This window comes from Oncorhynchus mykiss, chromosome 30 (genome assembly GCF_013265735.2).
Source record: "Oncorhynchus mykiss isolate Arlee chromosome 30, USDA_OmykA_1.1, whole genome shotgun sequence".
In the NCBI taxonomy this organism is placed as follows: domain Eukaryota; kingdom Metazoa; phylum Chordata; class Actinopteri; order Salmoniformes; family Salmonidae; genus Oncorhynchus; species Oncorhynchus mykiss.
Window position 1 is genome coordinate 21562483 of NC_050570.1, and position 288358 is coordinate 21850840.

The window sequence follows — 288358 nt, forward strand, 5'->3', positions numbered from 1 at the left end:
AACAATGAGTTGACACATCTTTAGATCCGTTGGTCAAAGTTGCTGTGATACAAACGTCGTTACAGATATCTTATATAACTTGTCTGAGTTTTGAAAAGAACTTAGATGTAAGTAAGTGTTCAACTATGTAATAACAGGATGTTATATAATTACACTAAGAATTTCTACAAAAAGTTCAACAGGAAAATCCTTCATCCATAGAACTTTAGTGACAGTGATTCTACCCTGTCTAAATGGTGTTCTGGGGTGATATCTACATCCATCTATTTCAACTACATTAAAAACATGTTTTTTAACGAACAAGCTTTACCAGCTCTTTGAGTGATATCAAGAAACGAAAACAGTAAAGTATGTATGATAACCTGATATTTCTATAAGGTTTCTAATAGCATAACATCTCCATACGCCCTACTTAGGGTAATAAGAGAGGATGCCCCTCTTTGTTCATAATTCTACAAATGAAATACCCATAAGAGCCTCAGAGATCAATTACCGAGTTGCACTACTTCCATGTTAAAGAGGGTATGCAGTGGCACTGCCCCCTAGTGGATCACTGGAAGACACCTCACACTCAGACTACTATTAGCATAAAGCATGGTATCCTTGGGATGTCCATACTCTAAACCCTAACCTAACCTAATCCTAACCCTTAACCATTTTACCTTTCTACTTCAATGGGGTAGGGATGGTCCCAAGGATCCCGAATAGCACGGACCCATAAAGCACAGCACTGGGGTGATTGGAAATTTAGCTGACAGCAAGTTTATTTTTGGCTGATGCAACTAGAAGCTCTTTTTACTATTTTGAAACGAAATTGGGAGAAAAAAAACAGGAACATATGCTATGTCATCAAGATAAACAAACATATAACTGTTTGTTTTATCAATTCTATCAATTCTAAATTATCTGCTGTCACATGACACAAGTCCCTGCTGTTGACTACGGTGAATGCTGCTTTGTTCGCCAAGGCTCATACATTTTAATTCATCCAAAATAGCGTTTAACATTTAAACTGGGCCCTTTTATTCAGGTTTCACTGCACTGTAAGGAATACAGTGGGAGTAATGAAGCAGAGCCTAGAGATAAGCACTTATATTATAGGTAATCACAACCCAGAGCAGCAACCTTAACACATAAAAAAAACTCTGGGATTATCACCAAGTACTGTATTCGTTCAGTTCGTTCAGTATGATTGAAAATCTGTGGTGTGTCACCCAGTATATTATCCATCCTAATGGAGAAGACGGTATTACTTCAAATTGATGTTGACTTCCATTGACATTCATTGAGCCGGTCCTCTTCAATGTGAGCCTCTAAGTAAGTTTTGCCTTTAGAGAAACTGTAGCTCACTTTCTTTTCACATACACAAGTGCATCAACACGCGCACGCACGCACACACACCACACAGAGAGCATGGGGTGACATTTCCAACTGTCCAGTGATCTGTTTGTTGTGTTTGTGTTCCTGTGCTGCTGACCTTGCCCCTCGCACATATCTCTATGTTTTATTGTTGCCTGCCTGCCTGCCTGCCTGCCTGCCTGCCTGCCTGCCTGCCTGCCTGCCTGCCTGCCTGCCTGCCTGCCTGCCTGCCTGCCTGCCTGCCTGCCTGCCTGCCTGCCAGCCAGCCAGCCAGCCAGCCAGCCAGCCAGCCAGCCAGCCAACCAACCAGAAGTAAACTTAACTTGTGATCCTTTTGCTCCCTGACATCACTGTACTGTGCTGGGCTGGAGACTAGAGGCTGGAGGCTGGATAGAGCAGCCGGGCCTGGCCGGTATCTGGTGATCGCCCATTGCCCCCCTGTGAGACAAACCCAACTCCCAGAAGAAAATTAGCGCATTTAGCTGTCAGCACCAGGCTCGCTTTTCAATCCAGACCAGCATTCACAGAGACCCGCTTTTTCCCCTCCCTCCTTTCTTTGGCTGGAAATGCGATCTCTATATAGCTCAAAGATCAAGAAAAAAGGTGTAAACTTCACATAAATGTGATCAAGTGTCTCTCTATCAGATTCCTTAGATCTCCCCACCACAATACCCATGCACCCACCCGGATTAACTCACTCCTCTTTGTGCCTCCCTCGCTCGCCCTCAAAAGAGAAGCAGACACAAGTGCAACACACGGTTTTACTACTATTCACAGTGGAACTTCTCAACACTGGAATGGAAAACAATTATAATGGCAATGTTTATTGTTATTGTAAACATTTATAGAAACCAAGCCCTGTTGAACATTTTACAACAAAATAGCAAACTTCCCCCAAAACCGTTTTAACATAGTAGACTTTGAACTACTTCTCCCTTCCTTTAAAGGGATCCACTCTGACTGACTGGCTCTACCCTACTTTACACAGTTTTCTCCATGACGGCCTATACTATAATAGGATTCGCCCATCCTCCCACCTTGGTGACAGTCCCTCTGCCGGGGGCTGGGGAAGGGGACAGGGGGCATGGGGGCCGGAGGGTATGAATGAGGGGCTGTGAAAGCGGGTGTGGCACGGGTCCTGGCTGTGCCTCTGTGTGTGTATGACTGTGACTGTGACTGAGTGACCCCCCCGGCCCTGCTCTGCTCGGCCTGCCAGAGGCATGACCCCCATCACACTGGAGTCCCAGTGCACCCTGAGCACTTCTCGTCTATCCGTCGCCAAGGAGGCAGACGGGAACGCAGGAACAACAAGTCATTTGTACCTGTAGAGGAGGACACTCCTGGGAAACAAACAGATGAGCCTCTCCCCCTGAATACAAGCCTTTCTCTCAGGGTAAACAGAACTGCATGAGAAACATACAAACTATCGGGAGGATCGCACTTAACTCTTTCAGCGCCTGCCGGAGGGCCTGGAGGGGGCAGAGGCAGAGAGAGGCAGAGGAGCGATTAGGCCACACCTGCTGGGAACTGGGAAGGGAGAGAAACTGGCCAGAAGGAGGACAACATCCTGAAGTAGCAAGGGAGTGTTCTACCAATGGCATGACATCAGAAGGTCACAATGATTACTTTCCTTGTGTTAGGGATGCACACAATCACAGCACCAGATCAGGTGTTGCAAATGTGTGCTTATACAGCTTCAGGAGAAATGCTGGGAAAGATGCTTTCTTGTATACTGGAGCCTCGGAGTGGAATTAGTTGTATCTGCCTATAAAAACAACGTCCTCTCTGGACAACTTTTAAAATAAAGTAAAAAACAGTTTGATGTCCTCTGTGCCCATATGAATAACCCCTATGATGTCACTGCAATGATGAGATAGATGTTCTTCTTCTTTGTTTGTACGTTTTATTATCTCATTGCCATACTGTGTTCAGCCGTGTTGGATCTTGCCTAGCCATATTGTTTCAAGAGGACCACAAAGGAAATAAGTCCCAGACTTTATTGTGTGTTATCCTCCCTGGAAATTGTGTGTTATCCTCCATGATTTGACAATGGAAATAAGTCCCAGACGTTATTGTGTGTTATCCTCCATGATTTAACAATGGAAATAAGTCCCAGACGTTATTGTGTGTTATCCTCCATGATTTAACAATGGAAATAAGTCCCAGACGTTATTGTGTGGTATCCGCCATGATTTAACTCATGTGCATGTATGGCTTTTTCATGTTTTATGTGTGCTTGTTTTTTTTAATGGTCGAATGAATGAACTAAACTAAACCAAACATACCGTATACAGGTCCACAGCGTTGCACTTCATGCAACTTCCACTTCATCCTAAAAAACATATGTCAACGTGTGCAGAAGTATATGAACCTGCCATAAGAAGCTCTGCTTTTGTCACTGTATTCTCTATCAATCCAAATGATTGAATCACTTAATCAATTCAAACAAAAACTTTAATAATTGAATACTTTAATTGACAAACGCTGCATGTTTAATTCGATTGCGAAAGCATAAAAAGGGTTTTATTTTGATTGCAATCTGTACCTTGAGCAACTTGTGAAAAGCCTTCTATTGAACATATAACTCTTGCCAGTTCACATGGCTGTGCAGAAGACAACCCATTGTACACCCAAGGACATTTCAGTCTCTCCATCCAGAGAATTTACACTCCAGCACATAATAAGAGTCCTCATATCGACTCGCTACAGAAACACCATGCATCTGCTCCCAAATACTCCAGACAATAAACAACTCAGAAGAGCTGTTCAAATCTAATTCGCAGACAAAGTCTGACAAAAATAAATTACGTACCGCTTTTGGACAAAACTTTCCCAGAGTTTCCTTCAGATCCCCCATTATCTGGCAGAAAGTTAATTAAAGTGGCAAAGTTTAAATCAATGGGATTTTTTTTCCTTGGTCCCGGACCGACAAACTGGTTGGTCAGAAATGAGTGATGGGCATGACAGGACTTCAGAAGATTACTCAGGGAGACAAAACTCCCTAATGACCACCAAATGCTTTTTCCTGGATTACACTGGGAATCCTGGACTCCCTCTTTCTCTCCCCAAAACAGTCTAGTCTAAAGCCCCCATTTGCCTCATAATGTGACCACATCGTGTAATTCCACAGATCATTACCAACTTTCCAAAACTTAATTTTGCAATTACACACGCAATTAATTAATAAATGTGCTAAATTAACTGTGGGGGCTAAGAGAGAGAGAGAGAGAGAGAGAGGGAGGGGGAGAGAGAGAGAGAGAGGGAGGGGGAGGGAGAGAGAGAGAGAGAGAGAGAGAGAGAGAGAGAGAGAGAGAGAGAGAGAGAGAGAGAGAGAGAGGGAGGGGGAGGGAGAGAGAGAGAGAGAGAGAGAGAGAGAGGAGAGAGAGAGAGAGATTGTTAGTAAGGGATTGTGAAGTTAATCTGGTAAGCAGCTGGGGGGATATGGGGATAGTTCTTCAAGGCAGCCCTCTCGCCCTCTATCAGTGTGGGCGTCTAGAGGGATCCAGGGCGGTTAGTTATTGAGTACGATGGATGGATGGCAGAGCTCCCGTCCCGGAGGACGGATTAATGAGATCTATGAGCTCAGAGAACGACACCACCACGCTAACAGCACCAACGCTAACCACGCCAGGTCTGAGGAGCAGCGGAGACGATTGGTAGTGTACCTCTCCACTTAATGCACGTCAACCAAACCTCTGTACTACCAGTCTGTCTGACTACTCCACTGACTGCCCACACTGTACCAGGACACTTACTGTATCAAAGGAGAGCACATCAAGTAATTTCAGCCAATTTAATAATGTCGGTCATTTACATGACCAAAGATAGATTCAATCTCTCCAGCATTGGATATTCTTCTCCATTTGCTTTTCTGATTTTTCAGCCCCAAAATCTACAGATCAGCGCATGATGCTGCACATCTTGGAAAGAGATTTATTCCCAGAAATGTTGGATCGGGCATTGCTTTGGGATTCACCTGAGGACCAGAGGTGTTTTTCTTTAATCCTCATATGAAACTTTTGTCCACAACCTGAAACTATCTAGCAAAGAAACTGTTGACACTGTATACAGCTTCAGAGGTATTTGATAACCATTGACACAGTGCACTGGGTTTGTGTGTGTCGCTGACATTAAGTATAGAGAGGAAAGGAAAAACATCATGCTTTGTTTCCAACAGGTTCATGGACCGTTAAAACCACTTTTGACAACAAACCTGAGCCCGTCCTCTATTAGTCCCCTCTTCAGTCATTAGATGATGTGTATGAGGTGAATTCATTAATAATAAGGGTTAAGCACATCACGTTCCATTTTAAAGCCTTTAAAGCCAAAAAAATGAGGGGTTCAACAAGGGTTCTTCTAAGATCCTCAAAGTCCTTTGAAGAATCTTAGAGTTCTTGGCACTGAAAATTGACCCCAAAACGTTATTCCAAGAACCCCATAGGGGGTGGGGTTCATCGAGGAACATCCTTAGTTGGTGGGGGTTCTTGCAGGAATCTAACTTCCCAACTAACATTTTTGGATTTTAATTTGAAAGGACAGCAGGTGCAGGCACCTAGATGAAAAATGTAAAAATCTCCTCAATTTAAGGTAAGGTTTGTCCCTTGTATGATCTGACGTTATGTTGTTTTATGATGATACCATCTATCTTTTCATATTTGTGCAAATCTTTCTAAAACAGAAAATGGACCCAGTTCAATGGATATCAGTCAATAAAAAGTTAAGAATATGTATGCTATAAGAATATGTTTTGGGTGCAGATGACTGAACTGCTCACTTTTGTGTCTGTGTCTGCAGGTATACAGACGAGAAGGCATGCACATCACATGTACCATCTTCCTCCCTTACCTCTTCAATGAATATCCCATAGGCCTCTACATTATTGACAAGGTATGTGTATGAAAACCATTATCAAACCAGCTTTTTTCCATTCACAAAAACCAAAGTATGAGTACTGTTGTGTGCATGTTTTGTTAAACATCTGTATAATTAAACATGTTTGGATTCACAGACTTCACCCTCACTACACATCTGATGAATATAACAGGAAACCTGTTTGATCACGGTGCACTGCAAAATAATTCTGTCTATGGATACGGAGGACATCAACACATTAACATCAACACACCAGATGATATACCCACTGGACTTGGGGCTCTGCTGGGAGTTTACCTAATATTTAGATTTTTTTTTAATTGTGCATTGCCACTAAAATCATAACTAACACTGACAACTAAAATATGGTGTTATTGTTGTTATTGTTATGTGTAATATTAAGAATAATAATAGAGGGGGGGGGGGGGGGGGTAGTTCAAAAATGTACCCCAAAATGTTTTTCAAAAGGTTCTTCGAGGATCCATTAAACGGGGTTCCTCCAGGAACCTTTTTAGAGTGTAGTGGTAGAAATGGAGCCTGGATCAACTAGCGTAACCAGCCTGGATCAACTAGAGTAACCAGCCTGGATCAACTAGAGTAACCAGACTGGATCAACTAGAGTAATGCTAGAATCCTTAGTTGCTACATCAATTTTGTGATGTATAAATTGATGATATATACCTATTGATTCTTGAAGAATATAAATTATAAATCCCTCATGAGTTAAGTTCAACTGTAGTACCCGACCAGTGGGGAACACTACAAAGCAGGATCAATTAGACAACTCATTTGTCTAAATATTCTGAAATCACTTTGTATTTTTAAGAGAGAGAAGCTTGAAATGAGGATGGTCTAACTGACTCAATAACCAAAAACATATCTAAGTTTAGCTTTATTAATGAATCTGAAAATCTAACGCATTGATCCTGTTTTGTAGTACACCCCTGTGAACCCAACATATACGCTTGTTATACTCCAATGTTTGTAAACAAAGTACATGCAAAAAACCCACTGTATAGCTTCAAAACATGGTTCAAACTATAACTTTGATATCATGGATGGTCAGTCCTTGCATGCATAGTAGGTTGATACATTACTATGTAAGTCCCATTATACCTAGCATAATTACTGAACTTTAGACATACGAGTTACCATACTGAGTTAGGTATATCAGCTTTTGGTTTTCTTGGACCTTATTTGTGCTACAATCTTCAAAATGTTCTTACATTTGATGTTCTGGTGCCTCTAGGGTCATTTAGAAAGCTGATTGAGGAACTTATTACTGATGAATATGTTTGTTTTTATGACCGTGTTTTTCCTTCAACTTGCATTTTGTATTTATATTTTGATGTGTGTATTTTCTGCAATTTAGGGCTCATCTGCAAAATAGACATTGGTCTCAGTACGACTCCCTGATAAAATGAAGGTTCAAAAATGTATATAAACTATAGCCATCACTTTTTGAGAATGGTTACATTTCTCCAGACCCATCGCTCAGCTTTTTATCAAGACACAGGTGGGATGAGCACTTTGTTATTGATTACATTAAGGATTCCTGCAGTCAATGACCAAAAGTGCCCTATTTGACCTCAGGGGTGGAATGTTATTCAGATTTTTCATCATGAATAAAGGTTACTTTTAAAAAACGGACGGAAAGCCAGCGTTTCTATGTCAAACAGTTTGGTTATATTTCAGTCTTCTGTTATGTATTTCAAGTGTAATATTGGGATGTAAACTCAAAATGGAATACATTTCAACTCTATATCTGACATGGTACCTGTCTTCTTTTTTTAAAGCCCATAACCATGTGTGTGAGGTGTACATTTTGGTTTCAAAGTAGATGTGTTTAAGACTACCAAGAATCACTCTGCGTAATCCTGATTTAGCCCACTGCAGTAAAAGGTTGTGAGGTGAGTCATGCCCTAAACGCACTCCACAGCAGTTGGGAGCAACAAGAGGATTGTTCCATGACAAGTGATGGGGTACCATCTGCTGAAGACTGTAGCTCTCATTCCATTAGCAGATAGCAATGACACTAGCTACATGTGCTATAAGAACAACACTGTGACCGACAAGCATACAAGGATGTGGAAGGAACATTTTGCCAAACAATACAAGCTCTTAAATAGCAAATCCTTTTTACACCAAGTATAAAATATCGTACTTTGCGGATTTGACCTTTGACCATGACGATTAGGTCATCTTCTATTGAATAGTGCCTTTTAACAACTGTCCATGCACTTCTGATGGACTAAAATGCCACTTTCGCAAATTATATCATCATACAGTACATTCTTCTGTCAAAACAAAACAAAATCTGTCAAGAAAAAAATTCTGTGAATTAGAATGCTTCAATGACAGTCAATCATCCTTGTAATAAGCGGTGCAGGTAATTAGTGACTGGGAAAACTAATTACTCTGCTATAACCAGAGTTTTCTTCCTCCAGTTTCCCCTCGACATGGTTCATCAGATCGATCAAATGACAGCTATCAAACTCGTTAGGCTGTTCACTCACAATGCAAGGCCTCTAGAAGATGTTAAATGCGTCTGGGAATTCGGAAGAAAAAAACGTGGTAATCAACTCTCAGTGGGGTAACAACAGGTATTTTGTAATCAACCTCAACAAGTTTTATGTACGAGAGTTTCTTTTAGCATGATTATGAGGGCTTCATTACAGGAATAAGAGCAAGCATCTCAGTCTGGCACATTAAGAGAGACGGAGAGAGAAAGATAACCTGCACAATACTTGAACGGCTTCAGTTGCACTCTCCTTGATTATGCCTCCTCTCCATGGAAACCCAATTTGTGATTCTAAAATACAGATAGTTGATCATCAGATCAATCTGGCCTATGATTAGTTGACCAGGGCTTTTGTTAGTAACACTTCTAGAGACATGTGAAGGGACGAGAGGAGGGAGAGAGGAGTAGAAGGGAGGGAGAGATGAGAGAACAGATGGAGGTTGGAAGAAAGGAGGGGAGGGAGGGAGAAAGGGAGAGTTGGGCTGGCTGGGAGGGCTAAAGTGGGTCAGTGACTGAAGCCGTCTGGAATGTGATGTGGCGGTAGGTGCAGCTGCTTGTTAATTTCACTGAGTGCCACCCTGCCTGTGGGGCGATGCCACTGCTGTCGCCAGCCTCTCCAGTCTCTCTGGCTCCATGGTTCTGTACGCTTCGCTCTCCTTGACTGCTCTGGTTTGGCGTTGCCCGCGCGTTTGCGGCTCCTTAAGTTTGCCATGTGCTGTGACCCGCTCCCGACCTCCTGCCATGATACAAACTACCGGATTGTTAGTAATCCCTAATTACCCAGAATACCCCTCTTCACTCAGTTCACCGCTTCTGATGTCCGCCTAATCAATTTGGACATCACCAAGATATTCCCTGGGATACGCAGGGTACAGCAAATTAGGAAGCAGGGCTGGTGCCCCATTTAAAACTCCAAGGGGAGGAGTGGAGGGAAATACTGTTGCATGGTGATGCCACTGGAGAAGTCCCCACCCACCCCCCAAAAGGTAACTAAAATAACACTAGTTGAACAATTCACGAACTTCTGAGAAATCATGAACAGAGGGACACAAAAACTACATGACCAAAAGAATGTGGACACATACTCGTCAAACTTCTCATTCAAAGTTGGTCCTCCCTTTACTGCTATAACAGCCTCCACTCTTATGGGAAGGCTTTCCACTAGATTGTGGAACATTGCTGCAGGGACTTGCTTCCATTCAGCCACAAGATCATTAGTGAGGTCGGGCACTGATGTTGGGCAATTAGGCCTAGCTCGCAAATTCATCCCAAAGGTGTTCAATGGGGCTGAGTTCAGGGCTCTTTGCAGGGCAGTTCTTCCACACCGATCTCAACAAACCATTTCTATGGACCTCGCTTTGTGCACGGAGGCATTATCATGTTGAAACTGTTGCCACAAAGTTAGAAGTTCAGATGTGCCTAGAATGTCATTGAATGCCGACCCTTGGTATTGCGCATGGTGATCTTCATGCTCGGCCATTGAAACCCATTTCATGGAGCTCCCTACGAACAGTTCTTGTGCTGAAGTTACGAGACAGTCTGGAAATCGGTAGTGAGTGTTGTAACCGAGGACAGACTATTTTTACGCGCTATGCTTTCAGCACTTGGCGGTCCTGTGAGCTTGCGTGGCCTACCACTTTGTGTCTGAGTCGTTGTTGTTCCTAGACTTTTCCACTTCACATTAACAGCACTTATAGTTGATCGGGGCAGCTCTAGCTGGGCAGAAACTTTACAAACTGACTTGTTGGATAGGGGGCATCCTATGACATTGCCATGTTGAAAGTCACTGAGCTCTTCAGTAAGGCCATTATATTGCCAATGTTTGTCCATGGAGATAACATGGCTGTGTGCTTGATTTTATACACCTGTCAGCAACAGGTGTGGCTGAAATAGCTGAATCCACTAATTTGAAGGGGTGTCCACATACTTTTGTATATATAGTCTATGTTCTAAATTAATTAACGTCATAAGGTTCCAACTGTCACAGTAACAGGTGTGAAGGTGAGGTAGAGGATTATTTGATGGCGGCATCCTCTTCCTGGGAAATACACAGCTATTTTCTTATAGAACTCATATACTTGTAAGGGGTGCGTAACTGGTGGCAGGGGAGTCAAACACAGGAGAGCAGGACTTGGTGAATAGCCGGAGCAGTTTGATATATAAAACTAACAGCATGCAAAACAATAAACACATGGGTGCAAAACTCGTAGCGCACCAGTAACACATAGCACCAGTACTTACAAAATAAACAATTCCCGACAAGGACATGGGGGGAAACAGAGGGAAAATATACAACATGTAATTAGGGAATTGAAACCAGTTGTGTGTGAAAACAAGACAAAACAAATGGAACATGAAAAATGGAAGATCGAAGATGGCTAAAAGACCGGGAACACCGCCCGAACAAGTAGAGGAACAGACTTCGTTAGAAGTCGTGACAATACTACGTATCTGACCTGGTCAAAGACCACTGGGTTACTAACACATGCCGTGTCATTATCTAGGATTTCAGAAAGAAACTACTGACATGAAAAAGGAAGGTGTGGAGAAGAAGACATGACAACGAACAAACACGGTGAGGAGTTAGCTAAAGCCAAATAGATCTGGACCACTAGGCCAGTAATATTGGTATCTACCTTGTCAATATTAATAGTAGCTATGGAACAGGGATTCTTATGTCAAAGTTCCACAGTGAGTGTCACTGTATTCCCTTTCAAAATATCAGCTCAAATGTTTTTCAAACATCTTATTAGTGTTACTCATTTGCCCAACAAGATATTAAATATATATTTTGAAATACATCAATGATAGTGTCACATCTGCTCCTGCCATGCCCTCTAGTGCTCATCCTGTGTCTCCTTGACCTGCCGCCACTCCCCCAATGCTCTCTCCCTCTCCCTGTGTGTGTGTATGTGTTTGTGTGTGTATGTTGTGTGGGCGGAGACAGGTGTGCTGTAGTCAGAGCAGATCCCCACCAGCAACCTGTTCCATAATCAAGACCTCTATAAATACTCATTCCTGCCACTTCCACTCTGCCAGATGGTAATCTCTGCTCAGTCAGTCCATGTTTCTAGCCGTTTGTTCCTGTTTTCTTGTTGGGCCTGTTATCCCTTCCCTGACGCTGTTTTCCTCTCCGCTACAGTTCTGCCTGCTCTGACTCTGGTCCCTGTCTCCAGTCCGACCTCTCATCAGTCCTGCTACTCTGCCCTGGATTCCCCACTCTACCCTCCCTTGGATTCCCCTCCGGACCTGCTTACCCTGTCCCACCACCTCCCTCAGCCTCCGCACCTGGTTTCCGGCAACCTGACCTGCACCCAATCTTCCCCCCGTGTTTCAATAAATACCTTGGTTACCTCATCCCAGTCTCCTCGTCTGAGTCTGCTCTTGGGTTGAAGAGCAGACTCCGCGTGACAGTTAGACATGTTTTGATGTTACATAAAGCTATATGGTTGTGTAGCATCAACAACAGGTTTGGCTCTAGCCAACCAGTAACATGGTTACAGGAGTTGAATCTGGCCTGTATAACATAGTTGACAGTTGATCATATTTCACTTTTTCATGTGTCACCTTTCATCAGGGGCACACCATTGTTCTGAAGAAAACACAAAACACAGCTTAGATTTTGCATGGTTAGGGGCAACAGCAAGAAATGTGGCAAAATTGAATCCACCAGAGGATATAGGGCCTTAAGGCACATAATTCAAGAAACAGAAAATGATCTCCAACTATGTCTTGAAATATGAATCAATTTAAAGTTTATTGAGCGCATACTGTAGGTATCAGACTCCATGTTTATCAGAAATGTTGAAATATTACAATCTGTTACTTATACAATATACTACCTACAGCAATTTGCTTAGGTAGGAAACTCCAACAAATGTCTTGTTAAAGCGCTCTATGAGAATTGTATTGTTTCATTTGAAGGAATAAACGATATCTTCAAACCAAGTCCGCCTATTAAATGATGCATGTTATGCTCTTTGAATAATGGCTCTTTTAAAACTATTAGGTCAATAGCTTCACAAATGTCATTAAAATACCAATGTGGTGTTTATCTTTGGTTCCAGTTGTGTTCCTGTTTGTTTACTGTAAGCCACTGGAAAGGAGTGGCTGCATGGATACTGTGCTGAGAATTGTGACTTCCCTATAGCAAAATGTCACCTTATGCTACATGCTTGATTCAAAAATAAGAGGTGGGTAGTTGTTACCAGGACAACAGAGTCTCATTTTACCCCACAGTTACCAAATTACTAAGTACAGCTTCAAAGAACGGACACTAATGCTACTAATACAATTAAACTATACACTCTATTTAAAACGTAGTGTGTCAGCTTGGAAGTAAGACATTTTGGCAAAATATCAACTTCTTGGAGTTTCATGTGCCCCTGGCAAAATTCCATTAATAAAGGCATTTAAAGTTTAAAGTAAATGCAATAATGTCAGGCTTTGCTTTAATTTACAGAAGGTATATTTTTAAATGATTTACAAGATGTGCTGGTTGGAGACTTTTGGAGAAATGTTTAGTCATTTTATCCAAGTGTTCAAGCATAGCTATTGACCCAGCTATGCTGTATTAGTGGTAGCAGAAGTAGCACAGTTCCAGACAAGCTATTGTTATGCTTAAGAATGCCTCTGGAAAGCCTGTCAATTGCATGCCATGCAAGTCATTGACAGTTCCTCAAAAAAGATTACGTTAATTTCCAAGAACCTCCTCTATCTTGTATGGCATCATGACAATAAAAAAAGTTGACTATAGCACAGCTTGGGACCAGGCTAGCACAAGACTGCTTCAACACAGACATTACTGTATTGTCACATAAAACAATTGGATTATGACAGACTAACTACACTACCATCCACAGATTAGGATGGTTGTTTGGGTGGTCAACCGCTCCATGTATTTTAACTACTTATCAAACACTTGACTACTTGAATCAGGTGAGCTAGTTCAGGCCTACAATAAAACTGTGAAACGTCCGGGGCTCAACTAGGAGAGGTTTGAGAACCACCGTCACGGACAATGAGATACCAACACAATAAAAGCCATATAAAAAAACATGGCATTATTACAACAGTCACAGAGGGAGCTGTCATGGGAAGAGTGCAAATAATAATTGTATTTACTGTAGGTTCAGGGAATTTGGACCAGAGTTTCTCAACTGGTTTTGCATCGGGACCCAACTTGAAATTGGTTCGTTAAGGTTGTCCAGTTGTACGGATGATTCTACAGGATTTCTTTTAGGTTGCAAAAAAAAATTGTTATGCTTAAGAATGCCTCTGGAAAGCCTGTCAATTGCATGCCATGCAAGTCATTGACAGTTCCTCAAAAAAGATTACGTTAATTTCCAAGAACCTCCTCTATCTTGTATGGCATCATGACAATAAAAAAAGTTGACTATAGCACAGCTTGGGACCAGGCTAGCACAAGACTGCTTCAACACAGACATTACTGTATTGTCACATAAAACAATTGGATTATGACAGACTAACTACACTACCATCCACAGATTAGGATGGTTGTTTGGGTGGTCAACCGCTCCATGTATTTTAACTACTTATCAAACACTTGACTACTTGAATCAGGTGAGCTAGTTCAGGCATACAATAAAACTGTGAAACGTCCGGGGCTCAACTAGGAGAGGTTTGAGAACCACCGTCACGGACAATGAGATACCAACACAATAAAAGCCATATAAAAAAACATGGCATTATTACAACAGTCACAGAGGGAGCTGTCATGGGAAGAGTGCAAATAATAATTGTATTTACTGTAGGTTCAGGGAATTTGGACCAGAGTTTCTCAACTGGTTTTGCATCGGGACCCAACTTGAAATTGGTTCGTTAAGGTTGTCCAGTTGTGCGGATGATTCTACAGGATTTCTTTTAGGTTGCAAAAAAAAAAAGTTTTGCAAGAACGTTCCTAGAACACATTTAATTGGTTCTTTAAAAGGTTCCCAGAATGTTTCATTAGGTTGTGGGAACAGACTGGTGAGAACACTGTGGGGACATCACAAAATATATGTTCCCGAAACACAATAACTGTCCAGTTGTGCGGCTCAAAGGAGGCTGCTGAGGGGAAGACAGCTCACAATAATGGCCAGAACGGAGCGAATGTATTTGATACCATTCCACAAAGTCCACTCCAGACATTACCACTAGCCCGTCCTCCCCAATTAAGGTGTGCAGATAGTTTTGCAATGTTTATTTTAGTGTGCAAATAAACATTCGCCTGATGGTACAAATTACATTTTAATTGTCACATGCTTCGCAAACAACCGGTGTAGACTAACAGTGAAATGGGCCCTTCCCAACAATGCAGAATACAATCAAATATAAAATAATAATAACGTTTCGTCTGTGTTCTGGGAATGATAAGAGATAGGTTCTCAAAACACAAAATATGCTCAGTGATGACATTCATACAGTGTTCAAATTAGGTTACGCATGACATCCCTAAAATGTTGTAAGAATGTTGACAGAACACCTGGTCTAAGTTGTTTAAAGGTTCCCAGAACATTTCATTAAGTCATGGGAGTTGTTTGGGATGTTGCATGAAAATGTTTGTAATATTCACATAGGTTGAGCAGAACATTCCCACAATGTTGCACATTTACCTTGTCTTGGACGTCCTCAGAACCTTTCAAGAACATTTAGAATTTGTTATTTTAGTTTTACCTAATATTACCACAGCATTCTCAACATGCAAATTTGTAGCTCCATAAAGCATAAGAAAGCAGATTGTAATACATCCCCATTATGTTTCTCTCCAGATTGAATGGCAAGTCACATTTGAAGGTGATTTCGAGACACATGGCATTTTAATTTAGTTCATAGGACATTTGAACAGCATTTAAAGATGCACTATGCCAAAATTGCTCAGCCATTTCCTGGTTGCTAAAGTTCTAATAGTTAGCCTAATTTCAGTTTATGTGATAAAACAAGAATGTATTCATACCCCTTGACTTATTCATTCCCCTTGACTCATTATTCTGTTGTGTTACCACCTGAATTCAAAATAGATTAAATAAATGTATTTATTTCACCCATTTACACACAATACCTCAAAATGATGAAGTGAAAACAAGTTTTTAGAAATGTTAGCTTAATTGTTGAACATAAGATGTCCTTTAGTTGTCACTACAACTTGATTGGAGTCCACCTGTGGCCAATTCAAATGTTTGGACATGATTCAGAAAGAAACACACCTGTCTATATAAGGTCCCACAGTTGACAGTGCATGTCAAAGCAGAAACTACACCAAGGAACTGTCAGTCGATCTCTGAGATAGAATTGTGATGAGGCATATCTGGGGAAGGGTAGAAAACCATTTATTGAGCGTGGATATTTTCCAAGAGCAGTGGTCTCCATCATTGGGATATTGCAAAAAATATAGAACTACCCAGACTCTGCCTAGAATTGGTTTCCCCAGCAAACTGTGCAACAGGGCAAGTAGGACCTTGGTCAGGGAGGTGACCAAGAACCCAATGTATTGCTCGATGTCTGAGCATGTCCCTGAACACCTCGCTGGAACAGTGATGGAAAATTGGCTAAGCCAAAGGGCATAACCAGGTACTTGTAGTGACCAGACATCGTGCTGAATGCCGTCTTCCACGCATCCCCCTTCCGGATGTGAATGACATTGTCTGCACTCCGCAGGTCCTGTTTGGTGAAGAACCGGGCCCCGCGGAGCTGCTCGATGGCTGACGGAAGCAGCTGGAGAGGGTACCGATATTTCGTGGACATGTCATTGAGTCCACGGTAATCGATACAAGGGCGTAATCCTCCCTCCTTGGCTACTAAGAAGAAACCAGCCGACGCAGGGGACGTGGACCTGCAGATGAAACCCTGTTGGAGCTCCTATTGAATGTAGTCCTCCATGGCCTGGGTCTCAGCCACTGACAGAGGGTAGATGCGTCTGCGCAGAGGTGTAGCACCGGGAAAACAGGTCAATGGCACAGTCCCAGGAGTGATGAGGAGGTAGACAGGTAGTGTGGGTCTCGGAGAATTCCAAGATATTCATCCTAGATGTTGGGCTGGAGGGCAACCACAGGACTCTCAACCGACGTGGAAAAACAGAGGACAGGAAAGCAGGTCTTCCGGCATTCAGGTGACCAGTCGGTGATTCTCATCCTCGACCATGAGATGGTAGGGTTGTGGCGCTGAAGCCAAGGTAGGCCGACGATGATCTTGTGAACTGGTGAACTGGTGATGAAGAAGAGGATGTCTTCCCCGGTGATTGGGCTCCACGGTGAGGGTGAGTAGTTGGGTGATGTATGTGATGGTTCCGGATCCTAGAGGCCAACAGTAGAGACCTTAAACCGGAAAAGGAGAGGAGAGCGGGTAGGTAGTAATATTGAGAGAGGAAGCAATGGTCTGATCCATAAAGTTCCCCGCGGCGCCAGAATCCACTAAAGCTGTAGACACAGAACATGAGGGACAGTCAGACAGAGTGATGGGTACTAAAAAGAGTCTGGAAGAGCAGTAGATGGAATACTCACTCCTGGTCCGGGGGATGTAACATCACATGACCACCTCTCTGCTCTAGTGGATCCCAGATTCTGAAATAATGGACACTGCTGGCGCTTGTGACCTCCCTGGCCACAATACAGACAGAACCCCAGCTGTATCCATGTAGTTCCTTCCGCCGCAGGAAGATGTGTGACCGCTACCTCCATGGGTTCAGAAACTGATCCCAAACATTTGCTGAAGGAGGGAGAGAAGCGATGGAGATGCCGAGACTTCCGGAGGAGGTTATCCAGAAGGATGGCCATCGCAATGAGTGCGTCCAGGGAGGTTGTCATCTCGGCAGGCCAGTTCCATCTGGACCTCCTCGAGCAGACTTCTTCTACATAATGTGCTGAGCGCCAGCTCATTCCATCCACTGGAAGCTGCTAGTGTCCAGAAGGTAAGTGCATACCCAGCAGCCGTCTGATTCCCCTGCTGGAGCAGACACTCATCTCCCTATCTGCCCTCCGCGGGATGATTGAAAATACAGTGCCTTGCGAAACTATTCGGCCCCCTTGAACTTTGCGACCTTTTGCCACATTTCAGGTTTCAAACATAAAGATATAAAACTGTATTTTTTTGTGAAGAATCAACAACAAGTGGGACACAATCATGAAGTGGAACGACATTTATTGGATATTTCAAACTTTTTTAACAAATCAAAAACTGAAAAATTGGGCGTGCAAAATTATTCAGCCCCTTTACTTTCAGTGCAGCAAACTCTCTCCAGAAGTTCAGTGAGGATCTCTGAATGATCCAATGTTGACCTAAATGACTAATGATGATAAATGCAATCCATCTGTGTGTAGTCAAGTCTCCGTATAAATGCACCTGTACTGTGATAGTCTCAGAGGTCCGACAAAAGCGCAGAGAGCATCATGAAGAACAAGGAACACACCAGGCAGGTCCGAGATACTGTTGTGAAGAAGTTTAAAGCCGGATTTGGATACAAAAAGATTTCCCAAGCTTTAAACATCCCAAGGAGCACTGTGCAAGCGATAATATTGAAATGGAAGGAGTATCAGACCACTGCAAATCTACCAAGACCTGGCCGTCCCTCTAAAATTTCAGCTCATACAAGGAGAAGACTGATCAGAGATGCAGCCAAGAGGCCCATGATCACTCTGGATGAACTGCAGAGATCTACAGCTGAGGTGGGAGACTCTGTCCATAGGACAACAATCAGTCGTATATTGCACAAATCTGGCCTTTATGGAAGAGTGGCAAGAAGAAAGCCATTTCTTAAAGATATCCATAAAAAGTGTCGTTTAAAGTTTGCCACAAGCCACCTGGGAGACACACCAAACATGTGGAAGAAGGTGCTCTGGTCAGATGAAACCAAAATTGAACTTTTTGGCAACAATGCTAAACGTTATGTTTGGCGTAAAAGCAACACAGCTGAACACACCATCCCCACTGTCAAACATGGTGGTGGCAGCATCATGGTTTGGGCCTGCTTTTCTTCAGCAGGTACAGGGAAGATGGTTAAAATTGATGGGAAGATGGATGGAGCCAAATACAGGACCATTCTGGAAGAAAACCTGATGGAGTCTGCAAAAGACCTGAGACTGGGACAGAGATTTGTCTTCCAACAAGACAATGATCCAAAACATAAAGCAAAATCTACAATGGAATGGTTCAAAAATAAACATATCCAGGTGTTAGAATGGCCAAGTCAAAGTCCAGACCTGAATCCAATCGAGAATCTGTGGAAAGAACTGAAAACTGCTGTTCACAAATGCTCTCCATCCAACCTCACTGAGCTCAAGCTGTTTTGCAAGGAGGAATGGGAAAACATTTCAGTCTCTCGATGTGCAAAACTGATAGAGACATACCCCAAGCGACTTACAGCTGTGATCGCAGCAAAAGGAGGCGCTACAAAGTATTAACTTAAGGGGGCTGAATAATTTTGCACGCCCAATTTTTCAGTTTTTGATTTGTTAAAAAAGTTTGAAATATCCAATAAATGTCGTTCCACTTCATGATTGTGTCCCACTTGTTGTTGATTCTTCACAAAAAAATACAGTTTTATATCTTTATGTTTGAAGCCTGAAATGTGGCAAAAGGTCGCAAAGTTCAAGGGGGCCGAATACTTTCGCAAGGCACTGTACATTAAAACAGAGCCATGAACCCCTCATAAGACTCGAGCTCCTCCTCTCTTCTCTCCCAGACGGCCGTAGCCCATTCCAATGCCTGCCCAGTCAGCAGAGAAATAACCGTGGCAACCTTAGACCTCTCGGTGGTGGGAGCTCCCATCTGATGTGCAAAATAGAGGGAGCACTGAAGGAGGAAGCCACGGCATTTGGATGGTGTCCCATCATATTTCTCTGGTAGGGATAGACGGGCATCGCTGACCTAAGCGGGTTGCTAAATGGGCTCGTGTGCTGACTCTTTGGGTAGACTGGCTTTAGAATATCCTCCGCTGTTGAGGCGTTGTAGACTGCGGAGAACATCTTCCATGGCCGTCCCCAGTCTAACCAGCTGATCATGGAGTTGACAAAGAAGGTCACCTTGTTCATTGATCATCTGGGAGATGTCCGGTTGTCCTGCTGGTTCCATATTTTGAGATGGTATTCTATAATGATGGGGCAGTGAGTCAAAAGCAGGTGAAACATTTTAATAAAACAACAAAACGACACTAACATAAGGCAGTACGCCGATACACAAGAACAATACCAACTGGTGAATGAACATGGGAGAGTGACATATAAATGGGAGGAAATGATGATGGTAATGGAGTCCAGGTGTGAATCATAATTAATCATAATGATTCACAGGTGTGCATAATGATGAGTGCCAGGTGTGCGTAATGATGAATCCTAGGACCATTAGTTAGTACTCTGGCGATGTTGTACGCTGGAGGGGAGGAGCAGGAGCCTACGTGACACAATGACCACTCTGACAGAACCACAGAGTTCATTGGCTGAGATTGGGAGAACCTGCCAGAAGGACAACAGTCTCTACAGCACTTCACCAATGTGGGATTTATGGGAAAGTGGCCAGATGGAAGCCACTCCTGAGAAAAAGTCTCATGACAGCACACCTGGAGTTTTCAAATAGGCATGTGAAAGACTCTGAGATCATAAGGAAAAGGATTCTGTGGTCTGATGAGACAAAAAATGTACTCTTTGGCCTGAATACAAAGCGCTATGTCTGGAGAAAACTAGTCACAGCTCATCACCCGTCTAACAAAATCAAATAAAATGTTATTTGTCACATGCTTCATAAACAACAGGTGTAGCCTAAATGTGAGCGTCGCTGCATGGCTATTTTCAGGTCTCTCCGGAGATGTTCGATCAGGTTCACCTCTAGGCTCTGGCTAGGCCACTCGAGCACATTCAGAGAATTGTCCCAAAGCCACTCCTGCTTTTTCATCAAGGATCTCTCTGTGCTTTGCTCCATTCATCTTTCCCTCTATACTGACTAGTCTCCCAGTCCCTGCCACTGAAAAACATCCTCACAGCATGCTGCTGCCACCACCATGCTTCAACGTAGATAGTGCCAGGTTTCCTCCGGACTTGATTCTTGGCAATCAGGCCAAAGAGTTCAATCTTGGTTTCATCAGACCAGAGAATCTTGATTCTCATGGTCTGAGAGTCTTTAGGTGCCTTTTGACAAACTCCAAGCGGACTGTCATGTGCCTTTTACTAAGGTGTGGCTTCCGTCTGGCCACTCTACCATAAAGGCCTGATTGGTGGAGTGCTGCAGAGATGGTTGTCCTTCTGGAAGGTTCTCCCATCTCCACAGAGGAACTCTGGAGCTCTGTCAGAGTGACCATCGGGTTCTTGGTCACCTCCCTGACCAATGCCCTTATCCCCCCATTGCTCAGTTTGGCCAGGTGGCCAGCTCGAGGAAGAGTCTTGGTGGATCCAAACTTTTTCTAATTAAGAATGATGGAGGCCACTGTGTTGGGGATCTTCTGCAATGCTGCAGAAATGTTTTGGTACCCTTCCCCAGATCTGTGCCTCAACACAATCCTGTCTCGGATCTCTACAGACAATTCCTTTGACCTCATGGCTTGGTTTTTGCTCTGGCATGCACTGTCAACTGTGGGACCTTATATAGACAGGCGTGTGCATTTCCAAATCCTGTCCAATTAATTAAATTCACCATAGGTGGACTCCAATCAAGTTGTAGAAACATCTCAAGGATGATCAATGGAAACAGGATGCACCTGAGCTCAATTTCAAGTCTCATCGCAAAGGGTCTGAATGCTTATGTAAATAAGGTATTTCTATTTTTTTATTTGTAATGAATGTGTAAAAATGTCTACAAATAATTGTTATCTTTGTCACTGTGGGGTATTGTGTGTAGATTGACGATTTTGTTTAATTTAATACATGTTTTAATAAGGCTGTAATGTAACAAAATGTGGTACAAAGGAAGTGGTCAGAATACTTCCAGAATACACTGTTCCTTTTGTCCAGGTGGGAAAGGGCAGTGTGATTCGCCCTGCGGCCTTGTGAATGTTAAAATGTTTCAAGGTCTTAATCACATCAGCTACGGAGAGTGTGATCACACAACCGTCGGGAACAGATGGTGCTCTCATGCATAGTTCAGTTTTGCTATCCTCTAAGCCAGCATATAATGAATTTAGCTCATCTGGTAGGCTTGCGTCACTGGGCAGGTTGCGGCTGGTTTTCTGTTTGTTTGCAAACCCTTGCCACATCCGACGAGCATCAGAGCCGTTGTAGTAGGATTCAATCTTAGTCCTGTATTGACAATTGTTTGATGGATCGTAGAAGGGCATACCAGGAGTTCTTATAAGCGTCCGGATTAGTGTCCCACTCCTTGAAAGCAGAAGCTCTAGCCTTTAGCTCAGTAATCCATGGCTTCTGATTGGGATATGAACGTAGGTCAATGTGGGGATAACATTGTTGCTGCTGGGCTCTTGTTAATGAAGTTGGTGACTGATTTGGTAAACTCCTTAATGCCATCGGATTAACCCAGGGAAAATATTCCAGTCTGTGCTAGCGAAGCAAGTCTATGCTCTGGCTGTATCCACTTTACCGGACCACTTCTGTATTGAGCGCGTCACTGGTACTTTCCATTTGACCTTTTGCTTGTAGGCTCGAATCAGGAAGATGGAGTTATGATGAGATTTGCCAAATAGAGAGCGAGAGAGCTTTGTATCGGTCTCTGTGTGTAGAGTAAAGGTGATCTACAGTTTCTTTGCCTCTAGTTGCACAGGTAAAATGCTGGTAGAAATGAGGTAAAACTGATTTCAGTTTTTATGCATTAAAGTCACTAGCCACGCAAGCGCCACCTCTGGGTGGTTGCTTATGACCCTATACAGCTCGTTGAGTGCGGTCTTAGTGCCAGCATTGTTTTGAGGTGGTAAACACCACCCCTACTGTGAAATGTGGTGGTGGTAGCAATAATGCTATGGTGAAGCTTTTCAGTCGCAGGCACTGGGAAACTGGTAAGGATAGAGGGAACAATCAATAGAGCCAAATACAGGCAATTCCTTGATGAGAACCTGCTTCAGAGTGCAAACAACCTTAGACTGGGAGACGAAGATTTACATTCCAACAGGACAATGACCCCAAGCATACAGCCAAAGCAACGCTGGAATGACTTCAGAACAAGAAAGTGAAAGACCTTGAGTGGCCCAGCCAAATACCAGACTTGAATCCCATTGATAATCTGTGGAAAGACTTGAAGATTGCTGTTTGGCTCTGCTCCCCATCTAACTTAACAGAGCTTGATAAAATCTGCAAGGAAGAATGGGAGAAAATAGGTTGAGTGATCAAGTTTGTCTTGAGTAGACAAGTCAGTGTATTGTGGGTCAGTGATACAGCTGTTGAGGCACATGACCAAAGACACAGTGGTTTTCAGGTGGATGTGTGGGTGTGATCCATCTCTCCATCTCCCATATGGGGTGAGAAGGGGAGGGGAAAGGAAAGCTGCCCTGCCTTGTGGTTATAGAGAAACCACACAAACACATAGCTAACCTCCCGGGGAGTATCCTGGTGGCCAAGGAACAGCTGGCCAGCAGGGGATGAAGCTGGGAGAGGTCTGGCTGCAGGGCATAGGCAGTGCCTGGCACCACTTTGTCTGTCTGCCAGTTTGTCGTCCCCCCCCCATCTCTGGTTGCATCACTCTCTTTCTCGTCTCCCCTGACTCTTTCCACACCTCTCTCTCCAGTGTCCCTGTAGCTTAGACCAGGTTTTGGTTCTCACAACTTTGAAGGGCGGGCCGATCTCCACCCAGTAATGCAACCTTTGGTTTGAGCCTTGTCACTCTGTATTGTTTGGTCAATCCCCCAGGTAACTGACACACTTTCCAGGCAGCACTGGGATGCTCCTCCTGCACACTTTACCATCTCATATCTGTTAGAAAACTAATAATACTTCCCAGAAATGGATACAACTTTTCCTGCCAGTCCAGTCAGCGGCTCTGAGTCAGATTTCAGGTTATTAAATTAGTAACCAGCGCTCTACGGCAGGGTTTCCCTTACTTGGTCCTGGGGTCCTGGGGCACTACACCGATTATTAAAATAACCAACTCATCATCAAGCTTTGATTATTTCAATCAACTGTATAAAGACTGGGCAAAAGATAAAACTTGCACCTGGGGGCCAGAAGATAGAATGGCGTGGTGGTAAGATACTGTATCCACCAAGTGAGCGAAGGGGTTATAAGATGCTGCACATCCTCTGGGTAGGTGGATATGGGCATTTCCATGTAAAAAGCCCCATGAAATCCAATGTGTGGCTCAGAGGAGCACATCAAATTTGGTGTCAAATGAAAGCTAAGGGTCTATATTTGTTTTTAATTGAGGCATACATACATTTTTCAACCATTTTCCATCCCAAAGATGTGGAAAAAGCAAAGGCTTTGAATTATGGTCAAACAGATGGAAAAGGGGTCTTAGACAACACATAGCAGAAAAAGTCTTAAAGGGTATTAGAAATACATGTCTGCTTCCAACTCACACTCTCAAACACATAGATCCCCTGAACGCAGCTCACTTTCCAGCCCACTTTCCAGCTCACACTCTCAAACACATAGATCCCCTGAACGCAGCTCACTTTCCAGCCCACTTTCCAGCTCACACTCTCAAACACATAGATCCCCTGAACGCAGCTCACTTTCCAGCCCACTTTCCAGCTCACACTCTCAAACACATAGATCCCCTGAACGCAGCTCACTTTCCAGCCCACTTTCCAGCTCACACTCTCAAACACATAGATCCCCCGAACGCAGCTCACTCTCCAGATCCCAATCAACTGAATTCTGATCACCTGTTTGTTATTTAAACACACTATTAAGTTAATTTCTTTGCACAACATCATTGTGAGGTATTGTTTGTTTTTGATACACATTCTATTCTGAGCTCTGTTTATTTCTGTTTATTTCTCAGGAGGCTGAAGAAATTTGGCTTGTCACCAAAGGCACTCACAAACTTTTACAGATGCACAATCGAGAGCATCCTGTCGGGCTGTATCACCGCCTGGTACGGCAACTGCTCCGCCCACAACCGTAAGGCTCTCCAGAGGGTAGTGAGGTCTGCACAACGCATCACCGGGGGCAAAATACTTGCCCTCCAGGACACCTACACCACCCAATGTCACAGGAAGGCCATAAAGATCATCGAGGACAACAACCACCCGAGGAACTGCCTGTTCACCCCGCTATCATCCAGAAGGCGAGGTCAGTACAGGTGCATCAAAGCAGGGAGCGAGAGACTGAAAAACAGCTTCTATCTCAAGGCCATCCGACTGTTAAACAGCCATCACTAACATTGAGTGGCTGCTGCCAACATACTGACTCAACTCCAGCCACTTTAATAATGTAAAAATTGATGTAAAAATGTATCACTAGCCACTTTAAACAATGCCACTTAATATAATGTTTACATACCCTACATTACTCATCTCATCTCATATGTATATACTGTACTCTATACCATCTACTGCAGCTTGCCTATGCAGTTCTGTACCATCACTCATTCATATATTTTTGTGTACATATTCTTCATCCCTTTACACTTGTGTGTATAAGGTAGTTGTTGTGGAATTGTTAGGTTCGATTACTCGTTGGTTATTACTGCATTGTCGGAACTAGAAGCACAAGAATTTCGCTACACTCGCATTAACATCTGCTAACCATGTGTATGTGACAAATACAATTGTATTTTATTTTATTAGTACTCCCGTGTATCGTAGTTTTTGGCCATCCTCACTAACAACACTTTTTTCCTATTCCCTGCCTATACTTTTGCCTTTCAGATGTCCTGTCATCAACCTCTTGCCTGATCTCCCGGACGACGTTACTAGCCTTTTCCCTGCCTGTACTGTTACCTTTTTGGAGTCCCTGTGTATGACCTTCTGCCTGTCCCTGGACCCAGCTTCCTGCCTCCTCCTGTAGTCCTTTACTAATAGACACTCGCTGCGCCCTGCGCTTGAAACCAGCACTCTGTCTCCCATCGTACTCATTACAACGTTGAAGACCCCTGCGAACTAATATCAACATTTATATTTAGTTTTGGCAGAAATGATTTGCTTTCTGTAAATGTAAGAAATATTGTCTAGTGTCTTGTCATTCTGTCACCAAAATAAAAACATTATCTTTAGGACATTTTTGTATTTCTTTACCTCACGAGGGAGAATTATGAAAGTTCACAGAAGTAACAAGTAAAGGTACACCTACCAATTAGTTACAGTGTTTATACTGAAAAATATGATTTATGTAATTAAAATGCATCATTCTGTTTCCAAATCAGTAACAGAATGACCAGAAAATCAGTACGCAATATGACTGCAACTGAATTGGCTACAATGGGTATTCATAGTAGTCCCAAACCACAGTTGGGTCACTTGCTACTGTCCTCCCGTCCACACACATACTGTTACGTTCAACTCATAACTGTTGTCTTTCTCTTTCTGTCATGTTGTGGTCTAAACAAGAGTGTGAACAGTCCAGTAGCAATGCGTGGGTAAAATCACTGAGGAAGCCAAGCCAAGCCTGTAAAAAAGCCATATTACAACCTATGTTGTGATAATTGCGTTGTTTGCTCTATAACCTATTTGTTCATACGCCAGCGTGATATACAATGAGGCCGTGACAACAAAAGGACAACAGTCACACAGTGGCCGAATAAATTCAACTACACATAGGTTTGTTTCATCACAAAACCGAAGAGCAACATCTGTCTGGTGAAGTCCACAAAGCAACTATCGCATATATCGCATACACACAGTTATCATTGCAGTATGGTCAAGCAAGTGAATGTTTTCAACAGTTTACTAAACAACTAGTGATTTACAACCAAATAAAATAAAATAAAATATTTGTCACATACACATGGTTAGCAGGTGTTAATGCAAGTGTAGCGAAATTCTTGAGCTTCTAGTTCCGACCATGCAGTAATATATCCTAACAATTTCACAACTACCTTATACACACAAGTGTAAATGAATGAATATGAATATGTGCATAAAAGATAGATGAGTGATGGCCAAACGGCATAGGCAAGATGCAGTAGATGGTATAGAGTACAGTATATACATATGAGATGAGTAATGTAGGGTATGAAAACATATAAAGCGGCATTGTGATAACCACAGAGTTAGCACAAATCAGCACAAAGACAACAGGAGCACCACTGTTCCAGCACCATTTAAATTTAAACATTTAAACATCCTCAAATTATCATTTTATTTTTTTATTGTTTAAAAATTTGGAGCTACCTGGCTTCCCTTGGCACCCATGAATACACACCACTGAAACAGTCGTGAGTACCCATCCCGTGTACGAGCGTTGGGCAGGTAACAAGGTAAAAATATGTCGTTCTGCCCCCGAGCAAGGAAGTTAACGTACTGTTCCCCGGGCACCGATGTTGTGGATGTCAATTAAGGCAGCCCCCTGCACCTCTCTGATTCAGAGGTTGGGTTAAATGCGGAAGACACATTTCAGTTGAAAGCATTCAGAGGTTGGGTTAAATGCGGAAGACACATTTCAGTTGAAAGCATTCAGAGGTTGGGTTAAATGCGGAAGACACATTTCAGTTGAAAGCATTAAATTGTACAACTGACTAGGTATCACCCTTTCCCCTCTCTCTCCCTGTCTTTCTTCTCTCTCTCTCCAGTTAATGTCACCTCTCCCAGCTTTTACTGACACCTACCCATGAGCCCCCTCTCTTTCCGTTTACTGTAACCAGCCCTCTCACCCACTGAGCACCTACCACACCTGACGTTCATGGACGTTGAAAAGTAGTTGAAATTTGTTCACTCCAAATCTGAACCAATCATAGATGTCTGTTTCACAAGTTTGGAGAGCATGGTACAGCACTATACAGTAGAGTTTAGTACAGTACAATAGAGCACACTAGAGTACAGTATTTACTGTACTGTACTGTACTACTATGTACTGTAATGTACTGAGCTATACTCTACTGTGCTGTGCTATGCTGTACTGTGATGTCCAAACTTGTGAAACATATACTATGATTGGTACAAATTTGGTCCGGTCTGGAACAACCAAATTTGGTCTTGATTTGGGGCAGAGCTTTTTAGAATAATGGCCACTGTGTAGAATAATACCCAAACAAAACATTGGGTTACAAAACCAACAACAATCAAGCACCTAAAAAATGGGCAGACGACTACGATGCCATATGTACTGAAACAATATATTAACTAAATGGTTCCTATACCAGTCTGTTGCTAAGGGTTACCAGAACAATTGCTTTTAATCCTCCTTAAATCCAGACTGTAGTTTCTCCATATTTGGATTAGCTTTTTAGCTAAATTAGAAGTAGCTTTTAATATGCCCCAGTATAACAACTAAAGTTCTTCCCTGAGTTTAATCAGTTGACCCAAAATGTTATACACACTAAATATAATTTCTATTTTTTTGTCATATTCCATTTTGATGAGAGGAGGAAAAATATTTGGTCAATGTAATCCTACATGTCAAATTACAGAGATCAAAGCTTTGGCAAGCAGAAAAGACATTAACGACACAAACATTTGCTGTCTGTGATGGTTCATCTTTACCAAGGCCTACTCGAGGCCCAATTTCTCATTTCCATGAATTGCACTCTGTCTGTGTAAATCCTAATAACCCTTTTTAAGGCGTTTACTTGGGATCTGAGGTATTAGACATTGGACCAAGCTGGTCTCAATTGCATACTGGGAACAAACTGGAGCACAATGGCATAAGTGTCATCAAAGCATTATGATTTAAATTTCTGTAATTATTCACAACGTGAAAACATAATTGTACTCATCCCAACCATGCTGTTCTTTACAACACCATAAAGGAAAATTGGGCCTGAGGATCAGTCTTTGTGCACCTGCATTTTCCAGCCCTCTGCTCAAATCAGCAAAGATCATTATTTCCATTAGAAATGGTCATTATAAAATTATTTTCATAATGCCTTCATTTCGATCCTGTGAATCAACACAGAGGATTACTTTCATTTGAGCAGAATGAAATTAACAGTCACCACAATGCCCATGCTAAATATAAGCAGTGTAAATATTCCCACCTCTTTGAATGGCCACGAAGGCATTGAATAGAGCCAACAGACAGAAAACAGAATATAGAGGTCCTAGAAGACTCAATCCCTCACATATCTGTCTGTGTTCCTTGCCTAGTAGACCAAATAAGAGTAGTGATGCTGTACTTATGTGAACAAAGCTCACACAATCCAGAGCTGCACCCACCTTGTTTAGCCTTCAGTTGTAGTGGACCACCAAATCCACAGTAAACAAAAGCGATGGGGACTGTCATTGTCACCCAACACCTAGGTTTACCTCAACTGTATTCACATCCCACCATACCATTGTCTGTACAAAATGCACTGAATCTAATTCTACCACGCCCAGAAATTTGCTCCTTTTATTCTCTGTACCCAACGCACTAGACGACCAGATCTTATAGCATTTATCCGTACCCTTATCCTACTCTTCCTCTATTCCTCTGGTGATGTAGAAGTTAACCCAGGCCCTGTAGCCCCCAGTTCCTCTCCTTTTCTCCTGGCACTATGATTTGTTGACTTCTGTAACTGTAAAAGCCTTAGTTTCATGCATGTTAACACCAGAAGCCTACTCCCTACATTTGTTTAATTCACTGCTTTAGCATACTCCGCCAACCCTGATGTCCTAGCCATGTCTGAATCCTGGCTTAGGAAGGCTTTGGGAAGGGTATCCTGGAAGGATATTGACCTCATTCCGTCAGTTGAGGTAATTCTTTAAAAGTGCTTTTCCTCACCATCTTCAATAAGCATGCCCCATTCAAAAAATGTTGAACTAAGAACAGATATAGCCCTTGGTTCACTCCAGACATAACTGCCATTGACCAGCACAAAAACATCCTGTGGCGTACTGCATTAGCATCGAATAGCCCCCGCGAAGTTAGCAACCAATATACACAGGCAGTTAGGAAAGCAAAGGCTAGCATTTTCAAACAGAAATTTGTTTCCTGTAGCACAAACTCCAAAAAGGTCTGGGGCACTGTAGTCCATGGAGAATAAGAGCACGTCCTCCCAGCTGCCCACTGCACTGAGGCTAGGAAACACCGTCACCACCGATAAATCTATGATAATCGAGAATTTCAGTAAGCATTTTTCTACGGCTGGCCATGCTTTCCACCTGGCTACCCCTTCCCCCTTCAACAGCTCTGCACCCCCCACAGCAACTTTCCCAAGCCTCCCCATTCTCCTTCACCCAAGTCCAGATAACTGATGTTCTGAAAGAGCTGCAAAATCTGAACCCCTATAAATCAGCTGGGCTAGACAATCTGGACCCTCTCTTTCTAAAATGATCCGCCGCAATTGTTCAACCTCTCTTCCATATCATCTGAGATCCATGAAGATTGGAAAGCTGTCGGGGTCATCCCCCTTTCCTAAGGGGGAGACACTCTAGACCCAAACTGTTACAGATCTATATCTGTCCTACCATGCCTTTCTAAAAAGTATTTGAAAGCCAAGTTAACAAACAGATCACCGAACATTTCGAATCCCACCGTACCTTTTCCGCTATGCGAGCTGGTCATCGGTGCACTTCAGCCACTCTCAAGGTCCTAAGCGATATCATAACCACCATAGACCTGGCCAAGGCCTTCGACTCTGTCAATCACCCCATTCTTATCAGCAGACTCAACAGCCTTGGTTTCTCAAATGACTGCCTTGCCTGGTTCACCAACTACTTCTCAGATAGAGTTCAGTGTGTCAAATTGGAGGGCCTGTTGTCCGGACCTCTGGTAGTCTCTATGGTGGTACCACAGGGTTCAATTCTCAAGCCGACTCTTTTCTCTGTATACATCAATGATGTCGCTCTTGCTGCTGGTGATTCTCTGATCCACCACTACACAGACGACACCATTATGTATACTTCTGGCTCTTCCTTGGACACTGTGTTAAAGCTTCTTAAGACTAGTGGGCAGTATCCTGAATTTCCGGATGACTGAGGAGTTGGCTTTGGTATAATTGGATAGTTGGTATAATTGGATATAAAACACTCTGACGTTTTTAAAACTGTTAGAATAATGTCTGTGAGTATAACAGCACTGATATGGCAGGCAAAAACCAGAGGATTTTTTTTATTTTTGAGGTCATAGGCCTTTTCAATGCTAACCTATGGGATATACAAAAAAACAGGCCCCAGATTGCAGTTCCTATGGCTTCCACTAGATGTCAACAGTCTTTAGAAAGGGTTTCAGCCTTGTTTCTTGAAAATCGAACAAGTAGTTGCAGTTTATCCAAGGTGTTCTCATCAGGAAAGGTAGACTTTTGGCACGAATGAACGAGGGAGCGCTCTTCTTTATTTTCCTTTTCTATAGAACACCATTCTTTCCGTCTGAAATTGTATCATTTATTTACATATTGGGATACCTGAGGATTGATTAGAAACATTGTTTGACTTGTTTGGGCGAAGTTTACCGGTAGCTTTTTGAAATCCTTTGTATGCATGTTGAAGGAGTGGATTACTGAAATCAATGGCACCAACTAAACAGACTTTTTGTATATAAAGATGGACTTTATCAAACAAAACAAGCATTCATTGTGTAGCTGGGACCATTGGGATTGCAAACAGAGGAAGATCTTCAAAGGTAAGTTAGGTATTTTATCGCTATTTGTGATTTTTGTGAAGTCGGTGCTGGTTGAAAAAGTATTTTGATGTGGGGTGCTGTCATCAGATAATCGCATGGTATGCTTTCGCCGTAAAGCCTTTTAAAAATCTGATGAGGGGGTTGGATTAACAAGAAGTTAAGCTTTTAAATTATGTTATACACTTGTATGTTCATGAATGTTTAATGTTACAATTTTGCCTCGTAAAACTGACCATCCTACTGATCCTTGACTTCGGCGATGTCATTTACAACATAGCCTCCAACACTCTACTCAGCAAATTGGATGTAGTCTATCACAGTGCCATCCATTTTGTGACCAAAGCCCCATATACTTCCCACCACTGCGACCTGTATGTTCTCGTTAGCTGGCCCTCGCTTCATATTCGATGCCAAACCCACTGGCTCCAGGTCATCTTTAAGTCTTTGGTAGGTAAAGCCCCGCCTTATCTCAGCTCACTGGTCACCATAGCAGCACCCACCTTTAGCACGCGCTCCAGAAGGTATATTTCACTGGTCATCCCCAAAGCCAACTCCTCATTTGGCCGCCTTTCCTTCCAGTTCTCTGCTGTCAATGACTGGAACGAATTGCAAAAATCACTGAATCTGGAGTCTTATATCTCCCTGTAAGCATTGGCTGTCAGAGCAGCTTACCAATCATTGCACCTGTACACAGCCCATCTGTAAATAGCCCACCCGACTACCTCATCCCCATATTGTTATATATGTTTTGCTCTTTTCTCATTCATCTTCTGCACATCTTTTACTCCAGTGTTTAACTGCGAAATTGTAATTATTTAGCCACTATGGCCTATTTATTGCCTTACCTCCCAAATCTTACTACATTTGCACACACTGTAAATCATTTTTTTATATTGTGTTATTGACTGTACGTTTGTTTATCCCATGTGTAACTCTGTGTTGTTTGTGTCGCACTGCTTTGCTTTATCTTTGCCAGGTTGCAGTTGTAAATGAGAACTTGTTCTCAACTGGCCTACCTGGTTAAGTAAAGGTGAAATAAAAAATAATTTAAAAAAATCCTTTGGACAGTTACACAAACAACGATATAACGACAACCAAAAAATTTGATCAACATTGAAAAGGAAACAGTGCAATGCTCACTCAGCATTAAAAACTCATTGTTTTATTTAAGCAAAGTTAAAAGCTTGACGTATCGGTTCTGATGAAGGCCATTGATGGCTGGAACGTCAAACTTTCAATAAAATAATGAGTTTTTAATGGTGAGTAAGCGGTGGGCCTTTTCCTTTTCAATACCCTGTACATTTTGACAGGTATGTTTTTCTGTAAGATGGTCACCTCCCTTACATACAGGGGATTCGCTACAGAGAGTTGATCCTTGCTAAGGGCACCAAGTCCAACAAGATCTACAGCACCTTTACTTGAAGTGAGACTGTGTGTGTGTGTGTGTGTGTGTGTGTGTGTGTGTGTGTGTGTGTGTGTGTGTGTGTGTGTGTGTGTGTGTGTGTGTGTGTGTGTGTGTTGTCCCCCAGCCAGCAACAAGCAGAAGCAGCTTTGATCCTGGCTCAGGTAGCTGTATCCGCTCCGCCAGCGAGCTAGAGGTAGCCCTCAGCCCAGGAGGGTCCCAGGGGAGGTGTCTGGTTGACCAGAAAGCTCAACTTTAGGCATCCGATAGCTAAAGGATGGTCTTTCAAGGGGGGTGCAGAATTGGCTTTATATTCCATCATTCTGTCAGTCCCCCACCCCACCGCTCCTTTTGAGGGGCCCAGAGACACACATCACAATGTTACACCAAGGAACTTCTACATAGACTTCAGCAGACACAATAATGATCAGTAACAATTCTAGTTCTATATCAGTCTGATAAAATCACAACATCCAGTAATAGTAACTCCATTAACTTCAAGCTAAAGCACCTGCCTTTTCCTTTTTACATCCACACTGTTTATATTAGCCATCTCTTAGGCACAGAGGTAGGGTGTCAACCTGAGGGGTATACTACAAAGCAGGTTAACTGAGTTAGCTGTCAAAAATGAGTTAACTTTCATAAACAAGCAGAAATACATAAGTATTGATTTTGTGGTTCATTCATCCATGACTGCGTGGCCACGCATGCCTCCAACTCAATCATCAAGTTTGCAGATGACACAACAGTAGTAGGCTTGATTACCAACAATGACGAGACAGCCTACTGGGAGGAGGTAAGGGCTCTGGGAGTGTGGTGCCAGGAAAATAACATCTCACTCAACGTCAACTAAACAAAGGACCTGATGGTGGACTTCAGGAAACAGCAGAGGGAGCACCACCCTATCCACATCGACAGGACCACAGTGGAGAAGGTGGAAAGCTTCAAGTTCCTCGGTGTACACATCACTGACAAACTGAAATGGTCCACCCACGCCTCTTCAATCTCAGGAGGCTGAAGAAATTTGGCTTGGCACCTAAAACCCTCACAAACTTTTACAGATGCAAAATTGAGAGCATCCTGTAGGGCTGTATCACCACCTGGTATGGCAGCTGCATCGCCCACAAACGTAGGGTGGTGCAGTCTGTCCAACACATCACCGGGGGCAAACTACCTGCCCCCCAGGACACCTACATCACCCAATGTCACAGGAAGGCCAAAAAGATCACCAAGGACAATAACCACCTGAGCCACTGCCTGTTCACCCCACTATCATCCAGAAGGCGAGGTCAGTGCAGGTGCATCAAAGCTGGGACCGAGAGACTGAAAAACAGCTTCTATCTCAAAGCCAACAGACTGTTAAATAGCCATCACTAGCACATTAGAGGCAGCTGCCTATATACCTGTATATCGACTTGAAATCACTGTCCACTTTAATAATGGCACACTAGTCACTTTAATAATGTTTACATATTTTGCATTACTCTTATGTATATACTGTATCTTAGTCTATGCCGCTCTGACATTGCTCGTCCATATATTTATATATTCTTAACTCCATTCCTTTACTTAGATTTGTGTGTACTGAAGTTGTTAGATATTACTTGTTAGATAATACTGCACTTGTAACGATGTACGCTGAGAGTCGGAAAGCTAGTTCAGGGAGTGAATACATTTCATTAATAAATGAACATAACAAGAAACACGAACAGCACACGGACATAGCACAGATACAGGAACTGGGGAAGAAACCAAATGGAGTGACATATCATAGAGCAGGTAATCAAGGAGGTGATTGAGTCCAGGTGAGTGCCATTATCCGCAGACGCGCACCATAACGAGCAGCCTGGTGACCTAGAGGCCGGAGAGAGAGCATACGTGACAGTACCCCTTCCCGGCGCGACCTGCTCCAGCCGCAGGATGCCAACCAGAAGGACGATCCCGGGGATCCGGAGCGAGCAGGTCACCGCAGCTGAGGCGCAGACACCTGATAAACTGTAGTGAGAGCCGGATGAGCACGGGATCCTGTTCACCCAGCTGAGGCATGGGAGCCTATCGAACCCGCTGTGGTAGGGGAACCCTTCGAACCCGCCAAACCGGCTGAGGCCTCCCAGGTAGCTCCGATTCTGACACCTGGACCCGACATCACCTCCATTTTTTTTTTTTATTCCCTAATGCTTCCCTTTAGTTCATTTTGTAAAGATGTACGCTGAGAATCGGGAAGCAAGTTCAGGGAGTGAATACATTTCATTAATAAATTAACAAAACAAGAAACACGAACAGCGCACTGACAGAACAGGAACAGATACAGCAACAATGACGGCTGGGGAAGAAACCAAAGGGAGTGACATATTTATAGGGCAGGTAATCAAGGAGGGGATTGAGTCCTGGTGAGTGTCATTATGCGCAGATGCGCACCATAACGAGCAGCCTGGTAACCTAGAGACCGAAGAGGGAGCACACGTGACAGCACTGGTGGAGCTAGAAGCATTTTGCTACACCCGCAATAACACCTGCTAAACAGGTGTATGTGACCAATACAATTTGTTTTGATTTAGTAGTAGTGGCAGTTGTGTGTATGTTTTGAGCTAAGGACCCCATCATCTCCTGCTTCCAGACATTTCACCACCTAGATTATAAGGGTTGGATTTGCACTAAAAATGTAATGTCAGCACAATGGCATTGGTGTTGCATGCCATTATCAGATGCAAAGTGCGATCACATGGCTAAAATCTTGAACAATAAGTGACTGTCTAAAAAATATAATTGGAGAGCTTACAACTGAACAAAATTGTAGGTAATGTTCATTTAAAAATACAACACAGACAAATGAATGACAGATTCCCTTATCCTCTTTATTGCAGGACTGTGAGGTACAGCTGTATGATTAATCAACATTGACACTAGTTCATCTTGAAGAATAGTTTTAAGTTAACAAATTAAACCATTTTAAACACTTCACTTCACAGAATCAACAGTATTTCATATAATTTAAATGTGTACAAGTAAGCTAACTCGTATTTAAAGGTTAGATGTAGTAACATGTGGACTGTTATTAACAAAGCATAATTTCAGGTGAAAAGAAAGTAAATACCAGGTAGCCAACCTCGCTCCACTGATCCCTGATCTATTAGGTGAGCAGATTTATGTTCCAGCCCAGCATTATACTGTGTGTTACTTTTAAACTGTTTTTAAGTTCACAAAATTTGCTAACATACTGTAGGTACACAAATAATCCATTGTATACAAGGATTTACCCTTGTTCTCTTGGGACATTCGTTGCGATCTCTTCATCTGCAGACAGGTCTTCGGGGCTCTCTGTATCTGAGGACAGAAAACATCACAAAGAAACAGGCTGCATTGTACTCAAATTAGACAGCACTGAATATTATATCGCTCTATCTCTGTGTCCTCCGTTTTTCTTGCTAGGGACTGGAACTGGAGAATATTTTCATAATGCCCTCCCAAAAAGGAGCCTGCCCTATCCAGAGTAGCCTACTCTCTCTTCTCTGACAGCTGGAACTGCTAGCTAATCCTTTAACCCTCTTCCATGGCTGTTAGCTAAGTACCTGGCTACAAATGCATTTTGAGTTACAATAATAAATATGTCAAGATGGGTAGCTAACTATCTAATATGAAGTTAGCTAGCTGGTGATATTTAATTTAATTGGCTAGCTATGTGGTATGTAAAGTAGCTACTAGGGAACATTACGTTAGCAGCACATGTAACTGTAGGTCCTTTTCAAAATATATTTACTTACTTGAATAGGTTCTCCCACTGTCTCGATTTTCTGGGCCTTAGAAAACGAAATAATGGTAAATATTCCCGAAGTTTCCAGTGACAGCAAAACGCAGTCAGCCATGTGGATGATAGGACTTCCACCAGACTGAATGGCCTTCCAACATGGCGCCTGGTACAGTTGCTAGGTGATTTGTGATGCAACTGTAAGCCCTCTATACAATGCTTGTGTCACGCCCTGGTCTTAGTATTTTGTGTTTTCTTTATTATTTTGGTCAGGCCAGGGTGTGACATGGGTTAATTATGTGGTGTGTTTTGTCTTGTTTTTTTTGTAGGTATTGGGATTGTGGTATAGTGGGGTTATCTAGAAAAGTCTATGGTTGCCTGAAGTGGTTCTCAATCAGAGGCAGGTGTTTATCGTTGTCTCTGATTGGGAACCATATTTAAGCATATTCTTTGAGTGTTTCGTGGGTGATTGTTCCTGTCTCTGTGTTTGTTTGCACCAGATAGGCTGTTTAGGTTTTCACGTTACGGTTGTTGTTTTGTATTGTTCGTGTTTTCATCTTTATTAAAGATATATACAAATAACCACGCTGCATTTTGGTCCTCCTCTCCTTCGACGGAAGAAAACCATAACAGCTTGAGTTGTCACTTAAACTATTAGAATTTTAGCAACCAGGAAATGGCAGAACAATTTCTGCATATTGCAACTTTATCTTTCTAAAATATAAAGTTATATCAGAATATTTAGGCAAGTTAGCTGGCTAAGTCATTGATCCTTCTTTGTGGTATACCCCTAAAGCCCATAGAAAAGCAGTGAGTTGGAGGAGTTGCTTTTTCTCTCTCCCTCTACCACTCCCTCTTTCTGTCACCATATCGGGTTTTGTGATCAGGTAGATGAGACAGGTAGCAAGTCATCATCCACCAAGCCCTGAGGAGACAGTCTGGGCAGGGGAGGAAAGGGAACAGGGGGGCGGAGGCCCTGTCTTCAGGCCTGCCATATGCCTGTATGAACATTAAGGTCAGAATTAAGAACATTTACATAATCCCACCCCTCCTCTGAGGTTGTTTTATGTGTTTACCAAACTGTAACCCATCATAGATTCATTCCAGTTCATGTCACTGTAGACTATGGGCCTGTCTCCTGACTTGCTGTGTGTGGCTGTGTTTGTTTTGAGGAATGGGATTTAGTGTCACACTAAGCACTTTGGGTTACTAATGCTTGTTTGTACATTCCCCGTTCCCACCCCCAAACTGCTTCCTTCTTTTGCCTTGGCAGGTACAGTAATTCCAATTTGCGGTAGCCTGTCAACTGAGTCTTTTCTCAATTTGACAGAATTCAAAATGTCTTGATGATGTCAGCTTCTTCAAGGTTCTTGTCAAAAAGCAGGGCTTATTACGTTGAGGGATTAATGCACTGCACATACAAGTCATGACAACATCAGGCAACTTTGTTTCAGTACATGCTGATGAACCTACAGACTGTAGGTTATTACCTCTCTAATAACCCAAATCAGATAAGTCATAAAACACATCTTCTGTACTATTCAACACCAAATTATCAACTAGAGCAATGAGGTGTATTTGAAGAGAACATTTTGATTGACAGCACTGTATAGACACAATAATGTTATACTGTCCAGACTACCTTCTTCACTTAAATATTTGACTTGATAATAACCGCTTAGGAGAATTTGAGTTAAATGTTCAAGTTAGCTTATCACAGAGTATGTACAATCAAGTACAATTGCATTATCTACAAACAATTTATTAATGGACTATCAACCTCAACAAAAGAAGGAGAAAAAGCTAATAGAGGCACGTTTATCTTTAAGGTCAAATATGCAATTAACCTCTCTGTTGAACACTAAGATCCAATGTCTGACACAAAAATACTGTGGTGACTTTTGTACTCATAATTAAAAAAAAAAACTTAAGCATGTTATCTTTTGAAAGAAAAAGGAAGTCACAAAGAAAATACGTAAGTTGTCAGTGCCTCCTTGTCTCCCCTTCCCCACCCACAAGTAAACGCAGGGTGCAGGGTGTGAAGTATTCATGCACTCTTTCTAGCTGGCGGTGAGTTAACACAGCACTTATTATTGTCCGTTTTTTATGTTCCATATTGGTTACAGGGGAACAATTGAAATATAAAAAACGGAAGCCGGGTACATTGATATCAAGTTAGTCTTCTGTCAGGTCGGGGTCAATGGGACAGGAAGGGCTCCTGGTCTTTTTGGGAGCCCTCGGGGGAAGGGGATGAGACAACTAGCACCAGTTCACTGGGCGCCAGAGAGAGAATGGAGAGGGATCCTCCGCCCATTCCCAGGAGACTGAAATGGGAACAGGGCAGAGACTGTTGCAGGCAGCGGGGATGAAAAGCCACAGCCAGACGTCCTCCTCCTGATGTGGGTTAACAAAGGTTCAAAATCACTGGCAGGACAGCCAAGGCCCTGCTTACCCCACAGACAAAAGGGACCCACCCAACCCAGTGATGTATTTGTATTCATTAAGGATCCCCATAAGCTACTCTTCCTGGGGTCCAGCAACATTAAGACAGTTAAATACAATTAAAAATGTTACATTACATTATGTTTCATAACTCTTTTCACAACACATTAAGTGTGTGCCCTCAGGTCAGTACTCTACTACCACATGTCACACAATACAAAATCCATGTGTACGTGTGTGTAGAGTGAGCGTTAGTATGTTTATGTGTATGCGTGTATCTGTGCCTGTGTTTGTCTCTCTTCATAGCCCCCGCTGTGCACAAGGTATATTTTTTATGCGTTTTTAAAATCAGATTCTACTGCTTGCATCAGTTACCTGATGTGGAATAGAGTTCCACTTAGCCATGGCTCTATGTAGTACTGTGTGCCTCCCATAGTCTGTTCAGGACTTAGAGGTTGTGAAGAGACCTCTTGTGGGGTATGCATGGGTATACACATCAAGTACGGGCTCCTAACCAATTGTGCTATTTTGTGTGGTTTTTTACATTGTTTTGTAACTCATTTTGTACATAATGTTGATGCTATCGTCTCTTATGACCGAAAAGAGTTTCTGGATTTCAGAACAGCGATTACTCACATCGAACTGGACGAAGAATATTTTCTTCAATGAGACTGACGCGAAGGAAATAATGTTGCTCCTGGACAAGGCCCAAATCCCCGTCATTCACATGCAGAAAAGAAGGAAATACATGGGCCGCAGATCAGGGTGCCTTGAGAGAATTTGTTGGCGAGTGGGTAACCCGCCTCTACCATCCGTTCTATTGGCAAATGTGCAATCACTGGAGAATAAACTGGATGAGCTCTGTTTCGAGACTATCCTACCAACGGGACATTAAAAACTGTAATATCTTGTGTTTCACCGAGCCATGGCTGAACGACAACACAATATACAGTTGGCTGTGTTTTCCGTGCATCGGCAGGACAGAACAGCTATGTCCGGTAAGATGAGGGGTGTGTGTCTATTTGTCAATAACAGCTGGTGCACAATGTCTAATATTAAGGTCGTCTCAAGGTATTGCTCGCCTAAGGTAACCTCATGATAAGCTGTAGACCACACTATCTACCAAGAGCGTTTTCATCTATATTTTTGTAGCTGTCTATTTACCTCCACAAACCGACTCTGGCACTAAGACAGCACTCAACGAGCTGTATAAGACCATAAGCTCCATTGCCCTCCATTTGGCAAATCTGACCATAATTATATCCTCCTGATCCCTGCTTACGAGCAAAAACTAAAGCAGGAAGTACCAGTGACTCGCTCAATTTGGAAGTAGTCAGATGACGAGATTGCTAAACTACAGGATTATTTTGCTAGCACAGACTGGAATATGTTCTGGAATTCATCCAATGGCATTGAGGAGTATACCACCTCAGTCACCAGCTTCATCAATAAGTGCATCGACGACATTGTTCTCACAGAGACCGTACGTATATATCCTGTTATGGTGCGTGAATGAGGACCCAAAAGCGAATTAACAAACAGAGTACTTTAATGACGAACATACGTGGGCTCAGATGGACAGGTAGATTCCGACAGGACAGGACAAGGTTGCAGCACACACGATGATAGTCTGGTTCAGGCATGAGACACACAAACAAACAAACAAGAATCCGACAAGGACAGGAGCAGAAACAGAGAGAGATATAGGGACCTAATCAGAGGGAAAAAGGGAACAGGTGGGGAACGGGGTGAATGGGTAATTAGGAGGAGACAAGGCACAGCTGGGGAAAAGAGGGGGAGAAAAGGTAACATAACAATGACCAGCAGAGGGAGACAGGGTGAAGGGAAAGGACAGAGACAAGACAACATGACAGTACCCCCCCACTCACCGAGCGCCTCCTGGCGCACTCGAGGAGGAAGCCTGGCGGCACCGGAGGAAATCATCGATCAGCGCACGGTCCAGCACGTCCCGAGAGGGAACCCAACTCCTCTCCTCAGGACCGTACCCCTCCCAATCTACTAGGTACTGATGACCACGGCCCCGAGGACGCATGTCCAAAATCCTACGGACCCTGTAGATGGGTGCGCCCTCGACAAGGATGGGGGGGGGGGGGGGGGAAGACGAGCGGGGGCGCGAAGAACGGGCTTGACACAGGAGACATGGAAGACCGGGTGGACGCGACGAAGATATCGCGGCAGAAGAAGTCGCACTGCGACAGGGTTAATGATTTGAGAAATACGGAACGGACCAATGAACCGCGGGGTCAACTTGCGAGAAGCGGTCTTAAGGGGAAGGTTCTGAGTGGAGAGCCAAACTCTCTGACCGCGACAATATCTAGGACTCTTAGTTCTACGCTTATTAGCCGCTCTCACAGTCTGCGCCCTATAACGGCAAAGTGCAGACCTGACCCTCTTCCAGGTGCGCTCGCAACGTTGGACAAAAGCCTGAGCGGAGGGGACGCTGGACTCGGCGAACTGAGATGAGAACAGCGGAGGCTGGTACCCGAGGCTACTCTGAAAAGGAGATAGCCCTGTCGCAGACGAAGGAAGCGAGTTGTGGGCGTATTCTGCCCAGGGGAGCTGTTCTGACCAAGACGCAGGGTTGCGAAAAGAAAGACTGCGTAAGATGCGACCAATAGTCTGATTGGCCCGTTCTGCTTGACCGTTAGACTGGGGGTGAAAGCCGGAAGAGAGACTGACGGAAGCCCCAATCAAACGGCAAAACTCCCTCCAAAATTGAGACGTGAATTGCGGACCTCTGTCCGAAACGACGTCTGACGGAAGGCCATGAATTCTGAAAACATTCTCGATGATGATTTGTGCCGTCTCTTTAGCAGAAGGAAGCTTAGCAAGGGGAATGAAATGAGCCGCCTTAGAGAACCTATCGACAACCGTAAGAATAACAGTCTTCCCCGCTGACGAAGGCAGTCCGGTGACAAAATCTAAGGCGATGTGAGACCACGGTCGAGAGGGAATAGGAAGCGGCCTGAGACGGCCGGCAGGAGGAGAGTTACCGGACTTAGTCTGCGCGCAGACCGAACAAGCAGCCACGAAACGACGCGTGTCATGCTCCCTGGTGGGCCACCAGAAACGCTGGCGAATGGAAGCAAGCGTACCCCGAACGCCAGGGTGGCCGGCTAACTTGGCAGAGTGAGCCCACTGAAGAACGGCCAGACGAGTAGGAACGGGAACGAAAAGAAGGTTCCTAGGACAAGCGCGCGGCGACGGAGTTTGAGTGAGTGCTTGCTTTACCTGCCTCTCAATTCCCCAGACAGTCAACCCGACAACACGCCCCTCAGGGAGAATCCCCTCGGGGTCAGTGGAGGCTACTGAAGAACTGAAGAGACGAGACAAAGCATCAGGCTTGGTGTTCTTAGAGCCCGGACGATAAGAAATCACGAACTCGAAACGAGCGAAAAACAGCGCCCAACGCGCCTGACGCGCATTAAGTCGTTTGGCAGAACGGATGTACTCAAGGTTCCTATGGTCAGTCCAAACGACAAAAGGAACGGTCGCCCCCTCCAACCACTGTCGCCATTCGCCTAGGGCTAACCGGATGGCGAGCAGTTCGCGGTTACCCACATCATAGTTACGTTCCGACGGCGACAGGCGATGAGAAAAATACGCGCATGGGTGGACCTTGTCGTCAGAGAGGGAGCGCTGAGAAAGGATGGCTCCCACTCCCACCTCTGACGCGTCAACCTCGACAACGAACTGTCTAGAGACGTCAGGTGTAACAAGGATAGGAGCGGATGTAAAACGATTCTTGAGGAGATCAAAAGCTCCCTGGGCGGAAACGGACCACTTAAAGCACGTCTTGACAGAAGTAAGGGCTGTGAGAGGAGCTGCCACCTGACCGAAATTACGGATGAAACGACGATAGAAGTTCGCGAAGCCGAGAAAGCGCTGCAGCTCGACGCGTGACTTAGGGACGGGCCAATCAATGACAGCTTGGACCTTAGCGGGATCCATCTTAATGCCTTCAGCGGAAATAACAGAACCGAGAAATGTGACGGAGGAGGCATGAAAAGTGCACTTCTCAGCCTTCACGAAAAGACAATTCTCTAAAAGGCGCTGGAGGACACGTCGAACGTGCTGAACATGAATCTGGAGTGACGGTGAAAAAATCAGGATATCGTCAAGGTAAACGAAAACAAAGATGTTCAGCATGTCTCTCAGGACATCATTGACTAATGCCTGAAAGACAGCTGGAGCGTTAGCGAGGCCGAAAGGAAGAACCCGGTATTCAAAGTGCCCTAACGGAGTGTTAAACGCCGTCTTCCACTCGTCCCCCTCCCTGATGCGCACGAGATGGTAAGCGTTACGAAGGTCCAACTTAGTGAAAAACCTGGCTCCCTGCAGGATCTCGAAGGCTGAAGACATAAGAGGAAGCGGATAACGATTCTTCACTGTTATGTCATTCAGCCCTCGATAATCTATGCAGGGGCGCAGAGACCCGTCCTTCTTCTTGACAAAAAAAAAACCCCGCTCCGGCGGGAGAGGAGGAGGGGACTATGGTACCGGCGTCAAGAGCTACAGACAAATAATCTTCGAGAGCCTTACGTTCGGGAGCCGACAGAGAGTATAGTCTACCCCGGGGGGGGGTGGTTCCCGGAAGGAGATCAATACTACAATCATACGACCGGTGTGGAGGAAGAGAGGTGGCCCTGGACCGACTGAACACCGTGCGCAGATCGTGATATTCCTCCGGCACCCCTGTCAAATCACCAGGCTCCTCCTGTGAAGAAGAGACAGAGGAAACAGGAGGGATAGCAGACATTAAACATTTCACATGACAAGAGACGTTCCAGGAGAGGATAGAATTACTAGACCAATTAATGGAAGGATTATGACAAACTAGCCAGGGATGGCCCAAAACAACAGGTGTAAAAGGTGAACGAAAAATTAAAAAAGAAATGGTTTCACTATGATTACCAGAAACAGTGAGGGTTAAAGGTAGCGTCTCACGCTGAATCCTGGGGAGAGGACTACCATCCAGGGCGAACAAGGCCGTGGGCTCCTTTAACTGTCTGAGAGGAATGTCATGTTCCCGAGCCCAGGTCTCGTCCATAAAACAGCCCTCCGCCCCAGAGTCTATTAAGGCACTGCAGGAAGCTGACGAACCGGTCCAGCGTAGATGGACCGACAAGGTAGTGCAGGATCTTGAAGGAGAGACAGGAGTAGTAGCGCTCACCAGTAGCCCTCCGCTTACTGACGAGCTCTGGCCTTTTACTGGACATGAAGTGGCAAAATGACCAGCGGAACCGCAATAGAGACAGAGGCGGTTGGTGATTCTCCGTTCCCTCTCCTTAGTCGAGATGCGGATACCTCCCAGCTGCATGGGCTCAGCACCCGAGCCGGCAGAGGAAGATGGTAGTGATGCGGAGAGGGAGGCGACGGAGAGCGCGAGCTCCTTTCCACGAGCTCGGTGACGAAGATCAACCCGTCGCTCAATGCGAATAGCGAGTTCAATCAAGGAATCCACGCTGGAAGGAACCTCCCGGGAGAGAATCTCATCCTTTACCTCTGCGCGGAAACCCTCCAGAAGACGAGCGAGCAAGGCCGGCTCGTTCCAGCCACTGGAGACAGCAAGAGTGCGAAACTCAATAGAGTAGTCTGTTATGGATCGATTGCCTTGACATAGGGAAGACAGGGCCCTGGAAGCCTCCTCCCCAAAAACAGATCGATCAAAAACCCGTATCATCTCCTCCTTAAAGTCTTGATACTGGTTAATACACTCAGCCCTTGCCTCCCAGATTGCCGTGCCCCACTCACGAGCCCGTCCAATAAGGAGAGATATGACGTAGGCGACACGAGCAGTGCTCCTGGAGTAAGTGTTGGGCTGGAGAGAAAACACAATATCACACTGGGTGAGGAACGAGCGGCATTCAGTGGGCTCCCCAGAGTAACACGGCGGGTTATTGATTCTGGGCTCCGGAGATTCGAAAGCCCTGGAAGTGGCCGGTGGATCGAGGCGGAGATGGTGAACCTGTTCTGTGAGGTTGGAGACTTGGGTGGCCAGGGTCTCAACGGCATGTCGAGCAGCAGACAATTCCTGCTTGTGTCTGCCTAGCATCGCTCCCTGGATCTCGACGGCTGAGTGGAGAGGATCCGAAGTCGCTGGGTCCATTCTTGGTCGGATTCTTCTGTTATGGTGCGTGAATGAGGACCCAAAAGCGAATTAACAAACAGAGTACTTTAATGACGAACATACGTGGGCTCAGATGGACAGGTAGATTCCGACAGGACAGGACAAGGTTGCAGCACACACGATGATAGTCTGGTTCAGGCATGAGACACACAAACAAACAAACAAGAATCCGACAAGGACAGGAGCAGAAACAGAGAGAGATATAGGGACCTAATCAGAGGGAAAAAGGGAACAGGTGGGGAACGGGGTGAATGGGTAATTAGGAGGAGACAAGGCACAGCTGGGGAAAAGAGGGGGAGAAAAGGTAACATAACAATGACCAGCAGAGGGAGACAGGGTGAAGGGAAAGGACAGAGACAAGACAACATGACATATCCCAACCAGAAGCTATAGATTACAGGCAACATCCGCACCAAGCTAAAGGCTAGAGCTTCTGCTTTCAAGGAGCGTGACACTAATCTGGACGATTATAAGAAATCCTGCTATGACCACAGCCGAACAATCTAGCAGACAAAGCATCAATGGAGGACTAAGATTGAATCTTACTACAGTCGTCGGATGTGGCAGTGCTTGCAAACTATTACGGACTACAAAGGGAAATGCACCCTGGACCTGCCCAGTGATGCGAGCCTACCAGACGGGCTAAATGCTTTTATGCTCGTTTCGAGGCAAGCAACACTGAAGCATGCATGAGAGCACCAGCTGTTCCATTCACAAGGCCACGGGGCCAGATGGATTACCAGGACATGTTCTCAGAGCATGTGCGGACCAACTGGCAAGTGTCTTCACTGATATTTTCAACCTCACCCTGAAAGAGTCTGTAATACCTACATGTTTCAAGCAGACCCCCATAGTCCATGTGCCCAAGGAAGCGAAGGTAACCTGCCTAAATGACTACCTCCCCGTATCACTCATGTTGGTAGCCATGAAGTGCTTTGAAAGTCTGGTCATGGCTCACATCAACATCATCATCCCGGAAACACTAGACCCACATCAATTTGCATACTGCCCCAACAGATCCACAGAAGATGCAATAACAATGCACTCCACACTATCATTTCCCACCTGGACAAAAGGAACATCTATTTGAGAATGCTGTTCATTGACTCCAGCTCAGCATTCAACACCCTGGTGTCCACAAAGCTCATCACTAAGCTAAGGACTCTAGGACTAACACCTCCAACTGCAACTGGTTTCTGGACTTCCTGATGGGCCACTCCCAGGTGGTAAGCGTAGGCAACAACACATTTGCCACAATGATCCTCAACACAGGGTCCCCACAGGGGTGCATGGTTAGTCCCCTCCTGTACTCCCTGTACACCCACGACTGCGTGGCCAAGCACGACTCCAACATCATCGTTACGTTTGCTGATGACTCAATGGTGGTAGGCCTGATCACCGACAACGATGAGACAGCCTATAGGGAGGAGGTCAGAGATCTGGCAGTGTGGTGCCAGAACAACAGACTCTCCCTCAACGTGAGCAAGACAAAGGAGATGATTGTGGACTGCAGGAAAAGGATCGCCAAACATGCCCCCATTCACATCGACGGGCTGTAGTGGAGCGGGTCGAGAGTGTCAAGTTCCTTGGTGTGCACATCACTAACAAACTATCATGGTCCAAACACACCAAGAAAGTTGTGAAGAGACCACGACAACACCTTTTCCCCCTCAGGAGATTGAAAAGATTTAGCATAGGTCCCCAGATCCTCAAAAAGTTATACAGCTGCACCAGCTGCACCATGCTACCGCAATTCAAGCGGTACCGTGCAAAGATCTAGGTGCAAAAGGCCCCTTAACAGCTTCTACCCCCAAGCCATAAGACTGCTGAACAATTAATTAAATGGCCACCCGGATTATTTTTCATTGACCCCCCCCCCCCCCCCCCCCCCGTTAGTTTTTACACTGCTGCTACTGCTGTTTATTATCTATGCATAGTCACTTTACCCCTACCTACATGTACAAATTATCTCAACTAACCTGTACCCCTGCACATTGACTCGGCACCGGTACCCCCTGCATATAGCTTCATTATTGATATTTTATTGTATTACTATTTTTTACTTTAGTTTATTTAGTAAATATTTTCTAAACTCTATTTTCTTAAATTTGCATTGTTGATTAAGGGCTTGTAAGTAACCATTTCAGGTCGACACCTCTTGTATTCGGTGCATGTGACAAATAAAATTAGATAAATTAAGTCAATCTCTCCTCTACTTTTAGCCATGAGAGATTGACATGCATATTATTAATGTTAGCTCTCTGTGTACATTTTAGGGCCAGCCGTGCTGTGCTGTTCTGAGCCAATTGTAAGTCCCTCTTTGTGGCATCTGTCAATAGTGTTATTAATTAAAGCAGAGCACTTTATTATGGACTGACTTCTCCCCATCTTAGCTAATGTTGCATCAGCATGTTTTGACCATTATAGTTTACAATCCAGGGTTACGCCAAGCAGTCAACTTGCTCAATTTCCACATTATTCATTACAATATTTAGATTAGGTTTATGGTTTAGTGAATGATTTGGCCCAAATACAGACTAACTTATTTCTTGCCACCCATTCTGAACCCGACTGCAGCTCTTCGTTAAGTGTTGAAGTGATTTCACTCGCTTTAGTAGCTAACGTGTATAGTGTTGAGTCATCCGCATACATAGACACTCTGTTTTAACTTAAATCCAGTGGCATGTCATTAGTAAATATTGAAAAAAGTAAGGGGCCTAGACAGCTGCCCTGGGGAATGCCTGGTTCTAACTGGATTATGTTGGAAAGGCTTTCATTAAAGAACACCCGGTTCTGTTAGACAGGTAACTATTTATAGACTATATACCAGGCGGTGTAAAGCCATAACACATACGTTTTTACAGCAGCAGACTATGATTGATAATGTCAAAAGTCGCACTGAAGTCTAACAAAACAGCTCCCATAATCTTATTATCATATTTTTTTTTCAGCCAATCATCAGTCATTTGTGTAATGTTGTGCATGTTGAATGCCTTTCCTTATAAGCATGCTGAATGTCTGTTGTCAATTTGTTTACTGTAAAATAGCATTGTATGTGGTCAAACACACATTTTTCCAAAAGTTTACAAAGGGTTGGTAACAGGTTTGGGTGTGCAAGTTCACATTTCAAACTGGTAATTTTCAAGCGATACCAGTACCTGTTACTTTATTGGTATATTGCGAATGTTCAACTTGTGGATGTCTCTGAAAACAACAGCACAGATAACTATAGAATGAAGTTAGATCTAAACGTGCAAGGATTGGTTTCTGAGTTCTAAAATCTCTACATTTAATTAACAAATCATAGTTAATAACTCCAACTCAATTCTGCTCTATTGAAACCCAGGCAGAGTGGTTAGTTATTGTGTAATTTCTACAATAACAATGACATTTCAAAAGAAGGAAGATAAAACCAATTAATAATATGAGTAATTGAAAAGGTTGTCATTGAAAATCTCATTGAACACTAAAAAGCATATTTTTATTTTTAAAGGTTCCACAATAATAACAGAGGGGCCTTGATCAAAAACAAAAAACGAAGGACCAACAAACGATAAACCTTGGAAAACTCATTGCCATTACAGGCTGATTTCACATCATTAATAGCATCAGGAAAATAGAGCGTTCAGAAATGGCTCCCCTTAAAAGAAGGAAAGCTTTTGGCCTTAATTGACAAGTTATGTTTTTCTCAGATTGTCTGATAAAGGGTTACACACAATTGAGAGGTAACATGGCAAGGGAGAGAAACTGTAACGCTGCGAGCCAGCCTACAACGCTGTGTGCTGCCTGCCTGGCACAGAGAAAGCATGTTTAAGTCTGGGTGGACTTAGAGCAGTTCAGATTACCCCAGTTGCTGTAATAGTCACACATTAGCAATTACAGTTGTGATTTCTTGCACGGGGCCCTTTTTGTCATGCTTGCTTGGTTTCAATTTGGTGCTTTCAGTATGTATTCTAGAGACATTCCAAAGTTCAGCCAGTGGGTCTAGTAAATACTGTGCTGTTTGGTTTGTGTGGGACAGATAAAATAAGTGAAGTGGAGAGAATCATGTTATTAAGGATGAGATGTAGGCCTGTGTGTGGTTCATGCTGGTCTCAACAAAAGCATGCAACATGTAGCCTAAATGTGATATCAATTGTGGATATAAGGGTGACAAATGTGTTTTTAATGTGATCAAAGTAGAACGGCATGCTTTTTTACTTACTTCAATAAAGATAAGGAAATGGACGTGAACTGCAATTCTAATCATGTGGCATGAAGAGGCTTGCCGCTTGTGTGCTACAAACGTCTCCAGTTTCACTATGGGTCAAAGTGACCAGAGAATTAACAATCAAGTTCAGGTGAATTTACCACCTAGGGGTTAGGGTACAGATCTACGATCAAGTTTCACTTCCAATGACTAGGAGGCTTGTCACTCACTTCGTATCACTGCACTGACCAGACAGAGGATCACTACTCTTATCCCTGACAGTTTTCACAACAAACCGGAAAAAATCTCCATCCATATAATTATTTGTCTATTAAATAAGTTGACCTGTGCATGCCCATATAGAACAGCTCATTCCGCAGCGGTTTCCCATGACTGACTAGCTGGATTGTATGCTTGAGGAGATAGATTTGGGGGGAGGGTCTTTTGTAGTCTGGGGCTCTAATAATACTCCAACCGGTGGACCTTTGTCTAATATCTTCTGCAGAAACATGCTGTGTAATCCTTGGCTACCCTTTGATAAATGCTGTTTCGTTTATGCCACGTGTCAAGTCCCTGAAGAACTGAATTATTAGCCTAGAAGATTAGAGCCAGCAAATATTCTACTGGCATTGTCTTAAAGGACTGTTTGAGTTTATGATACAAATAAGACGAGGCTAACACACCTCATAGTTTGCTTTTCATTAACCCTAAGAAGCTACCTAGAGCCTTTGGGCATTGGTCACAAATGTATCACACAACTCCTCTGAACCTGGGAGACCTGTGTAGACCATTTACAATGCTTCCTCCAACACCAGCAGTGAGTCAATGGGCACTATCACTGTCTTTATAGGGGTTACACTGACGTATTATGAATTAGAGTTAATATGACAGGCCAATGTTGTGTCTCATCTGGCTGGGGTTGTAGAGATTTCTTCATCTTGAAAGCACTAAGTAACACTTATGGCCATCTGAGTTCAAATACGTCAGAAGATGGAACTTTGCCACACCTCATTTGTAGAAAACAGACGGATTCAATCAAATGTATAAATTGCTAAATTATCCAAGATACAGTATGACAGAATATTTTGCTCGAATCATTCTGTGTCTCCCTCTAGTGTTCAGAAGCCTAGCAGGTTAAACCCAGCATGTTCAATTGTGAGTGTGTGTGTGTGTGTGTGTGTGTGTGTGTGTGTGTGTGTGTGTGTGTGTGTGTGTGTGTGTGTGTGTGTGTGTGTGTGTGTGTGTGTGTGTGCACAAGCAGGAGTTATACATTTAAAAGGAAGATTCTCTGAAGAGGGATTGTTGTATGTGGAGCTTCACCATGGCACCTGCAAAACAAAGCCCGGTCCAGCCTGCTCGCTCTCTCTAACACACACATACACAAACACACACACTCGTCAACCTTTGGGATCTGACAGCTAAGCATGAAAGCAAAGGCGAAACTGAAGCTGAAAATTGCAGTGCGGCGAGAGAGAGGAGGTAGCTATCAGTGGGCTTCGGCTGAAACCTCATCGCTGGGATAGGGTTTCCACCGTGTTTTCATGCCCAGGTCAGCTGACCGTGGCCCCAGGGCTCTATTGGACGCCCTGCTCACAACCCCCGTAATGATGTAACCAGAGTGTGTGGGAACCAGAGTTCCGTGGCACACTGTGTGATAAATGCTACTTTCCCACTCCTGTGCCCGAGAATGGACGCAAATTAATCTGACCGTCTTAGTCCTGCCACTGGTTATCACGAAATCCAACCTGTGAGTGTGTGTGTGGTGTGTGTATATGACTGAGTGAATGAGTGAATGAGAGAGAGAAAGAGTGGGAAAATAGTAAGGGTGAAGAGAGGAAGAGAACTAGAAAGAGTGGGTGAGTGGTAGAGGCGAGACTTGTGCTCCCCTTTTTCACAGTCTCTCACTCAAACAACCCAATCAAGAGACTAGATACTACATCTTCAGGTTAGTGATTCACTTCAATTCCACAGCCACGGCCTTGTTCATATCTGGCCACAAAACATGAGCAGCATGTCCTCAGTGTCAGCACTCCCACAGCACAGTATTCCCTGCTATCTTCCCTTCGCTGCTTCAGAGACGCACTACAAAGGTATGTGGACACATGCTTGTCGAACATTTCATTCCAAAATCATGGGCATTAATATGGAGTTTGCTGCTATAACAGCCTGCACTCTTCTGGGAAGGCTTTCCACTAGATGTTGGAACATTGCTGCGGGGACTTGCTTGCATTCAGTCACAAGAGCATTAGCATTAGTCGGGCACTGATGTTGGGGCGATTAGGTCTTGCAGTCAGCGTTCCAATTTCATCCCACAGGCATTTGATGGGGTTGAGGTCAGCGCTCTATACAGGCCAGTCAAGTTCTTCACCACTGATCTCCACAAACCATTTCTGTATGGACCTCGCTTTGTGTACGGGGGCATTGTAATGCGAAACAGGAAAGAGCCTTCCCCAAACTGTTGCCACAAAGTTGGAAGCACAGAATCGTCTAGAATGTCATTGTATGCTATAGCGTTAAGATTTTCCTTCACTGTAACTAAGGGACCTAGCCCAAACCAGGAAAAACAGACCCAGGCCATTATTTATCCTCCACCAAACTTTACACTTGGCACCATGCATTCCGGAAAGTATCGTTCTCCTGGCATCCGCCAAACCCAGATTTGTCCGTCGGCCTGCCAGATGGTGAAGCGTGATTCATCACTCCAGAAAGCATGTTTCCACTGCTACAGAGTCCAATGGTGGCGAGATATGCACCACTTCAGCCAACGCTTGGTATTGCTCATCGTGATCTTAGGCTTGTGTCCGGCTGCTCGGCCATGGAAAACAATTTCATGAAGCTCCCGACGGACAGGTCTTGTGCTGATGTTGCTTCCAGAGGCAGTTTTTAACTCGGTAGTGAGTGTTGCAACCAAGGACAGACAATTTTTACATGCTATGGACTTCAGCACTCTGTGGTCTCACTCTATGAGCTTGTGTGGCCTACCACTTCGTGGCTGAGCTGTTGTTGCTCCTAGTCATTTCCATTTCACAACAGCACTTAGCGTTTTCCATGTGTAACTCTGTGTTGTTGTCTGTGTCACACTGCTTTACTTTATCTTGGCCAGGTCGCAATTGCAAATGAGAACTTGTTCTCAACTAGCCTACCTGGTTAAATAAAGGTGAAATAAAAAATAAATAAAAAATTACAGAGGCAGCTCCAATAGGGCAAAAATGTTATGCTCTGACTTGTTGCCACGTTGAAAGGCCATTCTACTGCCAATCTCTGTCTAAGGAGATGGCATGACTCTGTGCTCGATTTTATACACCTTTTCATTATTTTAATATCACCTTTATTTAACCAGGTAGGCTTGTTGAGAACAAGTTCTCATTTGCAATTGCGACCTGGCCAAGATAAAGCAAAGCAGTGTGACACAGACAACAACACAGTTACACATGGAGGAAACAATAAACAAGCCAATAACACAATAAACAAATCAATGACACAGTAGAGAAAATAAAGTCTATATACAGTGTGTGGAAAAGGCATGAGGAGGTAGGCAATAAATAGGCCATAGGAGCAAATAGTTACAATTTAGCAGATTAACACTGGAGTGATAAATGAGCAGATGATGATGTGCAAGGAGAGATACTGGTGTGCAAAAGAGCAGAAAAGTAAATAAAATAAAAACAGTATGGGGATGAGGTAGGTAGATTGGGTGGGCTATTTACAGATGGACTATGTACAGCTGCAGCGATCGGTTAGCTGCTCAAATAGTTGATGTTTAAAGTTGGTGAGGGAAATAAAAGTCTCCAACTTCAGCTATTTTTTTGTTCGTTTTTTTTGCTGACACCTGTCAGCAGTGGGTGTGCCTGAAATGTACTTTTGTATATATAGTGTATCCCATGGCTAATTGCAAAACGATTTCCTGCCTCTCATGAATCCAGCTTTTAGTATAAAGGGAAATTAAGTAGAACATAACCAGGATTCTCAAGCTTAATGAGAAAATGCCTCGTTAATTACTTGGTAGCCGTGAGTGCTGATGCTCTCCTAGACCTCAATGCATGCTATTACAGCAGGCAGATTAACAGAGGCTGTGGGTAGAGTACAGCAGGACCATGGAGCCCTTCTCTCTGTGTAAGTCTGTTTGCATCCAGATGTCCTGTTCAATCAGCTTCTTCTTCGTTTCCCCCAACATCAGACACTTGTAATTGCTTAAAGCTCACTTCACACAGGTAAATACATGACGCAAGGAACTATGGAGAACAGAGAAGCCAACTCCTGATAGATAAGTGCACTACAGTTCACCGGTCCCAAATCATAAACAGTACCCTGGAACAAGATATCTAGTACAAGGAACACACTCACAACAGTCCCAAACGAATCGTGTAGGAGTTGACTGTAACACCTTCTGTATATTTATGTTACCGGAAGGACATACATACTCGCAGATGGAGGTGAGTTGATATTACAGTATAGCCACCAGTTTTACTTGGCATTGTCAGTTTTAAAACTCGTAATTGCATATCATGCAGTTAGAGCGCAATAACAGGCTTTAGAAAAAATAAGCATGGGAGGTGTTGTATTTGTGTTGTTTGCTTACAGTAGAGTGGTGCAGGTAATAATATCAGAAATTTCACATGAACAACCCTTAATGAGCAGAGCTGTTTACACCACAGGCCGGGTGGACTGTTAACATGTTTTGAGCCTACAAAACAGCCCAAAATATGAGCTGAAGTAGGCTCAGTTAGATACTGATGTCAGGATTTGTAACTTTACTTGTGTCCTCGCAGCAAGAGTAGTCTACTTGTCAAATATAACAGGGTTCATAACGAGCAGCCCCGTAGGCCAGATTTGGCCCATAGGTGATTTTCTTTGGCTTCCAAAGTTTTCTGATCAAAACATTTACATTGTTATGGGGGAGGAGGGGGACATAAAAGACTGTAAAAACACCAGCAAATCAGCTCTAAGTGATTTTCATTGAGGAAATCTGTTCCAAAGTATTCCTATGCATAATAGAGAGATAAATAAGATCAAATGCAAATGTGAGCAAGGTTTGAAATGGTTTAGTCAGATATTATATTGCAGTACATTTTCAGTATGGAATATTTGTAATTATCTTCCAGCCTCCTTACATAAAATCAGCCTGTGGCTGAATCTAGTTGATGATTTCTGAAATGTAGGCTAGTGGCCAATCCTCAAAGAAATACACAATGCGTTCAGAAAGTACTCATACCCCTTGACATATTCCACATTTTGTTGTGTTTCCGCCTGAATTTAAAATGTTTGCACATTTATTGAAAATAAAATACAGAAATAATACATTTACATAGGTACTCACACCTCTGAGTCAATATTCAAACATGTTTTAATCAACATTGTCAGCGATTACAGCTGTGAGTCTTTCTGGGTCTAAGTCTCTAAATCTTCAAGCTCTGTCAAGCTGGTTGTTGGTCATTGCTAGACAGCCATTTCAGCCATTTCAAGTATTTCCATACATTTTCAAGGTGATTTAAGTCATATTTTAAATAGGCCACTCAGGAACATTCAATGTCATCCTGGTAAGTAACTCCAGTGTATATTTGGCTTTGTCTTTTAGGTTATTGTCCTGCGAAAGGTGAATTTGTCTCCCAGTGTCTGTTGGAAGCAGCCTTTATCGAATTTTGCCTGTGCTTAGATCTATTCCATTTCTTTGTGTCCTGAAAAACTCCCTAGTCCTTGCCAATGACAAGTATACCCATAACATGATGCAGGCAGCACCATGCTTGAAAATATGAAGAGTGTTATTCAGTCATGTCTTGCGTTGGATTTGCACCAAATATAATGCTTAATATTCAGGGAATAAAGTTATTATCTTTGCCATATTTTTTACAGTTTTACTTTAGTGCCTTATTGCAAACAGGATGCATGTTTTTTCCTTCTTTTCACCCTGGCTTCCTTCTTTTCACCCTGTCATTTAGGTTAGTATTGTGCACTCTTAGAAAAAAGGCTTCCGAAAGGGTTCTGCGGCTGTCCCCATAGGAGAAGCATTTTTTTATGGAAAGGATTATACATGGAACAAAAAAAAAGATTTTACCTGGAACCAAAAGGGATTCTTCAAAGGTTTCTCCTATGAGGATAGCCGAACAACCCTTTTTGGTTCTAGATAGATTAATAACTTCACAATGCTCAGAGGAATATTCAATGTTTGCTTTTATTACCCATTTACCCATAGGTACCCTTCTTTGTGGGGTATTGGAAAACCTCCCTGGTCTTTGTTGTTGAATCTGTGTTTGAAATTCACTGATCGACTGAGGGATCTTACATATAATTGTATGTGTGGGCAAAGAGACGTCATGTCAAACATGATGCAACTTATTATGTGACTTGTGAAATTTTTACTCCTGAAGTTATTTAGGCTTGCCATAACAAAAGGGTTGAATAATTGAACTCAAGACATTTCAGCTTTTCATTTTTTATTAATTTGTAAACATTTTTTATTTTTTACATTTAGTTGATTGTCATACTTGAGTAAAAGTGAAGATACAGTACCTTAATAGAAAATGACTCAAGTAAAAGTGATATACTACGGGTAGCTTTGTTATACCTCGGTAGCCAGAGATTTGTTTGGGGGGCCCCTACCTCGCGGTAAAACATTTTAGTGGCCCCCCTCTTAGATATTGTGACACACCCCCTTAACTCAAACAGTGCAAAATCATTCCTGGCTGGAATGCAATATTGCTCTGAATTAGCAAAAATGTGGAACACACGTAGACAATTGTCTATCCTACATACACAAACAGCATTAGGATATCGTAAATGATTTTGTAAATATAGACCTGTAAACACACAGATACAAAAAGTGGGAAATATCAACTGTTAATATTTATGATGAATGTAAACCTACTTTTTGGTAGCTGTTCAATATACAACTTTCTAAGTAAAATTTGCTCTCATTCACTAGTTCATGGTCCTGTCTGACCAAAATGGATACAGTTACAGATTTTTGATGTTGTGGCTTTTGTAACCAGCTCTAAGGCAAGTGGGGTCAGACACTGAGAACTGTCATTGTTATCTGTACTTTACTTTTCTATTTCTATTTTTAAAACCTGTACTTTTACTCCACTATATTCCTAAAGAAAATATATACTTTTTACTCCCATACATTTTCCTTGACACTCTAAAGTACTCATTACATTTCGAATGATCAGGCAGAACAGCAAAATGGCCAAATTCACACACCTATCAATGTAACGCGTTGTTATTCCTACTGCCTCTGATCTGGCAGACAAAAATAAATGAATACTGCTTCTGTAAATCATGTCTGAGTGTTGGAGTGTGCCCCTGTCTGTCCGTAAAATAAAAAAACAAGAACATGTTGTCGTCTGGTTTACCCAATAAGGAATTTGATGTATAGCACTTACTTGAACTTTTACTCAGATAAAACCAGATACCTTTACTCAAGTAGTATTTTACTAAGTGACTTTTACTTGAGTCATTTTCTATTAAGGTACTGTATCTTCACTTTTACTCAAGTGTGACAATTTAGTAGTTTTTCCACCACTGGCCCACTCCCCCACCAGTCCTCTCCTCAGACAGGTACTAGAGACAGAGACACCATGGAACTGGACTGCCACATGTCAGAAGGTCATTCAAGAGCAAAAATGCTGTCTGGAAATTGCTGGCCTAAAACTGTGCTATGTCCCTCACAACCAACCCTTCTTGATCATAGTCTATGACCTAACTACACTTGAACTAACCTGAGGTCACCCTTACAGGTTTTGTCACTGTCCACATCTCCTGCTGGGCATGCCACAGTCCGTAATCAATACCAACCACCCACAGTTAATATCGGCCACATTTTCATCCTATATGACTTCCAAAGGAATGTAAAGAAACATGTAGGACGTGACTTGCAGAACATTTGACCAACGTTCAACATGAAAAAAAAACATTGGCCAATAAGACGTTGTTTGTGACAGCCATTCACAGACTTTCTTTCACAACCAGACAACCAACCATTCCATTACTGGAGAATCCCCAGCATCGTTTCGGTTGGGATACCATTCCAGCTAGTCAATGTCTCTTTGGTATGCAAGCAGCATCCGGTGACTGTCTATAGTGACCTGTAGAAATGGAAACTGATCACGCCACAGCCACAATACCCCACCAGTCATACAAGAAGGATACTACCCTTGTCGCTGCAACTTGCCCAGAATGATTAGTATGAGCTGGTCAGGCTCCGGAAATACAACTCCACTGGCTACTTTTTATGGTTACTTTCCTGTAACTTGGTTACGCTAATGTGTGCTTGTGTCGTGAAAGGCTTGTTATTATAATTTGTGGAATTGTCCGTTGTTGATATGCTGTACTGTAAGTGTGTGAATGAGTTCAAAACATGAACAAATGTTGAAAAACTTGTTGGCTTTGGCTATTCAAACACAACAGAGGCATGGCAGTGCCACTCATAGTCCTAGATAAGATCTACCAAGAGCCGTATAAAACCATTTTAAAGACGGAATGACAACAATACAAAATGTTAGCCATATTGGATTCAGAATATAATTGATTCGCACCAATAGGCATGAGTGTTGTACACAACTCTGAAAATAATGTCTCTTATTTACAAAATTCTTATTTAAAGGTGATTTAACCTCCATAAAATGTTAATATGTCAGCCATATTAGATTTTGGACACCATATTCGATTTGAGGCAAGAAAATATGTGATTGGGCCTTTGACTTAATTGCAAGATAAAGGGCTAAAGATACAAAAGCCTTTAAGGAGCGTTGGACCCCTTAAGGAACTTTGGACATTTCAATGACTGAGACCAATTGTTTTCCTTAGAGCCAAAGATAATGGCCACAACATCAGGAAAATGTCAGGCAATGTTTACAGGTCTCCAGTACCTTTAGAAAGTATTCACATCCCTTGACTTTTTCCACATTTTGTTGCGTTAGAGCCTGAATTTAAAATTAGATGTTGTGTCACTGGCCTACACACAATACCCCATAATGTCAAAGTGGAATTATGTTTGTAGACATTTTTTCAAATTATTTTAAAATGAAAAGCTGAAATGTCTTGAGTTCAATAAGTATTCAACCTCTACTTATGGTAAGCCTAAATAAGTTCAGGAGTAAATTTGTTTAACAAGTCACATAATAAGTTGCATGGACTCACTCTGTGTGCAATAATAATGTTTGACATCATTTCTGAATGACTACCTCATCTCTGAACCCCACACATATAATTATCTGTAAGGTCCCTAGGTTGAGCAGTGAATTTCAAACACAGATTCAACAACAAAGACCAGGGAAGTTTTCCAATGCCTCATAAAGAAGTGTACTATTGGTAGATGGGTAAAAAAAAAAAAAGCAGACATTGAATACTCATTTTTTATTTTATTTTATTTAACCTTTATTGTGAAGTTATTGTGAAGTTATTAGTTACACTTGGGATGGTATATTACTACAAACATACAGATGTCCTTCCTAACTCAGCTGTGATAGGAGAAAACTGAGGATGAATTAATAACCAAAAAAGGTTATTCGGCTGTCCCAATAGGATAACCCTTTGACGAATCCCTTTTGGTTCCAGATAGAACTCTTTTGTTTCCAAGTAGAACCCTTTTGGGTTCCATGTGTAACCCTTTCCACAGAGGGTTCTACATGGAATCAAAAGAGTTCTACCTGGAACCAAAAAAGGTTATCCTATGGGGACAGCCACAGAACCGTTTTGGAATCCTTTTTTCAAACAGTGCACAATACTAACCTAAATGACAGAATGAAAAAAAGTAAGCCTGTACAGAATCAAAATATTACAAAACATGCATCCTGTTTGCAATGTGGCACTAAGGTAAAGCTGAAAAAATATGGCAAAGAAAATAACTTTATGTCCTGAATACAAAGCGCTTTGTTTGGGGCAAATCCAACACAAGACATCACTGAGTACCACTCTTCAGATTTTCAAGCATGGTGTTCGCTGCATCTTGTTATGGCTAAGCTTGTCATCTGCAAGGACTGGGGAGTTTTTTTTAAGGATAAAAAGAAACAAATAGAGCTAAGCACCTACAAAACCTAGTGTTCAGTCTGCTTTCCAACAGACACTGGGAAACAATTTCACATTTAAACAGGACAGTAACCTAAAAGCTACGCAAAATATACACTGGAGTTGCTTACCAAGACAACACAGAATGTTCCTAGTTACAGTTAAGAATATTGTGCAAATATTGTAAAATGCAGGTGTGTAAAGCTCTTAGAAACAGAAAGCTCTTAACCAGAAAGACTCACAGCTGTATTTTTTTTTTAAATGTAACCTTTATTTAACTAGGAAAGTCAGTTAAGTTATCCCCAAAGCCAACTCCTCCTTTGGCCGGCTTTCCTTTCAGATCTCTTCTGCCAATGACTGGAATGAATTGTAAAAATCACTGAAGCCGGAGTCTTATATCTCCCTCACTAACTTTAAGCATCAGCTGTCAGAGCAGCTTACCAATCACTGCACCTGTACACAGCCCATCTGTAAATAGCCCACCCAACTACCTCATCCCCATATTGTTATTTATTTTTGTTCCTTTGCACCCCAGTTATCTCTACTTGCACATTCATCTTCTGCACATCTATCACTCCAGTGTTTAATTGCTAAATTGTAATTATTTCGCCACTATGGCCTATTTATGGCCTTACCTCCCTAATCTTACTACATTTGCACACACTGTATATAGACGTTTCTATTGTGTTATTGACTGTGTGTTTGTTTATCCCATGTGTAACTCTGTGTTGTTTGTGTCGCTCTGCTTTGCTTTATCTTGGCCAGGTCACAGTTGTAAATGAGAACTTGTTCTCAACTGGCCTGCCTGGTTAAATAAAGGTGAAATAAATACAAAAAAGAACAAATTCTTATTTACAATGAAGGCCTACCAGGGAACAGTGTGTTAACTGCCTTGTTCAGGGGGCGAATGACAGATTTTTACCTTGTCAACTCAGGGATTCAATCCAGCAACCTTTTGGTTACTGGCCCAACGCTCTAACCACTACGCTACCTGCTACCAAAGGTGAGTCCAGCATGTATTGACTCAGGGGTGTTATTTGTTAAGTAAATTAGATATTTCTGTATTTAATTTAAAATAAATTAGCAAAAATGTCTATAAACATGTTTTCACTTTCTTATTTGGGGGTTTTGTGTGTAGATGGGTGAGAGAAAATATATATATTTAATCCATTTTGAATTCAGGCTGTAACACAACAAAATGTGGAATAAGTCAAGGGGTATGAATATTCTCTGAAGGCACTGTATATTTCCAAGATGCATGAAGATATCCTTATATTGTATGTGTATGTAGGGCAAACAGCTGACTACTTGTATTTTAAATTCGAACAATATCAGAGCTTGCAATATTGGGTAAATGAGCTTATGTGGAATTATTCTGCACTGATTGAGGTAAACGGGTGTGTCACAATGTCTATGAACGTAACCATTTTTGCAGTAAAATATTTTTACACAACCATTAATTTTATATATGGGAGACCTTAGAAATATGGAAAAAGATGGTTGTGTTTTGTTATACCTCAGGTAGGAGTATCTCAACATTTAGGGGACCTTGCCACTAGCCTAATAGTGGACCAGATCAGATTTACTCATGGAAATCGAATCAAATCAATTAACTTAGTCATATAATGGAAAATATTACATTTGAGAAGGCGTCAGCCCAAATGGATAAAAGGAGTTCCTGTGCCCTCCAGTCATTCCCTGTGGCAGCCCTCACAGCCAAATTATATAAGGGTATTCCAATATTGAGGAGACTCATTTCTTTCACTGCACTTGTTGACTGGGTCATGTTACGGGTATACGACATATCTGAGCCACCCTACAGAAAGGGTTAATACTCATCTGCCTCCTCCTCCTACTGATTCTGCTGAACCTCCTCCACCCCTCCTCCATCCTCTACCCCATCATTCCCTCAGTTCCGAGAGTGCACCTCCACAGTCTTGGCCAATCCTGACCTTAATTAATACAAGCCTGGGTGGAAATGGGAACGAGGCTGGCTCTCAGGCCCTGGCCTCCCTCTGAGCCGCTCTCTGGGGTAATGAGAGAGCATCGGGGGCTGCCAGCTGAGGGGAAGGGGTCACTGGGAATGGATTTGCAGGCCTTCAATGAGAAGCCACTCCATGCTGAGAGAAGATGGTCTGCTTTCGGACACCTGGTCATTAACATTGCTAATTAGTGGCCATTAATCAGCCCTGTGTGTGAGAGCGTGCGTGTGTGTGTGTGTGTGTGTGTGTGTGTCACAAGCTCAGTGTGGAGATTCCTGTTAAGACAAAGATGACTCAATACCAAAAAATATCTGGATGTGGTGTTGGGATAGACGACAGTTCCCCATCTGCACCACAGGTAAGCAGAAAATAGAGTGAGACACAACAGCCCCCCTCCAAGGCTAAATCAATTAACTATTATTAATGAAATGGCACTCTGATCAGCACTAACCTACATGAGAGGCTGGGAAGACAGTCTATTATTTTGAGGGATCAGCCAACCATGGTCTGTTTTGATATACTTTAAATTATCTACGGAGTATTTTCAGTTGGTGACCTTGATCAGAAATAATAATGGCCTTATAACAATAAATAAAATGTCAAATTAGACAAAAATAACATTACAAACAGTTGTACTTAGCTCATGAGGCATGTACAAGTTATATTCTTCAAGAATCATGAATTTATAAATCCAGAAATGGTTGTAGCAACTGTGGAGTTCCACTTTAATCCAAACATATGACCTTTATTTTCACTTTGGTATAATCTGGAACATGTGGTTATTGATCAGCAGAGCAGTTTCAAAGGATCATCTTTTAGTGATGCAATCTTGTTAACCAACATGCATCTCTTCAAATGGACATTTGACCTGGTGATGTGGTGAGGCACCAAGATTCACAAAAGGCAAAAAGAAAAACAATTATTGTAGCATATTGCTAATAAGGCATAATTGTACCATGTCAACTGCATTATTGATATAATTTATGTAATTGTGATACAGTGCAAATTAATGTAAACTTTTTAAAACAGTATCACTGTCTATTCAAAACCAATCAAGAATGCAAAAAGTGTCGTAGCCCATGCAAAAGTGTCGTAGCCCATGCAAAAGTGTCGTAGCCCATGCAAAAAGTGTCGTAGCCCATGCAAAAGTGTCGTAGCCCATGCAAAAGTGTCGTAGCCCATGCAAAAGTGTCGTAGCCCATGCAAAAGTGTCGTAGCCCATGCAAAAGTGTCGTAGCCCATGCAAAAGTGTCATAGCCCATGCAAAAGTGTCGTAGCCCATGCAAAAAGTGTCGTAGCCCATACAAAAAATATTGTAGCCCATGCAAAAGTGTCGTTGCCCATGCAAAAAGTGTCGTTGCCCATGCAAAAATATTGTAGCCCATGCAAAAGTGTCGTTGCCCATGCAGAAAGTATCGTAGCCCATGCAAAAAGTATCATAGCCCATGCAAAAAGTATCGTAGCCCATGCAAAAAGTATCATAGCCCATGCAAAAAGTATCGTAGCCCATGCAAAAAGTATCATAGCCCATGCAAAAAGTATCATAGCCCATGCAAAAAGTATCGTAGCCCATGCAAAAAGTATCATAGCCCATGCAAAAAGTATCGTAGCCCATGCAAAAAGTATCTTAGCCCATGCAAAAAGTATCGTAGCCCATGCAAAAAGTATCATAGCCCATGCAGAAAGTATCGTAGCCCATGCAAAAAGTATCGTAGCCCATGCAAAAAGTATCGTAGCCCATGCAAAAAGTGTCATAGCCCATGCAAAAAGTATCGTAGCCCATGCAGAAAGTATCGTAGCCCATGCAAAAAGTATCGTAGCCCATGCAAAAAGTATCGTAGCCCATGCAAAAAGTGTCATAGCCCATGCAAAAAGTATCGTAGCCCATGCAAAAAGTGTCGTAGCCCATGCAAAAAGTATCATAGCCCATGCAAAAAGTGTCATAGCCCATGCAAAAAGTATCATAGCCCATGCAAAAAGTGTCGTAGCCCATGCAAAAAGTATCATAGCCCATGCAAAAAGTATCGTAGCCCATGCAAAAAGTATCACAGCCCATGCAAAAAGTATCATAGCCCATGCAAAAAGTATCGTAGCCCATGCAAAAAGTATCATAGCCCATGCAAAAAGTATCGTAGCCCATGCAAAAAGTATCGTAGCCCATGCAAAAAGTATCGTAGCCCATGCAAAAAGTATCATAGCCCATGCAGAAAGTATCGTAGCCCATGCAAAAAGTATCGTAGCCCATGCAAAAAGTATCGTAGCCCATGCAAAAAGTGTCATAGCCCATGCAAAAAGTATCATAGCCCATGCAGAAAGTATCGTAGCCCATGCAAAAAGTATCGTAGCCCATGCAAAAAGTATCGTAGCCCATGCAAAAAGTGTCATAGCCCATGCAAAAAGTATCGTAGCCCATGCAAAAAGTGTCGTAGCCCATGCAAAAAGTATCATAGCCCATGCAAAAAGTGTCATAGCCCATGCAAAAAGTGTCATAGCCCATGCAAAAAGTATCGTAGCCCATGCAAAAAGTGTCGTAGCCCATGCAAAAAGTATCATAGCCCATGCAAAAAGTGTCATAGCCCATGCAAAAAGTGTCATAGCCCATGCAAAAGGTGTCGTAGCCCATGCAAAAAGTGTCGTAGCCCATGCAAAAAGTATCGTAGCCCATACAAAAAGTGTCATAGCCCATGCAAAAGGTGTCGTAGCCCATGCAAAAAGTGTCGTAGCCCATGCAAAAAGTGTCGTAGCCCATGCAAAAAGTATCATAGCCCATGCAAAAAGTGTCATAGCCCATGCAAAAGGTGTCGTAGCCCATGCAAAAAGTGGCACCATAGCGCTGTGTCTTATCTTACTCTCCCACTTTTTATTTTTTCCGCCTCTCGCTTGCTTTTTATCCATCCCTTTTTCCTTTACATCCTCAAAATTGGGTTTTACTTGCTTTGATGTGATTTATGTGATTTCCCTGTTGAATAGGCTGAGGCAGATTACAATGACCAAATTATAAAAAAATTGCATTCTGGTACAGAGTCATACAGATGGAGTACATTCTTCCGTTTTTCTCATGACAGATTGCTTGTGAAATTAGTGAGGCGAGCTGGTAAAATGCTAATGAGAGAGATGCATCAATGAGCTGTGTCATCCCTGGGGTGGGGGGGGGTTGGGGGCTCACAAGGGGCACAAGAATTTGCTTTAGCGCTGGGGACAGCAGCTTAAATCCATCGCAGCCCCCTTAGCGAGCAAGCGCATTCCTTCAGTTTCAGGGGGGAGCTAAATCCCCCGAAAGTATTCACAGCACTGGAAAACAACTTAACCCACGCCACACGACACACAGAGGGTTCTTTTGATTGGTCCATTCAGCTTCTGGGATAAATAAACTGAAATGGTTGCAGACAACTCAGAGAGAAGCATGCAATCCATCGCACAACACAGCTGTTCCCTGGAAGTCTTACTGCAGAAGCATTAATTATTAGGAAATGCCACAACAGGTCAACTTTCCTCAAAGAAAAAAAGTGCTGAATCCAAAAACATGTTCTACCTCTATTTACACATGTACACGAATAGAATTTCCTTAAGCACATATTATATACTGTAAACAGTAAAAAAAATTATGAAACATCGAGACAATTTAAAATAGACTACAACTACAAACTTACAGAACACATTTTTTTTTTAAAGGAAATGCTTAGTTTATCGACAGAATAAAACTGTATTTTCCCTGCATAGCTGTATATATAAAAAACTCTGTTTGGCTGATGAAACGATGAGATAGAGGCGAGAGGCGGATGCAGCTCAACCCCCTCATTTAATCATCAGGCGAGGCCTTGAAGGGAAGAGCTCCATGGTAGACAAAAACCCTCACTACCGGTAGCCTATTCGTCAGACTTCAGCTCAAGTTGATGACCAAGCCACTTCCGCAAGAAAGGAACTCATAGAATAGTGCAAGATTCAAATTGAACCAACAAATGTCCTTGGACAAGAAAAATACACACACACACCATCTCTCTCTACCCCCACTCTCTCTCTCTTTTTTCCCCCTCTCTCTCTTTCTCGCACACACACAATCACACGAAGGATGGAACAATAGCCTTGCTGATGCAGTCCTGTCTGGCTTCATGCAACTAATTAATGCAGAGGTCCGTGTTTGCTGAGGACACTGCCATTGGAGGGGGAGAAATTAGGCCCTGGCAGCTTGTATCTCAGCAATTACAGTGTGAATTGCATGAGAGGATTACATGGAGTGCTTGAGGGAGCCAGGCTGCCTCATCTTGAGTACCAAAAACAGCTGCTTAGGGCCCATGCACCTGCTTGTTAACAGACCATTTTCACCTTCACTGCCATCTGAAACAAGAACATTCTCTTTTTTTATGCACATAGTCCTCCTCAATAGTCTTCCAGCAGGAGGAAAGAAAGAGGTCTGAGAAATAAGGCCTGAATGAGGCTGGCAGTGTAAGTGGTTGGAGGTAAGGGGGGTTGGAGTGGAGGCTCCATAAGAAAGTGCTCTGGTTATAGTGGGCATTTTGGTAGCGAAACTGTGGTAAAACTGTCTTCAAAATGTTTGTTTTTCCATGATTATTTTCAATAGACATTAGTTTAAAGAGCAAATGAACCAAAACAACAAATTCTCCTCTTGAAAATGGCCTATGTGGCATCAATATGAGTCAGAAACATTTATTCTAGTGTCAAAATTGACTATGACGTGTAAATAGGATCATTTTGACCATAAAGTCAGTCCAAAACTGAGATTTGCGAGATTTAAGGAATCTAGTATATAACAGCTCATTCCCACAGCTGGAAGCACGACCCGGTCGTAATGCCCACTAAACACATGTGGGCAGAACACACACAGACTGTGGTAAATTTGGTTTCACTTTGGATATCCCTATTGTTCTAGTGAAGGACCATCAATAAATTACACAAAGTACTGTACATGGAACAATATTTACAACTGTCAATAGCTCTAAAGACCAACCAACCTCAAACCAACCTCAAACCACTATAACTTGTAGAAATTCATATACAAAGCCTTTAAATTATGCAACTTGAAAATAATGTCCCATTTATATTGTGTAATTTATTGACAAATAGCCTATCTATGTGGGGCTATCCAACGTCAAACTCAGTTTGCACACACGGCCTGCTGAAGCTAATTGGTAAAAGAAGTTAGCTATCTTGCCAGCTAGCCTATACTACTTCCAGATACCAGACCTGGTTAGACCGTTTCAAGTTATTAGAAGGGTGAGTAACTGTAACTGTGTACTGTTTTGGCAGTGTGAATGCACAAATGCTTCCCAAATGTGAATACACACAAGAGATACCCACATCTACTGTAAGCACGCCTCCATGACCCACATCTCATTCTCAGTCGCATTTCCTAATAAAGAGTATTAAAAATTGGGCTAAATCAGTCAGTTCAGGCCCCCTTTAAGTCTGTAAAGTGTCTCTCAACCTAATATGGTGGACCCCCCTGCCCCCTGGGACTGTGCCCCCCTCAATGACACCACTGGAAGCAGGACTATGGTCCATATCTAGAGTGACCAGATTTAGCGACAAACATACAGTAGCCAGGCTTTCCTTTGACAGTTACAATGTAAATGAGAAGCTGGAATGAATGGTAAAGTCCCACCTACTCCCCCTGCTTTCTGTCTCCCAAGTCCTGTGGATCAACATACGCTTGGCTGTGCGTGCAGTGCATAGCAATGAGGCAGTGGCTACAGTAAAATAAGAAAAGATAAAGAGACAGCCAGAGTCTGGCCAATTCATAACCAACAAGGTAAAATACAATAGCTGTACAATTGAATTGTCATTGTCAACAATTTAAAACAGATTTTTTTTTTTAAAGGACAAGTTCACTTATTTGTTTTATCAAATCTGTATTTTAGATTTAAATGGCATGTTATAGAAGTGTCAAAACACTTTTTTTGCGATTTCACTTGGTTTTGTGAAACTTAGACTTCAGCATGCTTGTTCTGCAGTTGCAGGGGCACAGATAAAACATGAACAGAGTTTCCAAAAACACCCAAACATGTCATTTTAGAAACAGCAATGCTCTCAGTATAGTAATGGAGCTCTTTAGATGTTGAAAACTTGAAATTGTGTCTTTCCGAACTTTATCCACCTCATATATTCCATTTTGTTAGACTTTAGCGATACTTCTCTGTGTAGCCCACGCATGTGAACATGGGAAAGTATGGCTCGAGTCCAACAAATTAGAATAGAATTTTGCGTATTAAGTTCGTAATTAGGGATGTGACAAACGGATAGTTATATTTTTTCATTTAACAGTTTTCCGATAAAACTCTAATAAAAATCTATAAAATTCCACATTAATTCATAATGCAGCTGCCACAACGGTTTGTGTCTCATGGTGCGTTCCTTTCAGATGGTAAAGCATTATACCTGTACTACCATTACTGTACCTCAATTCCACCTCGCAAAGTTTGCATTTCCTTCTCATTTTACTTCTCAAAGTATTGCCATAAAGAACTTTGCTACTTTCGCTTGTCTTTCTCTGCAATTTTTCCTACTGTTAACAAAGATGACGTAGAGGTGAAGAACTCCAAAATAATTGAGTCCTTGACTCCTTGCACGTCAACTCACATTTGTTTGTATTTTATTTTATTTATTTCACCTTTATTTAACCAGGTATTCTAGTTGAGAACAAGTTCTCATTTGCAACTACGACCTGGCCAAGATAAAGCGTAGCAATTCGACACTTACAACAACACAGAGTTACACATGGAATAAACAAAACATACAGTCAATAATACAGTAGAACAAAAGAAAACAAAAGTGCAAATGAGGTAAGTTAAGGAAATAAATACAGTGCCTTGCGAAAGTATTCGGCCCCCTTGAACTTTGCGACCTTTTGCCACATTTCAGACTTCAAACATAAAGATATAAAAATGTATTTTTTTGTGAAGAAACAACAACAAGTGGGACACAATCATGAAGTGGAACGACATTTATTGGATATTTCAAACTTTTTTAACAAATCAAAAACTGAAAAATTTAGAATCATTTGAGAAACCAAGACTGTCGAGTCTGCCAATAAGAATGTTGTGATTGACAGAGTCGAAAGCCTTGGCCACGTCGATGAATACGGCTGCACAGTAATGTCTCTTATCGATGACTGTTATGATGTCGTTTAGAACCTTGAGCGTGGCTGAGGTGCACCCATGACCAGCTCTGAAACCAGATTACATAGCGGAAAAGGTATGGTGGGATTCGAAATGGTCAGTAATCTGTTTGTTAACTTGGCTTTCTAAGACCTTAGAAAGACAGAGTAAGATAGATATAGGTCTGTAGCCGTTTTGGTCCAGAGTGTCACTCCCTTTGAAGAGGGGGATGACCGCGGCAGCTTTCCAATTTTTGGGAATCTCAGATGATACGAAAGAGAGGTTGAACAGGCTAGTAATAGGGGTTGCAACAATTTTGGCTGATCATTTTAGAAAAAGAGGGTCCAGATTGTCTAGCCCGGCTGATTTGTAGGGGTCCAGATTTTGCAGCTCTTTCAGAACATCAGCTATCTGGATTTGGGTAAAGGAGAAATGGTGGGGGCTTTGGCAGGTTGCTGTGGAGGGTGCCGGGCAGTTGACCGGGGTAGGGGTAGCCAAGTGGAAAGCATGGCCAGCCATAGAGATGCTTATTGAAATTCTCAATTATGAGTGTCAAGATTCGATTCCTCAAGGAGGAGTAGACTTCACTGTAAAATGCTTACTTTGAAGCCCTTTCTCAACAATGCAGAGTTAAAAAGTACTTTCATTTTTTGTGTGCTAAATGTATAAAAAATAAAATAGTAACACAATAAAATAACAATAAATTAGGCTATTCATAGGTTTCACCTCCAACACTCGATCGCGTCATGCCATTGTTATGAACGTTCTCAAGCCGCCCTTTATCGGTGACGCCATAGTTGTGCCTCAAAGTGGTGATAAGCCTAGTCATTCTGGACGGAGGCTAACTACTGTTTTATCTAAATTACACGATAGTGCCTGGAAATACGATGACATAGCTAAAGTAGTCAAATATTTAGTATGAAACAACTTTTCCAGCAATATCATGTTGTCAAATTTACTCTAGACATGGCAATGTTGTCATTAGCTAGCAAAGTTTGTCAAAAATAGCTAGCAATGCCAAAGTTACCCAGCTAAAATCTGGTGGCCTCACTTCAATCTTAGCTAGCTAGCTAACTTTATACTGCATCTAAAGTCAATGTGGTGATATCAAAATGATGGTTTTCCTGCTAATTATTTGCCTCCTTTTGAATGTCATTGTATTTACAAGCCACTGTAATGAAGATTAAATCTTCATCAGTGCTCATTGACAATGCATTGAGTAGAATGCTCAGTTGGGCATCAGTTCATGAAACATGCAATCCATGAATATACAATGAGTACCGGTACTGAGTCAATGTGCAGGGGTATGAGGTAATTGAGGTAATATGTACAGTTGAAGTCGGACCTTTACATACACTTAGGTTGGAGTCATTAAAACTTGTTTTTCAACCACTCCACAAATTTCTTGTTAACAAACTATAGTTTTGGCAAGTCGATTAGGACATCTACTTTGTGCATGACACAAGTCATTTTTCCAACAATTTTTTACAGACAGATTATTTCACTTATCACAATTCCAGTGTGTCAGAAGTTGACATACACTAAGTTGACTGTGCCTTTAAACAGCTTGAAAATTATGTCATGCCTTTAGAAGCTTCTGATAGACCAATTGACATAATTTGAGTCAATTGGAGGTGTACCTGTGGATGTATTTCAAGGTCTACCTTCAAATTCAGTGCCTCTTTGATGACATCATGGGAAAATCCACCTCTTTTTTTAGACAAGTCTAGTTCATCCTTGGGAGCAATTTCCAAATGTCTGAAGGTACCATGGTCATCTGTACAAACCAAACAATAGTACGCAAGTATAAACACCATGGGACCACGCTGCCGTCATACTGCTCAGGAAGGATACGCGTTCTGTCTCCTAGAGATGAACGTACTTTGATGCGAAAAGTGCAAATCAATCTCAGAACAACAGCAAAGGACCTTGTGAAGATGCTGGAGGAAACAGGTACAAAAGTATCTATTTCCACAGTAAAACAAGTCCTATATCAACATAAACTGAAAGGCCACTCAGCAAGTAAGAAGCCACTGCTCCAAAACCGCCATTAAAAAAAACTGACTACGGTTTGCAACTACACATGGGGACAAAGATGGTACTTTTTTGAGAAATGTCCTCTGGTCTGATGAAACAAAAATATAACTTTTTGGCCATAATGAGCATCGTAATGTTTGGGGGAAAAAGGGGAGGTCTTGCAAGCCGAAGAACACCATCCCAACCATGAAGCACGGGTGTGGCAGCATCATGTTGTGGGGGTGCTTTGCTGCAGGAAGGACTGGAGCACTTCACAAAATGGATGATATCATGAGGCAGGAAAATGATGTGGATATATTGAAGCAAACATCAGTTAAGTTAAAGCTTGGTCGCAAATGGGTCTTCCAAATGGACATTGACATCAAGCATTCTTCCAAAGTTGTGGCAAAATGGCTTAAGGACAACAAAGTCAAGGTATTGGAGTGGCCATCACAAAGCCCTGACCTCAATCCTATAGAACATTTATGGGCAGAAATAAAAAAGCTTGTGCGAGCAAGGAGGCCTACAAACCTGACTCAGTTACACCAGCTCTGTCAGGAGGAATGGGCCAAAATTCACCCAACTTATTGTGGGAAGCTTGTGGAAGGCTTCCTGAAGTATTTAACCCAAGTTAAACAATTTAAAGGCAATGCTACCAAATATTAATTGAGTGTATGTAAACTTCTGACCCACTGGGAATGTGAAATAAATCATTCTCTCTACTATTATTCTGACATTTCACATTCTTAAAATAAATTGGTGATCCTAACTGACCTAAGACAGGGAATTGTGAAAAACTGAGTTTAATGTATTTGGTGTATGTAGACTTCCGACTTCAACTGTATATATAGGTAGGGGGGAAAGTGACTTGGCAATCAGGATAGATAATAAACAGGGGTGAATGTAAATAGTCTGGGTAGCCGTTTGATTAACATTTTAATGGCTTGGGGGTAGAAGCTGTTCAGGAGCCTTTGGGTCAAAGACCTGTCACTGCGGTACCACTTGTCGTGAGGTAGCAGAGAGAACAGTCTATGACTTGGGCGGCTGGAGTCTTTGAACATTTTTATGGCCTTCCTCTGACACCACCTGGTATTGGTTCTGGCTGGCAAGGAGCTCGGCCCAAGTGATGTACTGGGCTGTACGCACTACCGTCAGAAGCACCTTACCAAGCAGTGATGCAGCCAATCAAGATGCTCTCAATGGTGGAGATGTATAACTTTTTGAAGATCTGAGGGCTCATACCAAATATTTTTAGCCTCCCAAGGTGGAAGAGGTGTTGTCTTGCCCTCTTCATGACTGTATGTCCTTAGTGATGTGGACACTGAGCCCTGTTGAGACCTGTTGATGTGAATGGGGGTGTGCTCAGCCTTCTGTTTCCTGTAGTCCATGATCAACTCCTTTTTCTTGCTCACGTTGAGGGAGCGAAGAGCAAGCACATGCGAACCAGCTGCTTGGGAAAGAGAGGAGGGGGCAAGCAGAAAAAAGGTCTTGGTAATCTGTATCTCAAAATATCTTGTCTTGCGTGCCTCGCAAATTCACCAAAGTAGCCTAAAGTTCACCTCTTCCTCTCTGGATTTATTTAAATTACACAACTTTCCCCAGACTTTTATAGTCTACCATCTAGTTAGGCTATAACTTGGAAAATAATATGCTTTGTGATATCTGCACTGTGATTCAACATTTTGTGTGGGGTAAAAAAAAAAAAAAAAAACATTGTTTTTCGGTTTGGGAGTTTCTTAACTTCAAGGATTCGAACTTCATACACCTATTCGGAATGACATAGTTTCATGTGTACAAAAGTAAAGACCTGCGTCACTATACGGAGAGCGTTGCTGTTTCTAAAACAATGTACTTGGGTATTTTGGGGGCCTTTGTTCATGTCTTATATGTGCCTCTTTAACTGCAGAACGATCATGAGGAAATCTAATTGTTAGTGGGGTAAGTTTCATAAAACCAAATTAAATCGCCCCCAAAAAGTGCCTGGACATGTCTATAACATGCCATTTATATCCAAAATACAGATTTGGTAAAAATAAAAGTGAACTTGTCCTTTAAAGCTCATCTGTGATGTAACTGCACATTGCTTCTCTTTACTATATGCGTGGCATTGAAAACAAGGCCCAGTCTAGCCCAACCAACCCCTCCTGCCATTCCAATCAGGGATTAAAGGTTCAAAATGAGAGGGAGGGAGGGGAAGAGTATTAGACACACACACCATTCACATGATGTCACCAATATCAAACCAGCTACTAATACGCTTACTCACTGATCTGTGCCAATTCATTAAAAAGTTTGGCGACAAATTATTGCGCTTAGTAAAGGTGTCTATTGGAGGTGGGAACGGATAGGGAGTAAGGGGGAGGTAACGAAGGAGTGGGGGTGGCACAGGTGTTTAGATCAGCTTAAAAATAATAAACCCCCTCCCCACTGGGTGTTCCCCTTTCACAAGTCCCCTGCTTTTCTTCCCAGCTGTTAAGAGCTACCTTGAACTACTAATTCCTCACGTGATTGGCCTTTACGAGTGGTGCTGAGTCTTAACCCGGGCCTTGGAGGGGTGATTTGTGGATGACCATGTGAATAACCTTGTTAGGGCCCATATTTCACTTCACACCCAATTAAGAGACGCAGTTACTACTTCACACTTCTCCCAGGAGCATGCTTTATTGACCAGCATTAAAAACGTAACCAAGGGAGCCTAAAGGCAATCACAGATCCCTATAAAGCCCGTTGGGTGTGTGGAGTCTCTGCTTTCTTCAGGCCATTAGCACACACTATTCATATAAGCACACAGCACAGTCAACTGGGAGGTACTGTAGGCAAAGGCTGATGTGTAATATGCAAATGATTTATTACGCAACAATATAAATTACAACATTGTTACAGTTTGATGAATACAACATTTCCATATTTCAATGCAACGTGAATCATATTGACAATACAATCACAATAATATATATATAGATGTTACTTGATCCAATGTTACAGGAAATTGGATCAAGGAAAAGCTTGAAAGATGTTACTTAATGTTGTAGATGTTTAATGCTGTCTTCATATTTTATATATATATATTGGTCTTAAACATCTACAACATTAAGTAACATCTTTCAAGCTTTTCCTTGATCCAATTTCCTGGCTGGTTTAATTATTCCATTAGGGTGGTTAAACTGCCATTAAGACCCTTTAGTCACTAATGGTTCATCACTCAACCAATTACAATCTTTGGCAAGTGCTATTATTTCAGTTAGCTGACACGTCTATGAGCGATATCGCTGTTAATCTCAAAAACATGAAGACAGCATTAAGACAATGGTGCTGTTGCTGATCATACTCCAAATAAATGACTTTATTCACAAGGTTGTTTTTCCCCATTCCCTGTATGAGGAGACTAAGGAAAGGAAGCTACTCTCTCTGACCTCTACAAGCTCCACTCTAGCCTTCATAGCTAGGTTTATTGCTATTTGTGTGTACTATACACTCATCCCTTTTAGCAATTCATAGTAAAAAGGAAGCTCTATTTTGCATCTCATTTGGGGCAGGCACAATTACAGTATAATCCTGTAATCAATGATTATGGATGAAAACCGTCATGAAATTCAAATAACCATCTTAACTGTTTCCAAACTATATATTTGTATGTTGTGGAACAAACAGCAAACAGACTGAAGACTAGACGGCTGGCCATTCATGCTGTTGAGTCAGTTTCCGCAGTAACAAAGTGATGAAAGTTGGTTGCTCCTTGCTGAAACAAACAAGGTGTTGTAGCAAACAAGTCTTTGGTTGCCTAGGCAACGCCCCCCTCCTGCAGCAGAAGCACATGAAGTCAGAAGCGTCTTTAAAAATATTTTTTAACGATTATAACGGTGAACAGCACTGCAGACAACAGTGAGGCAGGCAGGAGTCTCTCTCTGGACCGGAACAGGGATGCAGGGAAAGGGTTTCTCAGCACTGCCTGCGATGGACAGCTGTTACGCATGTCTGCTCTGCTCGCAGAGTCCCGCTTTGTTTGCTAATGCCTGGGAACCCACTGTATGTCCAGGTGAGCAAACGCTGACTATTCCATGTTTCCGAACAAGCGGAGGGCGAGGCAGCTCAATCCCTCCTCTTTCATCTCTCAATACAAGCAGTCATCCAGGCGGCATTTCAAAAACTTAACACAGACAATAGACGCTGCTGCATGAGCAGGGAGGGGGTTAAGGATTCTAGAAATCAACATGGGAAATGGAGAAATCTGGGACAGCCTGTCAACTTGTCAACATGATTAACACTAATAATGGCACAACTCTGTGTATATGTTGACAACTTGTTCAAAGCTGTGCTGTTTGGACGTCTTCATGAGTGACAAGTGGCAGAGACTCTAAAGATGGCATAAACTGTCTTGTGGTGACTGACTGACTCAGCTGAGAGTATTGCTTTAGTGATTGCTGTGTGTGTGTGTGTGTGGGGGGGGGGGGGGGGGTCACTCCCCTGGCCTCCAGCTTCTGTTCAAACAGTGTTCTCTCTTTACGAGTTGGGGAGTACAGCATCCTCCCCCAAACAGGCATCGAAAAGAATGACCTAAGTCTGACCTTTATTGACACAAACTTCAAAACACAGGCCTTTACTCGGCTCCTCATTGTGCAAATGAAGGTTATTACGTCAACTGATCAGCAAACTATAGGAAACTGTTGTTGTATCCCCAACAATAGCAAATTAGGTAGTAAATGTGACCAAGCGTAAGCATTAATTGGTTTAGAAACTTGATACAAGTACAGCAATGAATAAGTAGATAAGGTCCAAAAGCAACCAAATATCTATGAATGGAAAAATGTGAAGAACAGAATGCTATTCATGCTTGATTCTGAAGATGAGTATGATTTTGTATTTTGACAAACACTACACACAACAATTATTCTAATTTTGTCACATCAAATCACCTAGTATAACTACATAAAAATGTATTACAATTACATCTTTGAGAAACTAGTAATCTGTGGGAAATGAGGGGAGTTCTAATCTGCTCCATGGCATATTGCTCCCATATTCCATCACATCATTACATTAACATACTGCTTTTAGTAATTCAAGTAAAGGCTACTTTGAACTAGCATAATGATTATGATGATCATCATCTCAATATTTTATACCATATTATTGTGTGAGCAATTTAAACATATGAGTGCTTCTATTTCAAAGTAGTCAGAAATGAATAAAGCAATTTATCCATATTAATTTCAGAGTTTTAACCATGTAAAATGTTCTAATCAAGCAGGGGGATTGTTTGACAGGCTGCTATGTCAACTTGCATTTAGAATAGGTTATATTACAGTTCAGTGAACTAAGAGTAGAGTAACGAAAGTCTTTTCATGTGTAGGGATATGTAGTCCAATCATGTCCAATCATCAGGCCTCAGTTGTTTAGTTAAAATATTGGACAATGTTTCAAATCTCTACACAATACAAAAATTCAGAGACAGAATGAAAATCAAAAATCAATGTTTATTGATTTAGCTGGCTGTGGATTTCACCAAAGCTTTTGTTCGTTCCAACAGTTGCATAGTTGAAACAGTGCCGTTGGCTCGGATGACGTTATCATTGTCACACATATCTATTAGGCAGGTTAGCTAAGAATTCAAGTTACACACATTACATTGAAAAGTGTGCTGTCTTTTAGGACTGCAATCTTAAACAGTTTACTTGGCTAATGCTTTTCATGGCAGCAGCAATCCAAGACTTGTGTAAGAGCTCAAGAGAGGTCCATCTTGAACAATAATGTCACCAGACAGTTGGTAAGGGAAAATAGGTGATTTAACATTGAGCATGTTTATTTGTAATTTCTACCGTGACTTACTAAGACAGAAAGCTCAAAATAACCTAGGCACAATGTTTTGAAGTACTGGTTGCCATCAAACATGGCAGCCATCCAAAAGGTCATGTAGGTCAGCCCAGAGTTCTGGAATAGGTGTCCACAAAATTGAGTGTCTGCTTCACTTAGACTGTCTGTCGCCTGTAATTGCAACTGTCATCATCAATTAAGAAGGAATGCAGCACAACACAAGTTAAGGCCATTGCTTTACGCTGCATCCATCCAACCACAGGTCAACTACAACCAACACTCGCTCCTCTTCAGTGAACTGTATAAATCGACAACATACAGATGTAGCATCTTAGTTTGACCTACTGTATACTGTCACAGCAAAAAAATCCCGCAGCAACAGGATTTGAATATTTAGTCCATAACGTTGCTTGATTGGTGGTTAAGCTAATAGCTGGCCCACTGTAGGCTACATGAATAGTGCAGTACTTTTAATATAACAGTGTGTTAAAAAAATACAAATAAATAATTAAATACAAAAGTAAACAAAAACACTTTTGCTTTACATGACCTTTTTTTTGCTGCAGTTTTATAGCAAATTTCCTGAAATTCTACTCATTTTGCAGTGAGGTGGGGAGAAATGTTGACAGTTTTAAAAGCTAATTTCCTGCAAATCTATACATTTTGCCATGGGGGGAGACACATTTACAGTTTTAAAAGCACATTTCCTGCAATTCTACACATTTTTCCATATTAATATGATATCTTAGTGAGAGTCAATAACAAAATCAATGGGGGCTCCCTGGAGGTCCAGGCCCTGTGTGACCGACCGGTCAGTAAATCAGCCTTGATTACTACACGTTTAGATGGCTGGAAAGACTAACTAGACTCATTTACCACTCTAAAATGTTTTAACTGACATGGGCTTATTGAGTGACTGTCAGTGACTGACAAACAACAAGAGAACAACTACTGTTGCATAACCAAGTTTTGAAATTGCACCTTATGTTTTCCACTATTCTAACCCTAAACAGTCAGTTGAGACCCAGATTGAATTCGTAAGTTACTATTCTTTTTTTATATATATTTTTTTTTTTAAATGACAGAGGTCTAGACCTGTGTCCTCATACAGTATGTAGCTACAGCCCTTGTTGGCAACAATATTATGACTGTTGTGTACACAACAAGACCTGATCATAGTTAATTAAACATTTTTGTAAATCAAAACACATAAACTATTTGAAAAGCAACAAAATATCTCATCCAAAAGTACAAAACCATTAAAACTTTGCTGTTAATAATGCTCCAATAAGAATACATATCCAGTCAGGTTAGAATATCAATTCAGTCTGCAAACCTGACAGACAGTTAAACAGCCAGCTGACAAAATACACTAAGAAGAAGCACAACAAAGATCCATATGTCATTGGTTTGTGTGCCAGCACACCACTTGGTCTCTAAGAGGTCTAAGAAATCCTGTTGCTAGGTTTTACATGTTGGAAACCATCCAAGAGCTCATGGAGGAGTGTACTGTTGGTCTGTGAATTTATCCACATAGACATCAACACCGTCATATTTACAATGTAAACTGGGACTGAGACTGAATGCATCACTACGGCTGGGCAACTTCAGAGGAGCTAGCCTAAACACACGTTGAGAGGACAATTCCTTTGACACCATTAATCTTTAATTATAATATCTAATTACTCAACCTATTTACTTGTCAGGAGTTCAGTTGGTAAACTCACAGTGGGGAACAGCCCCTTAGCAACCCTTCCTGGCCCCTACTTTGCCCTCCCAGCAGTGTCGGCGTGGCTGGTTGCTTCACCTGCCCAGCAGCAAGCTGTCCCAGGAATGTCCCAGGCTTGTCTGGGGCCCTCCCTCCACGTCATGATTAATGCACAGGCCTCTGCAGGGTCACACTCCATGGGCACAGCCTGAAACAGAAAGAGACCAACCTTGGGTGATGTCCAGGAGCATCCGCTGCAGACGCAGATATTTGGGCAAACAATTTAGTGGCCCATGAGGACGGCTCACAGCTGGTTGAAAAAGATGAATACTACAGATAACTGCCAAAAAATATTCATAATTAGGACCAGACTTAGAGAACGCCTCAGTAAGGTAAAAAAAAAAAGATATCAGTGATACAAATGTGCACATGGCTATTTATTTTGTATTGTTGTTTTGATGATTACTATGTATATTAGTATTATTTTACTAATAGACATTGACACACTTTTCTAGTATTGACACTTTTTTTTTCAAGCAATATTCTAATCTTGAATTTCCTATTCTTTTGTTTTATATACCTGTATATACTTCCATGGTTGGTTTCATTGACACCCCGCTTGTACAAACCCATATTTACAACTTCTGATGATCATTGATTGACTTGGAGAGGACTAGCTTGAGCAAAGTGAGGTGTAGAATCTCTGATCTATAATAATATTCTTGGCCAAATAATAGGCGTTGTGCAATCAAGATTCAGAGAGCTACGCCTCTCCTTGACTCAAGTGATCCCTTTGACAAAACATGTGCGCTCAACCAGACATTGATTGATTGATTGATTGGAGACACCTTGTGTCAAATATAGAACATTTCCTAGGATTTTCTACCTGCAGCGACACTAGTCGGATCATTCTGGAAATCACAGTAAAAGCACAGTGCTATAATGCAAAACACAAGGCCCTAGCCATGGCTAAAGCTTTTTGAAATATTTTATGATTAACAACATGTAAATGACTCAGGAAAATGTATACTTTGTTTATAGTGAACTTCTAACCACATCACAACAGGCTGTGATGGGCCAAATGACACAACACTATTGTTATCATCATCAGACAACGATGATTTATCAATCTTGTTTGACAAAAAGTGTATCTTTCCTGACATTTCAGATTTCTCACGTGTGCGCAGGCTTTTGTTTCAGAGCCTCGCTGTTGTTGCAGCTCACTCTCCTCCAGAGTTGAGAGCTCATACATTTTTTTACACCCTGTATGTGTAGAGGCCTTCCATCTACTAAACAACACAACAGCCACACACTAACACTGGGGAGGCCGGATAAACTAAGCTAAGCTAAGAGGAAGCCCTACACAGCCGCTAAAAAAATGTCTGTGAACATCACTGTATTGATGAACTGTTAAACCCTAAAGATGACAAGCTCAAACCAAATTATTTTTTTTCCAAAAGAGAGCCAAGGCAAACTTAGAGGTTTTTGTGCCAGTTGTTGACACAATGGATGAAACAGGAGAAAGCTTTTGAGCACCCATAAACCAATATTTACCTGAGCTGAGGGTAACAAGTTCAAGATTTATTTTGATATCAGGTGTCCTTCCTTCAGTGCTAAGCTGACTGAAAACAACATGCATTCTATCATCCCTGAAATGAATTGAGTTTTAGCAGGGGACTTTGTTGAAGGTTCTGTTGAACCCATCAGAATTTCCGCTTGCACTCCAGAGGGATTAGGGTCCGTAAGAGCATGGTAGTTCTCTAGCAGCCAAAAAGCAAACAAACAAGAAAATAATTTCCATACACACAGCTGCCATAGTCAAGCCTTTCCTGGGCTTGCTGCCGTAGTCACGCAGGTCCCTAACCACAAGCCATCTGTTGCCAACATCAATCCACACGGCCAATTGTTACTGTACACCTGTATGAAACTTGTGATCTTCTACCCACCTCCGACAGCACTTACAAACCAGAGCACGGTGGAAAATGATGTCACTTGTAGCCATGTGTATGTGTTTGTGTGTGTGTGAGTGTGGGAATAAATTAAAATGTTTCTCTACAATCAAGTACGCACACACACATGCATGGACACACACACACACACACGGACACACAGATACAGTGTCAGGGATTTTCAAAACAGCGGGCACAAAATGTGCAGAAGAGCACTGGAGCTCGACACACCACACAAGAGGAGCCGAAAAAATCAATTTAGCTAAGCAAACAATCTCTCATGTAATGATGCCTAGTTATCCATTTATGTCATATCAGTCTAGCTGAGCCGGGAGAGTGAGCTGCTATGTGTGACATTCGACCATTGATTTGCACCACTGCTATTATTTTCCCCTCGACAACCCTCTGAAGTATATTTAGCCGCAAATAAGGGCTCCCCTGAGAGCATTGATGCTTTTGAGTCATTTTTACTGTTTTGCGTGGACATATAAGACAGAGTACGGCTTTAGATATCGTTAACTTACACCATATTTATTGTTATGAGCAAATAATGCTTCTACGGACAAGGAGTATGTTGTTCTGATTTACCCTCTCTGGATTCTGAGAAGATTGGAATTTCAAAATAAGAACTACAACAACTTGCCTTTATTTCACCTGAAATACAATGGCATTTATAAAATACTGCACAATTATATTTGTCTTAAACCCTTTCCAAATATTTATTTTCAAGTGTTTTTATTTATAATTTCTTAACCAAAAGAAGCTGGGCAATGCAATAGACTGAACGTACCATGCAGCTACCATAATCCTACAATCAAGTTGCATAAGTTATTCTTGATGTCCTTAATATCTGCAATGTTGAGTATAGAACATAATACATTATCGAAAATGATCATATTCGGTGGTTTCAACAGATCTGACATACGGCGTATAACAGTGTAAAACTGAGGTTGGTGGAAGACTGATCCTGTCAAGGCCTGTCCATTATGTAGGCTACCGTGAGTCACACAAGTTTGCTTGATTTGTCTGCAGAACAATTGTAAATTAAATGTAATTACAAATCAGAATTCCCAACCGATCTGAAAGTAAGAAGGGTCAAGAGATTGTCAACTATCTCTGTGTTGGTATTTGGAAAAACCATGACCCTAAAACCACTAGATTAGATAATAGATAGATATAATAGTTTGATTATAAATACACTGCCAGACTGATTTCATGTTAAAGTAGTGACATAAAATAATAATGTGACAAGTGAATGCCACATTCTGTAGTGCAGTAACATGCTACATGTTTTATATTGCTGCCTTTATCTGTTCATTGGTGAGTATATAGTGCCATCTGCTGGTTTAGGAGAGATGGGACTGTGGAGATTATTCATTGTTAAGGATTGTTAGGGATGGATTGAAATTTACAGTGTGGGTACCTTGAGGAAAATGGGGGAGGGTCATGCTTCTTCAATTTCAGTGAAGGGGAGGGTTAAGTATTGTTTAAATCTAGTCCAGGGGAGGGTCATGTCATTTGTAATTGATGAAATGTCTATATTTCTCAGTGTTTTAGAATTAGATGCTTATTAGGCTATATATCGATGTGTGCCCGATGCCGCCCCTCATCTCTGATTCCCTGCTGGGCGCACAATATCAAGTGCACCAATAGGCTATTTAGTGTGGTCTCAATCAAATTATCAATAGCCTATAGGCTACGAAGTGCATGCTCGGAAAAGCACAGAGCGAAGTTATATTTCTAAGATAGCTGCTGGGATAGGGTAAATTATATATATATTTTTAATTACCCTTATTGTAGCAGGTAAGTTGACTGAGAACACATTCCCATTTACAGCAACGACCTGGGGAATAGTTACAGGGGAGAGGAGGGGGGATGAATTAACCAATTGGAAGCTGGGGATGATTAGGTGGCCTTGACGGTATGAGGACCAGATTGTAATTTCTGTCATTTGTGTGGTATTTTAAAAGCTTCTGTTAGTATGTAAAATGACATAGAATTGCAGGATTTTTAAAATAAAAGGCAATATTTTCTCTGACCTGCAAATACGATGATAGACTCATGCAATGCTTTTACTATAAAGGAGATCTTTCCACCCCTACCCTTGTCCACAGTGGTCTGCGAAGCCACAATCTTCTTGCCCACAGCCCTGTACACCATCAAAATTCCTGTGCTGCCATGCAATAATTGCAGAACGAAGAACAGTTTCTTAAACTGCATATCTAAGCCAACCGATCACGGCCGGTTGTGATACAGCCTGGATTCAAACCAGGGTGTCTGTAGTGACGCCTCTAGCACTGAGATGCAGTGTCTTAGACCGCTGCGCCATTCGGGAGCGAGGGTCACTTGTTTCAAGCGTTCAGGGAGGGTTTAGGTAATATATATTTTGCTGAAGGGAGGGCCATCCATTTTCATTTCAGAGAGGTCCGATTTTCTCCATGTAACCCTTATTATAAATAACGTTCACTCCCTTACCCATATACTATTTTTTTGCCCAGAGTTAACTAGTAGCTAATATTTTGGATTATTGTTAAGATTTATGTGCAAGTGTTTATTCAGAATGTAAAGATGAGCATTAATTAAATTCATAACAAGGCATGCAAGATTATAAACAGAAATAAAGTAAAAACAACAAATGTGCTCTGAAAGAGTCAGGCCTATCTCACCTCTAACAAATAGAAACTGAAGAGGATTAAAACTACTTGTGAAAATGAAAAAATATATACATATATATATTTTTTAATACTAGAAAGAAATGGATGGCTTGCTTCCTGCAGCCACTACATATGACATAATTATTTGTTTTTTTTTACCTATTTACCTGATGTATTCTACTTTTGGGGGACTGGCACAGACATGTGTTGTGTTCAAAGCCTGCTTCCCAACCTGCTTGCCTTTGATTCCAGTGTTTAGTAGAGAGGGTAGTCTCCTCTGGGAAAAAAAAGAGAAGGGAGCTGAACTATGAGTGAAGAGTGTGATTAGATCTATGTGATATTAGACTCGCACCACAGCTTGGTTGGCTGTCTCTACGTTTGATATAGGTTGATCTCAGAATGAAAGAATAAAAAATACAAACAAAATACACAACAATATCCCAGCTAGCACATTTGGTTCCTTGGAAATTGTGGGAACATACGTTTTTGGTTTTCCATTGGTTCTGGGAACGAAGCCGTAAGTTTCCTGACCGATAAAATGCTCTGAAAACGGAAGTGAACATTTCCCTTGTTCTGGGAACGTGCATTAGGTTGCAGGAAGGCTATGCTAACTTTTTACTATGGTTCTGAGAACGGAAATTCGAGATTATTCGTAGGTTTTTGAATAACTTAAAACTTTCACTGAATATTTCAATAAGACTTTCAATAACACTGCTTGCTTAGTTGTTTTAGGCCCCTATAAAATCCATAACATGTTTCCCTGATTCCATTTTCTCCAATTTGTTTTCCCAGTTTTACATTTTTTGAAGAAGAAAATGGAGGGGGGGGGGGGGGGGGGGGGGTTCTCTCAATCTCTCAATATCACACTTTTTAATGGAAAAGTCCACAATAATGCTTAAACCACATCAGCGGACCACTTTTGGCATCTGGGAAATTTAGAATTTTGGGTGTAGTTACCCTTTCATGCATGTGCTCACCAGCCAGGGGGGGTTTCCGTAGCGCTTAGTGTCCGTAGTGTCATTTCAGAGTTTGCAAAACAAATGGCAACTAGATTTATACAAATAATCATGGTATTATTCTGCCAGGTAGGCATAGGCTACTTTGTAGTTAACATTTCATTGAGAAGGTTTTTGGGAAAGCCTTTCCTTCTACCAGCAGACCATTATCGTTAGCATTATCGCTAATGGTTACACAAAGTGTAGACTAGACATACGCGTGCACCAGACACAACACACACAGATGGGGGCATTCCTGTGCCGTTTCAGAAGAATACAAATCACTGATGCATTTTGTTCATGTCTTATGATTAACTTGGGCAAATTAACACATTTAGTTGATTTCCTAACAAATTCAATACATTTTTGAATAGTATTCCCTGACAAAGGCCATGCAGCCAAAACATGTCAGGGTTTTAAACTTTGTTTCCATTGAACATGCCATACAAATAAAGGCATTTTAATTAATTACATGAAGAGTGCCTTGGTCCTCCTTTCTTTTTGATTACCAATTTACCCCTTTTCGCAAAGAGCACATTCGGTCTACCAAAACCTACTATTGTGTACCTTAGCAGCGCTTCCCTTCCTCCTTTTTTTCTACATTTTCTAATATTGTTGAATTTCGTTTTAATGTCTAGATTCCGTGATTCCATCCACAATGCGGATTTTATAGGGCCCTACTTTTTTGAACTCCAAGCACTAATAGCACACATGGAAATGAATTTGCTTAGCCATTAATCATGCAAACAAACACATTTTTTAAATGTTTTATTGTGGCACGGCATCAGTGAGATTCAAACCTATGATGTTCTGTTCTCTATCCATGGAATTAGTCCACTGCACCACCAGGATGGACCTAGCATGCTATGTTAGTGGACAAGGCCAACACACATGAACACACTTAACAAGATAGAGGAGTGAGAGTTTTGCTGACGGTGAGAACAGAATGTATGAATGAATGTGTTTTCAATAACATTCTTAGAACGTTCTCAGAACATTAAGAAAACTTTCCAGAAAAACCACAAGAAAACATAAATAACTTTCAAAGAACATTACTTTAATTAGAACCATGAGGAAACCTGCAGAAAAAGTTACGCTGAAGAACTGAAATTCCCACAAAAGAATGTTTTTTTTTTTAACGTTATCTGAACTATTTGAGAACATTCCCATGTCAAACCAGTTGGAGAACATTCCTAGAATATTACCAAACATGTAATTAAATGCAACCATGTTTGGACCTATAAGATACGTTCTGTTAAAGTAATGAAATACCAAGAAAATAATGTTATTTTGTCATGTTCCTTAAAATGTGGTGAGAATGTCCAAAGAACATTATGGAAAGGTTGTATGCAAAATAACCATAGGACAACCATGCTCTCACCAAGCGTTAAGAAACATATGGTACTCAGAACATTATGTGCTACCTGGGATGGCATGACTGAATATTGTGTAGATAAGATAAAGCCAAATGTTTTCATCTTTCCCATCAAAATCTGAGTAGAAAGCAAGGGGAGAAATAATAATGATTAGAGCAAATAAAAAATGATTTGTCACAAACCGCTGGTGCTCTCCATCTCTCTCCACGGTCATGGTAATGCTTTAGGAAATTATTAATTCCTCTTGGGAGACAGGCAGCATTTGATTAGTTAACGATTGACAGGTATACAGCTCTTCGCTTCCAGCAGTTTACATGCAAACACTCCCGACTCTAGACTACAGGTGCAGTAAACCTAATCCCAAAATCTGGAGTCAGAGCTAGCTTTAAACTACAGTCAGGGGCAATTACTGTAGCCCTGCAAAAGTCACCACTCAAATTTGATTTAGTCAGGCTAGAGAGAAAACACGTTTGAATGAGACATTCAAGACCTGTCTTATATTCTGCCAACTGCAGTGAAAACAGTTTGTCTAAGGGGAATTAGAAATGACTCTCTCACAGCTTTCCCACAGCCCAGGTCCAACACAGAAACCTATATGTGACTGCATGACACTATATATGCTTGTTTTGGGTTATTATAGTATCTAACCAACTTCTTTCTCAGATTGTGGGAGGGAGCGTCGTTGGGGGTCAGGAGAGGTGCTTGGAGAGCAGCTTGGGTTGCAGGTGTGTCATGACAGAGTCTGGGCATTCTTCTCTGCCGCTTAAGCAGAAAAAACAACAGAAATTGAGTGAATTAAGACATATGCATGTACTAACAGCTCCAAAAAGGTATTTGACATGGTACTTCAACCTTCTACAAGAGAGGTGGAGCTCACATGATGTCATGGCAATTACTTACATGTTTAAAGGGGGAAAGCTTAGGAAACATGAAAGGCTGTAAGGCTGTAATATATGAAAGGCATGAAAGGCTGTAATATACATGACTACCTATTATTTTCCTTATGTACTAAAGACTGAAGCTTTGATCCATAACAATTTAGGACAATTTATGTTAGACAAATGGTACATTGCTTATATTTCAGTATTCTATCAGTTAATTCAACTCATTGCTGCTTTTTGTAATAATGAAAAATCAACTAAACTTCTTGGTCCGACGCGAAAGGTAGGCTATTTCTCAGTATGGATGATTTATTGCATTGAACTTGGCAAAGTTTATCTGGCATCAGAGCAGTAACAAAGACTTGCCACAGTTTGATCTAGACAAGCAGTCAGTGTGAGCGTGGGGTTCAGTCAGAGACTCCATGATAACATTCACCGAAAGCACCTGGACTGTGCTTCAAGGTGTCAGATACCGCCACTCTGTACACTTAAGCAAACTGTGTTCCGCTCTTAGTCATCCCAAAATCCAGAGCAGTTCAAATAGTTTTGCAATCAAACGGAGGTCAAAGAGTTCCCGTCACCACTGCAAATACCTATCCGAAACCAAACACACTCCACTTCTGGCTGAGAAAGGACATGAATGAGTGCAAAGAAGTTATAGGTCTGATTATAGTGGGCCAGATTTTCCACAATGATCATTCAATGTCATTATGAATTTGTGCATTTCTTGTCTCATTATCACAACCATTTCAAACTATGCAGTATGCATACAATTTCAATTCACCTCGGTGTCCTCAGTCCATTAAAGCCATCATGAATGTTCATATGAAACATGTATTATTTGTCTATTTAGTAAAGGGAAAGAGACTTTCCACCCACAGATACCCTGTTGCCTTTCCAGCCAGTCTGCATTCCTGGCTTTAAACTTATTCACAACAGTATCTTGGACCTGCCTGGTGTGTTCCTTGTTCTTCATGATGCTCTCTGCGCTTTTAACGGACCTCTGAGACTATCACAGTGCAGATGCATTTATACGGAGACTTGATTACACACAAGTGGATTGTATTTATCATCATTAGTCATTTAGGTCAACATTGCATCATTCAGAGATCCTCACTGAACTTCTGGAGAGAGTTTGCTGCACTGAAAGTAAAGGGGCTGAATAATTTTGCACGCCCAATTTTTCAGTTTTTGATTTGTTAAAAAAGTTTGAAATATCCAATAAATTTCGTTCCACTTCATGATTGTGTCCCACTTGTTGTTGATTCTTCACAAAAAAATACAGTTTTATATCTTTGTGTTTGAAGCCTGAAATGTGGCAAAAGGTCGCAAAGTTCAAGGGGGCCGACTACTTTCGCAAGGCACTGTATTTGCTTTCAATGACAGTGATAGATCTTCATTTTGTTGGGTCGACCAAAGAATCACATCTTACAGCTTTAACCTATTTCTTAGGTTATTTTTGAGCATTTTGTTATTGCCTATATGGCGCAAAATTGCTGGGACCATGGCTGGCAAGTGAGCTGCGTCACATAGTCTATGCCTAAAATGAAATTGCGGGACTGTGGTTGGGTTCGGGACCAGTTCATGCAGTAGGGGGGTGGGCGGGTGCGATATGAACAGCTGTGGGTGCAGGCGGGAGCGGGACGAATAAATCACAGACTTTTACTGTAACCTCCCTGGAGATTAAAGCTGTAAATATTGTGGAGAGTGTGCAGCAGCTTTTAGTTACCAGAGGTCGCTTTCACGCCGGCGTGACAAGCAATTTGAAACCACCAACACCATCAGCAATGAGTCCTAGACCACACTCCATCTTCCCCCATTACAAGACAAGAAATGTGTCACAGTCTGCCAGGCTAACCCCACAATTACTCGGCTTCCCCTTGGCTGCCATTGGTGTGCTGTCGGCTCAACAGGAGTTTAAGGGCTGTCAGCAGGGTAACCTTCCTTCAGACTTCATCAAGCAGCAACCTGTCCCTTTGGAAATGAAGCACATCCGAAAACCTAGTTTAAAAACTCCGCAAAATTCCACTCCCATCACATCACACAGTAGGCCTATCCCTCTCCCCTGTTTGTTAGCCGTCTACCTGCCTGGTCTTTGGCACTGCGGTCTTCTATTTAAATCATTCACCGTTCTCACACATGCCCTGACAAATACCACCATGAAGATCCCAGAACAGGCCACTGTGGTCCATTTATACTGGCATGACATTATCATTTTCCCTAATAGCTTAATCATCCCTACATTTCTCCCCTTCACAGTGCCATGTTGTGACATAGGTTTCGTGAAGTCTTGTAGAATCTTGCAGCCTTGTAGACTGAGAGCCTTCATTGGCAGGCGCAGGCCACACAATCTATACTCGCACACAGACACACACACACTGACCGAATAGATACATTACAAGTGTATTGAGTTCCAAGACCTTACTCTCTTGGTCAGTGATTGCAAGGTGAGGGTGTGGGGTAAAGGATTAGTCCTTTAAAGCTAGAATCCGTAATTAAAACAATAAAGCATTCTCCCCGCCCCTGGCTGGAGAAATGTAACCATTCTCAAATTCATAGCCCTATGAGTGAAATGATTGACCATCCATGATATAAATGTAGAATTTTAACCATGTTTTGAGACTATACAGTGTTTGTTTTCATTGTATACATTGTTTACAAACATTGGAGTAAAACAAACGTATATTTGGGGTTCTGATGGGTATGACAGTTTAACTATTCTTGAATAATCAATGGGTATAAGTCAAAAAATGGATGAAGCAACTAAGGATTATAGCTTTAAGAAACTCAATACCTCACACAAAATTTGGTCAAAAGAGTTGGCATGGAGCAACCAACTCTAAGGAATTTAAGTGGACAATTACAAGTGTCTCCTATTAAACAGGATTGAAGATACCAGAAACTTTGTGTTGTGAAAAACAATGAAGTTATACATTAATTCTTCATCTTCTTCTGTGAGGTTTAACGGCGGTTGGCATCCTGTCACGCCCTGGCCATAGAGAGGCTTTTTATTCTCTATTTTGGTTAGGCCAGGGTGTGACTAGGGTGGGCGTTCTATGTTCTTTTTTCTATGTTTTTGTATTTCTTTGTTTTTGGCTGGGTATGGTTCTCAATCAGGGACAGCTGTCTGTCGTTGTCTCTGACTGATACTCTGACTCATACTTAGGCAGCCTGTTTTCCCACTAGGATTTGTGGGTATTTATTTTCTGTTTAGTGTGTTTTGCACCTGACGGAGCTGTTTCGGTTGTTTCTTTTGTTCCTTGTTGTATTTAGTGTTCAGTTTATTAAAATAATGATGAACACTTACCACGCTGCATCTTGGTCCTCACCTTCTTCCACCAACAGTCGTTACACATCCAATATGTTGCATTACCGCCACCAACTGGAAAGGATCTTCCTCCTACACTGCTGCTGTATGACAATATGCTTGTCACCTGAAACACCATAATGGGGTTGGCACAAAAGCTTGCACAGGATAAGTGATATAAAGCACCTTCAGAAAGTATTCTCACCCATTTACTATTTGCTATTTTTGTTGTGTTACAGCCTGAATTTAAAATGTATTCAATTCAGATTTTGTGTCACTGGCCTACACATAGTAGCCGTTAATGTCAAGGGGGAATTATATACAGTGTCTTCAGAAAGTATTCAGATCAATTGACTTTTTCCACATTTGGTTGCGTAACAGCCTTATTCTAAAATGTATTACATATTTTTGGTTTGTCATTTTTAAAAATGTTTACCTTTATTTAACTAGGCAAGTCAGTTAAGAACAAATTCTTATTTTCAATGACGGCCTAGGAACAGTGGGTTAACTGCCTGTTCAGGGCAGAACGACAGATTTGTACCTTGTCAGCTCTGGGGTTTGAACTTGAAACCTTCCGGTTACTACACACAATACCCCATAACGACAGAGTGCTCTTGATGGTGCAGCGGTAATATTTCTAGAGGATCCGGGGCGGCATGCAAAATTTCTTCAGCCACCTTAGGAAGTAGAGACGCTGTTGCGCCCTCTTGACAAGAGTGGTGGTGTTGTTGCTCCATGATAATTCCTCTGTGATGTGGATCGGGGCATGTTCCCTCTGCTTCCTGAAGTCAACAATTAACTCCTTTGTTTTGCTTAATTTGACAGACAGGTTGTTGTCATGACACCACAATGCATTCTGACCAGTTGCATCACAGCCTGATATATGAATTGTATCGTCCACGACCGCAAGGCCCTCCAGCGGGTGGTGAAGACGGCCCAGTACATCACGGGGACCGTGCTCCCACCCATCCAGGACATATTCTCAAAACGGTGCCTGAGGAAGGCATGCAGCATTATCAAGGACCCCACATACCCCAGCCACAAGCTGTTGTCTCCCTTATCGTCAGGCAGACGGTATCGGACAATGAGGTCTGATACCAAAACGCTCAGAGACAATTTCTGTCCACAAGTCATCAGACTGCCGAACACTTGAACTGGACTGACCACCTGCTCTGATTCTCTGCACCTTAGCACTAATGCACACACCCACACACAGACACACACACACACACACATACACAGAGACATACACAACATACTGTATACTGTACATTGATGCTACACACACATCACAACTGCTGCTACCAGACTCTTATTAGTCTGCTCAGTCTTTTATTGTTGTTTTCATTGTTGAGAAGGGACCTGCAAGTAAGCAACTCGTTGGACAATGTATACCGACTAATAAAACTTGAAACTTACAGTGCCTTCAGAAATAACTCATACCCCTTGACTTATTCCACATTATCTTGTGTTACAGCCTTGATTAAATATATTTTTGCATCACCCATCAACACCCAATACCCCATAATGACAAAATGGAAATAACATGTTTCTAGAAATTTTTGCAAATTTATTGAAAAAGATACAGAAATATCTCATTTACGTAAGTATTCACACACATGAGTCTATAATTTTAGAATCACCTTTGTCAGTGATTACACATGTGAGTCTTTCTGGGTGAGTATCTAAGAGCTTTGCACACCTGGATTGTGCAATATTTGCACATTTTATAATCACCTTTGTCAATGATTACACATGTGAGTCTTTCTGGGTAAGTCTCTAAGAGCTTTGCACACCTGGACTGTACAATTCTTGCACATTGTTATTTCTAAAATTCTTCAACCTCTGTCAAGTTTGTTGTTGATCATTGCTAGACAGCCATTTTCAAGTCTTGTAATAGATGTTCAAGCCAATTTAAGTCCAACCTGTAACTAGGCAACTCAGGAACATGTAATGTCATCTTTGTAAGCAACTCCAGTGTAAATGTGGCCTTGTGTTATATGTTATTGTCCTGCTGAAAGGTGACTTTGTCTCCCAGTGTCTGTTGGAAAGCAGACTGAACCAGGTTTTCCTCTAGAATTTTGCCTGTGCTTAGCTCTATTCCGTTTGTTTTTATTCTAAAAAAACTCCCTAGTCCTTGCCAATGATAAACATACCCATAACATGATGCAGCCACCACCATGCTTGAAAATATGAAGAGTGGTACGCAGTGATCAAATCAAATCGTATTAGTCACATGCTTAACCAACAATGAAGTTAAAAAAAAAATATGGACAAGAATAAGAGATAAAAGTAACAGGTCATTCAAGAGCAGCAGTAAAATAACAATTGCGAGACTATATACAGGGGGGTACCAATACAGAGTCAATGTGCGGGGGCACCGGTTAGTTGAGGTAGTATGTACATGCAGGTAGAGTTATTAAAGTGACTATGCATAGATGACAACAGAGAGTAGCAGTTGCTTTGTATACAGGACATAGAGTTCATATCTTTAAAAGAGTTGTCAAAGTAGATTCTAGGGAAGGATTTAGCACAGAAAAAGAGGAACCGGCTGCTGTCCCTTATGGATTGTTGAAAACCACCAGAAAAAGCAGGCAACTGAAATGATCTGGGCCAAGGGTGACTGAAGGTAACTGTCTGGGAAGAAACAGTGCCTACCCACTGGGCAAACACTGGTTGAATCAATGTTGTTTCCATGTCAATTCAATAAAGTTACATTGAACCAACGTGGAATAGACATTGATGTCTGCGCCCAGTGGGTAGTTGTCATGACATATCATTAAAAAGGGTAGCTATGGTATTGGTTGGTGGTTGACTGATGACCACTTGAATGCATGTACAGTATGCTAGCTAATGCAAACTATTCTCCCACTATTCTGCATTTGTAGTCTCAGAGCCGTCAGTCAGCCAGGAGCTGCCAGAGCCGTCAGCCAGCCAGGAGCTGCCAGAGCCGTCAGCCAGCCAGGAGCTGCCAGAGCCGCCCTTCACTCCGGCGCTGCCGGAGTCCCCCGCCCGTCCGGCGCTGCCGGAGTCTCCCGTCCATTCGGGACCCGTGGGTCTCCAGTCCAAGATCGGTGGCGAGGGTCGCCGCTCTAAAGAGGCCACGGTGGCGGGCTAAGAGGCGCACTAAAACTATGGTAAAGTGGAGTCCACGTCCCGCGCCAGAGCCGCCACCGTGGACAGACGCCCACCCAGACCCTCCCCTATAGGTTCAGGTTTTGCGGCTGGAGTCCGCACCTTTGGGGAGGGGGGGTACTGTCACGTTCTGACTATAGTTCTGTTATTTTATCCTTTGTTTTAGTATGGTCCGGGCGTGAGTTGGGGTGGGCAGTCTGTCTTTCTATGTTGGTTTTTGTGTTCAGCCTAGTATGGTTCTCAATCAGAGGCAGGTGTCGTTAGTTGTGTCTGATTGAGAATCATACTTAGGTAGCCTGGGTTTCACTGTTGGTTTGTGGGTGTTTGTTTCCGTGTGAGCCACACGGTACTGTTTCGGTTTTCGTTTTCATCACATCGTTTATTGTTTTGTATTTCAGTGTTCAGTTTGTTTTTAATAAATCGTCATGAACACTTACCACGCTGCATCTTGGTCCGATCCTTACTCTTCAGACGAAGAGGAAATTTGCCGTTACAGAGTCAGCCAGATCAGAGGCTGTAGAGATGACCAGGGATGTTCTCTTGATAAGTGCGTGAATTGGGCCATTCCTGTCCTGCTAAGCATTCTAAATGTAACAAGTACTTTTGGGTGTCAGGGAAAACGTATGGAGTAAAACGTTTTTTCAAAATATTTAGGAATGTAGTGAAATGAAAAGTAAATGTTGTCAAAAATATAAATAGTAAAGTACAGATACCCCCAAAAATGACTTAAGTAATACTTTAAAGTATTTTTACTTAGTTTGAAGACGTCAGCTGTCTCCAGCTGCAGCAGAATCCACTGGAGGAGCTGCCAGAAGGAGTGGGACAGCTCACTAACCTGGATGACATCGTAAACTCAGAATCAGGCTTAAAACACTATTGGAAAAAAAGATGAAGGAGAACACGTGTCAAGGTAACAAAGTGTTTTTCTATTGTTGGTGAAAGGATCTTTCCAACAACCAGCTTACTGCCGTCCCTGACTGTCTGGGCAACTTGAATCATCTGGTGAAACTGAACCAACCTCTCTAACAACAAGCTGAAGAACCTTCCCTCAGGAATCAGTGTCATGGAAAGTAAGACAACATTAGCAGCAAGTTTTTGCTTTCTTTGTTGTTTAGTCTTTCTACACTGTATATACTGTCTGCCGGATGGAAATGGGTGCGTCCACTTCAATATTCTTGTCATAAACATGGCTGAAGCATAACATCCTGTATGAAGGCCTCCACAGATTGGACTGCACACATAATCAGCTTGAGAGCATACCTCCAATCTTGCCTCAAATGGTGTCTCTAGACCAGCTCTGTCTGAGACAAAACAAACTGCTCTTTCTTCCTGAACTGCCCTCCTCAAGGCTCAAGGATACTGATGGTCAGGTTTCCTAGATGAAGAGCTTTTGAATCTTAATGAGATCACCTGTATGAATTATTTGTAAATTAGTAAGTGGCCTATGCAATCTCTGACAGCTTCATTTCACCTGTCTGGTAGGAGCTGCATGTTGGTACCCACTTGGCACAGACGTCAATTCAACGCCTATTTCACGTTAATTCAATGTTATTTCACTGAAATTATGTTGGAACAACATTGACTTAACCAGTGTGTGCCCTGTGGGTTATAACCAGATTGAGGTTAGAGGCAGAGCACGTGAAACATTTGTACACTCTTAGTGAATTGGAGCTGAGGGACAACAAGGTAAAGAGTGTCCCTGAGGAAATCACACTAGATCAAGGCCTGGAGTGCCTAGACCTAATCAACAATGACATCAGCAGGTAAGTTTGCCTGATCTGATCTCCCCTGGTTTCTCCTCAGTGCATTCTGTACTCTTTCACCTGTGCACATAACACATGTATACACAGCACAAATACCAACAAGTCAAAACACCCCAAAATGTCCTGTGTAGTGTTTAACTGCCTGGAGCTATCATTGAGTGTTGTTGATTTTCTACTGTATGTCTTCCTTGTATGTGTGAGCCAGTCTGCCAGCTGCCCTTGGTCTAATGCTCAGACTGAATATCCTGGCCCTGGAGGGCAACCCTCTGAGACACATCCACGGCGACCTGACTGTGAGGATGACATCTCATTACCTTCTCGAAGCTACTTCTCATCAATGTCTAAATACATACAAAGTCCTGTTTGTTTTACCAATGCAGTAGAACCTCAATGTCGAGTTTCAATGTAGCCAATTTAGACTCTGTGATCTGATTATTTTTGTGTACTCCACAGAAAATAACATATAAACTGATAAAATACTTGAGGGGTTGAATAAAAGGTACAGTCTTGTTCTCGTAGTCACTGACTAGACCGTTTTATTTACTTTGTAAGGTTTTGTGGAGAGGCCACTTTTCATTTACTAGACTCATAGTCTCATATCTCTGGACAGATTTGATTTTTTCTTCTTCATTTTGATCTAAAGAGGATCCAGATGGCAACAGAGATGAGCCTGACAGATCAAAGTGCATGCCATTAAAACACTGAAGACTTTGGACTACACGTGTGTGAACTATTGTTTTGTGGCCGTGTTTGAAGCTCCTTAAACGTTCTACCACAAAAGGATACTGCAATGCCATAGCATTGCTTAGTCACACTTTGAGCATAGTTGTGATGTAATGTAGTGCTGTCAGTAAACTGTTGTTTTGTATGTGTGACCCTGGTCCCAGTGACAAGCAGGCGGTGTGTGTTCCTGATGACCTGTTAAATGCTGTGGACAGTGAGCCCATTGCCAGTGTCAGCAAGAACCAGCTGGCTGCAGTGCTTCCTAGGTACTCTGCTTATATCAGTGACTTCACACCACAGTCCAGGCCTCTGGAGGAAAAACACAAACAGTGTGGTAAGAATAACAACACTCTGAAAAGTTATCACAGTTGAAAAAGCCATTGTTGATAGAGAATGTCAGCTAACTGTTGTAATGACATTGTTGGATGTGTTTGAGGGAGCCTCTGCTTGGTCTTCACGGTTGTGGAGATGAGGGACTTTGTCTCTGACATCACACTGTCATTCACCAGGTAAGCACTCAGATCGTAAAGGTTTCAAAGTTTATTTATCAGATGGACAGGATACAGCAGGCCTAAAACAGTACAGGGAAATTCTTACATTAAAGGGATGTAATCATCGTAATATACACACGTAATGAGTTATACTGATGATTCATTTGACATGTCATATTTTGACAGGTTTTAAGTTGTTCCGGAGGTGCTGTACCAGGTTCCTACCTGGACGCTTACTGCATTTATTTTGCCATTGGAGCCTATGATTTGAAGCGTAACTTATCTTGTTGTTTGTTGAACAACAACTATAAGGAGACCCTGCTGTAATATTGTTTACAAGATCATCAACCAATAGCAAAGCTTCATGGCATTCCAAACTGAAAAGCCTGTCTTAGTGCGGCTTATTTTTCTCTATATATGGAGAAAAATAAGTGTTATTTTTCAACAAAATGTGTACTAGCAAGCTTATTATTTTGTAAAAATGTTGCATTCAATGTTTCAGAACATAATGCATGGGTTTACTTTTGAATGTATGGCTATTGTAAGATAATCTGATACATTTCTGATTTACCTTGACCTGTTTGACACTCAGACTTTAGAAGTGTTCTATGATTCTCAAGAATTCATTTCTAATGACACTGTGGAGATACAGAGTGTACAAATTAGGAACACCTGCTCTTTCCATGACATAGACTGACCAGGTGAATCCAGGTGAAAGCTATGATCCCTTATTGAAGTAACTTGTTAAATCCATTTCAATCAGTGTAGATGAAGTGGTGTATATGGGTTAAAGAAGGATTTTTAAGCCTTGAGACATGGATTGTGTATGTGTGCCATTCAGAAGGTGAATGGGCAAGAATAAATATTTAGGTGCCTTTTGAACAGGGTATGTTAGAATGAGCCAGGCAGTTTGAGTGTGTCAACAACTGCTATCCTGCTGGGTTTCTCAAGCTCAACAGTTTCCCGTGTGTCAAGAATGGTCCACCACCCAAAGGACATCCAGCCAGCTTGACACAACTGTGGGAAGCATTGGAGTCAGCATGGGCCAGAATCCCTGTGGAATGCTTTCAACACCTTGTAGAGGCCATTCATTGACGAAGTGAGGCTGTTCTGAGGGCAAAAGGGGTTCCAACTCAATATTAGGAATGTGCTCCTATTGTTTTGTACACTCAGATTGTTTACAGTACCTTTAAAAAAAAAGTAATTTGTCTTCTTCAGTCACTTTTGAACAACTATATGGATTCAAATCCAACCACATTAAAAGCGCACAAAGCAGCGGTGTGTTTGGTGCTTTGATCCTTTGTTAGTGTTGTCTTTATTCTTTTTCTAAACGGTATCACATGTGATACAACACCACCTAGTGGTAATGAAGTGAAGTGTGGAGGGCAGTGAGAATATACCACCAGCCTTATCATATAAACATCTCACAAACATACACAACTGCATTATATGAAATATGTTAAAATTAACTTCATTATGTACAGTAGGGGAAAGAAATACTGTTTTTGATATGATCATTGTACAATATAAAGACCACAGAGGACCATGAGAATAACAAGTGACATTTTTATTATTTGTACAATATACTTTCATACATTATTCAAAACACTTCTTAAATACTGAAAAAATTTACATCCAAAGCCGAAAATGGCTCTGTTATTTGCTGCACAACATTTTTTGTTCAATTTTAAATATTATTTATAAAAATGTATCTTAAATATTTACAGATAGCATCTGCAAAATGCATTCTAAATCCCCCCCACATACATATATACATATATATATATATATACATATATATATATATATATAGTACCAGTAAAAAGTTGACACACCTACTTATTCCAGGGGTTTTCTTTATTTTTACTATTTTCTACATTGTAGAGTCATAGTGAAGACATCCACATTATTAAATAACACATAACATGTAGTAACCAAAAAAGTGTTAAACAAATCAAAATATATTTTATATTTGAGATTCTTCAAAGTAGCCACCCTTTGCCTTGATGACTGCTTTACACACTCTTGGCATTCTCTCAACCAGCTTCATGAGGTAGTCACCTGGAATGCATTTCAATTAACAGATGTGCCTTGTTAAAAGTTAATTTGTGGAAATTCATTCCTTCTTAATTCGTTTGAGCCAATCAGTTGTGTTGTGACATTGTAGGGGCGCCGACAGAGATGGCCGCCTCGCTTATCGTTCTCAGGAAACTATGGGGTATTTTGTTTTTTTAATGTATTATTTCTTACATTGTTACCCCAGGAAATCTTAGGTTTTATTACATACAGCCGGGAGGAACTATTGGATATAAGAGCAACGTCAACTTAACAACATTACGGCCAGGAACACGACTTTCCCGAAGCAGATCCTCTGTTTGGTCCACCACCCAGGACAATAGATCGGATACCAGCAGGCGACCCAAAACAGCGGCGCCGCAGGAGGGGCAGAAGAAGTGGTCTTCTGGTCAGGCTCTGTAGACGGGCACATCGGGCACCGCTCCCGAGTTTACTACTTGCCAACATCCAGTCTCTTGACAACAAGATAGACGAAATCCAAGCAAGGGTTGCCTTCCAGAGAGACATCAGAGATTGTAACGTTCTTTTTTTCATGGAAACGTGGCTCACTCGAGACACACTATCGGAGTCGGTAGAGCCACCTGGTTTCTTCACGCATCGCGCCGACAGAAACAAACATCTCTCTGGTAAGAAGAAGGGCGGGCCTTATGATTAACGAGACGTGGTGTGATCATAACATACAGGAACTCAAGTCCTTTTGCTCACCTGACCTAGAATTCCTTACAATCAAATGTCGACCACATTATCTACCAAGAGAATTCTCTTTGATTATAATCACAGCCGTATATATATATATTTTAACAAGGCTAATCTGAAAACAAGACTCCCTAAATTTTATCAGCATTTCGAATGCGCTACTTGAGCGGAAAAAATCCTGGCCCATTGCTACTCTAACTTCTGTGACGCATACAAAACCCTGTCCCACCCTCCTTACAGAAAATCTGACCACGACTCCATTTTGTTGCTCCCAATCTATAGACAGAAACTAAAACAGGAAATGCCCGTGCTCAGGTCTGTTCAACGCTGTTCCGACCAATCTGATTCTACGCTTCAAGATTGCTTCGATCACGTGGACTGGGATATGTTCTGCATAGCATCGAACAATAACATTGATGAATACGCTGATTCAGTGAACGAGTTTATTAGCAAAAGTGCATCGGTGATGTTGTACCCACAGCAACTATTAAAACCTTCTCCAACCAGAAACTGTGGATTGATGACAGCATTTGTGCAAAACTGAAAGCGCGAACCACTGCTTTTAATCAGGGCAAGGCGACCGGAAACATGACCGAATACAGTGCAGCTATTCCCTCCGCAAGGCAATCAAACAAGCTAAGCGTCAGTATATAGTCAAAGTAGAGTCGCAATTCAACGGCTCAGACACGAGAGGTATGTGGCAGGGTCTACAGTCAATCACGGACTACAAAAAGAAAACCAGCCCCGTCGCCGACCACGATGTCCTGCTCCCAGACAAATCAAACAACTTCTTTGCTCTCTTTGAGGACAATACAGTGCCAACGACACGGCCCGCTACCAAAACCTGCGGGCTCTCCTTCACTGCAGCCAACGTGAGTAAAGCATTTAAACGCGTTAATCCTCGCAAGGCTGCCGGCCCAGACGGCATTCCTAGCCGCGTCCTTAGAGCATGCGCAAACCAGCTGGCTGGTGTGTTTATGGACATATTCAATCAATCCTTATCCCAGTCTGCTGTTCCCACATGCTTCAAGAGGGCCACCATTGTTCCAGTTCCCAAGAAAGCTAAGGTAACTGAGCTAAATGACTACCGCCCCGTAGCACTCACCCCGTAGACCCAATAGGTCCACAGACGACGCAATCGCAATCACACTGCACACTGCCCTAACCCATCTGGACAAGAGGAATATCTATGTAAGAATGCTGTTCATCGATTACAGCTCAGCATTTAACACCATAGTACCCACCAAACTTGTCATTAAGCTCGAGACCCTGGGTCTCAACCCCGCCCTGTGCAACTGGGTCCTGGACTTCCTGACGGGCCGCCCCCAGGTGGTGAGGGTAGGAAACAACATCTCCCCCCGCTGATCTTCAACACTGGGGCCCCACAAGGGTGCGTCCTCAGCCCTCTCCTGCACTCCCTGTTCACCCATGACTGCGTGGCCATATACGCCTCCAACTCAATCATCAAATTTGCAGACGATACTACAGTGTGGCTCGATTACCAACAACGACGAGACGGCCTACAGGGAGGAGGTGAGGGCCCTTGGAGTGTGGTGTCAGGAAAATAACCTCACATTCAACGTCAACAAAACAAAGGAGATGATCGTGGACTTCAGGAAACAGCAGAGGGAGCACCCCCCCATCCACATCGACGGGACAGTAGTGGAGAAGGTGGAAAGTTTTAAGTTCTTCGGCGTATACATCGCGGACAAACTGAAATGGTCCACCCACACAGACAGTGTGGTGAAGAAGGCGCAACAGCGCCTCCAACCTCAGGAGGCTGAAGAGATTCGGCTTACCACCAAAAACACTCACAAACTTTTACAGATGCACAATTGAGAGCATCCTGTCGGGCTGTATACGACAACTGCTCTGCCCACAACTGTAAGGCTCTCCAGAGGGTAGTGAAGTCTGCACAACGCATCACTGGGGGAAAATTACCTGCTCTCCAGGACACCTACACCACCCGATGTCACACAAAGGCCAAAAAGATCATCAAGGACAACAACCACCCGAGCCACTGCCTGTTCACCCCGCTATCATCCAGAAGGCGAGGTCAGTACAGGTGCATCAAAGCTGGGACCGAGAGACTGAAAAATAGCTTCTATCTCAAGGCCATCAGACTGTTAAACAGCCATCACTAACATTGAGTGGCTGCTGCCAACATACTGACTGAATGAATGTAATAAATGTATCACTAGTCACTTTAAACTATGCCACTTTCTATAATGTTTACATACCCTTCACTACTCATCTCATATGTATATACTGTACTCTATACCATCTACTGCATCTTGCCTATGCCATTTGGCCATCGCTCATCCTTTTTATTTTTATGTACATATTCTTATTAATTCCTTTACAGTTGTGTGTATAAGTTAGTTGTTGTGAAATTGTTAGATTACTTGTTAGATATTACTGCATTGTCGGAACTAGAAGCACAAGCATTTCGCTACACTCGCATTAACATCTGCTAACCATGTGTATGTGACAAATAACATTTGATTTGATTTACAGAAGTTAGCCCTATTTGGTAAAAGACAAAGTCCATATTATGGCAAGAACATCTCAAATGAGCAAAGAGACATCATTACTTGAAGACATGAAGGTCAGTCAATCAGGATTTTTTTTGGGGGGGGGTTTCTTCAAGTGCAGTCGCAAAAACCATTAAGTGCTATGATGAAACTGGCTCTCATGAGGACCGCCACAGGTAAGGAAGACCCAGAGTTACCTCATCTGCAGAAGATAAGTTCATTAGAGTTACCAGCCTCAGAAATCTGCAATTAACTGCACCTCAGATTGCACCTCACAGAATTCAAGTAACAGACACATCTCAACATCAACTGTTCAGAGAAGACTTTGTGAATCAGGCCTTCATGGTCGAATTGCTGCAAAGAAACCACTTCTAAAGGACATCAATAATAATAAGAGACTTGCTTGGGCCAAGAAACACAAGCAATGGACATTAGACCTGTGGTGAAATCTGTCCTTAGGTCTGATGAATCCAAATTTGAGATTATTCGTTCCAACCGCAGTGTATTTGTGAGACGCAGAGTAGGTGAGCGGATTATCTCCACATGTGTGGTTCCCACCATGAAGCATGGAGGAGGTGTGATGGCGTGGGGGTGCTTTACTGGTGACACTGTCAGTGATTTATTTCAAATTCAAGGCACACTTAACCAGCATGGCAACCACAGCATTCTGCAGCGATACACCATTCCATCTGGTTTGCGCATAGTGGGACTATCTTTTTTTTCAACAGGACAATGACCCAACACACCTCCAGGCTGTGTAAGGATTATTTGACCAATAAGGAGAGTGATGGAAAAGTAGCCAACAAGTGCTCAGCATATGTGGGAATTCCTTCAAGATTGTTGGAAAAGCATTCCAGGTAAAGACAAGGGTGTGCAAAACTGTCATCAAGGCAAAGGGTGGCTACTATGAAGAATCTCAAATATAAACATATGTTGATTTGTTTAACACGTTTTTGGTTACTACATGTGTTATTTTGTAGTTTTGATGTCTTCGCTACAATATAGGAAAGAGTAAAAATAAAGAAAAACCCTTGAATGCGTAGGTGTGTCCAAACTTTTGACTGGTGCTGTGTGTATATACACTGCTCAAAAAAAATTAAGGGAACACTTAAACAACACAATGTAACTCCAAGTCAATCACACTTCTGTGAAATCAAACTGTCCACTTAGGAAGCAACACTGATTGACAATAAATTCCACATGCTGTTGTGCAAATGGAATAGACAACAGGTGGAAATTATAGGCAATTAGCAAGACACCCCCAATAAAGGAGTGGTTCTGCAGGTGGTGACCACAGACCACTTCTCAGTTCCTATGCTTCCTGGCTGATGTTTTGGTCACTTTTGAATGCTGGCGGTGCTTTCACTCTAGTGGTAGCATGAGACGTAGTCTACAACCCACACAAGTGGCTCAGGTAGTGCAGGATGGCACATCAATGCGAGCTGTGGCAAGAAGGTTTGCTGTGTCTGTCAGCATAGTGTCCAGAGCATGGAGGCGCTATCAGGAGACAGGCCAGTACATCAGGAGACGTGGAGGAGGCCGTAGGAGGGCAACAACCCAGCAGCAGGACCGCTACCTCCGCCTTTGTGCAAGGAGGAGCAGGAGATGCACTGCCAGAGTCCTGCAAAATGACCTCCAGCAGGCCACAAATGTGCATGTGTCTGCTCAAACGGTCAGAAACAGAGTCCATGAGGGTGGTATGAGGGCCCGACGTCCACAGGTGGGGGTTGTGCTTACAGCCCAACACCGTGCAGGACGTTTGGCATTTGCCAGAGAACACCAAGATTGGCAAATTCGCCACTGGCGTCCTGTGCTCTTCACAGATGAAAGCAGCTTCACACTGAGCACATGTGACAGACGTGACAGAGTCAGGAGACGCCGTGGAGAACGTTCAGCTGCCTGCAACATCCTCCAGCATGACCGGTTTGGCAGTGGGTCAGTCATGGTGTGGGGTGGCATGTCTTTGTGCTTGCCAGAGGTAGCCTGACTGCCATTAGGTACCGAGATGAGATCCTCAGACCCCTTGTGAGACCATTTGCTGGTGCGGTTGGCCCTGGGTTCCTCCTAATGCAAGAGTTCCTGCAAGAGGAAGGCATTGATGCTATGGACTGGCCCGCCCGTTCCCCAGACCTGAATCCAATTGAGCACATCTGGGACATCATGTCTCGCTCCATCCACCAACTGTCCAGGAGTTGGCGGATGCTTTAGTCAAGGTCTGGGAGGAGATCCCTCAGGAGACCATCCGCCACCTCATCAGGAGCATGCCCAGGCGTTGTAGGGAGGTCATACAGGCACGTGGGTCCACACACACTACTGAGCCTCATTTTGACTTGTTTTACGGACATTACATCAAAGTTGGATCAGCCTGTAGTGTGGTTTTCCACTTTAATTTTGAGTGTGACTCCAAATCCAGACCTCCATGGGTTGATAAATTTGATTTCCATTGATAATTTTTGTGTGATTTTGTTGTCAGCACATTCAACTATGTAAAGAAAAAAGTATTTAATAAGAATATTTCATTAATTCAGATCTAGGATGTGTTATTTTAGTGTTCCCTTTATTTTTTTGAGCAGTGTATATATATATTACACACACTTCACCAATCTTTGTGTTAATACATAAAAAGAATGGAAGGATTAAACTTGCATGTGCAAATAAATAGTACAATAAACGGTCACTAAATTTGTCCAACTAAACAGAATTATTGTCTTTCAATAGTTAAAATTACTTTTTGCACAAAAAATGAAGCAGCATTCAAGTCCAGTTAGTCTTCATACTGCAAAAGCTTGGAGTACATTCACAATCTATATGAATAAATTATCTCAATTTGTTTTCAGTCACCATTATTTACATCAACACCGCAATTAGACAGAATAGTACCATATATTCACTTTATATTTAATTGTATTTTAAACATATACAAAAATTACTCTTTTATATTCATATATATATATATATAATATATTTGTATAACACAAATTCACAATTACTGTAGAAATATGGTTTTATACATTTGATAGCACAGCTTTTATTCTCCAAGTCATAAGTACTTCACCTATACTTTTTCATTGTCCTTATAAAATCTCGCAATTTGAGCAAAGCTAAGGTATATCAATATATTCTGAATAATAACCTGAAAACATTTAGTAAAAATAATTATATTATCAAACTTTCTCACAATATCTTGAATATTTTAACTCGTAATTTACTGGATATTGAAGTACAACGTACCAGCTTAGCTTGGCACAAATTCAACCAGGGTCCCTCCATAGGATTATAGGTGCTTGGTTTTGCTCAAGAATGTCACAATTGATGCTACATTTGACAAAAATAGTAATGAAACATTGTTAGGGCTCATAAGGTATATGATTTTGATTGTAATAAAAGGGCACCAAATGTCACAATATAATAACGTCTCTTTGTAAACCTCACCGGTTTGCAATGAGAGAAACTTCTTTATGAGAGAGATCCCAAAATTTGAAAACACAGAGAATGTATCCAAAAAACATATCCAAAGACCATTATAACCATGAAAGCATGCTGTAATGTCAGAACTTAAAATGAACATCCATCCAGAAATGGAACAGAGTGAAATGCCTATTCTGGTCAGCAGCATTGTTAAAAAATATATATACATAATTCTCACATGAATACTTTTCCAATAGTGCATTCTCATAATAAACTGAGCTTAAAATGAAGACACCGACAGTCATTTGTGTTCTACAGAGTGGTGCTGAAAAGCTCAGCAAAATTACTTCAAATCATTGTGAACAAACTATTTTGTTTTTAACACAAACAGATGAGAAACAATGTTACAACTTTTCTGTATGGAAATTCTTTAGGAGTTGAATATGGGGGTGTGTGACATTACATACTCCTTGGTGCAATTGCAGCACATACGTGTAAACACAATGTAGCCAGCAGATGGCCCTGTAGGGTAGTCTTGTAATCTAAAATAAACCCTTTCAGATGTGGGATTGAATATTGCTTCTACTTTTAAAATGTAGCTAATTTGTGCAAACATATACATTATTGAGCAACTACCAAAAATCTACCTTATATAATGTAGTGACTGGTTGGGTATAACAATCAATATAGTGTTAATACACTAATGAAATAAACCGGTGGGAAAACCTATAATAATTAAATAATAATTGTTGATAAATTGGCCCTGTATTAAGGTAGGATTTTTATTTATTTTTAACATTTAATTTAAACAATTTAAGAACATTGTAAACATTTTATTTCTGTACCAATCCTCTCGCTACTGTTCATGTCTTTATTGTGAATTAAAATATTTACCCACGGCATATACAAAGTTGAGGCAGTGTTTATGGTGATTAGAATTCCTAAAGAGCTAGTGTGTTTTCATGCTCTGAGAGTAAAATGAGAAGCTACAATGAAAAAGGTACAAAATAAAAGGCAATATAAATACGCAAAAAATGTCCAAATAAAAACTAAGAAAATTGCTCCAACCTATAGCCTCAGGCTGAATGACAAAAATGACTTTCCTTCACATCAACTCAAGAGATACAATTCCTGTTTACATAAAATTCATAGATAAGTTATAAGATATGTATCCTATAGTACATTTGGCACTAGTACTTGCCATTGGTCCAGCAATCGGCAAATGTCACTGTTCCTAGATAAAAACTGGTTGTATACATTTCCACAACCCGTTGGGAGAGAAGCAATGGTGTTATAAAAAAATATTTAAATTGTGCTCTCCCTCAAGATTACTAAGTCCACAGTTTTCTGGAAATTCTTCAGAAGAGACACAGCAGTTTCATGTTCCATGTGTAAAAAACTATGTCCATTGGCCTGCAATGCAAAAATTAAGCAGAGGGTGAACAGAGTGACGTGAGTGAGAAGTGGCAGGGCGGGGCAGGGCGGCACGGAGAGGACTGGGAACAGCCCTAGCTCAGAGGAGATAAACAAACAACACTGTCAAGGAAAAGAGGAGAGACAAAGCAGAGAGATGCACACAGGAAGAGGAGGAGGTCATGCTGTAAAGGAGAGAAGGAGGAGAGAAGTGGATCTTTAGAGGTATGTCCTTCAGCTAACACTTGCATCTGTGGAGAGAGAAGAGAGGTTTCTGCTTCTGCAGGCTACGGGTGGGCAAGGGGCGAGGGCTTCTACTAGCACACATTTAAAGCCACAGAGATACAAGAGACATGCCAATAACTGTAGGGACTTTTCCAATCCCATTCAATTGTATTGGCACAGAGAGCCTGGCTTGTTCATGTAGGCTTCACTGTCAGGTGTTTGACTAGCCTCGACAGTAGCTTCACATGGACCAGGAATCTGACAATCTACAAAGGGTACAGTTCCCTCTCTGCACTATGGTAAACACTTACTTTGACAGCGTCAATCCTATGTACATATGTGTGATGGTGAGTTCCCTTTAAAATAACAGCCGTCTACCTAAGCTAAATACAACACCACATCATAGTGTGTAATTCATGTCTTATCGCATGGGGTGGCAGAGCTCTTATGCTCTTCCTAAAAGGTTGACTCCTGAAATATTTAGAAAAAGAGACTCAGGGATCTGATGATACTGAAGTAGAAGGGAAGACTCAAAAGAAGAAAATAGTTGAGAAAAAATGGCTGCAGGGCTTTCAAGGTTATCAAAAAAGTTGAGGTAAGGTGACGTATCCACAAAGCATCTCAGGAAATATGCTAGGAATCCTATTAAAAATTGGTTTAAGACAACAAAAAACCCAGCTCAGAGTAGGTTTTAAGATGGATGTTAAGACGCTGCTCTGACAAACACAGGAGTCATTTAATCAATTTACAAGTTTCACTCAGCTGGTAATCATGAGAGTTTGAGGTGCCGCAAAGGAAATATAGTGATGACGCACATTGATATTGTTTGATTGGGAATAACCAATCGCGATGAAGCATCGCCAGCTGTGAACTATATCACACTTCTGATAATGTTGAATGTGACTGTAGGCTACACGAAATGTTGAAATGGTAAAATGTTTGAAATCATTTTCACCCGACACGATAACTTTGCCTATTCTTAATTATTGCCTACTATGTTGGCCTGCATAACCTTTTTTTAACCAATTATGATAATTGTTCAAAGTTAAATTTCTATAATATTACCGTTATATCAACACACTCGTCACTCCCGTTAAACAACTCTATATCGCTTTGGCACAGTAGGCATCAAGTCAGGTTGTATCATTTTCATCAAACACAATCAAAGCTAACATAGGCCCTAGTTGCCTTCAATTGCCCAAACGATAGGCATGGTCAATTTAGGAATCTTTTTACCAATGTGATATTGTGCTCCAAAGGGATAACTTGAAATAACTTTATGTATGTTAATTAAATAATTGAAAGAAAAATATTGTGTTTATTTATTAGTCTAGTGGTTAATACTGTAAGTGTTTGAATATCATGGGAAATTGCCCTTGTGTGAAATCATTGTGAAAAGCACAAGGGGGAATTGTTGCATGTAGTCTAGGTCTAGATTACTAATGGATTGATCAGATACAGTGCCTTGCGAAAGTATTCGGCCCCCTTGAACTTTGCGACCTTTTGCCACATTTCAGGCTTCAAACATAAAGACATAAAACTGTATTTTTTTGTGAAGAATCAACAACAAGTGGGACACAATCATGAAGTGGAACGACATTTATTGGATATTTCAAACTTTTTTAACAAATCAAAAACTGAAAAATTGGGCGTGCAAAATTATTCAGCCCCCTTAAGTTAATACTTTGTAGCGCCACCTTTTGCTGTGATTACAGCTGTAAGTCGCTTGGGGTATGTCTCTATCAGTTTTGCACATCGAGAGACTGAAATTTTTTCCCATTCCTCCTTGCAAAACAGCTCGAGCTCAGTGAGGTTGGATGGAGAGCATTTGTGAACAGCAGTTTTCAGTTCTTTCCACAGATTCTCGATTGGATTCAGGTCTGGACTTTGACTTGGCCATTCTAACACCTGGATATGTTTATTTTTGAACCATTCCATTGTAGATTTTGCTTTATGTTTTGGATCATTGTCTTGTTGGAAGACAAATCTCCGTCCCAGTCTCAGGTCTTTTGCAGACTCCATCAATATACGACTGATTGTTGTCCTATGGACAGAGTCTCCCACCTCAGCTGTAGATCTCTGCAGTCCATCCAGAGTGATCATGGGCCTCCTGGCTGCATCTCTGATCATTCTTCTCCTTGTATGAGCTGAAAGTTTAGAGGGACGGCCAGGTCTTGGTAGATTTGCAGTGGTCTGATACTCCTTCCATTTCAATATTATCGCTTGCACAGTGCTCCTTGGGATGTTTAATGCTTGGGAAATCCAAATCAGGCTTTAAACTTCTTCACAACAGTATCTCAGACCTGCCAGGTGTGTTCCTTGTTCTTCATGATGCTCTCTGCGCTTTTAACGGACCTCTGAGACTATCACAGTGCAGGTGCATTTATACGGAGACTTGATTACACACAGGTGGATTGTATTTATCATCATTAGTCATTTAGGTCAACATTGGATCATTCAGAGATCCTCACTGAACTTCTGGAGAGAGTTTGCTGCACTGAAAGTAAAGGGGCTGAATAATTTTGCACGCCCAATATTTCAGTTTTTGATTTGTTAAAAAAGTTTGAAATATCCAATAAATGTCGTTCCACTTCATGATTGTGTCCCACTTGTTGTTGATTCTTCACAAAAAAATACAGTTTTATATCTTTATGTTTGAAGCCTGAAATGTGGCAAAAGGTCGCAAAGTTCAAGGGGGCCGAATACTTTCGCAAGGCACTGTATGTTTTGATATTTCTTCTTTTAACCACTCCAAAGCAATTACATGTGGCGCAGGAACATTTAGCATTTTTGTCATTTAGCAGAAGCTCTTATCCAGAGCGACATGCAGTGCATTCATCTGAAGAAAGCTAGGTGGGACAACCACATATCACAGTCATAGTGAGTACATTTTTCCTCAATAAAGTAGCCATTAGCAAAGTCAGAGCTAGTAACTACTGACTCGCTGCCGTGCTACACTTTTCTATTATCAAGACATCTGCTGGTTAGTCTTCACTTGTTAGGACAGCTCATGAGGTCTCCTAAATATCTGGCGACTAGGTGGGACTCTTATGAAAGAGGCTTCATGCATAGCTTTTATTTTTACTCATAAGAGTAGGAGTAAAATGTCTCTATTCTCAGCACAACCAATTTTCTACTATTAGACGCTTTGTAGATACGGGCCAGGTTGTACTTTGACCTTCACTAGTATTTCAGAAACAAACCAATTCATCCAGCACATTACATTGCTGGTTACTACTTCGTTTTCAGGCATCTAAAACATCACATTAGGAATCTTATCATATCAGTAAAGTTACTTGTATGTGATCCACTTAGATTAAATCTGTTTCCATTGGCCTTTATTAGGAAACAATAACCACTCTTCCTTTTGTCTGACTTAGGGACAAGTAAAGCATGTTGGAGGTTTGACAGGTTTGACCATGCTCACTTGGCTAGACACACGTACATCCAGCACAAAATGCCACATGCAAAGCCTCTACAGGCAATGTGGAGGAGGGAGGATGCGCTCACAGACTCAGAGGACAACGATGATCGATGCGGTGATGAAGAACACGGTTACCTTCAGTATTTTGTCCCCAGGCTGTAGCAGGTTGGAGGCCGGTCCATCAGGCTGTACCCTAGTAACAAAGATACCCTATAAGTCAAAAGTGATATGAGATTAGGAACCACATGGTGAAGATGGTTTAGAATCTGTGCCTTTCAAACTGGTTGTTTGTTGCTTTTGTTTGTATTTTCCTCAAACTCAAGATCTGTGCGTGATTTTGATTGACATGCTATTGCAAACATAAACTTGATAGGTTTAACTAGTCTGTAAAAAGCAGACAACTATCATAAGGATTTTTCACAATCTAAAAAAAAAAATGGAAGTCTATGTGTGCTGTTGGTTAAATTCTAGGACTAGGTGTACTTACATGGCATTTACATCTACCTTTAATGAAAACATTTTAACAGTACTAAAATAGTTACTTTAAAAAAAAATCTATATTTCCAAAAATATGGACACTGGGGGGGGATGTTTTTTCCATTGCATGTTTCCAAAAAATGGCTAGTCAAGGCAGAGATTATAAGTATACCAATCTTTGCATGCGTTTAAACTATATAATACTATATGAAGAGCCTCAATCAACGCAGTTAAACCTCACTTGAACCCGAATTACGTTACTATCATCTAATGACTCAGGTATTATTACAGCAGGGACTCCTTGAGGCATCACGGGAAAGCAGGCTCTCAGAAGATATCCTCAGCAATCAGCATGCACCACCTTTCAGTGGGGTGTTAAGATGGGAGATGATATGCACACAAAATATACAACACATTCAATGGCTATAACAATTTTTACAACATTGAATTTGAGTTCAATTCCTATGGCTTACAAGACCTTCCCCATACAAATCTAATGTCAATGAGAAAAAACTAGGCTTTGATATTTTAAAACGAATAATAAGAGAAAATGTTGCCAGTGGCAACAACATAACTGATTTCGGAAAATTCTAAATGGAAATCTATAAACATTTTTCTCACTGGTTCTTTTCTTTGCTGTTACATGGCAACAATACATTATTGAACTATTTGACATTCGCCAACCTTATGACTGACTACATTACAAATCATTGCTGCAAAAGTGTTGCCTTTTCTTGATTCTTGCTCATCATTGGCGTATAACAAAACGGTTCAAAGTTAACCAAGTCAACTGCAGCACCCCATACAGCAATGCAGCAGCACCTGTTACCATGGAAACTCTGAAGTGAAACAGACAGTGATGTGCAGTGGTTATTGAAACACCTTAAGGAATAAGAGAAAAATGGAACATGTTCCTATGGCACAGACTGCACAGAATCAGATGCACACAGAGAACATTTAGTTGCTTTAATCTTACCATGTCAGAAGGCTTGAAAGGGTTCCCTTGGCCACTGATTCCCCCTGAGATGCTGAACCCTAAACCTGGATTCTTCTCTATCCGCACACAGAACTGCCAAAAGACACAAAAACAACATCATGCCAAAAATAGACATTTGGTATTGTATAACTGTGCAATTACATGGTGCAACATCTCTCCTCTCTATATACCGCTAGCCATAATATAGGCCTCTCAGAGATCTGTTGGTGACAGATTGAGAGAAAGGGAGAGAGCGGGAGAAAGAGTGAAAAGATGATTGAAATGGAGGGGGTGATCGAGAGAAACACAGACAGACAAAAACAGAGAAAGAAAGAGAAACACCGAGACAATCAAAGAGACATATAGAGACAGAGAGAGAGAGAGAGAGAGAGAGAGAGAGAGAGAAACACTGAGACAATCAAAGAGACAGATAGAGAGAGAAAGAGAGAGAAAGAGTAATGGCCAACCTGCTCCTGGAAGTCGTCCATGCTCTTCTGGCCTTTGGTCTGGATGAGGCAGCGTGCACTCTGGGGACGGGTGGTGGTGGCCATGGGCAGGGGAGACTGGTACTGTTGGATGGATATCTTGTTGATGGCACCCTCATACTGCTGGTCCCGCACTGAGCGGTGTGGGGGTGTGGCCGATGTGGATGTCACGATCATGGTCTGTGATTGGTGGGGGTGGTGGTGGTGGCCGCCTGCCTGTGGGTAATTCAACCCGTTAGGCAAAGAGTCAGGAAGCTGCAAAGATGCAAACGTCACGTCTTACAAAATGGCAGATAACATACAGATGAGGTGCAGCATGCTTCTTCAAACCTGAATTACCACATAGAAACGTTCCTTCAAAATAAATGTTATTTGTCACATGCCCTGAACACAACTGGTGTAGACTTTACCGTGAAATGCTTGCTTACGGGCCCTTCCCAATAGTGCAGTTTAAAAGTAATAATTAAAATAAAATAGTAACACAAGAGGAATAAAATAAAATACACAAGAAAGGAGCTATATACAGGGAGTACCAGATCAATATGCAGAGTTACGAGGTATTTGAGGTAGATATGTACATGATTTCAAACCGATTTAAAAACTAACAAGGCCACTTCAGTGTCGTCTACATGATATATACTGAACAAAAAATATAAACGCAACATGCAACAATTTCAAAGATTTTACTGAATTTTACAGTTCATATGACGAAATCAGTCAATTGCCATCAATAAAATGCAATTGTGTTTGTTGTCCATAGCTTACACCTGCCCATACCATAACCCCACTGCCACCATGGATCACTCTGTTCACAACGTTGACATTATAAAACCAACGTCTGATGTTGTGAGACCGGTTGGATGTACTGCCAAATTCTCTAAAAGGAAGTTGGAGGCGGCTTATGGTGGAGAAATTAACATTCAATTCTCTGGCAACAGATCTGGTGAACATTCCTGCAGTCAGCATGCCAACTGCACACTACCTCAAAACTTGAACATCTGTGGCAGTGTGTTGTTTTAGAGGGCCTTTTATTGTCCCCAGCACAAGGGGCACCTGTGTAATGGTCATGATGTTTCATCACCTTCTTGATATGCCACACCTGTCAGGTAGATGGATTATCTTGGTAAAGGAGAAATGCTCACCAACAGGGATGTAAACACATTTGTGCACACAATTTGAGAGAAATAAGCTTTTTGTGAATATGTAACACTTATGGGATCTTTTATTTCAGCTGATGAAACATGTGACCAACACTTTACATGTTGCATTTATATTTTTGTTCAATGTAAGTAATAAAACAGGACACACAACCCACAGTTTTCTCTGTGCATTAATAATTCAGAGGAAGCCCCTGGTCTACCCTTATCATTATTCTTGCACTGATGGTTAGAATGTGACCACAATGAAATGACTAAGACACTGACAAACAGAGGTTGCCATGGAGACCAGGCAAGAATGGAGCACTGCTGGAATGAATTATGGCGCTTAGGCATTCCACAAGAGGAATAAAATAAAATGCACAAGAATGAACCTACACAGTACCAGATCAATGTGAAGAGGTACGAGGTATTTGAGGTAGAAATCTACATGAAGGCCATAGATTTTAAAGCAGATTGAAGTCCCTGGTCTAACTTTTCATTATTCTTACACTGATGGTTAGAATGTGACCACAGTGAAGTGACTAAGACACTGACAAACAGAGGTTGCCATGGAGACCAAACAAGAATAGAGCGCTGCTGGAATGAATCATGGAGCTTAGAAATGACTCCTGACATTTAAAAACATTGACATACTGTAGCAATCACTTAAGTGATAATGACCGAGAAGCCGGTGTTTGGAGGATATATTGGCACGGGGATTGTGCCAATATATCCTCCAAACACCGGCTTCGTTCTTTCTACATATTGTATGTTCAAGTTGAGGGAGCGTGCAATTGGCATGCTGACTGCAGGAATGTTCACCAGAGCTAATGTTAATTAATGTTAATTTCTCTACCATAAGCCTTTTTAGAGAATTTGCATGACCAACATATTCAAATAATGATTGACATATTTTCATTAAAAACGTTCTTTTGATGAATTTATTCATACTATTTCATCCTTCCACAAGATATAGTCCCGACATAAATCTAGGGTTGCTACCTAAGCCGGCTGGTCGTTCATTCTATCGGTTCGGTTGCTAGAGGCGTGACCCAGTCTTTCAGTCTTTTTGTCCTGTATCTATGGCCGCAATGTTCGACTGGAATGCTACCTGGCAACTTTCTTATCTCTTGCTTGCCAACTACGACTAACTTACAGTCACGTCAAAAGTGCAGCCAGAATATCAGCAAAGTAGCTGCATTTGCATTTGTTTAAGCAGTTTTCTAGTGACATTTATTTGGATACATCCATAACAATGAGCTATTGACTCTTGATTTTGCCTGGCATACAAAAAGTACTCACTCATAAGGACACTGTTGTTTCAGAGGAGCTAGCCAACAACACAGCTAACACAATCACTTCAAACTGAAACTGGAAAAACTACAAACTAGCTGCACTTCGGTTTTTTATACCTTTAAAAAAAGAAATGTCTTTGTATATATATCAAGAAAAATGATGCCAGCTGAATAATATGATTTCGACTGACTGAGAAATGCTGCCTAGCTGTTTGTCTCATCCCGACACGTTTATTTATATGGGTAAGCTGGAGATCGAATTTCAAAACTGAAACAATGTTGTAAAATGTCAGAAAGACAGACAACAAGGTTTATACAAATCTCCGCTGTTGAAAGCGAAATGTTAGTGTAAAAGAAATGTGAGATAATGTCTAGATGTTTTTATAGTGGAGATCAAGTTTATAAATTGCCTGGCTGGGCTGATGAGACAGTGGATTGTGCAGTCCGATGGAACAGAGTAAATAAGAATTTTAACGTCATAGATTTAGGCGGTGGTGACTTGTGGAATGGACACTGGCTGGAATGCGGTTTTAACCAATCAGCATTCAGGATTAGACACACCCGTTGTATAAAAGTAAATAAATGAGCCCATTTAAAAATAAATAAAAAAAAGGTGGAGGAACCTTAAGAAGTACAAAAGGGACAAGACCGGGAATCATGACGCATATGGTTTTACAAGTGCCTTCAGAATGTAATCACACACAGACTTTTTCAACATTTTGTTGTGTAACAAAGTGGGATTTAAAAGGATTTAATTTACATTTTTTGACAAGGTTCTACACAAAATTGTTGCCAATTAATGGAAAATAAAACACTAATATATCTTGATTCCATAAGTATTCAACCCCCTAAGTCAATAAATATTGTCTTATTTCACTGCAGAGCCCCCAGCCCTGCTCAATATGCCTTAGATAGCCCTGGAGTCCCACCCCCCACACATGCGGTGACCTCACCTGGCTTAACTGGTGCCTCTAGAGACAAAACCCCACTCATCGTCACTCATTGCCTAGGTTTAGCTCCACTGTATTCACATCCTACCATACCCTTGTCTGTACATTATGCCTTGGATCTATTCTTCCACGCCCAGAAATCTGTTCCTTTTATTGTCTGTTCCGAACGCACTAAACAACCAGTTCTTATAGCCTTTAACCGCACCCTGATCCTACTCCTCCGCTCCTCTGGTGGTGTAGAGGTTAATCCAGGCCATGCAGCCCGGCAACACCGGCAACGCGCTAGCGTCCCACCTGGCTAACATCCAGTGAGATTGCAGAACAACAAATTCAAATACAACATTTTTAAAATTCAGAAAAGATACAACTATTTTACATAGGTTTAAAGATTAACTTCTTGTGAATCCAACCACGGTGTCAGATTTCAAAAATGCTTTACGGCAAAAGCATACTTTACGATTATTTGAGAACATAGCCCAGCAGACAAATCATTACAAACAGTAACCAACCAAGTAGAAGAGTTACACAAGTCAGAAATATAGATAAAATTAATCACTTACCTTTGATGATCTTTATAGGGTTGCACTCAGAAGACATTCATTTATTCAATAAACGTTCCTTTTGTTCATAAAGTCTCTCTTTATATCCAAAAACCTCAGTTTTGTTTGCATGTTTTCTTCAGTAATCCACAGGCTCAAACGCAGTCACAACAGGCAGGCAAAAAATTCAAATTGTATCCGTAAAGTTCATAGAAACGTGTCAAATTAATATTCAATCCTCAGGTTGTTTTTAGCCTAAATAGTCGATAACATTTCAACCGGACAATAACGTTGTCAATATAAAAGGTAAACAAGAAAGGCACTCTCTCGGTATTCTCAGAATACAAGCCTGAAACAATTTCTAAAGACTGTTGACATCTAGTGGAAGGCATAGGAACTGCAATTTGAGTCCTAAGTCAATGGATACTGTAATGGCATTGAATAGAAAACTACAACAACAACACAAAATATAATATCTACAATATCCAGACCCCTTCTACAGCCGGTACGGGGCATGGAACCCCGCAGATCCCCTATGACTGGAATACCGACATAATCTCCCCGAGGACTCCAACAGGCCCCTCAGGCGCAACGCCCGCTGAAGGCCCATTCTGCTAACCAGCTAGGCCTGCTAGCTACCTAGAGCTACTTGGAACCTTACTAATTCCACGACTGGTCTATCGACATCACCGCACGAAGAGGCAAAAACAGACTTACCCCCATCGCGACGTCCCCCAAAGGCTAACTTTCTAGCCCCTGCTATCTGCTTGCTTGCTAACCTGTTCTGCTAACTGCTAGCTTGCCTGCCCGGTCTGCTAACTGCTAGCCCCTGCTAACTGCTTGCTTGATAACCCGGCCTGCTAACTGCTAGCTTGCCCCGGTCTACTAGCTGTTAGCATCGGCCTGCTAACTGTCTGAATCGCCGTGTCCCCAGCCAGCCCAACCACTCACTGGTCCCACATGTTCACTTGGCTATGCATGCCTCTCTCTAATATCAATATGCCTCGTCCATTACTGTCCTGGTTAGTGATTGTCTTATTTCACTGTAGAGCCTCTAGCCCTGCTCAATATGCCTTAACCAATCATGTTGTTCCACCTCCTACATATGCGATGACATCACCTGGTTTAAACATTTCTAGAGACTATATCTCTCTCATCATTACTCAATGCCTAGGTTCACCTCCAATGTACTCACATCCTACCTTACCTTTGTCTGTACACTAAGCCTTGAATCTATGCTATCGTGCCCAGAAACCTGCTCCATTTACTTTCTGTTCCGAACGTGCTAGACGGACAGTTCGTATAGCCTTTCGCCGTACCCTTATCCTACTTCTCCTCTGTTCCTCTGGTGATGTGGAGGTTAATCCATGTCCTGCAGTGCCTACCTCCACTCCCACCCACCAGGTGCTCTCATTTGCTGACTTCTGTAACTGTAAAAGCCTTGGTTTCATGCATGTTAACATTAGAAGCCTACTCCCTAAGTTTGTTTTACTCACTGCTTTAGCACACTCTGCCAACCCAGATGTCTGAGCCGTGTCTGAATCCTGGCTTAGGAAAACCACCAAAAACCCTGCCATCTCCATCACTAACTGTAATGTTTTCAGCCAAGATAGAACTGCCAAAGGGGGCGGTGTTGCAATCTACTGCAAAGATAGAAATACAGAACTCTGCAGGCTATCTAAGTCTGTACCCAAACAATTTGAGCTTCTACTTCTAAAAATGCACCTTTCCAGAAACAAGTCTCTCACTGTTGCCGCTTGCTATAGACCTCCCTCTGCCCCCAGCTGTGCTCTCGATGCCATACGTGAATTGATTGCCCCCCATCTATCTTCTGAGCTCGTGCTAATAGGTGACCTAAACTGGGACATGCTTAACACCCCGGCCATCCTACAATCTAAGCTTGATGCCCTCAATCTCAAACAAATTATCAATGAACCCACCAGGTATAACCCCAAATCAGTAAACACGGGCACACTCATAGATGTCATCCTAACTAACTCACCCTCCTAATACACCTCTGCTGTTTTCAATCAAGATCTCAGCGATCACTGCCTCATTGCCCGCACCAGTAATGGGTCTGCGACCAAACGACCACCCCTCATCAATGTCAAACGCTCCCTGAAACACTTCTGCGAGCAGGCCTTTCTATCGACCTGGCCGGGGTATCCTGGAATGACATTGACCTCATCCCGTTAGTAGATGATGCCTGGCTATTCTTTCAAAGTGCCTTCCTCAACATCTTAAATAAGCATGCCCCTCTCAAAAAATGTAGAACTAGGAATAGATATAGTCCTTGGCTCACTCCAGACCTGTCTGTCCTTGACCAGCACAAAAACATCCTGTGGCGTTCTGCATTAGCATCGAATAGCCCCCGTGATATGCAACTTTTCAGGGAAGTTAGGAACAAATATACACAGGCAGTTAGAAAAGCTAAGGCAAGCTTTTTCAAACAGAAATGTGCATCCTGTAGTACTAACTCAAAATAGTTCTGGGACACTGTAAAGTCCATGGAGAATAAGAGCACCTCCTCCCAGCTGCCCACTGCTCTGAGGCTAGGAAACACTGTCACCCTCGATAAATCCACTATAATTGAGAATTTCAATAAGCATTTCTCTACCGCTGGCCATGCTTTCCACATGGCTATACTCCTACCTCGGTCAACTGCCCGGCACCCTCCACAGCAACCCGCCAACGCCCCCACCATTTCTCCTTTACCCAAATCCAGATAGCTGATGTTCTGAAAGAGCCGCAAAATCTGGACCCCTACAAATCAGCCGGGCTAGACAATCTGGACCCTCTCTTTCTAAAATGATCTGCCGAAATTGTTGCAACCCCTATTACTAGCCTGTTCAACCTGTCTTTCGTATCATCTGAGATTCCCAAAGATTGGAAAGCTGCCGCGGTCATCCCCCTCTTCAAAGGCGGTGACACTCTAGACCCAAACCTATCCTACCCTGTCTTTCTAAGGTCTTCGAAAGCCAAGTTAATAACCTCTTGGAACTACCCATCCCGGATCCGGGAGAATTGTCATCAACTGACACTAATTAGCATAATGCAACGGACAAAAAATCTTACTAGAAAATATTAATATTCATGAATTCACAAGTGAAATATAGTGAAACACAGCTTAGCCTTTTGTTAATCACCCTGTCATCTCAGATTTTGAAATTATGCTTTACAGCCAAAGCAAGACAAACATTTGTATAAGTGTATCGATAGCCTAGCATAGCATTATGTCCAGCTAGCAGCAGGCAACTTGGTCACGAAAATCAGAAAAGCAATCAAATTAAATCGTTTACCTTTGATGAGCTTCGGATGTTTTCACTCACGAGACTCCCAGTTAGACAGCAAATGTTCATTTAGTTCCATAAAGATTATTTTTATAGCCAAAATACCTCCGTTTGTTCTTCACGTTTGGTTGAGAAATCCACCGGAAACTGCGGTCACAACAACGCCGAAAATTTGGCCAAATTAAATCCATAATATCGACAGAAACATGGCAAACGTTTTTTTATAATCAATCCTCAAGGTGTTTTTCAAATATCTATTTGATAATATATCAACCGGGACAGTTGGCTTCTTAGTAGGAGCGAGAGAAACAATGGCCGCATGTCTATTACGCACAAATCACTCTGAGAGCCACCAGCTGACCACTGACGCAATGTTGTCGCTCACGCTCATTTTTCAAAAAAAAAAAAGCCTGAAACTATGTCTTGTGACACTAGACACATTAGGGAAGCCATAGAAAAAGGAATCTGGTTGATATCCCTTTCACTGCTCAATAGGGATGCAGAGGTTTCTAAATAAGATTCACTTCCTGATTGGATTTTTCTCAGGATTTCGCCTGCAATATCAGTTATGTTATACTCATAGACAATATTTTTTACAGTTTTGGAAACTTTAGAGTGTTTTCTATCCTAAGCTGTCAATTATATGCATATTCTATTATCTGGTCCTGAAAAATAGCCCATTTACTTTGGGAACATTATTTTTCCAAAAATTTCAAGAGGAACCTGTTGGGGCTAGGGGGGCACAAGGAGTTCCCTGAAGGGAACATGCCCTCCCATTCAGCTGATAAAAATATTCTTTAGAAATATTTAACTTTCACACATTAACAAGTCCAATACAGCAAATGAAAGATAAACATCTTGTTAATCTCCCCATCGTGTCCGATTTTAAAAATGTTTTACAGTGAAAACACAACATATATTTATGTTAGACGACCACCAAATTCAAAAACACACAGAGCGATATTTCACAGTCGCAAAAGCATAAATATAGATAAAATGTATCACTAACCTTTGATTATCTCCATCAGATGACACTCATAGCACATCATGTTATACATGTATTGTGTGTTTTGTTCGATAATGTGCATATATATATATATATATACAAATCTCAGTTTACATTAGCGCGTTACGTGCAGAAATCTTTTGATTACAAAACATCCGGCGATTTTGCAGAAATACTCACAATAAACATTGATAAAAGATGCAAGTGTTATTCACAGAATTAAAGATAAATGTATCCTCTATGCAACCGCTGTGCCAGATTTTTTTTAAACTACAGAAAAATAATAATTTGAGAACGGCGCTCAGAACCCAAAGAAATAGCCGCCATTTTGGCGTCAACAGAAGCTACAAAAAACACTAAATATTCACTTACCTTTGAATATCTTCATCAGAAGGCAGTTCCAGGAATCTCAGTTCGGCAACAAATGACTGATTTGTTCCATAAAGTTCCAAAAAGCCATAATTTAGCCACTTGTTGTTAGCTTGTTCAGCCCAGCATTCAGTCCTCAAAAAGCACAAGCAATTCCTTCAAACAAAAACTCAAAAAGTTCTGTTACAGGTCGTAGAAACAAGTCAAATGATGTATGCCATCCATATTTAGGATGTTTTAAACATTAATCAGCAATAAGGTTCCGGAGAATTTCATTGTCTGAAGAAAAGCATAGGAACGCAAGAACACTCTCTCGTGACCGCGCGTAATGAGCCCGAGGCTTTCTGCCAGACCACTCACTCAAAGAGCTATTATGAGCTCCACCTTTATAGTAGAATCATACAACCAGAATCTAAAGACGGTGACATCTTGTGGAAGCCCTGGGAAGTGCATTCTCATCCATATCTAAGGTGGACATCCAATGGCACTGTTTTCTAAATTGAGTTCTCACTTCCTGTTTGGATTTCTTCTCAGGTTTTTGTCTGCCATATGAGTTATGTTATACTCACAGACATAATTCAAACAGTTTTAGAAACTTCAGAGTGTTTTCTATCCACCAGTAATAATAATATGCATATATACCCAAAGCATCCTTCACGCATCCTTCACTCATGCTGCCAAACATACCCTCATAAAACTGACCATCCTACCGATCCTCGACTTCGGTGATGTCATCTATAAAATAGCCTCAAACACTCTACTCAACAAACTGGATGCAGTCTATCACAGTGCCATCCGTTTTGTCACCAAAGCCCCATACACTACCCACCATTGCGACCTGTACGCTCTCGTTGGTTAGCCCTCGCTTCATACTCGTCGCCAAACCCACTGGCTACAGGTTATCTACAAGTCTCTGCTAGGTAAAGCCCCGCCTTATCTCAGCTCACTGGTCACCATAGCAGCACCCACTCGTAGCACACGCTCCAGTAGGTATATTTAACTGGTCATCCCCAAAGCCAAAACTTTCTTTGGCCGCCTTTCCTTCCAGTTCTCTGCTTCCAATGACTGGAACGAATTGCAAAATTCACTGAAGCTGAAGACTTATATCTCCCCCTCTAACTTTAAGCATCAGCTGTCAGAGCAGCTTACCAGTCACTGTATATGTACACAGCCAATCTATAAATAGCACACCCAACTACCTCATCCCCATATTGTTATTTATCTTTTTGCTCCCCAGTATCTCTACTTGCACATCATCTGCACATACATCACTCCAGTGTTAATGCTAATTTGTAATTGTTCCGCCTCTATTGCCTATTTATTGCCTTACCTCCCTAATCTTCTACATTTGCACACACTGTACATTTTCAATGGTGTTATTGACTGTACATTTGTTTATGTATAACTCTGTGTTGTTGTTTTTGTCGCACTGCTTTGCTTTATCTTGGCCAGGTCGCAGTTGTAAATGAGAACTTGTTCTCACCTGGTTAAATAAAGGTTAAAGACATTTTTAAAAACATGCTAGAATCACCTTTGGTAGCGATTACAGCTGTGAGTCTTTCTAGGTAAGTCTCTAAGAGCTTTGCACACCTGGATTGTACAATATTTGCCCATTATCAAATGCTTTATTCTTTCCTTCTCTGTCAAGTTTGTTGTTGATCATTGTTAGACAGCCATTTTCAAGTGTTGCCATAGATTTTCAAGCCGATGTAATTAAAAACTGTAACTAGGCAACTCCAGAACATTCAATGATGTCTTGGTAAACAACTCCAGTGTATATTTGGCCTTGTGTTTTAGGTTATTGTCCTCCGGAAAAGTGCATTTATCTCCCAGTGTCTGTTGGAAAGCACACTGAACCAAGTTTTCCTTATTTTATTTTTTTTCATTTATTTTTATCCTAAAACACTCACTAGTCCTTGCCAATGACAAGCAAACAGTGGGGCAAAAAAAGTATTTAGTCAGCCACCAATTGTGCAAGTTCTCCCACTTAAAACAGACAAAACGACAACAAAAAAAATCCAGAAAATCACATTGTAGGATTTTTAATGAATTTGTTTGCAAATTATGGTGGAAAATAAGTATTTGGTCAATAACAAAAGTTTCTCAATACTTTGTTATATACCGTTTGTTGGCAATGACAGAGGTCAAACATTTTCTGTAAGTCTTCACAAGGTTTTCACACTGTTGCTGGTATTTTGGCCCATTCCTCCATGCAGATCTCCTCTAGAGCAGTGATGTTTTGGGGCTGTTGCGGGGCAACACGGACTTTCAACTCCCTCCAAAGATTTTCTATGGGGTTGAGATCTGGAGACTGGCTAGGCCACTCCAGGACCTTGAAATACTTCTTACGAAGCCACTCCTTCGTTGCCCGGGCGGTGTGATTGGGATCATTGTCATGCTGAAAGACCCAGCCACATTTAATCTCCAATGCCCTTGCTGATGGAAGGAGGTTTTCACTCAAAATCTCACAATACATGGCCCCTTTGCAGAAAAACAGCCCCAAAGCATGATGTTTCCACCCCCATGCTTCACAGTAGGTATGGTGTTCTTTGGATGCAACTCAGCATTCTTTGTCCTCCAAACACGACGAGTTGAGGTTTTACCAAAAATATCTATTTTGGTTTCATCTGACCATATGACATTCTCCCTATCTGCTTCTGGATCATCCAAATGCTCTCTAGCAAACTTCAGACGGGCCTGGACATGTACTGGCTTAAGCAGGGGGACACGTCTGGCACTGCAGGATTTGAGTCCCTGGCGGCGTAGTGTGTTACTGATGGTAGGCTTTGTTACTTTGGTCCCAGCTCTCTGCAGGTCATTCACTAGGTCCCCCCGTGTGGTTCTGGGATTTTTGCTCACCGTTCTTGTGATCATTTTGACCCCACGGGGTGAGATCTTGCGTGGAGCCCCATATCGAGGGAGATTATCAGTGGTCTTGTATGTCTTCCATTTCCTAATAATTGCTCCCACAGTTGATTTCTTCAAACCAAGCTGCTTACCTATTGCAGATTCAGTCTTCCCAGCCTAGTGCAGGTCTACAATTTTGTTTCTGGTGTTTTCTCATTTTGTCTGTCATAGTTGAAGTGTACCTATAATGAAAATTACAGGCCTCTCATCTTTTTAAGTGGGAGAACTTGCACAATTGGTGGCTGACTAAATACTTGTTTGCCCCACTGTACCTAAAACATAATGCAGCAAACACCATGCTTCAAAATATGAGGAGTGGTACTCAGTGACGTGTTGTGTTGGATTTTCCCCAAACATAACGCTTTGTTTTCAGGACTAAAAGTTCTTTTTTTTTTGCATTATTACTTTAGTGCCTTATTGCAAACAGGATGCATGTTTTGGAATATTGTTTATTCTGTACTGGCTATTCACTCTGTCATTTATGTTAAGATTGTGGAGTAACTACAATGTTGTTGATCCATCCTCAGCTATCTCCTATCACAACTATTAAACATTGTAACTGTTTAAATCACCACCGGCCTCATTCCTTAGCTGTTTCCTTCCTCTCCGGCAACTGAGTTAGGAAGAGCGCCTGTATCTTTGCAGTGACTGTGTGTATTGATTCACCATCCAAAGTGTAATTATAACTTCACCATGCTCAAAGGGATGTTCAATGTCAGCTGGTTTTATTTTTGCCCTACTACAAATGGGTGCCCTTCTTTGCGAACCATTGGAAAACCTCCCTGGTCTTTGTGGTTAAATCTGTGCTTAAAATTCACTGCTCGACCAAGGCGACCTTACCAGTGATTGACTTGGACTGAAAAGGTGTCGTTACTCATGTTGGTTGCCAGTACAGTTTACATGTAGGTGAAGGAGCACCACAATACCTTTGAGCTAATATTTTATAATAGGAATTGGAGATCAAGCGGTAGAACATTTGAGGGGCCGGTATTCAGCTCCGGTGAGCTCATGCCCAAGTCAAGCACTGGACCATACAGACAATTCTATGTGTGGGGTACAGAAATGGGGTACTCATTTAAACACTATTACTACACACCGAGTGAGTCCATGCAGTCTATTATGTGACTTAAGCACATTTTTACTCCTGAACTTATTTAGGCTTGCCATAACAAAAGTTTGAATATACTTATTGACTCAAGACATTTCAGCATTTCGTTTTTTACATTTATAAACATTTCCAAAAACCCAATTCCACTTTGACATAATGGGTATTGTCTGTAGATCAGTGATACAAAATCTTAAATGCAGGCTGTAACAACAAAATGTGGAAAAAGTCAAGGGGTGTAAATACTTTCTGAAGGCACTGTAGGTGCTTGTAATGTCACCCTTTTTAAAAAAACAATGAATGTGTGGGGGTGGATTGGGATTTGACATTAAATGTACCGATATGTCATAAATATACACTGAACAAAAATCCCAGACATTTTCCATCTGCACAAAAAGCTTATTTTAATAAGATTTTGTGCACAGATTTGTTTATATCCATGTTAGTGAGCATTTCTCCTTCGCCAAGACAATCCATCCACCTGACAGGTGTGGCATATCAAGAATCAGATGAAACAGCATGATCATTACACAGGTGCACCTTGTGCTGGGGACAACACAAGGCCACAGATATCTTAAGTTTTGAGGGTGCATGCAATTGGCATGCTGACTGCAGGAATGTACACGAGAGCTGTTGCCAGAGAATTGAATGTTCATTTATCTACCATAAACTGCATCCAATGTCGTTTTATAGAAATTGTCAGTACGTCCAAACGGCCTCATATAACTGTGTAACTATCCAGCTTCTTCACCTGTGTGATCGTCTGAGGCGGGGTGGGGGTGCTGATGAGTATTTATGTCTGTAATATAGCCCTTTTGTGGGGAAAAACTCAGTCTGATTGGTTGGGCCTGGCTCCCCAATGGGTGGGTCTGCCATGGCTGCACCCCAGCCCAGTCATGTGAAACCCATAGATCATTAGTGTCTAACTGACTAATTTCCATACACCCATATATATGGGTTTGGCCGGTGTAGGCCGTCATTGTAAATAAGAATGTGTTCTTAACTGACTTGTCTAGTTAAATAAAGGTTAAACACAACACTCCCCTATGGGACTCCCAATCACGGCCGGTTGTGATACAGCCTGGATTCGAACCAGGGTGTCTGTAGTGATGCCTCTAGCACTGAGATTCAGTGCCTTAGACCGCTGCGCCACTCGGGAGCCCAAAACTTGGGAGCCCCAAACTTCAAATCTTTGAAACGGTTGCATGTTGCGTTTATATTTTTGTTCAATATATGAATGAGTTACCAGCCCAATGTTTCATTCAGCAAGCTGGGTGATAATGTTATCAGCATAGTTCAGATGCAAACTAACAATGACATTAGAACACTCAGGCCTCCCACCCAGTCCTTTGCCAGTGTAAAGCACCAACCTTTTTCATGATGTTTTCTGGGGGCACGTCTCTCCTGCCCAGTGAGTAGGGGGCCCACTGAGTAGTGGGAGAGACCACCTCCTGGCCGTTGTCCAATATATTGCTCTGTTGAGAGGGGGTCTGGAGAGAGAACAGGGTAAAGGAACACAGTTTAGAGTATTATCACTGCTATGGGGGTAACCTGTATATGCTTCCAACATGACTACAGTTTTTTGCAGAGATAAAGGTGAATCAACTTGCTGTATTGATTATAACGTTATAGTCATTGGTAATAATAATACTTTCGGAGGAGTATTGCAGCTAGTAATCCAGCATTCTTGGATCAATATCATGACCTTAACTTCTTTATAAGTTTAAAGTCCTAAACGTATGAATATATCAGTTGGGTTGTTTGCCTCCTGTCATTTTGTCCACTTACAATACCTATTTGATAAGAATAGGTTATCTGACAGGTTTAGAGAGATTTTGGCAGGCAAAAAAGTACAAGTTGACTTACATGCACTAAAACACCTATACGGGAAAGATAAGCAAGCGAGAAACTCCGATAAAATCTCTTTGTTTCATTACAATGTGCTTGTCTGTGTCCTTAAATGCACAGTGTCTATAAACTAGGCCAAATTGCACTGAGGCTACTGAGTGACACAGGGTACAATAATAGCCTTACACAGTAATACTAACATAGAGTAGTACTGCTGTAACCCATAGAGCAGACACCGTAGCTGACACACATGCAACACACTGCTTTGATGTTTCAGACAACAGATAAAAAACAGCGCTTGGCTTGAAGTTGAAATGGGAGGGATTCTTAAGGCTTCTTTCACACCAACACAGCTGAAATTGTATAATACTTGGCTTCACTGTATGCATTTTATGCTGATACTGTGATACATGAGTCTCGGGTCTAGGCTCGTTTTTTAATGCTGGTATCATTTCTGGGCTCAAGTTTCATCCTTCAAGATTAGAATGTACAATATTGGAATACAAAGTGGACTATATTAAAAAAAGATATACAGGCATAGCATTTCAATGTAATAACATTCTCCATTGTAAGGAAAATGCAGCTTTTGGTAATATTGTGATGCTTATGATGAAAGATATTTTGAAGCTTTTATCCTGACAAAATAGTAAATATGCAGTACACTCCCTGTATCAAATGAATGTGAAAGGGTTGATCTGCACTGAGACTGTTTCTGTGTTTTCTGGTTCATACTCACATTGGGTAGAGGTAGCCACTGTGTTGTTTGGTTTTCATGCTTATTCATGTTATTGTAAAAGTTTATTGTCATGCTTCTGCTGGCATGCGGTGCAGCATAGCCTCCAGAGCACAGCATGCCGAAGTTTACTGTGTTGTGCTTAAGGACAGCGCTCTGATAGGAGGGAAACAATCACTTGACATGAGTAAATGGGTGAGCCACTGGGTTAACGGGATTGCACCAAGACACATTGCGTAGCTGCAACAGATAAAGTGAGCTTGACAAACAGAACAACAACAGAACAGAGTTACTACAGTAGGCTACCAGCACAAACACATTAAAACACACTCATGGATACAGTACTACTATGTATTTCATAAAAGCAACAGTATGTACTTTTATTTAAGAGATGTTTAGCACTGAAGTACTTGCCTATATTATCAAGGGCCGGTTTCCCGGACCCAGATTAAGCCTAGTCCTGGAGTGCTTTCTAGTTCAGAACTAGGTTTAATCAGTGTTAACTAGGTTTAATCAGTGTCACCATCATAATTCATAAGTCCACAGATGCAGGTAGTCCGGCGTACAATTGCGACACAGCTACATGGCTCTGAGTCTACCGTCCGCAGCCCAAATGCGCACCTGCCCAAAATTCCCAACCAACGCGGCTCCACGAACGCATCCTCCATTTCAATGAGGATTTGAAAGTATGAAAGCCATTGTTCCAATATTATAGAACACTGCTGTGCGTACGCGTACACATTTTTGTCTCTGACAGACCCTTTAGGGCAGGGATCATCAGCTAGATTTTTTTCTTGAGAAGATGGTCAGAGGGCCGGAACATAATTACAAATCATTTGATGAAGGGCAGGAGACATGTAAGAGAGGGATTTTTAAGCCTGGAGACAAATTAGACATAGATTGTGTACAGTGCCTTGCGAAAGTATTCGGCCCCCTTGAACTTTGCGACCTTTTGCCACATTTCAGGCTTCAAACATAAAGATATAAAACTGTATTTTTTTGTGAAGAATCAACAACAAGTGGGACACAATCATGAAGTGGAACGACATTTATTGGATATTTCAAACTTTTTAACAAATCAAAAACTGAAAAATTGGGCGTGCAAAATTATTCAGCCCCTTTACTTTCAGTGCAGCAAACTCTCTCCAGAAGTTCAGTGGGGATCTCTGAATGATCCAATGTTGACCTAAATGACTAATGATGATAAATACAATCCACCTGTGTGTAATCAGGTCTCCGTATAAATGCACCTGCACTGTGATAGTCTCAGAGGTCTGTCAAAAGCGCAGAGAGCATCATGAAGAACAAGGAACACACCAGGCAGGTCCGAGATACTGTTGTGAAGAAGTTTAAAGCCGGATTTGGATACAAAAAGATTTCCCAAGCTTTAAACATCCCAAGGAGCACTGTGCAAGCGATAATATTGAAATGGAAGGAGTATCAGACCACTGCAAATCTACCAAGACCTGGCCGTCCCTCTAAACTTTCAGCTCATACAAGGAGAAGACTGATCAGAGATGCAGCCAAGAGGCCCATGATCACTCTGGATGAACTGCAGAGATCTACAGCTGAGGTGGGAGACTCTGTCCATAGGACAACAATCAGTCGTATATTGCACAAATCTGGCCTTTATGGAAGAGTGGCAAGAAGAAAGCCATTTCTTAAAGATATCCATAAAAAGTGTCGTTTAAAGTTTGCCACAAGCCACCTGGGAGACACACCAAACATGTGGAAGAAGGTGCTCTGGTCAGATGAAACCAAAATTGAACTTTTTGGCAACAATGCAAAACGTTTTGTTTGGCGTAAAAGCAACACAGCTGAACACACCATCCCCACTGTCAAACATGGTGGTGGCAGCATCATGGTTTGGGCCTGCTTTTCTTCAGCAGGGACAGGGAAGATGGTTAAAATTGATGGGAAGATGGAAGGAGCCAAATACAGGACCATTCTGGAAGAAAACCTGATGGAGTCTGCAAAAGACCTGAGACTGGGACGGAGATTTGTCTTCCAACAAGACAATGATCCAAAACATAAAGCAAAATCTACAATGGAATGGTTCAAAAATAAACATATCCAGGTGTTAGAATGGCCAAGTCAAAGTCCAGACCTGAATCCAATCGAGAATCTGTGGAAAGAACTGAAAACTGCTGTTCACAAATGCTCTCCATCCAACCTCACCGAGCTCGAGCTGTTTTGCAAGGAGGAATGGGAAAAAAATTCAGTCTCTCGATGTGCAAAACTGATAGAGACATACCCCAAGCAACTTACAGCTGTAATCGCAGCAAAAGGTGGCGCTACAAAGTATTAACTTAAGGGGGCTGAATAATTTTGCACGCTCAATTTTTCAGTTTTTGATTTGTTAAAAAAGTTTGAAAAATCCAATAAATGTCGTTCCACTTCATGATTGTGTCCCACTTGTTGTTCATTCTTCACAAAAAATACAGTTTTATATCTTTATGTTTGAAGCCTGAAATGTGGCAAAAGGTCGCAAAGTTCAAGGGGGCCGAATACTTTCGCAAGGCACTGTATGTGTGCCATTCAGAGGGTAAATGGGCAAGACAAAAGACTTAAGTGATTTTGAACTGGGTATGGTAGTAGTTGCCAAGCGCACCAGTTTATGTCAAGAACTGCGGTGTTGCAACTCAATATAAGGAAGGTATTCCTAATGTTTGGTATACTCAGTGTATATCTCTCTATTATGCGTGGGAATACTTTGGAAACTATATCCAACATTTAAATCACTTGGAGCTGATTTGCTGGTCTTTTTACAGTCTTTCATGTCCAACAATAAAACACTAGAAAAAAAGTTTGTTTTTTGTTTGTTTGATGCTCAGAAAACTTTTTGGGGAAAATAAAATCCCCCGCGGGCCACCAGTTGAGGGACCCTGCTTGAGGAAAACCGACCCAAACAGTAGTAGTACAGACAGATATGCTTGTCTTGTTAAAGTATGATTTCATACTAACAGTAATAGAAAGAAAATAAAAGTTCAGAGAAAGGAGGTCAAGTGTTTGTGTAATTTATACATATAGTGAAACACAAAATGAGACTGGTGCCACAACTGGAGAACATAACTAAGCAGTGGACTGAACACATGTCAATATTGGCGGTCATGCAGTCAGGTGGCGTGTGTGTCAAGACAACAGAAGGCCACATGTAGATGGTGTGCAATCGTGTAATATACTGGAGGCAACGGTGTATTCCCAAAGTGAAAAAGAAGTTGTCAGACTTACCCGGTCTAATCGTTTGGCCTCTATATGTCTAAGTAGCTGTTGCCTCCAGTCTACTGGCATCTTAGAGGACATATCGTCAGGCTTAAGCTGCAGCTGCATGGTGCGCATTTTCATCTCATCAGGGCTCTTTATATTCTCAGTGCAAATGCTCAGATTATAATCTGGGGAAATCTTCTCCAACAAGGCAGCCATGGTGGGTCTGGCAGACACAGGCCTGGCCTGGGACGCCCCGAACGTCTCCGTGCTGTAACTCCTGGCCGACAGAGGCCGCCGCTGTGTGAGGCTCTTAGTGGGGTAGCCCGTGATGGGCTTCTTAGGCTCCTGGTAGGAGGAGTAGTCTTCCTCGTACCTGCCGTTCCTCTTGTTGTACTGTTGATCCTGCTGGGCCATGCTGGCCAGACTGTTCTGGTGCTCCAACATGCCTTTGAAATGCTGCCGGCCATAGTGGTCCGACTTCTGCTGCATCTCCTTGGCCTCCTGAACCCTGCGGAACAGGGCCAGCTCTGTGGAGCTGACCAGGGAGTCGGCCCGCCTCAGGAACCCAGGCCGGGAGCGCTGACTGGGGATGGGGAAAGGTTGCTGCTGCTGGGGAGGCTGGTTCTCCTCGTTGACTGAGGGCTGAGAGTAGGAGAACATCTGGTCCATGGGAGGGTAACCCCGGTAGCCCCTGGGGCTCACCAGCTCCTTGGGCAGGGTCTTCCCCGGATGGTTGACGTACTCAGGGGTGTTGGGGAAGGGTGGAGGGGCCCTCCTCTCCTGCTGCTGATTCCTCAAATCCATAGCCCCCTGAGGGTTGAAGCTCTGGTCGAAGTGGTAGACCTTCTTGGGGATGGAAGGCTTCTGCTGCTGGCTATTAGTTCCGTAGGCATCATCATCGTCCAGCATGGGAGCAGACTGGCTCCGGGACATGCTCTGCTCCATGGGGCCCGGCATGTCTGGACGGTCAACACTCCCCTGATTCTCTATGCTGGAGCTGTAGGTGTCCACGGGAATACTGTACACATTGTAGGAGCCCATGTCTATCTCATCAATGCTCTGAGACTTCTTGAACTTAGCCTTCACCTCCTTCATCATGGGAGAGAGGCGCTCAGAGCTCTTGCTCATCACCATGGCCCCAGAGCTTGGTCTAGTGGGCTTGGATTGGACATGTTGGTACATGTTGGCCTGCTGGCTGCTGCGCCCCTGCCCAGAGTTCCTGGAGTCTAGGTAACCCCACGTTCCTGTGGAGGGGAACGTGCCCGGCAGCTCTCCATGATGCATCTCCTGCTCAAAGTCGTTGCGGTCAGGATTGGGGCTGTTGCCTGGGGAGCTCAGCTTGGAGGGGAAAGCCGTGCGGTCCTCGAAGGGACTGGGCGTCCTCGTCCAGTTCTGCCACGGGTTTGGAGGGGGAGGCTGAGATACTTCAGTTTCGGGCGTGTTGCGGACATTATGGAATTGGTGGGAGGGGTGTTGGTGAGGGGCATCCTGCAGCTCCAAGGGGATGCCCACGATGCGCTCCTGCCTCATGAGGGGCCGGCGGCCCCCATGGGAGGTGGAGGCGCTGCAGGACTTGGAGCCCAGCATGGGGTTACCACTGCTGCTACCACTGGGAGTCTCCATAGGAGCCTCTTCAGACACGAAGCCTGTGTTGTCATAGTGGGAGGAGTCGTTCCACTGGTCAAAGGTGTCGCTGAGGGGGCGCCGCTCGCTGCGCTGCTGCAGTGTGCTGGAGGGAAGGGTCTCTCTGGGGTCTCTCTGACTCAGTAGGGGCTTGGTCTCGATCGGCTTGGGGAACTGCTGGGCCAGCCTGCAGAAAGAGAGTGGGCACAGGTACAGTGCCTTGCGAAAGTATTCGGCCCCCTTGAACTTTGCGACCTTTTGCCACATTTCAGGCTTCAAACATAAAGATATAAAACTGTATTTTTTTTGTGAAGAATCAACAACAAGTGGGACACAATCATGAAGTGGAACGACATTTATTGGATATTTAAAACTTTTTTAACAAATCAAAAACTGAAAAATTGGGCGTGCAAAATTATTCAGCCCCCTTAAGTTAATACTTTGTAGCGCCACCTTTTGCTGCGATTACAGCTGTAAGTCGCTTGGGGTATGTCTCTATCAGTTTTGCACATCGAGAGACTGAAATTTTTCCCATTCCTCCTTGCAAAACAGCTCGAGCTCAGTGAGGTTGGATGGAGAGCATTTGTGAACAACAGTTTTCAGTTCTTTCCACATTCTCGATTGGATTCAGGTCTGGATTTTGACTTGGCCATTCTAACACCTGGATATGTTTATTTTTGAACCATTCCATTGTAGATTTTGCTTTATGTTTTGGATCATTGTCTTGTTGGAAGACAAATCTCCGTCCCAGTCTCAGGTCTTTTGCAGACTCCATCAAGTTTTCTTCCAGAATGGTCCTGTATTTGGCTCCATCCATCTTCCCATCAATTTTAACCATCTTCCCTGTTCCTGCTGAAGAAAAGCAGGCCCAAACCATGATGCTGCCACCACCATGTTTGACAGTGGGGATGGTGTGTTCAGCTGTGTTGCTTTTACGCCAAACATAACGTTTTGCATTGTTGCCAAAAAGTTCAATTTTGGTTTCATCTGACCAGAGCACCTTCTTCCACATGTTTGGTGTGTCTCCCAGGTGGCTTGTGGCAAACTTTAAACAACACTTTTTATGGATATCTTTAAGAAATGGCTTTCTTCTTGCCACTCTTCCATAAAGGCCAGATTTGTGCAATATACGACTGATTGTTGTCCTATGGACAGAGTCTCTCACCTCAGCTGTAGATCTCTGCAGTTCATCCAGAGTGATCATGGGCCTATTGGCTGCATCTCTGATCAGTCTTCTCCTTGTATGAGCTGAAAGTTTAGAGGGACGGCCAGGTCTTGGTAGATTTGCAGTGGTCTGATACTCCTTCCATTTCAATATTATCGCTTGCACAGTGCTCCTTGGGATGTTAAAGCTTGGGAAATCTTTTTGTATCCAAATCCGGCTTTAAACTTCTTCACAACAGTATCTCGGACCTGCCTGGTGTGTTCTTTGTTCTTCATGATGCTCTCTGCGCTTTTGACGGACCTCTGAGACTATCACAGTGCAGGTGCATTTATACGGAGACTTGATTACACACAGGTGGATTGTATTTATCATCATTAGTCATTTAGGTCAACATTGGATCATTCAGAGATCCTCACTGAACTTCTGGAGAGAGTTTGCTGCACTGAAAGTAAAGGGGCTGAATAATTTTGCACGCCCAATTTTTCATTTTTTGATTTGTTAAAAGTTTGAAATATCCAATAAATGTCGTTCCACTTCATGATTGTGTCCCACTTGTTGTTGATTCTTCACAAAAAAATACAGTTTTATATCTTTATGTTTGAAGCCTGAAATGTGGCAAAAGGTCGCAAAGTTCAAGGGGGCCGAATACTTTCGCAAGGCACTGTATCATAGCATATCATTTCATCAAGGTTTTACTTACAATACAGAATAGAGGGTAACATTCATAATGGACCTGAAAATATGCTTTGAAATACAGGTCTACATTTATTTCCAACTTGGAGTTTTGATAGGTCAAATCAAAGGCTGCATTAAAATAGAAAGGTACTGTGTATTTTAAAGTAATGTTTGCCTGAAGCTATACTGCTGGCATTTCAAAGGGAATCCAATTGCTTTTTTACCAATATATCATAAATGGAAAATATGCGCAGATTTGAGCTGGACTGTTTTCCATTTGGTCTGAAAGTATCAGTAGGAATATCAAACAAGTCAACTATAATTGTATCCACGGATGAAAAAAGTATTTTTCAGTGAGAGCTCAATCTGTATAATTTCAGCCATGATTGGAAAAAATAACAATGTTCTTGGAAGTTCTGGCACGAACTGACTAAAACAGTTTCAAGAGCCCCAATGGTAGAGTAGTGTTTCAGCTGCATTTCAATGAAGAAGAGAGTGGAGAGGAACAGACAAACAGAGACACAGACAGACAGACACAGACAGACAGACAGAGACACAGACAGACAGACAGACAGACAGACAGACAGACAGACAGACAGACAGACAGAGAGAGACACAGACAGACAGACAGACAGACAGACAGACAGACAGACAGACAGACAGACAGACAGACAGACAGACAGACAGACAGACAGACAGAAAAGAGACAGCGAGAGAGATGTCTGTTAATGAGAGATGTGCACTACACTTGACAGCTGGAGTTCCACCTCCTGTTCACCCAGGTGCCCTACACAACACCCCTCTGTCTCAGGAAACAAACAGGTGGAATCAATGCCTGCTGGATGACATATTGGCACAGTACAGAACAGTACTGGAAGTGACACAGCTAGCAAGCACTTATCAGACCACAGGTTGCTGTGAGGCCACTGAGCCTCGGATTTTGCTAAGGGCGGACCGATACCGATCCTAGGTCACCGGAAGTTTGTTATCAGGCGAGTGTCTGTGTCTCTGGTTCAGTGTGAGGACTGTATGTTGAGAGTCAGTGAGCCACTACCCACCTGTTGGTCCAGTGTTGTTGAGGCACTCCTCCATCCTTCCCAGCAGCCTGCAGGGTGGACCCGTTCCCCGGGGGGTTGGAAGAGCCAGAAGAACCCTGGGACGGAGAGTAGTCTGAGTAGGTGGCCGACGAGCCACTGTTGTTCAGGCAATGCATCTTGTCTGGGTCTGACTCATCTATAGATTCTGACAGGGGAGTGGGAGAGAAAAGCATTGGTATGTCTCTGACGATAGCTACCTGTGAAATGAATCTGAATAGGGGCTTTAAGGAGACATCTCATTTTCAAAAGGTCACTGCTCATGTTTCCACATAAAATGTCGGTTAAAGCTTGGGGGCAAAAGATACTTGAGAGAATTGGATGTCGTTTCTCCTCAAATCCAACAGCGAGCCATTATGTAATGGATTGCAATTAATATGCTTCATACCGTACCTCATTAGAATACAACACTCCCCAAGGACATTCTATAATAATTGTGCATTTCAGGACTATGTTTTGTAATCTCACAGGAGGAAACACGCATGCAATTAGAAAGAACAATAGCAAACACAGGGATTTTCACTGGAGAGTTTAGAATGCTTGAGGATTTTTCATGTCAGAACAGGATTAGAGCGGAGGGTGAGTGTTTTTACTGATAGATGGTCAGCCTCCCACCGATCGAGATATCAGCCCAAAATGGCCTGTAGCAACTAGTCAATCAGCTCACTCTGGTTTATCAGAGTGTGAGATTAAAAATACAGTATAGCCTCAGAATATAGATACTGGCTTTAAGACACATATACTGTATAGTGTAGTTCTTATAATTGGAGCATACAGTAACAGCTCTTCTTCAACTGTCAAAGTTGACTGTAAATGCTCTAACATCAGTGATAGGCTAATTTACAGCATTCAGATAGGGGAACAGAGGACAGTTATTGCATATCCTTAAATGATATTGGTTGTGTTTGTACTGAATTAGAATACCAGCGACAAAAGTTTGAGGCCTACCTTTCTTGTCTTTCCCCAGTAATACAACTTTTGGTTTGTACATGGGTGGTTCCACCAGGGTGGGCCTCATATCAGAGATACGGATGTCATTCGGAGAGCCGCCCATAGAATCCTGAGAAGAAAAATGTGTTATTACACAACAAAAGACAGAAACATAAAAACACACACACACACAGCTTCTTTAACACCTTACCGACTTAACTCAACAATTTTGGTGAGGTTCCTGAGGGAGGAACTAACTAAAGGACACAAATATCGTACATAACTGTTCATTATTGTACTGCTTATATATATTGCACTCATAGTGTCTACAGGAACTGATATATTTTCTCTATTTCTCACTTGTCCACTGGAGCATGTCCTATCTGTGACTTCCTGCTATCTTAGTGCCCAGAAGGCCAGCTGTTTGCTACAGGAGAGCCTGCTTCCCACACCTGATGTCCCACATCTGCCGCCCTGCTCTGCTCACTGTTCCCCCACAGGGCAGGCTGAGGTTGCTGAGCGAGGAGACACCACCAGCCAGGTTGCCTGGCAATCCCCAGGAACCACATCCCAAGAACACCCACTACACAGCAGCGTCTTACTGACATATCTGAATCTCACTCAATTTCCTGTCTCTGTCATTTTTACAATGCAAATAAGTGGCGCAAGTGTAAAAAGAAGCTGCAACAATTTCCAATAGTCGTGCGGTATATGTTGTAAAAGCTATAATTTCATAAGTAATACAATCCATATCTATGATGGGGCTACTATGAGGGTTTAGCATGTTCAGTGCAGAAGTTAAATGACACGCAACGATGCTGTCGTGTAACGGTTGCATTCAAAGCTCAATTTGATATATATATACCTCTGTTTCAAGTATTCAAAGTGATTCAGTCCATTTTGACAGCTGCACCGTTTTCTGCTTTGGGTAAAAATGCCACCTTAAATCACTCCCAAGGTTATGTTTCCATAATTGACCAACACCTTCTCTGTGCCTGGGAGTAATTGACAAGGCAGGCTCGATGTTTTGACCACATCTCAAATGAATGCTTGATTAACTCATAACCAACAGCTGTGTAGAAACTGTAGTGTGTAATGCCACTAAGTGCTGGAGTTAGCCTTGGCACTGCCAGTCTTCTGCCCATTTGCACACAAAACTAACAGCTATATAAGCTACACTATAGTATACTGTATAAGCTTTACCAGTCATGATCCACAGACTTTACATGAAACAATTCAAGTCCAGCTGTAGTACTGTACATTATATACATTACAGATCAACATATCTTTGCAATATATAGTGTGGCTGTTAGCTTTCTTTCATCTTCATGGTTCATGCCAGTCAGACTTCGTTTCTCCAGATGTTTCATAGCCTTTGTCAGGGTGCACAGAGGCAGTGTGAAGTCACGCCAGCCGAGCCGTGATTGAGCAGACTGCCTAATGTCTGATCTCACAGCCACTTACTATGAGGCAGAAACAGGAAGAAGCTGTAACGGCTGATGATGTATTCTCTGGCTGTGGCAGCTTGGGAACCACGCAATGTAAATAAATCTAAGCAAACAAACAAACACACATACAAACAAATAAAAAATGTAGAGGACGTGTTCATGGTTCTACAAAAAAAAGTATGTGTGAGGTAAAGAAGCATGGGTTATGGCATCAGCACCCCCCACCCAGTGCCCCAGTTCTCATTGCGTCACTCAAGGGTCTCTTTTCCTGGAGCTTTGCGGGGGGAGACAGCATGAGGCAATCCAAAGCAGTGATGGACACAAAGCACACAGGACATTGCAGCTCTGTCAAAGGGCATTGCAGCTCTGTCAAAGAGAGGTAGCGATATAGCAGAGTTTGCCAAGCACAGGAGGACCTTCCAGCTTTAATGAAAATAAGCCGTTTCTAGCTGACACCTTGGAACCTATATCTACTGGAAAAGGGATTCTATATGTATTTTTATCTTACAGGTAAAAAATACATTTAAAAAAATCCCCATGTCATCTTAACTTAAATCTATGTTAAAAGGACTAACAACCAGCATAAGTGCATTTACACCCCTGATGTATACGGCCCAAACCCTGGGCTCATACATTTATTGAAAAAATATTTAACCTTTATTTTGACATGGAGTCAATGCTGCAACCAAGGTCTCTTTTCAAGCACCACAATACACATCAAAATACAACAAACACATTAAACTACACATTCATATGCACAACAAAATACACATTATTATACACAACAATAGGCGAAAATAAAAACACAATCATAAAAAACACACATTCTTCAGTAAAAAGGTCCTCTAACAACCGTCTGAAATGCAGTAAAGGCACCAATTGTGTACTGTAGATCATTCCACACATAAGGTGGAAGGAAATTATAGGCTGATTCACCTAACTCTCTAGACACCAAAGGAGTCTCCAGAGTTAACCAACCCTGTGAACAGGTTTGATAACTTGTCATTTTAAATCTTAATAGAGACGTTAAGTAAGTCGAAAGTTTGTGGAGCAGGGCTATGTAAACAACAAGAGTGTAATGATGTGATCTACGTGACTTCAAAGAGGTCCAGTCAACCTTCTATTAAAGAATACAGTGAAGAGTAATAAAATGAAGGGCACTATGAAAAACGGCATCCAAGGGCTTAAGAGTAGAGGCAGCTGCACTTTGATAAATAGTATCACCATTATCAAGAACAGGTAGAAAGGTTGACAGCACAATCTGCTTCCTGCTGACTAGAGAGACAAGATCTGTCTCTGTAAAAAAAAGCTAACTTTAAAGCTCAGTCGTATGTTTTTAAAACGATCAATCATTGTCAATCCAAATACCAAGGTATTTGTATGCAGGGACTCGTTCGATTATAGAACCATTCGATGAGTAAAGAGGTAATCCATCTGAGACAATCTTGCGAAAACTTGAAAACAACACATATTTAGTTTTGCCTGTATTAAGTATGAGTTATAAAATCAGTAAGGGATCCTGCACAAGTGCAAAATCAGACTGTAGCCTTGTCACAGCCAGGTCAGCACTCAGGCAATTGTGTACATAATAGTACCATCCGCATATATATTAAAAAAACAATTTTTTACCGATTGACCAATAGCATTTATATAAATTGTGAAAAGAACAGGTCCTATTATCAACCCCTGCGGAACACATTTATGTAATTCCAGACTTAACACCATCAATCACGATGGCCTGAGCTTACAAAGAAATGACCGTAAGAAGATACAAGAGACAGTACATATTGTATGTCCTGCTTTATTCAGCTCCAGATGCTGGCCACTTGACTCTGGGAACAGGCGTTTAGAGATTACCTATTCAGATCTAGCCTCTGAATACCATTGACACGGATCTTTGCTCTGTTTGTTCAACAGCCTCTGCTGTTCATTGTACAGTATTTTTCTAGCCTTATCACAGCCAAAACTTGAGCGCCAGGTTACCCCTTCGGGACTTGCAAATGCACTAATACTTAACATTTGAGTTATGGCCGAGTTAACTTCCATTTTAGCCACAATATGATATTATGTTTGCCAAAATAATGCACCTTTTCACACACTGCATTAAAAACAATGAAAACAGCACCTCAGCAGACACTAACTCCTCTGCGTATTCAGAGAAAGAGAGCTAACGATTTAACAAAGACCCAGTTGAGGCCATCATGGGGGCTTTGAGGCTTCCAGATGAAAGGATCCTATGATCTCTGCAGGTTTTATTCACATCACCTCTAACAACAACTGTAGACATGTCTAGTATTAACCAGCCTTTAGTCTTGAAATCTTTGGTTGTACACTACCATACCCACTGTTCAGAACATGGCCTCACGTGGAATCCTTAAAGAGAAGGGTGGGCCTAAGGCTTAATAGGGTGTGAACAATGCTGAATGGGTGTAGACAAAGAAGGGCTGTCCAGTAGATGTACCTAAACATTCAAGGGCCATTTTCTCAAAAGTGGGGTTACAAGTTTATCAACTTTCAAAGCAGAATCACTTTTCCATTGTTCCTCAACTGTAGTGTATGATATACCATTCTCAACCTCCGAGTCTCTACTTTTATCCAATCTAAAAAACATAATTTCAAATGTTGCTACACAAGACCGAATCGAGCCAGTCGATCACATTTTTGGTTGATTTCACATTAGTTGACAACTGACGTCTGCGCCCAGTGGGCTGAGCCTACATTAATCTTTCGAAATTACGTTCAGTACAACTGGTCTCACCTCTACCGGAACTCTCACGTTGAACCAGAGGCAACTGAGGACAACTAAATCTGACATAATCACCTGAAAGGACCTTGAGGCTGCAGTGTAAATATTTGTCATTACTCCCTCCCGCATCGTGCCCAATACAAGCTGTTGTTTAGTTTGTTTTCCTGGTGTTACAAGAGCGTAATAAGTACAACCTTCTTAATAACATGTCCACAAAGAGATTGTTCCTGTACCTCTGAGCTCTCAGTCAGATCCTCCTTGTCTTTGCGCTTTGGGATGTCGATGGCAGAATTGTGGATTACACCCTGCTCTGTCATCTGAGTCTTGTTGAACTCTCTTTCTCTCTCTTTCATCTCTCTCTCCATCACCTGGAACAGGACACTCTGAGTGAAACATATTTATCCCATTCATCCAAAAATGTATAATCTATGCATTTGTTTTTGTACATATATATACACACACACACACACACACACACACACACACACACACACACACACAAATGAGAGAGAGCGAGAGAGCAAGAGAGAGAGAGAGAGAGAGATGGTATGTGTGGGTCTCTGGGTGTGTGGTGTGACCTGGCCTGTTACCTCTTTGGGGGGCATGGGCCAGGGGGGTTCATACTGTTCTTGTTTTCGTGACTCCATATTGGTACCAGAGCAGTTAGTGCTGAGGGGATGCTGGTTCTTGCCCACCATGTTCTGCACTGACTTCACCATGTTCTTCAGATCCTCTGGGTACGGTGTAGGGTAGCGCTTCAGATTGATCTCAACCTGGACAGAGAGGACGGGCAAAAATAAGCGGGAATAACAAAATAAAAACAGTGAGAAACGCTCAACAAAAAGTCCTATGAAACCTTGACTTTTCCAGAGTTGTCCTCTTCCTCCTTCTTCTCCTCGAACTCAAAGGCCACAGTCATCCTCTGCTGACGCTGTTCCTCCCATAAGGTGGGGTTGAAACTGTCACTGTCTGACTGGTAGTCTACGGAGGATGGGCAGAGAGACAGGGAGGTGTCACTGACTTACTGTGCACTGGTCTCACACTGATGCGATTCTGACATGCTCACTTCACCACCAGCATACAGTGCACTGGCACATAACCTAACCACCTGTCAACTCCCTCAAAGTAGAGTTCTTCACGGGTTCAACAGACCTGAAATTCCGAGATCCGAGCAGTCGCAAGCGTCTACGGCTCATAAACGCTGACTTCTGTTCGGATCTGGGTCAGGTCTGATATAATTGCCACGGGTCTCAGGTATGTGCAATTAAAATGGATTTACCGACCGGACCCGATTTGACCCGTCATCTGTTAATTTAATGTGTGAGGTGATGATAACTGCACACGCTTATAATCTGTGTCAGCCAATTGCAACTCAATAAAGCGTATAGCTTATGTACAGCTGAAACTGCTTCCGGCTGCTCACCTCACGTGTGTCTGCTGTTGAGGAGAGAGAGAACGAGAGAGAGAGAGAGAAAGGAGTCTTGGCCTAGGCTACTGTTGATTGATTTTTCATTTAAGTAAAACTAAAGTTAGAAGAGAAAGAGTATAGTGAAAAGAAGCCGACAAGACAATGTCCTTGGGGACAGGTTTCAATATTGTAGTGGACAAAGATGATAAGAATGTTGTGTAACTGGAAATTTTAACTGTATGTGTCCACATAACTGAGCATGTGACTAACCTTGTGAAACTATCCTATTATAATCTGCTGTTCTCGGGAGAATCATCCTGTGTTGCAAACCAGCTTGCTCATGTGTCCTTGTATAAAAGGAGAACTGACAGTCCCGCCCAATAACAGGAAACTATAAAGATATTTGCTTATCACCCAATGCTTCAGAATTCTGACTGTGCAGTGTAACTCTGTTGTTCCCTCTGAGCTCAGATATAAATAACCTTAATTTGGTCTCCAGCAAATCCTTATTTTATAATATCCACCACAGTTGGCACGGCAACATGGACTGTGTGCTAGTCAGGTTTGATGGAATTTTCAAACTTTTATTTATTTACTATTATTACTGTATATGCTTGTTATTATTGGAAGCCTATTTAAGAATCTGTTTGTTTCATATTGTTGAGCCATTTTCTTTGGTCAAATTAAGTTCCAACTGTAATGTTGTATTTTCCACAATATAATAGAATTACCGCTAGGCCTGGGGCTACTCGCACTTAAAGCATGAAAAGCAAAAACCAAAGAGGGAAAGATTCAAACTGTATTTAATGTCGCAATATAACAACCTGTTTGTATTTTCTCTATAAACAATGACTTGACTTACTTTGGATATTACCGAAATAAAGTAAAGACACTTTGGTGTGGTATGGTAATTATTAGGCTTAGCTACTGCATGCCTACAAAGGTAGTGCGCACCAGTGCTCCAACTGATTCCGGACAATTGAATTTGAGGTGAGGAAGAATGTTTTAGGCCTACCAGAGTTACTCCTTTAATCTAACAGTATAATGCTTATCTTTATACAAAATATTCTAAATGGAAAATTAATGAATTAGCCCCCTTCTGTACGCCTATATCTGAGCAGACAAGTATAAAGAAATGCAGGTCGGTGTCGGGAACATGGCTCCGGCATATCTTTCTCTCGGTCTCTCTAGGGATAAGCCTAAGCTTCTTCTCCTTTACATTTATTTTAAAAATGTATGAATATCATAGAGAGGACACCTAGACCTGTAGGCCTAAATGCATGCAATGCCCTGATGCATTTAAATAAAAAGATGGCTATGAAGTTTTGAATATGCTACACATCAAACAGTTTTGTCATTTGTTAGAGGTTTCATCTTTCTCTTCGGATCTGAACGAGTCTCTCAGATCTGAACCAGCACGGGTCTGTTTGGGTCTGTTTTTCCACGGGCTATTTCAGAACTGGTCTGACTTTCCTCAGGTCAATTCACCCACAACTTTTTGGACCTGTGAAGAGCTCTACCTCAAAGGGTAGTTCAGTGACACGTGCTCTGCACACGTACTACTGTACATTACTAGAATAGATGGGTATATCAAACACCATTAATCAATTGTAAATACATATCCATGACACCTTAGCCATCACTAAATCACACACGCCACACTGGTCCTCAAAACAGGGGCCCCTCAGGGGTGCGTGCTCAGCCCCCTCCTGTACTCCCTGTTCTCTCATGACTGCACAGCCAGGCACAACTCCAAAACCATCATTACATTTGCAGATAAAGCAACAGTGGTAGGCCTGATCACCAACAACAACAAGACAGCCTATAGGGAGGAGGTCAGAAACCTGGCCGTGTGGTGCCAGGACAACGACCTCTCCCTCAACGTGATCAAGACAAAGGAGATGATTGTGGACTATAGGAAAAAGAGGACCGAGCACGCCCCCATTCTCATCAATGGGACTGCAGTGGAGCAGGTTAAGAGCATCAAGTTCTTTGATGTCCACATCACAAACAAAAATGGTGCAAGCACACCAAGACAGTTGGGAAGCGGGCACGACAAAACCTATTCCCCCTCAGGGGACAAAAGATTTGGCATGGGTCCTCAAATCCTCAAAAGGTTCTACAGCTGCACCATCGAGAGCTGGTTGCATCAGTGCCTGGTACGGCAACTGCTCAGCCTAAGACCGCAAGGCACTACAGAGGGCAGTGCGTACGGCCCAGTACATCACTGGGGCCAAGCTTCCTGCCATCCAGGACCTCTATACCAGGCAGTGTCAGAGGAAGGCCCTAAAAATGGTCAAAGACTCCAGCCACCCTAGTCATAGACTGTTCTCTCTGCTACTGCATGGCAAGCGGTACCGGAGTGCCATGTCTAGGTCAAAGAGGCTTCTAAACAGCTTCTACCGCCAAGCCATAAGACTCCTGAACATCTAGTCTAATGGCTACCCAGACTGTGCATTGCCCCCCGTCCCCCGTCCCCCGTCACCCCTCCACATCACTGCCACTCTCTGTTGTCATCTATGCATATAGACACTTTAATAACGCTACCTACATGTACCTACTACCTCAACTAACCGGTGCCACCGCACATTGAATGTACCGGCACCCACCTGTATATAGTTATTTTTTTACTGCTGCTCTTTAATTACTTGTTACTTTTATCTCTTGTTCTTATCCATATTTCTTTGAAACTGCACTGTTCGTTAGGGGCTCGTAAGTAAGCATTTCACTGTAAGGTCTACCTGTTGTATTCGGCGCAAGTGACTAATAACATTTGATTTGATAGTAGTACTACATCCACTTTGAGGGAATAGTTGGCTGTCAGGATTTCCCCTCATGTCAGCATGTGTTACATGTAATTTACATGTAATTTCTACCTCACCCTCATCATGTCGTGGTTGCTGAGGGAACATGTAGTTGGTGAGGACCCTCTGCTTGGTCTCTGGATGGGCCTCGGTCTGGAGAGGGATCAGGGCCTTGGACTGCACACAGCACACATCATTAACTCTTCAAGTACCGCTGATACACAGGTATTACATCATTAGAATGTATCAGTAAATGTAATTTCTTCCCAAGAAAACAACACATAAGATCATATTTACCTGATTGTCTGATAGCCAAAGAGCAGCAAGATCTTTTAGTTTTGTGAAAGTGAACGGAAGGTTTTTTAATCTGTGTAAGGGAGAAGAAGACAAAATAGGCAGTAAGAAGGCATATCATCTAATTGAGTACATATTTTTGTTTATTAAACTTCAAAAGGTTACTTAATTTGCAATTAAAAGTGAGAAGTGATTATATGGAAATAATTCAGACAAGTGGCTTCAGCTCAACTTCACATCATTCTCCACAGAGTGTGTAAGAGGCACATTGTGTTCTGATGTGTTCAAGGACACAGATCGACATATAGTCCAATGTGAAAATCCAAGACTATTCCTCTGCCAAACACAATCACAGCCTGTCTGCCTCTGACTGACTGACACCCACCACACAGGAAAGTTAACCAACACACAAAGGGGGAAAAGTAAGTTACCGTGGCAACACACTCAGTGAACTTCGCTTTTACAACAGAAATCTGTCAGCGGGAGACAGTGTTGATGGCTACCGTAGGTAGAACGAAGCAGGGTTGGAGTGGTTGAACGCTCAGCTCTGTGGTGTCGCGTGTGGACACAGGTCTGCCTAATGGGTGCCGTGTATTTAGTGATAGTATGGTTTAATTACCTTGGATCCAGTAAATCACTGGCAGAGCAACTAAACATCTCATAAAGAGCTTAATTAGCCCGGGGGCAGGGGAAGTGCTTTCTAATGTTGTGCAGCTATCTTAATGGGCCATTAGCAAAATAATAACCACTAGTTTATATAAACTCCTCAGAAGAATGTCCCATTCCACCTACGCGCTATGTAAATAAATAGACACATAACACAAGCCTACAGTATTAAGCTGTTGTCTTATCAAGGAGAGTGTGAGGAACATATGGATTCACTGTGTGTGTGTGTGTGTGTGTGTGTGTGTGTGTGTGTGTGTGTGTGTGTGTGTGTGTGTGTGTGTGTGTGTGTGGTAACCAATAGTAACCTATTGTCGCTTAAATTGAGAACATGTAGCTTGGTCATCTGCCCAATTTCGTCAGGTAGAAACTCCAGCTTATTGGAGCGTAACGACATGACTGTCACATTCTTACAGTTCCCAATCTGCAACAAAAGGGATGCAAGCATACATTTCAATGATCACTTTCCATCTTCCTTTCACCAAACCATATCAATTACAGAAATACATGCATTGTGTGTGAGTGTACAGTGGGGTCTGGAATTATTGGTTCCCCTGATAAAGACCAGCAAAAAAGACAGTGTAAAATAAATAACACAAATACTGAGATACACTATATATACACAAAAGTATGTGGACACTCCTTCAAATTAGTGGATTTGGCTATTTCAGCCACACCCGTTGCTGACAGGTGTATAAAATCGAGTACGCCTCCATTGGACTCTGGAGCAGTGGAAACGCGTTCTTTGGAGTGATGAATCATGCTTAACCACCTGGCAGTCTGTTGGACGAATCTGGGTTTGGCGGATGACAGGAGAACAGTACCTGTCCCAATGCAGAGTGCCAACTGTAAAGTTTGGTGGATGAGGAATAATGGTCTGCGGCTGTTTTTCATGGTTCGGGCTAGGATCCTTAGTTCCAGTGAAAGGAAATCTTAAAGCTACAGCATACAATGACATTCTAGATGATTCTGTTCTTCCAACTTTTTGGCAACAGTTTGGGGAAGGCCCTTTCCTGTTTCAGCATGACAATGCCCCCCTGCACAAAGTAAGGTCGGTGTGGAAGAACTTGACTGGCCTGCACAGAGCCCTGACCTCAACCCCATGGAACACCTTTGGGGTGAATTGGAAAGCCCGACTTCAAGCCAGACCTAATCGCCCAACATCAATGGCGGACCTCACTAATGGTCTTGTGGCTGAATGGAAGTCCCCGCAGTAATGTTCCAACATCTAATGGAAAGCCTTCCCAGAAGAGTGAAGGCTGTTATAGCAGCAAAGGAGTGTAGTGTATATTGTATGCTCAAAAAATATATAAAAAATTATATTTGTTTTATACTAATACAATCGCTCTTGGTAAAGTTCATGATGCCATTGACCTTAACAAGAATCCCAGGACCAGTGGTAACAAAATAGCCTCATAACATCAAATATACACCACCACATTTTACAGTACGGATGAGGTATGTTCTGCATATGCATTGTTCTTTCGAAGGCCAAACCCACCATTGGTGTATCTGGCAAAAGATCTCATGTCATCGGACCTGTTTTGCTCATCTTTATCAAGGGATTGAAACATTTTGAACTCCACTGTATGTGTATGTGTGTATAGGATCAGTGTGAGGTTATTGGTGTGGGACAGACAGACGTACCTCCCTGGGTAGTTCAACAAGGAAGTTCTCATCAGCAGAAAACGTGCGGAGGTTATGCAGGTAGCCAATGGTTGGGGGCAGGGACTCCAATTCATTACAGCTGCAGTCAAACTCTTCTAAAAGCGATAAACTGGGTAGAGATAGAGAGAGGAGAAAGAGACCCTTTGGAATCCTTCGTGCCACAGCTACTTTCACTTGGTTAGTTATTGGTGTAAGAGCAACAAATTAAACATAACCAACACACTATCTACAATAATACAGGCAAAATCACAATTCTGCATAGATACTCTACTTCACATGTCTTTGATGTACCATGTTAATATTTGCATATCATTTTGTTAAGAACCTACAAAGCACAGACCAACTTCATTCGTCTGCTAAAAATGTGCTGTGAATTCTTGAAGTGGAACATTTAGATATATCATAATGATACAAATATTATTTCACTCAAACACTTTGAGGAAAAGCCACCGGTAGATTAATTTCAGCCACAGGTTGCATTCTTTTTTGTTGACAGATGGAGCCTCAGATGTTTGATCCCTCCTTGGTGTCCATGGCAACAAATATTAATTGGGTTCCCTTTAAGACTAGATGCATCTAAGACATGTACAGGCTACAGAGGTGAAAATGGTCAATCAAGTGGATTTGTGAGAATCATGACAATATTCAAAAACCATGACTTGATAGAATGAGATATTCCTCTAGAAGGCAAACTAAAATAAAATAAACATGATTTGAACATAAACTGTTTTAATCCCACGAGAGGAAATGAATCATTGATGTTGCCGACTCCCTTTCACAATCAGTATCTGGTGGTGCAGAATCTCTTTTCAATCAGAATATAATCAACAGTATGCTTTTAAAAATATATATTGAATATTATTCTCCAATTGAACTTCATGAATGACACACTTCACTCTATATCTTATATCTTAAACTCTAAAGCCACAGTGTTTATTGAGTCAAATGCCCTTGCCTCTTTGTCAGATTTGAAAGGACAATGGATTTGATGATTTGATTTGTAAGCAAAATCAACAACTGTCCAGCTTTAAAAATGTCCTCCCACAGCCTCCAACAATTCTAAATTCAAGCTCCAACAGAGCGTATAGTGTACAATGTCAGTGTATATGACCAGGAGAGGACGAGGGGAAGAGAAGCCTCCCCTCAGTGGACAGAGTTCATTTGTATTTATTGTACACACAGCAGTGTCATTAGCTTAACATTTGTCCCAGCTGGCCTCCCATATGCAGGACTTTCACTGGATCCCCTTCCCCGGCTGGAACATACAGTACAGACAGGGAACGTTAAGGTGAGCACTTGCCTGAATAAACATGCTGTGGCGAGGAGGAACGTATACAGGAGACAGTGATTCGCGGTCTACTTACCCTAATTTGGCGCGTCCACTAAGTGGCCCATTTTAGATGCATGTGAAATAACCACAACACACAAAACCGACCAATGACAAACCAAGAAAAAAAGGTGCACTGAAAACAGTATCACAGGCTTGGGGATAAGGATGAACATGACATGATGAACTGTAAGTTGGTGACCCCTGACCTATTAGATCACAGTCTCAATGACATGGCATGTTCAAAGTTGACCCACAGAATTTCCTCTGACTCATTATATTTTCCAAATTAAACTTTTGATATAATATAAACAGCATATCAAATAAAACAAATATATTAGGCCGGCTGTTGAAACTGCAATACTGGCACAGAGTCAACTCCTCTAAGAGAGCCATATTCCACAACAAATGAATGGCATACACCCAAAATGTCAGTGCACATTTTAGAACAATGCTAAGCCGGAGGGGGGAAGAAAGAAAGAGAAAAAGAGAGAAAAAGAGAAAGAGAAAAAGAGAAAGAGCAAAAGAAAGAGAAAGAGCAAAAGAGAGAGAAAGAGAAAAAGAGAGAGAGAGAAAAAGAAAAAAGAGAGAGAGATGGATAGATCTATCTATCTCCTCTCAGTGCCGCTAACTGAGACACAATGTACTGCATCACTCTACTTGGTGTGAACAGTGATGGAACCAATCAGCGTTAGTCAATGTGAGGTGAGAAGGAGCAGCAAGGAGAAGGTGCCAGACTCAGCAGAGTTTCAGAACCCTTCTATCCACAGGCCGTGTTGAATACAGCTCAGCTCAGTAGCAAACCAGCGGAGGAGAAGACGAGATTCAACGTGTCAACCGGTTTTACCATCAAAATTGCTGTCTCTGACGCCTTTTAATTTGGTTATGCAATAGATGCCCTAAAATTGACTGCCATTCAGTTCCATGATAGATATTAACTAATAAACAAGACTTGGAATGTAGTTTAGCTTTTGGCGTAATAATTTCAAAACATTTTATTTGACTTGAGGGGAGTTCTGGGATTGCAATCTAAGAAGTGTATGTAAACAAAATAGTGCAATCGGTTTCCTAATCGGTCTCACCTTCCAATGGTGTTAGGCAGTGAGGTGAGCTGGTTGTCATCCACTTTTAATGTTGTGAGTTTTTTCAACATTCCTGCAATAGAGACAAACACTCATTTGATTATTTAAAAAAAGGAACAAACAAAAACAAAAAGCGAAGAACACAGTTAAAAGGAAGTATTCAAACCAATTGCCAACATAATCCTCTTACCATTTCATTAATTTACAGCCAGGAAATTATTTAAAAACTTACTAAGTACAAAATAACTTCATAGTTTGTGTAAATTAAATCCCAGGATTCAAACAAATAAATGTTTCACTCCAAATACAAATGACATTTTAATGACGCAAGCCATTTGATTGTTAATGACAAAACAACTCAGGGAAATGCACTCTCAGATAACAGCCTCCGAGAGGAGCCACCATGATGAATGCAGTCATTACAGAATTAATCATCCTCTCTCAGCCTTCTTTCCTAATCATCCTTTCTTGATCCTTTCTCTATTCTCTTTAACCAGGAGATACCATTGGTTGCAGACGGGAGAGAGCAGAGACAATCTAACCAGGAGATACCATTTGTTGCAGATGGGAGAGAGCAGAGAGATTATAACCAGGTGATACCATTTGTTGCAGACGGGAGAGAGCAGAGAAAATATAACCAGGAGATACCGTTTGTTGCAGATGGAAGAGAGCAGAGAAAATCTAACCAGGAAATACCATTTGTTGCAGAGTGGAGAGAGCTGAGACAATCTAATCAGGAGACACTATTGTTGCAGAGGGAAGAGAACAGAGAAGTTCTATGGCTTCACCTATGGTGTCAGGCAGATGCTGCAGCATGTTGGAGGAGAGCAGGAGGTCCTCCAGGGACTCACAGCCAGAGATGTCAGTGTCCAGGCTTTCAATCCTGTTTTTAGCCAGGTCCAGGTAGCGCAGATGCCTCAGCTTCCCTATACACTTCAGAAGCAGGGGACGGAGATACATGGAGCGATGGATGTTAGAGGGGGTGGGAGAGAGAGAGACAGAGACAGAGACAGAGAGACAGAGAGACAGACAGAGACAGAAAGAAAAAAAGGGAAAGAGAGAGACAAAGTGAGTGAGTGAGAAAGGGAGACAGAGCAAAAAAGCAGGGTTTTGAGAGACAAAGCGATGGATGTTAGAGGGCGTGGGGGGGAGAGAGAGAAGGCAGGGTTTTGAGAGACATGGACAGATGGATGTTAATATGTACAGACTCAGTGAGCATAGCCTTGCTATTGAGAAAGGCTGCCGTAGGCAGACATGGCTCTCAAGAGAAGGCAGGCTATGTGCTCACTGCCCACAAAATGAGGTGGAAACTGAGCTGCACTTCCTAACCTCCTGCCCAATGTATGACCATATTAGAGAGACATATTTCCCTCAGATTACACAGATCCACAAAGAATTTGAAAACAAATCCAATTTTGATAAACTCCCATATCTACTGGGTGAAATTCCACAGTGTGCCATCACAGCAGCAAGATTTGTGACCTGTTGCCACAAGAAAAGGGCAACCAGTGAAGAACAAACACCAACACATATGTATGCTTATTTATTTCCCCTTGTGTACTTTAACCATTTGTACATTGTTACAACACACATACGTATACATATATCTTTATTGTTTTGAAACTTCTGTATGTTTAATGTTTACTGTTCATTTTTATTGTTTATTTCACTTTTGTATATTATCTACCTCACTTGCTTTGGCAATGTTAACACATGTTTTCCATGCCAATAAAGCCCCTTGAATTGAATTGTTAGAGGGGGTGGGAGACAGAGCAAAGAAAACAGGGGTTTGAGGGAACTATTTTCAAAGGTTGCCCTATGGTGGTGCATAACTAACCCCTATGCACTGACCAACATGAACTAACTAGCGCATCACTGCCCATACACAGACTTCATTAGGGCCAATGAAAAATTACACAGACAGATAATAAATGGAGGTGTAGGCCTACCCCAGGTATTGTCTGCAGTGAGTTGTTGTCCATCCACAGCTCCTTTAGGTTATGGATCTGCTCCAGGACTTCAGGCTGAAACACAAAACACACACACATTACGTCTGTGTCTAGAACCAGCGCAGGAGAGCTGGACAGTAGAAAATATCCCAGAAACTAAGGCAGAGAGATAAGAAAGCCCTGGCCATTTTGTCTCATGGGCAGGCTGGCAAGTGGTATGTAGTTTTAAGTAAATGAAGTGCAGTTTTAACACCAATCAATATAAGAAGTGAATAACAATACCAATGGGCATAATTACTAAACAAAGTAGGCATGTCAATGATGGCATTTGCACAATGAGTGGTGCAAAGTCGCTCCTCCAGATGTATTCTAGAATTAATCTCATGTTCCGTATTCTATAATGGAAGCGGTGTGTTTGAATCTCGTATAGAGTCCTGTGAGTGATTGTGTTCGATACAGACGTGTGGAGAGGTCTAGCCAGACTGTGTGTGACTATCGGGACTAAAGGCTCTACCTGACTATTTGAAATCACTCCATTAGACCAGGCTGGGAGACTAGGTGACAGACCTCACGGTCCTTCATGCTGCCCTAATCAATTCCAATCTTTCTCATGCATTTCTTTTCGCAGCATGGTGTGGCTTTACTCAGTGGCATAGCACAGTTTACCGGGGCCCCCGCAAGGCTCGAGCAAGGACGGACCTTTTTTGTGTCTATAACATTTTTTTTTATGCCATGGGTTATGGAGATGTGAAGTTTTTATTGCTAATCTCTTGCTATTTTACATATTTTGCATTGACGCTGAGAGAAAATGTTGCTGTTTAAGAGCTCATTTCCTGCTATTATATACATATTGCCATGAGGCTAACAGAAAGATCATCAGCTTAAAGCAAACTTACTGTAATGAAAACAAATATGTAATGGCTTATGACGTGTGGGGGGGGGGGGGGGGGGGGGGGGGGGGTGCTACGCCTGTGGTTTTACTGGCAATCGATAAGGACTCCAAATGGTTTTCTGGAATATTCCATTATTCCATAATATTACTATTTGTTTGTATTATTTATTCTCACAGTTGTTTTTTATTTTATTTTACCTTTATTGAACTAGGCAAGTCAGTTAAGAACAAATTCTTATTTTCAATGACGGCCTTTCAATGACGGTTGTGAGGGTAGCTACAGTACCTTGTGTGTTCACTAAAAAGTTGTGATGTTTTATTAAGTTTGGAAAGGGCATGCTCCTAAAAAAAAACTGGATGTGCTTGCTTCAGTTACATCATTTGTGATAGACGTTGATAGAATCCTCAGTATGGAATCAGGCAAAACCTAACAACAACAACAAAAACAGGAGGTACACAACCACTTCCTAAAACAATATTGAAATTCCTACAGTATCAACAGAGCCTTTACAACATAGCAATCTAAAATCAAACTGATGCTAAGCATATTCTATTAACTACTGAACCAGAAATTGTTAGCAAACTTCAAACAAAAACTAATTAAGTTCCCTTCCCACCAAGGGTATAAACAAGGTTGACTGGCATTGGGTAATGGAAGCGCTGCTAAAAACTCTCTGTAGTTTCTGTGTCCCCTACCTTCCCTCTACCCTCCCAAAACATCACACAAAATCTCCAAATCCCCATTAAACTCATGAAGTGTTGAGTGTAATATGAGTCAATACTCCACTACTCACAATCTACAGTACAGTAGAGCTGGAGTCAGTACAGTAGCACCACACTGTTTTGCTTGTAAGTTTTAATGAGAAACAAAGAGAGGGTTTGGTTGGCACCTTGTCCATATCTCCGGTTCTCTCCGGATAGAGATGAAACACTTGGTTAGTGCTCGGTGCAATGGAGCTTCCTGTGCAGAGGCATGTCTTCTTGTCCGTCTTTGAAGCTCTGCGATGTAATTGCTGATGCCATCCACTGCTCTGCTCTCTACACCGGCCCTCTGAGCACCAGCACCCCCCCCCCCCCCCCCCCCCCCCCCCCCCCCCCCCCCCCCCCCCCCCACCAAACCTCTCTTCCTTCCCCAGGCAGGGACTAATTAGGAAACTTTCCTCACAGTACTCCCTGAATCACTTTCTGCCACTGTGACACACACCTCAGCATCTGTTCTTGACTCAGCTGGACCCAAATGTGCTGAGGTCATCACCTCTGATGTTGCACTTCCCTGTAGTTCTGTCAGTGGCAGACGTTTTTACATCTGCATCTTCTGCATTGCATGTGCTTAGCCTAGAGTAAGACAGACAACTTTTTCAGTCTCATTCATATCAATGAGCTGCTTGTGCTGAATGTCTTCTTATGTCAAAAAAGCTAAAGGTCTTCTGAATCCTGGTCTTATACGTGTAAATGTTGGCAGTTTAGTAAAACTGGGTATTAATATACAGCTTCTCAGCTGAAGACTGATTGCCACTAAAATAAGGCATGAGCTTAAATCCGTTGGAGGGAGCTTTCATAGAGCCTCTGGTTCAGTCAGCCTCTTAGAAGCTCTTTTGACTGAAAGCTGTCTCCCTCCACAAAACAATACCAGTAAACCAGGGTGGATAAAGTCCATTCATTCTCAGGGCTGAAAAACACTTACATAGTCAAAGATTCACCACAAAAACCATCAGCTGAAGAAAATGCATGTTGGCACAAAGTATAGGGTAGACAAGGAAGCAACAACAGCTTAAGGAATGTGAGAAAATGCACTCTATTTTCCCTGGGCTTCAAAATCACCAGGCAATAAAGCTACACTAGAGGGTTCTATCTGAGGGGAATTGAGATGGCAATTGGTAATGTTGCTCACACTATCAGCAAAAAGCAACAGGAGTCCTTGAATGGGGATGAGGTAGAGCAGTGGTTCCCAACCAGAGGCACTAGGACCCCAGGGGGTACTGGGCCTATCCACCAGGGGTACTTGAGAAGACTCATGAGCAGGCAGAGCAAAAATCAGTTGGTGGTAGAATAACTGAAAAGGGATGGGAACCACTGAGAGAATGAGATAGGTCATAAGTAGAAGGAGAAATGCTTGTATTTAAGTAGGGCACAGATTGGGAGTTAAGACTATTGCATGAGAAAGAGTAGGAAAACATTGGAGTCATTCTGAGCTGACTATTTGTGCTGGTCTGTCTTTCCCCTTGAGTGAGGAGGCGGCAGGTGCTGCTGTGTGCATTGCAGAGGGCTCTGTGGAGGCAGCCCGGGCCTCACACTAACAGCATATTTACAAATGCACAATTAAGGCATCAGTGGGACCTGTGGCACAGAGCATGTCATGCATGGCTCCAGCCAGCAGCTCTCCCCAGGGCTCCCCAGTCCTCAGCCCCAGTCCCAGCACAGTGTGAGATCTTGTTAAGCAGGGATGACTTTGAGACGTTACGTTACACCCTTGAAAGGCATCCCTCCCTGAGCATTCTGCATCCTCACACTTCATATCGCCCCCTTCCAGATATCCCATGGATTGTTGGTCAATGACCATGCAGCATTTTGATCAAACCTTGCCCTCACAGTACCTCTCTAGTGTATCATCCATTTCCCATTCTGAGAACCTGGGAATAGTATGACTGTTTTTATCTCCCTCCTCTGTTCTATTACTCTGCTCTAAACTTGAGGGGTATACTACAATGCAGGATCAATGAGTTAGCTAGCTAACTTGCCTAAATATTCTGAAATCATGTTTACATTTTTTCAAAAGATAAGGTTGAAATGGGCATGGTCTCTTTGACTCAACTTCCAAAACGGTTTAGCTTTCGTAATGAACCAGGAAATCAATAGTCATTTCTGGTTGTTAATCAAAGTTAACTGGCTAACTCATTGATCCTGCTTTGTAGTATACCACTCCGGACCACTAATCAGTGAGATAAATACACAGAACACGGTCCAGAGAACATAGCCAATAGGATGAAAAGGGAGGGTTAAAAGAAAGGTAAACTAGTCAAATCACAAGCTAAAAAAAAACACAATCATGGCTTACTCTTTGGTTTCAGACTCAATGTTTTCTCCAGACTCTGTGGTCGTTTACCGCTTACAGACCAGGCGATTGATTTAGACAACCACTAAATTAATGTGACATGGCCAGCATCAAGCACAGTGCAGGGGGATCGGGCTGGATTGTTTGATAAATTCCCTGCCATTGTTTACTCCAGCTCCAACAGCCAATTAAAATGTGCTCAGTGGTGGGTGTCCTGATGTGCCAAGTCGTGCACATTTGAGCTACCCTAGTAAATAATGCATCAAGTGTACACACACACACACACACACACACACACACACACACACACACACACACACACACACCTGCCTGCCTGCACACCCACCACCTATCCACAGGCACACACTCACGCACACACAAATGCCTGCCCGCCCAAACACGCACACACACACACACACACACACACAGCGGGCGGGGGAGCAATGCTGGAGACCTAATGAGGGTGTAGAGCAGATTGAGGGGGGTCCTGCTCTGACTTGTCCCCCAGGTCTTCTGGGCCATGGATGCCTGTGTGGTGACAGCTGCTGTCCATGTGACTGGCGTCTTCAAATAGCCTCTTTTCTTACCAGTTCAGTGAATTCATTGCTTCCCAAGTCTAATCGCTCCAGCTGTGACAGTCTGTGTATTGACCTGCAGCAAACAAGAGGGAAGAGCCTCAGATTCTGGCATAGAAACAAAGTCCCCATTTAGAAAGGCCAATCACCAGCAACACTCCCTCCAAACCAGGCTTCCTGCAACTCTGCCATCCCAGAGGGGTATGGCATGCTAGCCAGACATCCCCACACATTCACATAATATTCACTGCAAATTTAAACAGCTCAAATCAAAACAATGCAGTTAGTTAGTTAATGATTAATATAACATGAAACGGCTTTCTCCATTGCACCAGGCAACACCTCAAATTAGACTTGTTCATCCATGCAATGTAATGTACACAATGTCAGCCGGGGAGAGCAATGTCAGAATGATTCAATCTAAGATGTTTTGCACGGCATTACTAGTTATATTGGCTTGGTATTGCAGAGGACCTTTGTCTTGAGTGGTGAATAGTGAGCGTCCATTGGTCAAATCACTAAAGCAGATACTGCTGTTTTATGTCATGATATAGAGCAGCTGGCCTACATAGCAATTAGTCAATTCCAATAATGATGTGAGAACAAACAGATCAGAACCCTCATGGCAGAATGTCTCCCCATCCTTCATAACATATCAAAGCCTATGTGTTATCTATACCCTTCCTCTAGGATACACTTCCCCTCCAATGACTCCACGGTAACATGATAAACTCATTAATTGAATGAGGACATTACACTTATCGCCAAGGGGAAACACGTTTCAGTTGGTTTACACAAATGAACAAACATCCCTTGCTGTGCCACACCTGAGGCGGAAGAGGAGGAGTTTACTTCATTCAACTTGGTTTCTAGTGTGGGGGATAAGTTTATTGGTCATGTTTGGATGAAAATAGTTTTCAATCAGGACACCTGAGGGAGCCAGCATGCACCAACTAATGTGAGCAGTGTGTGTGTCTCTGGGGCTTGCAGCTCAGCACTCTCCACGATGATAAATCGCAACATCATTGGCTGCGCTCCACTGGCTACACACCTGTACACACACGTTCCAACATGGGGCCTTCTTCACATTTCATTTAGACATCAAATAACAAGGCCTGAGCAACAGGGACTGGCCACAGCACAGCACAGTGCCCCTCCTCTGACACATGCTACCCGTCGCACAGAGAGAGACAGATGGCATTTGCTTTAGAAGCTGCTATTTACCATGCTCTCACACTAATCTGCCCATTAGAATTCCAGCCTGGAATGTTACTCAGGCTATTTGGCCACCCGGAGGTGTATATTTCTATTTGTACTTATTATGGATCCCCAATGCCAAGGCAGCAACTACTCTTCCTGGGGTCCAGCGAAATTAAGGCAGTTATACAATATTAAAAACATAACACATTCACAACACATGAAGTTAAAGCCATATGTATGTGTGTGTATAGCGTGTATGTTATTGTGGTATGCATGTGTCTGTGCTTGTGTCTCTTCACAGTCCCGCTGTTCCATAAGGTGTATTTTTATCTGTTTTTTAAATGTAATTTTACTGCTTGCATGTGTTACTTGATGTGGAATAGAGTTCCATGTAGTCATGGCTGTATGCAGTACTGTGCGCTTCCCACAGTCTGTTCTTGACTGTGAAGAGACCTCTGGTGGCATGTCTTGTGGGGTATGCATGGGTGTCCGAGCTGTGCGCCAGTAGTTCAAACAGACAGCTCGGTGCATTCAACATGTCAAAACCTCTCACAAATACAAGTAGTGATGAAGTCAATCTCTCCTCTACTTTGAGCCAGGAGAGATTGACATGTATATTATTAATGTTAGCTCTCTGTGTACATCCAAGGGCCAGCCGTGCTGCCCTGTTCTGAGCCAATTGCAATTTTCCTAAGTCCCTCTTTTGTCGCACCTTACCACACAGTCCAGGTGCGACAAACTAGGGCCTGCCTTGTTGATAGTGCTGTTAAGAAGGCAGGGACAGACTTCTCCCCATCTTAGCTACTGTTGTATCAATATGTTTCGACCATGACAGTTACTCCAAGCAGTTTAGTCACCTCAATTTACTACATTTCCACATTATTCATGACAATATTTAGCTGAGGTTTAAGGTTTGTGTGGTGCAGGGGTAATGATACAAATCGAAGCCTTCCATATGGAGTAGTTTCTTGGGCAGGGTTGGATGATTCATAGGGGCTGTATGGGCATGTTGGCTGCTAAAACTGTCAAGGCTTTCATTAACAGACACGTTTCATGGTTAGATCAGTGGCTTCTACATAAGAGAGAGGGGACAGATTGAGGTGGGTAAGCTGGCTAGAGTGCAATGGGAAGAGGGATATAATTTATTTTAGGTGCTTGGTGAAAGTACAGACATTGTAATAAAGGACTCTCTACTAACATGTGGATAGATAACACTCAAAGTTCAGCATGATAGTTCTCTCTATTTGCAGGAATCAGTGATATTGGCTGCAAGTTACCCATGAAGTTCAGTGAAAAGTATGTTGGCAAAGAGCAAAGTTTAGTTTATTGTAACCTTTCCTTTCAATCCCATGATCAAACACGCCTCTGTAGCTAACACTAACTGCCCTGGTGAGGTGAGGTCTGTGTGCTGAGTCACTCACTTTGGCATCGTTTTCAGGTGGTTCTCTCGCAATTCCAGGATCCGTAACTTGGAAAGTCTGAAAGGTAGAGGATGTCAAAAACACACGCATCCACAAGACAGAAAACAGATTTTTCCATCTCAGTATTAATAGATGCTAATGCTATGCATAGGACAGTAATGTATTGGAGAAAAAAACATGACATCCCAACCTTAAATTCCATTACACTGAGCCCAAGAGTAATATCACTGCTGTTTTGATAAATCATGACTTTTTCTCCATTCATCATCAAACCAGATAGGAGATGCTGCTAAGTGACAGATCGAAATTGACTGGGGGGGGGGGGGTCCAAAATAGGGGAGGGTTGTAAAACAATTTGTTTGCTTTAGGGAGGGTTGTGCATTTTTTGGAAGGGCATAGGGGAGGGTACTACGTTTTTTCCCTGGTTTACAGTAGCTCCTCTGCTCGTATTTTCCCGATAAACAACGGCTTGACTTACTTTTGATATTACCCTAATAAAGTTTGGAAACGTTTGTTATGGTTTGGTATGGTGTAGCTATTATTAAGCTTTAGCTACTGCAGGCCTATGATAAGAAGGTAGTTCGCCCCGGTGCTCCAACTGACTCTGACAGTTGAACTGTTTCAGATCTACCAAAGTTACTCCTATAATCTAACAATATAATGCTTATCTTTATTACCCTCCTTCTGTATGTCTATATCTGTATAGCAGATGCAGTAGCCATCTGATAAAGAAATGCATGTCTGATGTAAGCAGTAAAATTAGATTTTAAAAAACAGACACAAATACACCGTATGGAACAGCGGGGACTGTGAAGCAACACAAACATAGGCACAGACACAAGCATACACACACATGAAAACATATGCACTATACACACACGTACACATGGATTTTGTATTGAAGATATGTGGTAGTGGTGGAGTAGGGGCCTGACGGCACACAGTATGTTGTGGAATCTGTGAAGGTATTGTAATGTTTTTAAAATTGTAAAACTCCCTTCATTTTGAGAGTAGCTGCTGCCTTTTCAACAGCTAATGGGGATCCATAATAAATACAAATGTCGGTGTCGTAGCATGCCACCGGCATATCTATCTCTCTGGGGTTAGGCCTAAGCTTCTCTTCCTTTTATATATATATATATATATATATATATATATATATATATATATACATAAAAACAAATGATAGTCCCATATATATATATATATACACTGCTCAAAAAAATAAAGGGAACACTTAAACAACACAATGTAACTCCAAGTCAATCACACTTCTGTGAAATCAAACTGTCCACTTAGGAAGCAACACTGATTGACAATAAATTTCACGTGCTGTTGTGCAAATGGAATAGACAACAGTTGGAAATTATAGGCAATTAGCAAGACACCCCCAATAAAGGAGTGGTTCTGCAGGTGATAACCACAGACCACTTCTCAGTTCCTATGCTTCCTGGCTAATGTTTTGGTCACTTTGAATGCTGGCGGTGCTTTCACTCTAGTGGTAACATGAGACGGAGTCTACAACCCACACAAGTGGCTCAGGTAGTGCAGCTCATCCAGGATGGCATATCAATGCGAGATGTGGCAAGAAGGTTTGCTGTGTCTGTCAGCGTAGTGTCCAGAGCATAGAGGCGCTACCAGGAGACAGGCCAGTACATCAGGAGACGTGGAGGAGGCCGTAAGAGGGCAACAACCCAGCAGCAGGACCACTACCTCCGCCTTTGTGCAAGGAGGAGCAGGAGGAGAACTGCCAGAGCCCAGCAAAATAACCTCCAGCAGGCCACAAATGTGCATGTGTCTGCTCAAACGGTCAGAAACAGACTCCATGAGGGTGGTATGAGGGCCCGACGCCCACAGGTGGGAGTTGTGCTTACAGCCCAACACCGTGCAGGACGTTTGGCATTTGCCAGAGAAGACCAAGATTGGCAAATTCGCCACTGGCGCCCTGTGCTCTTCACAGATGAAAGCAGGTTCACACTGAGCACGTGACAGACGTGACAGTCTGGAGACGCCGTGGAGAACGTTCAGCTGCCTGCAACATCCTCCAGCATGACCGGTTTGGCGGTGGGTCAGTCATGGTGTGGGGTGGCATTTCTTTGGGGGGCCCCCCATGTGCTCGCCAGAGGGAGCCTGACTGCCATTAGGTACCGAGATGAGATCCTCAGACCCCTTGTGAGACCATATGCTGGTGCGGTTGGCCCTGGGTTCCTCCTAATGCAAGACAATGCTAGACCTCATGTGGCTGGAGTGTGTCAGCACTTCCTGCAAGAGGAATGCTATGGCTATGATGCTATGGACTGGCCCGCCCGTTCCCCAGACCTGAATTCAATTGAGCACATCTGGAACATCATGTCTCGCTCCATCCACCACAGACTGTCCAGGAGTTGGCGTATGCTTTAGTCCAGGTCTGGGACGAGATCCCTCAGGAGACCATCCGCCACATCATCAGGAGCATGCCCAGGCATTGTAGGGAGGTCATACAGGCACGTGGAGGCCACACACACTACTGAGCCTCATTTTGACTTGTTTTAAGGACATCACATCAAAGTTGGATCAGCCTGTAGTGTGGTTTTCCACTTTAATTTTGAATGTTACTCCAAATCCAGAGCTCCATGGGTTGATAAATTTGATTTCCATGGATCATTTTTGTGTGATTTTGTTGTCAGCACATTCAACTACGTAAAGAAAAAAGTATTTAATAAGAATATTTCATTCATTCGGATCTAGGATGTGTTATGTTAGTGTTCCCTTTATTTTTTTGAGCAGTGTATATGCCCTGATGCATTTTGTGCTAATCTCTGACAGCTGAACCGCGGGGCGGACAATTATTGTTTTAGGAAAGTAAATGTGGCTCATTTGGCCAACATCCCTCATTTATTGATGGCGCTGGCTGCGCTAGGTTGGATCTGAATGTATATGAATGTCCATAAAATTTCTTAAAATGTCCGGTAAATTAAAATATTCCCTGTCATGTTATGGTGCCAAACTCTGATATTGTTTTTATGAAGATTTTAGAATATTCACATTAAAATCTGTCACCAATTGGATGGAAACCTAGCTATAGACACCGAAAAAGTACCTTTGATTAAGCCTGCACATCATGGTTCACCAGCAGCCCCAAACATCTAAAGAATGAGCTACCAGCCAAACAAGCTTGTAAGAATTGTACTTAAACTCGCCCCTCATACTCATCTGGAGGTTGAGAATGTTTTCGTCTCTATCTCTGTAATGTGTCTGTATATACAGTGGGTCAAAAAAGTATTTAGTCAGCCACCAATTGTGCAAGTTCTCGCACTTAAAAAGATGAGAGAGGCCTGTAATTTTCATCATAGGTACACTTCAACTATGACAGACAAAATGAGGGAAAAAAAATCCAGAAAATCACATTGTAGGATTTTTTATGAATTGATTTGCAAATTATGGTGGACAATAAGTATTTGGTCAATAACAAAAGTTTATCTCAATACTTTGTTATATACCCTTTGTTGGCAATGACAGAGGTCAAACATTTTCTGTAAGTTTTCACACACTGTTGCTGGTATTTTGGCCCATTCCTCCATGCAGATCTCCTCTAGAGCAGTGATGTTTTGGGGCTGTTGCTGGGCAACACGGACTTTCAACTCCCTCCAAAGATTTTCTATGGGGTTGAGATCTGAAGACTGGCTAGGCCACTCCAGGACCTTGAAATGCTTCTTACGAAGCCACTCCTTCGTTGTCCGGGCGGTGTGTTTGGGATCATTGTCATGCTGAAAGACCCAGCCACGTTTCATCTTCAATGCCCTTGCTGATGGAAGGAGGTTTTCACTCAAAATCTCACGATACATGGCCCCATTCATTCTTTCCTTTACACGGATCAGTCGTCCTGGTCCATTTGCAGAAAAACAGCCCCAAAGCATGAGGTTTCCACCCCCATGCTTCACAGTAGGTATGGTGTTCTTTGGATGCAACTCAGCATTCTTTGTCCTCCAAACACAACGAGTTGAGTTTTTACCAAAAAGTTATATTTTGGTTTCATCTGACCATATGACATTCTCCCAATCTTCTTCTGGATCATCCAAATGCTTCAGACGGGCGTGGACATATACTGGCTTAAGCAGGGGGACACGTCTGGCACTGCAGGATTTGAGTCCCTGGCGGCGTAGTGTGTTACTGATGGTAGGCTTTGTTACTTTGGTCCCAGCTCTCTACAGGTCATTCACTAGGTCCCCCCGTGTGGTTTTGGGATTTTTGCTCACCGCTCTTGTGATAATTTTGACCCCACGGGGTGAGATCTTGCGTGGAGCCCCAGATCGAGGGAGATTATCAGTGGTCTTGTATGTCTTCCATTTCCTAATAATTGCTCCCAGAGTTGATTTCTTCAAACCAAGCTGCTTACCTATTGCAGATTCAGTCTTCCCAGCCTGGTGCAGGTCTACAATTTTGTTTCTGGTGTCCTTTGACAGCTCTTTGGTCTTGGCCATAGTGGAGTTTGGAGTGTGACTGTTTGAGGTTGTGGACAGGTGTCTTTTATACTGATAACAAGTTCAAACAGGTGCCATTGATACAGGTAACGAGTGGAGGACAGAGGAGCCTCTTAAAGAAGAAGTTACAGGTCTGTGAGAGCCAGAAATCTTGCTTGTTTGTAGGTGACCAAATACTTATTTTCCATCATAATTTGCAAATAAATTCATAAAAATCCTACAATGTGATTTTCTGGAGAGAAAAAAATCGAATTTTGTCTGTCATAGTTGAAGTGTACCTATGATGAAAATTACAGGCCTCTGTCATCTTTTTAAGTGGGGAAACTTGCACAATTGGTGGCTGACTAAATACTTTTTTGCCCCACTGTATTTCATTGTATATGTATTTATGTAAAAAATAGGGAACACAATGGAAATAAATCCCAGATCAATCAATAATTCAATCCAAACTGTGCAGCAGGCGCTTGGTGAATGGAAAGAGACTGTTGCAAAACACCAAAAAGTTTAATGACATTCAGAGATTTTCAAGCCAAGCCTTTCGATACTGGGTATCAAAATGTTGAAAACCTGATTTCCCCCCAGCTGATCACTGTCTGCAGACGGCTCTGATCATAGGTTAATGACACAGGCAGGGAGAGAGAGTCTGTGGTGCTCGGCAAACGCTCACCCTTCTGACCCGTAGCCCTGCGTGGCATCGACTGGGCCACAAAAGCATGCTGAAGTGGCAAAGTTGATATCCACGTTCATAAACACATGGTCGCTACAGTTATTGTTATTTGTGGTCGTAAATATTATTTTGAGTTAATTAGATGAGGAGGTAGTGTGTTTAATTAAGGGTCATGTGAAAATATTTATAACTTTGGGGAGGGGGGTGCATTTTTTTTTCAGGACACCTAGAGTTGGACGGTCCCTCGCCACCAGTACATTTAGATCTGTCCCTAAACCATTGCTTTATTCATGCAAGCCCCAGGCAAGTGACGTTTACCAGGCGTTGTGTGCAGAGAATGAAGAACAGTCTGTTTGAACCCACCCAGGCATACTGGTAACTGAATAAAAGCTCCAATCCAAACACAGAGGGCCTCTCCTTCTGCAACTGAGGGCCCTAGGCCCCACAACACCAGAACAAGGGAGTCCATAGGCTGAACTCACCTCCCAAAGTTGGCGGGGAGGTATTCCAGAAAGGCATCGTTTAAGAAGAGCTGTGTCAGGTTGAGGAGCTGGGTGAAGCCCTCTGGGAGCCTACAGTGGAGAGATGGGCAATGAGAGACGGAAAGGGAGAGAGAGAAAGAATCCCTGTGCAGATGTCATCACAGTACAGTACCCCTTGGATATAAAAAAATTACACAGCACGGAAGAAGTACAAAAAGAAGCTCCTGAAGGACAATCCAGAGACACTATTTGCTGACCGCTACAAAGAGGGGAACGTAAGCAACTTCATTTTCCACAAAGACCATCCCCTGGCATGGCACAGTGCTATAAGAGCACACTACCCCTATGTCAAGAGAGAGGGTATTGGTCCAGGGTGGAAACTCAGAATACTAGACATTGAGGAAATTTAAACAACCTCTGTCAACGTGTACAAGCCTGGGACAGTAATGGTGCAGGGCATGCTCAAGCAGTTCCAGCAGGACTTTTACGGGATCAAAGAGAGAGCACATCAGGAAAATCTCTCTCTCGGTGAGGACTCGTCCATCCTGAGTAGAGGTCGACCGATTATGATTTTTTTACGCCGATATAGATGCCGATTATTTGAGGACCAAAAAAGCCGATACCGATTAATCGGCCGCTTTTTAAAAATGTATTTGTAATAATGACAATTACAACAATACTGAATGAACACTTATTTTAACTTGATATAATACATCAATAAAATATATTTAGCCTCAAGTAAATAATGAAACATGTTCAATTTGGTTTAAATAATGAAAAAACAAAGTGTTGGGGAAGAAAGTAAAAGTGCAATATGTGCTATGTAAGAAATATAACGTTTCAGTTCCTTGCTCAGAACATGAGAACATATGAAAGCTGGTGGTTCCTTTTAACTCGAGTCTTCAATATTCTCAGGTAAGAACTTTTAGGTTGGAATTATAGGACTATTTCCCTCTATACATTTGTATTTCATTAACCTTTGACTATTGGATGTTCTTATAGGCACTTTAGTATTGCCAGTGTAACAGTTTAGCTTCCGTCCCTCTCCTCGCTCCTCCCTGGGCTCGAACCAGCAACACAACGACAACAGCCATCATCGCAGCAGCGTTACCCATGCAGAGCAAGGGGAACAACTACTAGAAGGCTCAGAGCGAGTGACGGTTGAAACGCTATTAGCGCGCGCTAACTAGCTAGCCATTTCACTTCGGTTACACCAGCCTCGTCTCGCGAGTTGATAGGCTTGAAGTCATAAACAGTGCAATGCTTGACGCACAACGAAGAGCTGCTGGCAAAATGCACGATAGTGCTGTTTGAATGAATGTTTACGTGCCTGCTTCTGCCTACCACCGCTCAGTCAGATCCTTAGATACTTGTATGCTCAGTCAGATTATATGTTGCATCTAGCGTTTCGCAGGACACGCTAGATAATATCTAGTAATATCATCAAACGTGTAGTTAACTAGTGATTATGATTGATTGTTTTTTTATAAGATAAGTTTAATGCTAGCTAGCAACTTACCTTGGCTTACTGCATTCGCGTAACAGGCAGTCTGCTTGTGGAGTGCACCGAGAGAGAGGCAGGTCGTTATTGCGTTGGACTAGTTAACTGGAAGGTTGCAAGATTGGATCCCCCAAGCTGACAAGGTGTTGTTCTGCCCCTGAACGAGGCAGTTAACCCACCGTTCCTAGGCCGTCAATGAAAATAAGAATGTGTTCCTCTCAAGGCTAAGGGGCACTATTTTAATTTTTGGAAAAATAACGTTCCCAAAGTAAACCGGCTATTTCTCAGGGTCAGATGCTAGAATATGCATAGAATTGACAGCTTAGGATAGAAAACACTCTAATGTTTCCAAAACTGTAAAAATATTGTCTGTGAGTATAACAGAACTGATATTGCAGGCGAAAGCCTGAGAAAAATCCAACCAGGAAGTGACTCTTATTTTGAAACCTCTGCGTTCCTATGCATCCCTATTAACTATTGAAAGGGATATCAACCAGATTCCTTTTTCTATGGCTTCCCTAATGTGTCTACAGTCACTAGACATAGTTTCAGGCTTTTATTTTGAAAAATTTGAGTGAACGACAACTGGTCAGTGGTCAGCTGGTGGCTCTCAGAGTGATTTGTGCGTAATAGACAAAGGCGGCCATTGTTCCTCTCGCTCCTAGTGAAAAGCCAATTGTCCCGGTTGATATATTATCGAATAGATATTTGAAAAACACCTTGAGGATTGATTATAAAAAACGTTTGCCATGTTTCTGTCGATATTATGGAACTAATTTGTAATTTTTATCGGCGCTGTCGTGACCGCAATTTCCAGTGGATTTCTCAACCAAACGTGAACAAGAAAATTAGGTATTTCGGCTATAAAAATAATCTTTATGGAGCAAAATGAACATTTGCTGTCTAACTGGGAGTCTCGTGAGTGAAAACATCCGAAGCTCATCAAAGGTAAACAATTTAATTTGATTGCTTTTCTGATTTTCGTGACCAAGCTTCCTGCTGCATTTCGCTACACTCGCACTAACATCTGCTAACCATGTGTATGTGACAAATAAAATTTGATTTGATTTGATTTGATTTGCTGCTAGCTGGACATAATGCTATGCTAGGCTATCGATAAACTTACACAAATGTTTGTCTTGCTTTGGCTGTAAAGCATAATTTCAAAATCTGAGATGACAGGGTGACAAGGCTAAGCTGTGTTTCACTATATTTCACTTGTGATTTCATGAAAATGAATATTTTCTAGTAAGATTTTTTGTCCGTTGCGTTATGCTAATTAGTGTAGTTGATGACAATTCTCCCGGATCCGGGAGGGGTAGTTCTAAGAAGTTAATTAACTGACTTGCCTAGTTAAATAAAAGGTATAAAAAAAATACAACATGTTTTTTAATTTTTTTATTATCGGCGCCTAAAAATACCGATTTCCGATTGTTATGAAAACTTGAAATCGGCCCTAATTAATCGGTCGACCTCTAATCCTGAGTGAGTCTGATCACACCTCTTCAAACTGTCCTGCAGACGAGGATAGTCATCCCTCCGGCACTGAACACACCCAGGTCCCACAACTGCACTACTCATCCATCATTGAAAGGGATGAATTCACAGAGCTGGAGAGAGACATGGAGCTCAGAGTCCACACTATCCAGACAGAACAGACCCACAAAACAGACCACCACAACAACAGAGAAACACATGGCACAGGTAACAGCAGTGAAGGAGGAGAGAGAGAAACACATGGCACAGGTAACAGCAGTGAAGGAGGAGAGAGAGAAACACATGGCACAGCTAACAGCAGTGAAGGAGGAGGGAGAGAAACACATGGCATAGCTAACAGCAGTGAAGGAGGAGGGAGAGAAACACATGGCATAGCTAACAGCAGTGAAGGAGGAGGGAGAGAAACACATGGCATAGCTAACAGCAGTGAAGGAGGAGGGAGAGAAACACATGGCACAGCTAACAACAGTGAAGGAGGAGGGAGAAAAACACATGGCACAGCTAACAGCAGTGAAGGAGGAGGGAGAGAAACACATGGCACAGCTAACAGCAGTGAAGGAGGAGGGAGAGAAACACATGGCACAGCTAACAGTAGTGAAGGAGGAGGGAGAGAAACACATGGCACAGCTAACAGCAGTGAAGGAGGAGGTGAGAAAGCTGAGGTGTTACAGACACTCCCCCAGAGAAGCCAGCAAAACATCCCACCTCAGACACAGACCACAACCTCAACACCACAATGGGACCGACAACATAGGACACACCAACCCAACAGACCCCACCCCCTCCTAACAGCCCCCGTCAGCTCCACCGATAGCTCTCCTGACAACCCATTGAGGACACACAAAAGCCAGAAATTGTGCTCCTCATTGACTCAAATGGCAAATTAGCTTTTTCCCAAACACAAACTGGCAAAACTCTGGTGCCCAAACACTAGGCATGTCCTAGAGCTGTTGTCAGAGGACATATTATAAATCACACAGTCACAAATGACCTGAGAACCCAGCAGGAAAGGATGGCCACAGCACTCAACGGAGTGATTGAAAAAGCTTCACCCATAGCTTCACAAGCCACACAACCAGCTGAGAGCATCCCAAACAAACCCTGGCCACACCCTATATTTATTATTTTTATTTTACCTTTATTTAACTTAAGAACAAATTCTTATTTTCAATGATGGCCTAGGAACAGTGGGTTAATAACTGGGGCAGAATGACACCTTGTCAGCTCGGGGATTTGAACTTGCAACCTTTAGGTTACTAGTCCAATGCTCTAGCAACTAGGCTACGCTGCCGCCCCATATAGGTCCCCCCAACCTGGAATATACAAGGTCTGAGGTCATCTGCCTTTGGCCTAAAGAGCAGGAACCCAGACTTCATCAAAGAAATTGGAAATACAGACACTGTTATCCTACAAGAAACATGGTATAGATGAGACAGACCAACTGGTTACCTTTTAGGTTACAGAGAGCTGGTAGTCCCATCCACCAAACTACCAGGTGTTAAAAAGGGAAGAGAGTAGTTTTAGACCCCCAACCCTAGCCTGTGGTTGACCAAATAGAATTCCTGGTAATAAAATTGGGCCAATGGCCAGATAACAAGTATCCCATTTCAGGCTCAATGTATAGACAACTTGAACCAATGAGAACTTGCCACATGTAGCTATGAGTCCCGGACTGACATTCCTCCCATGTCTCTGACACATTAATCATGTAATCCCCATTACAGAAAAACAACTAATTCCCTCTTGACCTTAAGTCCTCTGCATTGTGTATGTATCTTAAAATATTACTACATCACTGACCTCAACCCAGAGTCTCTCAGAGCATTCATAGTCAGGCCATTAACACCCCTATCAGATCACAGCAAAATCAGTCTACTTAAACAGAGCAATACTCAATCATGAGGAGGCATCAAAGCCAAAATAACTGCACTATATTAAGAAATGCTATAGATGGAAAGAAAGTAGTGTAGAAACCTACCAAAAACAATTAGGCAACAACAAATTCAATCCCTTTTAGACAACTGGACAAAACTTTTCACTGTAATAGTGAAGGTGTAAACCTGGCAGCAGAATGCCTAAACAATATATTTGACCTTTCAGCTTCCCTATCAAATCTAAAAATTTCAAGCACAAAACCTAAGAAAATCAACAACAATGACAAATGATTTGATAAAGAATGCAAAAACCTAAGAAAGAAATTGAGAAACCTATCCAACCAAAAACATAGAGACCCAGAAGACTTGAGTCTACACTTTCACTATGGTGAATCAATAAAACAATACAGAAATACACTACAGAAAAATAAGGAACAGCACACAATGTAATTGAGGAATCCATAGCACCTAACCACTTCTGGGAAAATTGGAACACAATAAACAAACAAAAACACAAAGAGTTATCTATCCAAAACAGAGATGTGTGGATAAACCACTTCTGGCACTATAACAAAGAACAAACAGCAAAAACATATACATGATCAATTACAAATCTTCGAATCAGCTATTAAAGACAACCAGAACCCACTGGATTATCCAATTACACTGAATTAACAAAATGACAAAATATACAAACCCTTCCAACCCAAAAAGGCCTGTGGTGTTGATGGTATCCTACATGAAATGATAAAACATACAGACCACAAATTCCAATTAGCTATACTTAAACTCTTTAACATCATCCTCAGCTCTGGCATCTTCCTTAATATTTGGAACCAAGGACTGACAACCCAAATCCACAAATGTAGAGACAAATTTGACTCCAATAACTACCATGAGATATGCGTCAACAACAACCTGTGAAAAATCCACTGCAATATCATTAACAGGAGACATGTACATTTCCTCAGTGAAAACAATGTACTGAGCAATTGTCAAATTGGATGTTTACCAATTTACTGTATGACAGACCAGGTATTCACCCTGCACACCCTAATTGACAAACAAACTAACCAAAACAAAGGCAAAGTATTCTCATGCTTTGTTGACTTCAAAAAAAGCTTTTGACTCAATTTGGCATGAGGGTCTGCTATACAAATTGATGGAAAGTGGTGTTGGGGGAAAACATATTACATTATCAAATCCAAGTACACATACAACAAGTGTGCAGTTAAAATTGGCAAAAAAAACACACATTTCTTTCCACAGTGCCGTGGGGTGAGACAGGGATGCTGCTTAAGTCCCACCCTCTTCAACACATATATCAACAAATTGGCAAGAGCACTAGAACAGTCTGCAGCACCCAGCCTCAACCTACTAGAATCTGAAGTAAAATGTCTAAGGTCTACTGATGATCTGGTGCTTCTGTCCCCAACCAAGGAGGGCATACAGCAGAACATAGATGTTCTGCACATTCTGTTAGACCTGGGCCCTGACAGTAAATCTCAGTAAGACAAAAAATAACAGTGTTCCAACAAAGGTCCAGTTTCTAGGACCACAAATACAAATTATTTCAAGACACTGCTGCTTTAGAGCACATAAACTATAAACTATACATACCTCGGCCTAAACATCAGTGCCACAGGTACGAACTTGCGCAAAGCTGTGAACGATCTGAGAGACAAGGCAAGAAGGGCCTTCTATGCCATCAAAAGGAACATAAATTTAACATACCAATTAGGATCTGGCAAAAAATACTTGAATCAGTTATAGAACCCATTGCCCTTTATGGTTTTCACAAAATGGGACAAACACCAAATTGAGACTGCATGCAGAATTCAGAGAAAATATCCTTAGTGTACAACGTAAAACAACAAATAATGCATGCAGAGGATAATTAGGCCCATACCCACTAATGATCAAAATCCAGAAAATACATGTTAAATTCTACAACCAACTAAAAGGAAGCGATTCCCAAACCTTCCATAACAAAGCCATCACCTACAGAGATTTGTATTTTGAGAAGAGTCCCCTAAGCAAGATGTTCCTGGGGCTCTGTTCACAAACACAAACAGACCCCACAGAGCACCAGGACAGCAACACAATTAGACTAAACTTGACACGTTGGAAAGAACTAACAAAAAACTGAGCAAACTACAATGCTAATTGGCCCTAAAAAGAGAGCACACAGTGGCAGAATACATGACCACTGTGACTGACCCAAAATGAAGGAAAGCTTTGACTATGTAAAGACTCAGTGAGCATAGCCTTGCTATTGAGAAAGGTTGCCGTATGCAGACCTGGCTCTCAAGAGAAGACAGGCTATGTTCACACTGCCCACAAAATAAGGTGGAAACTGAGATGCACTTCCTAACCTCCTGCCAAATGTGTGACCATATTAAAGACACATATTTCCCTTAAATTACACAGACCCACAAAGATTTTGAAAACAAATCCAATTTGATAAACTCCCATATCTATTTGGTGAAATACCACGGGGTGCAATCACAGCAGCAAGATTTGTGACCTGTTGCCACAAGAAAAGGGCAACCAGTGAAGAACAAACACCATTGTAAATATAACCCATATTTATGTTTATTTATTTCCCCTTTTGTACTTTAACTATTTGCGCATTGTTACAACACTGTATATAGATATAATGACAATTGAAATGTCTCTATTATTTTGGAAATAATGAGTAATATTTACTGTTCACTTTTTATTGTTTATTTCACTTTTGTTTATCCATTTCACTTGCTTTGGCAATGTAAACATATGTTTCCCATGCTAATAAAGCCCCTTGAATTGATTTGAAAGAGAGAGGCAGGTAGAAAAATAATCTAGGAGAACCCATTTGTTTGTCAACCTATGATTTCCCACCAACAAATGCTAAATGTATGACGTATTGCTCAGGGGTAACTCCCTGGTTTTCCAATGTATTTTATAGCATGAGGCACATTATGTCAAGAACTCGCAGAGAGACCTGCATTACCCTCTGTAAGGACAGGAAACTACAAAATATTTAACAAATGGAATACAGTATTTACACAATGCAGGAAAGAAATGTCTTACATAAAAAGTGATGGAATTGTTTCCATTCTTCTATGCTAATCATTAAAATTCAGACAAAAGCCTCAGATACACAAATACAACAGTCTCCCATGTAGTTAATTTTCCTCATTCTGTTTATCAGTTCATTTCAAAGTTGCCATGAGGTGTCTAAAATATATATATATATATATATTTAAAAAAAATGTATTTCTACAGCCAATTTGACTGAAAGCATTTTCATATGAAAATTCCTGGTTTTTGTTTTTAGGTAATCTGTGATTGTTGCTTGACACAAAGCAACAGACACAGCTGTTGGCAATGATAATACAGCATTACCATTGTCCCTATAGACTACAGCCATCCCACCACAATGATATACTTCTTTCTTCACTTACTTGGCAATAGGATTTACACTGGCCTCCACAACAGATAGGCATTTACAGCATTTAATGTTGTCTGGGAACTCTTGAATACCTAAAGAAGGAATGGAAACATGTTTGTCATTCATAACAAATGAACACACATTTTTAATACTCATGCCTCGTCATATTGTACATCATGCTAATATTTAGAGTGACAGTATCAGTAGAGAGTCGACAATTTAGAATATATCAGAGTAGAAACTAGCAGAGATTGCTGTGGACATCACATCTCACTCGCTTACCGTTTTTACTGATGTCCAACTCCCTCAGGTTTACAAGGCTGGCTATGGTGGTTGGCAGGTTTGACAGGTCATTGTCAGGTATGCTCAGTTTACGGAGAGCCTGACAGTTAAATAGTTGCTATGGAGAGAGAGGGGCAGAACAGAAACAAGTTATACTGGTGTTATATCAATCTCTTAGCCTGCGGTGTTGAAAAAGTCTAGACTTTGTGAGATTTCATGCACTGTTTCAATAAGGCCGGTCTCTAATGATCCTGCTGTGCTGTTGTTAAATGTGAAACATGAGAGAAACGCTGAGGTAACGTCTTTTTCAATGTTCTGACACGTTTCCCCTTCACTGTAAGAGCAGCAACTCTCAGTTGAGTAACCTTGTAGGACAACATTAGTAGTCCACAGCTCTATATGAAGGGAGGGAGAGAGCCACATCAGTCCTCCCCAGAGAGAGAGAGAGAGAGAGAGAGAGATGGAGCATAGAGAGGGAGAGAGCCACATCAGTCCTCCTCAGAGAGATGGAGCATAGAGGAGGGAGGGAGAGAGACATCAGTCCTCCTCAGAGAGAGAGAGGGAGAGAGAGAGAGAGAGAGAGAGAGAGAGAGAGAGGGAGAGAGAGAGAGAGATGGAGCATAGAGTAGGGAGGGAGAGCCACATCAGTCCTCCTCAGAGAGAGCGAGGCAGAGGGAAAGAGAGATATGTAGCATAGAGGAGGGAGGGAGAGAGAGACATCAGTCCTCCTCAGAGAGAGTGAGGGAGAGAGAAAGAGAGAGATGGAGCATAGAGGGAGGGAGGGAGGGAGGGAGGGAGGGAGGGAGGGAGGGAGGGAGGGAGGGAGGGAGGGAGGGAGGGAGGGAGGGAGGGAGGGAGGGAGGGAGGGAGGGAGGGAGGGAGGGAGGGAGGGACACATCAGACCTCAGAGAGAGCGAGGGAGAGAGAGAGATGGAGCATAAAGGAGGAAGGGAGAGAGAGAGAGAAAGCATAGAGGGAGGGAGGTTGAAAACGGTGCTATGCAGAGTTAGTGTGCATGCGCATCATGCCATATGCAGTATGTTTGAGATAACAATTTAATAATTACCATTCTGTGTAACATGAATAATGAAGATCAATATTTACATTCATAAATGTACAGAATTTGTTTTAACAAAGCCAGCCAATACAGTATCAACAAGCGCTTCCTCCCATCTCTGTAGTCAAATCCTTTCTCCATGTAAAATATAGATTAGAGCAGTTGATTCCTTTCTAAATGTAGAGCAGAGACTAGAGAGGGACAAGTTCTAAGGGCCTACATCCCAAATGGAACCGTATTCCCTATACAGTCCACTACCTTTGACCAGGGCCCATCGGGAAGCATAGGGAAGAGGATGCCATTTGAGACAGTCAGGGAGACATTACAGTCCAGTAAGGACATTACTGTAACACGCCCATTATGAGAGGCCATTACTCTTTAAGAGCTATAATAGCCAGAGGGGGAGTATCTACATCAATGGAGACTGGAGAGGATCAGGACAGCCAGCGTTGTCCAGTCTTGCCCAAGGCATCACTTACATAAAAGACCACACACTTTGGATCTATCAATGCCTGGTTCTTATGCAACCCTGTGAGGCACCACACTGGCTCTGAAGTCTCTTCACAAAGACCCTGAACAAACCTCACTGAGATCCATAACTTAACGTATCTAATTGGGAGTTGGTTGATGAACACAATACACTGTCAAATGTATTAAACAAATAATAATTCATTAATTCCACAGAACCTCGGAAGGATATCACTGTACACATTCAGACAATTAATTGTTGAAATTCATGAATGTTGTATTGAACTTCATTGAATGTTAAAATTGTATTGAATGCTATGATGTATTCATCCAGGAGTTTCCATTTCAAATGAAGACACTATTGTCATAACATCTAGACTGTAATAGATCTCCTTTGAAAGTTAGAATGAAACCTACATTCACTGAGTGTATTGTTTTCTATTCAGTGTGAAGGTTAGATAAAAGTCAGCAAGTCCATTGAGTGGGGGCTTCAGGCACAGAGCACACGCTACATCGCTCTATGAGAAACTGAAGAGTTTATTTCCAAAACGCTACAGTATATCCACAAATTTTTCACACTTGTACTTTTTTGTCAGAATTTGCTTCATGTATGTGCAAAATATTACTGATCTCAGATTTGTTACTCATATATTTGAACTGTGTGTATAAAATGTTCTTTTTTTCCCTCAAACTCTATATCTCCATTGTTTAGCAGGAATTAACTTTGTATACTTGTCTGTGATATGTGGATGTCTCAGATAGCTATCTTAAGATGAATGCACTTACTGTAACTCACTCTGGGTAAGATTACTAAAAATGACTTAAATGTCAAATGTACACTACTGTTCAAAAGTTTGGGGTCACTTAGAAATGTCCATGTTTTTGAAAGAAAAGCAAAACAATTTGTCCATTAAAATAAATACAGTGTAGCCAATGTTGTAAATGACTATTGCAGCTGGAAACTGCAGAATTTTTATGGAATATCTACGTATATACAGTACAGAGGCCCATTATCAGCAACCATCACTCCTGTATTTCAATGGCAAGTTGTGTTAGTTAATCAAAGTTTATAATTTTAAAAGGCTAAATGATCATTAGAAAACAATTTTGCAATTATGTTAGCACTATTGAAAACTGTTGTTCTGATTAAAGAAGCAATACAATTGGCCTTCTTTAGACCAGTTGAGTATCTGGAGCATCAGCATTTGTGGGTTCGATTACAGGCTCAAAATAGCCAGAAACAAAGAACTTTCTTCTGAAACTCATCAGTCTATTCTTGTTCTGAGAAATGAAGGATATTCCATGCGAGAAATTGCCAAGAAACTGAACATCTAGTACAACGCTGTGTACTACTCCCTTCACAGACAGAGCAAACTGGCCCTAACCAGAATAGAAAGAGGAGTGGGAAGCCCCGGTACACAACTGAGCAAGAGGACAAGTACATTAGAGTGTCTAGTTTGAGAAACAGATGCCTCACAAGTCCTCAACTGGCAGCTTCATTAAAAAGTACCCACAAAACACCAATCTCAACTTCAACAGTGAAGAGGTGACTCCAGGATGCTGGCCTGAGGTCACAAATGTATCATTTGTACAGTTCTTTATTAAAATAAATGTAGTTATTTGCTACATTTGACCGTGTAAAACCTAGCAGTACTACTTATTTCTCTGAGAGCGAGTCAAACATATAGCGTTTTAAAAAAAACATGATTATTTGTCTCACTGAAATGAAACCATCAAGTGAAAGATTTCAAACAACTACATGTCTGTCATTGAAAGGAAGAAAACACTTTCATAAATTCAAAAAATAAAAGTACATTTTACACCTTTTCTGAAAATATAGTGTATTGGAAAGTGCTCTCTCATTGACTGGGAGCTGTCCATGGTGCTTATTCATAACCAACCCCCTTCCCTCCTGACCACATAGCTTCTTTCTCCCTCTCTCCCTCTCTGAATGTTTTTCTCTCTGCTTTATTAACAGCTCATCTACAGACAGGAAGAACATTACGCCACTCTTTGGTCTGTGGGGGTTTGGTTGGCTTGGCAACGCATTTAGACAATCAACACTGAGCGCCAAATGAAGAGAGAGAGTGCATAGAGCTGAGATAATGTTGACATCGATCAGTATGCCATGCTTTGTAATGTTGGGAAATGGTCTGAACTATGACTTTACAGAGTCCCTTTTATACACTTCACCCATTTCATCCCACAGCCCAGCCCCAGCCCTCAGGACCCAGTCCCAGCTCTCAGACCCAAGCCTCAGTCCCAGGCCCAAGCCCCATCAGAACCCACCTTGGGCAGCTCCTCAATCTGGTTGGCGTCCAGGTAGAGCTCCTCCAGCGTGCGCTCGAAGCTGAAGATCTCCTTGGGCACCTGCTGCAGACTGCAGTGGGAGTAGTCCAGCACTGAGATGACCTCTTCCTCACCCCGGAAGCACCGGCATGGCACCAGGCGCCCAATGATCTTCCTCTTAGTTGTCATCTCCAGACACTGCACTGTAGTGGGGGAGGGGGAGGGGAGACAAAGGAGAGAGAGATAAGTGAGACAACATAAACTAGCTGAGCGTTCCTCTGACCCACTCTGCTTTAAATAATCTCACCATTGCTTGGCCCTTGTATCGCCAGCCTCCTGATAAGGTCAGGACAGTACCGCAGAAGACTAAATGGAATTAGCCGCAGCCATGCTAAACCACACTTGTCAAACTGGCTCTTAATTGTCTCCGATAAAGTTAAGTGCAATTAGCCAACCTTAGTCAAAGCCCCCATTCACACTGTTACACGGCACAGTAATACCAGCCTACCTCACTGCCAGTCCCACACACTCCTAATTCACCAATGTGAAGTATAGAGTAATTTCACACACATAAAAATGTCATATTCTGCTCTTGACAACAACTCCTATAGCTATATTTCTTGAGCAAATGAGATTTACTGGGGAACGTCAATGGTAGATATCAGGGCTCATAACATAGTCTCTAACTAATAAATATTGATAGACTACCTGCACATCCCCACTGGGCCAACTAACACTGTGAGGAACATGTTTGTGTGAAGACAATTTACACTAAATAATTAGCTGCTCTGCCGCATATTCCTCTCTCTTGGAGGTTGTATAAGAGGGGTCTTGTAAAAAGAAGTCAATCATTCCCCCAAGATAATGAAAGTTCTGATTAAGTAGTGGTAAAAATGTGAATGTACCCTTGTGATAATAAAACGTATTTCTATCATACTCAACCCTGTGAAGCGCATTCAATGCAGCCATTGTTCAGCCTCTGCTGATAACTTAGGCCCATAGTAGTCACAGCATCACAAACGCAGGGAAATCAAATTAACAAGACACTTGTTCATCCTTTTACTTTTTCCGGTTTTATTAATTGTAAATACCACATTAAATACCACAAAAATACCAAGACACAGCAATTATCTTGTAAAGCTGTTATTGCCCCAAAACATTGGGATGCTCTTTGTAACTACAAGTAGTCTGTGAATTACCCTGTCCCTGTACAAATCAAGTGTTTACTGTAACTGGGCTCTGACTGTAAACCTTACAAAGTTGTGTCTTTTGTCAGCAGGGTAGGTTGAGACCAGGGGCAGCTGGGTGATGATTCACAGCCTCCACCAGCCAGCAGCAACTCCACAGCCAACAGGCTGGGGCCCACCACTCATCTTTGTTTTCCACCCAAACACACAACAAAAACAGACACGGCACAGGCAGAACAACCTGTTTTCCAGAAGCCACATTCTCCATCTAATAGTCTTTGTATTGTTCTGTAGTCTCATTGTAAAGGAGACAAACAACCTTGTTTCAATCGGAGTGCCTTGTAAAGATCCTCTCTTCCAGATGCAGTAGGGCAGAGCAGAGAGATGAATGACATTTCAGCTTGGGAGACATAAATCCTGTATGGAGCCGGGCTCTCAGGAGTACATATCAGACAAGGTCACAGTGAAATCCCTCCATCATCTCCCCACTCCTACTTCCAGGAACAAAGCAGCAACTGCAGTTCCCTCTCCTGTCCTCTGCTCAACAACACAGCATCAGGGGTCACACCCACAGAGAGGTCAGAGAGGTGTCAGCAGCCAATCAAGACGCAGGGAAGAGGCTGTCTGAGCAGCAAATCTATTAAGCCAGTGATATAGCACAAAATACACTTAGAAATACACAGCAGCTTCATGTGTCTCCTAATCAGAGCCTTTGAGTGGGATCCCTGCTCTAATGACTATGGCTGTATAGCTTACAGAGGGGCTCTCATAGAAGTATAATAGTGACTATATAGGGCCTCTTCACACAGATCAGACCTGCAGGACTCTAGGCTCAGCTGCCTCTGTACGTGACAATTCCCAATGGGGCGAGAGAATCTGAAGTCAAATGTCTACTGATGATCTGGTGCTTCTGTCCCCAACCAACGAGGGCCTACAGCAGCACCTAGATCTTCTGCAAAGACGGTCAGACCTGGGCCCTGACTGTAAACCTCAGTAAGACAAAAATAATGGTGTTACAAAAAAAAAAGACCCAGTTGCCAGAAATACCAGAAATACAAAATTCCATCTAGACACCGTTGCCCTAGAACACACAAAAATTATACATACCTCAGCCAATTGTCAGCGACACAGGTAAGTTCCACAAAGCTGTGAACAATCTGAGAGAAAAGGCAAGAAGGGCCTTCTACGCCATTAAAAGGAACATAACATTTTACATACCAATTAGGATCTGGCTAAAAATACTTGAATCAGTTATAGAATCCATTGCCCTTTATGGTTGTGAGGTCTGGTGTCCTCTCACCAACCAAGAATTCTCAAAATGCGACAAACACCAAACTGAGACTCTGAATGCAGAATTCTGCAAAAAAATATCCTCCGTGTACAACGTACAACACCAAATAATGCATGCAGAGCAGAATTAGGCCAATACCAGTTAATTATCAAAATCCAGAAAAGAGACGTTAAATTCTACAACCACCTAAAAGGAAGCGATTCGCAAACCTTCCATAACAAAGCCATCACCAACACCGAGAGAACCTGGAGAAGAGTCCCCTAAGCAAGCTGGTCCTGGGGCTCTGTTCACAAACAGACCTCATAGAGCCCCAGGACAGCAACACAATTAGACCCAACCAAATCATGAGAAAACAAAAAGATAATTACTTGACACATTGAAAAGAATTAACAGAAAAACTGAGCAAACTAGAATGCTATTTGGCACTAAACAGAGAGTACACAGTGGCAGAATACCTGACCACTGTGACGGATCCAAAATTAAGGAAAGTTTTGACAATGTACAGACTCAGTGAGCATAGGCTTGCTATTGAGAGCGGCCGCCGTAGGCAGACCTGGCTCTCAAAAGAAGACAGGCTATGCGCACACTGCCCACAAAACCTCCTGCCAAATGTATGACCATATTAGGGACACATATTTCCCTCAGATTACACAGACACACAAAGAATTTGAAAACCAGTGAAGAACAAACACCATTGTAAATACAACCCATATTTATGTTGATTTGTTGCACATTGTTAAAACACTGTAAAAAACCACAATATGACATATTCCTTTTGAACTTTTGTGAGCTTAATGTTTACGGTTCATTTAATATTGTTTATTTCACTTTTGTTTATTATCTATTTCACTTGCTTTGGCAATGGAAACATATATGTTTCCCATGCCAATAAATCCCTTTGAATTTAATTTAGAGATAGGGGGCTGAAGACAGGCAGCAGAGAGAAAGCAGAAGCAGTATCAGCCAGACAAGATAAGGCTATTTTATCTCCACACTAGTATATAAAGCAGGTTGATAAAGCCACAAACATTTTACACACTTGATCCCCAGTAATAAGGCCCATTGAGGTGTGGTATATGGCCAATATACCACGGCTAAGAGCTGTTCTTAACACGATGCAACGCGGAGTGCCTGGACACAGCCCTTAGCCATGGCATATTGGCCAAATATCACAAACCCCCGAGGTGCCTTATTGCTATTATAAACTGGTTACCAACATAATTAGAGGAGTACAAATAAATGTGTTGTCATACCCATGGTATACCACGGCTCTCAGACAAACAGCATTCAGGGCTCGAACCACCCAATTTATAATTGAAAATGTATCACTTGTTGAATTGTATGCAGCTGATTAAGCTTCTATTAAGAATATCATTTTGTACACAGTACAATGTGTATTATTCTATTCTACCCAGTCTTGCCAAGTGTCAAAAGAGAAAAAGAAGAAGTGATAAATAAAAGCATTAAAGTATCTTGTGTTATTACAAGTGATTTCTGCTCAGGGTGCTATGGAAACCACATGACAGAGGACCAGATTCTGCAAAGGTGAGGATTGAGGACACCTGCTCAGCTCCATCTCCATCTCTCTCTCAGTTCTATGGGAACATCTCTGCTGGTTAGATTTAGTTTGCCAGGCAAGTCAATCCAAATGTCTCTAAAGTGAGGCCTAACTCTAGAGTATAATACACTAAATAACTAAACTAAGGCATGTGGACACCTGCTCGTCGAACATCTCATTCCAAAATCATTGGCATTAATATGGAGTCAGTTCTCCCTTTGCTGCTATAACAGCCTCCACTCTTCTGGGAAGGTTTTCCACTAGATGTTGGAACATTGCTGCAGGGACTTGCTAATGCTCTTGTGACTGAATGGAAGCGAGGTCAGGCACTGATTAGGCCTGGCTGTCAGTCGGCGTTCCCAATACGTTCCAAAGGTGTTCGATGGGGTTGAGGTCAGGGCTCTGTGCAGGCCAGTCAAGTTCTTCCATACTGATCTCATCAAACCATTTCTGTATGGACCTTGCTTTGTGCTGGGGGGCATTGTTGTCCTGAAAGAGGAAAAGCCATTCCCAAAACTGTTGTCACAAAGTTGGAAGCACAGAATAGTCTAGAATGTCATTATATGCTGTAGAGCTAAGATTTCCCTTCACTGGAACTAAGGGGCCTAGTCCTACCATGAAAACAGCCCCAGACCATTATTCCTCCTCCACCAACTATACAGGTGGCACTATGCAATGGGGGAGGTAGCGTTCTCCTGACAATTGTCCATCGGCCTTGCGCTGAAGTTGCTTCCAGAAGCAGTTTGGGACTTGGTAGTGAGTGCTGCAACCAAGGAGAGATTTTTACTCACTCGGCGGTCCCGCTCTGTGAGGCCTACCACTTCACAGCTGAAATTTGACGAACTGACTTGTTGGAAAGGTGGCATCCTATGACGGTGTCATGTTGAAAGTCCGTGAGCTCTTCAGTAAGGCCATTCTACTGCCAATGTTAGTCTATGGAGATTGCATGGCCGTGTGCTTGATTTTATACACCTGTCAGCAACTGGTGTGGCTGAAATAGCCAAATCCACTAATTTGAAGGGGTGTCTCAATACCTTTGTATATATAATGTATCTAGAGTCGATTGACCTACAGTCGTTTTGCCCCTGAACAAGGCAGTTAACCCAGTGTTCCTAGGCCGTCAATGAAAATAAGAATTTGTTCTTAACTGACAGGCCTAGTTAAATAAAGGTATTAATAAATAAAATAAAAAAATTGGATGTGTCTCAATCCACCGCATTCGCCAATGTAGCATTTCCGCATCTGCGGTGAAGGGTGGAAGACCTAGAGCGGTGTTTGTCAGACAATGAGACATACAGAAAACCGGTCTTCTCACGAAAACGCCTGTAGCATCTGAACGGTTGTAAACCAACAAAATATAGTAAACGATGGTGGTCTCTGTTTTGCTCTATGACCCCCACAAGTGTCACAGGACTCGTCTGATAGTAACCGTTAACAGTTTAAAAAAAATTGAGGTATGAAGGTAGTTGTGTGCCTACCCAGAAAAAGGGATTAAATATGTGCAAATATATATATTTCCTAAGCTTTCTTATATATCCTAGATATAGGCCAAACACTTCAAAACCTATTTTTTGACTGTACTGTCATTGATGACTGTTATTCAATGCGTTTCTCTGGGCTATAGTAGTAAAGGCGAAATTCAATATCTTATTAAATATTTTGAATATACAGTACAAGTTAAAGGTTTGGACATGTGACAGGTTAAAGGAAATATTCATAGCCTGTTATACATTAACCAGTTGAGTCTATGGGGGCGCTATTTCATTATTGGATAAAAAAACGTGCCCGTTTTAAGCGCAATATTTTGTCACGAAAATATGCTCGACTATGCCTATAATTGACAGCTTTGGAAAGAAGACACTCTGACGTTTCCAAAACTGCAAAGATATTGTCTGTGAGTGCAACATAACTGATGTTACAGGCGAAACCCAGACAAAATTCCAACCAGGAAGTGCCGCATTTTTTGAAACCGCCTCATGCCAATGACTCCTTATATGGCTGTGAATGAGCTACGAATGAGCTTATGTTTTCCACGTTTTCCCCAAGGTGTCTACAGCATTGTGACATCTTTTTAGGCATTTCCCTTGAAGAATGGCTGTAAGGGACCATATATGGCATGTGGTCGGTCACATGGTGTCTCCCGCAGAAAACCTTGCGTAAAATACTGAGGTAGCCATTTTTCCAATCGCTTCTTATGAGAAACCATCTGCCTCGACGGATATATTAATCAAATATATTTGTTAAAAACACCTTGAGGACGGATCCTAAACAAGGTTTGCCGTGTTTCTGTCGATATTATGTAGCTAATTTTGAAAAAAGTTTGGCGTTATAGTTGTAGCATTTTTCGGTCAATTTCTCAGCCAAGCATGGTGAAGAAACGGGAGCTTTTTCGCCTACAAAAATAATATTTTTGGAAAAAAGGACCATTTGCTATCTAACTAGTCTCCTGAGTGAAAGCATCCATTCTTCAAAAGGTAAATTATTTAATTTGGTTGCTTTTCTTATTTTTGTGAAAATGTTGCCTGCTGCCAGCAGAGCCTAGCATAGCATTATGCCATGATAAACTTACACAAATGCTTGTCTAGCGTTGGCTGTAACACATATTTTGAAAATCTGAGATGACAGTGTTGTTAACCTCTTGAACCTCTGGGGGCAGTATTTCATTTTTGGATGAAAAACGTTCCCGTTTTAAACAAGATATTTTGTCACGAAAAGATGCTCGACTATGCCTATAATTGACAGCTTTGGAAAGAAAACACTCTGACGTTTCCAAAACTGTAAAGATATTATCTGTGAGTGCCACAGAACTAATGCTACAGGCGAAACCAAGATGAAATTTCATACAGGAAGTGAGCCAGATTTTTGAGGCGCTGTGTTCCAATGTCTCCTTATATGGCTGTGAATGCGCAAGGAGAGAGCCTACACTTTGTCGTTTCCCCAAGGTGTTTGCAGCATTGTGACGTATTTGTAGGCATATCATTGGAAAATTGACCATAAGAGACTACATTTACCAGGTGTCCGCTCGGTGTCCTCCGTCGAAACTATTGCGTAATCTCCAGGTGCGCGCATTTTTCCATTTTGAACAGAGGAGGAACCAAACTGCCACGAGTGACTTATCATCGAATAGATATGTGAAAAACACCTTGAGGATTGATGCTAAACAACGTTTGCCATGTTTCTGTCGATATTATGGAGTTAATTTGGAAAAAAGTTTGCGTTTTGAGGACTGAATTTTCGTTTTTTTTTGGTAGCCAAATGTGATGTACAAAACGGAGCTATTTCTAATACACAAAGAATCTTTTTGGAAAAACTGAGCATCTGCTATCTAACTGAGAGTATCCTCATTGAAAACATCAGAAGTTCTTCAAAGGTAAATTATTTTATTTGAAGGCTTTTATGTTTTTGTTGAAATGTTGCGTGCTGGATGCTAACGCTAATGCTAATGCTAAATGCTACGCTAGCTAGCTACTTTTACACAAATGATTGTTTTCCTATGGTTGAGAAGCATATTTTGAAAATCTGAGATGACAGTGTTGTTTACAAAAGGCTAAGCTTGAGAGATGGCATATTTATTTCATTTCATTTGCGATTTTCATGAATAGTTAACGTTGCGTTATGGTAATGAGCTTGAGGCTATAATTACACTCCCGGATACGTTTTTTTTTCTTAGCCAAACGTGATGAACAAAACGGAGCGATTTCTCCTACACAAATAATATTTTTGGAAAAACTGAACATTTGCTATCTAACTGAGAGTCTCCTCATTGAAAACATCCGAAGTTCTTCAAAGGTAAATCATTTTATTTGAATGCTTTTCTTGTTTTTGTGAAAATGTTGCCTGCTGAATGCTAGGCGTAATGCTATGCTAGCTATCAATACTCTTACACAAATGCTTGTGTAGCTATGGTTGAAAAGCATTTTTTTTAAATCTGAGATGACAGTGTTGTTAACAAAAGGCTAAGCTTGTGTTTGAATATATTTATTTCATTTCATTTGCGATTTTCATGAATAGGAAAAGTTTCTAGGGGTATTTATGTCCGTTGCGTTATGCTAATGCATTTGAGGCTATGATTACGCTCCCGGATACGGGTTTGTTCGTCGCAATAAGTTAATAAGATATTTTGCTGTGTTATTTGTATAATGGTTTTTCTGTAGTTTTGTAATGTGTAACTTTTGTAAAATGATTGCACTAAAAGTTTAATTGAGAAAACAACACCGTATCACTCTCGTGATTATTTCTCCCCTGTTTTCAGGGGCGTAACATTTTTGGAGGCTCCGCTGAGATTGCTGCTCAGATGTCCAGTTTCCACATCCTGGTCACTGAATTCCGAGCCAGCTAAATCCCCACATAACAACTCAGGCAGGCTGCAATGAGGAAAGTGTTGCTGTTCGAGGGAAGCTGGAAGTTAGTGGTTAAGTACGTGTCAACGGAGGCCATTGATCGACCATCAGAGACAGTAAGGACCATCTAATTCAGAATCAACTCCTGCACAGTAAAAGTTCCTCCTGTTCTGTCAACATGACAAGCGCCTTGGAAGAACTACAAGAAGAGGTAGTAGGAGAATTACACACCCTGACTAAAGACAAGTTACTAGAGATATGTGATTTCCTTGAAATATCAGGCGAACAGAGAAGAGATGTTAAAAACAAATCCCGCATATCATTAATGACTCACATAATGATGTTCCTTGAAAGAGAGGAAGTTGCAGAGTTAGAAGATGTCGGCATGTCGGAATTGTTGCTACTTAAAGACGAAATGACAGAGATGATCAGTGGCATAGATAACAAAACAGGGCAAATTGACCATGATATTGAACCAGCCGGAACACATCACAGAATAGAGGAACTGAGAACTGTAACCCCACAACAAGGGGTGGGAACTGAGCAGATTACTGTAGCCAAAGCCAGTGATTCTCTGCGTCAGCCCCAACCCCATGCCAATCTTCAGGGAAGCGTGCCGCTCTCACCCAATGCACAGCTCAGCCTTGCCCATCAGATCGAGAATGGACATAACAGAGGCTATCCTGAGGTAGAAATAGTAGACGCAGTAGTCAGGGCTATTTCTCCAGGCTCACAGCTACTTGGAAGGTAAACCCCAGCTAACTCTTCCCACACTTAGATGTATCCTGTGTTCCCACTTCCAAGAGAAGAGTGCAACAGAGCTTTACAAACAGCTAGCTTCAGAAGCACAGCATAGCAAGGAGACCCCTCAAAGCTTCCTGATGCGCGTCTTAGATTTGAGGCAGAAAGTACTGTTTGCATCCCAGGAGTCAGAATCAGGGCTTAAGTATGACCCTGCTCTAGTCCAGAGCATGTGTATACACATAGTCCTTACGGGTCTCCAGAGTGACAGTATCAGGATAGACATGCAGCCTCTCCTGCTAGAGAGCGAAACATCAGTTGAGGTTTTGTTAGAGAAGCTTAACATTGCTTGTGCTAATGAGATAGAAAGACGAAACAAAAAGCGGTTTAATGCCCCACAGCCTGCTACAACTGTAAGTGTAGTCCAGTTAGAAGATACGCCATCTGCAAAGTGTCCTGTGAAGGATGTCAAAGCTAAGATACCCGCAGAACTGTTAACAGGGTTGGCTGAACTTAAGACAGGTGTAGCTTCTCTAAAGGGTCTCAGTGCAGAGATTGCTCAGATTAAGGAGACATTACAGCAGCCTGTTTCAGTCACCACCTTGTGCCTATGCCCCACCCCCAGTTAGGAGGCCAGATAGGGACCCCCAGCCACCTGTTTCCCAGCAGCAGTATTACAGCAACTACAGTCGGTCCCAAGCACCTGACCCTGCGCAGCATCAATATGCACCTAACCGGTATACCAACCGCTCTGCTCAAGCTCCAAGGAGGTGTTTTGTCTGCCAGCAGGCCAGAACAGATGCACGCTGCACACACTGCTTCCGATGTGGGAGTGGAGAACATTTTCAAGCTGGATGTAAAATCCGGGGAGACAGACCATCAAGGGAGGCCCCTTTAAACGGAAACAGGTTACCGCTGAGGGACGAGAGCTAACCGTAGCTACCAGAAAGTCCCAGAAATGTGCAAATTGTGCCAGAGAAGATTAATTTGAGAACCTGAAACAATGTTCATCATGTAAAGAGACACTGTACTGTTCCAAAGTATGTCAAAACCAGCATTGGACTAAACATAAGGAAAAATGCACTCACCTCAAAATTGAGTCAGGAAAGATGTTTTTCCAGTTATCCTGCTTGATGTCTCTAACCCCACTGACCACGACATTGCCCTGCTAGGACGCACAATAATTGCTACAATACAAACCATTATGACTGTGTTACCTGCCCAAGTCTTTGAAAAAACTGTCACCCCAGCCACAGTGAATCACACCAGCGTTCGAACCCCATGTACTGCTACTGAACAGTGGGATCCACCAGTAGGTTTAACTCACCTAACCGAAGAGCAGAGAGAGGTTGTTAGGCAAATGCTTAGAGAAGAGTGTCACTCCTTCTCCAGATCAGACAATGACATTGGCTGCATTGAACAATTGAAAATGACTATTTCTCTAAAGGACTCTGAACCAGTAAAGCGCACATACATGTCAGTGCCCAGGCCACTGTATCAGGAGACGATGAAGGGTTACCTTTATGACCTCATAGTCCAGGGCAGGGTTAGATTAAAGAGATCTGAACAGAAAGACACATCCCGACCGCCAGCCCATCCCTCGGGTCCAAGACATCATGGACAGTTTAGGTGGTAATTCCTGGTTCTCCCTCTTAGATCAGGGAAAAGCGTATCACCAGGGGTTCATCTCTGAAGAAAGCAGACCACTGACAGCATTTGTGACCCCGTGGGGACTCTATGAGTGGATACGTATGCCATTCGGCCTCATGAACGTTCCTGCAGCTTTTCAGCGGTGTATGGAGGAGTGTTTGGAAGGGCTCCGGGATAACATCTGCATTCCTTATTTGGACGACACGCTAGTTTTCAGTAAACCATTCGACAACCATGTGAATGATGTGCGAAAAGTTTTGCAGCGTCTCAGAGAGTATGGCATTAAACTCAAACCAAGTAAGTGTGATCTCTTTAAACCCCAGGTCCGTTATTTGGGCAGAATAGTGTCTGCAGAGGGCAGCCGAGTTGACCCAGCCGATTTTCAAGCAGTAAGAGCATTGAAAGAAATCAGATCAGAGACTGTGGGCCAGCTCAGAAAAATGCTTGGTTTACTCACTTACTACAGACAGTACATCAAAGACTTTTCTAGGAGTGCCAGCTGCCTGTATGACCTCTTGAAAGCAGATTCAGAGAAATGACCTGACCACCCACGGAAAACAAAGAAAGTAAGTCATGTGGCACCCTCAAACAAGCTAATCCTGTGGACTGATCAGCATCAACAGGCACTTGAACAGCTGATTGAGTGTTTGCTTCACCCAGCAGTTTTAGGTTTCCTTGATTTCACTCAGCCATTTGTTGTACACACTGATGCGTCACACCAAGGCTTGGGAGCAGTTCTTTATCAAAAGCAAGATGGGAAGCTTAGGGGCATTGCTTATGGCTCTCAAACCTTAACAGCAGCTGAGAAGAACTATCACTACCACTCGAGCAAGCTAGAATTTCTAGTTCTAAAATGGGCAATCACTGATAAGTTCCATGATTATTTGTACTATGCTCCGACCTTCACTGTATACAGTGATAACAACCCGCTCTGCTACATTCTGTCTACTGCAAAACTGAAAGCAACCACTTCCAGGTGGGTTGCAGACTTGGCTGATTTCCACTTTACAATAAAGTACAGGCCAGGCAGAGAGAATGGTGATGCAGATGCTTTGTCAAGGATACCACTGGATGTAGAGTCACTGATGAGGGAATGTTCTGAGGAGCTTCCACCAGACACCATTGCCGCCACGATACAAGCAGTTGAGGTACAGAAAGAGGCTGTTGTACCTTGGTCACTTTCAGCTGCATCTATGTCAGAATCAGCTGAAGGTGAGACAACCACTGCAACAACCAGCTCGATCCCAAAAGATGGGATAAGAGAAGCACAAGAATCTGATCCGGTCATCCGTCCTGTGCTCAATTTCAAACTGTCTGGTTCCAAACCGCCAGTTAAAGAGCAAAATAAATTCAGTCCAAAGACAAAATGCCTATTCAGAGAATGGAACAAATTGACAATAGACAGTGATGGCATTCTGTACAGAATCACTACAGCCCGCAAGCAGTTAGTTCTACCAGAGCAGTACAAAGGTAAAGTGATGGAAGAGTTGCACAATAACATGGGACACCAAAGCACTGTATCACTAGTACGTGATCGCTTTTTCTGGCCATATATGCAATCTGACATCGAGCACTATGTGACTAAAACTTGTAGCTGTGTCAAGCAGAAAAAGCCAGCTTATGAAACAAGAGCTCCTCTGAAAAACATTGTGACAACACAGCCATTTGAACTGGTATGTATAGACTTCCTTCATCTCGACAGATGCAAAGGGGGATATGAGTACATCCTCGTGATTGTTGATAATTTTACACGTTTCACTCAAGCCTACGCCACCACGTCAAAGTCAGGTAAAACTGCTGCAAATCTCATCTTCAATGACTTTGCCCTGAAGTTTGGGTTCCCGTCCCGCATCCACCATGACCAAGGGGGAGAATTTGAAAATCAGTTGTTCCATCAGTTAAAGAAACTCAGTGGCATGGTGGGGTCCAGAACAACACCCTATCACCCGATGGGAAATGGTCAAGTGGAACGCATGAACAGAACATTGTTGCAAATGTTAAAGACACTAACTGAGACACAAAAGTCAAATTGGAAGGAGTCTCTGAATAAACTGGCTTATGCCTATAACTGCACCCGTTGCGAAGTGACTGGCTATTCACCATTTTATCTTCTGTTTGGGAGATCACCCAGGCTTCCAGTTGATATGCTCTTTGGATTGTGCACAGAGGCAGGTTCCAGTAACCAGCGAGACTACGTGGAGAACTGGAAACGAGGGATGGAAGAAGCATACGTCATTGCAAATGAAAATGCTCAGAAAGCCGCTGAAAGAAGTAAGAAGTACTATGACACTAAAGTTAGGAGTTCAGTGCTACAGCCTGGCGAGCGAGTTCTGATTAAAAACCTGACACCAAGAGAAGGACCAGGAAACTTCCGTAACTATTGGGAAGATACAATTCACACAGTGGTGAGACAAATGGGTTCAGACCTGCCGATTTATGAATTGAGACCAGAAAAGGGTAGGGGACGCTGCAGGGTCCTGCACAGAAACCTGCTCATGTCCTGTGACTACTTACCTTTTGAGACACAACCAGAAATGACCAAAGTGGACAAAAGTCAGAAAACGAGGAGACACCAGCCTGCATCACAGCCTCCAGATTCTGATGAAGACAGTGGGGATGAATATGACCTTCATCATGAGCCGCTACAGGTTCCCACATCTCCTACAGTACCTGAGGAGAGGAATGCTGAACCAGCAAGAGTGGGAACACAGGCCCCCAACAGTGAAACAGACAGTCGCAGTGCCAGTCCCTGATACACAACCAGCACAGCCTCTTGTTGAAAAGCGGCTGGAGGAGACAACAACAGTTAAAGACCTGCCTGCTGAGGAGATGAACTTGCCTGCTGAAAATTTGCCTAATGATCGTCCACCAAGTGCCTTTCCTTCATTAACTGATGCTGCTGAACCTGAGGAACCAGCCTACCAGCTGCCACAAAGAGAGAGACACCCTCCAAGACGTATCACCTATGATCAGCTTGGTATCCCTTCCTGCTACAGTATCCAGCCACAGCCACAGTTGTTCCCTGTCTACTCTGCACCAGGACTGGTTCCATGGCTGCCATCACTACAGCAATGTTACTTTCAGCCACCTTACATGTATGGGCTTCAGCAAACATGAGGCTACAGAGTTGACATGTTTGACCATGGACTACTGTCTGATTTCACAGACTGTCAAAAGAGACAATTTGCATTTGCAATTTGCAACTATGCATATAGATCATTAAAATTGATGGACTGTTGATCAATAGTATGAGAAAATACTGCTTATGTTATATAGCTGGTCAACAGATATGGACTGTGAATACAACTTGTTAGTTATATTTGAACTGTGACCCTTGACCTCTGCTCAAGTACTACCTTACAGAAGAGGATTTTCTAGGTCCAGTGCATATGGACTGTTGAAGAAGACAATGTTGGTAATGTTGGGACAACATTTATTTTGTCAGGGAGAGTGTGACAGGTTAAAGGAAATATTCATAGCCTGTTATACATTAAAAAGTATTAGTAAGTTCATAGTATGTGAGGATCTTAAAACATCCAAGGTTAAAAAGATAATGCATTCAGTATTAGTTGATAGAGATTGATAATTCATATAATTGTGTTAAAGTTCAAATCCGTCAAGCGTACAAAGGGTACGAATTGTGAGAGTAATGTGTAAACGTTATATTGATTACTTTATTTTGTGGTGCCTAAAAGTGTTAATCTGTGATCTACGAAATGCTCTTAATCTATGAGCCTGAGATCGATTGCTCTGGTCTCCACCCATATTCCTGGGGAAATCGCGGTCTTTTCTCATTGCACTAAAAGTTGAATTGAGAAAACACCGTATCACTCTCGTGATTATTTCTCCCCTGTTTTCAGGTACGTTATTGATGATAAAAAATAGTAATTTAAATGTAATAACTCGCTAACATGTCAAGAGTGTTTAAGGTGTATCTTAGTAACATCTTGAGGAAATTAGAGTTAAGTTTGCAGAGAGTAATATGAGCCCTGCTCGGTTGTAGCGAAGAATAGCATCGTACTGAGAGTAGCTGCCATTTTATGTCGATTGTGAATGAACATGTGCGTTGGTTTTTTTGTTTGAATTTTACCCCTTTTTCTCACCAATTTCGTGGTATCCAATTGTTGTAGTAGCTACTATCTTGTCTCATTGCTACAACTCCCGTACGGGCTCGGGAGAGACGAAGGTTGAAAGTCATGCGTCCTCCGATACACAACCCAACCAAGCCGCACTGCTTCTTAACACAGCGCGCATCCAACCCAATGTGTCGGAGGAAACACCGTGCACCTGGCAACCTTGGTTAGCGCGCACTGCGCCCGGCCCGCCACAGGAGTCGCTGCAGTACAGCGCCCTTAACCACTGCGCCACCCGGGAGGCCACATGTGCATTGTTAATAAGATATTTTGCTGTGTTATTTGTATAATGGTTTTTCTGTTGTTTTGTAATGTGTTACTTTTGTAAAATGATTGCACTAAAAGTTGAATTGAGAAAACAACACCGTATCACTCTCGTGATTATTTCTCCCCTGTTTTCAGGGGCGTAACACACACCTACTCATTCAAGGGTTTTCTTTCTTTTTACTATTTTCTACATTGTAGAATAATAGTGAAGACATCAAAACTATGAAAAAAACACAAATGGACTCATGGAGTAACTAAAAAAAAAGTTAAACAAATCCAAATAAATGTTATATTTGAGATTCTTCAAAGTAACCACCCTTTTTTCTTGACAACAGATTTTTCACATTTTCACAACCAGTTTCATGAGCTAGTCACGTGGAAAACATTTAAATTAACAGGTGTGACTTGTTAAAAAGGTCATTTGTGGAATTTCTTACCTTGTTAATGTGTTTGAGCCAATAAGCTGTGTTGTGACAAGGTACGGGTGGTATACAGAAGATAGCTCTATTCGGTAAAAGACCAAGTCCACAACAAGAACAGCTCAAATACGCAAAGAGAAACAACAGTTCATCATTACTTTAACCTCTACAGGATCATGGGTCCCCCGCTGGACGGTTGAGCTAACGTAGGCTAATGCGATTAGCATGAGGTTGTAAGTAACAAGAACATTCCCCAGGACACAGACATATCTGATATTGGAATAAACCTAAACCCTTCTTAATCGAACTGCACTATCCAATTTACAGTAGCTATTACAGTGAAATAATACCATGCAATTGTTTGAGGAGAGTGCACAGTTATGAACTTGAAAAGTTATTAATAAACCAAATAGGCACATTTGGGCAGTCTTGATACAACATTCTGAACAGAAATGCAATGGTTCATTGGATCTGTCTAAAACTTTGCACATACAGTTGAAGTCAGAAGAATACATACACCTTAGCCAAATACATTTAAACTCCGTTTTTCACAATTCCTGACTTTTAATCCTAGCAAAGATTATGTCTTAGGCCAGTCAGGATCACCACTTTATTTTAAGAATGTGAAATGGCAGAATAATAGTAGCGAGAATAATTTCTTTCAGCTTTTATTTCTTTCATCACATTCCCAGTGGGTCAGAAGTTTACATACACTCAATTAGTATTTGGTAGTGTGTTGTTGTGTGTTAATAACATTTAGACTACAGTACCCAGCAGGCTATGCGGGCTATGCGGATGGTTAAAGAATGCCTTGCATGGCTAAACATGGAGTTTTCTAGCTGAAGTATATGTTCATTAAAAGTAGTTAAACTTATGCCCCAGTTTGTCATTATTTAAGGAACAAACATAACATGGTGTCAGATTGGTAGTCACTATGACGAGACAAAGAAAAGGAGTAACTCTGCAAATTTCCGCAACGAAAATTGAACATTCTACCACAAGTCAAGTGACGTGAGTAGTCGAAGATGCTAGCTTGCAAGAGCGAGGACAACGAGCCGCAGCAGCGAGAGTGACAGCAGCGAGAGCGAGGCTGCATTGGAATCTGTTGACGAGCAAGTTGATGAGCAACATACTGAAGTAAGAGAAATTGACACTGTTCCTGTTCTCCGTCATGGATAGGCTTAGTCCTCCTACTCCTATGCAGTTAACAGGCAATTTAGCTGACAATTGGAAACGTTTCAAGCAGAGATTCAATATCTACCTAGCAGCCAGTGGTGCAGGGGGAGATGATGACAAATTGAAAGCTTCCATTTTCTGCATGTTATTGGAGAGGATGCATTGGACATTTACAATAGCTTTCAGCAAGACGAGGCAAACTTGACATTGACTGTGCTAATGGATAAATTTGAGGAGTACTTTGTACCAAGCCAGAACGTCACGTTTGAGAGATACAAGTTTTTCTCTCATGATCAGAAACAGGGAGTCAGTTTTTACCAGTATTTGGCTGAGCTGAACACACTGAGCAAAACGTGTAAATTTGAACATCTGAAAGACTCACTAGTGAAAGACAGGATAGTCTGTGGCATACTTGATAATGGACTCAAGGAGAGATTGCTGCGTGAGCAAGATTTAACTTTGGATAAAGCAGTGAATGTGTCGAGCAGCTGAAACCACCAGAGCACAAGCTAAAGAGCTGTAATAAAAAGTGCATGCAATAAAAAGAGAGGAGCAATACACAAATTACAAAATAAAAACAAGCAAAAGAGAGAAATCAAAACACTACATGTGGAAAATGTGGATTTATCCACAAGCCAAAAAAATGCAAAGCTGAGGCTACGAAGAAAAAGGTTCACACAGTCGAGGAGATTGAAGAATTCTTTGTTGATTCTGTGGAAATATGCAGTGCCGTAAATGCTGAATGGATTGTGCCATTGACTATTATTGAAACTATAATACCATTCAAGCTTGATACTGGAGCACAGGTAAACCTGTTGTCGCTGGATGACTACAAAACACTGAAGGTGAAGAGCAAAATACACCCGGTGAAAATTAAGGTTACTGGTTATACTGGGGAGAACGTACCAGTCAAAGGTAGCTGCATAGTAACTTTACAGCACAAAGGAAAACAGTTCAGAGCACAGCTGCTGATTGTGGAAAAGAGTGTACAGCCTATTCTAGGAATCAATGCATGTGAAAAGCTCAATTTGTTGAAAAGAGTATGTAGTGACATCACAGACTGAAAATGACCAAGAATCGCTACTGGCTGAGTATGAGGATGTGTTTGAGGGTCTTGGATGTTTACCAGGAGAACACAAAATATGTACTGATGACTCCAGTTGTGCATGCATGCAGAAAAGTTCCATTTGCACTGAGGAAAAAGCTCAAAGAGGAACTCAGACGCATGGAAAAGATGGACGTCATCACAAAAATGTATGAACCGACAGACTGGGTAAGCTCTCTGGTTATTGTTGTGAAAAAGAACGGCGATCTCAGGATATGTCTAGACCTGAGAGATCTCAAAAAGGCAATCAAGAGAGAGCATTTCAAGTTGCCAACCAGAGAATAGATAATGTCGCAGTTTGCTGGAGCAAAGTGGTTCAGTAAGCTTGATGCCTCATCAGGGTTCTGGCAAATGAAGCTAGATGATACAAGCTCAAGGCTACGCACATTCAACACACCTGAGGGCAGGTACAGATTTCTTCGTCTACCATTTGGGATTCTCTCAGCGCCAGAGGTCTACCACAAGACAATCCACATGATCTTCGAGCACATTCCAGGAGTGGAGACTATGATGGATGACATCATCGTCTGGGGGTCCACAAAAGAAGAACACGATGCAAGAGTGAGACAAGTGCTGGACCTGACACAAAAACTCACCCTAAAACTAAACAAGGACAAATGCGAGTTTGGTGTGAAAACACTTAACTTCGTGGGAGACGTACTTTCAGAGGATGGAGTCAAACCAGACCCGAGGAAAACATCAGCCATCAACAACATGGAGCGCCTGAAGAACAAGGACGATGTGAGACACTTCATGGGCATGATCACCTACCTTTCAAAGTTCATACTAGAGGTTGACCGATTAATCGGAATGGCCAATTAATTAGGGCCGATTTCAAGTTTTCATAACAATCGGAAATTGGTATTTTTGGACAATGATTTGGCCGTTTTTGAATATTTTTTTACACCTTTATTTAACTAGGCAAGTCAGAAGAACACAGAAGAACACAAAGAAGACATTCTTATTTTCAATGACGGCCTAGGAACGGTGGGTTAACTGCCTTGTTCAGGGGCAGAACGACAGGTTTTTACCTTGTCAGCTCGGGGGATTCAATCTTGCAACCTTACAATTAACTAGTCCAACGCTTTAACGACCTGCCTCTCAGTGCACTCCACGAGGAGCCTGCCTGTTACGCGAATGCAGTAAGAAGCCAAGGTAAGTTGCTAGCTAGCATTAAACTTATCTTATAAAAAACAATCAATCAATCATAATCAGTAGTTAACTACACATGGTTGATGATATTACTAGTTTATCTAGCGTGTCCTGCATTGCATATACATCGATGCGGTGCGCATTCGCGGAAAAAGGACTGTCTTGCTCCAACGTGTACCTAACCATAAACATCAATGCCTTTCTTAAAATCAATACACAGAAGTATATATTTTTAAACCTGCATATTTAGCTAAAAGAAATCCAGGTTAGCAGGCAATATTAACCAGGTGAAATTGTGTCACTTCTCTTGAGATCATTGCACGCAGAGTCAGGGTATATGCGATAATAATAAACGTTTTGTTATCGAAATGATAGTTTCTGGATTCGACCATATTAATGACCAAAGGCTCGTATTTCTGTGTGTTATTATGTTAAAATTAAGTCTATGATTTGATATTTTGATAGAGCAGTCTGACTGAGCGATGGTAGGAAGCAGCAGGCTCGTAAGCATTCATTCAAACAGCACTTTCGTGCGTTTTGCCAGCAGCTCTTCACTGTGCTTCAAGCATTGCGCTGTTTATGACTTCAAGCCTATTAACTCCCGAGATTAGGCTGGTGTAACCGATGTGAAATGGCTAGCTAGTTAGCGGAGTGTGTGCTAATAGCGTTTCAAACGTCACTCGCTCTGAGACTTGGAGTAGTTGTTCCCCTTGCTCTGCATGGGTAACACTGCTTCGAGGGTGGATGTTGTTGATGCGTTTCTCGTTCAAGCCCAGGTAGGGGCGAGGAGAAGGACGGAAGCTATACTGTTATAAGAACATCAAATAGTCAAAGGTATATGGAATACAAATGGTATAGAGAGAAATAGTCCTATAAATACTATATTAACTACAACCTAAAACCTCTTACCTTGGAATATTGAAGTCTCATGTTAAAAGGAACCACCAGCTTTCATATGTTCTCATGTTCTGAGCAAGGAACTTAAACATTAGCTTTTTTACATGGCCCATATTGCACTTTTACTTTCTTCTCCAACACTTTGTTTTTGCATTATTTAAACCAAATTGAACATGTCTCATTATTTATTTGAGGCTAAAATGATTTTTATTGATGCATTATATTAAGTTAAAATAAGTGTTCATTCAGTATTGTTGTAATGGTCAATATTACAAATAAATAAATAGGCTGATTAATCAGTATCGGCTTTTTTGGTCCTCCAATAATCGGTATCGGTGTTGAAAAATCATAATCGGTCAACCTCTAGTTCATACCTCAACTGTCAGCACAGTCCGCTCCACTCAGATGTCTTCTGGAACAGAGAAAATTAATGGGAATGGTCCCATGAACAGGAAAACTGCTTCAAAAACCTAAAGAAGACCATCACAGAAGAGCCAGTGCTCAGGTTCTATGATCCAGAGAAAAGCAGAAGGATTTCTGCAGACGCGTCACAGTTTGGCAAGGTATGCACAAATAGAGAAAGAACTAGAGGCGAGCACATACGCTTGCGAAAGGTTTCACCAATACGTCTACGGACGAGACTTCGAAGTAGAAACAGACCACAAACCATTGGTGTCAATCATGTCTAAGCCACTGAATGATTGTCCAATGAGAACCCAGAGAATGTTGATCAGACTGCAAAAGTATGATGTGAAGATGATCTATACCCCGGGAAAGTTCGTGTTCGCTGCTGACACTATTTGTCGAGCAGTCGACAAGAAGAAGAGCACACAGAAAAACACAGATTCAAGCCTACGTCGACATGATTGTAGCATCACTTCCTGTGTCTTCTGAGAGAATGGAGCAGATCAAAAGAGAGACCGCAGCTGACCAAACAATGACAGAGTTGAAAGAAACAACACTGATAGGATGGCCTGCACAGAAAAACAACTGTCCAAGGAGAGTACAGGAACCCTGGATGTGCAGAGCAGAGCTCACCGTTGTGGATGACATAGTGTTCAACATTGTCATTCCCATGACACTACACAAAGAAATGCTACAGAAAATACACAAGAGGGCCTCCGGGGTGGCGCAGTGGTTAAGGGTGCTGTACTGCAGCACCAGCTGTTCCACCAGAGACCCTGGGTTCGCGCCCAGGCTCTGTCGTAACCAGCTGTGACCGGGAGGTCTGTGGGGCGACGCACAATTGGCCTAGCGTCGTCCGGGTTAGGGAGGGTTTGGCTGGTAGGGATATCCTTGTCTCATCGTGCACCTGCGACTCCTGTGGCGGGCCGGGCACAGTGCACGCTAACCAAGGTGCACGGTGTTTCCTCCGACACATTGGTGTGGCTGGCTTCTGGGGTGGATGCGCGCTGTGTTAAGAAGCAGTTTGGTTGGGTTGTGTATCGGAGGATGCATGACTTTCAACCTTAGTCTCTCCCAAGCCCGTACAGGAGTTGTAGCAATGAGACAAGATAGTAGCTACTAAAAACAAACAATTGGATACCACTAAAATGGGGTAAAAATATATAGATATATATATTTTTTTAAATACACAAGGGCCACTTGGGTGAAGAAAAATGCAAATGACAAGCACGAAAAGTAATGTACTGGCCAAGAATGAACCAGGAAATCAGCCAAACCACTGCTTCATGTGAACTGTGTTTGACCTACAGGCCAAAGCAGCAAGCAGAGCCGCTAATGTACCCAACAGACCCTACTATAAAATTGTCAATGGTCTGATGAAAAAGGCACACGATGGAAAGGAGGATTTCCTAAAAAAATCTGATGATCTACCACAGCGCACCGCTGCAGAACGGACTTTCACCTGCACAAATGTTGATGGGACGTCGCATCAGAACCAACCTACCCATCCATGAGGACTTGCTAACACCCAGAGGTGCTCACAAAGTCAAACTCGCAAAGGAAAAACAGAAAGACAAACAAAAACAGCGACACGACAAAAGTGCAAGACACTTACCTGAACTGAAACCCGGAGATCATGTACGACTCCGAGACATCACTACAGGCACCTGGAAGCAGCAAGGGTGTCCTATGAGATCCAAACGGAGCATGGATCACAACTGAGACAAAACAGATGGATCTAAGGCTGCAGCCATTCAATCAAGGGACTGAGGATCATCAGGAGGATACTGCTGAAGCGTCAAATGCCTTTAGAAAATGACAATTCAGTCAGAACACCCTGACTGACAATGAACGCTGTCCAACTGTTTCAGGAAGCACTTCAGCAGAACGACCAACGACGACTGTCAGAGCCCTTGAAAGGCTTATTGAGAATTGCTAAAAAATTTAAAAAAGGGGCACCTGGAATGAATGTTTGGTTTTGTGAAAAGAAATAGGGCCACAATAGAGTATTGTTGGACAGACTATATTTAGTTGAAAAATGTATTATTTTTAAGGAAGAAAATTGTGTTATTGAAAATTGCATGTTATGCAGGTTGAGTAAACAAATGTGATGTTACGAGTAGTTACATAGAAAATATGTTTTCTTTTAAAGGAAAGAAGATGTGTTGTGATGTGTTAATAACATTTAGACTACATTACCCAGCAGGCTATGCGGGCTATTCTGATGATTAAAGAATGCCTTGCATGGCTAAACATGGAGTTTTCTAGCTGAAGTATATGTTAATTAAAAGTTTGTCATCATATAAGGATCTAACATAACAGTAGCATTGCCTTTAAATTGTTTAACTTGGGTCAAACATTTTGGGGAGCCTTCCACAAGCTTCCCATAATAAGTTGGGTGAATTTTGGCCCATTCCTCCTGACAGAGATTGTGAAACAGAGTCAGGTTTGTAGGTCTCCTTGCTCACACATGCTTTTTCAGTTCTGCAAACAAATTTTCTATAGGATTGAGGTCAGGGCTTTGTGATGGCCACTCCAATACCTTGACTTTGTTGTCCTTAAGCCATTTTGACATAACTGGAAGTATACTTGGGGTCATTGTCCATTTGGAAGACCCATTTGCGACCAAGCTTTAACTTCCTGACTGATGTCTGGAGATGATGCTTCAATATATCCACATAATTTTAATTCCTCATGATGCCATCTATTTTGTGAAGTGCACCAGTCCCTCCTGCAGCAAAGAACCCCCACAACATGATGCTGCCACCCCCGTGCTTCACGGTTGGGAAGGTGTTCTTCGGCTTGCAAGCCTCCCCTTTTTTCCTCCAAACATAACGATGGTCATTATGGCCAAACAGTTCTATTTTTAGTTCATCAGACCAGAGGACATTTCTCCAAAAATAACAATCTTTGTCCCCATGTGCAATCACAAACCGTAGTTTGGCTTTTTTTTTGCAGGTTTTGGAGCAGCGGTTTCTTCCTTGCTGAAGCGGCCTTTCAGGTTATGTCGATATGGGACTCGTTTTACTGTGGATATAGATACTTTTGTACCCGTTTCCTCCAGCATCTTCACAAGGTCCTTTGCTGTTGTTCTGGGATTGATTTGCACTTTTTGCACCAAAGTACGTTCATCTCTAGGAGACAGAACATGTCTCGTTCCTGAGCGGTATGATGGCTGCGTGGTCCCGTAGTGTGAACGTGGTACCTTCAAGCATTTGGAAATTGCTCTCAAGGATGAACCAGACTTGTGGAGGTCTCCATTTCTTTTCTGGGGTCTTGGCTGATTTCTTTTGATTTTACCATGATGTCAAGCAAAGAGGCACTGAGTTTGAAGGTAGGCCTTGAAATACATCCACAGGTACACCTCCAATTGACTCAAAAGATGTCAATTAGCCTATCAGAAGCTTCTAAAGCCATGACATAATTTTCAGGAATTTTCAACGCTGTTTAAAGGCACAGTCAACTTAGTGTATGTAAACTTCTGACCCACTGGAATTGTGATGCAGTGAAATAATCTGTCTGTAAACAATTGTTGGAAAAATGACTTGTGTCATGCACAAAGTAGATGTCCTAACCGACTTGCCAAAACTATAGTTTGTTAATAACAAGGAATTTGTGGATTGGTTGAAAAACGAGTTAATGACTCCAACCTATGTGTATGTGAACTGTGCACTGCAGCTAGTGGCCAAAATCTAAATTGCACCTCGGCTGGAATAATACATTATGGCCTTTCTCTTGCATTTCAAATGTGATGGTACAATTTATTTTTTAAAGCATGTTTTTTTTCTTGTTATTATCTTTTACCAGATCTAATGTGTAGTAGTCTCCCACATTCATTTCACATTTCTACAAACATCAAAGTGTTTTCTTTCAAATGGTATCAAGAATATCCATATCCTTGCTTCAGGTCCGGAGCAATAGGCAGTTAGATTTGGGTATGTCATTTTATTAAGAGGAAGGTCAATCAAGGTCAATCAATCTGGAAAATTTCAAGAAATGTGAAAGTGCATTCGCAAAAAAAACCATCAAGCTCTACGATAAAACTGGCTCTCATGAGGACCGCCACAGGAAAGGAATCCCCAGAGTTACCTCTGCTGCAGAGGTTAAGTTCATTAGAGTTACCAGCCTCAGAAATTGCAGCCCAAATAAATGCTTCACAGAGTTCAAGTAACAGACACATCTCAACATCAATAGTTGAGAGGATACTGTGTTAATCAGGCCTTCACGGTTGAATTGCTGCAAATAAACCACTACTAAAGGACACCAATAATAAGAAGAGAACTGCTTGGGCCAAGAAACACAAGCAATGGACATTAGACCGGTGGAAATATGTCCTTTAGTCTGATGAGTACAAATTTGAGATTTTTGGTGTATTTTTGGTGTCTTTGTGAGATGCAGAGTAGCATTGCGAAGGATGGAGGAGGAGGTGTGAAGGTGCTTTGCTGGTGACACTACCTATGATTTATTTGGAATTCAAGGAACACTTAACCAGCATGGCTACCACAGCATTCTTCAGCGATACGCCATTCCATCTGGTTTGCGCTTTGTGGGACTATCATTTGTTTTTCAACAGGACAATGACCCAAAACCCAGCTCCATGCTGTGTAAGGGCTAATTGACCAAGAAGGAGAGTGATGGAGTGCTGCATCAGATGACCTGGCCTCCACAATCACCTGACCTCAACCCAATTAGTTTGGGATGAGTTGGTCCGCAGATGTGAAGGAAAAGCAGCCAACAAGTGCTCAACACATGTTGGAACTCCTTCAAAACTGTTGGAAAAGCATTCCAGGTGAAGCTGGTTGAAAGAATGCCAAGATGCAAAGTTGTCATCAAGGCAAAGGGTGGCTACTTTAAAGAATTTAACTTTTTTGGTTACTACACATGATTCCATGTGTGTTATTTCATAGTTTTGATGTCTTCACTATTATTTTACAATGTAGAAAACCATAAAAATAAAGAAAAACCCTTGAATGAGTAGGTGTCCAAACGTTTGACTGGTACTGTATATTTGTTTTATATCTAAAGGGGTCCTTAAATTCAAAATAAATAGCTAAATGATCCATAGTATGACCATCTTTAAAAAAAAACATATGACAGCTTAGAACTCCCCCTTCAATGGCTTAACATTTGAAGAAATAAAATATGTATTTTTTTTGTTGGCTTTTCAAGAACATTTCTGAGAACATACTCATCAATGGAGATGTTGCCTGTAAAGGGGGGTTATTTGTGGCTGAAGATTTGAATAAATCAGCAAGCTCGGTCTTATTACTTGAAATGAAAGTTGTCATTTGTGTCTATGTTAGTGGCTCCGGTGAGAGAAGCTTCTCTCCCAGGAAATGTGGAACAGCAGAACACTGTATATACACTCATAAAAAATGCATGTGTATCCAACAGCTGGAATTCCCCAGGGTCAGCTTGCAGCCAACATGACATGTGCAGCTCCTCACAAAAGCTCCAATCCGTTACCCCGGTAACCATCTCTAAAGGGTCAACATGTACTTTTATAGATTCATTTATTTATTTACAGGACAGTCAATATTCAGGAGCCAAGGCAAATTAGCATTGATTAAGATATCCAGAGAACATTGTGACTGCACCATATTAAATATCTCCAATGTTTACAGCATATTATTGGTTTAGAGAAGAAGGCAAAAAATAATGTTTTTTTCCTCTGTGAACAACATAGTAATAAGGATAGATGCTGCAGGATGGATTGAGAGCTATGGCTTGCCTGGTTTTAAATAATGAAAGATTATTATTATTATTATGAAATAAATCAAGCCATCTGTAAAAGGTCCTCGTAGTACGGGTTTATTCAGAGAGCCTGTGCAGAACCTATGACCCACTGACAGAAAGACAAACACAGAAAGACAAACAGGCAGACAGACCCTATAGTCTGTGACACGGTGACTATGCTACCAGTATTAAAACACACACCATCTGCTCCCTAGCTGGCATCTCCATGCATCCTGTAGGTCTAATCGTACATATTCAATGATATGTAACGTTTGATGTGAATGTTCTGTCATAATGCTTACACAAGGTTGTCATAAACTTAGCTTAGACTGTGAGATTACATTTAATGATGGTTTACAGTAACACTTACACTATATGACAAAAAGGTATGTGGACATCTGCTCGTCGAACATCTCATTCCAAAATAATGGTCATTCATTTGGAGTTGGTCCTGCCTTTGCTGCTATAACAGCCTCCACTCTTCTGGCAAGGCTTTCCACTAGATGTTGGCACATTGGCTTGCGTTCCAATTCATCCCAAAGGTGTTCGATGGGGTTGAGGTCAGGGCCCTGTGCAGGCCAGTCAAGTTATTCCACACCAATCTCAACAAACCATTTATGTATGGACCTAGCTTTGTGCACGGGGGCACAGGCATGCTGAAACTGGAGAAGGCCTTTCCCAAACTGTTGCCACAAAGTTGGAAGCACAGAATCGTCTAGAATGTCATTGTATGCTGTAGAGTTTTTAAGATTTCCCTTCACTGGAAATAAGGGGCCTAGCCCAAACAATGAAAAACAACCCCAAACCATTATTCCGCCTCCACCAAATTGTACAGTTGGCACTATGCAGTCGGGCAGGTAGCGTTCGCCCGGCATCCTCCAAACTCAGATTTGTCCATCAGACTGCCAGATGGTGAAGCATGATCCATCACTCCAGAGATCGCGTTTCCAATGCTCCAGAGTCCACTGGTGGCGAGCTTTACACCACTCCAGCCAACGCTTTGCATTGCGCATGGTGATCTTAGGCTTGTGTGCGGCTGCTCGGCCATGGAAACTCAATTCATGAAGCTCCCGACGAACAGTTCTTGTGCTGAAGTTGCTTCCAGAAGCAGTTTGAGACTTGTAGTGAGTGTTGCAACCGGGGATAGACCATTTGTATGCACTCAGCACTCGGCAGTCCCGATCTGTGAGCTTGTGACGCCTACCACTTCGCGGCAGAGTCGTTGTTGTTCCTAGATGTTCCCACTTCACAATAACAGCACTTACAGTTGACCGGTGCAGCTCTAGCAGGGAAGACATTTGACGAACTGACTTGTTGGAAAGGTGGCATCCTATGAAGGTTCTATGTTGAAAGTCACTGAGCTCTTCATTAAGGCCATTCTACTGCCAATGTTTGTCTAGGGATATTGAATGGCTGTGTGCTCGATTTTATACACCTGTCAGCAACGGGTGTGGCGGAAATAGCCTAATCCACTAATTTGAAGGGGTGTCCACATACTTTTGTATATATAGTGTATGTCATGTCACATTATGTGCCATAAATAGGTTAGGAAGGTCTCAGTGAGTCATGCTTCATAACAGCTAGGTTAGTGGCGGAGACCAGCATGGAGAGTAAATTAAACAAAAGTAACAGCAAAAGAAAATACAAAACATTGCGATGAAACACGAGAGCAGTCGAACTCGTTTCAAACACGAGAGCAGTCGAACTCGTTTCAAACACGAGAGCAGTCGAACTCGTTTCAAACACGAGAGCAGTCGAACTCGTTTCAAACACGAGAGCAGTCGAACTCGTTTCAAACACGAGAGCAGTCGAACTCGTTTCAAACACGAGAGCAGTCGAACTCGTTTCAAACACGAGAGCAGTCGAACACGTTTCAAACACGAGAGCAGTCGAACTCGTTTCAAACACGAGAGCAGTCAAACTCGTTTCAAACACTAAATGCTCTACTTTTACAACCCCAAAGCCCTCTGTTGTAATTTGCTAGCATTGCTTAACAAGGTGTATTATTTGCCACCAATAATTCAGACATCAGTCAATTAATATGTACTGTCATGTCTAGCAGCGATGGGAATTTGCAACAGCTGGCTGAGCCCAAGTTGAAGGTTGACAACTTTGTCAATGGCTCCTTTGAATGGAGACACAGAGCAGAAGTCCCAAAGCAGTCAAAGTGTCACGTCAATATGAACACGTATGCCTACATACTTTTCAAGGGATACACACAAGAGGGAAGTTAGTACAAATATAGCATGTCTAACTCTCATCCAGCTCCCCTATTTGTTCTACTCACACTATTACTGTGCCTGCAGCCCTGTCAGAGAAGATGCAGTTTATTTAACAGTGAGCAGCACATCCCTCTGAAGCAGCATGGGCCAGTTTGATTCACTTGACTGGTCTTCTACCTCCACTGTGAAGCCCTTGTGTTAGGTTGGGTTGAGAACAGGGCCCTGTGGAAGTCCCAGCCAAGTTAGGAGGAGTCAGACCAGCACGGCTCCGTCACAATGTGCAGTCATACAACACAAGCATCACAAGCTGGACATCAGTCAACAGTGGATTACAAAAGTTAACAGATGAGACTGTGGAGGGCACACAAAGTCACTAGAAACAGACTTCTTGTCAGTTTAAATGCTTTTAGAAAAATGTAAATGGGTATGAAATCACACACACAGCAGCATGTATGAGGCATACTATTTCCTCAAGAGAATGTCCAACTATGTCTGTGCTATTGGAATGTCTCATCTTAACTCAGCAGACTTACAGGATACCAGGGTTCAGACCCCAGTCACTCACACTAATAAACAGCTTCTCAGAAAGAAATTCTGTGGATTGGGTGCTGTTGGATTGGTGTTACGCCACACTATATAGCCTAGTGTGGTAGACCAGTGTTAGAGCATGCTATGCAGCCCAGGATAACAATCCCTGGACATTAAGATTAGAAAGATACTCAAGGGCACATGACACAGAGAGGCAATGAAAAAGGGTGAGAAAGATGATGTGTCAGACAGAAGAGCGTGTGAATCTCTCTCCAACTGGCAGTAGGAGGGAGAGACCAGTTGAATGAGAGCAGAGTCAGATCAAGTTACTGAGCACACCTAGCCAGCATTTTATATTTTATCTCGGGCACCAACTATATGTTTGGATTATCCGTGATAGGCATTTTCACCTCAGGGTGTCTGCAAAGCTAAATGGAGTCTAATCCTCCAACAACACTAGCTACATGATAAACACAAATAGGAAGGATTCACTTTAAGATTCAAAGTGTATCCAACCAACAGTTGTAATACATTAATTAAAATTAGAGTCCACCTAGAGTAAAACTACTCATGTACTGTGTAAACACATAAAATATATAAAACCATTCAAGCAGTCATTTGAAATTAACCCCTAGCATGGGTGTGCATTGATAGTAGCAGATATGATTAAGTACACATTTAATCTAAGAAAATATTATATAATTGTCCATAAAAGGCATGTAGAGTCTCTAGTCTCACATTTCTAAATGCAAAATGACTTTTTAGTAGTAGTACACATCCAGATGAGACAACAGACAGACTACTGGTACAGATCTGTTTACTGAGAGCTTATTTGTAAGACTCTCAAGAACATGAAATGGAGTCAGACTCAGCCATACAAATAATTGGTGGACTGACTTCATACTCTGTGGCCTTAGAGAGCCATACATCATGAGTGGAGGCTCTCTCCATTTAAACATGGTGCCCAGGGATCTACTGCAGTGTATCACTGATGCTCTCTCAGACACAAATACAGACGCACAGGCAGTGGCAGAGGGTAGGGACTAGGCATCTTCAGAATGATATCATCACAGCTGCCTCTCCTCTCATCATGGGCCAGTCAACACCATCATAATTTACACTGGAATGTGGATTTTAACATACTGTACTGCATATGGTTCAAACAATGACATCGATATACAGCATTGATCTGGAGCAAATCAGATCTAGCATGTACCAGTTGATACAATGGCATCTGTCTTTTATTTATTTTATTTATTTTACCTTTATTTAACCAGGTAGGCAAGTTGAGAACAAGTTCTCATTTACAATTGCGACCTGGCCAAGATAAAGCAAAGCAGTTCGACAGATACAACAACACAGAGTTACACATGGAGTAAAACAAACATACAGTCAATAATAAAGTATAAACAAGTCTATATACAATGTGAGCAAATGAGGTGAGAAGGGAGGTAAAGGCAAAAAAGGCCTTGGTGGCAAGGTAAATACAATATAGCAAGTAAAACACTGGAATGGTAGTTTTGCAATGGAAGAATGTGCAAAGTAGAAATAAAAATAATGGGGTGCAAAGGAGCAAAATAAATAAATAAATTAAATACAGTTGGGAAAGAGGTAGTTGATAGGGCTAAATTATAGGTGGGCTATGTACAGGTGCAGTAATCTGTGAGCTGCTCTGACAGTTGGTGCTTAAAGCTAGTGAGGGAGATAAGTGTTTCCAGTTTCAGAGATTTTTGTAGTTCGTTCCAGTCATTGGCAGCAGAGAACTGGAAAGAGAGGCGGCCAAAGAAAGAATTGGTTTTGGGGGTGACTAGAGAGATATACCTGCTGGAGCGTGTGCTACAGGTGGGAGATGCTATGGTGACCAGCGAGCTGAGATAAGGGGGGACTTTACCTAGCAGGGTCTTGTAGATGACATGGAGCCAGTGGGTTTGGCGACGAGTATGAAGCGAGGGCCAGCCAACGAGAGCGTACAGGTCGCAATGGTGGGTAGTATATGGGGCTTTGGTGACAAAACGGATTGCACTGTGATAGACTGCATCCAATTTGTTGAGTAGGGTATTGGAGGCTATTTTGTAAATTACATCGCCAAAGTCGAGGATTGGTAGGATGGTCAGTTTTACAAGGGTATGTTTGGCAGCATGAGTGAAGGATGCTTTGTTGCGAAATAGGAAGCCAATTCTAGATTTAACTTTGGATTGGAGATGTTTGATATGGGTCTGGAAGGAGAGTTTACAGTCTAACCAGACACCTAAGTATTTGTAGTTGTCCACGTATTCTAAGTCAGTCTATAAAGAACACTGAACAGCAAGAGAGAAAATGTTGGTTTCATAATTAATATTACACTTTATGAGAGCCACAGCTGGCTGCAGAAACAAATATCTGTGCAGATAGAGATTAAAGGTTAACACAGGTAATTCTACATGTAACTTTAGAAACCGGACTACACCCTCAATTGGTGATACAAAAATAAAATAAATGACTGTAGCTGGTTAAGGAGGGCAGGAAGCGGAGGCCGTGCAGACTTGACTGTGATACAGTATTAAAAGGTCACTCAGTCTACAGTAGATCTAGACAATGAAGACGTATGCTACATAACAGGACTGGGCTTCTGATTGAGCTATTCTAATCCTAGAATCCACGTCAACATCATAGGCACTTTGTTTCAAAAACTCTGACATCACTTAAAAATACTCCAAGTAGAATGACCAATTCAGTTGGTTTAACACAATGATTTCCAATAATAGTCTGACTGAACAAGGGAAATAATGTCATGTACCGTGCCATGAGTCATCCAGTGGAGGCTCCTCAGTGGAGGAAGGGGAGGACCATCCTCCAGACTGAATTTCATAAAAATAGTGAAACATTGTTTTGCAAAGAAGGTCTACAGTAGTCTCATCAGCACTCTGTAGGGTAGCAACATGGTGTAGCCAGAGGACAGCTAGTTTATGTTCTCCTCTGGGTACATTAGACTTATAAAACCTAGGAGGCTCATGGTTCTCACCGACTTCCATATACTTTTTTTTCTCTTCTTCTTCTTCTTCTTTTAGGGGTGGATCAGCTTAATATAGCGGAAAGATTGTTGCTTCCATCAATGTAATTGTCAGCACCATTTCCAATCCGACATATATTTTTTGGGTAAATATATATATTCATATACAGTGGGGAGAACAAGTATTTGATACACTGCCGATTTTGCAGGTTTTCCTACTTGCAAAGCATGTAGAGGTCTGTAATTTGTATCATAGGTACACTTCAACTGTGAGAGACAGTTGAATCTAAAACAAATATCCAGAAAATCACATTGTATGATTTTTAAGTAATGTGACACGAGCCTACCAGACGAGCTAAATCACTTCTATGCTCACTTCGAGGCAAGGAACACTGAGGCATGCATGAGAGCATCAGCTGTTCCGGACGACTGTGTGATCACACTCTCCGTAGCCGACGTGAGTAAGACCTTTAAACAGGTCAACATACACAAGGCTGCGGGGCCGGACGGATTACCAGGACGTGTGCTCCTGGCATGTGCTGACCAACTGGCAGGTGTCTTCACTGACATTTTCAACATGTCCCTGATTGAGTCTGTAATACCAACATGCTTCAAGCAGACCACCATAGTCCCTGTGCCCAAGAACACAAAGGCAACATGCCTAAATGACTACAGACCCATAGCACTCACGTCCGTAGCCATGAAGTGCTTTGAAAGGCTGGTAATGGCTAAGGCTGGTAATGGTTAACACATTAACACTATTATCCCAGAAACCCTAGACCCACTCCAATTTGCATACCGCCCAAACAGATCCACAGATGATGCAATCTCTATTGCACTCCACACTGCCTGTTCATTGACTACAGCTCAGCGTAGTACCCTCAAAGCTCATCACCAAGCTAAGGAACCTGGGACTAAACACCTCCCTCTGCAACTGGATCCTGGACTTCCTGACAGGCCGCCCCCAGATGGTGAGGGTAGGTAGCAACACATTTGCCACGCTGATCCTCAACACTGGAGCTCCCAGGGGTGCGTGCTCAGTCCCCTCCTGTACTCCCTGTTCACCCACGATTGCATGGCCAGGCACGACTTCAACACCCTCATTAAGTTTGCTGACGACACAACAGTGGTAGGTCTGATCACCGACAACGATGAGACAGCCTATAGGGAGGAGGTCAGAGACCTGGCCGGGTGGTGCCAGAATAACAACCATTTGGCATGGTTCTACAGCTGCACCACTGCCTGGTACGGCAATTGCTCGGCCTCTGACCGCAAGGCACATCAGAGGGTAGTGCGTACGGCCCAGTACATCACTGGGGCTAAGCTGCCTGCCATCCAGGACCTCTACACCAGGCAGTGTCAGAGGAAGGCCCTAAAAATTGTCAAATACTCCAGCCACCCCAGTCATAGACTGTTCTCTCTACTACCGCACGGCAAGCGGTACCGGAGTGCCAAATCTAGGACATAAAGGCTTCTCAACAGTTTTTACCCCCAAGCCATAAGACTCCTGAACAGGTAATCAAATGGTTACCTGGACTATTTGCATTGTGTTCCCCCTCCAACCCCTCTTTTACGCTGCTGCTGTTTATCTTATATGCATAGTCACTTTAACTATACATTCATGTACATACTACCTATATTGGCCTGACCAACCAGTGCTCCTGCACATTGGCTAACCGGGCTATCTGCATTGTGTCCCACCACCCGCCACCCCGTGGGGGGTGCAGGACTGTTGACCGGGGTAAGGGTAGCTAGGTGGAAAACATGGCCAGCCGTAGAAAAATGCTTATTGAAATTCTCAATTATCGTGGATTTATCGGTGGTGACAGTGTTTCCAAGCCTCAGTGCAGTGGGCAGCTGGGAGGAGGTGCTCTTATTCTCCACGGACTTTACAGTGTCCCAGAACCTTTTGGAATTTGTGCTACAGGATGCAAATTTCTGTTTGAAAAACATAGCCTTAGCTTTCCTAACTTAGTGTGTATATTGGTTCCTAACTTCCTTGAAAAGTTGCAAATCACAGGGGCTATTCGATGCTAATGCAGTACGCCACAGGATGTTTTTGTGCTGGTCAAGGGCAGTCAGGTCTGGAGTGAACCAAGGACTATATCTGTTCCTGGTTCTAAATTTTTTGAATGGGGCGTGCTTATTTAAGATGGTGAGGAAAGCACTTTTAAAGAATAACCAGGCATCCTCTACTGACGGAATGAGGTAAATATCCTTCCAGGATACCCGGGCCAGGTCGATTATAAAGGCTTACTCGCTGAACTGTTTTCAGGAGCGTTTGACAGTGATGAGGGGTGGTCGTTGGACCGCAGACCCATTACGGACGCAGGCAATGAGTCAGTGATCACTGAGATCCTGGTTGAAGACAGAAGAGGTGTATTTGGAGGGCAGGTTGGTTAGGATGATATCTATGAGGGTGTCCGTGTTTATGGATTTGGGGTTGTACCTGGTAGGTTCATTGATAATTTGTTTGAGATTGAGCGCATCTAACTTAGATTGTTTGACGGCCGGGGTGTTAAGCATGTCCCAGTTTAGGTCACCTAACAGTACGAGCTCTGAAGATAGATGGGGGCAACCAATTCACATACGGTGTCCAGGGCATAGCTGGGGGCAGAAGGGGTTCTATAGCAAGTGGCAACGGTGAGAGACTTGTTTATGGAAAGGTGGATTTTTGAAAAGTAAATGCTCAAACTGTTTGGGCACAGATCTGGATGGCATGACAGAACTCTGCAGGATATCACTGCAGTAGATTGCAACTCCGCCCCATTTGGCAGTTCTATCTTGTCAGAAAATGTTATAGTTAGGGATGGAAATTTCAGGGTTTTTGGTGGCCTTCCTAAGCCAGCATTCAGACACGGCTATGACATGCGGGTTGGCAGAGTGTGCTAAAGCAGTGAATAAAACAAACTTAGGGAGGAGTCTTCTAATGTTAACGTGCATGAAACCAAGGCTTTTACGGTTACAGAAGTCAACAAATGAGAGAGCCTGGGGAATGGGAGTGGAGCTAGGCACTGCAGGGCCAGGATTAACCTCTACATCACCAGAAGAACAGAGGAGGAGTAGGATATGGCTACAGCTAAAGGCTATAAGAACTGGTCGTCTAGTACGTTCGGAACAGAGAGTAAAAGGATATGACTAAAGAGTTAAGTCAGGGTGATTTTTCCACAAATAGACAGGTATTTTCCTTTCCATGGTAGCAGGATCTTATCTATTTTTTGCTAACTTTCTATAAAAATGTATTGGAGTGAGATAATTTCTTATTTTGGGATTTGTATACCGAGTATACTCGGAGATGTCTTAGGTCAGTTAGGATCACCACTTTATTTTAAGAATGTGAAATGTCAGAATAATATTAGAGTGATTTATTTCGGCTTTCATTTCTTTCATCACATTCCCAGTGGGTCAGAAGTTTACATACACTCAATTAGTATTTGGTAGAATTGCCTTTAAATAGTTTAACTTGGGTCAAACGTTTTGGGTAGCCTTCCACAAGCTTCCCACAATAAATTGGGTGAATTTTGGCCCATTCCTCCTGACTGAGCTGGTGTAACTGAGTCAGGTTTGTAGGCCTCCTTGTTCGCACACATTTTTTCAGTTCTGCCGACACATTTTCTATAGGACTGAGGTCAGGGCTTTGTGACTTTGTTGTCCTTAAGCCGTTTCGCCACAACTTTGGAGGTATGCTTGGGGTCATTGTCCATTTGGAAGACCCATTTGTGACCAAGCTTTAACTTCCTGACTGATGTCTTGACATAATTTTAATTCCTCATGATGCCATCTATTTTGTAAAGTCCACCAGTCCCTCCTGCAGCAAAGCACCCCCAAAGCATGATGCTGCCACCCCGTGCTTCACGGTTGGCATGGTGTTCTTCGGCTTGCAAGCCTCCCCCTTTTTCCTCCAAACACAACGATGGTCATTACGGCCATCAGACCAGAGGACATTTCTCCAAAAAGTATGATCTTTGTCCCCATGTGCAATTGTGAATTATTAGTGAAATAATCTGTCTGTAAACAATTGTCGGAAAAATGACTTACACAAAGTAGATGTCCTAACCGACATGCCAAAATGATAGTTTGTTATCAAGACATTTGTGGAGTGGTTGAAAAATGGGTTTTTATGTCTCCAACCGAAGTGTATGTAAACTTCCGACTTCCACTGTATTTTCAAAGAAGCTTGGATCATCATTATTTGGACCATATAGGTTAATAAGCCATATCTGTTAATTGTCTGATAACATATTTAAAATAATCCATCTACCTTGATGACCTGTTTGGACAATTTGCACATTTGGATCAAAATTACTGTTAATTAATACCATCACCCCTTTTGAATTTCTTTGTCCATGGAAGAAATATATTTCGCCCCTCCAGTCCTTTTTCCACAAAACTGCATCTAAAATTGTTGAATGAGTTTCCTGTAAACAACAGATATTAAATTCCTTCTCTTTTAGCTAGGTAAATACTGATCGTCTTCTCTTATTATCTGCTTAGCCATTACAATTGTAACTGGCTATACTTATTTCCCCACTTACCATAATGAGACAACTTTCAATTATATTTATCAAAATATATGTTTGTAAACGTAACATTAAAAAGTAACATGATGATTGAGTGTCTATATACCTGTACCATGATATTTGCATTGCTACTAAGTAAACCTCCAACTGATCCCCACTATTCCACCCGCTAAAAGCCCTCCTCATCCCGAGTTGGGTTGTCATCCCAATGCCCGGCAGACCACCCCCGACCCCCCGTATAACTTCCATAGACTTACACATTAATTATTACAACTTCCAGAGGACGTCCTCCAGCCCATCATAGCTCTTGCAGCATGAACTGACATGTTGTCCACCCAATCAAAGGGTGGATTTGCTACCGGTACCACCTGTATACAGTCTCGTTATTGTTATTTTATTGTGTTACTTTTTATTATTTTTTACTTTCGTTTATTTGGTCAATATCTTCTTAACTCTTCTTGAACTGCACTGTTGGCTAAGGCATTGTAAGTAAGCATTTCACAGTAAGGTCTACTTCGACGCATGTGACAAATAAAGTTTGACTTGAATCTGGTACTGAAAGCATAAGCTACAGCTAGCTAACACTGCACTGCATAAAATGTGGTGAGTAGTTGACTAACTAGAAAGACAATAGCTGAAAAGTTTTTAACAAATACGTTTCTTTAAAAATGAAGTAGAAACGAGAGAGTTAGCTATATTTCATTGTGTAATCTTTTCACTTTCACTTAGCTAGCGAATGCAGCTAGCTAGTTTAGCCTACTCAAACACCTGGGCTGTTTTTCATGGTTTGGGATAGGCCCCTTAGTTCCAGTTAAGGGAAATCTTAACACTACAGCATAGTAGAATCTAGACGATTCTGTGCTTCAAACTTTGTGGCAACAGTTTGGGGAAGGCCCTTTCCTGTTTCAGCATGACAATTCCCAAGTGCACAAAGCGAGGTCCATACAAAAATGGAGCTCAACGAAACACCTTTGTGATGAATTGGAATGCTGACTGCGAGCCAGGCCTAATCGTGCCCGACCTACAGTGCCCGACCTCACTAATGCTCGTGGCTGAATGGAAGCAGGGCCCTGCAGCAATGTTCCAACATCTAGTGGAAAGCCTTCCCAGAAGAGTGGAGGCTGTTGTAGCAGCGAAGAGGGGACAAAATCCATATTAATGCCCATGATTTTGGAATGAGATGTTCGACGAACCGGTGTCCACATACTTTTGGTCATGTAGTGTATTTACCATCACAACAATACTCACATGTTCAATCACCAGGTGTGCTATTCACTGAGAAAACAATAGTGCAAATAAGGCTCAGCTCTTCTATTGGCTGCAGTCTGTATGCAAGGTTTTGCAGTCATGGATACTGACACTGCCATTGGTTGGCTGCAGAATTGCCTAATTAGCCTCACTAAATAGGTCACCGTTTTAGCCATACATTTCTGCCACACTGAACAGATACATACACACACACCCTCATGTTTCACTTGCTCTCTGGTCCTTGCCTGCCTGCTTGCCCATCCTCCTTTATAGCTCTAGGTGGATTTGAGGTTAGAAGGAATCATCTGTTACTACTCTGACTCTTCACGTAAATGTCAGACCATAGGCCTCTGCAATAATTACAGGCAAAATGCTCAACATCACAAAGCCTGAGACCATTTACTGTAGAAAGTTTTTAAACTCAGTGAGTGAACTTGAGAATGTCCTTAAATACTTGGGATTTACTGGCTTCAGTTGTCTGAATTACAAGTGCGGAGAGAGGTTTCATGGCTTAAAATAGAATCATTTGTGTTCTTAAACTTAGCAGTCAGGTCACAGACTCTTAAACCAAGGAGCTATCCAAGCCTTCAAGTGAGTGACAAAAATCTGGTTAGAACATTATAGCATTACCAACAACCTCATCGTATGGTACAGCACTGAGGGATTTAGCTATATTTGAGTGTGCCTCTTTTGAGGCCAATCTCACCACCACTTTAGTTTTTTCTCTTTTCTTGGCAAAAAGCCTGTGATCCATGGCCCAGTTCTGCCTCTGTTGCAGAGGATCCTTGAGCATGAGAGTGGGCAGGAACCAGAGCATAATGATGTCTCACTCTCCGTTGCTAGAAATAGGGAATCTATCACAAACTTTGGGGTGAATATGGGGGAAAAGCCAGACAGGGCATGTACCAACAACCTATTATTACAGGGTAAGCATGCTATGTTGTGCCATAAAGATACAGGTCTCCTGGCAGAGGCAGTATGCTTCCTATGCAGGGAGGATACACTATGTCCTCTCTTGAGAAGCAGGCCTATGTCCAAATCCCGACATGAACAGGAGCTCACTTCCAAAAAAGATCAGAGATGGGAGTATCCTATTCCTGCCACTGGTGTGGTGTCTAAGGAGGAACAGCTTGAGGGCTTTAACCATAAAGCACAGTGCTTTTCACACAGTAGAGAGAGGCTTTAATGTCAATTCATATCCAGGTAATAATCATTTATGTAGACACCTTTATACCTTTTACTATTTTCCCTTTACGTCAAAAAGTCTATTTTGAAAATTAGCTTGTGTGCACTACTTTAATAGTGTTGACAACAGCTAAATGTCTGGAGAGAGTGCAATGCTGAGCAATAAAGTTAGGACTGAGGATGGTGGTGATTGGTGCTGTATTTTAGGTCACATCGATCGGGCCCTAGGAACTGGGGACACAATATAATGGAGACAGATCCAGGCCACCAGGCAGAGCAGACCTTTATAGAGAAGATGTAGGGGAAGTAGAACAGGTAACTCACCCTGCTGGAATCTGGCAACACCTACTGACATTTGGGACTGTTCTGTGGCACTCAAACCAAGGTATCACTGTAATCAACACTGAGCATTACATTTAAGTAATTTATCAGACACTTATCCAGGAGTGAGTGCATACGTTTTCGTACCGGTCCCCTGCGGGAATCAAACCAATAACCCTGGTGTTGGAAGTGCCATGCTCTACCAACTAAGCTACAGGGCACAATTAATTGCCAAAAGCGATTCATATGACAAGAATGTATTCAAATGTAACATCTGCAAGTGAACAAGCCTTGATGTTTTTTATTTTATTTTTATTTCACCTTTATTTAACCAGGTAAGCTAGTTGAGAACAAGTTCTCATTTGCAACTGCGACCTGGCCAAGATAAAGCATAGCAGTATGATCAGACAACACAGAGTTACACATGGAGTAAACAATTAACAAGTCAATAACACAGTAGAAAACAAAGGGGGGAGTCTATATACAATGTGTGCAAAAGGCATGAGGTAGGCGAATAATTACAATTTTGCAGATTAACACTGGAGTGATAAATGATCAGATGGTCATGTACAGGTAGAGATATTGGTGTGCAAAAGAGCAGAAAAATAAATAAATAAAAACAGTATGGGGTTGAGGTAGGTGAAAATGGGTGGGCTATTTACCAATAGACTATGTACAGCTGCAGCGATCGGTTAGCTGCTCAGATAGCTGATGTTTGAAGTTGGTGAGGGAGATAAAAGTCTCCAACTTCAGCGATTTTTGCAATTCGTTCCAGTCACAGGCAGCAGAGTACTGGAACGAAAGGCGGCCAAATGAGGTGTTGGCTTTAGGGATGATCAGTGAGATACACCTGCTGGAGCGCGTGCTACGGATGGGTGTTGCCATCGTGACCAGTGAGCTGAGATAAGGCGGAGCTTTACCTAGCATGGACTTGTAGATGACCTGGAGCCAGTGGGTCTGGCGACGAATATGTAGCGAGGGCCAGCCGACTAGAGCATACAAGTCGCAGTGGTGGGTGGTATAAGGTGCTTTAGTGACAAAACGGATGGCACTGTGATAGACTGCATCCAGTTTGCTGAGTAGAGTGTTGGAAGCCATTTTGTAGATGACATCGCCGAAGTCGAGGATCGGTAGGATAGTCAGTTTTACTAGGGTAAGCTTGGCGGCGTGAGTGAAGGAGGCTTTGTTGCGGAATAGAAAGCCGACTCTTGATTTGATTTTCGATTGGAGATGTTTGATATGAGTCTGGAAGGAGAGTTTGCAGTCTAGCCAGACACCTAGGTACTTATAGATGTCCACATATTCTAGGTCGGAACCATCCAGGGTGGTGATGCTAGGCGGGGATGCGGGTGCAGGCAGCGATCGGTTGAAAAGCATGCATTTGGTTTTACTAGCGTTTAAGAGCAGTCGGAGGCCACGGAAGGAGTGTTGTGTGGCATTGAAGCTTGTTTGGAGGTTAGATAGCACAGTGTCCAATGACGGGCCGAAAGTATATAGAATGGTGTCGTCTGCGTAGAGGTGGATCAGGGAATCGCCCGCAGCAAGAGCAACATCATTGATGTATACAGAGAAAAGAGTCGGCCCGAGAATTGAACCCTGTGGCACCCCCATAGAGACTGCCAGAGGACCGGACAGCATGCCCTCCGATTTGACACACTGAACTCTGTCTGCAAAGTAATTGGTGAACCAGGCAAGGCAGTCATCCGAAAAACCGAGGCTACTGAGTCTGCCGATAAGAATATGGTGATTGACAGAGTCGAAAGCCTTGGCAAGGTCGATGAAGACGGCTGCACAGTACTGTCTTTTATCAATGGCGGTTATGATATCGATTAGTACCTTGAGTGTGGCTGAGGTGCACCCGTGACCGGCTCGGAAACCAGATTGCACAGCGGAGAAGGTACAGTGGGATTCGAGATGGTCAGTGACCTGTTTGTTGACTTGGCTTTCGAAGACCTTAGATAGGCAGGGCAGGATGGATATAGGTCTGTAACAGTTTGGGTCCAGGGTGTCTCCCCCTTTGAAGAGGGGGATAACTGCGGCAGCTTTCCAATCCTTGGGGATCTCAGACGATATGAAAGAGAGGTTGAACAGGCTGGTAATAGGGGTTGCGACAATGGTGGCGGATAGTTTCAGAAATAGAGGGTCCAGATTGTCAAGCCCAGCTGATTTGTACGGGTCCAGGTTTTGCAGCTCTTTCAGAACATCTGCTATCTGGATTTGGGTAAAGGAGAACCTGGAGAGGCTTGGGCGAGGAGCAGCGGGGGGGGCGGGGCTGTTGGCCGAGGTTGAAGTAGCCAGGCGGAAGGCATGGCCAGCCGTTGAGAAATGCTCATTGAAGTTTTCGATAATCATGGATTTATCGGTGGTGACCGTGTTACCTAGCCTCAGTGCAGTGGGCAGCTGGGAGGAGGTGCTCTTGTTCTCCATTGACTTCACAGTGTCCCAGAACTTTTTGGAGTTGGAGCTACAGGATGCAAACTTCTGCCTGAAGAAGCTGGCCTTAGCTTTCCTGACTGACTGCGTGTATTGGTTCCGGACTTCCCTGAACAGTTGCATATCACGGGGACTATTCGATGCTATTGCAGTCCGCCACAGGATGTTTTTGTGCTGGTCGAGGGCAGTCAGGTTTGGGGTGAACCAAGGGCTGTATCTGTTCTTAGTTCTGCATTTTTTGAACGGAGCATGCTTATCTAAAATGGTGAGGAAGTTACTTTTAAAGAATGACCAGGCATCCTCAACTGACGGGATGAGGTCAATGTCCTTCCAGGATACCCGGGCCAGGTCGATTAGGAAGGCCTGCTCACAGAAGTGTTTTAGGGAGCGTTTGACAGTGATGAGGGGTGGTCGTTTGACTGCGGCTCCGTAGCGGATACAGGCAATGAGGCAGTGATCGCTGAGATCCTGGTTGAAGACAGCGGAGGTGTATTTGGAGGGCCAGTTGGTCAGGATGACGTCTATGAGGGTGCCCTTGTTTACAGCGTTAGGGTTGTACCTGGTGGGTTCCTTGATGATTTGTGTGAGATTGAGGGCATCTAGCTTAGATTGTGGGACTGCCGGGGTGTTAAGCATATCCCAGGTATCCTGAATATGTTTCCTTACCAGTATCTGCAAGAACATTGGCTAACGACCCAGTTCACTGCAATTTGTCTTCTTGTTTTGCCTGATATTTCTGCAGCACTTACGCCTCTGTATGACCCTAGCCTTGGCCCATTAACCACTATCTAAACCATGTCCACTGTCTCTGGCTGGGCAGGAATAAATTATTCCCCAAAGTAATAACTACTTTTAAACCTACAGATATCTGGATTAGTCTATTTCTTCTCCATCTGTTGGTACCAACCATTAGTTTGTGTGATTAACGGGGGCTGAGCTAGAGCGGTGTTTGTGAAACATTGGCGGATCCCAAATGGGCCCGGGTCTTTTTACAAAAGACATCTGTAGAGACCGAATGGTTTGATCTTACAACCCATTAAAAGCTATCTATGAAAAGTTGAGACTCTCACAAACACACACATGTAACAACTTTTGCTCTATGACAATCTACACAAGTCGATTGCTCTATCATAAGCTACACAATAGTTGTTAGAAGGTAAGGGGTTCTTCTACATAGAAGATCATAGAAGATCCAAGGACATATTGTCATTACAGTGCATTTGGAAAGTGTTCAGAAAAAAAAATCCCTGCTATGGGTAAATGCAGGTTTTAACTAATTAAACAACAAAGAATATAAACCACATGATCAGTCTGTGTGTAAAATAAAAAGTGGTTAATGTGAACCTAACTCACAACTAAAAAATGTAAAGAAAGCAATCCAATGTTATTTGTTGCCTAGACTTTACTGCAAATGACACTCAAGTCTTGAGAAAAAAACAATACACTAATATTGCAGCTAGCCATGACAGCCTTTATAATAGAACACTTGTGACCACACACACACACATCTAAATATTGCACTTGGGAAGTATAAATAGAATGAAACAAACAGACATTCTATTTTTGCTCTATTATAGTGGTCACTATAGACATTGATCAAATGCACAAGGCTACATGTGTGCAAAAATAAGTTCACTGAGTAAAAAAAATGTTTTAATCCCCCCACACACGTGTTACTGTCAAGTTCAACACAACAAAAACAATATCTTTGGTCAACACTACACATTATTACATTGTACACTTTTGCCTGTGGACATCTGTTCTTTGTTGGCATAATTGATCTCTTTCAGGCAGAGAGTATACCTGGCATACCCCTTTTTATCCACTGTATTGACAATGTGAGAAAGAGGGAAAGTGTGTGGTGTTCCTTTCACCTCTATAGTGGCATCCATCTTAAGCCAGGCCCAGCTCCAGCTACACTTGTAACAAGCAACGCCTCATTTTCACCTAATTATCTCATTCTGAAAAAAAATTAAGCACATAGAGGGAAAACATTAGTTCAGAGATAGTAGTTAACTAGCTAACAAACTAACATTTCACACAGATTGCCAGGGTCCAGTAAGCAACTGACGTGTTATAACTTGGAGGAATCGCAAGGAGTCGTATAACGTTACCAGTTAATACTATAGCGAATTGGTTGGTTACTAATGTTAACTCATCTGTCATTAGCTAGCTAACGTTAGCTGTCTGACATTATTAGCCAGCTAACTTTCACACCATAAACTCAATTATTTGATCAGTTGGCTAATGTTGCTCAACATTTCCCTGGCTAGCTAACGGATAATTCGATCCAGCTAGCAATATACTTAACAATGCTAACAATACTTGTTCCACCACACTTTCTCCCTCACCTCAAACTTTCCAAATGCCAGTTGTTTTCGGTTACAGTTCATGAAGTACACTTCATCACCTTCTCACCCCCGTCTCCGTGGTCAGGCTTCTCAACTACCTCTTCGGTATTGTTCAGGGGACGCGCTGCTGTACGTTAACTGGCAAACTGCCTTTCCACTCTCTCGCTATCTTTCCAGAGCGCGCGCTGATGCTGTAACTAGAAAATTGGTAGTCTCTTCTCTCTTCAGTCGCGTGCTGCCTTCTGTTGTTATGTGAACAATTTGCTGAGCCTTGGATACAGCCAGTATTGCTCCAAACGCACATCACTAGTCATCCAGCAGTCATCTCTAGTCATCCAGCAGTCATCACTAGTCATCCAGCAGTCATCCTTTGCTCCTTTCATCTTTCTCTCGATTCTGAATAGTCTCCCAGTCCCTGCCACTGACGTTCTAAGAACGTTCTAAGAAAGTTGCGTGATGGTCCCAAGGGAATGTTTGCTGCGGGACCTTTGTCTATATCCCTGTACCTTCCCAGGACGTAGCTGGGAACAATTTCACGACTTTCATTTTACTAGTCCTTAGGACTTTGCGTGATGATCCCAGGGAACATTCTCTGGGAGACCTTTATGTCGTTCCCTGTAAGTTAGCAGGACATCACTGAAGACAGGACGTTCTCGGGACTTTCATTTTACTAGTCCTTAGGACGTCGAGTGATGATCCAAAGTGATCTTTCTATAATAATAAATATATGCCATTTAGCAGACGCTTTTATCCTAAGAGATTTACAGTCATACATTTGACCTATGGGTGGTCACGGGAATCAAAGCCATAACCCTGGCATTTCAATTGCCATGCTACTACCACTCTTCGGGGGTCATCGTGTACTGTAGTTCCCTGTAAGTTACCAAGATGTCATGGAAGACCATGTCAGGGCGTTCTCAGGACTGACATTTTACTAGTCCTTAGGACGTTGTGGGATGGTCACAAGGGAACGTTCTCTAGGGGACCTTTTTCTAGTTCCCGGTTTGTCTCGTGGAGGTTTTAGCACGTTCTTGGGACGTTGTGTCATGGTCCCCATGATGTTTTTTTTGTTCCCGGTTGGTCCCAAGAATGTCCTGGAGGACGTTTTTAGCATGTTCTTGAGACATTGTGTCATGGTCCCCTGGAGGTTTTGTCTAGTTCCCGGTTTGTCTCAGGGATGTTTTTAGGACGACATTTGGACATTGGTCATGGTCCCCTGGAAGGTTTCTCTAGTTCCCAGTTGGTCCCGAGGACGTCCCTGAGGAGATTTTAGCATGTTCTTGAGACGTTGTGTCATGCTCCCCTTGAGGTTTTGTCTAGTTCCCGGATTGGTCCCGGGGATGTCCTGATGACTTTATGCGACCATTTCGTGACATCTTAATGACTCATTCTGCAGTGACACTGCCCATCCAACCTGACTTGAAAGGATCTGCAGAGAGGAATGGGAGAAACTCCCCAAATACAGGTGTGCCAAGCTTGTAGCGTCATACACAAGAAGACTTGAGGCTGTAATCGCTGCCAAAGGTGCTTCAATAAAGTACTGAGAAAAGGGTTTGAATACTAGTAAATGTGATATTTCATCTTTACTACATTTGGAAAAATGTAAAATAAATCAGTTTTTGCTTTGCCATTTTGGGGTATTGTGTGTAGATGGATAAAAATATATATATTTCTCATCAATTTTAGAGCAAGGCTCTAAGTAAACAGTCAAGGGGTCTGAATACTTTCCGAATGCACAGTAATTCAGAATACTACACCAGGAGTAGGCCTATAATTTTGCCCCAGAGGATCAATAGCTTATTTTTTTTAATTGCCTAGCTGTGGATTGTGTGTAGCCCAATCACAAGGAATACAGTCGGGAATGAGCGGCAAATCTGTCAGTGAACAGCATGCAGCCAAAACAGGCCTTTCGTAATATTTCAAATACAATCACAGGAAAATATATGTCTATAAGCTACCAAAATATTTGATCAACTTCCAAATAGTCCTATTGAGCAAACAGCATTGGTTTACAAAGTAAAACAAAAGAGAGATAGGCTTTTGGCACTTGAGTGCATCAGCCAGCCCTGCTGAGTGAGCGGCACATCATTGAGTTTATTCAGTGAAACTGGAAAGCTTTTTTAGGACTATAATTTCCTCCTCATATTGTATATGTCTCCACAAACCTAGGCCTAGGCTATTGGTGGATTCACGACGAGGTTGTTTTAATTGATCGCAGATTGTCAGTGCCAAAGTAGCCGGTCATTTCGATCATTTGTGCGGTATAAAAAAATGCAGTCATGTAAAATTATGTAGAATTGCATGCATTTTTCCTGGACCCTAGGCTAAAACCCCCCAAATAATCCCCATTTGTGCAACTTCTGCAACCACTTCTACACTACGGCAATATTCCACTATGCAAAAGCGGTGATAATTCATGCAAAGCTTTATTATAAAAGGTGATTATTTTTCATGCGTTCCAGTACCTCAGAGCCCCCCAGGTCACCTCTCTATTGAACTCACTTTTTGTTCCGGCACCTCCCAATTTACAAATGAAGCAATGCCTCTAGCCTACACACATTAGACCATCCTCTGCATCCATTATTACACTCATCCCATTAAGGCCCAACTTTAATGAGTCCTGGGGAACAAGTGACCTTCCCATACAGAACACATTTTACTCTCACGCATAACTGCTGCATTTCAGAATTTCTCCATTGATGCATTATTCTGGGAAAGACTCCCCTCGCCTTTGCTAGCACCAATTTAATTTCTTTGTAGTCTGTGCCAGCCAATTTCTCTGCAAGGCTCTCCATCTCCATCTCATGTGCTCATTTATGAGCTACACACAACCCCGATCAACTACAGTACAGATTTTTCCTTTCACTCCTGCTCACAACACATTTTACCACCTCCCCCTCTCGATATACACCATTATGTACTTTGGCCAACCTCAAGCACCTTTTCCAACACACAACATCAATTTGGGGGCTAATAAAGCATTTAGCATCAGTGCATGAAGCATTTAACTGTGCTAAACTACCACTTTAAATATGAAATAACAAATAAGCCGTGTTCATCAAACCTCGTCTCAGTAAATGCAGAGAGGAGAGAAAGGGAGAGAAAGGGAGAGATTTCTCCTTTTCACAGATCTTACAGTACATACAGTGCATTCAGAAAGTAGTCAGACCCCTCAACTTCTTCCACATTTTGTTACGTTAGTCATATTCTAAAATGTATTAAATAGTTTATTTTCCAGATTAATTTACACACAACAGCCTATGACAACCAAGCAAAAACCTGTTTTTCGACATTTTTGCACATTTATTACAAATGAAAAACTTAAATATCACATTTACATAAGTATTCAGACCTCTTACTCAGTACTTTGTTGAAGCACCTTTGGCAGCTATTACAGCCTCGAGTCTTCTTGGGTATGACGCTAGGAGCTTGGCAAACCTGATTTTGGGGAGTTTCTCCTATTCTTCTCTGCAGATCCTCTCAAGCTCTGTCAGGTTGATCAATGGATGATCAATGGAAAGAGGATGCACCTGAGCTCAATTGTGTCTCATAGCAAAGGGTCTGAATACTTGTAAATAAGGTATTTGTCAGGCGGTGAGTGTAGCTGGTGCATGAAGTCAGGCGCAGGAGAGCAGAGATGAGTGAACAACGCACTTTACTTAAGAAATAGCACAAAGTAACAATACCAATGTGCCCACAATAACAGTTGCCACAAAGCACAGGTGAAAACAGCACCTGGGGGAAAAAACAGCCAGAAACGTACCGACCTGAATAACAAACAATCACAGACAAAGAAATGGGGGAAACAGAGGGTTATATACATGACCAGTAATAGGGAAATGAAAACCAGGTGTGTGGAAAACATAGACAAAACCAACGGAAAATTAAAAGTGGATCGGTGACGTTGACCGCCGAGTGAAGCCCAAACAAGGAGAGGAACCAACTTCGGTGGAAGTCGTGACAGTATTTCAGTGTTTTGATAATTTATTTGACCTGTTTTCACTTTGCAAGTAGGGGGTATTGTGTGGAGATTAATGAGGAAAACAATTTATTGAATCAATTTTAGAATAAGGCTGAAACGTAACAAAATGTGGAAAAAGGAGTCTGAATACTTTCCAAATGCACTGTACACTAAGCCTGTCCCACTTCACATCCCAATCTGCCTGAGAGGGGAACCTTGTGTGTGTGTGTGTGTGTGTGTGTGTGTGTGTGTGTGTGTGTGTGTGTGTGTGTGTGTGTGTGTGTGTGTGTGTGTGTGTGTGTGTGTGTGTGTGTGTGTGTGTGTGTGTGTTGTGAGGAGACGTGAAAGTTGCTTCGAGGTAGCTGAAACAGCCTGCAATCTCATTGAGGCACCAGTAATCAGGTCCGTGTTAGACAACACGGGCCCTGACACCAGACTGCTTCTGTACCACAGAGTAGTCCAGGCCTGATAAGCAGCACAACGGTAACTAGTGCTTGTGGCTTCAGAACATATCATCAACAAGGCTATGTAAATATCTTTTACCACTACAGGGATCTCCGCCGGTGTTATAGATGGCTGCAACAAACAACGCTGATACATTTGGACTTAGTTGCCTCCCAGCAGCAGTTAAGAGGAAATAATTAATACAGGGCCTTTATTAACATCAAAACAAAAACTTAAAAGCCCCACTTAGAAATAATTAAATGAAATCATGTTGTTTATCGATGACTTTCCAGTGCATAGCTAATGTAGTAGATATGCTGCCTGAGCATGCAGGCTCTCACATGATACCTCATTCTCCTGAGTGGCCTAGAACCACTTTCAGAGATAATCCAAAGCAAGTTTAAAAATGGAGGAGGAGAAGAAGAGAGCTGGATGCAACGGAGAGCATCCAGCTCTTTTCTTCTCCTCCTCGCTCAAGCTTCACCTTGAGAGTGACTGGTGATCTACAAAACTGATTCTGGTGATCAAAATCCTGTTACAATTAATCAGTGAAGTTCTCCACTGACACCTCCATGATTTGGGACTGACAGAGGAGAGCTCCTGCTAAATTACTGTCCTTACATCACCATACCCAACAGGACGAATGATGAAAATATTTCTAATACGCTGGAACAAAGCAAATGTTTTATTTTTTGTTTTTCATCAGAAAATAGTGATTTCATGCTGACGTGAGTGAACCGAAAGAGAGGAAAGGCTGGTTAACAGTGTGCATTAGAAAGCAGGCTGGAGAACGAGGCATTGCAAATAATCAACCTCTATTGTCTAATTGGGATTCCAGTGGTGACGCAGCGGGCCATACCATTCAGAACTCTGGGAAAGGAATAAAGAAGAAAACAGACCCAATCCAGTATGCTTTGATTTCTCATAACAATATTTGCAACAAAAACATGATGTCTAAACTGGTACAGGAAGACAAAAACTAGGAACTGTCTAAAACAATACAAAGCAGTCGCAGGACTCTCCGATGTCAAGTGAAAACATTGCCAAAATTCCATCGCAAAATAAAAGCTCGCTCTACCTTAGGTGTCACCTAATGGACTGGCCTGAATTCACTCTGACAGCAACAATGTGCAAAGAATAGGATTTTAGAAAACCAAAACGAGCAATTCATGAACCCCTGTCCTTGATACTATAAAAGCTACAAGGTTAAGCACTGAGAATGAAAAATCCTTTACTATATTCCATAAAACTATTATGAGGCCATGCAAGAATTTAACATATATTATTTATCTCAGATTTTACTTTGACCTACTTCAAAATTATATGCAGTGCAATATAATGGTATGAAGCTAAATGCAAAGACTGATACAAAGATAGATAAGACTGCTTTACAGAAGATGCAAACAATGCACATCTTCATTCACAGAATGACTATGATGACTTTCACTGGTGCTCACCCAGCGGGCAACATTTAGAATGGGACATCATAATAACGTGACATTCTTTTTGTTTGTTGGGTAATATGGTGTATCCCCTCCCCTTCCCTGTTATGCTGATTGCATTGGTACCAATCAACGCTGTTGGTGGAACCGATCACACAACCCTGAGATATCAAAATGGTATTATTTATTTCAACATTACTGGAAGACTGTGCAACACACATAACACGTCAAGGGCAAGGTAGATTTTGTGGGTTTTTAGACCCTTATGTACAGTTGAAGTCGGAAGTTCACATACACTTAGGTTGGAATCATTAAAACTTGTTTTTCAACCACTCCACAAATTTCTTGTTAACAAACTAGAGTTTTGGCAGGTCGGTTAGGACATCGACTTTGTGCATGACAAGTCATTTTTCCAACAACTGTTTACAGACAGATTATTTCACTTGTAATTCACTGTATAACAATTCCAGTGGGTCAGAAGTTCACATACACTAAATTGACTGTGCCTTTAAACCGCTTGGAAAATTCCAGAAGTGCAAATCAATCCCAGAACAACAGCAAAGGACCTTGTGAAGATGCTGGAGGAAATAGGTACAAAAGTATCTATATCCACAGTAAAACGAGTCCTATATCGACATAACCTGAAAGGCCGCTAAGCAAGGAAGAAGCCACTGCTCCAAAACCGCCATAAAAAAGCCAGACTACGGTTTGCGAATGCACATGGGGACAAAGATCGTACTTTTTGGAGAAATGTCCTCTGGTCTGTTGAAACAAATATAGAACTGTTTGGCCATAATGGCCATCGTTATGTTTGGAGGAAAAAGGGAGAGATTGCAGCATCATGTTGTGGTGGTGCTTTGCTGCAGGAAGGACTGGTGCACTTCACAAAATAGATGGCATCATGAGGTAGGAAACTTATGTGGACATATTGAAGCAACATCTCAAGACATCAGTCAGAAAGTTAAAGCTTGGTCGCAGATGAGTCTTCCAAATGGACAATGACCCCAAGCATACCTCCAAAGTTGTGGCAAAATGGCTTAAGGACAACAAAGTCAAGGTATTGGAGTGGCCATCACAAAGCCCTGACCTCAATCCTATAGAAAATTTGTGGGCAGAACTGAAAAAGCATTTGCGAGCAAGGAGGCCTTACAATCCTGACTCAGTTACACCAGCTCTGTCAGGAGGAATGGGCCAAAATTCATCCAACTTATTGTGGGAACCTTGTGGAAGGCTACACGAAACGTTTGACCCAAGTTAAACAATTTAAAGGCAATGCTACCAAATACTAATTGAGTGTATGTAAACTTCTGACCCACTAGGAATGTGATGAAAGAAATAAAAGCTGAAATAAATCAATTACTCTCCTATTATTCTGACATTACACATTCTTAAAATGAAGTGGGGATCCTAACTGACCTAAGGCAGGGCATTTTTTTAAAGTTTTGGTCCCCTAAAATGGACTATGTACAAAAAATGCTGTAATTTCTAAACGGTTCACTCGACCGTCTGGACTTTAACCTCATTGTCACTCTATAATTTCAAATCCAAAGTGCTGGAGTACAGAGCCAAAACAACAACAATTGTCACTGTCCCAATACTTTTGGAGCTCACTGTACAGTAGCTCCACTGTTTATAGCAGCAGTATGGACTCAAGTGCTGCACCTCTCAAATAACATAATTTAAAAAATGAAATCCAATGGGAGAGTCAGGTGCAATGACAGGTCAAAGGAATGAGCTCCATTCAATAGCGGTTACCGTCGCGTCATCAAACAAGCACATCTAAAACAGAACATGTTTCCTCAGCAGAAAAGGACCTCTTTCGATAGACCTACAGTAAGTGGATCAAAGCTCTATGGACTCGGTCTAGATTCAGAAGAGAGAAGAGTGAGTTGTTCCGAGAGCAGGAAGGAGTTTCCAGGGAGAACAATCTCTGGAAAGTTATAGGAAGCCTTGTAAAACTTGTCCAATACCATATCTTTGGTTCCTCCATTCTTTTTCTTAATATAGCGCTGATTAAATGGGGTATTATGAAGTAATCCACCCTATCTAACATCTCATTTGAGCACTGGTGAATTAGGCACAAATCAAAACATTAGTCAAATCTTACAATGTCAAAGGTCCATATTTGTTATTGTTACTACAAAAAGAAATGAGTGACTGATTGGACTAATGAGCCAAATCGGTGTTCAAATCCTGCTAGTGCTCTGAAGCAGTGTATTTCTCTTTCTTTTCATCTCAAAAGTGTTATTACAGAGTGTTGTGCCATTCCCTCAGGCCTGAGCAGGCCTGATAGGGCCCTGCAGAGAGAGGGTAAGAATGGTTTAAGGTGCCCTGTAATCTGGGAGAATAGTGGAATTACACCACAGCAATGTAAAAGCATTCTCTGAATTGAACCGTCTGGTCAGCATTCTTCAGATCCTCCCTCTCTAAGGACCACTAATGTCACCCACAACACCCATCAACCAGCCGTAGAACCACTAACCAGAAGCATGTGAGGTTATTACAACTCCAGAGCTCATTGTTGAAGGCCATCGGCCATGATTCATGTGGAAATTGCATCACAGTTGCATCTTATCAAATCAAACAAATGTATTTATAAAGCCCTTTTCACATCAGCAGATGTCAAAGTGCTGTACAGAAACCCAGCCTAAAACCCCAAACAGCAAGCAATGCAAATTACATGTAGTAGCTAGAGTCATATTCCTAATGTATGTGGTATATTCATGCACTTGACAGAATGTAGGTTGAATTAACCTCTACTTTCTATTGAAGTCCTCACTTCCTCCTTGATGACAACCTTGGCCATGTATACATTTTCATACTTGTGGAAGTACTGCTTTGCTATAAAGACCCCAACCATGATGGTTATTCACATACTACTGAATAAATCCACAGTGCTGTGTGTCACCCTCACACCTGCAGTGAGGTGAGAGAAAAAGGAGCAGAATATATATACAGCACCAGTCAAAAGTTGACACACTTACTCATTCAAGGGTTGTTCTTTATTTTTACTATTTTCTACATTGTACAATAATAGCAGTGAGAAAATATTCTGCTTCGTTCTCTCTCTCACCTCACTGAGGGTGCACACACACACTATATGACAAAAAGTATGTGGACACCTGCTCGTCGAACGTCTCATTCCAAAATGTTGGGTGAAGGGTTGCTACTTTGAAGGACCTCAAATATTTGTTTAACACTTTTTTGGTTACTACATGATTCCATATATGTTATTTCATAGTTTATGTCTTCACCGTTTTTCTACAATGTAGAAAATAGTTTAAAAAAAACACAAAAAACAACAACCCTGGAACAAGTAGGTGCGTCCAAACTTTTGACTGGTAGTGTAGATAACACCCACACTCATTCATACTAACACACGCACGCACACATACACTCACATACAGTGCATTCGGAAAGTATTCAGACCCCTTGACTTTTTGTCATTATGGGGTATTGTGTGTAGATTAATGAGGAAAAAACAAACAATTTAATCAACTAGAATAAGGCTTTAACGTAACAAAATGTAGAAAAGGGGAAGGAACACTTTCCCGAATGCACTGTATGCTGCTGCTACTCTGTTTATCATATATCCTGATGCCTACTCACATTTCCCTTGTTTTTTATATTTCTACTGATTACTGCATTGTTGGGGAAGAGCAAGCAAAAATGACAATTCACTGCACTTGTGCACGTGACAATAAAAACATTCAACTTGATGTGCACTTAATGACACGTGATTCAAAAGGTAGATATTCTTGATGTAAAATGTTTTATTGATATAGAAAATGAAATGCCACCTGTAAGAAAAGAGTAAACCGGCATTTTTACAACCATTGGGAGATTCTGGACATAGTGACAAACAGAAATAATATCAGTAGATGTTTATTACCCTCCAAACATTCTACATCAAGCTTACAGAAGCAACAGTTCCTAAATCCAAGGTATTAACAGCATATTAAGAGAATAGGTGAATCATCCAAGTGTGTCTGCATGCAAGAGTTTGTATTAGTGTTATATAATGAAGCACCTTTTCAATAAATATGACAGGCTGATGTTTAGCCAACAAGGTCAAATAATTTATTTTTACCCCACATTAATATTTTTTTTATTAAATCTTTTCATTTTCACAGATGCTCTTATCCAGAGCAACTTACTGTAGTGAGTGCATACATCTTCATACTTTTATACTGGTCCCTCATGGGAATTGAACCCACAACCCTGGTGTTGTAAGTGCCAGGCTCTACCAACTGAGCTACATGGGACTAGAGGATCAGATATTTAATAACAAACATACTCCATCAAAACGACAAAGAAGCCATGAAAATCATGCAAAGTTATGGTTGTACAGAGTGTAAAAGGCGTTGTATGGTCAATCAGAGGTCTGCAATGGCCGTGCAGCATTTACGATGATACGGCCTCTGCAGAAATCAGGGCATTCATACATACATCTTGAGCATCGTGGAGCAGAGCAGAGCTGTTGAGCAGAGCTGTTGTGAAGGAAGTTGTCAAGGAATTGAGTTTGTGTTTATGCAGGACCTCCCGCACCTACCTACCGTCAACCAATCATGTCAATGTGGAGCTATAAGGAGCCCTCCGCACTGTTACAACATTTGGGAGGCGCACAGAGATGCGTTACGGAGCTCAATTTAGCCTCAGCAATTGCGTCACACCCTCCATACAGAGCCTCCGGACACATTTTCGGCTCAAGCACAAATTGGATTTTATCCAAGATAATGGTGTTCAGTTCATCATACCTATTCTTTGCTTTGAAAAAAAAGAGTGAACAGCTGGTAATAAAGCTTAATGAAACATGCAGAATGGGATGTGTTTCAATTGTGAGCTCTGACAATTAATGCATTAGCTCATTCCTTTTGTGACATGTGCAGGTCATTTTCTATGAACCTATATCAGCAGGAATGAAATTAAATGAAATTAGGTCTATGTCTATCTAAAATTTTACGATTTAGAACAGAATTGGTTTTTAATGCAGTATTGGAATGAGTTCTTCAAAATAAGTTAACATGAGCCAGAAACTGAAGCTAGCACATCAGTCTCACTACACCTTCGGGAGTGCAAAAGGAGATAGCATTCACTTTAGGTACAACAAGGTAGTGTACAGTACAGCCTTACCTACTACAGTAAGCATTCATGTAGGGTTAAAACACATTGTGAACTCAATAGCATCAGTTGACTGCAGCTTTATAAAATTACACATCTGTTTGGGTCTTCAGGCACATGATGAGTAGACATAATATAATGATTGACTAGTTGTGTTGTTGTCCTGAGATCTACCTCAGAGGCTATTATCTGCCATCCTCATCTCCCTTTTGTCCTCTAGCCAAGCCTGGCCAATGGCAACCCTGATGAGACACAAATCAAAGCTGACTGCTGCTTGCCCTGTCTGTCCACTCAGACTACACACTTCTGTCAGCTGCCTGTTAGCACATGGTTAGCTACTCTTTATACATTCAGCATAAATGTACAACATACTGTACATTAGTCTTGCTTGGCCAGACTTACAGAACAAAGAGGCCAGGTCTAATTTGACGAGAAGACAAGATGTGCATTGATCAAATTGTATGATTCTTAAAATGCAACTTCAGACTTTGTCAGCTTAACAAGTTGCTATGGGTCTTCCTAGGATATCAGTGGCCCTTCAGATTCAGAATATAAAAACACACAGAGAGATAGGAGTTTTTATTACTCGTCATCTCCAGTCAATTTCCGTCATTTCTATAGTTGAGATAATGGAACCCAAAAGGCAGGAATACTTTTACTCGCTAATGTGGGAACTCATACTAGAATAAAAAAGCCAGTAGATTCATACAAAAAACATTGTCCTTTCAGACAGGCAGAATAAGGCACAGAGCCAGGATGAACCCATGGCTATACAAGCCAGCCAAAGCCTACCATTTCTAATTTTGCACTTCATATACTGGATCAATAGTTGAGAATTATTGGAAAGGGGAATGGGAAAAAGCAAATTCCTCAAGTGATACAGTCCATGTTGCTTCATGGTGCCATAATTATTAGGAGTAATAGGCTAGGTTGTTACAAAACATCAGACATCAGGTTTCTTGTTTTCAAGCCTGAGGGGAAAAGTGATCTGTTTGTTTTTGTCCCAGAAATAATGTAAAGTCCATTCTTTCTACACTACTGTTCTTCGTGGCCGAGGTCCAGGTAATGCAAATGCAATGCCACATAATCATAGAGGTGAGACCTTACACAGGAAGTGCATTTAATACTGCTCAATGCAGCAGTTTGCCTCTCTCAATTCAATTCAATTCAAGGACTTTATTGGCATGGGAAACACATGTTAACATTGCCAAAGCAAAAGTGCCAAAGCAAGTGAAATAGATAATAAACAAAAGTGAAATTAACAATAACAATTGACAGTAAACATTACACTCACAGAAGGTCCAAAAAAAATAGACATTTAAAATGTCATCATGTCTATCTATATACAGTGTTGTAACGATGTGCAAATAGTTCAATTACAAAAGGAAAAATAAATCAACTTATATATGGGTTGTATTTACAATGGTGTTTGTTTCTTCACTGGTTGCCATTTTCTTGTGGCAACAGGTCACAAATCTTGCTGCTGTGATAGCACACTGCTATTTCACCCAGTGTGTAATCTAAGGGAAATATGTGTCTCTAATATGGTCATACATATGGCAGGAGGTTAGGAAGTGCAGTTCCGTTTCCACCTCATTTTGTGGGCAGTGTGAACATAGCCTGTCTACTCGAGAGCCAGGTCTGCATACGTCGGCCTTTCTCAAGAGCAAGGCTATGCTCACTGAGTCTTTACATAGTCAAAGCTTTCCTTCATTTTTGGTCAGTCACAGTGGTCATGTATTCTGCCACTGTGTACTCTCTGTTTAGGGCCAATTAGCAATCTAGTTTGCTCTGTTTTTCTGTTAATTCTTTTCAATGTGTCAAGTAATTATCTTTTTGTTTTCTCATGATTTGGTTGGGTCTAATTGTGTTGCTGTCCTGGGGCTCTATGAGGTCTGTTTGTGAACAGAGCCCCAGGACCAGCTTGCTTAGGGGACTCTTCTCCAGGTTCTCTCTGTGTAGGTGATGGCTTTGTTATGGAAGGTTTGGGAATCTCTTCCCTTTAGGTGGTTGTAGAATTTAACAGCTCTTTCTGAATTTTGATAATTAGCGGGTATCGGTCTAATTCAGCCCTGCATGCATTATTTGGTGTTTTACGTTGTACACGGAGGATACTTTTTGCAGAATTCTGCATGCAGAGTCTCAATTTGGTGTTTTTCCCCATTTTGTAAATTCTTGGTTGGTGATTCAAGTATTGTTAGCCAGATCCTAATTGGTATGTCGAATTGTATGTTCCTTTTAATGGTATAGAAGGCCCTTCTTGCCTTGTCTCTCAGTTCGTTCACAGCTTTGTGGAAGTTACCTGCGGCGCTGATGTTTAGGCTGTATAGTTTTGTGTGTGCTCTAGGGCAACGGTGTCTCTCTCTCTCTCTTTCTGCCGCTCTCCTTACCACACACTGCATATGAATGAATGCAATTAGACATGGCCGACTGGCACCCTGATCCCCAATGCAGGCTGGTAGGGATATTTACCACACTCACAACAGCTCTTTACCACTTTAAGCAAAATCAATTGAGATTATGCTGTGAGAAATATGCAGTGCTTCTGCAGTCAGCACAAGTTGCAAAGGGATACAGATTGTAATCGCTGGCTCTCTTTTCTTATCCACTCTGAGTTATCCATTGAGTTTTACAGATTAGAATAGACTCAACACACCTTAAAACTACTCAGCAGGAGGAAACAATATCCTAAAGGCTTTATTAACAGGGGGTGTTTATAGTGGATAAAGGAAGTTAAATGGTAGAATATGGCCCAATGCTTGTAAACCCATGAAGAGCATTTTGTGACTTGCTCGACAGTAAAACTTACCATCCTTTGTGACTAATATCTAAATGCCTCCATATTATTTAATGCAATGAAGTGAACAACTGTCAGGCAGGCAGTAATAAATTAAAATAGAGGAGCTATTCCCCTCAATGTGTACACTCTGACATTGGAAAAGAGGCAGTCAATTTATTCAAGTCATTACAGTATATTGTCCTCTCAATCAGTATCTTTTCATTGAAATGTCTAATAAAACACAGCCTACTGTACAGATGTAGGATCTTATTTTGAGCCAGTTTGCTACGGCAGGAAAATAATCCTGCATCAACAGGACATCTGAATTGTTATATGGATTATAATTCATGGATATTTTTTGTAGAGGTTGATACATTATACGTTAGGGCAAATACAGTCTGATATTTTAAAGTAGAATTTACAAACTTCTGAAGCCTTTTTAAACTTAGAATACACTACAAGTTTGCATTTCCTGCCAAACAGAAACATTCTCATCAACAAAATAGTGATCAAATTAAGATCCTACATCTGTATATTGCGAGTAGAAAGACAGACATTACAGCAACTTATGTTGCTTAGTTACAAGACAAACTACAGATGATTAAATGCTACTAGCAATAGAAACCCAAACCGTATCAAAACTGGATAATAACACAAATGCCTCATCTTGAACCTGATGGTGACAATTAAATCATCAGAAGGACAGATATTAGCGCAAGCGTATTGCTATATCCTCTGTTATATCTGCAATGCAATAGTTATACCCCACTGGTAAACCCCTCCATGTTAGAGCCAGACACAGGAAGCTATATTTCCAGAGAGCATCTGATGAGCTCAACATTGGGTTATAGGAGATAAGGATTTGACCTGGATTCTGCAATGCCTCATCTCCAAGCCAACAGTGGGGTTCCCTTGGCAACTCAAAGCAGACACACCATAAGGTAATTAAGAAGGAATAGCATGTTTGGCAGATTCTGAAATTTGTCTTTAAGAGGTAGTGGGAGTGGCAGAACACACACCGATTTGGACATATTATGTGACACTTTCTGGTAATATGTTGTGGTTGAGGCGGCTGTCCAGACAGGGGCCGGGTGGATGGGTAGATGGTAGATGAGCTGCCCTTGGCGACAGGCCCCATGGCTCTCCCAGAGCGGCTGGCAGGGATCCAGGGGAATCAGGCCTGCCTGCCCTGCCTGGCTCCTCTCCTCTCTGCTACTGAAGAGAGACCCCATTAATCTCCTGCCAGCGCCAGGGCCCATCATACAAACATCACTCCCCTTACACTGTCACTCCCAAATGTTGTGCTGCAGTCAGGCCTGATCCATTCCCATGGCAGTGCTTATGGGAGACACCACCATCGCCGCCACATCGAATCTCCTCCGTGCAATCCCACGGCAGGCCCGGGAGAGTAAAGTCTCCTGCCCATATGACTAACAATCAAACCACTCTCCACTTTAAGCTGGCCGCTCCCATCAGTGAACAGAAAATCAACTGCGGTGTAGATACCACACCAATTTTGACAACTGACTCCTATTAGCATCTATCAAGGCAAAAAAATAAAGTAGAGAGTGAAGAGGAACTGAGAATAGATACTGTAGGATAAAATAGGTCCAAGGCTGTAACTGTATTCTCTCTGTAATATTGATTTCCTCTTCAGTTTTGACTCCAGAGTTGCATTTGTTGCCCTGGTATCTTGCTTCAGCAATGAACACACAGACTGGTGGGGAGGAGGGAAGTAAAATATCTGAGAAGAATACTGTTGGTAGAAATATATTGTATTTATTTGCAAAATGAAATGGCTGACATTTTCAGTGTGGCAGATGGACTTGTCAGTGAAATATTATGAATAAGATACTGCATGTAAGGAAGCACAGACAGCAGCTGCCCATGACCATGGACAGATGCCATACCAAAGAACACCTTTTCCACTGTGTTCATATCTTTTCATTTTTTACAAGTCTAAATATAGTTCTGAAGTCCTCTAAACTTCAGAACTATATTTAGACTTGTAAAATATGAAAAGATGGTAATTAATTTGTCATTAGCAGTTGTTAAACTAACAGCAACTCTACAAATTTACAATTCATTAACACACAAAAATAAAACACATTTATGTTAATTGATGAAACCCACATATAGGGTTATGGCCGGGGGCTTAACCAAGTTGAAGATAATTTGATTATTTCCGCTTCCACTGCAGTTGTTTTAAGAGCACTAAAGTGTAATTACGAAAGGTTGAGATATATTAAAACCCCTAAAAGTCTAAGCACTTGGGATGGGGGGTGGGGGTGGGGGGGGGTTCTACTAGGCTAACATATGGAATTGTTTTAAGATGGTCATACCATGGATGATTTTGCCATTTGAGTTAGAATTTTAGGACCCCTGTAGGTATAAAATATATACACATATTATTTGATAAATCATTGAATTTGGCCTGTACTGCTATAGCCCATAGAAACACATTGAACAACACATTCATAAATGGAAAAACAGACATTCCTTATTATTTAATTTGTGACTAAGGTTTTGAAGTGACTGTCCCATATCTAGGAGATATAAGAAAGCTCAGGAATTATTATTTTATTTTTTTTACAGATATTTAACTCCTTTTTTGGGAGGGCACAAAACTACTTCCAGTACCGGGTTACCTTCAGATGAGTCCCGTGACACTTGACACAGGGGGTTGTAGAACCAATTGGAGACCTCCATTGCGTTTGTGAGAGTCCCCCTTTCCATAATAGGGTCATATTAAACAGAAGTTGGCTCATCGGCTGTACCGACTTCAGAAAAGTCCCATGGGGCACAGAGAACACCATCGTGTTCGTGAGAGCCTCATCTTTCCATAGTTTGTAGGCCAAACCGTTCGGACGCTACAGTGCGGATGGCCGACATAGGTGGATGCGGTTAATTGAGACGAAGCCCATGAGAGATATCTCTAGCTTAAACAGGCAGATTTTTATGGGGATTTTTATATTATGTTAATTAGACTGATGCACGGGTGCGTTAATCAACTCTTAACGGGAAAGACCTGTTGTCAACTTTGAATGGCTAGCTAACTTTAATAGTGCAGCCTGGAGCAGTTAGCTGCTGCCTCTCTGCCACAGTGAAGTGACTATTAACTGGCAGGTTGAGCTTTCATCTGCTCCCTTCAAAGGCACAAAATGTGAACAGTACCTGCTTACTAATGAGAATGGAAGACAGCTTTCAACCAGTAGCAGCAAAAATATGAACCAAATGAAAAATTAAACACCTTGGTCAAACATATGCAAAAAGGAAGCTGTCAATGGCAAATTAAGCTGTATCCTTGACTGGACCTCTAAACAGATACATTCCCATAAATTGCAACATGATTTAGACACAAGCTAACCTGCATCATGGCAATGCATTATCAGTTCGAGTGACCTAATTACACCACTCATTAAACAGCAGGCAATTCATGACCTTCTCAATAATTGATCAATTTAAGAAACAGTTGATTGGATTGAGATTGGATTGTACTAATGGACTACTAATAGACAAATATGCTTCCTTTTGGGGAGGGGGGAGATAGATATATATATATCTATGTGAAAAATAGTACTTTTTATGAATATTGCTAGCTAAAACAGAATACCATCATGGATACCATTTTTATGTATCTGAGTCCCATATGAAGAAAATCAGAGGTAGTTTCACGAGCCAATTCTAACTAGCATTATAGCAATGACTGGAAGGATACAGGGACAGTTAGCATGCTAGCTCTTCCAGTTCTCTAGTGAAGTAGATAAATGGCTTCATTTTTTAGATTTTTTATAGAACATTTTCGGGATTGAAAAACTATTTCAGTGACAACTTAAACAACCAAAACCATATTTGAGAACTAACAATCAAATAAAAAGCTAGAAAGTCAGGGATAATTGAAAATTCCAAAAACTGGGCATTCAGGACCCATGTACATTGATGTTATAATGTTTGAGCAGTGGAAGACAGCATTAACCATGGCAAAATGCATATAATTGCTGGAAATCAGCTTCAAATCTGCAAAATGTTCTCTCAGCTCAATGGAGAATTATTCATTGAATTGCAGAAAATGTACTTTTTAGAGGCAACATTTTCTCTCCTCCGCCATGATACCTTTACCTTCGTAGCTAATAGGCTATGTTAGTTTTCACTTCCTCTTCTAATGGACTATTAATTTTAAAATCTATTAATTTTGAAATGGTTTACTTCTACTTGCAATTCAAATTCACCTTATGATAACACAACACAGGTTTGCCTGGGCGGGGGTCCCTGCCTGGGCGGGGGTCCCTGCCCGGGCAAGAAAAGTTCAAAAAAACCTGTTCTAAGATGAGCAGGGTTCACCTTGAATATCTCTGATACCAGAGGCACAATTATGTCAATCATGTATATCAGGGACAAGTAGCAAGCCTGATGTCACCTATACTGTAGGTTAACGAAAAACAAATAATGGGTATATTTAATTCTAATATAAATACAACCAAGTCTTTATCAAACTTGAGTCCCAACTAAAGGAAATTATGCCTGTTTGTAACATAATATTCTCAATTAAGACACACTACTTCACTTGAATTAATCATATCTGCCTGAGGTGAATGCAGATCACTGCCAGCCTATATGTGAAATGTGTACATCATCTTCCAATTTTTTTAATCAAATGGTAACATTTGTGATCAATTGAGTGAGCTACAATATTTAATTAATTATGTCATTGCTCACTATACAATTTCCTATTGATGGCAAGGCTATACAGCATTAACAATACAATTGTTACTTACGTTGTAGATGTGAGTAATTGTCCATTGGATTGTTTTACAGCATTTCTTTGATTCCAATTGTAATTCCAACACCGGGCCGTAGCCTTCTATAGCAGGTCTATGCAGGGGTCAGTAGCCTATTCAAGGAGCATCGAACCATGGTCCGGTGTTGGTTTGCCTTCCAGGGGCAAGGAATGAACGGGTCTCTTCCAAGACAGAACAAATGAGCGTCCACATGCTGACCATATACGCTAGACTGTTAACAAATCATACAATTGTATTCCAATTCAAAGAGCAGATTTCAGGAGATGATAGGCTATTGATCAAGCTACTACGGGTATGCGCTTTATATCATTGTAAACCGATAGATGACCACCCAGCAATTGATCCCCATACTTTTATCAAAGTGTTCAAGTTCATAATGCAATTCTAATCTTCCTTACGCATAGGCTACAATCCCGTTTAGGCGAGGTGCACATACACCGCAAAAAGAACCGGGCTGAGGCTGATTAGGGTTTGATAAATTACGCTCATTGGGTGATTCCGTCATCGAATTTCGAGACAAGCACGGGTTAATTCCTCTGTCCTCATCGATGTCCTTCTTGGTGAGGTTACTGGAGGACTACTTACGAACGAAATAAAACGAGCGTTTCCTCTCCTTGCATCGATATGAGAGGAGACGAAACGGGGACGCAAGAGGAGTGGTCTGCGTGCATACGCGCGTGAGTGAAGTGCGCGGCAAGGGAAAAACTGAGTTAGGATAAAACCTGATTAAACCGTTCATAAAACTAGAACTCCACTCCACTTTGACCACTGCTCCACCGCCATCTAGAATCGATAGAGCCTGCCATATACTATACTGTATTATATTTGGATAAAACCCTTCCATGTCGATGTTAACGAACAGTATAGCCAACTTTCAGGGAACTAAACGTCCACTAATGAGGTTTAACACAGTATTTTTCAGCCTATTATTGCATATTGCTTTCACCCTTTATCTTCCAGATATAAATTTGGGCAAGCAATCTCAGCACTCTCCATATTAAACACACAGAGGAATGGTGAGCACTCTGACCATATTTGGCTTTATTAGAAATCTGCTGCATCTGTATGGAAAACTGGATTGAGGTCCAGTTACCTGTTGTTATACCTACAGTCGATGTCAGAAGTTTACATACACCTTAGACAAATACATTTCAACTCTGTTTTTCACAATTCCTGACATTTAATCCTAGTAAGAATTCTCTTTTTTAGGTCAGTTAGGATCACCACTTTATTTTAAGAACGTGAAATGTCAGAATAATAGTAGAGTGATTTATTTAATCTTTTATTTGTTTCATCTCATTCCCAGTGGGTCAGAAGTTTACATACACTCATACACTTGGTAGCATTGCCTTTAAATTGTTTAACTTGGGTCAAACGTTTTGGGTAGCCTTCCACAAGCTTCCCGTAATAAGTTGGGTGAATTTTGGCCCATTCCTCTTGACAGAGCTGGTGTAACTGAGTCAGCTTTGTAGGCCTCCTTGCACGCACATGCTTTTTCAGTTCTGCCCACACATTTACTATAGGATTGAGGTCGGGGCTTTGTGATGGCCACTCCAATACCTTGACTTTGTTGTCGTTAAGCAATTTTGCCACAACCTTGGAGGTATGCTTGGGGTCAATGTCCATTTGGAAGGCCCATTTGCGACCAAGCTTTAACTTCCTGACTGATGTCTTGAGATGTTGGTTCAATATATCCACAATTTTCCTACCTTTTGATGCCATCTATTTTGTGAAGTGCACCAGTCCCTCCTGCAGCAAAGCATCCCAACAACATGATGCTGCCACCACGTGCTTCACGGTTGGGATGGTGTTCTTCAGCTTGCAATCTCCCCCCTTTTCCTCCAAACCTAACGATGGTCAGTATGGCCAAACAGTTCTATTTAGGTTTCATCAGACCAGAGGACATTTCTCCAAAAAGTACAATCTTTGTCCCCATGTGCAGTTGAAAACCATAGTCTGGCTTTTTTGGAGCAGTGGCTTCTTCCTTGCTGAGCGGCCTTTCAGGTTATGTCGATATAGGACTCGTTTTACTGTGGATATAGATACTTTTGTACCTGTTTCCCCCACGATCTTCACAAGGTCCTTTGCTGTTGTTCTGGGATTGATTTGCACTTTTCGTACCAAGGTACGTTCATCTCTAGGAGACAGAACGCGTCTCCTTCCTGAGCGGTATAATGGCTGCGTAGTCCCATGGTGTTTATACTTGCGTATTATTTTTTGTACAGATGAGCGTGGTACCTTCAGGTGTATGGAAAAAGGTCTTGGCTGATTTCTTTTGAATTTCCCATGATGTCAAGCAAAGAGGCACTGAGTTTGAAGGTAGGCCTTGAAATACATCCACAGGTACACCTCCAATTGACTCATATGATGTCAATTAGCCTATCAGAAGCTTCTAAAGCCACAGTCAACTTAGTGTATGTAAACTTCTGACCCACTGGAATTGTGATACAGTGAATTATAAGTGAAATAATCTGTCTGTAAACAATTGTTGGAAAAATTAGTAGATGTCCTAACCAACTTGCCAAAACTATAGTCTGTTAACAAGAAATGTGTGGAGTGGTTGAAAAACAAGTTTTAATGACTCCAACCTAAGTGCATGTAAACTTCTGACTTCAACTGTATATTACAGCTACTGTGGTTAAAGCTTTAGAGTGTGCATTATGTTCTATGTATTAGGGAATACAGAGAAAACACGTAAAGGTTTTAAAAGGGCATGGCTTACATTGCGTTGTGCCTGAGCCCAGATCTCAAGCAAAATACAAAAAAGCAGCTTTGTAAAATGCATACCGTAGTTAGGATTCATTTCAACTGATAGCTCAACTACAGGGATAAATGCCCCAGTGGATGATTCCTATAAACAAGCTCTTGAGTGATGACTAAATCTCCTATGACTTTTCAATAGATCTCCCTCCATACATTGCAGGACGACAATTATTGTAATTTCTCCATACCATTGCTAGCCAGCCAGTAGGCCACAGTATATGGGATAAAGCGCTAGAATGGGGACAGAGGCATTGAGTTACAAAATAGATAACACACTCAGATGGATATTTGAATGTTTCAGGCTAATTGGGGCCTGGTCCAGTAATAGTACACTCTTATTATTAGTGGTGAGTCGAGAAACCCTGGGTATCCTCAAGGAACCATTGCTAGTCAAAGGTTCATATTTGCACCTTAGGTTAGTTGAGTGGTTTTTGGAGGAACCTTAAATGGTTAAATGTAGCAACGGTTCCTGGTGGACCCCTAATGTGAAGGTGTGGCTTAGTAGGGGCATGGCTTTAAGATATATATTTTTGGGGCCACCCACTAGAGCAGTGGTCACCAACCGGTAATATATACATTTGGTAATATATTACATTTGGGCCAGATAACTCTCACAGGAATCGGCCCAAACACCAAGTAATACATATGGGCCAGATAACTCACACTGGAATCAGAGCTCAATCCCCCCATCCTAGCCATAAGTAATACTGCCGAAGGCGGCCCAGACTCGGGCCACATGACGTCGGCCGAGTCTGACTCTCAGCCAAGTGCCCCGACTCTCAGCCGGAATCAGCCCAGATCCACTGTGCTAGCTGGGATAGCTCAAATCACCGTGCCTAGGGCTCCCAAGACCCAGGCCACACTAAAGTTTTATACTAGCCTACGTGAGATTTCATAACTTTTAAAACAATGACCAGAGAGAGACTGTCAAAGACCACAGCAAAGAGCTGCTGTTTTTATGAGTGAGTTCATGCCTAAGTTTATTCAGCACTGTCAACACTGTTTTTATGAGTGAGTTCATGCCTACGTTTATTCAGCACTGTCAACACTGTTTTTATGAGTGAGTTCATGCCTACGTTTATTCAGCACTGTCAACACTGTTTTTATGAGTGAGTTCATGCCTACGTTTATTCAGCACTGTCAACACTGTTTTTATGAGTGAGTTCATGCCTACGTTTATTCAGCACTGTCAACACTGTTTTTATGAGTGAGTTCATGCCTACGTTTATTCAGCACTGTCAACACTGTTTTTATTCAACACTATTACAAAATATACTTCTCCCTTCTTCCCTTCTGCGTTTTTATTATCATCAGCAGCTCGCCGTGTCTATTTTTATATTGTGGAAGATTTCACTTTAGCTGATCATAGGAACAACATGAATTTGCGCATGAGGCAGATTTATTTTTTATTTTATTTAACCTTTATTTAACCAGGAAGGGCTCATTGAGATTAAAATCTCTTTTTCAAGAGCGCCCTGGCCAAGATAGGCAGCACTAAGTCATTACAAAAAAATTACAGACAGACAACATGAAAAACTACAAGTAATCTAGTAAAAACCATTGAATTCACAAGAGTATAAAACAGCAAATTAAAAACATTGACAGGTCAGAGAATCCGCCTCAAAATCCTTCATCAGTGATTTAAAAACACCAAACGGGACAAGTTCTTTCAGTTTAAAAGTATTTTGTAAGGTGTTCCAAGACGATAGCGCAGAGTGCATAAAAGCCCTTTTACCAAATTCAGTTCAGAAATTTGGAACAGTTAGCAGGATAAAGTCAAGCGAACGAAGAGAGTAGCCACCACATTTCTGAACAATAAAAATGCACAAATAAAAAGGTAATTAACCCAAAATTGCTTTGTAAATAAAAGTGTACCAGTGACTGAGCATACAAGTGACTAGAGAAGGCCAGCCAACCCTGGTATACAAAGTGCAGTGGTGCGTAAGGGTTTTGCAGTTTAAAATAAACCTCAAAGTGCCATGGTAAAGAGTGTCAATTGATCTCAAACACTGAGCGGAAGCATTCATATATAAAATATCCCCATAGTCTAGTAAAGGCATACATGTAACTCATACTAGCCTTCTTCTGGCTTCAAAAGAAAAACAGGCCTTATTCCTAAAATAAAATCCCAATTTCAGCTTCATTTTTTTTGTAAGTTGTTGAATATGCAATTTAAAAGAGAGGCCGTCATCAATTAAAATTTCAAGATATTTATATGAGGTTACAACGTCAATCACCTTGCCCTGACAGGTAGTGATAGGTGAAAGGTTCAGAGGTCTATTTCTTGCATTAGAAAACACCATTAGTTTAGTTTTTGCAGTATTGAGGATAAGCTTCAATTGACACAAGGTATGTTGAACAGTATGAAAAGCAGTTTGCATGTTCTGGAAAGCTTTTGTAAAAGACGAGGCACAACAGTAAATAACAGTATCATCAGCATAAAAATGAAGTTGTGCATTTTGGACATTTTTGTCTAAATCATTTATATAAATGGTGAATAAGAGAGGACCAAGTACAGAGCCTTGGGGCACACCATTCAAGACAGACAATTTAACAGACATAAGCCCATCAAATTGAGTGCACTGAGTTCTATCAGACAGATAGTTAGCAAACCATGCAACTGCATGCTCCGAAAGACCTACACTCGACAATCTCTGCCTTATAGCATGATCAACTGTATCAAAAGCCTTAGAGAGATCAAAAAAAAGTGAGACACAGTGCTGTTTTTGTCAATGGCTGCTGTAATTGTGCTATGCTTCTTCCTGAAGCCCGATTGGTACATTGATAAAATAGAGTTAGTAAATAAAAACTATTTTAGCTGTTCACTTACAAGGGTTTCAAGTATTTTCACCAGGGGTGACAGCTTTGAGATTGGCCTATAATTATTTAAAAGAGTTGGATCTCCCCCTTTTAAAAGTGGTAGGACAAATGCTCATTTCCAGATCTTTGGAATTTCATTACATTCCAGGGTTAGATTGAACAGAGATGTACAGTAAGTGGTTCAGCTATGAAATCAGCTGCCAGATTTAAAAAGCAGGGATCCAAAAGATCAGGACCTGCAGTCTTTCTCTGATCCAAGGATTTCAGGGCTTTATGTACCACCTGCACTGAGAATGGCAAAAAGCAAAAAGTTTGACCAGCTCTCACTGGTTCATCCACACAAGGTTGTACAGAGACAGAGGACACTGAATCAAACAGCCTACCAGATGATACAAAATGCTCATTGAAACAATTCAGCATTTCAGTTTTGTCATATATAGCAACAGAGTCCTTCAAAACACATGACGGTAATTCATTAACATTACTGTTACCAGAAATAGACTTAATAGCCTTCCAACACTTTCTAGGGTCATTCAGGTTATCAGTGGTAACAGATATAAAATATTCAGACTTGGCCTTCCTGAGAAGAATATAATACTTGTTTCGGAACTGCCTAAAAATAAGCCAATCAGCATCAGAACATGATTTCCTTGCTTTAGCCCAGGCTAGATTACGGTCGTGAATAATACAAGACAGCTCAGAAGAAAACCATGGATTATCCCGCCCTTTAACTCTGAACCTGCAGAATGGGGCATGTTTGTTTACTATTTGGGAAAAACCATCATGAAAGAATTTCCAGGCAGTTTCCACATCAGGGATAAGCTCAATCTTGCTCCAGTCAAAATAAAACAAATCATGAAAGAAAGCCTGCTCATTAAAACACTTCACATTTCTTTTACGAATAAAACGTGGGTTTGTCTTTGGAACCTTAGTATTTCTAACAGCAACAACAGCACAATGGTCACTTAAATCATTACAAAAAACACCAACCGCAGAATATTTATGTGGAACATTTGTCAATATCAAATCAATCAGGGTAGATTTATCTGGGCATTTAAGATTTGGGCGAGTGGGTGAGTTCATCAACTGGGTAAGATTCATAGAATTACAAAACATTTTTAAATCATCAGACACTGGCTTTAACCAACACCAGTTGAGATCACCAATCAAGATCATTTCACTGTAAAGAAGTTTAGACATAAGGTGCGTCAAAGAAGAAAATGCATCACCGAGAGCAGAGGGGGGTCTGTAACAGCCAATCACAGTTATAGAGAGCAGAGGGGGGTCTGTAACAGCCAATCACAGTTATAGAGAGGCCCTTTGAAACCTCAATATTCAAAGCAAGAAATTCCAACTGTTTACAAATAGTTTCAGACTTTGCCACACTTACATGGAATTTAGATTTTACATATATAGCCACACCCCCACCTTTCTTAACCCGATCAGTGCGATAAACATTGTAACCACTTATGCAAATATCCTTATCAAAAACAGACTTGCTGAGCCAGGTTTCAGAAAACACAATTACATCAGCATCAGTTGATTTAGCCCAAATCCTAACCCCATCAATTTTTGACAACAGGCTGCGTACATTTAAATGAAAAATACCAAAACCAGATCTTGATTTAAGATCTTGATTTTAAAATCAGAGGGGGTTTGGAGACAGGGATACCGCTGTCTGAAGAGAGCATCGACAGTGAGAAGCGGACCCTGTGCTATTCTCTCCCTCCCTCTGCTGAGACTAATGCGGTATTCAAGACAACTGGGAACTCAGAAAAAACTAGATCCGATTCGTAAAAATCTTTTTGAATGATCATCCAACTCGGAATTCGAAGTCGGAAACTCGGGCATCTTTCTAGAGCTCCAACTTTTAGACCTGAAGATCATTCTTGTTCCCCCAGTTGTCATGAAAGCACAATGACCATCAGATGCAGTCCAGTAAAATAGAAAAGCAAATTATTTGCAAATAATTTCAAATTCATGCTCAGCTGTGCCTCGCAACTGATCCATTTTGTTATCAAAGCTCAAATTTTGATCTACAATATGGTCTGAGATGAACAATATTGTCAGGCCAGGCATATAGCCAATATGCTGTGATAATGTATTAGACCTACTGCACAAACCTCATTCCTACATTGCTGTTTTTATTGACTGCGAAAGTGATCTTGAATCAGAAAAGTTTGTTGACCACTGCACTAGAGTAAATGTCATTCCTGTTAATCTGTTCCGTTGTATAGTCATCACATGTTAAGGTTGAACACTAACAGTTTTTGTAGATTCAATGAGGCTAACAGAGGTGTATGAATTCCTGAAGAACCTTTACAAATCCCAAAATTGGGATAGTTACCACTTTATTACTGTATGAAATCAGCAATGTTAATATTATTAATATTATATTAGAATATGTAATATCGCCTCCCGCAGTGGTTAAGGGCACTGTACTGCAGCGCCAGCTGTGCCACCAGAGACCCTGGTATCACGCCCAGGCTCTGTCGTAACTGGCCGTGACCAGGAGGTCCATGGGGCAACGCACAATTGGCCTAGCGTTGTCTGGGTTAGGGAGGGCTTGGCCGGTAGGGATATCCTTGTCTCATCGCGCATCAACGACTCCTATGCTGGGCTGGGCGCAGTGCACGCCATCCAAGGTTGCCAGGTGCACGGTGTTTCCTCCGACACATTGGTGTGGCTGGCTTCCGTGTTGGATGCGCGCTGTGTTAAGAAGCAGTGCGGCTTGGTTGGGTTGTGTATCGGCGGACGCATGACTTTCAACCTTCGTTGAAAAAAACAATTGGATACCACAAAATTGGGGAGAAAAAGGGGTAAAATTCACACGAAAAAAAGAATGTAATATCCATTAATATTCAAGGAACATTTTAATTTGCAGTGTACTAACTCAACATATGCTGAATTGTCACGGATCCCTCCGGAACTTTCATTACGCACACTTGTCCCCTATTCACACTGATTAGTACTAGTATAAGTGTGCCCTTTGGTTTCCCATGTGCTGTCGATTATTGTTACAACGTCCGTTGGTGCATGTGAGTACCTGTGCTGTGTGTTTTGGCTTTCGTGCCATTGTGGATTGCGCAGATGATTACGGGTCTCGTCCCATGGGTCAATCATTGTGCGCGTGTGTTATTTATTCGAGGTACTCCTCGCTCTTTTGTTTTGGGTACGGCATGCTGTAATTTGGGTTTAATAAAAACCCTTATTATGCATTCCTGCGCCTGTCTCCCGAATCGTTCATACCAACATGACATTAATCAACTGGGTTGACATGCACATGGTGCAAAATAGGTTTACATTCATTACAAATGTTATTCTACACACCAAAATGTATACTTTTTTAAACTGCACTGTTGATTAGAGGCTCGTAAGTAGGCATTTCACTGTAAGGTCCTGTTGTATTCGGCGCATGTGACTAATCAAATTTGATTTGATTTGAATATTCATTGTCATAAATCATACTACACAAATTAGGAAGGCAACAAAGTAATCCCCAAATTTAGCTCAATCAACACACAGCTACACTGAGATCACTGAGAGTATAAAACATCAGTGGGAAGCCATCGTAACTTAGCAACATTGCCTCAAAAAATCCATATATTGAAAGGGAAGTGGCAGCTGCAGTGGAATCCACTAAACCTAAGAATTCTATCACTTAATCTGTATTTCTATTTTATCTATTGGACATATGCATCTGGTCCTGGTATGACTGGATGATGTTATTGATTAATCAATGCATTAAATTGCATTGTCAGGACCCTTACCCCCTCTGACAGCAGTCTACTCCACACAGTATGCCCACAACACTGCACAGTCGGCAGGAGACAGACAGCACACAAACAAATTGCCCACTTTAATAAGTGATTACCTACAAATATCTAATCGGCAATATTTATGACCCTCAGATAGTTACCCAGATCTGACCAAATCATGTTTTATGCTCCTTAGTGAATACATTTCCCATGTAGTATAAACACACACAGTCCCTGGGCCTTGGAAACATGGAGCGGTCAGATCACTTTCATTTGGTTCTTCATTTGCAACTGTCTCAGTGAGATTGGTCAGGCCCTGCCTGTTTCGTTAAAGACGTGTCTAAGTCTGGTCTTTGGTGTTGAAGCAGAGGCCTGATGCTGTATGCTGGCAGAGTGCGTTGCCAATGTTAACTAGCTCGCCGAGTCCCCACGAAGAGGGTCTCTCCAGACATGCTGCGCTTGCTGTCAGCCTAGCTAATTTAATCGGACACTTCTGAATCAGTGTTGAAATGGACCCCTTCCCACCGCAGTGCACTGTGGGGTTCCACCTGGGGATGTCTGCCTGTGATGACAAGGTGGTTTGGCTATGGAAACAAGGCCACGGAGTGCATCTCATTACAAAGGGTTCAACCCAGCAGTTGTTTCTCATTTAATAGCTTAATTATCATGTAATAGCCCTATACAGCAACCACACTAGCAGAGCACATTAAAGAGCTTGAAAGTAGAACATAGATTCTGTTTATTTTAATATTGTTACCATCCTAATGGAACTCGGCATCTTTGCCATGCTTATAATGGATTCTGGATCATTCATGACACTGTCAAGGTCAGTAAACTAGCTCATCATTCTCACAGGCTTATGAAAATCATCCCCTGGCTGTATCTAGCAGAAGGACAGACAGCTATGAGAGTTTACAGTGGAGAAGCCATTCACTGGGCTAGACACAGAGAAAACAGTGCAAGATAAGAGTTGTGTTAACAGTGTTAGCAGTAAATTGTCATTGATTCTTTCCTCAAAGGGAGCAGACTACAAACGGTCCCCTTTGACTTCTCACAAATTGCACCATTATCTCATTGTTAACATTAGTATGCACACAGGTCTTGAATACACAGAGAGTACATCAAGCTAAATACATTTCAAAATCCTGAGAAGTTATAGCGCTAATACAATTTAATATATTTCTGGTCTCTTGTGATCGTTTTTCCATCTACAGCCAGTAAACCTACAGTATGATATTGCACTGGGACTGGATACGGTGAATTAATCAGAACTAGGCAATACCTTTGCATTAATTTCCTCCTTCCTGACAGCATTGTTATTGGCTACCTCAGACTATAAAGAACAGATTGATTTTGTCATTTTCAGACTGTGAGAGCAATACCACCAGAATTTCCATATTTTAAACCAATTATGCCTGAGAGTGCCTGTAGTCTTAGCACAAAGTAAACATTTAGACAAAGATCCCTATGCTATTCAATACAAATATAGCTGTCACGATCAATTTAACCTCTAAAATGTAGTTTAGGCTGCAAAAATAATCCAAGCAACAGGTTAAAATCCATGTTGTTTCATTTTCCACTTCCTACAGTGCTTGCTTAGACTAACAAAACCCCATGAAACTGAGTTGCCTTTTCTGGTTATGATGTGAAAGTATAAGATATGGAATACATACTAAATCAAATCTCAAAATGGGCCAACTATGGCTAAACATACACAAATAATCTCCCACTCCCCCTTTCAGAAGTTCGAAACTTTCCCCGTGGTTGAACCTGAGTGTCAGCACTTCTGCTTGTAGATTAATACATTAATGAGATTATTTTCCACAGGCCCTTTCAGCAGTATTTCAGCCCCTCACCTTGGGGAAGGAGAAGTCAACTTGTGTCTTCTTAGTTCACAGCTCATGAAGGCTCTCCAAACCCCATCTAATTAACATTGGTGCAGTGTTGTCAATGATCAGTTCAGAAACTCTACCAAGGACCATTAATCCAAAGGCTGAGAATTAGGCTCTGACACTTTAATACCCTCATTAATTATGATCATTTTAAAACACAACCTCAGGAAGTCCGCCCTTGCAAATCAATGTCATCAATACGGGCTGTATATCTTTCTGGGGCCCACAACACAGATCTTCTTCTCTTATCCATTAAATATTTACCAGCATAACATTTCCCCCTCGTTAATACAATAATACAATATCAGAGAAGTATAACAAATGTCAAATCATTACCAGGAGACTTTCAATGTATTCTGTATGTAGCTGCATTGTTATAGGTAAAAGTGTAGAGGGAATAGGTGAAAACCCTGGAAAAAGATAAATAATAGCTTGAGAATAACCAGAATACATATCTTTCCTTTTCCATTGGGAGCATGCATCCTTCTAAGCTTGAAGACCAAGGGAATGCCACAGAAAGCTTTCTAAGAGAATGGCAAGCAAAATAATGACAGCGTGAGCACAAATGCAAGCAAATCATCATTACTCCAAATCGAGCTTACTTCCTCTCAATAACACTAGAGGAAACTTGCCCTGTGCAGTACACTACTACTACAACTACTACTGCTAATTCAACCACACACACACACACACACACACACACACACACACACACACACACACACACACACACACACACACACACACACACACACACACACACACACACACACACACACACACACACACACACACACACACACACACACACACAAATGAGAAAGAAAGCCTGTTCCCCTAGGACTGTGTGTGATGGCAGTCTTCTCTAGCATAATGACAACATGTCCCCTAGACCCAAAGCTTTAATAGGGCCTTTGGTCGATGGGTCTAGTGGGCTGGATGGAGAAGAACACGTGTCAGAATGTGCACTCTGAGCAGGCAAGGACATGGACATGGCCAGGGACGGAGGGAGTGGGACAGAGCAGTGAAGTGGCCTAGCTGGGCACTGTAATCACAGGTCACTGAGGCCTCTCATCACTCAGTGATCCCTCAGCATTGGCTCCTCCAGCCTTAAACACAACTTCCCAATGAGTCCCCTCCCTGCACATAAAGATTCAATACAGGGAAAACGATGGGGACTGGAATCGATCACATTGTCAGGAGCATGTATAAGTAAAATATGTGTGGGAGCTGCAGCCTTGGTTAAGTGTACAGTACCAGTCAAAAGTTTGGACACACCTACTCATTCCAGGGTTTTTCTTTCTTTTTTAAAACTATTTTCTCCGTTGTAGAATATTAGTGAAGACATCAAAACTATGAAACAACACATGGAATCATGTAGTAACCAAAAAAGTGTTAAACAAATCAAAATATATTTTATATTTGAGATTCTTCAAAGTAGTCACCCTTTGCCTTGATGATAGCTTTGCACACTCTTGACATTCTCTCAACCAGCTTCATGAGGTAGTCACCTGCAATGCATTTCAATTAAGTTAATTTGTGGAATGTCTTTCCTTCTTAATGAGTTTGAACTAAATAGTTGTGTTGTGACAAGGTAGGGGTGGTATACAGAAGATAGCACTATTTGGTAAAAGACCAAATCCATATTATGGCAAGAACAGCTCAAATAAGCAAAGAGAAACGACAGTCCATCATTACTTTAAGACATGAAGGTCAGTCAATCTGGAAAATGTCAAGAACTTTTAAAGTTTCTTCAAGTGCAGTCGCAAAAACCATCAAGCGCTATGATGAAACTGGCTCTCATGAGGACCGCCACAGGAAAGGAAGACCCAGAGTTACATCTGCTGCAGAGGATAAGTTAATCAGAGTTACCAAGCTCAGAAATTACAGTCCAAATAAATGCTTCAAAGAGTTCAAGTAACCGATACATCTTAGCATCAACAGTGACCAACAGTGGTCTTATGTAGAAAAAATTGAAATTGTGTTTTTTACATTGGATAAAAGCAGAGACACAGAGCTACAAAATGCTATATCATATACTGGATTTGAGGAAAAATGGGAAAGTAATTCTGCTTTGAAAGTTGATAAACTTGTAACATTACTTTTAAGAAAATGGCCTTTGAATATTTTGGGAGACAGCAGGGGTTCAGACTACAGGACTATAGAACCCATTTCCTACATTTGAGTATAAAAATAGATTTTATCAAACAAAACTATACTACATTTTATCTCTGGAACCCACAGAATGACAAATCAGAGCAAGATTACTAAATATAAGTACATTATTTACCTTCAGAAGTGAATGTATCAAACCAGTTGCCGTGATAAAAGTGTCTTGTTGTTGTGCACTCTCCTCAAACAATAGCATGGTATTTTTCCACTGTAATAACTACAACGTTTTAAGATGTCACCGGAGGAAATGGCAGCCGTTTTACGGGTGTCTAACCAATTGTGCTATTATGTGTTTTTTTGTGTTATTTGTAACTTATTTTGTACATAATGTTTCTGCCGCCGTATCTTACGGCAAAAAAAGAGCTTCTGGATATCAGGACAGCGATCACTCACCTCGGATTAGACTAAGATTTTTTATTCAACAAGCAGGATGTACTTCAGACACCCGACAAGGCCAACATCCCAGTCATTGGCAAGAGAAAGAGACGCAGGTATAGAGGACACAGGGTGGGATGCCTCGTAAGGATCCATCGACGGCGAGTGGGAAATCTGCCCTTACCATCAACATTACTTGCCAATGTACAATCATTGGACAATAAATTAGACGAGGTACGATCACGAATATCGTACCAACAGGACATCAAAAACTGTAATATCTTATGTTTCACCGAATCGTGGCTGAATGATGACATGGAAAACATTCAGCTAGTGGGATATACACTGCACCGGCTAGATTGAACAGCACACTCCGGTAAGACGATGTGGAGCGGTCTGTGTATATTTGTAAACAACATCTGGTGCAGGAAATCTAAGGAAGTCTCTAGATTTTGCTCGCCCGAAGTAGAGTATCTCATGATAAGCTGTCGACCGCACTATTTGCCACGAGAGTTTTCATCTATTTTTTTTTGTCACCAAAGACAGACGCTGGCACTATGTACTGAGTCAGCTGTATAAGGAAATAAGCAAACAGGAAACCACTCACCCAGAGGTGGAGCTCCTAGTGGCCTGGGACTTTAATGCAGGGAAACTTAAATCAGTTTTTACCTAATATCTATATCTATCTATCTACCAAACGCGCAAGCAGAGGGAAAACAATTCTAGATCACCTTTACTCCACACACAGAGACATGTACAAAGCTCTCCCTCGCCCTCCATTTGGCAAATCTGACCATAATTCTATCCTCCTGATTCCTGTTTACAAGCAAAAATTAAAGCAGGAAGCACCAGTGACTCGGACTATAAAAAAGTGGTCAGATGAAGCAGATGCTAAACTACCGGACTCTTCCTATGGCATTGAGGAGTACACCACATCAGTCACTGGCTTTATCAATAAGTGCATCGAGGACGTCGTCCCCGGAGTGACTGTACGTATATACCCCAACCAGAAGCCATGGAGCTGCCATTTTCAAGGTGTGGGACTCTAACCTCGAAGCATATAGGAAATCCTGCTATGCCCTCCAATGAAACATCAAACAGGCAAAGCGCCAATACAGGACTAAGATTGAATCGTACAACATCCGACGATGCTCAGACTACAAAGGGAAGCACAGACGCGAGTTGCCCAGTGACACGAGCCTACCAGATGAGCTAAATCACTGTTCGCTGTTCTGGACGAATGTGTGATCACGCTCTCCATAGCCAACGTGAGTAATACCTTCAAACAGGTCAACATTTACAAGGCTGCTGGGCCAGACGGATTAACAGGATGTGTGCTCCGAGCATGTGCTGATCAACTGGCAGGTGTCCACTGACATTTTCAACATGTCCCTGATTGAGTCTATAATACCAACATGCTTCAAGCAGACCACCATAGTCCCTGCGCCCAAGAGCACTAAGGTATCCTGCCTAAATTACTACAGACCAGTAGCGCTCCCGTCCGAAGCCATGAAGTGCTTTAAAAGGCTGGTAATGGCACACATTAACACCATTATCCCAGAAACCCTAGATCCACTCCAATTTGCATACTGCTCAAACAGATCCACAGATGATGCAATCTCTATTGCACTCCACACTGCCCTTTCCCACCTGGACAAAAGGAACACCTATGTGAGAATGCTGTTCATTGACTACAGCTCAGCATTCAACACCATAGTGCCCTCAAAGCTCATCAGTAAGCTAAGGATCCTGGGACTAAACACCTCCCTCTGCAACTGGATCTTGGACTTCCTGACGGGCCGCCCCCAGGTGGTGAGGGTAGGTAGCAACACGTCTGCCACGCTGACCCTCAACACTAGAGCCCCTCAGGGGTGTGTGCTCAGTCCCCTCCTGTACACCGTGTTCACCCACGACTGTATGGCCAGGCACGACTTCAACACCCTCATTAAGTTTGCAGACGACTCAACAGTGGTAGGCCTGATCACTGACAACAACGAGCCTATAGGGAGGAGGTCAGAGACCTGGCCGGGTTGTGCCAGAATAACAACCTATCCCTAAACATAATCAAGACACAAGACAAAGGAGATGATTGTGGACTACAGGAATAGGAGGACAGAGCACGCCCCCTTTCTCATCGACGGGGCTGTAGTGGAGCAGGCTGAGAGCTTCAAATTCCTTGGTGTCCACATCACCAAGAAACTAGAATGGTTCAAACACACCAAGACAGTCGTGAAGAGGTCACGACAAAGCCTATTCCCCCTCAGGAGACTGAAAAGATTTGGCATGGGTTCTCAGATCCGCAAAAAGTCCTACAGCTGCAACATTGAAAGCATGGTTGAATCACTGCCTGGTATGGCAACTGCTCGGCAAGGTACTACAGAGGGTAGTGCGTACGGCCCAGTACATCACTGGGACTAAGCTGCCTGCAATCCAGGACCTCTATACCAGGCGGTGTTAAAGGAAGGCCCTAAAAATGGTAAAAGACTCCAGCCACCCCAGTCATAGACTGTTCTCTCTGCTACCGCATGGCAAGCGGTATCGGAGCGCCAAGTCTAGGACCAAAAGGCTTCTCAACTATTTACATTGTGTTTTGGTTTGTGCTTGTAAGTAAGCATTTCACTGTAAGTTCTACACCTGTTGTATTCGGCGCACGTGACAAATACACTTTTAATTTGATTTTACTGTAAATTGGACACGTCAGTTAGATTTACAAGAAATTATGCCTTCTGCCCATATAAGACATGTCTATGTCCTGGAAAGTTGGCTGTTACTTATTTAATTTCATAAATATGGATTCCTCCTGTGAAGAAACCTGTGTAGAATTGCAAGAAATTGTAGATGTCTTTTTTTGCATAATTTTTAAAAAATCTATAATTGAACCCCAATTTTCATATAAAGTCAATTGCCGATGTATGTCTGTGTGTTTGTATAATATGATGCTAAATCTCAATCTCTTCTCAATTGTGATTTTTCTTCCCCGTACTGCACATCAATTCTATAAAGAAATCTCAGCCGTGCACATTCTCACCACTTGGCTTCCCTATGGGCTCTATGTTGCCATGGAAACCGTGTCCTGTAGCTAGCCCATTCTTTCTGGCTGAGAATGGTGGAGACAGATCAAATACCTGAAGAGGAAGTGGAGGACAGATGGATTAGGAGCGAGGCCTGTCCGGATGCTCTAGGTAAGACAAATAATGACAAAGAATCACCACGGTTTATATGGTGTACAGGCTTCTTCTTGGTCTACACAAGTTAGAGTAGGAGGGGGATTTATTTAAGGGAGGGGAATTAAACAGGGCACTATGGGGTTACGTGGGCTCTTCACTAAAAGATTAAACATTAACAAAACTGTTTCCTTGTGTCTCCCTGATGCCTTGTGGGCAAATAGGTGAGGGTGTACAACATTCTTAAACAAGGGGTTTTACATCTGGAAATAAAATGTTATGCTGTGGTCACTAATCTCTGTTGTTTGAGACAGTCTTCTAATTAATCAAATTTTCTGTCTGGCATAACAATTCCTTTTGGCAAGCTTCCCACTCTTACTCGTCTGTTATTGTTTAATGATTAGGCATGATTCATCCCATTTACATGCAACATTTATGATCTTTTAGGCTCAATGTACACGTCATATTAAATATTTATAATCGGAATGGAAAGTTATATTTAGTTTATTCTGCTTTGTCTCCTCTTTCACAAGGAATGAAAACAATTTTGCTGATAAGCAGCAGCAGCAGCAGCAAGGTCATCAGACATTGAGCAGAGGCTATTGAGTGCTGTGTTTATGATCATTACCCATAGAAGTGACACTTGGGCTGGAGGAGTGGAACTTCATTGAAGACACAGTTCACTACCGAGGAGTGCATACAGCTAACTGATGGCCTGCAATGGCCTAATGAACATCATGCAAAGAAAAAAAGTCACGTGGAAAACATGGGAATGTCATGAAAAAAATGAATGATCGGAGGGCGATTCTGGGAAGGAAGGAATCAATGATAGGATAGAACAACCACTCATATTTGCCAAGCTAATAAGAACTATGTTGGTTTAGCTCCATGTCATTAACCAGCAGAGTGCGAGCTGGAGCTCTCACGCTAATACCCAAATCCGCCTGCCTGTTTGTGATGTCTGTTTGTGTATGCAGAGTATTTATGTCATTTTCTACAGGGATGGGTTGTGTATGTGTCCGCCCCCAGAGCCTGATACTATAACTCAGCCAGCCTATGACAGGATGTGGGGCTGCCTTACAGCAAGAAGCCATGCCCATGCAGCCTGAGGAACATCAGACAGATTAGAGGCTACCAGGCTGCAAAGTCCTCAAAAGCATTGCATGTCATCTCTTTGACCTAAAACACAGAGCTCCACCATGCCAAGCTCCAGTGATAGCTTGTTCGGAAGAGAAGACAAATAACATTGGACATACCTACTTATTCCAAGGTTTTCAAAATAATAGAATTGTTAACGCTTAGTATACAGTGCATTCGGAAAGTTTTCAGACGCTTTGACCTTTTCAAAATCTAATTTAATTTGTCACATACACATGTTTAGCAGATGATTTTGGGGATTTAGTGAAATGCTTGTGTTTCTAGCTCCAACAGCGCAGAAATATCTAACAATTCACAACAATACACACAAGACACATAACCTAAAAGTAAAGAGAAAAAAAAGAAGGAATATATAAATATTAGGATGAGCAATGTCGGAGTGGCATAGACTAAAATACAGTGGAATAGAATACAGTATATACATATGAGATGAGTAAACAAAAACATGTAAACATTATTAGAGTGACTAGTGTTCCATTATTAAAGTGGCCAGTGATTCAAGTCTACGTATATGGGGCAGCAGCCTCTTAGGTGCAGGGTTACGTAACCAGGTGGAAGCCGCTGAGTGATGGCTATTTAACAGTCTGATGGTCTTGAGACAGAAGCCATTTTTCAGTCTCTCGGTCCCAGCTTTGATGCACCTGTTCTGACCTCGCCTTCTGAATGATAACTGGACGAACAACCAGTGGCTTGGGTGGTTGCTGTCCTTGATGATTTGTGGGCCTTCCTGTGACATCGGCTGCTGTAGGTGTCCTGGAGGGCAGCTAGTTTGCCACCGTGATGTGATGGGCAGATCGCACCACCCTCTGGAGAGCCCTAGGGTTGCGGGCGGTGAAGTTGCCATGCCGGGCGCTAATACAGCTCGACAGGATACTCTCAATTGTGTATCTGTAAAAGTTTGTCAAGGTTTTAGGTGCCAAGCCAAATTTCTTCAGCCTCCTGAAGTTGAAGAGGCACTGTTGCGCCTTCTTCAACACACCGTCTGTGTGGTTGGATCATTTCAGATCGTCAGTGACATGTACGCCAAGGAACTTGAAGCTTTCCACCTTCTCCACTGTGGTCCCTTCGATGTGGATAAAGGCGTGGTCCCTCTGCTGTGTCCTGAAGTCCACGATCAGCTCCTTTGTTTTGCCGACTGAGTGAGAGGTTATTTTCCTGACACCACACTCCCAGGGCCCTCACCGCCTCTCTGTAGGCTGTCTCATCATTGTTGGTAATCAGACCTACTACTGTTGTGTCGTTTGCAAACTTGATGATTGAGTTTGAGGCGTGCGTGGCCATGCAGTCATGGGTGAACAGGAAGTACAGGAGGAGGCTGAGCACGCACCCTTGTGGGGCTCAGCGAAGTAGAGGTGTTGTTTCCTACCTTCACCACCTGGGGGCAGCCCGTCAGGAAGTCCAAGACCCAGTTGTACAGGGCGGGGTTTAGACCCAGGGCCCCGAGCTTAATGATGAGTAGTATATAGTAGCTATAGTCAATGAACAGCATTCTTACATAGGTATTCATCTTGTTCATATGGAATAGGGTAGTGTGCAGTGCGATGGCGATTGCATCGTCTGTGGATCTATTGGGGCGGAAAGCAAATTGAAGTGGGTCTAAGGTGTCAGGTAAGGTAGAGGTTATATGATCCTTAACTAGCCTCTCAAAGCACTTCATGATGACAGGAGTGAGTGCTACAGGGTGATAGTCATTTACAGTGCCTTGCGAAAGTATTCGGTCCCCTTGAACTTTGCGACCTTTTGCCACATTTCAGGCTTCAAACATAAAGATATAAAACTGTATTTTTTTGTGAAGAATCAACAACAAGTGGGACACAATCATAAAGTGGAACGACATTTATTGGATATTTCAGACTTTTTTAACAAATCAAAAACTGAAAAATTGGGCGTGCAAAATTATTCAGCCCCTTTACTTTCAGTGCAGCAAACTCTCTCCAGAAGTTCAGTGAGGATCTCTGAATGATCCAATGTTGACCTAAATGACTAATGATGATAAATACAATCCACCTGTGTGTAATCAAGTCTCCGTATAAATGCACTTGCACTGTGATAGTCTCAGAGGTCCGTTAAAAGCGCAGAGAGCATCATGAAGAACAAGGAACACACCAGGCAGGTCCGAGATACTGTTGTGAAGAAGTTTAAAGCCGGATCTGGATACAAAAAGATTTCCCAAGCTTTAAACATCCCAAGGAGCACTGTGCAAGCGATAATATTGAAATGGAAGGAGTATCAGACCACTGCAAATCTACCAAGACCTGGCCGTCCCTCTAAACTTTCAGCTCATACAAGGAGAAGACTGATCAGAGATGCAGCCAAGAGGCCCATGATCACTCTGGATGAACTGCAGAGATCTACAGCTGAGGTGGGAGACTCTGTCCATAGGACAACAATCAGTCGTATATTGCACAAATCTGGCCTTTATGGAAGAGTGGCAAGAAGAAAGCCATTTCTTAAAGATATCCATAAAAAGTGTTGTTTAAAGTTTGCCACAAGCCACCTGGGAGACACACCAAACATGTGGAAGAAGGTGCTCTGGTCAGATGAAACCAAAATTGAACTTTTTGGCAACAATGCAAAACGTTATGTTTGGCGTAAAAGCAACACAGCTGAACACACCATCCCCACTGTCAAACATGGTGGTGGCAGCATCATGGTTTGGGCCTGCTTTTCTTCAGCAGGGACAGGGAAGATGGTTAAAATTGATGGGAAGATGGATGGAGCCAAATACAGGACCATTCTGGAAGAAAACCTGATGGAGTCTGCAAAAGACCTGAGACTGGGACGGAGATTTGTCTTCCAACAAGACAATGATCCAAAACATAAAGCAAAATCTACAATGGAATGGTTCAAAAATAAACATATCCAGGTGTTAGAATGGCCAAGTCAAAGTCCAGACCTGAATCCAATCGAGAATCTGTGGAAAGAACTGAAAACTGCTGTTCACAAATGCTCTCCATCCAACCTCACTGAGCTCGAGCTGTTTTGCAAGGAGGAATGGGAAAAAATGTCAGTCTCTCGATGTGCAAAACTGATAGAGACATACCCCAAGCGACTTACAGCTGTAATCGCAGCAAAAGGTGGCGCTACAAAGTATTAACTTAAGGGGGCTGAATAATTTTGCACGCCCAATTTTTCAGTTTTTGATTTGTTAAAAAAGTTTGAAATATCCAATAAATGTCGTTCCACTTCATGATTGTGTCCCACTTGTTGTTGATTCTTCACAAAAAAAGACAGTTTTATATCTTTATGTTTGAAGCCTGAAATGTGGCAAAAGGTCGCAAAGTTCAAGGGGGCCGAATACTTTCGCAAGGCACTGTAGTTCAGTTACCTTTGCTTTCATGGGTAGAGGAACAATGGAGGACATATTGAAGCAAGATGGGACATCAGACTGGGATAGGGAGAGATTGAATATATCCGTAACCACTCCAACCAGCTGGTCTGCGCATGCTCTGAGGACGCGGCTAGGGATGCCGTCTGGGCCGGCAGCCTTGTGAGGGTTAACATGCTTAAAGGTCTTTCCCTTTGTAGTCCAAGATTGTCTGTAGAACATGCCACATAAGTCTCGTGTCTGAGCCGTTGAATTGCGACTCCACTTTGTCTCTATACTGACGTTTTGCCTGTTTGATTGCCTTACGGAGGAAATAACTACACTGTTTGTATTCGGCCATATTCCCAGTCACCTTGCCATGGTTAAATGCAGTGGTTTGCACTTTCAGTTTTGCGCGAATGCTGCTATCTATCCATGGTTTCTGGTTAGGGTAGGATTTAATTGTCACAGTGGGTACAACATATCCTATACACTTCCTGATAAACACTGTATTTGTCAATGTCCTTCTCAGAGGCTACCCGGAACATATCCCAGTCCGCGTGATCAAAACAATCGAGAAGCATGGATTCCAATTGATCAGACCAGAGTTGAATAGTCCTTAGCACGGGTACTTCCTGTTTGAGTTTCTACCTATAGGAAGGGAGGAGCTAAATGGAGTTGTGATCAGATCTGCCAAAAGGGGGGCGGGGGAGGGCCTTGTAGGCATCCCAGAAGTTGGAGTAGCAGTGGTTGAGGGTTTTAGCAGCGCGAGTGCTACAGTCAATGTGTCGTTTGCACTTCGGTAGCGTTTTCCTCAAATTTCCTTTGTTAAAATCCCCAGAGTTACCGTCGCTCTGACATTACAGTTTATTCTAAAATTAATTTTAATTATTTTTTTGTCAATCTACACACAATTCCCAATAATGCAAAGCAAAATCTTGTTTGTAGAAATGTATAAAAAAAATATTTAAAAAAAATATTACATTTACATAAATATTCAGACCCTTTACTCAGTACTTTTTTGAAGCACCTTTGGCAAGGATTACAGCCTTGAGTCTTCTTGGGTAGGACAAGCTGCTACAAGCTGCAACAAGCTTGGCACACCTGTATTTGGGGCGTTTCTCCCTTTCTTCTCTGCAGATCCTCTTAAGCTCTGTCAGGTTGGATGGGGAACGTCGCTGCACAGATTTGTCTTGTTTTTGTCTTGTTGGAAGGTGAACCTTCGCCTCAGTCTGAGGTCCTGAGTGCTCTGGAGCAGGTTTTCATCAAGAATCTCTCTGTACTTTGCTAAGTTCATCTTTCCCTCGATCTTGACTTGTCTCCCATTCCCTGCTGCTGAAAAACATCCCCACAGCATGCTGCCACCACCATGCTTCACCGTAGGGTTGGTGCCAGGTTTCCTCCAGACGTGACGCTTGGCATTCAGGAAAAGTGTTTCATCCGACCAGAGAATCTTGTTTCTCATGGTCTGAGTCCTTTCGATGCATTTTGCAAACTCCAAGCAGGCTGTCATGTGCCTTTTACTGAGGAGTGGCCTCCGTCTGGCCACTCTACCGTAAAGGCCTGATTGGTGGAGTAGATGCTGCAGCAATGGTTGTCCTTCCAGAAGGTTCTTCCATCTCCACAGAGGAACTCTGGAGCTCTGTCAGAGTGACCATTGAGTTCTTGATCATCTCCCGGAGCAAGGCCCGTCTCCCCTGATTGCTCAGTTTGGCTAGGCGGCCAGCTCTAGAAAGAGTCTTGGGGGTTCCAAACTTATTTAATTTAAGAATGATGGAGGCCACTGTGTTCTTTGGGACCTTCAATGCTGCAGAAATGTTTTGGTACTCTTCCCCAGATCTGTGCCTCGACACAATCCTATCTCGGAGCTTTATGGACAATTCCGTTGACCTCATGGCTTGGTTTATGCTCTTACATGCAATGTAAACAGTAGGGCCTTACATTGACAGGTGTGTGCCTTTTCAAATGATGTTCAGTCAATTGAATTTACCACAGGTGGACTCAAATCAAGCTGTAGAAACATCTAAAATATGAAACAGGATGTACCTGAGCTCAATTTCTCATAGCAAATGGTCTGAATTGTTTTTATACATTTGCAAACATTTCTAAAAAACTGTTTTTGCTTTGTTCTAATGGGGTATTGTGTGTAGATTCCCACAGTTGATTTCTTCAAACCAAGCTGCTTACCTATTGCAGATTCAGTCTTCACAGCCTGGTGCAGGTCTACAATTTTGTTTCTGGTGTCCTTTGACAGCTCTTTGGTCTTGGCCATAGTGAAGTTTGGAGTGTGACTGTTTGAGGTTGTGGACAGGTGTCTTTTATACTGATAACAAGTTCAAACAGGTGTCATTAATACAGGTAACGAGTGGAGGACAGAGGAGCCTCTTAAAGAAGAAGTTACGGGTCTGTGAGAACCAGAAATCTTGCTTGTTTGTAGGTGACCAAATACTTGTTTTCCACCATAATTTGCAAATAAATTCATTAATTCATTCATTTTCTCATTTTGTCTGTCCTAGTTGAAGTGTACCTATGATGAAAATTACAGGCCTCTCTCATCTTTTTAAGTGGGAGAACTTGCACAATTGGTGACTGACTAAATACTTTTTTGCCCCACTGTACACTGCTGCCATTTACGTGCCAAAATCTAAATTTCACCTGGGCTGAAATAATACATTATGGCCTTTCTCTTGCATTTCAAAGATGATGGTACAAAAAACATACAAAATATCGGTTGGTCTTTTACCAGATCTATTGTGTTATATTCTCCTACAATCCTTTCACATTTCCACAAACTTCCAAGTATTTCCTTTGAAATGGTATCAAGAATATGCATATCCTTGCGTCAGGGCCTGAGCTACAGGCAGTTAGACTTAGCTATGTCATTTTAAAAAAGGGGGCGGATCCTTAAGAGTTTAAAGCATTTGAGCCAATCATTTGTGTTGTGATAAGGTAGGGGTGGTTATACAGAAGATAGCCCTATTTAGTGAAAGACAAAGTCCATATTATTGCAAGAGCAGCTCAAATAAGCAAAGAGAAACGACAGTCCATCATTACTTTAAGACATGAAGGTTAGTCAATACGTAACATTTCAGTCAATACGGAACAAGTACAGTTGCAACAACCATCAAACGCTATGATGAAACTGGCTCTCATTAGGACCGCTTATCCTCCTGCAGAGGATAAGTTAATTAAAATGAACTGCACCTCAGATTGCAGCCCAAATAAATGCTTCACCAAGTTCAAATAACAGACACATCTCAACATCAACTGTTCAGAGGAGACTGCGTGAATCAGTCCTTCATAGTCAAATTGCTGCAAAGAAACCACTACTAAAGGACACCAATAAGAAGAAGAGCGTGCTTGGGCCAAGAAATACAAGCAATGGACATTAGATCGGTGGAAATCTGTCCTTTGGTCCAAATTTGACCGCTGTGTCTTTGTGAGATGCAGAGTAGGTGAACGGATGATCTCCGCATGTGTGGTTCCCACCGTGAAGATTGGAGGAGGAGGTGTGATGGTGTGGGGGTGCTTTGCTGGTGACACTGTCAGTGATTTATTTATAATTCAAGGCACACTTAACCAGCATGGCTACCACAGCATTCTGCATCCCATCTGTTTTGGGCTTAGTGAGACTATCTGTCACGATCGTCTAATGAATGAACGGACCAAGGCGCAGCGTACGTAGAGTTCCACATTTTTTATCAAATGAAACTCACAAAAACAACAAAGAAGAATAAACGATACATGAAGCTCAAGCAGTGCTCACATGCAACTACACAGAAACAAGATCCCACAAAAACCTAGTGGGAAAAGGCTGCCTATATATGATCCCCAATCAGAGACAACGATAGACACCTGCCTCTGATTGGGAACCATGTCAGGCCAACATTTAAATACAAAAACTAGAGTACCCACCCTAGTCACACCCCGATGTGTCTAACCAAATTAGAGAATAAAAGGCTCTCTAAGGTCAGGGCGTGACACTATCATTTGTTTTTCAACAGGACAATGACCCACAACACACCTATTTGAGCAAGAAGGAGAGTGATGGAGTGCTGCATCAGATGACCTGGCCTCCACAATCACCCGACCTCAACCCAATTGAGATGGTTTGGGATGAGTTGTAGCGCAGAGTGAAGGAAAAGCAGCCAACAAGTGCTCAGCATATGTGGGAACTCCTTCAAGACAGAAAATCATTCCTCATGAAGCTGGTTGAGAGAATGCCAAGCGTGTGCAAAGCTGTCATCAAGGCAAAGGGTTGCTGCTTTGAAGAATCTAAAATCTAAAATATATTTTGATTTGTTTAACACTTTTTTGGTGACTACATGATTTCATATGTGTTATTTCTTAGTTTTGATGTCTTCACTATTATTTTACAATGTATCAAATAGCAAAAATAAAGAAAAGCACTTGAATGAGACTCATGTCCAAACTTTTGACTGGTAGTGTGTATATTTTTTAAAAACTTTGATCCCTTTTTCTCCCCAATTGGTAGTTACAGTCTTGTCCCATCGCTGTAACTTCCGTACGGACTCGGGAGAGGCGAAGCTCGAGAGCCATGGGTCCTCCGAAACACAACCCTGCTTCTTGACACAATGCTCGCTTAACCCGGAAGCCAGTTGCACCAATGTGTCAGAGGAAACACCGTACAACTGGCGACCGTGACAGCGTGCATGAGCCCTGCCCGCCACAGGAGTTAATAGAGCGCAATGGGACAAGGACAACCCTCCCCTAACCTGGACGACGCTGGGCCAATTGTGCACCGCCCCATAGGTCTCCCGATTGCGCACGGCTGCGACACAGCCCGGGATTGGACCCAGGTCTGTTGGGACGCCTCAAGCAGCCTTAGCAGTGCCTTAGACCGCTGAGCCACTTGGGAGGCCAAAAATACAATATTTTTGCTTAGAAAAAAATATTTTTCACAGCAGTATATATGGGACAAGGATTCTCTACACTATACTTGCCTGTTTTGTCACATAAACTGAAATTAGGCGAACAATTAGAATTTTAGCAACCAGGAAATGGCGGAGTGATTTCTGCATAGTGCATATTTAAGTATATGAAGAGAATGCTTCCTCAGTTCTATTACTCATTTCAATATAATTTGTTTTATTTCCTACATGTCAATTCTCAGTAGGTAAAATAATACATCCAGTATTTACCGTTGTTTTCCTGCCTTTGGGACAACGACTACCATTGTTAGGGCGGAGACAAGACCATCTCGTCGTTATATACAATATATCTGTCTTTCAGCATCACTGAGGAGGTGGGGGGGGGCACAGATACACACAGTCAGTCTGTTCCCATAGTGGGCGTCTATGAGCCTGGATACCATCATTTCCCGTGCTATTCTGTTCAGGTCTCAAGTTCTCATTACTTCAAAGCACAGAGAGTTATTGACCTGTAAATGAACAGACAAGAAACAGATTACTGCCATGATGACCCAGTTTTTCTTGTGTGAATATCAAATGAACTACACGCTAAATGTATTCACCACAGCAGACCAATCCAGATGCCAGTCCAGAGCAAAGCTTTAAGAATTTCCCCTTGTTTTGTTATTCTACAGCATAAAGTACAGTATGGCAGCTGTCAGCTTCCTTAATCTTAAGCACAAAAATAACCTCCAACACCACAGCAAGTGGAAGACTGTGCTAAGAGTGCAATATACTGTATATCTCCAAAAATTCACATGAAGAGTGAAGACAAAGATGAATAAAATAGTGTCCCTGTTCTCTGTGTTACAGTGAGAGTGGCATGCCTGCCTCCAGTGTGGGTGGTGGTGGAGAAGAGGTATAAAAAGCAGTAGCAGTGAACACATCCCCTCGCTCTACGAGGACTCCAGTTACTCTCTGCTGCTCTCACTCTCTGCTGTTGTGTAGCTATGGTCCATCTGCTGCTGTTGCTATGGAGACCAGTCCCACTGATCTAAATAGGAGACAGTTGGGGAATGTTTGCTAGGGCTGTTCCTATTAGCACGATTCAACTGCATGCAGCATCATGGACCCCGCCAACAGCCTTTCTTTCTGCCTGGCCACATTACATAATTAATTATCATTATTTTTTCTCTCGTTGGGTGGAAATTGTAAATGGGAAGTCACATCATTCCCAGTGTTCTCATCACTGTTCAGTGACCTTAGGTTGTTGTATGGAGGAGCTGCATGGGGCAGAAGTGATGATTCACCTTGACAATTTAGCAGGAATAAGAACATCTTGTGAAATATTGATCTCATGATTGTGTACCATAGAGACATCTTTTATGGGTTTTCACATTGATTTTATGACTTAAGACCTCAAACCATGACCCAAATCACATACTGGTATACATGTATTCCGGTATTCTGTTTGTGTATATTGTATCATGCTTTATGCATTGTGTATACATTTTTGCCTTCGTAACAAATGTATCAACTCTGAGGTTTAACATGAGAGATAGAGGCTTTTTCCTAATGTCAGCTTTGTTGCATGAAAGGGGTTTTTAAAGAAGAAGAAGAAGGAAATTAACCCTGACTGGCATTATTTAAATGTCATAATATTCACGGCTGGTTGACTATGCTGACCATCACAGCAGGAAAGCAGAACATTGCCTCTCGCAGCATGACCACTGAGCCAAATCCACACTTTTCCACGGCTATGTAGGAGTTCCTAAAGAAAACAAGAAAGCACTTTGAAAAATGTATCCAGATCAACAGCATAACGCTAGCCAAGGTCATGATAGCCTGTGACTATCACAATAGATATGTGAATATATTACTCTAACAACAGGATGTGTTTCTGAAGAATGCCGCTGGAATGTATAGCGAACGTTTTGCGGGCTCCTGACCAATTCTACTATTTTGTGTGTTTTCTTTGCACTGATTGTGACTTTTTTTTTTTTACATAAAGTTTCCTATGACCGAAAGAGCTTCTGGACATCAGAACTATGACCAAAAAAAGCCTCTAGACATGAAAATAGTGATCACTAACCTTGATTTGGATGAAGATTTCTACTTCGACAGCGCAGGACATATCAGCCCGGACCAGGCTCTAATCCCTGACACTTGGAAGAGAAAGAGATGGCAATATAGAGGTTGACACCATGATATAATTGCGGTCAGTGAGGAAATAAACCGCCTCTACCCTATGTTCTATTGACGAATGTACAATCACTGGAGAACAAACTAGATGAGTTCCATTCGAGACTATCCGATCAAAAGGGACCTGAAAAACTGTAATATCCTATGTTTCCCAGAAACTTGGCTGAACAAGGACATGGATAATATACAACTAGTTGTTTGTTCTATGCATCTGCAGGACAGAATGGCAGCATCGGGTAAGCTCAATGGGGATGGTGTGTTCACCGGAGTTGGAATATCTCAAGATAGTTTTCATCTATATTTTTCTTAGCTTTCTATTTAGCACCACAGACCGATGCCGGCACTAAGACCGCACTCAATGAGCTGTATACGGCCAAAATGCTCAAACAGGAAGTACCAATGACGAGCTCAATATGGAAGTGGTCCAATGAAGCGGATGCTAAGTTACAGGACTGTTTTGCTAACACAGACCGGAATATGTTTCAAGACTACTCCAATGGCCTTGAGGAGTTTACCACATCAGTCACCGGCTTCATTAATAAGTGCATCAATGACGTTGTCCCCACAGTGACCCTATGCACATATCCTAACCAGAAGCAATGGAATACAGGAAACATCTGCACTGAGTTAAAGGCTAGAGCTGCCGCTTTCAAGGAGCGGGACACTAACCCGGACGCTTATAAGAAATCCCCCTACACCCTCCGACGAACCATCAAACAGGCAAAGCGTCAATAAAAGACTAAGATCGAATCCTACCAAACCCAACTGACGCTCGTCGGATGTGGCAGGGCTTGCAAACTATCACGGATTACAAAGGGAAACCCAGCCGCAAGCGAGCTAAATGCCTTCTATGCTTGCATCGAGTCAAGCAACACTGAACCATGCGTGAGAGCACCAGCTGTTCTGGACGACTGTGTGATCATGCTCTCAGTAGCCGATGTGAGTAATACCTTGAAACAGGTTAATATTCACAAGGCCGCAGGGCCAAACGGATTACCAGGAAGCTTACTCAGAGCATGCGCTGACCAGATGGTAAGTGTCTTCACTGACATTTTCAAACTCTCCCTGACCCAGTCTTGAATACATTCATATTTCAAGCAAACCACCATAGTCCTTCCGCCCAAGAACGCCAAAGTAACCTGTCTAAATGACTATTGCCCTGTAGTACTCATATCTGTAGCCATGAACTGCTTTGAAAGGCTGGTCATGGCTCACATAAACACCATATCCCAGACACCCTGGACCCACTCCAATTTGCCTCAACAGATCCACAGGTGACACAATCTCTTTTGCACTCCACACTGCCCTTTCCACTTGGACAAAGAAACACCTACGTGAGAATGCTGTTCATTGACTAGAGCTCAGTGTTCAACACCATAGTGCCCTCCAAGCTCATCACTAAGCTAAGGACCTAGGGACTAAACAACGGTGGTAGGCCTGATCAAAGAAGACAATGAGGCAGCCTATGGGGAGCAGATCAGAGACCTGGCAGTGTGGTGCCAGGACAACATTCTCTCCCTCAATGTCAACAAGAAAAAGGAGGTGATTGTGTACTACAGGAAATGGAGGGCTCAACACACACATTCATGAAGTGGTGTCCCTATCACTAAGGATCTATCATGGTCCAAACACACCAACACAGTTGTGAAGAGGGAATGACAACGTCCCTTCCCCCTCCGGAGGCTGAAAAGGTTTGGCATGGGCCCTAATATCTTCAAAAAGTTATACAGCTGAACCATTGACAGCATCTTGATTGGCTGCACCACTGCTTGGTATGGCAACTGCTTGGCATCCAACCACAACGCGCTACAGAGGGTAGTGCGTAAGGCCCAGTACATCACTGGGGCAGAGCTCCCTGCCATCCTGGACCTCTATACCAGGAATTGTCAGAAGAAGGCTCTACAAATTGTCAAAGACTCCAGCCACCCAAGCCATAGACTGTTTTCTCTGCTACCGCACGGCAATCTGTACTAATGCACCAAGTCTGGAACCAACAGGATCCCGAACAGCTTATACCCCCAAGGCAATAGTTAGTCTGGGTAGCTATTTTGTTAGCTGTTTAACTATCTGCATTGACCCTTTTTGCACTAACTTTTCATACTCTGCTGCTACTGTTTACTATCTGTCAGATTATTCCAAGTTATTATTATTATTTTTACGTGTTTTACTTTTCTATTATTTCTCTATTTTCTTTCTCTCTGCATTGTTGAGAAGGGTACATAAGTAAGCATTTCACTGTTAGTCCACACCTGTTGTTCACGGAGAATGTGACAAATACAATTGTATTAGATTTAGGTAGTGACTGGGCTTCGGGTTGTAAAACATATAGAAAGAATTATATCATTTCTAGGAATGGACGATAATCGGCTCTCTTGGGGAAAGGTCGGCTTGGGGCCAAGAAGTCATCTCAGAGCCATTTCTCTTTCCAGGGATGGGATGTAGCGGTTAATCTCCTGATTACGCTGATAGAACTGGTCAAGTGATCCTGAATCTGTAAGGCTCTTCAATAAGAACCACAGCTCTCCTTCAAATCAAATCCAGCCAGGGATGAAACTCCACTAGTAATTAAACTGAACATGCCTGTATCCAGTTATGCTGGGTCTTGTCAGCTAGTAACATATGGGATCCTATCATTATGTCTCTGTCTCTGTCAATCTCTCTCTCTCTTTCGCTTCCCATCTCTCTCTCTCACACAGTAGAGTGGAGGAAGGCTCACAATGACAGTGTGACAGTGAGAGCCCGCCCTGCAGATCAGGCCCGGTCTTGGCCGATATGCCGTCCTGGGCTAGACAAAAGCAAACACCGCCCACCTCCTACCCCCGCAAAGTAGAATAGTAACCTAGGCTATACAGTGTCTGCCGCAATGCACTTTTATGAATGCCTATCATTGTGATTTGTAAAACAGGCATTAGCATTGGCTTTATACTCCTGATACCTGACAAAGACTTAAGACAAATCATTTGGGCTATTCAAGCTCTCAATATCAGCCACCATAGTCGTCTTCTGAAGTAAATTTAAATACATTTGCCATAATTATATAATTACTCCTGTCTTTACTGAAATAAATTAAATCATTCAAAATACTTCACCAGAGAACACGACTAAGCCGCAGAGGTCCATTATCTTATTTTAAAAAATGCTGTGGATTCTTTCAAATCACAAGAGCAGACCTATGCCTAGTTTGGTAGCCCACAATTTGGGCAGGACATGTGGCAATAGGCCTAGCTATTGAATTGCATCTGTCAGTGTCAGCATCTAAAATATGTGTGAAGATAATGTGTCCTGAGCAATATTCCCTCTAAGCTGAAGTAGCCTGAGAGACTGCAGTGAAGCTCCCCGGGAGTTCTGTGCAGAGCAGATGAAATATCAGCCAACGAAGAGAAGCAGTAGAGTTTTCCCTGTTAGTTAACACTATCATCATTTCCTTTTTACTGTGGCAATTGTGATCGAATCAATGCAATATTAGCAACTTTCAATGCAACATACTGAAACAAAACGAACTATGCAAGAGATTTTGTAGTAGGCAGAACGCATCAGAGTAGGATTCTATTGCTCCCGACCGACTCTGCCAGTACTCTACAAAATTGTGGCATAACCATCAGAGCTGCAGTAGGCCGAAATCCAAATAAACCATTGCTATATATGAATCTGTGCCATTTACTTTGAACTGGACTGTTTACAGCTGTGGTAGATGTACTTGTTTTGAGATCAAAGCAAGAGCTGCATGTAGCCATGTGTGCACATTTTGTTCATATCCTTTGCTAGTTACCGAGTTATTAGCACAGTTATAGATCATTTGTAGTCAGCAATAGAGGAGTGATTGCTTCATACAAGAGCACAAAACGTGTGCATTTCTAGACATCTTTGGAAAGCGAGTCAGCTAAATAGTGTTTTTTGTCTTAAGGGGGCACAGTTGTATTTTGAGACAGGTTTCAATAAGCTAAGTAGCCAATAGGCAGAGGGTGGCTGTCACGTTCGTTATAATGAGTAGACCAAGGCGCAGCGTAGGTAGAGTTCCACATATTTTAATCAACTGAAACTCACCAAAACGAAACAATAAAGCACAAACGAAACGTGAAGCTACTGGTGTGCACTCAGGCAAATAAATGTAGACAAGATCCCACAAATAACAGTGGATCGTCACCGGAGGCACCGGACCGTGGATCGTCGCCAGAGGCACCGGACCGTGGATCGTCACCGGAGGCACCGGACCGTGGATCGTCACCGGAGGCACCGGACCGTGGATCGTCGCCGGAGGCACCGGACCGTGGATCGTCGCCGGTGGAACCGGACCGTAGATCGTTGCAGGAGGCTCTGGACTAAGAACCCCTGCTGAAGGCTCTGAACCGCAGACCATCGCTGGAGGCTCCGGACTGCAGACCGTCTCAGCAGGTTCCGGACTGTAGACCGTCTCAGGAGGTTCAGGACTGTAGACCGTTGTTGGAGGTTCCGGACTGTGAAATGTCGCCGGAAGCTCTGGACTGTGAAACGGCGCCGGAAGCTCTGGACTGGGAACTGTCACCGGAAGCTCTGGACTGGGAACTGTCATCGGAAGCTCTGGACTGTGGAGGCGCACTGGAGGCCTGATGCGTGGTTCTGGCACTGGTGGTACCGGGCTGGTGACACGCACCTCAGGGCTAGTGCAGGGAGGAGGCACAGGACGCATTGGGCTGTGGAGGCGCACTGGAGGTCTAGAGCGCAGAGCCGGCACAATCCGTCCTGGCTGAATGCCCACTTTAGCACAGCAACTTCAGGAACCTGGAACAGAGCGCATCGGGCTGTGAATGCGCACTGGAGGCCTGATGCGTGGGACCGGTACAGTTGGCACCGGGCTGATGACACGCACCTCAGGGCGAGTGCGGGGACGAGGCACAGGACGCACCGGGCTGTGAATGCGCACTGGGGACCCTGTGCGCATCACAGCATAACACGGTGCCTGACCGGTCACACGCTCCCCACGGTAAGCACGGGGAGTTGGCTCAGGTCTAAACCCAGACTCCGCCAATCTCCCCGGCTGCCTCTCGTGCTTGCTTCGTTGAACTAACTCCTCGTATCGTCGCCGCCTTCGCTGCCTCTATCTCCTCCTTCGGACGACGATACTCCCCGGCCTGCATCCATGGTCCTTTACCATCCAGGATCCACTCCTCCTGTACACTTCTCCTGTCCACGCTGCTTGGTCCATTTTTGTTGGGATCTTCTGTCACGTTCGTTATAAAGAGTAGACCAAGGCGCAGCGTGAGTAGAGTTCCACATATTTTAATAAACTGAAACTCACCAAAACAAAACAATAAAGCACAAACGAAATGTGAAGCTACTGGTGTGCACTCAGGCAACTAAATGTAGACAAGATCCCAAGAATAACAATGGGGAAATGGCTACCTAAATATGATCCCCAATCAGAGACAACGATAAACAGCTGCCTCTGATTGGGAACCATATCAGGCCACTATAGACATATATTTCACATAGATGACCCACCCAAGTCACTATCACGCCCCAACCAACACAGAGAATAAACAGCTTACTATGGTCAGGGCGTGACAGTAGCATAATTTTTATGATTCTCTGTAATAATGGTATAGGAAACAGGTTAATGTCAAGCCCTGCATGTTTTCTTCCAAAAGTCTCATGGAAGGTAGGCCTACATTGAACAACACACAATGGCTAGTACTGTAGGCTGAATGACAGAACAGCTATTTCCATGTTAAAATGTTATGGAATGCATTTTCTCCGTTGCCTTTGATGGTAGGCCACTCTGGTAGGCCTATATTATGATCAAATAGCCACAGTAGCCTACTTGGCGACAGTTAAAACTGTAACTTAAAGTGGATACAGAATTTTCACAACATTCAAGTTTGTGCTCAGGACACCTGAAATTTGCTCAGTGTCAATTTTTTTTGGAGAGAACATTGGTCTTAAGCATTATTTTAAATGTTGAGACAAGAAGAAGGGGAGTGGTGGGTAACAAAGATAGGTGCATCTCTCTCCAGAATGCACCCAGCTTTCCAAAATGCACTCAGCTTTCTTCAGACAATCCTTGCTGAATTAATTGTTTCTTTGTGTAAATTGTTTTCCCTTTGATTTTTTTTTTTTTTTAACATTTCCCCATTTCATACAGTACCAGTCAAAAGTTTGGACACACCTACTCATTCAAGGGTTTTTCTTTATTTTTACTATTTCTACATTGGAAAATAATAGTGAAGACATCGAAACTATGAAATAACACATATGGAATTATGTAGTAACCAAAAAAGCGTTAAACCAATCAAAATATATTTTATATTTGAGATTCTTCAAAGTAGCCAACCTTTGCCTTGATGACAGCTTTGCACACTCTTGGCATTCTCTCAACCAGCTTCATGAGGTAGTCACCTGGAATGCATTTCAATTAACAGGTGTGCCTTTTTAAAAGTTAATTTGTGGAATTTCTTTCCTTCTTAATGCGCTTGAGCCAATCAGTGGCTACTTTGAAGAATCTCAAATATTACATTTATTTGGATTTGTTTAACAATTTTTTGGTTACTACATGATTGTTATTTCAAAGTTTTGATGTCTTCACTATTATTCTATTCTATTATTCCCTGTCATTTCATTACAATATAGGTACATTTGTCAGCTTTATGCATTTTTACATAGTTGACAATGGAAAATATAGGCCTACTGCTTCATTGGACAATTTGGCCTATAGGCTAAATCTAAGTTCCAAGCGCTCATTTTTTAACCGCAAACGGCTCACGGTGTAGTTAAATGTATGGCAGAGGCTGGTGCTCTCGCTTTAGCTGAATTCTAACTTTTAGATTTGTATAATTTTAATTCAGATTTATATTACTAACCACGAAAACGTTATTATTGAAATGAAAATGTTCCAAATGTGAATATGAAAATCATAACTGGCATGGAGATAAGTAGAAATGGTAGGATACATTCTTAACTTACATGCTGACCACACCGCTTGCGTTGCATGCACAAGCGTTGCAAAATAAATGTAAACATGCATGTTATTAAATTATTGCACCCACACTGCTCGACGCACCAAAGAGCGTCTGCGTTGCCAAAAACTAAAATAGAAGTCAGTTCTATTTGTGATGCTGAACACTGTGCAAATCCTGCCTCTCCCATCTCCTCATTGGTTTATAGAAGCAGATACCCACATGTCATCTCCTCATTGGTTATACCCACGTGGGTGATTGAAAGGCGTGGAGACATTGGCTTGAGGGGGCTAAACACCCTTTTCTCATCTGGACTGACCACCGCAATCTGGAGTACATCCGGGCAGTGAGGAGACTGAACCCTCGCCAGGCAAGGTGGGCCATGTTTTTCACCCGTTTTGTTTTTTCTCTTTCCTACAGACCAGGTTCCCAGAACGTGAAGGCAGACACACTGTCCCGGCTGTATGACACAGAGGAGCGGCCCATGGATCCCACTCCCACACTCCCGGCCTCCTGCCTGGTGGTGCCGGTAGTGTGGGAGCTGGACGCGGACATTGAGCAGGCATTACGTGCAGAGCCCTCTCCCCTCCAGTGTCCCAGTGGGCATCTGTACGTTCCGTCTGCTGTCCGTGACCGGTTGATCTATTGGGGCCACACGTCACCCTCCTCTGGTCATCCTGGGATCGGTCGGACAGTGCGCTGTTTGGTTGGGATGTACTGGTGGCCTACCTTGGCCAAGGACGTGAGGGTTTTTGTTTCCTCCTGCTCGGTATGCGCTCAGTGTAAGGCTCCTAGGCACCTCCCCAGAGGGAAGCTACACCCCTTACCTGTTCCACAGTGGCCTTGGTCGCACCTGTCGGTGGATTTCCTGACCGATCTCCCCCCTCACAGAGAAACACCACGATACTGGTCGTTGTGGATCGGTTCTCTAAGTCCTGCCATCTCCTCCCTCTGCCCAGTCTCCCTACGGCCCTACAGACTGCGGAGGCCTTGTTTATGCACGTCTTCCGGCACTACAGGGTGCCTGAGGATATAGTGGCTGATCGAGGATCCCAGTTCACTTCGAGGGTCTGGAAGGCGTTCATGGAACGTCTGGGGGTCTCGATCAGCCTTACCTCTGGGTTTCATCCGAGAGTAATGGGCAGAGGGAGAGAGTGAACCAGGATGTGGTTAGGTTCCTGTGGTCGTATTGCCAGGATCGGCCGGGGGAGTGGGCAGCGTTCGTGCCCTGGGCCGAGATGGCTCAGAACTCGCTTCCCCCACTCCTCCACTAACCTCTCCCCCTTCCAGTGCGGGCCTTCAGTACCTCGTGGAGTGGGAGGGGTACGGTCCGGAGGAGAGGTGCTGGATTCTGTTGGTTTTGCTTAATAAATCTCCAGTTATTACCAAGTTCTGCTCTCCTGCGCCTGACTTCTGTGCCGCCAATTACACACCCCGCTACACGTGCTGCCTATGTCAGCTATAGGCATAACCAAGTGTATCAGGCATCTTGTTATCTTGGAAAATGACGTTTGTTCGCCGTGATCAGCTCAGAAATTGACGAATAGGCCTACAAACTTGATATCGCTAATTATCAAGACAATTTAGACCAATGAGTGAAACTCCAGGACAGCAGCCATGAGTAGCCTAGCCTCATTTTATTCCATAGGAAATGATCCATTTTACTTTTACCTGTCCTGTTTTTAGGATATGGTGTGTTTGTTAACATTTTCATTCATATTCACATTGAAGCAAATATTTATTTGATATCACAGTGTGCATATAACGTGATAAAGACCTATTTTACTGGTTGAAATCTGTTTGGGATGTCTTATAACATGATCACAACCAGATTTTTTTATGACACCATCGAACAGCTTTGGGATGAACTGGAACGCTGATTGCAAGTCAGGCCTAATCACCCAACATCAGTGCCCGACCTCACTAATGCACTTGTAGCTGAATGAAAGCAAGCCCCGCAACATTTTTTCAAGAGAATGTAACATTATACATAAAAAGTTCTCTGTATTTTTGTTTTACTTTTGTAAAACGACGTCAAAGAAAGTTTTGCTAGCTGGCTAATCCTCCATGGGCATGGTAAGTTAAAATGTTTACCTGTTGTAGCTAGCTAGCTAACGTTTTAACATGTTGATATCTGTTAAGTTAATGAAAGTAAATGTGTGTGCTCACATACGTACCTACCTTTGCATCCCGATTTTGAAAGTGTGGATGCAGCTGCTCCGTTTGCTCCATTACTCAGGCCCCTATGCACATACACCGTGATAACAACACCTACATGTGCTTACTATACACTGTCTAACTCTCTTTTAAACACACTGTCACCTATTCGTGTTCATTTATATAATTGAAATGTAAGCTGGAAACACAGCATGGTCTATTCAATAATCTTCCCATACACGTTTTCCTACACTAGTCTCGTTTTGTTTTCCATATCTTCAAATCACATTTGCACCAGCAACGCTTTTCTGTACTGCTGGACTTATGACCAGAACCCATTTTCTTCAAATACATTCTGAGTGTGTCAAACGCCACTGGTGGCATGAACAGTAGTCGACATTGATGTGGTGAATAATAGATTTGACTTCTCTTAAACAAGGCCGCAGTTCCCACATGTATATTACTTATACATGCTCCTGACAATGTGATCGATTCCAGTCCCCATCGTTTTCCCTGTAATCCTTATGTGCAGGGAGGGGATTGTCCCGCTCCCTCCGTCCCTGGCCATGTCCATGTCATTGTCTGTTCAGAGTGCACATTCCGACACGTGTTCATCTCCATCCAACCCACTAGGCACCTCGACCAAAGAATTAAAGCTTTGGGTCTAAGGGACATGTTGTCATTATGCTAGAGAAGGCTGCCATCACACACAGTCCCCTTGGAACAGGCTTTCTTTCTCGTGTGTGTGTGTGTGTGTGTGTGTGTGTGTGTGTGTGTGTGTGTGTGTGTGTGTGTGTGTGTGTGTGTGTGTGTGTGTGTGTGTGTGTGTGTGTGTGTGTGTGTGTGTGTGAGTGTGTGTGTGTGTGTGTGTGTGTGAGAGAGAGAGAGAGAAACAGAGATAGGTGATGATCACAATAACTTTGAATACCAATATACGAAACATTGATTGTGTGTGTGTGTGTGTGTCTGAGAGATTTTGTAAACCAATCTAATTCTTGAAACAATATGGATGTGAAGTTTTTCTTGACCAGGGATCCTTGTATTTTTTTGTATTTTGTATTTGACAATACGATACATTTTACCTTACCCTCCTCAACATAAATGTTAAAGTTACATCGTCATGTCCTGCATGCCCACATTATGCCAATCGCAAATGTATTTTATTATATTTTTATGCTTACAGTAAGTGTCTTGAAAAGCCTGAAATCTCAGGAGGTTGATGAGTTGCGGGCCCTCTGGAAAGTCCTTGAAATATATCCCTGACCTCTGTGTTGGAGAAGGACGCAAAGTGTGTATACTGTATGAGCTAGTTGCTTTTTTTAAAGAAAAATGGTGATTAAGATTTGTTTTTGCCCGTTCCTTACCTATTTTAAATGTAAGAATACGTTGCAGATGAATTGGTGACTATGGAAACAAATAGAAATGTAATGAACAATCTTTTCAATATCCAACTTTATCCTCTGCAATACTTTTTACAGTACACACTTTGAAAAAAAGTGTATATCTATAGGAGAACCCTTTGAATAACCGTTTCTGGTTCCAGGTAGAACCCTTTTGGATTCAGGTAGAACCATTTTAGTTTCAGGAAGAACCCTTTTGGTTTTAATGTAGAACCCTTTCCACAGAGGGTTCTACATGGAGCCCAAAATGGTTCTACGTGTAATCAAAAAGGCTTCTACCTGGAACCAAAAAGGGTTCTACTATGGGGACAATCGAAGAACCCTTTTGGAACCCTTTTTTCTAAGAGAGTACAGTAGGAAATAAGCTGTAGTCAGGTGGTCATTACCAGGTTATGAGGAGGTCGTAACTATGTCCAGTAGGTTACATAATATATCACATTATACATAGAATAATGACCAGCTGGTCAGATATAGGTCACAATTATGACCAGCTGGTCAAATATAGGTCACAATTATGACCAACTGGTTGTATGGTGGTCAGAAAATGACGTCACATTCTGGTTAGTAATAAGCTTCCCTTCTCAACCAGGTTTTGCCCACTGGGATTGCTCCATTTAGGCTATTTGATCGGAAACACGCATGTAAATAAGAATTTGTTCTTAACTGACTTGCCTAGTTAAATAAATGATGTAAAGTGTCTGTCTTATGACATCGTCATACATTTGGCGGCCCTGTATGCTACAGAAAATTCCACAGAGGCTATATAGCCTACTCCTTCTACTGTATAGGTTACATGATTTATGTTAGCTGACTTTGACGGAATGTTGGTGGAGCACCGCAGCACTGCGTCTCTTCAACAGCACCATGGAGAGGCGTGCTGGGCATGTACGAGATACATAAACTGGGCACTGCTTATCTTGGTGGCATCAGCTTTCTCCTTAATAGCTCATATGCTAATGGGGGAGAGATTCATTGTTTTGGGGCAAAGTTATGTGAGAAGCCTCTTGGTCAGTTTCACTCGGAAAATGCTGCCCTCGTCAATCTGCCACTGTAGGCAGACGCCTAAACATGCCTAATGAGTGGGCCGGCCCTGCTGCAGATGATTGACATACAGTGCCTTCGGAAAGTATACAGACCCCTTGACTGTTTCCCAATTTTGTTACGTTACAGCCTTATTCTAAAATGTATTAAAACGATCTACACAAAATACCCCATAATGACAAAGCAAAAACAGTTTTTGTTGTGCAAATGTATTATAAGAAACTGAAATATCACATTTACATACTGTAAGTATTCAGAGCCTTTACTCAGTACTGTGTTGAAGTACCTTTGGCAGCGATGACAGCCTCGAGACTTCTTGGGTATGACACTACAAGCTTGTCACACCTGTATTTGGGGAGTTTCTCCCATTCTTTTCTGCAGATCCTCTCAAGCTCTGTCAGGTTGGATGGGGAGCATTGCTGCACAGCTATTTTCAGGTCTCTCCAGAAATGTTCGATCGGGTTCAAGTCCGGGGTCTGGCTGGGCCACTCAAGGACATTCAGAGACTTGTCCCGAAGCCACTCCTGCATTGTCTTCGCTGGGTGCTTAGGGTTGTTGTCCTGTTGGAAGGTGAATGTTCGCCCCAGTCTGAGGTCCTGAGCGATCTGGAGCAGGTTTTCGTCAAGGATCTCTCTGTACTTTGCTCCATACATCTTTGCCTCGATCCTGACTAGTCTCCCAGTCCCTGCCGCTGAAAAACATCCCCAAAGCATGATGCTGCCACCACCATGCTTCACCGTAGGGATGGTGCCAGGTTTCCTCCAGATGTGACACTTGGCATTCAGGCCAAAGAGTTCAATCTAGGTTTCAAATAATCTTGTTTCTCATGGTCTGAGAGTCTTTAGGTGTCTTTTGGCAAACTCCAAGCGGCTGTCATGTACCTTTTACTGAGGAGTGTCTTCTGTCTGGCCACTCTACCATAAAGGCCTGATTGGTGGAGTGCTGCAGAGATGGTTGTCCTTCTGGAAGGTTCTCCAATTTCCACAGAGAACTCTAGAGCTCTGTCAGAGTGACCACCGGGTTCTTGGTTACCTCCCTGACCAAGGCCCTTCTCTCCCGACTGCTCAGTTTGGCAGGGCGGTCAGCTCTAGGAAGAGTTTTGGTGGTTCCATATTTTGGTGGTTCCAAGAGTTTTGGTGGTTCCATTTCATGACATTCCATTAGTTGTACAATGGAAAAAGTGTTTTCATTGATTGGATTTATATAGTTATTTTCTACCAACTGAGGTACTCAAAGCGCTTTACATAGCAGGGAGAATCTCCCCTCATCCACCACCAATGTGTAGCACCACCCTGGGAAATGAACAGCAACCTTTTTTTCTGCCAGAACGCTCACCACACATCAGCTATCAGGTGGAGAGGTGAGGAGTGATATAGGCCAAACACACTTCAGCCCAGCTTAAACAAAAAAGGCAATCAGGTGCTTGACTGAGGTACTTGAAAATCCCCCCCCCCCCAAAAAAAAATGTCCTTCATCATTGCTGCGATTCATGCTGAAATGTAACAGTATTGTTTGTTTGTCCCATCAATAAATCTACCAGATTTATACAGAATTGCTCATTTTTCTTTATTCTCCCGAAAAGTCATTAGTTGAAGAGTCCTGGGTTAAGGAATGTTTTTGGGATTCCATTAGTTGTGTCGTGTTTATAACCAGTCTCATCAAACAATAATGATATGTCAAGTAATCATTAAATCATCAAGCAATTACCAGAGTAAATATATAGCCCTATCAGATAATGTGGTTAGTGTTATTCATTGAGGATTGTTATTCAGTTCATAATCTTCTGAGCAGATTACATTGAATGGCCCTGTATTCTAATGAAAAAAATAGGTCAGAAATGTAGCGCTGCAGGGCTAAATGTTCTTATAGTTTAATGGCAGCAGAGCGAGATGACACTAAATGTGCCACCCTCCTCCCTCCCTGGGGGCCGGGAAGAAGGTGCTAATGAGAACACCTGGTCAAATGGCTGAGAGCGAGAAGTGTTCCTGAGACGTTCAGCAAGACTCCTCTCAGCTCCCTTCTCCAAAGTGGATCACATTTACTATTCACTCTGCTGTCGTCTTTCTGCTGCACAGTCTGAATGGTCAGTAAAGCCTGAATGAATTACATTTACAGCATCATTTATTAACCCCATCCTAATTTCCAGGTTCTAACCACAAACAAACAGGTCTTATTTTAATAAAGATAGATCTGGCTATAATACTTATTTTATTTACTTAACCAGGAAAGTCAGGAATGTTACTTCATTGAGTAATACGCAATCAGACACCACTGACTTGACTGATTTGTGTACCGTAAACAATATAAAGAACATTTGAGAAGTGCACTTTAGTAGAATAATTGCAATGCATTACTACTGTTTATTATCTATCTCATATCAAGACCCCTGCTTATTATTCATCTCACATATCAAGATCAACACTTGCATCATAACTCAAAGATACAAAAACACAATGGAATACAAAACAACATTTGATATTCCGTAGCAATGACCGCTACATTTTTTTTTCTTTTTTTCGCTACAGCAAGCATTAGTTCCGCTCCAAATTCTATCTGCTCCTGTTCTTAACACCTGGAGCGTGAAGAAGCCTAATCCTCATACTGCCCAATGGCACAACTAACTCTCTTCTCATAATGACTCTTCTCTTTTACCAACCCAACAATGCAACAAGGAGATGTGTGTTTGGCATTTGGCTATAAAGAGTGGCATTTAAGACAAGCCAATTATAAAAATGACATTGGAATTACAGACATTTAATGTTTTGAGAGAATGAGTGAGTCAACATTCCAATCTGCCATGTTCAGAAAGGCCTTCCTCTCCTGTATCTGTCCACGGATCATAATCGCTGCACTATTGTATCCAGCTGTTGCCAAACTCTCCCTGGAAGTGGAGGCCAGAAGTTAAATGACTGTATTATTGGACCCATATCCTGGCTGTAGAACACATCAGTGAGTCCATTACATCATTCAGCCTTTCACTAGACCTCGATCATCACTTTAGTAGAGGACCGAGCTGCACTCAGATGACATCAGAAGAGCCTCCCAGGCCTAGTAAGTCTACAGCATTTAGTATTTTAGTATTTTATTAGGATCCCCATTAGCTACAGCCAGAGCAGCATCTACTCTTCCTGGGGTCCACACTAAACATAAAGCATGACATAATACAGAACATTAATAGACAACTACATAAAAACTACATTAAATGACATAATACTGTACATAAGATGAATAGACAGGTACAGAACTGAATAGATTAAATTTACATAAATTACATTCCTACAGTACTGGGCAATGGGGCCAGTAAGTCTACAGTACTGGGAAATGTGGCCAGTAAGTCCACAGTACTGGGAAATGGGGCCAGTAAGTCCACAGTACTGGGAAATGGGGCCAGTAAGTCTACAGTACTGGGAAATGGGGCCAGTAAGTCTATAGTACTGGGAAATGGGGCCAGTAAGTCTACAGTACTGGGAAATGGGGCCAGTAAGTCTACAGTACTGGGAAATGGGGCCAGTAAGTCTACAGTACTGGGAAATGGGGCCAGTAAGTCTACAGTACTGGGAAATGGGGCCAGTAAGTCTACAGTACTGGGAAACGGGGCCAGTAAGTCTACAGTACTGGGAACCGGGGTCAGTAAGTCTACAGCACTGGGCAACGGGACCAGTAAGTCTACAGCACTGGGCAACGGGGCCAGTAAGTCTACAGCACTGGGCAACAGGGCCAGTAAGTCTACAACACTGGGCAATGGGGCCATTAAGTCTACAGCACTGGGCAACAGGGCCAGTAAGTCTACAGCACTGGGCAATGGGGCCAGTAAGTCTACAGCACTGGGCAACGGGGCCAGTAAGTCTACAGCACTGGACAACGGGGCCAGTAAATCTACCATACTGGAAGCTTACATCACTGCAAAATTAACCCCAAAAACAGTTTCTAAAAAGACTAACATAAATTAGCCAACTCTGACTGGAGCTATCTCAGAATGCATGGAAACAACTGAAGTACAGCATGGAATCCTTGAACATAAGCATTTCAAAGGGCTATTTTGTTACTTACCAGGGCAGACAGGGGACAGCCTTTGGTTTGTGTTGCCTATGTTGGAGTCAGTTTGGCCAGGGTTAGTAGAAGGCCCCTGGATATCACTGGTGGTGGATGGACAGAGTTGCCCAGTGCACTGGCCTGCATTTGTTCATGTTGTCCTGCCAAATGTTTGCTTCCCTGTCAGTGTAAGTCCTGCAGGGCACTAGGCTCTGGAAAAGTCTCTGATTACATCATCTGTGTCATGTACAGTAGGTACTCATGCCACTTTGTCTCCTGCTCTCAATCCCAATGTGATGATGAATGCTCGCTTATTAAGCGATAAATCATTCCTGAGAAAATGGAGAAAGGGAAAGAAAATAGCATATTTAGTTCTGTTTCACAGGTTGCTCAAGCAGTTTACTGTCCTTTAGTTTGTTTCAATACAGAAAAAGACAATGACAAAAACAATAAATGAAATAAGAAATCCCCCATAACTAACAACATACACAATACATCAACGTGTATTATTGTTATCTCTGAGCAGAGGGAATCCCAGAGGGCAATGCGCCACAAGAAAGATGGGTTGAGGGCATGTTTAGTACATTATATATCTTGCCATTCAAAATATCCTACAGTTGAGAGCCTCATAACCATTTTTGTATTATTATTTAAGCTTTATTTAACCAGGCAAGTCAGTTAAGAACAAATTCTTATTTTACAATGACAGCCTACCCCGGCCAAACCCTCCCTTAATCCGGACGACGCTGGGCCAATTGTGCACTGCCCTATGGGACTCCCGATCACAGCTGGTTGTGATACAGCCCAGGATCAAACCTGAGATGCAGTGCCTTAGACCTCTGTGCCACTCAGAAAGCCCTGCTTTCATTAGTGAGTGAAACATTTTCCTCCTTTACTGAGGAGCAGGTGGACCCCGATGCCTGTGATGGCCACCCGATTCATGTCTTCAAGCAATAATGCTTTTAAATTTGAAAATAAATGAAAAATAATGAAGCACAAGAAAAAGGCATTTAGCAATAATGTCCCCATTTAAAAGATCTTAGCCCACAGTTTAATGTTTCAAAACCCCAGACAAATACTGCATTCAATGTTCTCATCAATACGCTTCAAATCACAACAACAACACAATGACGTCTCTGTAGAACAAAACAGACCTTACATCATCACCCCTCAAGCAGAGAATGCAGATAGATTAGGTTTATGTACATTCTCTGAAAGTTATTTATGTTCTATGTCATGATTCCCTGTCATGGCAATCAAATCAACCGACTGTCCATATTGAGTCAATACTAAGAGCGAAGTATATCAATCTGTAGCCATGGCGAGCATGAGTCAAAAGAATGCAGTTTCATTTGACTGAGGCTATTTAAATTCTTAGTAGAACAACCTAGATACCAGCAATGTATACGTCCTCAAAACACAGCTAGATCTCAATTTACTATCTTCAAAACTACAGTTTGTAATTGATGCCCACCTAAATAGTGCAATGTAAACTCATCTGTGTTTTATTATCATTGTTACATTTTGAAGCTGATTTTATATCATTCACACCCCTTCCATTGGAGTGGTAGTGAGTGGCTGTAATGTTAGCTGGATGGGCTGAGCCTCACTGAGGAGAAAATTAAATAACACATCCCTGCTCTTAAACCATGGTGCCACAGAAGAACTAAACATACCCTCAGATTCAGAAGGAGAACGAGTGAGTCATAGGCATGAAATGGAATCGCGGGTATTAAACCCAAATCTGAGCTGGAGGAGAAAAGAGGTTGTTGCTGTGAGCGGCAGCAGGCAGCATCAGGGTTGTGATGGAGACATGGCTATCTTCAGAAGCTTTATCCTCAAGAATACCAAGCTCCACGTTACGGATGTCTGCCCTTCTGTTCACGTTTGTTTGGTTGCCATACCATGCCTCTCCCTGTATAGCCTACAAAGCAGTGGCATGATAATGACTACAGAGGCGATTAGGGCTTGGATAATAACTGCCTCATCAATATTAACTCCTGATCTCTGACTTACTTTGTCAATATATAACAGATTCTAGACTACAGGATGGTCCACTAGCAGACTTTCTGCCCTCCTCAAAGATATGTGATGTAGCCCTTTCCTGCAGTCAAATGACCTAGTGGCCTCGTGTGGAATGTCATAAATGTTTTTCATAATTTCATAATTAACCAACATTATTTAAAAACCCGCCGCAAATCCGGTGTTTCTATGTCAAACGGTTTTGTTATATTTCAGTCTTCTGTGATGTATATAAAGTATATTATTAGGAGGCAAACTCAAACTTGAATACCTTTCAACTCTATATCTGTTGACAGATGTCTTCTTTTTAAACCCATAATCATGTGTGTGAGGGGTATACTTTTGTTTAAGACTGCCAAGAAACACTCTGTGTGACCCTGATTTAGCCCACGGCAGTAAAGGTTATGAAGATCTCATTATGCACACAATGAAAATGAATGAATGTTTCATGATTATATTTGAGTGGTTTTTGAATATGACATTGACTAATACGGTATTAATTTTGCTTTCTGAGTTTAGATATTAAACCTAAAGTACTTAGTCTTGTTTACTTTACTTATTCATTCAATTTTTTTCAATTTTTTTCCTGGGATACGACCAGTGGTGTAAAGTACTTAAGTAAAAGTAGTTTGAAGTAGTTTTGGGGGGTATTTGTACTTTACTTTACTATTTATATTTTTGACAACTTTTACTTTTACTTCACTACATTCCAAAAGAAAATATTATACTTTTTACTCCATACATTGTCCCTGACAACCCAAAGTATTTGTTACATTTTGAATGCTTAGCAGGACAGGAACATTTTTTAATTCACGCACTTATCAAGAAAACCCAGCCTATGGTCAAGCGGACTCACTAAACACAAATGCAACTTTTGTAAATAATGTGTGAGTGTTGAAGTGTGCCCCTGGTTATCCGTACATTTTAAAAACAAGAAAATAGTGCAATCTGCTTTGCTTGATATAAGTAATTTGACATTTTTTTTATACTTTTACTTCTACTTTTGATACTTAAATATATTTTAACAATTAAATTTACTTTTGATACTTAAGGATATTTAAAACCAAATACTTTTAGACTTTTACTCAATAATTATTTTACTGGTTGACTTTCACTTTTACTTGAGTAACTTTCAATTAAGGTATTTATACTTTTACTCAAGTATGACAATTGGTTACTTTTTCCACCACTGGGGACGACACATAACGAAAAAGACAGTAGAGAAAAAAATATTTTACAATTGAAATCAATCAAGTAAAGACAGAAAAATAAATAAGAAGTGTTTATAGTTTGAATGTCCCTGAGGCAAATGAGAGTATTTTCTTTCCTAAAACAGAAACGTTGCTGCATGCTTTCTCAGAAGTAAATGCCAATAAGTGAAAACACAAATGCAATTTTACTTAAACTATGTTACATAAATCAATTGTCTTTCTCAACACATTTAATTATGCTGTAATATATTGTTTTAGTGAGTATCAGCCGAGATGTGTTTTTGTCGTGTGGTTTTCTAAAGTGGGCTTCAGAAGTTGGCGAGTGTAAAAGAACACAGAGGGAATGGTTTACTATACTGGAGGACGACAGTCTGGGGAAAAGATATACTTAGCCTGACAGCATGTCATCTTAACCCATGTAGTCATGGTTTCTCCCTCTTTCACTGCATCAAAGACATGGTAAAGCGCCATACAATGACTATGTAAAACTCACTGGGCAATACCCCAGTGTATGAACAGCATATTCACGCTTGTAATTCTCCCACGCACCCGCACAGCAGGAAAAGTGATGAGGAATCTCATCTGCAGCTATGCTCCAACACTGTGCACATAAAGATAAGCCCTCACACCAACAACGTGCGGTGATGAGTAATATGTCACCTCCCACCACCACCCCCAACACCACCGCCTGTCCAGGTAAACAATGACTGACCCCTTCAGATCCCCATTCCTCCCAGCCTCGTGACTCCCAGGCCATGGCAGCTTTAGTGTAGGTAGTGGTGTTAGTGGATTCCCATGTAAGACGGGGGCGACCTGATGAAATAAGGATGCCATTTGTGGAGCCATGCACAGACTCAAAGTGGTTAAATCACAGCTACTGAGCCATGCGGGTGGATCAATGGAGAGAAAGAGTCTCACACTTCGTTCAGCAGCATTTAAACGTGCCCTGATGGGCCTGATTTAGTTTAGGGTTATATAGGCAGCAGCTGGGGGAGACACAGAAAGCCTCATCTGTAAATGGTGATGTATTGTATAGCTCAGATGGTATGATACAGAACATAAAGGACGATCTGCAGCATATTCCTCCGAGGGTTTGTGACAATTAGAGCAGAGCAGCCATCTTAAATTTGGATGTTCATTTTTAGATTAAAGCCAAATGTTGCTAAATGTTTTCCCTTTGAGTGAGTCAAAACCACAAACATGGCCATTGAGCAATATATAACCCACTATAGATGGTTAAAATGGCTTACGTAAGTTAGTTAGTGAGCATCTGCATCTGTGTCTCTCCCACATACTGTATGTAACACGTGACTCAGGAGTCAAGTGGTGTCAGTCACGATGGCAAACAGATTCACTTAAAGTAGTACTCTAGCTCCAGCCACTCAACTCAATCATGTTAGAATCCTGACCTCAAGACAAACATCCGACCCAAGAGGCAGGATGCATGGCCAATGAGCCAAAATCAGAAACATATCTCCTTTCTCTGACCTGTTGAGCACCAATCATTCCTTGCAACATGCCATTTTCCACAAAATGAGGTTGAAAAAAAATCTAATTTAATATACAGTTGAAGTCGGAAGTTTACATACACCTTAGCCAAATACATTTAAACTCAGTATTTCACAATTCCAGCCTTTTAATCGTAGTAAAAATTCTGTCTTAGGTCAGTTAGGATCATCACTTTATTTTAAGAATGTGAAATGTCAGAATAATAGGAGAGAGATGGATTTATTTCAGCTTTTATTTATTTCATCACATTCCCAGTGGGTCAGTTTACATACCCTCAATTAGTATTTGGTAGCATTGCCTTTAAATTGTTTAACTTGGGTCAAATGTTTCAGGCAGCCTTCCACAAGCTTCCCACATAAAGTTGCGTGAATTTTGACCCATTCCTCCTGACAGAGCTGGTGTGACTGAGTCAGGTTTGTAGGCCTCCTTGCTCACACACTCTTTTTCAGTTCTGCCCACCAATGTTCTATGGGATTGAGTTCAGGGCTTTGTGATGGTCACTCCAATACCTTGACTTTGTTGTCCTTATGCCATTTTGCCACAACTTTGGAAGTATGCTTGAGGTCAATGTCCATTTGGAAGACCCAAGCTTTAACTTCCTGACTAATGTCTTGAGATATTACTTCAATATATCCACATAATTTTCCTCCCTCATGATGCCATCTATTTTGTGAAGTGCACCAGTCCCTCCTGCAGCAAAGCACCACCACATCATGATGCTTCCACCCCCGTGCTTCACGGTTGGCATGGTGTTCTCCTGCTTGCGAGCCTCCCCCTTTTTCCTCCAAACACGATGATGGTCATTATGCCAAACAGTTCTATTTGTGTTTCATCAGACCAAAGCACATTGCTCCAAAAAGTACGATCTTTGTCCCCATGTGCAGTTGCAAACCGTAGTCTGGCTTTTTTATGGCGGGTCTGGAGCAGTGGCTTCTTCCTTGCTGAGCGGCCTTTCAGGTTATGTTGATATAGGACTCGTTCTACTGTGGCTATAGATACTTTTGTACCTGTTTCCTCCATCTTCACAAGGTCCTTTGCTGTTGTTCTGGGATTGATTTGCACTTTTCGCACCAAAGTACGTTTATCTCTACGCGATAGAACGCATCTCCTTCCTGAATGGTATGAAGGCTGCATGGTCCCATGGTGTTTATACTTGCGTACTATTGTTTGTACAGATTAAAGTGGTACCTTCAGGCGTTTGGAAATTGCTCCCAAGGATGAACCAGACTTGTGGAGGTCTGCAATTTTTTTCTGAGGTCTTGGCTGATTTCTTTTGATTTTCCCATGATGTCAAGCAAAGAGGCACTGAGTTTGAAGGTAGGCCTTGAAATACATCCACAGATACACCTCCAATTGACTCAAATGATGTCAATTAGCCTATCAGAAGCTTCTAAAGCATAACATAATTTTCTGGAATTTTCCAAGCTGTTTAAAGGCACAGTCAACTTATTAATTGTGATACAGTGAATTATAAGTGAAATAATCTGTCTGTAAACAATTGTTGGAAAAATTACTTGTGTCATGCACAAAGTAGATGTCCTAACCGACTTGCCAAAACTATAGTTTGTTAACAAGAAATGTGTGGAGTGGTTGAAAAACGAGTTTTAATGACTCCAACCTAAGTGTATGTAAACTTCCCACTTCAACTGTATATGTTCTATAGGTATTCATAGAGTTCAAATGCAGGGAAGCTTTATTGTGTTTAATGCCTATGTGGAGTACTACTGCTCCACCACTGATTCTAACGAATATACCAACACATAGGCCTACACTCTCCAATTGTAATGCAAGTGCGCTACTCTGTCCTTGGAGAGAATTTAATGCTCAGCATTTTGATAATAAATTATAGGTTGAAATTTATATAAAAGCAGATCACAGGATTTACATATTGCATTC

The 288358-nt window shown here is 42.1% G+C and overlaps 1 protein-coding gene across 5 annotated transcripts; it reads right to left on the bottom strand.

Moving 5' to 3' along the window:
- Window positions 1-104716: 104716 nt before the first annotated feature.
- LOC110521548 (leucine-rich repeat-containing protein 7) lies at window positions 104717-238335 on the bottom strand. Of its 5 annotated transcripts, none has more exons than XM_021599152.2 (27): window positions 237656-238335; window positions 175280-175482; window positions 171466-171583; window positions 171197-171275; window positions 162879-162968; window positions 157270-157326; window positions 154661-154724; window positions 150130-150204; window positions 148969-149113; window positions 148181-148253; window positions 147136-147153; window positions 145751-145880; window positions 144412-144527; window positions 143444-143513; window positions 143224-143323; window positions 139791-139915; window positions 139525-139707; window positions 139168-139302; window positions 134759-134870; window positions 133775-133958; window positions 129278-131063; window positions 126050-126202; window positions 124836-124955; window positions 110848-111120; window positions 110381-110473; window positions 109063-109137; window positions 104717-105278 (listed from the first exon to the last, which is right to left on the bottom strand). In XM_021599152.2, exons 1-27 carry the CDS (start codon window positions 237678-237680, stop codon window positions 105171-105173), a joined length of 4710 nt encoding a protein of 1569 aa, XP_021454827.2. In that variant the 5' UTR covers window positions 237681-238335; the 3' UTR covers window positions 104717-105170. The 5 variants fall into 5 exon arrangements, with proteins under 5 accessions (XP_021454827.2, XP_021454828.2, XP_021454830.2 ...); XM_021599156.2 differs by having other exon boundaries at window positions 105212-105278; window positions 109063-109120; XM_021599153.2 differs by lacking the exon at window positions 147136-147153.
- Between the last annotated feature and the right edge of the window lie 50023 nt (window positions 238336-288358).

Excerpts from the sequence above, each read along its gene's own strand:
- LOC110521548 (XM_021599152.2), bottom strand. The coding sequence starts at position 237,680 with ATGGACAATTACTCACATCTACAAC. Across the intron at positions 143,324-143,443 it reads TTTGGCTATCAGACAATCAG|TCCAAGGCCCTGATCCCTCT; the intron begins GTAAATATGATC and ends TGCTGTGTGCAG. Across the intron at positions 139,708-139,790 it reads ACAACTCTGGAAAAGTCAAG|GTTGAGATCAATCTGAAGCG; the intron begins GTTTCATAGGAC and ends CTCTCTGTCCAG.